At 44.9% G+C, this 214,648-nt stretch overlaps 2 protein-coding genes and 1 non-coding gene across 3 annotated transcripts; 2 read left to right on the top strand and 1 right to left on the bottom strand.

Moving 5' to 3' along the window:
* The first annotated feature begins 3,517 nt into the window (after positions 1-3,517).
* CFAP77 (cilia and flagella associated protein 77) lies at positions 3,518-189,700 on the top strand. Its single transcript, XM_007527879.2, has 6 exons — positions 3,518-4,226; positions 107,168-107,267; positions 107,756-107,984; positions 142,994-143,099; positions 148,701-148,802; positions 188,826-189,700. The coding sequence occupies exons 1-6, from the start codon at positions 4,035-4,037 to the stop codon at positions 188,946-188,948; spliced, it is 852 nt and encodes a 283-aa protein (XP_007527941.1). The 5' UTR covers positions 3,518-4,034; the 3' UTR covers positions 188,949-189,700.
* LOC132541131 (small nucleolar RNA SNORA17) lies at positions 147,323-147,451 on the bottom strand. Its single transcript, XR_009552305.1, has one exon. It is a non-coding gene; the product is annotated as a small nucleolar RNA SNORA17 (small nucleolar RNA).
* Positions 189,701-204,367: 14,667 nt separating the features above from the next.
* Positions 204,368-211,823, top strand: BARHL1 (BarH like homeobox 1). Its single transcript, XM_007527878.2, has 3 exons — positions 204,368-205,022; positions 209,106-209,328; positions 210,843-211,823. The coding sequence occupies exons 1-3, from the start codon at positions 204,557-204,559 to the stop codon at positions 211,135-211,137; spliced, it is 984 nt and encodes a 327-aa protein (XP_007527940.1). The 5' UTR covers positions 204,368-204,556; the 3' UTR covers positions 211,138-211,823.
* The last annotated feature ends 2,825 nt before the right edge of the window (positions 211,824-214,648 follow it).

The raw sequence follows: 214,648 nt of genomic DNA on the forward strand, positions 1-214,648 counted from the left end.
CCTCCTTAATCATGGGGGGCAGCATAAGCTAAGGCTTTGGCTTCTAAGGGGGGCAACATATGTCTGAGAAATTTTCTTAAAAGTGTATGTATGTCTTCTATTCCTGATACCTCTTCTGGCTCATTACTTTTAAATATATTTTCTAATTTTAATTTATCTACATTAGGGACTCTAGATCTACTGCAGTCTCTGTACCTGGTGCACCACAAATGTGTCAATTGGGTATATAATTTATAACGTGTTCTGAGAGGAAGCAAACACCAAGGAGGTCTGCTTCTTGCTAATCTTTCTAAAAAGGGCAAACTATGCCAGGATATATGAGTGCCATTAATACTAACTTTTTGTCACCCTGTATGTAGGCACCGGTATAGTGCAAAGGGCGGTCAGTGGGCTTAGGTAAATATTTGCGGTAAGGATAGGGAGGAAACCACAATCTACCACCCATAGGGTAAGCTGGTCCCCATTTGGTCATAACTATAGGTGCTGGTCTGCGGTAGGACCCTCTGTCTGGTTTTCTAACTTGCTGAACTCTGGGTTTTTCTTCAGTTTCTATTTCTTGGAAATGTGAGTCATCAGGGACTGTATCCTGGGCTGGGGCTCCGGGAATTAGTGACTGAGTATCCTGGTTCTTCTTCTAGCATTTGCCCTTCTTCCATAGCCAGTCAACAGCGTCAGGTTGAGCCTGATGTAAAGTTTCGAGACCTCTTTTGAATCTGGAGAGGTGGCAGTCGTTGACTATGTGGGTCATAGTCTGTCTGTAGCCGCAGGGGCAGTTCGGGTCGTCTCTGGCTCCCCAGCGATGGAACATAGCGGCGCACCGGCCATGGCCTGTTCGATAGTGATTGAGGAGGGCCCAATCATAACGTGCTAGGTCAAAGCCGGGTTGATGCTTGCAGGGGTCTGTGATGAGGTGTTTGTTCTTTACCTCAGCTGACTGCCAACTCTGTTTCCAAGAGTCTGGAACAGAGAAGTTCAGGGTAGGCGTAGGGGACCAGATTGGGTGACGAGACGTCAAGCGTTGGACAGGGTGGGCGAAGATATCCGCGTATATTGGCAGGTCCGGTCGAGCTAGACGTGGGAAATGAACTTAGATGATATGATGCCGCATCCCGACGAATATCTGGCGGGGCGATGTTGCTAAGAACTGGCAGCCATGGAACCGGGGTGGAACGGATGGTTCCAGAAATTATCCTCATGAAGGAATATAATTTGGAATTGACCAAGTGGACATGGGGGCTACAGAACCATACTGGGGCACAGTATTCTGCAGTGGAATAGCATAATGCCACAGAGGATGATCGTAGTGTGGAAGCGCTCGCGCCCCATGAGGAACTGGCCAGTCTTGCAATGATGTGATTCCTCGCACCCACCTTTGCTGCAGTTTTTATGAGATGTTCGTGAAATGACAGAGTGCGATCGGGATGCATTGGATCGACCTTCCCGTGGTGCATCCCGTGAGTACCCATTCATTGGGGAAACTGACGATCCTTCCTAGCCGACTGAATCCACATGGATCCCAGTCACTTTCAAAGCCAGCAACAAGTATCTTGGTCATTTGTTATTAATCTATAGACCAGGGCAGCTTATCCCCACCTGTTCCCGCCAAACATAAGACTCATTGTGATCATAAGAATAAGGGATTGTAATCTAAATTTAATCGGCATGTCATGTCCTGTTCCCAGAATCACTCTTCCTTGAAGATGTGGTTCTCGGGTGCTGACTTGGTCAGACCCTTCATTTCTGGTTTGATAGGGACGTGGCATAGAAGCACCAAGAACTGCACCAGGATAGCTTCATGCATGGTGTGACAGTGCTGTGCTGTATTTCATTTTTGCTCGTCTCTTCTCTTTCTTATTTTTATCTCTAAAATAATGAATACGCCATGGGAGGTCTCCTGGCAGTTGTACTGCACATATTAAAGGCCTCAGTGCTGAATAAAAATAAACAAATACAGGAGTCAGGCAGTAGCGCCACGGATTAAGCACACGTGGCGTGAAGCTCAAGGACCAGCATAAGGATATGTGTTCCGAGCCTGCTCTCCACCTACAGGGGAGTCCCTTCACAGGTGGTGAATCAGGTCTGCAGATGTCTTTCTCTCCCCCTCTCTGTCTTCCCCTCTTCTTTCCATTTCTCTCTGTCCTACCCAACAACAGCGACATCAACAACAACAATAACTACAATAATAATAAAAAAAACATCAAGGGCAACAAAAGGGAAAATAAATAATAAAAACAAATACATGAAATGTGAATTTTCCTACCTTTTAAATGAGGCTCTGAGTTTGAATCCACGGGAGCATCAAGGAGAGAATGGGAGGTGGGGTAGGGTGGCGTGAGCTCCTTGATGGTGGAGCAGTGCTATGGACTCCTGTCTCTCAAAAACAAAGGATGAAAAAAATAATTTGGTTAGAGAGGCTGCTCAGCACTGGTATGGCACATATTCAAGACCCGGGGCCTATTCTTCCGCATGCCCAGTAAAAAAGGTAGATTACTAAGAGTTATGTAAACAGATTCTCATGCCTGAGGCTCCAATGTCCCAGGTTCAATCCCCCACACCACCATAAACCAGAGCTGAACAGTGCTCTGGTAAAAAAAAATAAGGGGGTTGGGTGGTAGCGCATCGAGTTAAGTGCACATGGCACAAAGCACAAGGAACAGTGTAAGGATCCTGGTTTGAACCCCCACCTCCCCACCTCCCTACCTGCAGGGGGGTCACTTCACAAATGGTGAAGCAAGTCTGCAGGTGTTTGTCTTTCTCTCCTCTCTTCATTTCTCTCTGTCCTATCCAACAAAAACTACATCAATAACAACAGCAATAATAACCACAACAATGATAAAACAACAAGGGCAACAAAAAAGGGGGGGGGCTTCAGAAGCAGTGGATTCCTGGTGCAGGCACCGAACCCCAGCGATAACTCTGGAGACCAAACAAAAATAAAATAAATATTTTAAAAAAATTTTTAAAAGGTAGATTCCTAGATTCTACTTCTATGTCTTCTGGTTCACATAATCTATAGTTTCTAGTTTTCCTCCATTCTGTTTTTCCAAGTTATGTATCATGATCCTACCCAACTCGGTAGTTTCCTTCACATCTGGTCACCGAAGAGAACGGTAAGGCTCCAAGAAGATGACTGATTTGAGATCCTCCAATGGATTAGCAGTCTATCAGGCCTGCTGTCAGATTCCTCTTTTATCATGAACATCTTAGCGCTATGCCTGGGGTATCAGTCTGTAGCCAGAAATGGAAGTTCAGCAAACTTTCAATGAATAGAGGGAGGGCAAATTTAACTTGAAAGTCAAGGACAATCTGTGACAGGGCCCCCAGTCTCTAGAAAGTCCCCAAGCTGTGGAAAACTTTAAAATTAATTATCACATGTATTCTGCCACCTAGACTTGCAAAACGGGATGCGATTTTTTTCTGTTCTGCAATTAATGGCAATTTCTGGCTTTTGTAATTAAGTCGCTTTTCTTGCTTTCCATTCCTGTATCCTGTTTTTCACAAACATGGATGTGGTAAACTGGTCTCGGGTGTTTGGGCGATTGAACCTGAGACTCTAAAGTTTTTTTTTTTTTTCATAACCATCATGCTATCTCCCTCTCTCAGGAGCCCCCTCAAGTGGTAGTTCGGAGGTTTCCGTCGCTTTTATGTTAAGTTCTCAAGAGCTTGAGGGTGGTGGCTGCCAATATGATCAAGGAAGGCAAAGAATCCTCCACACTCCGGAATCTTTAGCGTCCCGTCGCCATGGAGACGAGCAGTTCCATTTCTCCTGGAGGGGTGTTCTAGGTGGTCTTTCCTTCCCAGCCTCAGCGCGATGCCCAGAAGAGGCTCAGAGGAACTGACAGGGGCTTATCTAGGGTTGTTTTGCTCATTACAACAAGGAGGAGGAAGTGTGGGGTGGTCATGTTCGATCTGGCGGGGATCCATCGCTCGGTGTCCCCCCAAATTCTGAGTGGTGCAGCCGGCAACACCTGCGGGCTTCGGAGTTGGGCAGCGCGCCGGGTAGTGCCCGCGGGCCGCTCCTCCGCGCTCCCGGGATGCCAGAGACCATGAGCGACTCCCAGGACTTGGTGCGGAAGAAAAAGAAGCAGCCGGTGCGCCGCACGGTCAGCCAGATCTGCCCGCCCCCGAGGCGGCCGCTGACCGTGGCTGATATCCGGCCCGGCATGGAGAATGAGAGGCTGGGGGTCCTGAGGGATTCCATGTTTCAGAACCCGCTCATCGTCAAGGTGAGCCGCCCACACGCCCACCGCCCCGGCGCCCTGCCTCCCGGTTGCCTACCTGGCCGGGTTTTCCACTCTGAGGTCACGGCAGGGCGCCCCCTTCACCCCAAACCCCCCCCCCCCCCCAAGCCTCAGTGTCCTCATCCTTCCAATGGGATGGCGGCGCTCAGTGGTCGGGGAGCCGCGGGGCACGTGGTTAGCCCGTATGGGCTGGCGCGGTCGACGAGAGTCGGGCCCGCCTCGCTTCCCTCCACGCTCCTGTGCTTCTGATGGCCAGCTAGCATTCGGTATCCTCTGGATACGTCACCTCACCTGTTCATTTCGGCTCAGTCACACTCGGGTCCAGAATTACAATCCCAAAAGGTGGGGTCCGGGAGACAGCATAATGGTTATGCAAAACAAACAAACATTCAGTGAGGAGAAAAACAAAATACTTGAGGCACAGAGTTCAATTCCCAGCATCACCATAAGCCAGAGATTAATTGTGCTCTGGTAAAACAGGCAAACAAAACCCACCACCAACAAGAGACGGATCAAAAGAGAAAAGACAACGGGAATCTCTGCCCTAGAAAGCCCCCAAGCATGAGGGAGGGCCTGTGGGTTTTTAGTCAGATAGCTTTTTCCCCTTACTGCACTTCCTATCTGATTACTGTAAAAAATGGCGACTAATCCCTAGCACTGCAAAAACGGCATCATCTGTTTTCCATCTACACCATGCCTCCGCCTCGCGTGAGCTTAATGTGCAGCTTGACGATTCGAGAATCCGGCATGAAGCCCAGCCAGTCTATCTTGGCGTTACTCTCGATCGCACTCTGTCATTTCACAAACATCTCATAAAAACTGCAGCAAAGGTGGGTGCGAGGAATCACATCATTGCAAGACTGGCCAGCTCCTCATGGGGCGCGAGCGCTTCCACACTACGATCATCCTCTCTGGCATTATGCTATTCCACTGCAGAATACTGTGCCCCAGTATGGTTCCGTAGCCCCCATGTCCACTTGGTCGATTCCAAATTATATTCCTCCATGAGGATCATTTCTGGAACCATCCGTTCCACCCCGGTTCCATGGCTGCCAGTTCTTAGCAACATCGCCCCACCAGATATTCGTCGGGATGCGGCATCATATCATCTAAGTTCATTTCTGGTCTACGCTCGACCGGACCTGCCAATATACGTGGATATCTTCGCCCACCCTGTCCAACGCTTGACGTCTCGTCACCCAATCTGGTCCCCTACGCCTACCCTGAACTTCTCTGTTCCAGTCTCTTGGAAACAGAGTTGGCAGTCAGCTGAGGTAAAGAACAAACACCTCATCACAGACCCCTGCAAGCGTCAACCCGGCTTTGACCTAGCACGTTATGATTGGGCCCTCCTCAATTGCTATCAAACAGGCCATGGCCGGTGTGCTGCTATGTTCCATCCTGCCCCTATGTTCCATCAACCCGAACTGCCCCTGCGGCTCCAGACAGACTATGACCCACATAGTCAATGACTGCCACCTCTCCAGATTCAAAGGAGGTCTCGAAACTTTACATCAGGCTCAACCTGATGCTGTTGACTGGCTACGGAAGAAGGGCAAACGCTAGAAGAAGAAGAAAGCCGCCAAGCATGAGGGAGGGCCTGTGGGTTTTTAGTCAGATAGCCTTTTCCCCTTACTGCACTTCCTTACTTTGGTCTAAGTTGCCCAGTGGGATACCCTTCAACCTTGACTTGACATCGCCCTCCCTCTCTGGGCCACTTATAAAGTCTAATTGAGGTCTGAAGCCTGGAGGCCGAGTCTGGGAGTCGATTTATCTTGCGCCGCTGGAGGGCAGTGTGCTTTCAAAAATGCACGCAGTCCCCCAGATGTGGAAGGTGCCTGGCAGAATTGGTGGTAACCTTGGATTCTGTAACATTTATTTATGGGAAAGCCTGGAGCTTCTTAGAGTTTTTGTTATTTGTTTTGCACTGAGAATCTGGGTAAACACCATGCTAGAATTAGCTAACTTAACCCACTTTTATAAAAAATATTGACTCCCTCCTCTGCCCTTTTTTCAAACCGTTTCTGGGTCAATACCTGGAAGAAGTTGTTTTTATTACAACTGGTACCCTTTCCACCTAATGTCCCCCCTTTCTTGTACACCCCCCAAATGTAACAAGACCTTTCTTTTATTTCTAAAAGAGTCACTATCAGCTAATAGATGGGTTTCATCTTTCTGAGATCATGGGATCAATCAGTCCTTTCTTCACCCCCCCCACCATCAGCTACTTTAATATTAGATCAATGATGATATTTAAGTAGTTGCTTCCAGAAACTCTGTCCACTTAAATATAAAATAAATGGCATTAAAGGCCAGGTGGTGGCGCAGCTGGTTAAGTGCACACATCACAGTGCACAATGACGCAGGTTCAAGTCCCTGGTCCCCACCTGCAGGGCGAAAGCTTCAGGTGGTGAAGCGGTGCTACAGGTGTCTCTCTGTCTCTTTCCTTCTCTATCTCTCTCCCCTCTTAATTTCACTCAGTCCTATTGAATAAAATGGGGGGAAAAAGAGTGGTCTGGGAGGTGGCACAGTGGATAAAGCATTGGACTCTCAAGTATGAGGTCCTGAGTTCAATCCCCAGCAGCACATGTACCAGAGTGATGTCTGGTTATTTCTCTCTCCTTTCTCACTAATAAATGAAATATTAAAAATAAAAAAAAGAAAAGAGACAATGGCCACCAGGAGTAATGGATTTGTAGTGCTGACACCGAGCCCCAGTGACTGGAGGCAAAAATAAAATAAAATTAAATTAATAAAATGGGGACGGGGCGGTAGCGCAGTGGGTTAAGCGCCCATAGCGCAAAGCGCAAGGATTGGAGCAAGGATTCCCGGGCTCCCTACCTACAAGAGGGTTCTTCACAAGCCGTGTAGCAGGTCTGCAGGTGTCTATCTTTCTCTCCCTCTCTCTGTCTCCCCTCCTCTGTCCTATGCAACAACAACAACAACGATAAACAGCAAGGGCAACAAAAGGGAAAAAATGGCCTCTAGGAGCAGTGGATTCGTAGTGCAGGCACCGAGCCCCAGCGATAACCCTGGAGGCAAATTAAAAAAATGATAATAATAAAATAAAATTAGTGGCATTGTGGAGTTACTCTCTGTGGTGAACTAGTATGTAGTGTATAATGCATAATACACAAATGGATAGTACACAAGTATATGCATACATGTTAGGTATACAATGCATAAGCGGTTTTCTTCCCATTTTTTCTTTTGCTTCCTCTCCGTATCAAGAAGGACATTTGGCCTCTAGATGGCACTAGATGAACAGTTTCCAGCATGAATTCAATGATTCCTCAACCCTCTGAGGTTTTTCTGTCCGAACCTGATAGAAATCCAAATTGTAGAAACATTGAGAACACAACAATATCTTTTTTTTTTCCCCTTTACCCTCACAAAACAACATCTTGGCTGTTAGCTTTTCTAAATTCCTTTTTACAACTGGGTATAGTGAGGGGGCAGAATTGGGTATACATGGGGACAGTTTGTGAAGTATTTAATTAAAAAAAAATACATTGCCGAAGTTTCTGTGGAAGCATGGCTTGTAGATACCAACTATAGTGTGTCTGTTTCACAAGCCCAGGTTTTCAGACCCAGAATTAGTGAGCATCTTCTCTGTGTATATTGGTGCGTGTGTGTGTCTGCTTTTTGCCTTGGGTGTGATTGAAGTATGCTTTGCTTTTGCTACATCTATATTGGGAGACCTTTGCACCTTAGACACAGTAATTTATTCTGCTGCTTTAGGGTGGTGTTGTTGTTCAGATTATTTTCTCCACTGAATAGGATCATGATTTTTTTTTTCTTTTATTCAAAATGTAAACACACCTTTGTAACAAACCCAACATTGCTGTTTCACATCCATGGAATTCACCTGGACATACACACATCATTTATTCAAGAATATGTCTGAAAATGCCATAGTAACCAAGTGAAAAATGAAAAACTCAAAACATCCAAGTGGGTATTTGATCAACAAATGCTCAACAACTATTCATTTAAAACCAAGCCAGCGGTTATTTAGTGGGACTGATTAAATCCCTCCATTTTGTTTTTCAATAGAGACACAGAGGCAGAGGGAGATAGATAGATAGATAGATAGATGATAGATAGATAGATAGAGACACTGAGACCATGATACTGAAGCTTCCTTCAGTGTGGTGAAGCTGGCCTTGAACCTGGGTTGTGTACATGTCAAAGCAGAACACTATCCATGTGAGCTATTTCACTGGCCCTGAATCATTCCATATTTTCTGCAGTCACAAAAGAGGTAAATATTTTCCACTGGAAAGGTTTCTACTCTGTGTTCTAAAATGATGTGCAGTTATTTTCCTTCCAGTATGACTTTCTGGAAAGAATAAAATTAAATAGAGAAAGAACCAAGCTTCGCTGTGAGTGATTCACATTTCCCCAGAATTCTGTGACTCAACATAGAATCCTGCTACAATAGCCTTCAAGGCTCCTTCACTAAACCTGTCATGGTGTACCCTTACTGCCATCGGATCTCAGCTGATACCCTGTCAATACAATTATAGGGAGAGACGACTTGGTTTGCTCCACTGACAGCCCAAGTCTTCTGTCTCCCTGGAGAGGTAGGCTCTGTACAGAGGTGAAATTTACTGAATTGAGTTTGAGTACCCTTAGAAAGTGCAAATGATCACCGTGCCCAATTTCTTCATAATTTATTACTAACTTTGTTTTCCTGTGGGGGTTTATATCACAAATAAGAAGTGCATGTACTTGTAGAATAGAGCCATAGAGCCACAGCACTGGGGGCTGGAAGGAGGCTTGCTGAAACCTAGTCCAATGCCTTATTTTAGGGATATTAATACCCAGAGAGACTAATCCAAGGTGCCGTCCTGACTTGATGGTAAAGTCAGGTGAGGTGAGGCTTTCCACACTCCTAGCCTTGTATGCTTTTGGCCACAATACAGATGTAATTCGTTAATAACAATCCAGATCGGTCATGCTTGTATTTCAGGCAGTTAAAGCATTTTCACTAGTGAATCTGATTCCAATAACCTTTCTTTCTTTCCTTTTTTCTTTTACAAGAGCACTGCTCAGCTCTGGCTTGTGGTGGTGCTAGGGATCGAACCTGGGAACTCGAAGTGTCAGACATGAAAGCTCTTTGCTTACCCACTAGGCTAGCTCCTCAGCCCAGTTTCTATGTTTTTATTAGTAATTTATTAATCAAAAGATTGCAGGGATATAGTTCCCTACTGCATCTATCACCAATGTTCTGTAACCTCTACCACCATAGTTCTTACAAAGTCTTTTTTTTTTTTTAAGATTTTATTTATTTATGAGAAAGATAGGAGGAGAGAGAGAGAGAGAAAGAACCAGACATCACTCTTGTACATGTGCTGCCGGGGATTGAACTCAGGACCTCATGCTTGTGAGTCCGATGCTTTATCCACTGCGCCACCTCCTGGACCACACAAAGTCTTTTTTTAAAATAATATATTTATTTCATTGAAGTAAAGAGACTACAGCATTGCTCAGCTCTGGTTTATGGTGGTGCTGGGGATTGACTCTAGGACCCCAGAGCCTCAGACATGAAAGTCTTTTGCATAACCATTCTGCTGTCTCCCCAGCCTGTCTCACAAAGTCTTAGAGACCATTTGGACCAATACCATTTCACATTCTGTTCTCTCCAAAGTGAGCTTTACTCATTTGGGGGAGGGGTACATTGACAGCCAAGAAATGCTTGTTTAATGCTTACTTAAATGCCTAGCACCATCCCAGGCTTGCTTTTTTTTTTTTTTTTTTTTACCAGAGCACAGCTCAGCTCTGGTTTATGGTGGTGCAGGGGACTGATCCTGGGACTTTAGAGCCTCAGGCATGAGAGTCTCTTTGCATAACCATTATGCTATCTACCCTCCACCTTCTTCTTCTAGCGTTTGCCCTTCTTCCATAGCCAGTCAACAGCATCAGGTTGAGCCTGATGTAAAGTTTCGAGACCTCCTTTGAATCTGGAGAGGTGGCAGTCATTGACTATGTGGGTCATAGTCTGTCTGTAGCCGCAGGGGCAATTCGGGTCGTCTCTGGCTCCCCAGCGATGGAACATAGCGGCGCACCGGCCATGGCCTGTTCGATAGCGATTGAGGAGGGCCCAATCATAACGTGCTAGGTCAAAGCCGGGTTGACGCTTGCAGGGGTCTGTGATGAGGTGTTTGTTCTTTACCTCAGCTGACTGCCAACTCTGTTTCCAAGAGTCTGGAACAGAGAAGTTCAGTGTAGGCATAGGGGACCAGATTGGGTGACGAGACGTCAAGCGTTGGACAGGGTGGGCGAAGATATCCGCGTATATTGGCAGGTCCGGTCGAGCTAGACGTGGGAAATGAACTTAGATGATATGATGCCACATCCCGACGAATATCTGGTGGGGCGATGTTGCTAAGAACTGGCAGCCATGGAACCGGGGTGGAACGGATGGTTCCAGAAATTATCCTCATGGAGGAATATAATTTGGAATCGACCAAGTGGACATGGGGGCTACGGAACCATACTGGGGCACAGTATTCTGCAGTGGAATAGCATAATGCCAGAGATGATGATCGTAGTGTGGAAGCTTTCTTTCCACCCAAGCTTTCTTAAGGGCATAAAAAATTTAGAATTCAGCTTTATCCACAGGAGTTAAGTATTTAGTTGGATAGACGCACTATATATGCATACAATATATAAAACAATATCTTATTACATATGACACACACACACACATGATTAACACAACACTTGCCTTAAAAAAAGCTCTCAAGAAAGGCTAGCTCTTATTTTGTGCACACACACAAATTATAAGTAAGCTATGTCACAGGTTACCTCCTGTAAGTTTCAGATGAACTGCACTACCTGGAAATGCTCAGATTTCAGATGGAACCCTCAGCAGGACTTGGGGAGACTTTTGAAGGAGGAATAGATGTGGACTGAACTTTGAAGGGAGATGAGGCAGAATCTGACCAGGGTGAGCTGTCAGCAGCTTAATCCTGCAGCTGAATATGACTGTCTTTCTTAGAGCCCAAGTGTTCAAAGGTTTTCATTCCAACCTGAGTTCTAACAGGAAATTGGGCACCCACTGCTGGGATCATTATCATTATCATCATGAGGAAACATTTACTTAGAGCCAGTATGTTCAAAGTAGATGCTCTGTAAAATTAGCCACCCACACCATGCTCACTAATAGCTAACATCTCTAATAAATATTGATGCTGGCCAACATAAACACACAGAGACAAAAACAGAGAAGGCAGTCAGACAAATGCGTAATTGTACAAATATTCCCGTGTGGGTCAGTCTTTCTCACCAAGTTTGAGTAAAATGTGCGAATATTATATTGAACTTTATCTGTTGAAGAGAATATACTACTGATTGCTCAAATCTTTTGCATTCAGTGACAAGGTAATGGGAAATGCAAAAGAAGATAGCTACCCTCCTGGCTCTGTCTCAGCTGTCCAGAGGGCCAGAGGGTAGGATTCATTTTTCTAGGGAAGAGGAAGGTTTACATATCCTTGTAACCTTCTCTCTGGTCTTTTATCTAATTGAAAACCAGAGCTTCTCGCTTCCCAGTGCCCAGTCAGATCCTTTGGTGAGTGCCCGGCTGAACTCCCCGCCCAGCCTTGAAGAGGCCATCTCCTGAGCAAAGCTGCTTTCTCACAGGCTCTCCACCAGCGCCCCAGGGGCAGCCGCTGTGAAGGCTGCACTTCCTACCTCTTTGTCCTTCTGGAAATAGGTTGCACTGGTTTTGCAACATTAACGGAAGACAAGGTTCTTGGAATTCGGATTCTCAGGATGAACTGTCTCTTTACGGCTTTTAGAACATGTTCCTATTAGGAAGTCTGCTCCTGAAGGAAAAATTCTGAGTCTACATAAACAAGGTAGCAATCACTTTTCCAGACCTTTTAGAATCTCTTAGCCCTAGTGACTGCACAATTTAGGTTGTTCTCTTATTTGAAAGACCAAGCTTTATTTACACTGAACCCATGGAAAAAATTTCAAAACCCTATTTAAAAAAATATTTATTTATTTATTCCCTTGTTGCCCTTGATGTTTTTTTTTTTTTTGCCCTTGATGTTTTTTAATTGTTGTAGTTATTGTTGTTATTGATGTCGTTGTTGTTGGATAAGACAAAGAGAAATGGAGAAAGGAGGGGAAGACAGAGGGGGGAGAGAAAGACACCTGCAGACCTGCTTCACTGCTTGTGAAGCGACTCCCCTGCAGGTAGGGAGCCGGGGGCTCAAACCAGATCCTTACTCCGGTCCTTGCATTTAGTACCACCTGCGCTTAACCCGCTGTGCTACCCTACCGCCTGACTCCCCAAACTATATATTTTTAACTCTATTTATTTATTTATTATTGGATAGAGAAAGAGAGAAATGGAGAGGAGAGGGGGAGATAGAGAGGGAGAGAGACAGAGAGACACCTGCAGCCCTGCTTCACTACTTGTGAAGCTTTCTCCCTGCAGGTGGGGACTGGGGGCGTCAACCTGGGTGTTTGAACACTGTAATGTGAGCACTTAACCAGGTGTGCCACTGCCTGGCTCCTCAAAACTCTATTTCTGACTGTAGTGATCAGAGGTCTCAAAAAACACCTGATTCAAATTGCATTAAAACAAAACAAAACAAAACAAAACAAAACAAAACAAAACAAAACAAAACAAAACTCTTATGGTCCAGGAGGTGGCGTAGTGGATAAAGCATTGGATTCTCAGCCATGAGATACCGAGTTCAATCCCTGGCAGTATATGTACCAGAATGATGTCTGGTTCTTTCTCTCTCTATCTTTCTCATGAATAAATAAATAAATTATTTTAAAAAACTTTAAAAAGTGCATTATGGGACCTGGGTGGTGGCACACCTGGTTGAACACACACATTACCAAGTGCTAGGACCTGGGTTCAAGTCCCTGGTCCCTACCTTCAGGTGGGTAACTTCACAAGCAGTGAAGCAGATCTGCCAGTGTCTCTGTTTCTCTTCCTGTCTACTTTTCTCTTCCCTCTCAATTTTGCTCTGTCTTATCAAATAAAAAAAAAAACAATACATAAAATAATATAAAAATAATAAAGAAAAAAGTGGCCACAAGGAGAAGTGCATTCATTGTGCAGGTACTGAGCCCCTGGTCTCCCCCTGGACTCACCCCCCCCAAAAAAAAAGACATTAGGGGTAGATAGCATAATGGTTATGCAAAGAGTCTCTTACACCAAAGTCCCAAGTTCAGTCCCCAAGACCACTGTAAACCAGAGCTGAACAGTGCTCTGGTAAAAACAACAACAAAAAACATTTATAAAGCAATTTCAATTAAATGTGTTCAATTTGAAATGTGAATGCTAGGAACCATCCATCCTTTGACTAGTTTGGGGATATTAGTTTTATTTGTGCTGGGACAACTGCAAATGTGTCACAAACAAGGAATATAGTAACCAAGGCTGGGTAAATCTGCCATTATATGTTATATATGCTATATGGTGTGTTATATGTTATATATATATAACATATACGTTATATATGTTATATATATGTTATGTTATATGTTATATGTTATATGGTGTGCTCAGCATTCTGTTCTGGCCTTCAGCAACTAGGCTCTGTGGAGTCTCAGACTCACCCACTGGGGGATGTTCTAGTTTCAGGATCTCTGACTGGTTGGATAAAAGCAGGCAAAGACACAACACAGTCACGATGAACTTTGTTGGTTTAATGTGTGCTGTTGATGTGGGTGTTTTTCAATGAACTATTTCTTTCTTTCTTTTTGCCTCCAGTCGATGGGGCTTGATGCCAGCACTATAAATCACTGCTCCTGGCTGCCATTTTTTCCTTTTTTTTTCCCCCATTTTATTTGATAGGACAGATAAAAATTGAGAGGGGAAGGGGAGACAAAGAGGGAGAGATAGACACCTGCAGATCTGCTTCATCACTTGTGAAGTGTCCCCATTGCAGAAGGGGAGTAGGGGCTCGAACCTGGATCCTGTGCAGGTCCTTGTACTAGTTAGTACTACTGTGTGCCCTTAACCAGGTGCCCCATCACCTAGCCCCCTTCATCTGACTTTGTATTCATTATAAAGAAGAAGAAGGAGGGGAAGCAGCAGCAGCAGCAGCAGCAGCAGCAAGAATTTGTTAGTCCTTTGGTAATTCAGCTTACAGGACAAAGCCAATCAAGCACATGCACCCCTCCACCCCCATATCCTCCTTGAAACATATCCTAATCTCACATTTCCTGTGTGCCCTGGGGTAGAGGGTTACACACTGGCAAAAGGTTAAAATAGGCAGGTTTCTAGTTTTCTTGAGGTCTTGAGAGTTCTTGGGGAAAGGACTTGATTTCTGGGTCTAAGTTTTCTCATTTGTAAATTGTGGCCACTAATACCTACCTTGCCTACTTCTCTAGGTTATAATGGAGACTGATTTCAATGAGATAGTGTACAGGTTCAACCTCCAGCAGAGCACTGCTTAGCTCTATTTCTTCGTTGAAATAAATACATGTTTAAATAAATAAATGAGATGGTATCTTATGGAGAAGATGTTGACACCCTAGGATTAGACCAGTGGTTCTTGACTGAGGGGGGAGCATTTTGTTTGGACAATGTTCGGAGATTTTCGTGGGGGTGCTACTGGTGTCTGTGGGGAAGGACTCAGGGATACTGAACAACATGCCTTCAGGATAGGTCCTCCCTCACTCTCCCACCCCCAGGGAACCAGCTGCTTTTAGGTATTTAGGCTGAGACTGAGAACTTCTGAATAAAAAGCACAAATACCCACAGTGCACAGTTTCAAAAACCAAATACAAAGAATAAATAAGACTGTTGAGGATTTCTTTTGCAGGGGGGAGGAAGAGAGTGCTGAGGACGAGATGTGATTCTGCCCCTGAACTACCTGTACAGCCTCTCAGATGGTCTAGTTTTTTTTTTAAACATTTTATTTATTTATTAATGAGAAAGATAGGAGGAGAGAGAGAAAGAAAGAACCAGACATCAGTCTGGCTCATGTGCTGCCAGGGATTGAACTCAGAACCTCATGCTTGATTGAGAGTTCAATGTTTCATCCACTGTGCCACCTCCTGGACCATGATGGTCTAGTTTTAATAGCTTCTCTAGACGTTCTTCTTCTATTTCCTTCCATATATATATAATATTTATTATCTATTTATTCCATTTTGTTGCCCTTGTTTTTTATTATTGTAGTTATTGTTGTTTTTGATGTTGTTGGATAGGACAGAGAGAAATGGAGAGAGGAGGGGAAGACAGAGAGGAGGAGAGAAAGACACCTGCAGACCTGCTTCACCACCTGTGAAGTGACGTCCCTACTGGTGTGGAGCCAGGGGCTCGAACTGGGATGCTTATGCTGGTCCTTGCGCTTTGCGCCACCTGTGCTTAACCCGCTGGGCTACCGCCCGACTCCCTCCTTCTAGATATTTTTATGATTATTAGAAATGCTCCCTTTTGAGTCCATTTCCTCTTCCTTAGTCATCACTTCTGTAAGTTTTCTCCCTTTTGTCCAGAACTCACCACTCTCTAGCCTCATTCAAGTTGTGGGTTAAGAAATCTACGAAGCAGGGGAGTCAGGTGGTAGTGCAGTGGGTTAAGCACTAGTGGCACAAAATGCAAGAACCAGTGTAAGGATCCTGGTTCGAGCCCCTGGCTCCCCACCTACAGGGAAGTCAGTTCACAGGTGGTGAAGCAGGTCTGCAGGTGTCTATCTTTCTCTCCCCGTCTCTCTCTCCATTTCTCTCTGTCCTATCCAACAGCGACAACATCAGTAACTACAACAATAATAACTACGACAACAATAAAAAAAAACAAGGCAAGAAGAGGTAAAATAAATAAATAAATATAAAAAAATTTAAAAAAAAGAAAGCTAAGAAGCGTTTTCAACAACCCATGCGATGTGACTCAATAATTCATTAGGTAAGCTAATTAGCAGAGGGCTGGTTTGTGGAGTAATCACTGACTGCCTTACACGGCTTGTTTCCCAGGTGTACTAGCTTCCAGGGGTTTGACTTGGTTCTCCTCAGCATGAACTCATCTTAGATTTAAGAAGGAATTGATTTAGTACACGAGAAATCAAACCCACAATGCGCTGGGGCCTGTTGTAGCCCTTATGCTTGTGCTGTGGCTCTAAGTATCATGTCAGGGAAACCAAGGAAGTTGCTTTATAAAGAAAACAGCTGTATTTTTCCACCCACTAGTTTAAACGCATGTCAGAGTTCGGTCAAGAAACTGCTGGTGGGGGGCCAGGTGATAGCATAGAGGGTTAAGCGCACATGACACACAGCGCAAGGACCAGCATAAAGATTCTGGTTTGAGCCCCTGGCTCCCCACCTACGGGGGGGGGGGTCACTTCACAAGTGGTGAAGCAGCTCTACAGGTGTCTGTCTTTCTCTCTCCCTCTCTTCTTCCCCTCCTCTCTCCATTTCTCTTTGTCCTATCCAACAACAACTACAGCAACAACAATAATGACAAACAACAAGGGCAACAAAAGGGAAAAATTGGCCTTCAGGAGCAGTGGATTCATAGTGCAGGCACCAAGCCCCAGCAGTAACCCTGGGGGCAAAAATATATATATATATATTAAAAAAAAAGAAAGAAAGAAACTGCTGGTATGGGTCCTTAAGCAGCAAGGTCAATATGCTTAGCACATGGGAAGGGGCAAAGGAAGGTATGACCCACCAAAAAGATAGTCGAAAACATATATCGGGCAAAAGACAAACATATTGAGGAGACCAATGAATCCAGATGTATGCAAGATCAGTTTCTTTGTGTGGCTCAAAATCTTTTGTGTCTATCCAGAAAGACAGATGGAAGTGGTGTCACAGGGGTATGAGTGAAAGGTGACACAATTGCCAGGTTGCTGGACTTATGAAACCAATGCCTTGTTATCCATGCCTCATGAAAAAGCCCTAGTGAGCCCAAGGGTGGAGGCAGCCATTGCCTTCAAAGACTGAAGCACCTGAGAAGATAGGGCGAGAAGTGGTTTTTGGACTGTAGCATTCCAGTTGAGAGGATTAGAATATCTGCTCCTGCCTTCATTGGTCCATTGGTCCAGGACAGTAGTGGATTTTGCCTTGTGGCCACAATATGATACCCCCATTATGTGGAATTGCACAGAGAAGACAAGACCAGTGGTGGTACATCTGGTTGAGTGTACATGTTATCGTGCATAAGACCCAGGATGGAGCCCCCAGTCCTTTCCTGCAGGAGGGAAGCCTTACAAGTGGTGAAACAAATTATCTCTCTTTTGTGCCCCTCATTACCTTTTCTTCAGTCTTTAATAGTGGGTTGGTTTAACTGTTGGTTTCAGTATGTAAATTTTAATTCTACCTGACCAGACCACATGCTCTTTTGAATTTATTTATTTATTTATTTATTTATTTTTTGCCTCCAGGCCTATAGCTGGGGCTTGGTGCCTGCACTACAAATCCACTGCTCCTGGAAGCCATTTCCCCCCTTATTTTGTTGCCCTTTTTGTTTTGGTCATTATTGTTGCAATTGATGTTGTTGTTGTTAGATAGGACAGAGAGAGATTGAGAGAGAAGGGGAGGTAGAGAGGGGGAGAGAAAGATAGACAGACACCTGCCGACCTACTTCACCATTTGTGAAGCAAACCCCCTGCAGGTAGGGGGCCGGGGGCTCGAACTGGGATCCCTGTGCCGGTCCTAGCACTTTGTGCCATGTGCGGTTAACCCACTGCACTACTGCCTGACGACCCCCCCACCTTAAATTTTTTTTAGCTATATTTATTTATTTATTGGGTAGAGATAGCCAGAAATTGAGAGGGAAGAGGGTGGTAGAGAGGGAGAGTCAGAGATACACCTGCAGCACTGCTTCACCACTTGCAAAGCCTTCCCCCTGTGGGTGGGGTCCAGGGGCTTGAACTTGAGTCCTTGAGCAGTGAAACTTGTGCACTCAACCAGGTGAGGCACCACCCAGCTCCTCCTCCCCCTCTGCCTCCTCCTCTTTCTCTTCCTCCTCCCCCTCCTCCTCTTTCTCTTCTTCCTCCTCCTTCTCTTTTTTCTCCTCCTCTTCCTCCTCCTCCTTCCTTCTCCTCCTTTTTAAATAATCTTGGGTGAATATTACATTTCTTTATTTTTTTAAAATTTATTTACTTATTGAATGGAAACAGGAATTGAGAAGGTTGGAGGAAATAGAGAGGAAGTGGGGGGGTGGGGTCCAGCGATAGCACAGCAGGTTAAGTGCACATGGCACAAAGCCAAGGACCGGCTTAAAGATCACGGTTCGAGGCCCCTGGCTCCCCTCCTGCAGGGACCAGCATAAAGATCCTGGGTTCGAGTCCCCCAGCTGCCCCCCTGCAGGAGGGGTGAAGCATGTCTACAGTTGTCTATCTTTGGGAGTTGAGTGGTAGCATAGCGGGTTAAGCGCAAGTGGTACAAAGCGTAAGGACCAGTGTAAGGATCCTGGTTGGAGCCCCTGGCTCCCCATCTGCAGGGGAGTCTCTTCACAGGTGGTGAAGCAGGTCTGCAGGTGTCTATCTTTCTCTCCCCCTCTCTGTCTTCCCCTCCTCTCACCATTTCTCTCTGTCCTATCCAACAACGACAACATCAATAACAACAATAATAACTCACAATAAAACAATAAGGGCAACAAAAGGGAATAAATAAATATTTAAAAATAAAAAAGAGGGGGAGAGAGAGAGGAGAGACACCTGTAGCACTGCTTCACCACTCGTGAAACTTCCCTTCTGCAGGTGAGGACTGGGGCTTGGAACCAGAGCAGGCAGGAAAGCAAACAACAAAGTAGTTTAGATGTGGTGGCCCCCATATGGATTTGGTCTATACTCAGTATGAGGGCAACTGCCTTCTGAATTGGCATGGGGTATGGGGGGAGGAGTAAGGGACATTCTTATTAACTAGAGGGAAGATTCATAGGCGTTATGGGGAACTGTATCCATGTGACAACAATCCTGTAAGACACCACTTCCTTGATAAAGTGATTAAAAAGAACAGTAGCATGGTCCGGGGGTAGTGCAGTGGATAAAACATTGGACTTTCAAGCATGAGGTTCTGAGTTCTATCCCTGGTAGCATATGTACCAGAGTGATGTCTGGTGCTCTCTGTCTCTCTCTCCAGAACACTGCTCAGCTCTGGGTTAGGTAGTGCCAGAGATCAAACCTGGAACTTTGGAGTCTCAGGCATGAACTTTTCTTTGCATAACCATTATACTGTTTACTCCCATACTAGTATGTGACCTTTTGACCTCATTTTTTGAGATGAGTATAGCTGGTTAGTTATGAGCTGCTGAGGGTAGACTGCCTGTGAGTTCATGTCTGATGGCTCACGCGTGGAGGTAGTTATAGGCAAATAAGAAGCTTAGGGAGTAAACCCAAGGTAAGGTGGCACCTAGAACTTAGCAGGCTAGGCTGAAGCCTCGGGGAGAGTGTGCTGAGAGATGGCTGAACAGAGGGTGAAGTCAGAGCTGGGGGGCTTGTTGGGAGCCCTGCAACCTGAAGGGATTAATGCAAGTGTCATAAACAAGACAGCAGTAGAATGAGAGATGAGATCAGACATCAGTCCCAACCGAGTCCATGTTGCCCGGACCTCTCTCCTACACTGAGGGACATGCACCTAACTGCAGGCTGCTTCAGGTTGATGGCAGGGCATCACAGGCCAAGTGTCCTCATCTGCTGGGCAGGACATTTACACTAACTGCATCCTCTGGGCTGTATGTTTGGAGCATAAATCAGCTGGGCGCAAACTGTGATGGGTTAGGGTTAGCGACTGCGATTTGTTTACTTTTTGCAAGCCCCCCTTCTGTCTCTCCGAATTTTCACTAAGTTGTTTGAGGGAACCTGCTGGAGCGAATCCGAGGGATCCCACTGGGCCAAGAGCGGGGCTTTGCGGCTGCCTCCCAAACCTTTATAAACTGTCACTGAAGATTTTGCTTTCTCTGTAGGCACCCAGTGGGCATAAATGTGGAGGTTTAAGCAAGTCTTTCAGAAACTTCCCTTCTAAAGGGAAGCGGCTGTCTGGTGTCTCTGAAAGCTCAGTCTTTTCTGAGGCAGTCTCTTGTGTCTGGCTGCCCGAGCCTCTCAGGATCACCTGGAAGACTGCTCGAAGGCCTCACTTCTCCCCAAACCCAGCAGGAGAAGGGGGCTGAGATTTGGAAAATGGCTTCCAGGGAGTCCCTGACACAAACCCATCTGGCCAGCTGATAGTCAGAGTCAAAGGACAGTGGTGACCTTTGTGGAACCCACTGTGTGTCAGGCGTCCTACTGGCTCCTTTCAGGCATCTCCCTTAAGGGGTTCTTGTCATCCCCATTTCAGAGATGGGGAAGTTGAGACTTATAAAGGTTACACAGGTTGCCCACACCCATCCAGCTAGTGTGCAGAGGAGTCAGGCTGTCAGCCGGGCCTGTGAGTGACAGCCCAAGGTGATAACTATAATGCAAATCAAAAGACCTTGGTGACATCAGTGTTGACTTTTAGTAAACCTGGAACAAGTGCCAGAATTTTACATCCATGGATCATGTCTCAGTTTTGCTAGGTTGGTGTTTTGAGCTCAGAAAGACTCATGAATGTGCCCGAGGGTAAATAGCCAAGTAAGGAGCGTTCACGATGGCCTGTGAGCTTGCCGTGGCCCCTATGTTGTGCACATGCCACACCGAGACTTCTTTGTCCTAAGGGGAGAGAAGACTTCATTCCATCTTCATCACCTCCGTTTACCTAAAAGGTCATCATCCACAGCTATACCTTCTGTTCTCTCCCTCTTTTTAAGTGTTTATTTTTTTAATTTACTTAGTCCCTTTTGTTGCCCTTGTTGTATTATTGTTGTAGTTATTATTGTTGTCGTCGTTGGATAGGACAGAGAGTAATGGAGAGAGGAGGGGAAGACAGAGGGAGAGAGAAAGATAGACACCTGCAAACCTACTTCACCACCTGTGAAACGACTCCCTTGCAGGTGGGGAGCTGGGGGCTCAAACCGGGATCCTTACACTGGGCCTTGTGCTTTGCGCCACATGCGCTTAACCCTCTGTGCTACCGTCTGACTCCCTTAATTTTAATAGTTTACTTTTTTTTTTTTTTTTTTGCCTCCAGGGTTATTGCTGGGGCTCAGTGCCTGCCCTACGAATCCACTGCTCCCGGAGGCCATTTCTTCCCATTTTGTTGCCCTTGTTGCTCTTGTTGCTGTTGTTGGCTAGGACAGAGAGAAATTGAGAGAGGAGGGGAAGACAGAGAGGGGGAGAGAAAGATAAATGCCTGCAGACCTGTTTCACTGCCCATGAAGTGACCCCCCTGCAGGTGGGGAGCCAGGGGCTTGGACTGGGAATCCTTGCTCCTGTCCTTGTGCTTTGCACCATATGTGCTTAACCTGCTGCGCTACCGCCTGACCCCCAATAATCCATCTAAATACAGAAGATACAGAAAAAGAGACTAAAAGGGGCCAGATGGTGGAGCACTCGTTTCAGCGCACACCTTACAGTGCTCAAGGACCCAGGTTCAAGATTGAACCCGGGACTGCAGAACCTTATGCATGAGTCTTCCGTATAATCATCGTGTTGTCTCCTCAGCCCTTCTCTCTCACTCTCTTTATTTTTTAGAGATTTTTAAAAAATATTTTTATTTATTTATTATTGGATAGAGACAAAGAGAAATTAAGAGGGAAGTGGGAGACAGAGAGACACCTACAGCTTTATTTTACCACTCATAAAGTTTTCCCCCTGCAGGTGGGGACCAGGGGCTTGAACCTGGTAATGTGCACTTTAGGTGCACCCCTGCCTGACCCCTCGCTCTCTTTTTCAAAAGATATTTTATTAGATTTATTCTTAAATAGAGACAGAAATTGAGAGGGAGGGGAAGATAGAATGGGAGAGAGATACCTGCAAGCATTGTTTTACCACTTGTGAAGCTTCCTACCCTGCAGGGGGAGGAGGGGATGAAGAGGGCTTAAACCCAAGCCCTTGTGCGTACCTTCTGTTCTCAACTGACTACACTAATTATACCATGGGCATACACATAGGTAGAAGTTGTTCACATAATGCTGAAACTGAAAGGGAGGTCCAGGCAGTGGCCCAGACATCCATGACAGCCAAAGGATTTCGGAAAAGTGAGCTGGGATAATTGCTCAGTGGTTTATACAACAGACTTTCGTGCCTGAGGCACTAGACAGCGCAGGTTTGATCCCTGGCATTACTATAAGTCTGAACTGTGCAGTGCTGTGGTTAGAAAAAAAATAAAAGGGGTGGGTGGATGATGGCGTATCTGGTTGAGCGCATATGTTATAATACACAAGGACCTGGGTTCAAGCCCCTAGCCCCCACCTTCAAAGGGAAAGCTTCATGAGTGGTGAAGCAGGGCTGCAGGTGTCTCTCTGTCTCTTTCCTTATTGCCCCATTTATTTCAATTTCTGGCTGTCTCTATCCAATCAAAATAAAGATCATAAAAAAATTAAAAAGAAAAGAAAAAATAAAAGGGGTGGAGGTGAGTGGGTAGTGGTGCAGCTGGTGAAGTATACACTACAACACACAAGGACCCTGGTTCAAGTCCCCCTCCCCACCTGCAAGGGGAAAGCTTCATGACCTTGAAGCAGTGCTGCCGTTGTCTCTCTTCCTTCTCCTCTCTCTGTCTCCCCCTTCCCTCTCAATTTTTCTGTGTCTATCCAATAAGTAATAATAAAATAAATACACAATTCAAAAAAAAGAATTAGGGAAAGGGCTTGTGACCTGGAGTGATCCAGGCATTGCTGGAAGGTCAGGCAGGACCCAGCTAGTCTGAGAGAAGGACACAGGCCATTTTGGATATAGAAAAACATCAGTCGAGCTGAGACATTGGATGCCATGGACTTGGGTGTGTTTAGAAGGCGTGTCTGGAGAGAGCAGGGTCTGCAGAAGGCAGAGTGAGAGGGATATTGCCATCAGGTTGGGCTGATGTAAAAAGTCTGCACTTTTGGTGGCACCACATAGAGTTTTAAGAAGAGATAAGAAAGAAAGAGAAGAGGAGTTAGTACGCTGCTTCCCAGAGAAGTTTGGAGTTTAGGTCACCCTAACTCAGCACAATCTGCAGGCTGGGCCAGGGAGCCAGGCAGTGGGTGAAACCTCCACTAAGGCGGCCAGAAACGCTTCTTCAAAAGGAAGCTGTCCCTACCTCCTCTCCCACCCATCTCCCCCTCCTTCGCTCCACCTCCCTAATCAGCGCAAGCAAATTGTTATCAGATTAGCACCAGCAATGAAAAGCACATTCCCCCCTGCTCACCCCCGTGGTTAGTTAGCATTTAGATAGACTGGGAAGGGGGACCCACACAATAGGCAGCAAAGCCTGTCTCAGGGCGGCAGGAGGGATTAATTTCTTTAACCAACAGGCCTGATCTGGCCTAACTCATTACCCTGCCTTGTCAGTGTGGATGTTAGATTCGATTGAAGATTATACCATTTAGGCCTCCCCCCAACCCCCCAGCCCCAAACCAGGGCTATTGAATTGCACATTCTTGCGTATCTCCACCAATACTCAGTGGCCTGAGGTTCTAATTCTGCTTCATTTAAACTTCATCAACTTTTCCAATCAAGTGGAAGGATCCGAAATAGGCTCTGTGAGCAGAAAGGCCCGAATCCCTTTGTCAGATAATTTATTCTGTTTTTTCTCCACCCCCCCTTGCTCTCTTTCTCTCTCCAGTCTCCCTCCCCCTCAGTGCTCTTTCCCTTCTCTCCTTATCCCAGTGCTGAAAATGAGATTACAGTATTTAAATGACTATGATAATCAATCTAGGGACCCCGAGCTGAGATTGAGGTTAATTTTTCTTAGCAGAACAAAGAAGCATAATGCCGTTGGGGATGGGAAGGTGCAATCTGGGTTTCTTGCTCCTGTTTTTCCCCCCAGAAACTGCAGTTTTGGGAGTCTTTTCTTGTTACTCACTAGGCACCGAGTGTGATTTTTAACAGCAGCATCCCTGAGAGAGAAGAAATGTAATTTTGAGCTGATAAAACAGCTAATGGCCTTCAATCAACAATTTTAATAGGAAAAAAAAAGTCACTTTATGCAATATGAGTACAGATCTAATGAAAAGGTGATCATTTACCTTATTTATTTTTAAACACACTGGGAATAATTTCCCACTGTGTTAGAACTCTAATTACAGCCATGCGGTGCACCCATAAACTTTTGAATGAAGAGCCTTGTCATTCAGGCAGTCTTCTTCCTGGCAGCTTTTGCTGCTATAAAATAAGTTGAGATTTTTGTCATGTTTTGGCTAATTGGAAATTGGACACATGTGGGCCAGCCTCCAACAGATCCAGGTCATTATACCAATGAAAATCTACATGAAAGTGACTTGTTCGATTATTGCCCAAAACCTTCACAAGCTGGCCATTCTTTCTGTGAAGACCCCTCTCTGCACCCTATCACAGCTTCTAAAACAAAATCGAAACACACATATATTTTTTGTCTCCCCTTGCCATCTTGTCAGAGCTGTTTTACATGCTGCCACCCAATGTTATCTTTTATTTGTGTCAGGAGAAAGGATTTGACAAGTTCAGTATACAATGTTCATTTGGCAAGGCAAATTTTTCATAGCAATTTTGAGCAGGAAATGAAACTATCTTTCAACAGAATGAGCAACATCATTTTTGGACAGACTTATTATGAGAGAGAGGATTGCAGAACTTTATTTCCTTGCATGATCCTGAAAAGTCTAAGACATTTTTTAAAAGTGGGATTTGGTTTCCCCATGCAGTCCTACTTGGGGGAAAGAAGAAGCACCCACAATCTCTTCAAACCTTCCCTTTCCTCACAAGTTATTAATAGGCTGGAATAAATTGTTCCTCTTCCACATTACAATGACTTTGTCTGAGACCCTTTCAACGGGGGGGTGAGTCTCTGACAGTTATCTGCATTTGCAAAGCAAAATATCTAATAACCACCATTCTCTGAAGGAGCCGCCAAAACCATAAGCGACCCTATTTGTGAAGCATGAAATACTTCCACCCACACCCTATCGGCTTCGCAGCTCTGTTTACCTATAAAGGACTATCTCACCCTCTGTGCTACCAAATTCATTTGGGGGCAGTGGTTCATGGTGACATTTTTCTTTCTTAAAACAAATATTGACTCACCATGGGGAAATTAAAACTCCATTAGGCATTGCTACATTGTACAGCAGGCTGCATTACAACAGTCAAGCTCCTATTAATTGGTTTCTTCCTCAGGAATAATTTGGGGAGGGTAGAGAGAAAGGAGAGAAGGAGAAGATGGATCTAAACCATAATTTCTTAAAATAACGTCATCTAACTTATCCAAGGTGATCATTACATTGTTATTCATCTAAATATACAGAAAACACTGCCTAATACTGTAATGAATTTATCAATAATAAAAGCATGCGGTTGAGTTATTCCCCAACTGGGGAGAGTATATCGTAGGACACATGTGGGCCAGCCTCCAACAGATCCAGGAAGGAAGTTCAGGGCTGACTACCCTGGAGCACTGAAATCCTGATTCCTTCACTTATATAAGACAGTTTTCTTTCCTGAGATGAGATGACTCTCCTTCCAGCTTAGTTATTGGTTGGTTATTCCAGCCTATGGTGGTTTTAACATATCCCTGTTCTTTAAAGCCAGGTAGAACTAGAGCCATTGGGTTTGGGTTAGCCTCTTGCTCCCAGCCCTGTTTCCAAAGTGTAGCAATGATTTCTTAATACGTTGCTTTCATGTAATAAGTTCCAGGGTCACCAAACATTTTACAAGTTCGTGGCTATGAAGATATTTAGAGCTCTGTGGTCTTCCCACCCATGTGGTGTGGGCCACTCAGGATAAGCAATTACATTTGATATCATGCCATCTGTGGTAGTTTTCCCTTATTTTGGGTGTTTGACTCTTAAGTAAAACTAGCTTGGATCTCATTACTTATCTGTAAGATGGTTGAGGATAGATACTACAACATACTTAAACAAACAATAACAACAACAACAACCCAGAGCTTTTTATTCAGCCACGTATCTATCCATCCATCCATCCATCCATCCATTCACTCATTTTTTCTCCCTTCCCTCCTCCCATTTTTCAGCCAAAAAAATATTATGCTGAATTTTTAAAAAAGATTTTATTTATTTATTCATGATAGAAGGAGAGAGAAAGAGAGAGAAAGAACCAGACATCACTGTAGTACATGTGCTGCCAGGGATTGAACCCTGGACCTCATGCTTGAGAATCCAATGCTTCACCTCCTGGACCACTATGCTGAATTTTCATTACATGTGCCAGGCACTGGGTTGGGATTGAGAAACATTAGTGAGCATACCCTTCATCCTTGTGGAACTTTGCAATTTAACTGGGTCAATGACTGTTATTAGTTAGAGCATAACAAATGATTTTAAACTGTGATAAGACTGAAGAAGGGGAGCCGGGCAGTGGCGCAGCGGGTTAAGTGCACATGGCACTTCTAATGAAGAGATGTTATAGTGGTCAGGGTAAACTTCTTGGAAGAAGTCACACCTGACTTGAGGTCTGAATTTAGGAGAGAGGAATGGGGGTGGAGGGGAGGTGGCTAGAATGGGAGAGGAAGGACATGGACATTCCAGGTACTTAGAAGAGCACTGCAGGGGCCAGGTGGTGGTGCACCTGGTTGAGTGCACACATTGCAACGTGCAAGGAACAAGATTCAAGCCCCTGGTCCCCATCTGCAGGGGGAAAGCTTCACAAGCAGTGGAGTAGGTCTGCAGATGTCTCTTTGTCTCTCTCCCTCTCTATTCCCCCCTCAATTTCTTTCTGTCTCTATCCATAAATGAATATATAAGTAAAATATTTATATAAAAAATAGAAGAAGAGGGAGTTGGGCAGTAGCGCAGCGGGTTAAACGCAGGTGGTGCAAAGTGCAAGGACTGGAGTAAGGATCCTTGTTCGAGCCCTTGGCTCCCCACCTGCAGGGAAGTCGCTTCACAGGCGGTGAAGCAGGTCTGCAGGTGTCTATCTTTCTCTCCCCCTCTGTCTTCCCCTCCTCTCTCCATTACTGTCTGTCCTATCCAACAATGATGACATCAATGACAACAACAATAATAAATACAACAATTAAACAACAAGGGCAGCAAAAGGGAAGATAAATAAATAAATAAATTTTAAAAACTATTTAAAAAATAGAAGAAGAGCCAGCCCTGCAAAGATTCTGTAGTAGGAGAGAATATGTGGGTTCAAGAACTAGAGAATGGGGATTGGGTGGATGTCACCTGGTTTGCTGCAGAGACCTGACTCTGTCTGAGACTGGATCACGCAGGGCCTAGTTGGACGCCAATTGAGGAGCCAGTGAGGTGGTTATGGTGGAGGTCAGTACCAGCAGTTGAGGGATACAGTAGGGTTGGCATTGAAAGACCTTTCCAGCTACAGAGTGGAGAGTGGATTGGATTGTCCAGGTGTCCACAGGAAGTCCATCTTGTGAATGAGGTTGGAGGAGATGGAGATAACGGGGTACATTATTTTTTTCTATTCTTCCTTGACATTTTTTTGGTGACAGGAATGGATATTTTGGAGGCAGGTTTGGCAGGATATGGTAATGTGGGGATGTATGCTTATAAGGAATGAAGTTGAAATGTCTTTCAGTAAGTGACTGGTGATTTAGGAGTTTCTGCATCTTGTTCTCATTATTCTTTCCCCATTGACAGCTGCTCATCAGTCTCTCTCAGTATCGCTGTACACCTGTATGTTTGATCTGGACTTGGTATTCAGTTTTTAATTTTTTATTTGATTATCTTTATTTATTTATTGGATAGAGATAGCCAGGAATTAAGATGGAAGGGGGAAATAGAGAGGGAGAGAGACAGACACCTGAGACAATGCGTCACCACTTGCAAAGCTTTCTCTCTGCAGGTAGGAACCAGGGATTCAAACTTACGTCCTTGCACATTGTAACGTGCACTCAACCAGGTGCACCACCACCTGGTCCCTTTGATATTCTTTTGAACACACCACTTCCTGAATCCATAATGATAATCTCCTTAATTCTAGCAGCAGTTTTCTCTGCCTTTGCTTTTGTCTATGTATGATCTTGTCTGATTTCAGTCATTCAGAAGTCTCTGGTTCACTGACGGGGCTCTTTCTTATCTTCCTTGACCATTTAAAAATTTCCTTTGGAATATATATATTTTAATATTTATTTATTCCATTTTGTTGCCCTTGTTAATTTATTGTTGTAGTTATTATTGTTGTCATCATCGTTGTTGGGTAGGACAGAGAGAAATGGAGAGAGAAGAGGAAGACAGAAAGGGGGAGAGAAAGATAGACACCTGCAGACCTGCTTCATCGCCTGTGAAGCAACTCCCCTGCAGGTGGGGAGCCGGGGGCTCCTTGCACTGGTCCTTGCACTTTGCACCACCTGCGCTTAACCTACCCATTTGAGTCAGTATCTTTATTTCTCTCTTTTAAAAATTATTTATTTATTTATTTGCTATTTAATTTAATTAATTAATTTATTTTTATTTTTAAAAATTTTTTATTAGGGGATTAGTGTTTTATTTTATTTTATTTTTTAAAATTATTTCTTTATTGGGGAATTAATGCTTTACATTCAACAGTAAATACAATAGTTTGTACATGCATAACATTCCCCAGATTCCCATTTAACAATACGACCCCCACTATGTCATTCATCATCTTTCAAATTATTTATTTATTAATGGATAGAGATGAGAGAAATTGAGGGGGAGAGGGAGATAATGAGGGAGAAAGACAGAGAGACATTTGCAGCTCTACTTCATCACTCATGAAACTTTCCCCTACAGGTGGGCACTGGGGCCTTGAACCCAGGTCCTTGAACACTGTAATGTGTGCACTTAACCAGGTGCCACCACCTCCCAGCCCCACATCTTTATTTCTCCTTCGTAGATTTTTGCTAGCTTTCCATTCCATAATTTGTCATTATGAAACACTTCAAGTCATATCCTAAAGATAGTTATGCTTATATTAAACAAAACAAAACAAACAAACAAGCAAGCAAACAAACAAAACCCCCCAGAAATTAGAGGCTCACACCCATAGTGAAGCACAATAGAGAATAAATTTCCCCAATGGCCAGAGCTACCTTATGAACTAGGAAACAACATAATTGTGATCTGAAGAAAAACATTTCTGCCCCAATTCTTCCTCTAAGATTGCCAAGCAACTAGAAAGTCTCAACAGAAACTCTTAACTCATTTAAGACATCTGGGATCTCAGTGAATTTGTCAGAATGCAGCCTATTAAGCTGATTTTATCTAGTAACAGAAAACTTTTCTCCTCTGTTCCTATCCAAGTAAACGCCTCTCACTCCAAATATCCTACAAAGAACAGTTTATCTCCTCTCTCTCCCCTCCCTCTCCCTCTCCCTCTCCCTCTCCCTCTCCCTCTCCCTCTCCCTCTCCCTCTCCCTCTCCCTCTCCCTCTCTCATCAATATCTTAAGGCTGCAGAAAAGAAACAAGAATGTGTGGGTACATCAGGGAAAATAAACCAGATGACCGTAGCCAATACTTTACAAGGCATCTAGAATTTGGATAGAAGCCTGTGTTGTGCCGGGTGGGCTTCCCAACAGACCACCAAGAGACAAGATTGGGTATGCAAGCGCAAAGGAGTTTTATTTCTAGCCCAGGCTAGTATCAGGCCCTGTCACGGACACAGACTCAGCTGCTCCAGGTGCTGACGATCCAGACCCCAACTACTGAGCTTCATTTATAGGAATTTCTAAGCACATTGAGCAAGCAGTAATTACTGAGCAAATATTATACAGTTCCCGTCATTGCAGGGGGTCTCTAAAAAATTTCTAACTTCCCATCAGTTTAATGTAAGTTTCGGTAACTACCTGTTTTCCAAGTAAGTTTCGGTAACTACCTGTTTTCCCAAACTACATTCCTCCACCTCATTTCCCCGAAACTGTTCCACCTGGTTCCTTTCTTATTCCCGTAAATTGCCCATGCTGAGAACAATGTAATGTTGGCTTGGACCTCCATCTTCCAACACCTGTAGTTATATCCAAATTGTTTGGAAGAACCAGAAGAGAGTATTTGAGCAGTCATTATCACTGGTGAGTGAAGGAAGACTCCAGAAAACTCTGGAAAAGAGAAGTCTAAATTCAGTATATATACTCTGTTCAAGCAAGGGAGATATAGCATAATGGTTATGCAAACAGACTCTCATGCCTGAAGCTTCCAGACCCCACTTTCAATCCCCCATACCACCATAAGCCAAAGTTGAGCTCTGGTAAAAAACAAACAAACAAAAAAAAACCTGCTCACATCTCTGGATGATTCCTGTATCATATGTAAGTGGGACAAACTATAAAGTCTGAATAAGGCTAACATAAGTGAATTTAGATGTGGTATTTTGCTCATTGCAGAAAAGGCAGTTTTAAATTTGAATTCAGTCAATTTAACTGCTAACAAATAAATCAAAGCAAAACAAACATACTTAGGAGTATATCAGAATTGAAAGTATTGACTTCATATCACTTTACACTATCCAGAATACACTTTAAAATTACTTCACTGGACCTACCCTATGACCCTGCAATTCCCCTCCTGGGGATATATCCTAAGGAACCCAACACATCCATCCAAAAAGATCTGTGTACACATATGTTCTTGGCAGTACAATTTGTAATAGCCAAAACCTGGAAGCAACCTAGGTGTCCAACAACAGATGAGTGGCTGAGCAAGTTGTGGTATATATACACAATGGCATACTACTCAGCTGTAAAAAATGGTGACTTCACCGTTTTCAGCCGATCTTGGATGGACCTTGAAAAACTCATGTTGAGTGAAATAAGTCAGAAACAGAAGGATGAATATGGGATGATCTCACTCTCAGGCTGAAGTTGAAAAACAAGATTAGAAAAGAAAACACAAGTCGAACCTGAAATGGAATTGGAGTATTACACCAAAGTAAAAGACTCTGGGGTGGGTGGGTGGGTGGGGAGAATACAGGTCCATGAAAGATGATGAATGACATAGTGGGGGTTGTATTATTAAATGGGAATCTGGGGAATGTTATGCATGTACAAACTATTGTATTTACTGTTGAATGTAAAACATTAATTCCCCAATAAAGAAATAAATTATTTTAAAAAAATAAAAAAATAAAATAAAATTACTTCACACATTAAAAAAAATCAGGAAAATGTGACTCATTTTCAAATAAAAAGACAATTAGAGCAAACCTTCATAGGTTGTCTATACTTGGTCTGCACAATCAAGAATTTAATCTGGTCATTACAACTAAGCTCCAGATGTAAAGGGAAATAGTCATAATGAATGAGAAGATAGAAAAAGAAAATCAACAAGAGACAAAAGGACATTTTGGAAGTGAAAATATAAATAAATATAAAAAATAAAAATAAAACCATACCTATGTACATCATAGTCAAATTGCTTAGAACCAAAGAGAAACTGTCAAAATCTGACAAGAGGAAACTAATACATTGTATGTAACAATCACTGAACTAATTACTGACTTCTTAGTAGGAACAAAGAATCCAGGAAAGGAGTCTGGGCTGTAGCACAGTGGGTTCAGCACACATGGCTTGACCTGTGGTGGGGGGGGGGGTCACTTCACAAGCGGTGAAGCAGGTTTGCAGGTGTCTATCTTTCTATTTCCCTCTGTCTTCCCCTCCTCTCTCAATTTCTCTCTGTCCTATCCAACAACAAACAACAGCTATAACAACAATAACAACTACAATAAGGTCAACGAAGTGGGAAAAATGGTCTCCAGGAGCAGTGGATTTGTATGGCGGCATTGAGAAAAAGACATCGTAACAAGATTGTTGACTAGAATTTCTAGTTCTTTAAAAGAAACAAGAGGGATTCAGTGAGGTGCTTCAGCTGTAGAGTGAATGCCTTGCATGCCTGAGGCCATGGATATAGTCCCTGGTACTGCATAACAATAAGAAAAATCATCAAACATGGTCCAGGAGGTGATACAGTAGATAAGACACTGGACACTCAAGCATGAGGTCCTGAGTTCAGTTCCCACTAGCACATGTACCAGAGTAATGTCTAGTTTTCTCTCTCTCTTTCTCTCCTCCTATCTTTCTCATTAATTAATAAATAAAATCTTAAAAAAAGAAAATAAGGTAGTTGGTAGCGCTGTGGGTTAAGTGCAAATGGCACAAAGTGCAAGGACTGGCGTAAGGATCCCAGTTCAAGCTCCCAGCTCCCCACCTGCAGGGGAGTTGCTTCACAAGTGGTAAAGCAGGTCTACAGGTGTCTATCTTTCTCTCCTCCTCTCTCTGTCTTCCCCTCCTCTCTCCATTTCTCTCTGTCCTATTCAACAACAACAACATCAAAAATAACTACAACAATAAAACAACAATGGCAACAAAAGGGAATGAATAATAAATAAATACTAAAAAATAAATCTTTAAAAAAAAGGAAATAATCAAACACCATAAATGAAAGAATAGTGTCCTCTCTCTCTCTCTCTCTCTCATACACACACATACACCTATCAGGAAGCAGGACCCACTATAAATGAATCTGCATTTGGTGAGTGAAGAAGGAAGTATGATGAAAGGAAGACAAGTGAGCTGGAAGGAAAAAGTGGGAGTGGTACCCCCTAGGCAGCAAGTGGCTAGAGAGTCTGAAGGAAGTGAAGAGGTAGATGAATCTGACCCACATTTGAGAAGTTGCCAGCTTCACAATCTTGCCAGGAGCCAGTACCACCTGTGGTCTTGGTCATGGGCTTGGGACTTGGACAGATCTATCTGCCTTCTAATCCTTCTTCTGCCTGTTTCTATCTACACAGCCTCCTCAAGCCTCAGTTTCTGTCTGTAGGAGAGAGAGTGATTATAACACCTACCTGCAGAGATTAAAGGAGATGGATGGTAAGATCCCACAAAATGGCAAGTGCTCTGATTCTTACATTGTTCTTTGTGTCAGCACCTACCTTCCCTTCTGCAAACCCTTCACATGTTTTCTGGGTTTTCATAACTCACCACTCTCTGTGAGGTGTTATCATACTGTGACAATGTGTCATACTTACTTACTATGTCACTTCCATGAGATAGTTAGGTACCCCCGAGATAGATCCGTGTGTAGAACTTTGTGCCATTGAAACAATATCAACCACATTTGTGCTTAAGAGCTGTGGAACACACACACACACACACACACACACACACACACACACACGAACTCAGGGGGTTGTTTCTGTCTTTAGGTTGGAGCATCTTATCGGTAACTCCAAAAGGGGGTTTTAGAAATAGTTGTTCAGAGAAGAGGAGAGGGCATGGGGTGGGGGGTAGACTGTGCCTATTGACTGCATACATGTCCTCTTTGTAGACATTCTTTTTATTGATTTTTTTTTTTTTAACCAAAGTATTGCTCAGCTTTGGCTTAGGGTGTTGTGGGGGATTGAACCTGGGACCTGATAGCTTCAGGTATGAGAGTTGGTTTGCATAACTATTATACTATTTCCCCTTTCTCCCTGCCATGTCTTCTCTTGTTCTCACATGGCCATCCCTCCCTCATTTTTGAAACTCATCATTGGCCCTTTCCCTCCCTTCAGCAGCCTCTCCTGACTCATCTCTGATTTGAGATATTTTATGTACCCTTCCAGCACTGTCTTGCCACCATAACACTGGGTGAATAGTTCTGCTTTTGGTATATACCTTTAAATACCTGTTCTTGTGTGTTCCTCGTAGGCAGGAACTAGGGCTCATTCATCTTTGGATCCCCAGTGCCTGCAGTGTGGGGCTTAAAGTAGGTTCTCAATAAATGCTTGTTGACTGAGTGAATAAACCAACAGTTTAATGAGGACCTGGGAGACTGTTTCCTAGTAAACAGGAACTTTGCCTTTCCTATGAGTGTCTCAATTTATTTTCCATGTCAAACTTAAGACACTCTCACTGAAGATAGGGTTCTCTCTATAAAGGAAAGTGTAGTCATGAAAGCTATGAATCTGTACATTGGCCTCATGGAGAAGCAATATTATCTGTGCACAGAACATTAAGTTATTGAAACACAATTATCAGCAACAAACGTCTTGATAATTAAGCTCCCAAGTGCCTAAAAGACAAAAACCAAAAAATTGTGGGAATGCATACAGGAGCCTGTTTGGGGCTTGGGAACTTATTTCTTACTGCACTTTTGATTTGAGCATTTAGCCAGTGAATCCAAATGTAGACTTTGAAACAGCTACCCCATCAAGCTTGGCCATTCTGTCAGATGTGCAGCCTGCCTGGAACACATGTCTGGTCCTAAACTAGAAAGGGCTTTTCTGTGAAAGGACACTGAGCTGTTTGATAAAACCCAATATTACGCTTGAATTATACTTGAATGCTTAGAGAAAGAACATTGCTCAAAGATGCTTAACATGGACTGGGGTGGGTCCCCTTTATTCTGTTGCCTTCTGAGGTGATGTTGTGGGCTGTAATGATTTGTATTGTGTTTATAAACTGACTGGGTAATCCTGGGAACAGCAAGGGGTGGTGGGAGGGGGGTGGGAGATGGCAACTGGAGCAAGGTTTCTCAACCCTGCTAATTAAAACAATTCTTCCCCTCCCCATGAAGGCTAATGAGACAGAAAGAGAGTGGGCTAATGAAAACATCACTGCAAGATTGCCCACTTATTTTATTTATTTACTTAATGCTTAACTTCCATTTTGGGGTTTTGAGAGACAGGAATTTTCAAAAGAAATTGGAAGGATGCTTTCTTATTTTTCACTATTCTGCACATCATGAATGATCATCAAGCTTATCTTTAGGAAGCTGAAGTTTTATCTCCAGTTGTCAATGATGACAATATTTTAGGAAGGACTGGGGGTGGAGGGTTTTCCTGGGTTCATTTTGAACTAGATAAAAATGAAAGGAAACTGATTGCCTTTCTCAGTGTATTTCCCACCCAAATCTAAGTGACTTAGGAAAGCCTTGAATCTCTGGGGTGTGTGAATCCCTGGCCAGTCAAGGTGAAGAAGCTTTAGTGGTATCAATTGGTGTTTGTGGAGACAGTTCACTGCTCTTAAACAGACTTGATATTGATCCTATCAGTGGTTCCACCATGTCGACAAGAATTGAATGAGTGCCGGGATAGCCTGAGGGTACTTCTTCCCGAGCTAGTGCTCTCTGGGTTGGAGAGAACTCAACTGGAGCTGATCTAGGCTGCTGTGTGGGAGAGGGATCAGGAACTCGTGCTGCACCAACTTCCGCAGGAGATACACTCTGGAACTCTCGGAGCCGGAAAGCAATTTCCAAGTGTCTTTAATCAGAAGAGCAGCTGTTTTTATACTCTCCAAGTAGGGTGGAAACAGGATGTGATATAGAGAGGGTGGAGAGAAAAGTGACTGGTGAAAATCAGAGTGTGACAAGGAGGGGGCGGAACAGGCGAGAATCCTATAACTGAACCACCAATGCCCTGGAGTGCTTTATGTAAAAGTGATTTATGTAAATAGACCAAACCTTTGGATCAGTAAATCCCTATATAGGCATATGGATAAGAAGAAGCCAGGGGGAGATGGCAACTACCCAACAAATGAGCATAGTGTTTAATGGCACCCAGCAAGACCTTATTACTCTTCAGTACCTTGTGGGCACCCCAGGGCCCTTTGTCTTCATTTCAACTCTTTAAATGCTTGTTGATTTCAGCTAATGACTTCATTGGTACCTAGACAACTGAAAGAAATAAAAAAAAAAGAAAGGGAGGAAGGGTCCAACTTGGTGTAGATTCTGCTAGGTGGGATTTTTGTGTTAGTGAATCTGAGTTTTTTTTTTTTTTTTTTTGTCAGAAGGCATTTGTATGGTTGTGAGACTTGGGCTCACTGTTTCTCAACAGTAGGCACTCATTTTTTGGGAGAGCTCAGGGAATGAGGAGAGGGACTGTCTGGTTATGGATTTGTTAGATGGGCTCATTTCCTACGACTGACTTAACAAGCAATCAAAAGTTAGATGACTCAAAATGACTGAAATATATAATCTCTGGAGACCAGGAGCCTGAAATTAAGATATTACTTTGGGAGTCCTTGAGGATCTATCCTTGTGTCTTCTCTCTTTTGATGACTCCATGTGTTCCTTGACTAGTGACAAAACCAGTCCAGTCTCTTATCTAGGGACATGTGGTTTTCTCTTCTGTATGTGTTTTTTCTTAGTTTTCCTCTCTTTAGAAAAAAATTATTTTTATTTATTTCATACAAAAGGGAGTGCACGCAAGAGTAGTCTACCAGAACACAGTGCTGGGGATTGAACAGGGAGCCTTAGGCATGCAAGTCCTGTGCTCTACCAACTGAGCTATTTCTCCCACCTCTTATAGGGTTATCGCTGAGGCTCAGTGCCTACACTATGAGTCCACTGCTCCTGGAGGCCATTTTTTTTCCATTTTGTTGCCCTTATTGTTTTTTGCTATTGTTGTTATTGCTAGTGTTGTTGTTGGATTGGACAGAGAGAAATTGAGAGAGGAGGAGAAGACAGAGATGGGGAGAGAGGAAGATAGACAGGCCTGCTTCACTGCCTGTGAAGCGACCCCCCTGTAGGTGGGAAGCCAGGGGCTTGAACCAGGATCCTGTGCCAGTCCTTGCACTTTGCACCATGTGTGCTTAAACTGCTATGCTACCACCTGGCCCCCTCTAATGCACATTCTCAAATCAAATCTTCAGAACTCCACAAGAATATACCCTCCTGTTATCCCTGTTCTACATTTGAGGAAACTGAGGCTCAGAGAAGTATAGAAACTTGCTTGAAGCCACACTGCTAGTTAGTGGTAGCGCCAATCACTGAGGCAGAGCCTAGCTGCAGCTGACTTGACACCAAAGGCCAAGCCTCAATTTCCACTGACTAGGGAGTGACAATAATGATTGACATCTAAATTGTGCTATAGACTTCATAAGGCATTCATCATCTCATTTGCTACCACCCTGTGAGGCTGTCATTATTACTACTGTCATTTGAGTGTCAAGTAACCTGAGTTTAGAGAGGTGAAGGGTCTTTAAGATCCCCCAAATGGTAGGCCAAGGTGGAGTGGTTTCTGAACCCTGCTGCCTGTGGGGACTACCTGGTTTTATATAACCCCCTTCTGGATGCAGGCCATTTGTGCCAGCAAATATCTTCCACATACAGTACTTTCTGATGCAACTGGTGTGTGTTCCCAAAATAACTGTTGAGTGACAGTCCAGCTTCCTTGATTTGAAGCTTCCGAAGACCACTGTTTTCATCAGCATCATCCTCTTCTCCTTGCCCCTTACCCCTCTTCCCACCTTTCTGCATTCTAAATATACAATCCCAGGGCTGGTAAGAAAGCCTGCCTTTGTTTTCCAAGAGAAGTGTTGAGAAACTCACCCCATACATCTACTATTTGCATATGTTTCTTGGTGACTAAGGGGGAAAGGATGCTGGGGGCCAGCTATTCACAGGCAATTCAACTCATTATTTACACAGAAAAGTAGATATTTCAGTAAAACTGCACTCCACTCTGAGTGACAAGGTATCTTGCTGCAGTGTAAGGTTCAGGGAAATTGTAGTGAAGTTGACAGCTTTTTAACATACAGTTGCTATTCCACTGAAATACAGTATGTTTTATTTTGGAAGTACAAGATGACCTGTTTATTAACTGTGATTCAAACTGAGTTTACATGCTTAGAAACACAAAGACAGAAGAACATTTTCCTTGTGTGTGTGTGTGTTGGGGTGGGGGGATGGACAGACTTTCCTTTCCTCTCTCTCCTACACATAAGGAAACACCAAAGACCAAATGTTCTGAAGTAGGAGGCATTTTCCTTGAAATGTCAGCTTACCTTGAAATCACTGAAAGCTGCCAGTTGTGTGAATCCTGTATCTTCCTCAAGGTAGCCAGGACGTAGCTCCTGTGTGTCTCCGGGGAGCTGTGAGGTCTGGCACATCATCCAGACCAGGTGTCTGAATCTGAAACCAGTTCTTTTATCCAGTGACAAGACTTGGGGTCGGATAATCCTGGAATCCAGGTATGACTGGTGGACCAATAACATCCGCATACCTGAGTGCTTGTTGTTAAAGCAGACTCTTGGCTCCCACCCAAGACATGAACAAGCGATCTCAAGTGGAGTAGATTCTGAAACCATCTTCACCTGAACAGAGTGGCTGAACTTCTCCTTGGAATTATAACTGACAATATTTATCCAAATAAGAAAAAAAGAAGCACATCTATGCTATAGTTTTGTGTTGCATCATTTTGCTTAAGCCCTTAAATCTTAGATGTTATTTCAAATTCAGATTCTTACATTGAGGCAAAACTCACACTACCTAAGGTGGATCCCCTGCAGGTGAACCTTGTACTTGCTCTTGGTAATTAATATGTGACCTTAACTGGGTGTGCCACCATACTGCCCTTTTAGTTTATTTTCTACCATGAGAAAATGAAAAGAGTCTTAACTTACTTCAGGGCCGGCGGGGGGTTCTATAGGAAAGGAATAAGAATAGTGTATCAGTGAGAGAAAGAGAGAAAGAAAGAGGGAGTCGGGCGGTAGCGCAGCGGGTTAAGCGCAGGTGGCACAAAGTGTGAGGATTGGCATAAGGATCCTGGTTCAAGCCCCCAGCTCCCTACCTGCAGGGGAGTCACAGGCGGTGAAGCAGGTCTGCAGGTGTCTATCTTTCTCCCTCTCTGTCTTCCCCTCCTTTTTCCATTTCTCTCTGTCCTATCCAACAACAATGGCATCAATAATAACTACAACAATAAAAAAATAAAAAAGAAGAAGAAAGAAAGAAAGGAAGAAAAAAGGTCCAGCCTGAAGCTGACCATCTGACTTCCATGATCTGACAGATCCCCAGAATACAATTATCACATCAAAGCAGTCTGTCTTCTGCAGAACTTTGAGAGACATAAGTCACTACAGGATGGCTTCTAAAATCTCTCCAGTGGGGTTTGGCACTTCACTCTCTTTTATTTTCTCCAACCCATCCTAGCAGTACAATACACAGTGAATGAAAATGCTGTTCACTTTAAATGTCTGGTAAGGCAAAGGACCAAGAGGTAGAGTAAGAAATCATGGGAAAATACAATAGAGCTACTAATGTCTGTTTATTTTCTAATGACTGTGCACTTACAATTCCATTGTATGTACAATCATGTACCACACAGCAATGTAGAAGTGGAGAGAAGATTTTTCCCACACCTCTGTGTTCTTTATGTGTTGGTTAAGCAGTCAAATTAACATCAGACAGATTAACAGGAGAAAATAACAAATGTAATTAAAGATGTATGGGTTTGAGAAGAAAGAACAGAACTAGAGGCATCACACTCCCAGATCTCAAACTGTATTATAGGGCCATTGTAATAAAAACTGCTTGGTACTGCAACATGAATACACTGATCAGTGGAATAGAATTGAGAGTCCAAAAGTAAGCCCCCACACCTATGGACATCTAATCTTTGGCAAAGGTGCCCAGACTATTAAATGGGGAAGGGAGAGTCTCTTCAGCAAGTGGTGTTGGGAAAAATGGGTTGAAACATGCAGAAGAATGAAACTGAACCACAATATTTCACCAAACACAAAAGTAAATTCTAAGTGGATCAAGGACTTGGATGTTAGACCACAAACTATCAGATACTTAGAGGAAAATATTGGCAGAACTCTTTTCCACATAAATATTAAAGACATCTTCAGTGAAACAAATCCAATTACAAAGAAGACTAAGGCAAGTATAAACCTATGGGACTACATCAAATTAAAAAGCTTCTGCAAAGCAAAAGAAACTACTCAAGTAAAAAGACCCTTCACAGAATGGAAGAAGATCTTCACATACCATACATCAGGCAAGAGACTAATAACCAAAATATATAAAGAATTTGCCAAACTCAACAACAAGAAAACAAATGACCTCACCCCAAAATGGGAAAGAGGACATGAACAGAATATTCACTATAGAAGACATCTGAAAAGACCAACAAACATATGAAAAAATGCTCCAAGTCTTTGATTGTCAGAGAAATGCAAATAAAGACAACAATGAGATACCACTTCACTCTTGTGAGACTGTCATACATCAGAAAAGATAGCAGCAACAAATGCTGGAGAGGTTGTGGGACAAAGGAACCCTCCTGCACTGCTGGTGGGAATGTAAATTGGTTCAATCCTTGTGGAGAGCAGTCTGGAGAACTCTCAGAAGGCTAGACCTACCCTATGATGCTACAATTCCTCTCCTGGGGATATATCCTAAGGAACCCAACACACCCATCCAAAAGATTTGTGTATACCTATGTTCATAGCAGCAAAATTTGTAATAGCCAAAACCTGGAAGCAACCCGGGTGTCCAACAACAGATGAGTGGCTGAGCAAGCTGTGGTATATATACATAGTGGAATACTACTCAGCTATTAAAAATGGTGACTTCACCATTTTTCAGCCCATCTTGAATGGAGCTTGAAAAAAATCATGTTAAGTGAAATAAGTCAGAAAAAGAAGGATGAATATGGGATGATCTTACTCTCAGGCAGAAGTTGAAAAACAAGATCAGAAGAGAAAACACAAGTAGAACCTGAACTGGAGTTGGTGTATTGCACCAAAGTAAAAGGCTCTGGGGTGTGTGTGTGGGGAGAATATAGGTCCAAGAAGGATGACAGAGGACCTAATGGGGTTGTATTGTTATATGGAAAACTGGGAAATGTTATGCATGTACAAACTGTTATATTTACTGTTGAATATAAAACATTTTAATTCCCCAGTAAGGAAATTAAAAAAAAAAGATCAGAAGAGAAAACACAAAGCAGTATTTGGACTGGAGTTGGTGTATTGCACCAAAGTAAAAGACTTGGGGGTGGAAGGGAGGGTTCAGGTCCTGGAACATGATGGCAGAGGAGGACCTAGTGGGGGCTGTACTGTTGTGTGAAAAACTGAGAAATGTTATGGATGTACAGACTATTGTACTTACTGTTGACTGTAAAGCATTAATCTTCCAATAAAGAAATTGAGCACATATCTATATCTTGAATTAAGGAATGGAGTGGATATGGGACTTTCAGGAGATGAGGATAAGGTGCTACTGATGTTACCAAATTCTACAATGACCAGATACTTTTGGATGTTTGTCCTGACAAATAGATGGGTTTCTACAATAGAAACATTATTTCTTAGGGCTGGGCCATGGTGCATCAGGTTAAGTGCACATAGTAGGAAGAGCAAAGATCCTGGTTCAACACCCTCCCCACCCCTGCTCCCCACCTGTATGGAGGTTGCCTCATAGGTGGTAAAGCAGGTCTGCAGGTGTATCTTTCTTTCTTTTATTTATTTATTTATTTATTTATTTGTTTGTTTATTTTCCCTTTTGTTGCCCTTGTTGTCTTTTTATTGTTGTTGTAGTTATTATTGTTGTTGTTATTGATGTTGTTATTGTTAGATAGGACAGAGAGAAATGGAGAGAGGAGGGGAAAACAGAGAGGGGGAGAGAAAGACACCTGCAGACTTGCCTTCATCGCCTGTGCAGCGACTCCCCTGCCGGTGGGGAGCTCGGGGCTCAAACTGGGATCCTTAGGTCGGTCCTTGCACTTTGCACCACGTGCGCTTAACCCGCTGTGCTACTGCCCGACTCCCTCTCTCTCTCTCTGTCTTATCTTCCCCTCCCCTCTCTGTCCTATCCAAAAAATAGAAAAAAATGGCTTCAGAAGCAGTGGATTTGTAGTGCAGAGACCAAGCCCTAAGCCCCAAGTCCCAGCAATAACTCTGGAGGCAAAAAAAAAAAAAAAAAAAAGAGAAAGGAACATTATTCTTAGTAAAGCATACACACACACACACACACACACACACACATTATTTTTGGTATTATCCTCAATTTCTGTTCTTCTGTGTAGTTAAGGGAGTGACAAAAGTTTCTTCTGAGTCTATAGGTCTTTGACTGACCTCAGTTCAAAATAATCCATATGCAAAAGAGACATGTCTTGGGAAATTCTATTCTGAACCTCTTGGGGAGACCTATTCTTCAATGTAGTTTCTGTCAGCAGTAAACTGTAGATACTATGCAGGTTCCAAAATTACTGTTGCCTGGTTTCCTATAGTAGCCTCATACTTCTCATGTTTACCGCACCTCTTGGTAGCTTCATTTTTCCTTGTACTTGATTTAATCTGTAGTTTTGTTTTAGTTGGTCCCTAAACATAAAAATCCATTGCTAATGTTTCCTTTGTTCAACAACGCGCACTTCTCAGCATAGATCCTCATGGTTAGTGTGTACATGGCTGTATAAACCACTATTTGTTCACCTATTGATGGACACCCATGTCCAGTAAGAGGAAATATTCCAATTTAAAATAAGCCCACATCTACCTTATAGAGCTAGACCATCTTTGTAGGTGTTATGAGTCAGGAATGCTCATTTTGGATTATTGTATTTTCAGAATATCAGTTGTTGTCACATATATTGGTCTGTAAGTTTCAAATTAGAGCATTAGCTTAAAAATAGGGCTTCTTCTGTTTTTCTTAACTTACTTAGTCATCTGTTGATATATATTTAATGAACTACTACCCTGCAATTAAAAAATGATATTTTATCCTTGTGACAAAATGAATGGGTCTGGAGGTGATTGTGCTCAGTAAAATCATCAAGGTGAAAGACAACTTCTGTATGGTTTTACTCACATGTATGGGATAGAGAGAACAACAACAACAAAAAAACTTACAAAAAAAAAAGAAAAAAAAAGAAACCAAACTGTGTTTTAGACTTTGTAAGAACTATTGTGGTTATTGTTGAGGGGCACAGAACTTTGGTGGGGGTGTGTGGTGATTTACACACATATATGGGTGTGGAGCTGCACTCCTGAGATCTATAGTTTTGTGAGTCACTGTTAAATCACTAACTAAGAACTACATAAGAAGAAAGAAAAGCAAAGGAAGTAAGACTCTCAGTCATGTGCATGGGACTCCTAGATATATGTGCTGGTGATGCTGGCACCAAAGAGTCATGACACTACATGGAATCAGTGGCATTTCTAGGTTCGTTCCCAATTTTAGTCAATCCATCATTGAGTTTGTTCAACAGCCATCTTCCGAGTGTTAACTTTGCACTGGACCCTGGAGAAATGATATGTCCCTCTGAGGCTAACCAGTCAGATGTTTGGATATTCTTGAGGTGATAACAGATCAGCCACGAGGGTGAAGGATTTCATCTGATCCCTCATTGGGGTCTGAGACTCTTAATTTTTTATAGACAGAAGACCTCACAGCTTGGAGGGAAATCAGCTTGAAAATGAAAGACATGGCATAAGCAGAAGCAACGGAAGAAGGTATTTGTGGGGATAAAGCACTCAGATGGAGCTTTCCAGCCAAGTAAACCGAGAGCCACCTGCAGCATTGCCAGGGAGACAAATGCCACATCTGGAAAGATATCTGCATAATCCACAGCTTGTCATTTGGGCAGGAAGTGTTCTCACTCCTTTGAGAATCTGCCTAATTATGGGTTGGATGTGTGCCAGGAAAGAGGATCAGGAAAGAGAGGAGGAAGCAGCACACACATACTCAACATATCTATGCCACAACTTGGTCTCTCAGATGGAGGTCTGTCTTCTGGGGGACCATAGGTTCAGCTTCTAGAGAGTAGGTCAGAGGAAGGAGTATAGCAGGCAACTGTGTTCTTGGGACTAGCCAGCTGTCTTGGGTGTGGGCTCCTGAAACACTGCAGTGTTTGGATTTGTGGCGAGCTGTATTGCAAATCACTTTTTGCTGCTGGTAAAATATCATTCGTTGGATGTTATTGCCTCCTCCATTTCTTTTTCTTTCTTTCTTTCTTTCTTTCTTTCTTTCTTTCTTTCTTTCTTTCTTTCTTTCTCTCTCTCTCTCTCTCTCTCTTCTTTCTTTCTTTCTTTCTCTCTCTCTCTTTCTTTCTTTCTTTTTTATTACTTGGTTATTTTTTCTTTTCTACCAGAACACTGTTCAGCTCTGGTTTATGGTGGTGTAACTCCAGGCATGAGAATCTCTTTGCATAACCATTATGTTGTCTCCTTTGTGCTCCCCACTTCTTTTCAAATTGAAAAAAAAGTATAGTGAACACACATAACAAACTGCTTAATTTTAACATTTAAAAAATTATTGATTTTCCCATTTGTTGCCCTTATTCTTTATTGTTGTTGTACTTACTGTTGTTGTTGTTACTGATGTTGTCATTGTTGGATAGGACAGAGAGAAATGGAGAGAGGAGGGGAAGACAGATGGGGAGAGAAAGACAGACACCTGCAGATCTGCTTCACCATTTGTGAAGCGACTCCCCTGCAGGTGGGGAGCTGGGGATTTGAACTGGGATCCTTACCCAGTCCTTGTGCTTCGCACCACAATTTTAACATTTTTAAGAGGGCAGTTGAATGGCATTAGGTACATCCACATTGTTCAAACATCACCATTTAGCATCTTTAGAATTTTTTTCATCGTCCCAAACTGAAATTCTGTCTTCAGTAACTACTCCCCATTCTTCTCTTTAGCCACTGGGAACCACCATCCTACTTTCCATCTTTGTGGATTTTATTATTCTAGGTACCTCATGAAAGTAGAATCATATAGTATTTGTTCTTTTTTTTTTTTTTTCCTCCAGGCTTATTGCTGGGCTTGGTGCCTGCACCATGAATCCACCGCTCCTGGAGGCCATTTTTTCCCCATTTTGTTGCCCTTGTTGTTGTAGCCTCGTTGTGGTTATTATTATTACCATTGTTGATGTTGTTCATTGTTGGATAGGACAGAGAGAAATGGAGAGGGGAGGGGAAGACAGAAAGGGGGAGAGAAAGACAGACACCTGCAGACCTGCTTAACCGCTTGTGAAGCGACTCCCCTGCAGGTGGGGAGCCGGGGGCTCGAACTGGGATCCTCACGCTGGTTCTTGTGCTTTGCGCCACGTGCGCTTAACCCACTGCGCCACCACCCGACCCCCATATTTGTTTTTTTGTGACCAACTTCACTCATTCATCATAATGTCTTCAAGGTTCATCCATGTTGTAGCATGTGTTTGTTCTTCCTTTTTAATGGCTGAGTAATATCCCATTGTATGTATGTATTGTATTTATCTAATCTACCAATGAACACTTGGGCTGCATCCACCTTTGGAACTATGAGTAACGCTGCTAACAATATGAGTTCTTGACTTTCAGACAACATAATATGAGAATTTGTTTAGTCTTCTTCCTGTGATCTTGGGTTCTGAGTGCTCTGTTAGTGGAAGGGGCTTTGGTAGATGGGCTTAGATCTGTTGGAGCTTAGATCACTACTCTCTTAGACCACTGACTGCAAGCCTACTACTGACTACAGTCTGCCAAGGGAAGTGGATTTTCCTAGTTAGGAAGGACCTTTTTTTTTTTTTTTTTTTTTTAAGATCTTATTTATTTACGAGAAAGGAGAGAGAAAGAACCAGACATCACTCTGGCACATGTGCTACTGGGGATCAAACTTGGGACCTCATGCTTGAGAGTCCAAAGCTTTACCACTGCGCCACCTCCTGGACCACATGGAAGGACCATTTTGTAGTTGTCTATAAATGACTGGTGGAATCTTTCCTCAAAATGGAGGCTTGTTCTGGGGCACCATGAACATGCATGAACTATGTGTTTATGTGTGTGTGTGGGAGGGTGGAGTTTGAGAAATGCTTCCTTTAAACATAGAAAGCTAGAAAGTCAGTGGATATAAGAAGGCTCAGAGGGAGCCAGGCAGTGGTGCAGCGGGTTAAGCACAAGGACCAACATCAGGATCCTGGTTCAAGCCCCCGGCTCCCCACCTGCAGGGGAGTCCCTTCACAGGTGGTGAAACAGGTCTGCAGGTGTCTATCTTTCTCTCCCTCTCTCTGTCTTCCCCTCCTCTCTCCATTTCTCTCTGTCCTATCCAACAACAATGACAGCAATAACAACAGCAATGATAAACAACAAGGGCAACAAAAGGGAAAAAAATGAAATAAAAAAAAAAAGAAGGCTCAGGGTGGGGTAAAAAAAACCAAGCAAAGTCTAATGAAAGCAAAAGCTTAGTCTCAGGTTACAGAAGTGAGGCTGGCAAGGGCCCAGTGCACTGGTGAGTGTATACTGGCACTTTGGTTGTGGGTGTAGTGTGGAGACATCATGAAAATGTACCTCTAAAACACAATCTTGTAAATTAATGTTACTGCAGTTACTGCAATAAAACTTTTAAACAAAGAGTACAAAGAGAAAGAAAGAGAGACAAAGAAAGAAAGAAAGGAAGAAAAGAAAGAAAGAAAGAAAGAAAGAAAGAAAGAAAGGAAGCAAGAAAGAAAGGAAGTCAAGTTGTATAGCCTCAGGACTATGACCTAGCTAGATCCCAGAATCTCCTAATCTGTGAGCGAGGGAGTTGCTGCTTTTCTCTCCACCTTAGAGATGCTCTTTTCTTTTCTTCATCCCCTGTATTCCTTTCTCTGTATTGCAGCCTTTGCACCCAAGGTTTGAGTATTAAGTAGGAGACATGGTAAGAAGAGTCCTTTAAGAATTAAATCTCTTCTTGTTCACATTGTCTCTGTTGGTTCAATTTTTTTTTTATCTCCTATCATCTTTGAAGATATCCAAGAAGATATCTTCAAAGATGATAGGAGATATCATTTTTTTTCTTTTTTTTTTTTTTGGCTCTAGGGTTGTTTCTGGGGCTTGGTGCACCAGGAATCCACTGCTTCTGGAGGCTATTTTTTTCTCTTTTGTTGTTCTTGTTTTATTGTTGTTGTGGTTATTATTATTATCGTTATTGATGTCATTGTTGTTGGATAGGATAGAGAGAAACGGAGAGAGAAAGATAGACACCTGAAGATCTGCTTCACTGCTTGTGAAGCGACCCCCCTGCGGGTGGGGAGTCCAAAAACTGGGATCCTTAAGCCGGTCCTTGCACCATGTGAACATAACCCGCTGTGCTGCTGCCCAGCCCTCTGTTGGCTCAATTTCGTAGCCTTGTCTTGGAGGCTTTTCACCTATGTTTGTGATGTTTCTTGGTTCACATTTTCTTCTTCTCCCTTCCCTCCTCCTCCCATTTCCCTAAGTTTTTTGAAATATATATTTTAAATTTATTATTGGCTAGAGACAGAGAAATTGAGAGAGGAGGGGAGATAGAGAGGGAGAGACAAAGACACCTGCAGCCCTGCACCACCACTTGTGAAACTTTTCCCTCTGCAGGTGGGAACCAGGGGCTTGAACCTGGGTTCTTGTGCACTGTAATCTGAGCTCTTAACCAGGTGATTCACTACCTGGCACCCCTCCTCCTCCTTTTTACAAAGAAAACAAACCTGCACTTTTATTTTTTCAGTACGTATCAATAGTTGATGGGTATAGCATCACATTGATTCTCTACCCAATGGCTTTAGCAGGAAGATTGCTTCAGAATTTTGTTCAAGTCATTCCACTGTTTCCATGGACACAAGTTACCATCCTCTGGATTATTCAGTTTTGTTAGTTTTGCCAGCATGGGCCACTCTCTGCTTTGTACACAGAAGCACATCTTCTGTTGGGGTGGAATTCAGTTTCATCTTGGGCATAAACACTTTCTTTTATTATTATTATTATTATTTTTATTTATTTATTAGATAGAGAGAGCCAGAAATTGAGAGGGAAAGGGGGAGATAGAGAGGAAGAGAGACAGAGAAACACTTGCAGCACTGCTTCACCACTCCCAAAGCTTTCCCCTTGCAGGTGGGGACTGGGGTCTCGAACCTGTGTCCTTGAGCATTGTAACATATGTGCTCAACAAGGGGTGACACCACCCAGCCCCAACACTTTCAATATTAAAAAGAGCTGTGCGCTCCCTCTGGTTCCTGAAATCCCACTAATAGTCAGCAAAAATGCCTTTGCGCCACTGCTTCCCACTCACATTTATTATCTCACAATTCCAGCAGATCTCCACAAACTCCAAAGTAATGGAAGGAGAAATGCAACGCCTCACAGGTTGCTTTTTTATCTTGAAGTCATAGTGGCATGGCATCATGAAGTTTATATCTTGATTTCCTGGGGGCTCTGCTTTGGGCCACAAATCATGCTAAGTCATTTAGCCATCTCCCCTGGGTCAAATGAATTCCGTCACAGTCTTAGGGGAGAGGAGTTAGTTCTTCCACTTTACAGAAGGGGAAACTGAGGCTTAACAACTTGAACTACTTGCCCTCACGGTCACAGAGTGAGTTACATGGGGTTGGGGCGGGGCAGGATTCAAACCCTAGCTTGGCTCTGCAGAGTCTACATGCTGCTGCTTATTTTGCATTTTGTGTCCCCCGCCACCTTAAAATCAACTAACAAGTGAAATCCACTGCAGAAAGGAGTTGGAGATGGCACACCTCCACCTATCAGTTATACCTGCCTCTTTCCAGGGATGCAGAGAGTGAACTGGGTCAAATTAAGTGATCATTTTCTATTTCAGGGGACCCCTACCTGTCCAAAGTCATGTTATTCTAATTCCAGTTTCATTTCAAGACCAGGAACCATTGAAAGCAGGCCCCAGTGATACCTAAAGTCTTGTGCCCGATACACGGCCTCAGGGCTCTATCTTCACTCGCTTCAAGGAGGGGATCCCTGTTCCTGTTGCCTCTTCCACCACCCCTCCCACAAAGCAGGGCACAGATTTGTCTCTGACCCTGCAGACTGGCACTCTGGCTACATCCAGCACTGCCTCCCTCTGTGTTCCAAACTACCACTTTTCTCAAATGTGCGCTAAGCTACCTACTGCAGCAGAGACTTCAAACCCCAGCACAATGTGTGTGTCGAGTAGATTTCTAGAAAGAGCGAAAAGGGTAAAATACACCAGAAAATTGGGCTGATTAAAGAATCAACCTGCTACTTCCATTCTGTACCCAGCCCTGGAATATTTCTTAATAAAACCACCCAACGTTCAAAGCCTGTCTTCTGCAGGAAAAGACTTACTTAGGAGTGCAGTTTACACAGCAACAGGATTATTTATGTGTCAGAGAGCCACTGTATTCTGCAGTGAGGGCTGCCAGGGGAGGAAGCCGTGGTTAATGTGGTGACACTGTTATGTGCTTTGTTTGGGCGTGTGGCTTAATTAGATGACAACTTGGAGGTGCTAGCTGTTTGCAAGGTAATACTGGTCTCCTGGGCAGAGGGCTAATTTAGCTTCTTGGTTTGTTCAGGAATAAGGAGAGAGGCGAAAGCTCTGATTTTAGTGAGTTGAGAACACACACAACAATATAGTACATACAATATCATAGTACTTTGGCTGCACGACCCTAGGAAGACAGAGTAGGAGAGAGATGAAAAGGCTTGGCATTCAATTAGATTCAGTAAAACATTCAGCACTGGGCACCATGAGATAATTCACTAGGTAGATGCTTGAGGACCAGGCTTGAGCTCCCGGTACCACATGGGAGCACCGGGTGTCACAGGTGCTGGGGTGTCTCTCCTCTTTCTCTGACTCTTTCACTCTGTCTATCTCTATCTTAGGGAAAAAGAAAAGGAGGAAATCTGCCTGGAGCTGTGATACCACACAGGCACACACACCAGACTGAACCAAACCAAACCAAACCAAACCAAACCAAACCAAACCAAACCAAACCAAACCAAACCAAACCAAACCAAACCAAACCAAACCAAACCAAACCAAACATCAGCACTGAGTTAAATTTAAGGTACAACTTTGACCTAGAACTGACAGATCTGGTTTTGTAACCCTGTGCCACCACTTCTAGTTGTTTGATTTTTGGGCAGGCTTTCGTTTCAGTTGAGCTTATATTCCTTTGTATAATGAGTATGTTAACACCTAACCCCTGTGGTTACGTGAAACTCAGATGTGGAAGCATAAAGCAGTAGTTGCCAGAGTCAATGGAAGACTGTGATCTATGATTTTGAGGTGCAGGGCACAGAGATGAATGAAGGAGCCCAGGATCCTGACTCTTAGCTAATCAGTAGATGGGCTTATCCAACTTAAGGCCAAGGGCATGGGCCATGAGTGGGACAGGACAGTCTGGAGAGAGCCCTCAGAGGATGCTTTGCAGATGGGTCAATCTGGAAATTGGTGTGACTTTTCCCTACTGTTTATTAAGGTACAATTTTATCCATTAGGATCCACCCATTTTAAACATACAAGTTGGTGTAATTTGGTAATGGTATTCAACACATATCCTCCATCACAATAAAGATATAGAAGAGTTTCTTTGTCCTAAAAAGTTTCCCTGTGTGCCTTTGCATTTCATCTCCTTTCCTAATTTTGCCCCAGGTAACTGCTGACAGTTTTCTGTCAATACAGATTTGCCTTTCCAAGAATTTTGTATAAAGGGAGCTATATTCTCTTGTGTTTGACTGCTTCCATTAGTATAATGCACTTGAGTTTTTCATCCAGGTCTTAGACAGCATGTTTCTGTACTTCATTCTTTTCTGGTTTCTATTGTAATGGCTAGTTCATGGCTTTTCATTCACCAGTGGACATTTGGGTTGCTGCTGTGAATAATACTGCTGTGAATATCTACAGACTTTTTTTTTGCCCCCAGACTTTTTTTTCTTAATTTTATTAGTGATTTAATATTGATTTACAAATTTACATGTCAACAGGGGTATAAATCCACTCCATTCCCACCACCAGGTCCTGAATCTTCAGTCTCCCTACTGCGAGCCACTGCATTTCCCATAAGGTTGTAGACTTGGGCCAGCCATCACCTTTGCCACTATCTGTCCACATTTACACATAACTGCTCCATTTTTCTTCCTGATCCAATCCTCTCTTCCCCTCCAAGCCACTCATGACAACACTACTACCTCCGTATGTCCGTCTCCTTTTCCTCCTTTTTCTCTGTGTGCTAATGGAACTGGAGTTGAGAGCCCTCTATTCTTCTTCCTCTTATCACTTATCCCCCTGTGGGAATATGGATCAAGGTTGTTTTGGGGTGCAGAAAGTATGCTCCTAGACTTATCACTGGGTCTTGGTGCCTGTAGAACTCTATGACAACTTGACTTGAGGATTTTTTTTTAAGTGTGTGAAAGAGAGACAGAGAGAAGGCAGAGATATCTGCAATACTGTTCCACTATTTTTTTTTCTTTTTAAAAAATTTCTTTAATGGGGAATTAATGTTTTACACTCGACAGTAAATACAATAGTTTGTACATGCATAATATTTCCCAGTTTTCCATGTAACAATATAACCCTCACTAGGTCCTCTGTCATCCTTTTTGGACCTGTATTCTCCCCCCACCCACCCCAGAGTCTTGTACTTTGGTGCAGTATGCCAACTGTTCCACTATTTGTGTAGCTTCCTACCTTTCAGTGGGGACCAGGGGTTTGAACTTGAGTTTTTGGACATGGTAATGAATGTGTTCTACTGGGTGAACCACCATTCAGGCCTTTATAGATATTTTTGTGTGAGCCCATTTTTGTTTTACTTCACTTGAGTGAAGTAAAAAAAATGTAAGGGGGTCAGGCAGTAGCACAGTGGGTTAAGCGCACATGGCACCAAGTGCAAGGATGGGTGTGAGAATCCCGGTTCAAGCCCCTGGCTCCTCACTTGCAGGGGGGTTGCTTCACAGGAGGTGAAGTGGGTTTGCAGGTATTGCAGGTGTCTATCTTTCTCTCCCCCTCTCTGTCTTCCTCTCCTCTCTCGATTTCTCTCTGTCTTTTCCAACAACAGCTATAACAACAATAGCAACAATAACAACAAGGGCAGAAAAATGGGAAAAATGGCCTCCAGGAGCAGTGGATTCATAGTGCAGGCACCGAGCCCCAGCGATAACCCTGGAGGCAAAAAAAAATAATGTAGGGGTGGAATTTGTGTCATATAATCAGACTGACTTTTAAAAATTCCCACCATACTGACCTCCACAATGACTATACCATTGCCACTCTTTTTCTTTTATGAAAGAGAAGGGATAGGGGAGAGTGCAAAAGAGAATAGAGCACACCATTCCACCATTTATAATGTCTTCCTCCTCCTCCTCCTCCTCCTCCTTCTTCTTTTTGTTTGTTTTTTGTTTTCATGTTCTTGCATGCAAGGCATGTGCTCTACCACTGAGCTACTTCCTTGGCCCCTACCCTTCATTCTCACTGACCTTGTAAGAGAGCTCCACTTATCCATATTCTCACCAACACTTGCTATTGTCGGCATCCTAGTGCTTGAGTTTTGAAGTATGATTAACCTTCATAGGCAAATGAGAGGAGAAGGATACTTGAAGGGAATAGCATATGAAAAGGCAAGGAAACAAGAAGGATGCCGTGTTTGAGGACTGCAGGCAGATCAGTGGGGTGATGGATGGGGTCTGTGAGTAGAGAGAGCGGGAAAACAGATGATCTCAAGTTATGAACACAGGCTGGACAAGATAGGTCTAGACTGTTAAAATAACTACAAAACAATAACAAACGTACTGCCAGTAGTATCTACTAATCCTGCATCGTAAGTCATCAAGCTTCGGTGAGATATCAGTAGATCCTCACAGTATCCCTTGCACAGATGAGGAAAAGAAGGCACGCTTCACTAACATGTCTACATCACAGCGGGCAGTAGAGATTTGTATTCTTCTGGTCTACTGTCAGGTCATATGTTTAATCATTACATGGTACTGCCCACTTAGAAATCTTAAATTCTGATTTTTTAATTGATTTAATAATTATCAACAAGATTGTAGGCTAAGAGGAATACACTTTCTCACAATTCCCACCACCAGAGTTCTGTATCCTATCCCTTCCATCGGAAGCTTTCCTACTTTTTTTTTTGCCTCTATGGTTATTGCTGGGGCTTGGTGCCTGGACTACGAATCCACTGCTCCTGGAAGCTATTTTTGTCCTTTTTTTTGCCCTTGTTGTTTGTCATTGTTGTTATTATTGCTGTCATTGTTGTTGGATAGGACAGAGAGAAATTGAGAGAGGAGGGGAAGGCAGAAGGGGGAGAGAAAGATAGACACCTACAGACCTGCTTCATTGCTTGTGAAGTGACTCCCTTGCAGGTGGGGAGCCAGGGCTTGAACCAAGATTCTTATGCTGGTCCTTGAACTTCATGCCATGTGCTACCGCCCAACCCCCAGCTTTCCTATTCTTTATTCCTCTGGGAGTGTGGACCCAGGATCATTATGGGGTTCATAAGGTGGAAGGTCTGGCTTCTGGAGTTGCTTCTCCGCTGGACAGGTTGATCCATACCCCCAGCCTGTTTCTATCTTTTTCTAGTGAGGCGCAGGGGTCTGGAGAGTTGGGGTTCCAGGGTACAGTGGTGAGGTCATCTGCCCAGGGAAGTCATGTTGGCATCATTGGAGCATCTTCAAGTTGGTGTCTTAAATTCTGATTCTATAGACAATGTGATGCCTTTAAAGTTTAAGAGGGGGAGTGAAATGAACTAACCTGGAGTTTGAAAGGCCATTTGGCTTCAGAGTGATTATGGGTTGGATGGGGGGTAAATATGGAGGCAACAAAACCTAGGAAGGGGTTGCTGTGGTTGTTTGACATGAAAATCTTGAATAAGTCAGCATCCATAGGGAGGGGACAAAGAAGTGGACTGGTGAGCTAAATAAGAGGTGGCCTGATTGACAATGGAGGGCTAGGAGAAGTAGGGTAACTATTAAGTTTCTGGCTTAGCCCATGGCAGTGAGTCCATGGCAGTGACTTCTAGCAAAATAGAAATTCCTATGGGAGCAATTCTGCAGAAAGATTAGGAATTCAACTTGGAAACTCATGGCTGTGAACAGCACATCTGCCACAAACTATGATCTCTTGGTGTTGGTGATTTTAACACCCACATGAGGGGCCCAAAGACCAGTGATATTTGTTGGTTTACATCTTTCTAGAAATATAATTAATATGTCCTGTACTTAGAAATGTGTGTGTGTGTGTGTGTGTGTGTGTGTGTGTGTAGGACTTACACTAGTGAGTGTGCCTGGTTACCCAATATTGACACTGAAGCTCAGAGAGAAAGTAATTCTTTCCTTCTCATTGTGTGATGATCATGGAAGTATTTTTCCCCCTCTCTTTCTCCATATTACTCCCTCCAAGTTCAGGGTCATCACTGTTTATTCCCCAGGCTAATTGCAGTTGCTTTCTGTTATCTTTTTACCTATTATAGTTCCCTCCCCTCCAGTAAGCCCATTCCCATTACTCTCCCATTTCAAGTTAATTAGGAGTCCCTCTGCTATCATCTTGAGTGTTTCCCCTTCTCTACGTTAGGGCTAGAAGGTGTGAGTTTGCAAGAAAGGGGCTATAGCAGAGATACCTCTTCTGCAGTTTGTCTTAATGAGAGCACTGACATTGCCTCCTTGCAAGCCAAAGGGGAAATCAGTCTTCTTCATGTGAGCAGTTCTACAGCAGCCAAATGGTATTGAATTGAGCTGTGACATTATGAACAGATAATACCTCTTACTTTCTCTCCTCCTCTATAGAGAGTACTGGGTTCAATTCTAGTCATCTGGGGCAGGATAGGTGCGAAGAAGCTGAGAGAGGCTGGTGAGCAGCCCAGAAACCACAGGAGGACCAGCTGAAGGAGAAGAAAAAGCCAAAGTCAAACCCAATAATGATTTTCAAGTCGTTGAAGAAATGTTCTATGGAGACAGACATAGCTTTTCTGTTTTATTTCAGAGGGAAGAGCTAACTAATGTTAGCTGCTACTAACATTGTATTCTTACCAGGTGCCATACCATAACACAGTTGGGCTGAAGAAGACATGCCTAACGGTGAATGGGTTGATTTAAATAGGCTGATCTGTAGAACCACAGACTTCACAGACCATTGACTAGCAGAATAAATAGATGCTCCTGTAGGCCTTTTTTGATTTTTAAATTTATGAACCCTAATTAATAAGTGTTCCCATCTCTAATAAGAAAACATTTGAGAAGTTTTTCATGGTACTGTGTTGGATTAATGGGCCATTCATTCACAATCAGCTACTTGACTTTTCTTTTGTCAAATATCATGACATTGAGAAATCCAAACCACTAGCATGACACTTATCTGCATAAGACTTCCTTGGGAAGTCTTACTTTTCTCCTCTGTAAGAGGAAAGGAGGGCCTTGTGGTGGTGTCCTGGCTAAGCACACATTACCATGTGCAAAGACCCAGATTCAAGCTTCTGGTCCCTACCTGCATTGGGAAAACTTCATGAGTTGTGAAATAGTGCTGTAGGTGTCTCTCTTTCTCTTACCCTCTTGATTTCTCTCTGTCTCTATCCAATAAAAATATTAATAAATAAGAAAATAAAAAGAAGAAAAGAATAACTCAACAATTCTTTAAAATTCTTTCCAAATTTAATATTCAACTTTTTTTTTGCCTCCAGGGTTATTGCTGGGGCTCGGAGCCTGCACCACAAATCCACTGCTCCTGGAGGCCATTCCGACCCCCCTTTTTGTTGCTCTTGTTTTTTATTGTTATTGTGGTTATTATTATTCTTGTCATTGATGTCATTGTTGTTGAATTCTACAGAGAAATGGAGAGAGGAGGGAATACAGAGAGGGAGAGAGAAAGATAGACACCCACAGACCTGCTTCACCACCTGTGAAGCAACCCCCCCACAGATGGGGAGCTGGGGTCTCGAAACTGGATCCTTATGCTGATCCTTGTGCTTTGTACCATGTGCGCTTAACCTGCTGTGCTATCGCGCTATCGGCAGATGCAATATTATTTGATATGAATTGAGGGAAGCATGCAGGAAAGTGCGCCCCACCCTAAGGTTCCAGGACTGGGGGAAATATAGGCTCTATAGTGGAAATGTGAGGTTCCTGCTGTCTTAAGACAGACAGCAGAAGACAATAGATAGTTATTGTTATCATCACATTATTTGGTAATTGGGTTAACTTTGAAAAGTCCCTTTGTTAGGATTTGCTGTACAATACCCAACATCTTGTATATAGCTGTGCCACCGGTTGCTTCTGTTCTCCCTGGTCTAGGCTTTTGAGAGAGTCAACATATCAAAGACTCAGCCTATGTATTAAAAAGACTCAGTCTGTGCTTTAAAAAGTTTGAGACATACAATAAATTCTTCCCCTCTCATATTAATTAAATAGTGATTTATATGACTACAATTTAATAGGAGTGTACATAGACGCCATTCCCACCACCAAAGGACTGTGTCCCCTCCCACCCACCCACTCCCGCTGCCCCCCCCCCCCACCGACCCCCACTGCCCCGGGAAGCTGAATGTCCACCCTCCCCCAAAAGGGGCATTATTAAGTGGGCCAGTCTCTTACCCATATACAACTTTTTTAGTTCTCTCTTTATCTGATGACCTTAGACTTACACCTAATTGTTTAAGCATTGATTGTCATTTGTTGAACCCAACTAGAATTAGGATTTTGGGGTTTGTTTACTTTGAGCCTTTTTGCTAGGCTGCCCAGCTAATTTGATCTAAGTCCAACCAATTAGAGAATTTATGATGCATTCTTTAGGCGTTTCAACTATTAGTAAGGACTACAATTTTGAGTTATATAATTGCCCCTTGCTTATTGATACATATACACCTGTACCCAGTACTCTAAACCCTAGACTATATCTGGTATCTGTTACTTAATTAAATGATGTAGGTAATCCCATGTGTTAGGAAAGATCTCACCAGATTTGAAGAGTTGTGAGGTTGATTTCTCAGGCTGGTGTCTCTGGTTACAGTCCACAGTAAGAATTCAGTAGCAGCATGATGCGGGGTGGCAGCACCAGTAGCGATTTGGTTAAAGCTGATCGAGGTGGTAATGGCAGTACGGAATCATAGAGAAGAAATATCAAGAAGTATATCTGCCCATTTTTTTCCTATGGTCTTGCCTTCTCTTCCTTTCTAAGTTACACCTACATATTATTAATTCCAAATATCCTTCCCCCCCTCCCCCATTTTCTCCAGGTCCTGATGGAATTGGAGTTCAGAGCCCTCTTATCCTCTTCCTCCTATAATTTCTCCCCCATTGGGAGTATTGATCAAAATTGTTTTTAGGGTTTAGAAGGCAGGACTTCTGGCTTCTGTAATTGCTTCTCCACTGGAGATGGGCCTTGGTAGGTCGATCCATCCCCCTCGCCTGTTTCTATCTTTAGTCCCTAGAGGGGGAGGGCTCTGGAAATGTGAGGTCTCAGTGCACGTTGGTGAGGTTGTCTGCCTAGGAAAGTCATGATAGCATCTGTAACTCAGTGGCTGAAAGGCAGTAAGATATAAGGCAGGGCAAAATGTTTAATAAATAAGAGCCATAAGTAGGAATAGAGCAGATGAGAATAGGGATCTTAGGGTGGATAGAAGCTAGGAAGTCTATTTTAGATATGCTCCTAAGGGCTCATGACTTTAGTAATTTTTGTTTGAGCTTGATAGCTAATATGCAGGTGACATAAAAATATTGTCTGGGAAGATAGTGTTAGAGTTGGGAATAGGGCTAGAAAAATGGATTAGGGCAGAGAGTAGCTACCAAACCCAAAAGAAATATATAAATACCATTAACTCTTTATCCCATTGATCTGACCCAGGGCCCATATATATTCATATTTAGCACAGGAGCCTGTGTAACCTCTGAGTCCCTGTCAGTCTGGGCTCGCAGTTCATGGTCACATCTGGAAACATTCTAGGCTGCACTCATTTCAGGACCAGTCTTCCTTGAGTGGCATAGAGGTTGACCCTGCCTTCCTTTGGAGAGTGGGGCAGTCCCTATTATTGCTGCTCTACAGTGAAGGCAAGGCCCTGGAAAAGCCCACAAGAGAGCTTGTGATGATGTTCCTGATGGAAATGACCAGTATTGGTGGAGAGAGGGATCTATTAGAGATCTAGGCCCATATTATCTATGTGAGATTCCAAGGATTCTGTGATTACAGCCCCAGATGATGAGGTAGCCTGGTATTGACCAAAAAGGTCATCACTAAGTGAGGGAGAGAAAGACTTATTTTTTAAAATATATATATATATATATAAATATATATATATTTAAAGATTTATTTATTTATTTATTTATTTATTAATGAGAAACATAGGAGAGAGAAAGAGCCAGATATCACTCTGGTGCATGTGCTGCCGGGGATTGAACTCAGGACCTCATGCTTGAGAGTCCGATGCTTTATCCATTGCGCCACCTCCTGGACCACAGAAAGACTTGTTTTTAAGAATAACATTTAAGGGGGCCGAGCAGTAGCGCAGCAGGTTAAGCGCACATGGCACAAAGTGCAAGGATCAGTGTAAGGTAACCAATGTAAGGATCCTGGTTCGAGCCCTGGCTCCCCACCTGCAGGGGGGGTCGCTTCACAAGTGGTGAAGCAGGGTGACAGGTGTCTATCTTTCTCTCCCCCTCTGTCTTCCCCTCCTCTATCGATTTCTCTCTGTCCTATCCAACAACAATGACAGCAATAACAACAACAGTAATAATAGCAACTACAATGATAAACAACAAGGGCAATAAAAAGGAAAAAAAAAAGCCTTTAGTAGCTGTGGATTTGTAGTGCAGGCACTGAGCCCCAGCAATAGCCCTGGAGGCAAAAAAAAAAAAAAAAAGAATAACATTGAAATACTTTTATGAAGGCTGGAAAGAGCATAATGGTTATGCAAGAGAAATACATGCCCGAGGCTCTGAGATTCCAGGTTCAATCCCCAGCACCATCATAAGCCAGAGAGGAGCAATGCTCTGTTATCTTTCTCTCTTATATTAAATTAATATAATGCTTTCTTTAAAAAAAAGAAATACCTGCATGAAAAGGGATTCTGTCTGGGGGTGGAGATGCAGATGTTCCTCAATTCTATATCTTGCTATCCACTTAAAAAAAATTCCAGCATTCTGAAAACCTAGACAATTATCTTTTGGTCTCTTACTTCTGAGTATACAACTACCATTGGATTTTTTAATTTACAGTACTTCCTCCTGGAATGTAGTTTCTTACTGATTCAGAGAAAGAGGATGCTTGTTTTAATAGAATTGAATTTTACCAGCATGCATATTTGCACCAAAGCATAATAATAATAAATTATGGTCCTAATAAGTAGGCTGCCCAGAATCATGCTAGTGGCACCCCCAATAATTGATGCACATTCTTTGGAATTTAGGGGCATCATAATTTATCAGGGTTCATTTTTTTCTATCCAATTTGAGGAAAGGCAGCTGTGTTTTGTAAGCAATAAACTCTGACATTGTATTTCTTGGCTAAGCAGAGAAAAGCATTCTTATTATTTTTTGGCCTATTTCCTAGTTATTACTGCAGTATCTAGTAGCTTCTTTATGGGAAAGAGTTTATCAATATTTCAATTATAAACTCCAATTTTCAGGAGGTTTGTAGCTTTTTTATTTAAAAATCAGATCAGGCTGAAAACACACAGAATAACTTGTTTTCCCAGGAAACTGAGTACTTTCTCAAATATTAAACAACTGAAACAAGTCAGTTCAGTTTCTTTCAGTTTTTAAAGTGAAGCTTTGTTTTGTCTTTCCCACATGAATAAAATGGAATTAAGCTTATTTCCCCATCAAAAGTGTTGAGACATTATTGGACTTCTCATCTGTGTTGGAAGGGAACAAATGTCATATGCACCTCTCTGCACATGATCAGTGACAGGCACTTAATTTTATCAACTGAATGACAATTGGATGCAATACCCTTTTCAGTGGAATGTATGGTGAGTCTTTTCTTGAAGACTTCTTTAGGAAACAAATAAGGGCCCAGAGTTATGGGAGTGGCATTTTGACTTTTTAAAAATATTTATTTAATTTATTTATTCCCTTTTGTTGCCCTTGTTTTTTTTTTTTAATTTTTTATTTAAGAAAGGATTAGTGAACAAAAGCATAAGGTAGGAGGGGTACAACTCCACACAATTCCCAACACCCAATCCCCATAACCCACCCCCTCCCATGGTAGCTTTCCCATTCTCTATCCCTCTGGGAGCGTGGACCCAGGGTCGTTGAGGGTTGCAGAAGGTAGAAGGTCTGGCTTCTGTAATTGCTTCCCCGCTGAACATGGGCGTTGACTGGTCGGTCCATACCCCCAGTCTGCCTCTCTCTTTCCCTAGTAGGGTGTGACTCTGGGGAAGCTGAGCTCCAGGACACATTGGTGGGGTCTTCAATCCAGGGAAGCCTAGCCAGCATCCTGGTGGCATCTGGAACCTGGTGACTGAAAAGAGAGTTAACATATGAAGCCAAACAATTTGTTGAGCAATCATGGATCCCAAGCTTGGAATAGTGGAGAGGAAGTGTTAGGGAGGTACTCACTGCGAACTCTAGTGTACTTCTGCTTTCAGGTATATATTCTGCAGTAGTTTATGGATATGTGTGCACATAAGCTCTCTCTCACAGAAACTGGTGTATATCTAGGTTATGGGACTTTGTTAGAAGGTGAACTACCTGAGATGACATTAGAGTGTACTATTAAAGGAAAGGTCTCACCCGAGTAATGAAGCTGAAGGGTTGTCATTCCACACGTGAAGTCTCTGGATACATTCTGAGGTGAAGCATGTTGAGGTAGCAATCGTTGCTTTGGTTAGGTTGTGATCGGCAGATGCAATGTTATTTGGTTTGGATTGGGAGATGCATACGGGAAAGTGGGCCCTATCCAAGGGTTCCAGGACTGGGGGAAGTAGGGGCTCTATAGTGAAGATGTGAGGTTCCTGCTGTCTTAGGGTTCAAAAAGACAATCAATAGTTAATATTATCATCACATTATTTGTTAATTGGGTTAACTTTGAAAAGTCCCTTTGTTATGGTTTGCTGGACAGTACCCAGTATCTTGTATATAGCTGTGCTATTGGAAGCTTCTAATCTACTTGGTCTAGGCTTTTGAGAGAGTCCGCATATCAAATACATAGCCTATATATTAAAAAGATTCAGTTTGTCTTTTGAGAAACTTTGAGACATACAATTGATTTCCCCCTCTCATATTAATTAGCTACTGATTTATATGTCTACATTTTGCTAGGAGTGTAGATAAACACCATTCCCACCACCAAAGGACTGTGACCCATCCCTCCCGCCCACTCCCACCCCCCACTGGCCCAGGAAGCTACATGCCTACCCCTCACCACTGGGTTTTTACTTTGGTGCCCTACTTACAATTTGATCAGGTCCTGCTTTTAGTTTCCCTTTCAGATCTTCTTAGTCAGCTTCTGTTGATGAGTGGGATCATCCCATACTCATCTTTATCTTTCTGACTTAGTTCACTTAACATAATTCCTTCTAGCTCTGTCCAAGATGGGTCAGAGAAGGTGGGTTCATTGTTCTTGATAGCTGCATAGTATTCCATTGTGTATATATACCACAGCTTTCTCAGCCACTCATCTGGTGTTGGGCACCTGGGTTGCTTCCAGGTTTTAGCTATTATGAATTGTGCTGCTATGAACATAGGAGTACACACCTCTTTTTGGTTGGGTGTTATGGAGTCCTTGGGGTATAACCCCAGGAGAGGAATTATTGGGTCATATGGAAGGTCCATGTCTAGCCTTCTGAGAGTTTTCCAGACTGCTCTCCACAGAGGCTGTACCAATTTACATTCCCACCAGCAATGTAAAAGGGTTCCTCTGTCCCCACATCCTCTCCAACATTTGTTGCTGCTGTCCTTTTTGATGTATGCCATTCTTACAGGAGTGAGGTGGTATCTTAGTGTTGTCTTGATTTGCATTTCTCTGATAATCAGTGACCTAGAGCAGTTTTTCATATGTTTGTTAGCCTTTTGGATCTCCTCTGTGGTGAATGTTTTGTTCATTTCCTCTGCCCATTTTTGGATGGGGTCATTTGCTTTTTTGTGGCTAAGTTTGCTGAGCTCTTTATATATTTTGGTGATTAGTTTCTTGTCTGATGTCTGGCATGTGAAGGCCCTTGTTGTTTTATTGTTGTAGTTATTATTGTTGTTGTCGTTGTTGGATAGGACAGAGAGAAATGGAGAGAGTAGGGGAAGACAGAGAGGAGGAGAGAAAGATAGACACCTGCAGACCTGCTTCACCGCCAGTGAAATGACTCCCCTGCAGGTGGGGAGCCGGGGCTCGAACTGGGATCCTTATGCCGGTCCTTGTGCTTTGCGCCACCTGCGCTTAACCCTCTGCTCTACAGCCCGACTCCTGCATTTTGACTTTTAAGATAGTAGAAAAGTGGGGCTGGGCAGTGGAGCAACCAGTAGAATGCATATCTTACCTTGCGCAAAGACCCAGGCTCAAGCTCCCATCTCTGTCTGCAGAGGTGAAGCTGGTCTGCAGGTGTCTCTCTTTCTCTCTCCCTTCACTCTCAATATTTCTGTATCTATGATAGAATGATAGATAGATAGATAGATAGATAGATAGATAGATAGATAGATAGATAGATAGATTGCCGGCCAGCCAGCCACCAGGAGCTATAAGATTCATAGTATAGGCACCAAATCCCTGAGTGGCAAAAGCAAAATAAAATAATTTTAAAAAGAAGAAAAAATAGAAGTGTAGTCAGGTCAGTATCCTCACCACTGATCAGATGAGACTGGGTAGCCATCTGACAGTCTAGTCCACAGGCAGATGCATAGACTCTAGCACAAAGACTAATCTTCAGGCCTCAACCAGTCCCTGAATTGGGCCAGTTACATGCCAAGTCACTTCTTTTAGATTTATATATTTGTATGTTTGTATGCATGTATGCATATGAAAGAGAGAGAGAGAAAGAACAATAGAGCATCACTCTGGCACATTCTGGACATAGAACTCAGGACCACATACTTGAAAATCCAGTGCTTTATCCACTGTGCCACCTCCTCTTCTTTTCAAGTCCCATAAAGTCAGAAGTACTTTATCTCTTAAGAGTATACCAGGGAGTCGGGCGGTAGCACAGCAGGTTAAGTGCACATGGAGCAAAGTGCAAGGACCAGTGTAAGGATCCCAGTTCGAGCCCCCGGCTACCCTCCTGCAGGGGAGCCGTTTCACAGGCAGTAAAGCAGGTCTGCAGGTGTCTATCTTTCTTTCCCCCTCTGTATTCCCCTCCTCTCTCCATTTCTCTCTATCCTACCCAACCACGAAGACATCAGTAACAACAATAATAACTACAACAATGGAACAAGGGCAACAAAAGGGAATATATATATATGATCCCAAGTTATCTGCAACAAGCACACAAAAATACCCTGGCACTCTATGTTTTATCGGAGTGAGAATTCAGTACATTAGACTGAAGGAAGAAGTCCATAGCAGAAGACTATGGTCCTTTTTTATTCTCGCAAATTCTATTTGGAACTTTTGGAGGTCTTGTTAGAAACAGATAGGATGTTGTCCTTGGCTATGCTGAATGTCTTTGTGGTAGAGCCCATTTGTACCCATTGTTACTTTGCCATACAAGTATTCCTCACCTAAAAACACCCAGTAGAGCACACATTAAATTACCATACGCAAAGACCCAGATTTCAGTCCCTAATCACTACATGGTCAAGAGGAGTGCTTCACAAGCAGTGGAGTGGTGATACAGTATCTCTCCTTCTCTCTGTCTCTCCCTGTCTCTTACCCTCTATCTAAAAATAAAGAAAACTGGCCATAAGAATCAGTAAAGTCACATAGATATCCAACCCCAGTAATACTCTGGTGGCAAGTACATAATAAACAAAAATAACAGCCATCCCTTACTTTTCTCTACTTGCCTCTAAGAAGATGCAACTATCAGTGAAAAACAGTAAATTTTGACTTTAGGCTTTGGGGAAGCTGTGGAATGAGGTACCAGAATGTGAACGTTTGGTACACAGACCAGTGTTCAGCCTGTTTCTCCTGTACTCATTGTGTAACCCTGAGCAAGTTGCCTGATAGTTCTTAGCTTTCCCACAGACCTGGTAGATTGCTATGGGGATTAACTGAGAAAATATGAGTGCTGGGCCTGGCTTGCATACATTCATTCATTCATGGCCTTTTAAAATTAATTAATTAATTAGTTAACTAATTAATTTCTTTTAAAAAGGAGACATTAACAAAACTGTAGGATAGGAGGGGTACAACTCCACATAATTCCCACCACCAGATCTCTATATCCCCTCCTCTCCCCTGATAGCTTTCCTATTCTTTATGCCTCTGGGAGTATGGACCCAAGGTCATTGTGGGTTGCAAAAGGTGGAAGGTCTGGCTTCTGTAATTGCTTCCCCCTGAACGTGGGCGTTGACTGGTCAGTCCATACTCCCAGTCTGACTCTCTCTTTCCCTAGTAGGGTGGGTCTATGGGGAAGCAGAGCTCCAGGACACATTGGTGGGGTCGTCTGTCCAGGGAAGTCTGGTTGGCATCATGCTGGCATCTGGAACCTGGTGACTGAAAAGAGAGTTAACATACAAAGCCAAACAAATTGCTGAGCAATTATGGGCCTAAAGGCTGGAATAGTGCAGATGAAGTGTTTGGGGGGGGGGGTGACTCACTGCAGACTATTGTGTACTTTTGTTATCAGGTATATATTTTGCCCTAGTTTATGTATATGTGTGAACATATGCTGTATCTCAGGGGACCTGATCTATATCTAGGTTTTGGGACTTTGTTAGGAAGTGAACCACCTGGAATGGAATTAGAGAATACTATGAAAGGAAAGGTCTCACCCAAGTAATGAAGCTGAAGGGTTGTCATTACACACCTGAAGTCTCTGGACCCAGTCTGAAGTGAAGCATGCTGAGGTAGCACTCATTGCATTGATTAGGTTGTGATCGGCAGATGCAATATTATTTGATATGAATTGAGGGAAGCATGCAGGAAAGTGCGCCCCACCCTAAGGTTCCAGGACTGGGGGAAATATAGGCTCTATAGTGGAAATGTGAGGTTCCTGCTGTCTTAGGGTTCAAGAAGATAATAGATAGTTATTGTTATCATCACATTATTTGGTAATTGGGTTAACTTTGAAAAGTCCCTTTATTAGGATTTGCTGTATAATACCCAACATCTTGTATATAGCTGTGCCACCGGTTGCTTCTGTTCTCCCTGGTCTAGGCTTTTGAGAGAGTCAACATATCAAAGACTCAGCCTATGTATTAAAAAGACTCAGTCTGTGCTTTAAAAAGTTTGAGACATACAATCAACTCTTCCCCTCTCATATTAATTAAATAATGACTTATTTGACTACAATTTAATAGGAGTGTACATAGACACCATTCCCACCACCAAAAGACTGTATCCCATCCCACCCCCGCTCCCCCGCTAGTCCCCTGCTGCCCCAGAAAGCCAAATGTCCACCCTCCCCCTCACCACAGGGTTTTTACTTTGGTGCCCTATTCACAGCCTTTTAATGAAGCACATACTATGTGTCACTCTATATCCTAGGCTCTGGGAAAACAGTGATGAATGAGATAAACAGATAGGGTGCCATACTCATATTTAGATTCTAATGGGTTGGGGGGGGCAGGAGAAGAGAGACAATAAATCAATATTTTAAAAAATACCATTTCTTTTTTATTTTATTTAATAGGGTAGAGAAATCGAGAGGGGAAGAGGAGGTCAAGAAGGGAAGAGAAAGAGAGACATTTGTACACTTCACCGCTTGTGAAGCTTCCTCCCTGCAAGTGGGGACTGGGGGCTTGAACCTGGGTCCCTGCCTATGGCAATGTGTGCACTCAACTGGATGCACTACTCACCACTCATCCCCCAAAGTAGTATTTCTTTTTATTTTTTAAAAATATTTATTTATTCCCTTTTGTTGCCCTTGTTTTATTGTTATTGTTATTGATGTCGTTGTTGTTAGACAGGACAGAGAGAAATGGAGAGAGGAGGAGAAGACAGAAAGGGGGAGAGAAAGACAGACACCTGCAGACCTGCTTCACTGCCTGTGAAGCGACTCCCCTGCAGTTGGGGAGCCGGGGGCTCGGACTGGGATCCTTATGCCGGTCCTTGCGCTTTGCGTCATGTGCACTTAACCTGCTGCACTACAGCCTGACCCCCCAAAGTATTGTTTCTTTTTTTATCAGCTTAAAAAAAAATTTTTTTTTCTTCTTTTCCTCCTCCAGGGTTATTGCTGGGCTCGGTGCCTGCACCATGAATCCACCGCTCCTGGAGGCCATTTTTCCCCCCCTTTTGTTGCCCTTGTTGTAGCTTCGTTGTGGTTATTATTATTTCCCTTGTTGACGCAATTCGTTGTTGGATAGGACAGAGAGAAATGGAGAGAGGAGGGGAAGACAAAGAAGGGGAGAGAAAGATAGACACCTGCAGACCTGCTTCACCGCCTGTGAAGCGATTCCCCTGCAGGTGGGGAGCCGGGGGCTCGAACCGGGATCTTTAACGCCGGTCCCTGCGCTTTGCGTCACATGCGCTTAACCCACTGCGCCACCGCCCGACCCCCAGCTTTAAAATTTTTTATTTGTTGGCTAGAGACTGTCAGAAATTGAGAGGGAGAGAGACAGAGAGACACCTGCGACCCTGCGGCACCACTCGTGAAGCTTTCCCCCTGCAGGTGGGGACCAGGGGCTTGATCCTGGGTCCTTGCGCACTGTAATGTGTGCGCTTAACCAGGTGTGCCACCACCTGGCCCCCCAAAGTAGTATTTCTTATTGCAATAAATGGGTTCTAGCAGGCTCCTGCTACACTAGATGAAGCTTCAGTGCTGTGGTCTCTCTCTGTCTCTCTCTGCTTCTCTATCTCTGAAACAATCAGCCAGGAAACCATGACAAAGAAAATTATGCCTTGTTTACAGGGAAACCCGCACTGTGAAAGCATCTAAGGACAATTCTTCATTTTCTTCATTGCACCCCTAGAATGGGGCGTGAGGCCCTGGAAGGTGTAAGGCCGTGGAGGTAAAGGCCCTGGAAAGGGTGCCTCCCCAGGCAGAACTCTGCCGGTGCAATCCTGGGGAGCCTGTTCCCACGCATACCCACAGACAACTCAGTACCACAGCAACTGACAGGAGGCCTCATCTTGTAAAGGAGGAGAAAAAAGAGAGAGTGAATTAAAACTGAGATTGTGCCATTATTTTTCTGGGATAAAAGTGCAGTGAGGAGTAGCTCAATTGTGTCACTGCCTAGTTTTTCATTTGTGCTTTTTGTTTCATGCTTCAATATCTTCCTCCAGCTGCTCGTGTCTCCTTTCCTTTCTCCTCACTTTGATCTATTCCTTTCCCCCAGAAATGGGGTTTATAAATCATTGTAATGCAGCCCTGGGAAAGATGGTGCTTAGTGCAGGGAGAAATACATCGCTGCTAACAGCCCCGGCAGGGAGAAAAACTCACGGCTTGTTGCTGGGCTCTGGCGACGGGTTACTGATGGTATTTGCTTTTTATGTCTGCGCGAGTGCCACCGGGGCAGGGCCGCAGGGAGCGTTCCACATGCCACCTTTGTAATATTTCAAGCCTCCTCTGGCAGGCAAAAACAAACTGCTCCAGCTCTCAAGGAAGCCGAGAGAGAGGGAGAGAAAGGGAAGAGGGAGGCAAAGGCAGGAAAGGAGCATAAAGAAACATGCTTGTTTTTCTTGGGAATTCTACCTGGGGTAAAACTGGCTCCTAAAACAGTTCTCTTTTCCCTTCCTTAGACCAGCCTGTGCTTCCAAAGCAATGAATCTGGGATTCCGGACTACGGGTCGTGATTCTCCCTGGTGCAGTTAGAAGTCTAAGAGACTGAATCCCTTCTTTCCAAGGAATTCCCCCCCCACACACAGGCTTTCTAGCCATGTTTTATGATCCATTCTCTTCGTAGCTGAGAGCTTCAGAGCAGGGTCTGGCTTCTAGCTCAGCTTTTCTTCTGTCGGAGTGGCCTCGCTGTGCATGTGAGATCCAGGGTGAAGCAATGAAAATCCTGCTAGGCCTTAAATCAGAACATAAAGCTGAATTCTGTTGTGCTGGAAACAGGGGCGCCTCGGCACCCATCTGCAGGCCCTTGGTGACCCAAATTGTGTGAATTGCTTCTTGTAGCTGTAGCAGTAAGCTTGGTCAATTTCCCCCGGTTGGGGCTGGGGAGATAGAAGGCTCGGTGATTCTGCCTAGCCCACCTTTCCTCCTCAACAGGCATCTCAGCTGAATCCCCCTGACAATACTTTATCTATTCACTTACTTTGCCAGTGAAGGCAGGATATTCACACTAACCATGATCTTCATTCAGCAAAAGATTTGTTTTTCACAGGCCATGTCTACATAGAACAGAACGAAATGGAGGCCTCTGCCTGGGGAATTGGCATTGTGTAAATCAGCAATAGAACTTTCTGTAGTCATGGAAGCCTCTTGTCTCTGCTCTGCTCTGTAGGACTGCCAGTATCTACTTGGAATATTGAACACTTGAAATATGGCTAATAAGATTGAAGACTAAGTTTTTAAAATTAAATTTTTTTTTTCCTCCAGGGTTATTGCTGGGCTCGGTGCCTGCACCATGAATCCACCGCTCCTGGAGGCCATTTTTCCCCCTTTTTGTTGCCCTAGTTGTTGCAGCCTCGTTGTGGTTATTATTACCATTGTTGACGTTGCTTTGTTGTTGGATAGGACAGAGAGAAATGGAGAGAGGAGGGGAAGACAGAGAGAGAGAGGGGAGAGAAAGATAGACACCTGCAGACCTGCTTCACCACCCGTGAAGCGACTCCCCTGCAGTTGGGGAGCCAGGGGCTCGAACTGGGATCCTTACGCCGGTCCCTGCGCTTTGCGCCACGTGCGCTTAACCCACTGCGCCACCGCCCGACTCCCTAAAATTAAATTTACACACACACACACACACACACACACACACACACACACACACCTCCATTATGTGTGGTGGTGGTGGTAGGGATGAAGCTTAGGGCCTTACACAGACAAGACATACACTCTAAGTTTCAAAGCTATTTTATTTATGAAGTAGGGGATAGAGATCCAGAGCATTAATCTGGCATATGAGATACCCAGAATTGAACTAAGGACCTCATGTTTGAGAGTCCAATGCTTTGTGCCACCTCCCAGCCACTTATGCTATTTTAAATTTTAATTTATTCAAATTGAAATGAAACTTATGGATAGTGGCCAACATTTTAGGTAGCAAAGATATAGACAGATACACGGGAAGGCTCAGATAAAAAAGATTTCTTTAAGTTATATCTCTTGTTATACTTAAGTATCTGCTCTCTTAACTATCCTGGAAAAAAGAAAGCACGGCATAAGGACCCCGGTTTGAGCCCCCAGTTCCCCACCTGCAGGGGGGTCGCTTCACAGGCAGTGAAGCAGGTCTGCAGTTGTCTATCTTTCTCTCCCCATCTCTGTCTTCCTCTCCTCTCTCAGTTTCTTTCTGTCCTATCCAACAACAGTTATATCAATAACAACAACTACAACAATAATAATAACCACAACATCGATAAAAAAACAAGGACAACAAAAGCAAAGAAAAAATAGCCTTCAGGAGCAGTGGATTCATGGTGCAGGCACGGAGCCCAGCAATAACCCTGGAGGAAAAAAAAAAAAAGAAAGAAAGAAAAGAAAAGAAAAATGTGATATCTATATGCACAATGGACTACTACTCGACTATTAACAAATGATGAAATTGTTCTGCTTCATCTTGGATGGAACTTGAAGGAATCATATTAAGAGAGATCAGTCAGAAGGAAGATGGATACCAAATGAACTTAAAACACAAGAGGAAAAGACAAAACAGAGTAAAACTTGGAGTAAATGTGGTCTGTTGTAGCAAGGTCAAAGACATGGGCAGGTAGATGTAGGGGCCCAGTGGTGTTGGGGACCTAATGCGCAGTGGTAGAGGAAAACTTAGCTTGGTTGTGGGGTTGGTGTGCAGACACTTACCATGAGAAGTTGTACTCATGTGACAACAACTGTCTTATAAATCATTATTTCCCTAATAAAACATAAAAAAAGAATGAAAAGAAAGTTATATTAATGGTTGCCATGGACTGGACAGGTGGGGAGTAGAGAGCGAATGCTTCATGGGATTTATTTTTCTCTGAGGGATGATAAAGCATCTTGGCACTATGCAGGGGTGGTGGTTGTACAACACTGCACATTCTAAATACCATTGAATTATACACTGTTAAATAGTAAATTTCATGCTACATGATTTTCTTCCTTTTCTATAATAGATTTATTTATGTATGGGGAGAAGAGAAAACCACAGTATTACTCTAGCACATGCAATGTTGGGTACTGAACTTGGAACATCATGCTTGAGGGTCCAACACCTTATCCACTATGCCACATTCTAGTTATTTAAAAACTTTTTAAAACCAAAGCATTGTTTAGCTCTGGCTTATAGTGGTGCTGGGGCTTGAACTTGGGCTTTTTGGTACCTCAAGCATGGAAGTTTGTTTTTTGCATAACCATTATGCTATCTCACCAGCCCCCTAGTCACCCTTTCTCTCTTCCCCTCCCCTCCCCACTACCCCCCTCCCCTCCTCTCCCCTCTCCTCTGCTTTTCTTTCTTTTTGTCTCCAGGGTTATCACTGGTGCTCAGTGCCTGCACTACAAATTCATTGCTCCTGTGGTTATTTTTTTCAACTTTTTTTTTTTTTGGATAGGACAGAGAGAAATTGAGAGGGGAGGGGAGGGGAAGATAGAGAGGAAGAGAGAAAGATAGACACCTGCGGGCTTGCTTCACCACTTGTGAAGCAACCCCTGTGTAGATGGGGAGCGGGGGGGGGGGGTTCAAACCGGGATGCTTGCATAAGTCCTTGTGCTTTGTACTATTTGCACCTAACCACTGCCTGACCCCTTTTCCTTTCCTTCCCTTTCCTCTCCTCTCCTCTCCTCTCCTCTCCTCTCCTCTCCTCTCCTCTCCTCTCCTCTCCTCTCCTCTCTTCTCCTTTCCTTTCTTTTCCTTCCCTTTTTTCCCCTTTCCTTTCCTTTTCCTTTTCCACCTACTTCTTTCTTTCTTTCTTTCTTTCTTTCTTTCTTTCTTTCTTTCTTTCTTTCTTTCTTTCTTCCTTTCTTCCTTTCTTCCTTTCTTCCATATCAAAACACTTCCCAGTTCTTATTTATGGTAGTGCTAGGAACTGAACTTGAATCCTCAGAATCTCAGGCATGAAAATTGTTGCATAAACTGCAGTGCAATGTCCTTGGTCCTATGTAATTTTTTTTTTTTTGGTCTTAGGTCAAAAACCCAATTTAAAAAAATCTATGAACATTCTTTGACATAAAATGCTCAGCACAGTGCAGTCTCTGAGTGAAGGTTGGTTTAAACAAAGGAACACTTAACACAGTGTTAATTCAATACTGTGTTCGAATCTTTGTCAGTTTTCACTTCTGACACCTGGAATCTCTTGGGATGAACAGGTCACACGTACTTGCTTGAAAAGCAATTGTCTGCAAGGAGGATACCCACAGGCAGTACACATGAGCAGGAGCCCAGGCAAAGTACCCACTGATTCCAGCTTAGACAAAACCCACACATAGGGTGAGATGTATGAAAGGATTTACCCAGGTTTGGTGTTCAACTTCACCTCTCTCTCTCTCCTCTCTCCCTATTGGTTGGAAGTGTTGAGGACACAAGGCTCATCCCAGCATTGTCTACCGTAATTGGACTATCATGTGGACTGCATTTGCCTCGGCAGCCTGCCCTGGATCAGGAATACTTCTATTCCCCTGTTCCTGTGTCTCCATCAGCCACAGGGGCAGGTCCTAGCAGTGGGAACAGCTTGATTTTTCCAGCCCAAGGAGACTATAAATCTAGAGCTTTAATCATGTCTTCATGATCATTCAGCAAAGAGCAGCGGAGGATTTATTCTGCTGGGACCGCAAAGAAAAGGCTGCAGGGGGTTGTCGGTGGGATATTGGTTTAGCAAAGGTAGAACTGCTCCCCCGGGTCCTTCCTGGGACCTGCCGATGAACGATGACACCAGTGGCTATAACAAGGCAATTACTGGTGTGTGCAGGCAATGCTTTGTTAAAGACAGGCAGGCTTCCTGGTGGGGCCCAATGCGTGCCTTTGTGGCATAGTTTCACCTGCCTGCAATTTCTCCCCATTTCTGCTCTAGAGCCTGTGTCCTTGAGAAAGCAGTAAGCATTTTTTAAAGAGCCCCATGAGTGCTTTCTGGTTTTTTCTCTGCAAACGTTAAGGAGAAATCCGGGAAACACAGAGAAGAGTTTGTGATCCCTCTTGAGTGGTAGGCACCTAATCTAGTTATGAAACATCTCGCCTTCATTTCATGGGAGAGAAGAAAGAGGCCCAAAGAGGCAGTGATTAGTAATTGTGACAAAGTGGGTCTCCCAATTCCCAATGTGAGCTGACTGCTTTAGTGCCTGACTTGAGTTTACAAGCCTCAGTGTTACAGTAGCTGAAAGAGGGTTGGTTCCCTGAGATGGAAAGAAGCAACCCAGCCATGCTTCCAGGAGAAGGTTGTGAGGGGGCTATCTTCTATGTCATTTTTTGGGAGTTATTCCAGAAAAAACTTGAGTATATGCAAGATATCAGGTTTAAAAAAATGGGGGAGCAGTAGTGGTGCACCTGATTGGGAGCACACATTACAGTGCGTAAGGGCTCGGTTTTGAGCCCTTGGCTCCACTTGCAGGGGGAAAGCTTTGCAAGTGGTGAAGCAGTGTTGCGGGTGTCTCTCTCTCTCCTCATTCCCTCTTGATTTCTGGCTGTCTCTATCCAATAAATAAAGGAAATTCTTAAAAGTTTTTTTAAAAATTTTTATTACTGATTTAGTAAGAGTTTTAGAAGATTACAAGGGAAGGGGGCGGACATTAGCGCAGTGGGTTGAGTACACATTGTGCAAAGTGCAAGATCCCACATAAGGATCCAAGTTCGAGCCCCTGGCTCCCCACCTGTGGGGGTGGTTGTCTCATAAGCAGTGAAGCAGGTCTGCAGGTGTCTATCCTTCTCTCCCCCTCTCTGTTTTCCTCTCCTCTCTCGGTTTCTGTCTGTCCTATCTAACAACAACAAAGGCATTAAAATGGGGGGGGGAAATGGCCTCTAGGAGCAGTGGATTTGTAGTGCAGGCACTGAGCCCAATGATAACCCTGGAGGCAAAAAAAAAAAAAAGATTACAAGGGTACAGATCTATACTACACCCACCACCAGAAAGGATTTTGTTGTTGTTGTCTTTGCACAAATGGGTTTCTCCTCTGCTGGTTTAACCTTATCTGTGTCAGGATTAGGGCTCTTTGTAACAGCAGGTAAATCACTTCCTCCCTTTTCAGTTGTGCATCTCATCAAATGTGCTGAACTCCCACTCCCACCCTGTTCTCTCTAGGTCTTCAATGCTGTGAATGTGAACATATGTGTGGATATTTCTGTGGTGTTGACCTAGAAACTGGTCTGGCCAAGTCATAACTATAGTGTTGTGGGTGTGTTTTCAGTTTACACATGCAACTGTAGTTAAGAACTGCAGTTCAGGGGGTGGGGTGGTAGCGTTGTGCGTTAAGCGCACATGGCATAAAGCACAAGGACCGGCATAAGGATCCCAGTTAGAGGATCCCGGTTAGAGCCTCCAACTCCCCACCTGCAGATTTGCTTCACCCTGGAGGTGTCTTATCTTTCTCTCTGCCTCTGTCTTCCCTTCCTCTTTTGATTTCTCTCTGTCCTATCCAACAACAATGACAGCAGTAATAATAATAACAACAACTATAAACAACAAGGGCAACAAAAGGGAAAAAAATAGCCTCCAGGAGCAGTGGATTCACAGTGCAGGCACCAAGTCCCAGAAATAACCCTGGAGACAGGGAAAAAAAAAAACTGTAGTTCAAAGAACACCAACCTTTAAGTTATATGCTCAAATACCCAGCTTATAGAGGTGGGGTGCCTGTGTGTATATGTAGCTTCGTTTGTGCAAATGAGGTTTTCAGCCAGTGCCATTCTGATTGGAGGAAACTCCACCACCCACAATGATTGGTCATTCCTGGGAGGCCTTTGGTTTGCCCACTGTGGTTCCATTTTGGAGGTAGCTGCATCTGGGCATAATTCAAACTCTGGTAAACCTGGACATGCCTGGTACCCGGCCCTCAGTGTCCCAGCTCGGGATAACTCTATGTCTCTGTTTGTTTTGTTTATTTTTAAATCCATAGATTAAATATTTTCAGATGTCCCAGCTGTTGAAAATTGCCATTTGCTGATTGGCCAGTTGCACTCCCATGCACAGTATCTAAGTGCAGTCACAAGCTGTGGATCACACTTCATTTGCACAGCTGTTGCTGTGGGGGCCTTGGTTTAAGTAAGACAGGCATGCAAGAACACACCAGCTATTCGCCTTAAAATGTCAGTGGGTTGGTCAAGGAAAGGATGTATTTACCTTTTCTATTTACTTATGCAATTGCTGGGCTTGTATAAGAAAGAATCACTTATTTAATAGACTATTCCTAAGTTCTTCATTGCTTAAGTCCCTTCTTTCTGTCAAACCCTGCCCACAGGTGTTAGGAATAGACCAGACAATGCCTTGGTTACTTGCTTCCCATAATCCATGGATCAATTATATTTGAAAAATGAACAGGGTGGGGAGTCGGGCGGTAGCGCAGTGGGTTAAGTGCACATGGCGCAAAGCGTAAGGTCCGGCGTCAGGATCCCTGTTCGAGTCCCCAGCTCCCCACCTGCAGGGGAGTCGCTTCACAGGTGGTGAAGCAGGTCTTCTTCAGGTGTCTATCTTTCTCTCCCCCTCTCTGTCTTCTCCTCCTCCTCTCCCCATTTCTCTCTGTCCTATCTAACAATGATGACATCAGTAACAACGATAATAACTACAACAACAATAAAAAACAACAAGGGCAACAAAAGGGAAAATAAATAAATATAAAAATTTAAAAAATGAACAGGGTGAACTAGGCTATGGGCATACAAGTATCCAGTTGAGGTGAAATAAAATAAAAGACGAGCAAGCAAGAAAGGCATTCAAAGAGAAGCATCAAGTGACCAGTGGGGATGAAGAGGGCAGGGTCCTCCCCAGGAATCCCAAGACCTTCCCCCATCTGTGTTTATCTGACCTGAATACCATTTGAATTATAAAATTGTAAATGGGGATTAGGATTTAGATTGCAAAGGATTCTAACTATAGGATATCTGGTGGTGGAACCCAGACATTTAGTAAAAGCTCTCAGACTGTTTTAAAGTGTATCGGGGCAGAGTATCCAGACACAATAGCTACAGGATTCACTCCTGGATTTGGTTAGTCTACCATTTGGTGTAGGGACTGTGTCTCTGCTATGTGAAGGAGGCACATCTGTAAAACAGGTGACAGGAGAAATACATTTCTTGGGAGCTGGGCAGGAGCACAGTGGGTTAAGCACAGGTAGCACGAAGCTCAATGACCAGCGTAAGGATCCCGGTTTGAGCCCCGGCTCCCCACCTGCAGGGGAGTCGCTTCACAGGTCGTGAAGCAGGTCTGCAGGTGTCTATCTTTCTCTCCCCGTCTCTGTCTTCCCCTCCTCTCTCCATTTCTCTCTGTCCTATCCAACAACAAAGACATCTATAACAACGATAATAACTACAACAACAATAAAAAACAACAAGGGCCACAAAAGGGAAAATAAAATAAAATTAAATTAAATTAATACAATTCCTAGATCTCACTGGCAGGGCTTGGGAACATTCTGCAAAGTCAGACACCAGCTTAGGAATATTCACTCTCATGACTATATTACCAGCTTTCTGCATTATCAGGTGTGGGAAAGAAGTTATCTGACTTTTGGCTTCACTGGCTGAGAAAAGTCCTAATGAACTATCCACTCCCAGCAGCTCTTGTGGCCTCCTCCGGAAGCCTCTCTGAATCCTCCTCATTACACCCCGCTGGACTTGCTCTGTAGAAAGGGCTGAGAGAGACACCCCTGGCTCCTTGTCCAGTTCTATTTTTTTTTTTAATTTTTTAAAAGTATTTATTTTATTTATTTATTCCATTTTGTTGCCCTTGTTGTTTTATTGTTGTAGTTATTATTGTTGTTGTCATTGTTGGACAGAGAGAAATGGAGAGAGGAGGGGAAGACAGAGAGGAGGAGAGAAAGATAGACACCTGCAGACCTGCTTCACCGCCTGTGAAGCGACTCCCCTGCAGGTGGGGAGCCGGGGTTTGAACCGGGATCCTTATGCCAGTCCTTGTGCTTTGCGCCACCTGCGCTTAACCTGCTGCGCTACAGCCCGACTCCCGTCCAGTTCTATTTCTTTGATCCAGATGAACCAATGGCAGGTGTCCTGGGGTTGAAAGCATCAATTTTTCTTTTTTTTATTTATTGAGGGCTTAATATTTTATAGTTGGCAGTAAATACAATAGTGTGTACATGCATAACATTTCTCAGTTTTCCATATAACAATACAACCCCCACTAGGTTCCTCTGCCATCCTGTTCCTGAAACCACCCCCATTTTTCTTTTTAAAATATGTGAAAAATATGCATAACATAAAATTTACCACCTTGACCATTTGAAGTGAACAGTTCAGTAGTATTGTGTGTTCACATTGTGGTGCAACTATCCCCACCATCCATCTCCCAAACTCTTTTTATCTTTCAAAACTGAAATTCACCATCAAACAACTATTTATGTTGCCCTCTAGTACCTAAAACCTATCATTCTGCTTTCTCTGTTTCTAAATTTGATTGCTCTAGGTGCCTCCTATAAATGTTTGTCTTGGGCAAGGGAGACAGCATAATGGTTATCCAAAAAACTTTCATGTCTGACGCTTCAATGTCCCAGGTTCAGTTCCCAGATGTCGGGGTCTCTGGCGGGGTGATCTCCAGGGGAAAGGTAACGGACTGGTTCTTTCTAGAGTAAAGACACCGGGGAGACCTGCAGCATGCTTAGATCTCGTTTATTAGCAGGTGGACATGAGTTAAATAGAAAAACAAACAAAGGGAATTATTATTGAAATATGTCAGAAATTACAGGTTTCTTAAAGGTTGGCTTGCCCCTATGGTAGGGGGCTGGTATGACAAGAATTGATGCAGATACATAAAGGTCAAGATAATTAGTCTCCTGATGCAGGCATTTAACTACCCAAAGGCGTTTGAGGGAGGAGAGGGGTTGAACCAGTTAAGGCAAAATAGAGAGAAGATAAGTAAAATTTGATGCAAATTGAGGACATCAAAGGGCACTGCTAGGAGTGTGTGATAAGGTGTGTTCTTCTGTGGTCAGAAGGTGACTTTGAGTAAGTGAATCTTAAAGTAGGCGGCCATGTGGCCTGCAGTTAATGAGGAGAAGTATTGGGGTTTCTGTGGGCCTGAGAGTCAAGAAGGAAAGAACTAAGTCTGAGTTTCCCCCCTTTTACTCACCTCGGTTGAGAGAGACTCACCAAGAGGCTATCTTCTCAGACCTCCATCCAAGGAAGGGGGTAGTTCTCCCTAAGCTCTATCAAGCTTACACATAGTCCCAACACCCAGAAATATTGTAAGCTAGAGCTAAGTGATCTCTCTTTCTCTTTACACACACACACACACACACACACACACACACACACATATATACACATATATTTAATAAAATAAATATATATTTAATAATCATATATTTAATAAAATAAATGCACATTGTAAAAAAGTATTTGTCTTTTTGTAGCTGTCTTATTTTCCTTAGTCTGATGTCCTAAGGGTTTATCTGTGCTGAATTATGTGCCAGTTTTCTTCCTTCACTCTTTGTTTGCCTCCAGGGTTATTGCTGGGGCTCAGTGCCTGCACTAAGAATCCACTGCTCCTAGAGTCCATTTTTCCCATTTTTATTGCCCTTGTTGTTGTTACTATTGTTGCCGTTGCTGTTGTTGTTGTTAGATAGGACAGAGAGAAATCAAGAGAGGAGGGGAAGACAGGGAAGAAAGATGAGACAACTCTAGACATGCTTCACCACCCATGAACAATGAAGCAGTGCTGCAAATGTGTCTCTGTCTCTCTCATTCTCCATTCTCCATTTACCTCTCGATTTCTCTCTGACTCTGTCAAGTAAATAAGTAAGAAGAAAGTACCAGATATGGCCATTCACATTATTGTAGTGGGGCTGAATTTCTCAAGAGAAAATAAAAAGAAGTTCCATTATGAGAAGGATGGTGGTCGGGGGATCCTGTTTTCCAAGCTGAGTGGAAGTCAGCCTGAGTCAGTGCCAAGGTAGGGAGACCTCTGCCATGAAAGTGGCTGGGGGGACCAGTGCTTGTAATCACAGAGGTATCCCCCCAATGCCTTCCTAAAAGCAAGGTAAAAATATCTTCCATTTCTCCCCTAATTTGTAGTTTTCTGGTGTTAGCAAGGCTTATAAGACACATGCTCCCAATTAGCTGCTCCTCTTAATTTAAATGCTTTATAAATTATCTCCTGCGCGTGTGGATTATCACTTCATAATGCGAGTTAGCATTTAAATAAATAGCTGTGGTGTAGAAAATTAGAGGGGTTTACTTCTGAGGCTCTGGCATAATGAAGGAAAATACCACAGCAGCTGAACGGGGGCAGGAGGAGGACGTGAGGGGACATGGGGGGCACATCCATGTTTCTCAGAAAATGAGGTATTTGCCAGGTTTGTCCTGGCCTCCCTGTTCAGTTTGATGAAGTGTATTCCATTGACTCCATATTTTTTTAACTTTTCATTTGGAAATAATTATATACTCATAAGAGTGTCAGAACTGGTGCAGAGAGATCCATGGTATTCTTCACCCAGATTTCCTCAGCGACGGTGTTAAAAAAAACTAATGAACTATCAGAATCAGAAAGGTGACATGGGTTCCATCTATGGACCTGATTCATTATTTCTCAGTTGCTCCATCATTTCTTTCTTTTAAGAATGGGTATATATTTGTTTTATTTACTTTGGATGAGACAAAAAGATTGAAAGGGGGAGATATAGAAGGAAAGAGAGAGGTACCTGTAGCATTGCTTCACCACCTGTGAAGCTTCCCTCTCGCAGGTGGGGACCAAGGGCTTGAACCTGGTCCATTGAACCTGGTCCGTTGTTGTAACATGTGCTCTACTAGGTGTGCCACCATTTGGCCCTAAAAAATTAAACAAACAAACAAACATGAAATTTATAGATGACATCCTATTAGAAATGAACCAGGATAAGTATTTCTGTCTTAAAATGTACATTTCTCACATCCATTTCAGAGGAAAGGGTCACCTACTAGGGTTGTTCTTATGTACTACATTCTTACATACTATATACTAGGACTGTTTTCAGTGATGTTTTCTTTTTTACTTTTCACTAGCAGTGAACGTAGAGTCTCAAACTCTGCTAAGACATGGTTAGAAAGACAACTATAAGCTCTCCATCAGTGGCAAAGTTAGGACTCTTCTGATAAACATTAATAGCCACATTTTACTTTAGTTATTTCAGCACTTCTTTAAAGGAAGTATTTCCAGTGGAGAAGATAACATAACGGCTAAGGCACGAGTGGTCCCAGGCTCAATCCCTTACACCATGATAAAGCAGGGATGAACAGTGCTCTGTAAATAAATAAATAAGATAAAAAATAAGATAAATGCAGACATTTCTTTTTTAAAATTTTTTATTTATAAAAAGGAAACATTGACAAAACCATAGGATAAGAGGGGTACAACTTCACACAATTCCCACCACCAGACCTCCGTATCTCATCCCCTGTCCTGATAGCTTTCCTACTTTTTTTTAAAAAAGGTTTTCATATATATATTTCCTTTTTGTTGCCCTAGTTGTTTCTATTGTTGTTGTAGTTATTATTGTTGTTGATGTCATCATTGTTGGATAGGACAGAAAGAAATGGAGAGAGGAGGGGAAGACAGAGAGGGGGAAAGAAAGACACCAGCAGACTTGCTTCACCGCCCGTGAAGGGACTCCCCTGCAGGTGGGGAGCAAGGGGCTCGAACCAGGATCCTTACACCGGTCCCTGCGCATTGTGCCACCTGTGCTTAACCTGCTGCACTACCACCTGACTTCCAGCTTTCCTATTCTTTAACCCTCTGGGAGTATGAACCCAAGATCATGTGGGATGCAGAAGGTTGAAAGTCTGGCTTCTGTAATTGCTTCCCTGCTGAACATGGGCATTGACAGGTCTATCCATACTCCCAGTCTATCTTTCTTTTTCCCTGCCGGGATAGCCTGAGGGTGCTTCTTCCTGAGCAAGTGCTCTCTGGGTTAGAGAGAACTCGACTGGAGCCAACCTAGGCTGCTGCATGGGAGAGGGATCAGGAACTTGTGCCGGGCTAGCAATGCAGGAGAGACTCTGGGGCTCTCTGAGCTGGAAGGCAATTCCAAGTGTGCTTAATCAGAAGAGCAACTGTATTTATACTCGCTAAGTAGGGTGGAAACAGGATGTGATGTAGAGAGGGTGGAGTGAAAAGAGAGTGGTGGAAATCAGGGTGTGACTAGGAGAGGGGGCGGAGCAAAAACAGAATATGAACCAGTGAGATTAAACCAGTGCCCTGCAGGCAGGGTGGTTCTTAGGTAACAGTGGTTATGTAAATAGACCACAGAGTTAAGTAGGGGGAAGCTGGAGAGAGGGATTTATTGGAGTTCTAGGCCCATCAAGTCTGTTTGGGAATCTCAGGACTCCCTGATTAGGGCCCCAGCTGGTGGAATGGCCAAATGCAGGCATTTCAAAGACATCTCAGTGTGCAGTGATCTGAGTAACCATAGGGGTCCTCATTTCTCAGGTGAGGGAACCGAGGTGCAGGAGGTGCCCTTTATTTCAGGTCCCACAGCTGAGAAGTAGTGGAGGCAGGATTGGAATCCAGATTAAAAGGAGGGCAGAGCTGATGTGCTGACTGCTCCCCTCTGATTGCTTAGTGGTGGTGCTGGTGGGGAGTTTTTTTTTTTGGGGGGGGGGGCGGTTTCCTTCCAGTTCTGTGTTTCTGCAAAAATATGCATTGAGTCTTAAACAGCAGTATCCTGAGACTTTGATGTTTGTTCCACCTTGAGGAAAAAACTGAGGTTGTTCCCCAGTCATGTGAGTTGCTCTGATTCTCCATTTATTTGTGAAAGATATACCAGTAGAACCTCGCCTCATATTAAATTTGATCAAGGGCTATGTACACTTTTGCCTTCACAAGCCCACTGAAGACATTTAAAACTATCTTTTACAGATGGAATTTTTTTCCCTTCACTTGGGAAAGAAACCCAACATGTTTGCCATTGCCTCAGAGTTCAGTGGGTTTTGGTAAATGTGTTGTGGTTTATTTATTTATTTATTTATTTGATTAACAGGATAGAGACAGCCAGAAATCTAGAGGGGTAAGAGTGATAGAGAGGAGAGATAGAAAGACACCTGCGACCCTGCTTCACCACCTGCAAAGCTTTCCCCCTGCAGTTCCTTGAGCATTGTAACATGTGCACTCATGCAGGTGCACCACCACTGGCCCCATTGTGCCCTATGTTTGGTGGATGAGTTGGCCTTACATGCAGAATTCAGGAAGCAGTTAGAGCTAGTTGTTTAGGAAGTGATGGATCTTGAAGGATTTGGCCCTGACATATGTGCCTTGAAACTCTAGGAAATGATGCAGTACAGGAGGCAGAAGTTGGAAAGGTCCTTCAAAAGGACCTGGAAGGAACTGGTTACACACTCAGCACCTGTGAATCTTGGTAGTGACAGAACCCCAGAGTGGAGAGAGTCATTGTCATCCTGGGGCACCCCTACTGCTCACAACTAAGGCATTGCCCCCAAAGTGAAGTCTGTTGTCCTGTTGTCTTCATTCTATGGACTCCACCACCCAACAAGAAAACAACAAGGGTGACAAAAGGGGAAAAAGCAAATTAAAAGTAAAAAAAAAAAATTAAAAAGATATGTAACTTAAAAAAAAAAGGATGCCAGGGATCAAGGGATCAAAGGCTACTTTGGAATGTTCTAAACCCTCTGTAGCTCTTAAGGAAGAAGTTTCCAAGAAAATCTAGTCATTGGAAACTTCTAGGTGAGGCTTTTGGGGGTGAGTTGCTCAGTAAGCTAGTTTTCTGCACAGGGAACCAGCAGGGAGTTCCCTGGGCTAAGGAATGAACAGGGTAGGTAAAGTGGTGCCCCTATCCTAGGGCAGGTTGGTTGGGGTGTCAGAGATGCCTTGGAGAAGTTTCCTCAGAAAGAGTCCAAACTGGATCTGACTGCTGATGTCTTTGCAACTGATCTACTAATCATATTTCTTCAAATTTTATATCCCTGACCCTTGTAAAAGGATTGCATTGAAGACGTGTTTTAAGCTGCATTTTAATAAGTCAATAAGAAAGCTCAAAATTATTTAAAGCTTCTTAAAGAGGATTATATTTGATTTCTTGGGGGAATTCTGGGGTGTAGAATAGTAAAGATGCTCTGCCCTTCTGAGATTGTTTTACATGAAGGAAACACATTCTAGACAAAAAGTTTTTAACTATTTTATTGTTGAGATGAAGGTGATTTCATCAAAAAATGCTTTTGCTCCCAGCTGTAAGGATTAACTGAACCTGTTTTTTTTTTCTTTTGTGAGTGGGGATGTATTGTATTTTAAGCTTTCAAGCAAATGTTAGAAGTCTTCTTTGCAAGTTATTCCTCACCCTTTAAAATCAGACTTCTCTAGTATTCTGAAAAGAACAATCAGATTCCTCAGGTGTCTGAAAGAATTCATGCTAGACATCATGTATGGTAGGAGTTAAAAAAAAATCTGGATAACAGAGTATGCATTTAATTTTTGTATTTCATGGTCACACTACCAAACTCCATTGCTAAGAATTGTCTGCAGTGAGGATTATCACAGGACCCCAGGCTAGTTCTGGCCAATGGAGAGTCTCCCTGCTATGGGGGTCCTGGGGTGGGAAGAGGCCTCCTTTGGGACTGAGCACATAATCTCATTGGCATTATTGCCAGTCCTGAATGCTGAACCCAGGGAACAACCAGGGGAGTTGTGCAGGGTGAATGGGATAGCTTCGGGAGGAGAAGAGCAAAGAAAACTCATGAAACTGAGCTGGCAACTTTCTCTGCACTTGTTGCTGGTGCTCTCAAATGTCTTGCACTCACACTGAATCAAAAGGGTTCTGACAACAGCTCCCAGTTCAGATCCCCAACTCTCACCTGGAGTGCAGATAGCCTCCGACATGTCTTCTGATTTTACTAAACTGTGGTACTGGTCATTCTGTTACCATTGACCTCCAACCATCCAAGACTCCCTACTACCCATTTCAGAAGATAGCTAGGCAGGGCCTGACTTAGCATCCATCTTTCTCCTCATCATTTAGATCATTCTCTGCTTCTCATAGTTCCTGCACATGTTTTTGTTTGTTTTTGTCTCAGAAGGAACCAATTCCAATGCTGCTAACACCTTGACATCTGACTTCTGGGAATGAAAGTGCGTTTTTGTTATTTAAAACACCAAGTCTGGTGATTTTCTGTAGCTGCCACAGGAAGCTAACATGGAGGAGGTAAATTGTGGCCATAGAGGGCTCTTCTGGATCTGTCCAGAATATGATGCTGACCTGTTCAGGTCTTGGGTAGCTGGACCCATGAGCAGTCTTTTGCCTTCACCTCAGTGCCTCATACTAAGCTGCTACTTTCTCTGTGCCTTGGGACATGTTACAGATTCACTAGTCAGGGGATCTAGTTGGGCCTTCCTGGTCTCCTGGCTCCTTTCTGGAAACCGACTGGTGGCCCTGGGTACACGTGCAATCTCTATGAGCACTAAGCTGAAATAGAATAGACTTGATTTTTGGAATATGGTGAAATTTGCTCATTCAATCATTCATTCATTCACTCACTCACTTGCTTATTCATTCTTTCATTCTTCACACACATTTCACTCATCACTTGAAAAAAATTTCTCAAGCACATGCCAGGAACTATTCTAGATACTGGAAAAACAGCACTGAACAACAACCAAATAATCCCTTACCCCAAGAATCTTTTTTTAAAACATATTTTATTATTTATTCCATTTTGTTGCCCTTGTTGTTTTATTGTTGTTATTGATGTCGTTGTTGTTGGATAGGACAGAGAGAAATGGAGAGAGGATGAGAGACAGAGAGCGGGAGAGAAAGATAGACACCTGCTGACCTGCTTCACCGCCTGTGAAGCAACTCCCCTGCAGGTGGGGAGCCAGGGCCTCGAACCAGGATCCTTAGGCCTGTCCTTGCGCTTTGCGCCACCTGCACTTAACCCGCTGTGCTACTGCCAGACTCCCTACCCCAAGAATCTTATCAGTAAGACACATAGTTAACGATTAGTACTGTGGAGAACTATACAAAGCAGGAGACAGACTGATGGTAGACTAAGATACAATCTTTTGGTACCTCAGGCATGGAAGTATTTTTGCATAACAATTATGCTAGGTTAAAAGGGTCAAGGGGTCAAGTGATGATCAAGGCATCATCACACTGGAATCACTCAGTTCACAGCAATCAGCTGCTGTAACAATGCATCACAGCCTGGGTGACTTAAGCAACATTTATTTTTTTTCCTAGTTCTGGAGGCTGGGTGTCTAAGAATGTGGTAGCCTGACTAGCAAGGAACTTATTTCTGGTTTATAGAAAGCTACTGCCTCTTCACAGAGTGGAATTATGAGCCAACTTTCAACTTTCTAGTTTCTTCTTCTCCTTCTCCTTCTCCTTCTCCTTCTCCTTCTTCTTCTCCTCCTCCTCCTCCTCCTCCCCTCCCCCTCCCCTCCCCCTTCCCCTCCCCCTCCTCCTCTTTTTTGCTTCCAGGATTATTGCTGGGGCTCGGTGCCTGCACTACGAATCCAATGCTCCTGAATGCAACTTTTCCCATTTTGTTGCCCTTGTTGTTGTTATTGTTATTGTTGCCATTGCTGTTGTTGGATAGGACAGCGAGAAATCGAGAGAGAAGGGGAAGACAGAGAGGGGGAGAGAAAGACACCTGCAGATCTGCTTTACTGCCTGGGAAGCAATTCCCCCTACAGATGGAGAACTGAGGGCTCAAACCAGGATCCTTGAGCCGGGCCTTGCACTTCACACCATATGCGCTTAACTGTGCTACCTACCACCTGACCCCCTCTAGTCCCTTCTTCTAAGGGCATTAATTCCACTCCTTGGGGATCCACCCTTAGGACCTATTACCTCCCAGTGCTTTACCTCCTCATACCACCAACTTGGCAACTAGATGCCAGCCAATATATTCATACTTTTTTGGGGGTATAAGCATTCATATTACTCAAGATCAAAAGAATTTCCTGCTTCCCTGTTTCTATTTCTGCAGGAGGTTTTGTATTGCCTCTTGTTCCCCTCACTCCCCATTGTTGATTTTGGCCTCTCCTCCCTGCTCCCTCTTTTGGATATTCTCAAGGTCAAGTAGGCATCTGGGATCAAGGAGGAAACTACTCAAACTCAGATAGGAAATAGAGGGAACTGCTGATGTCAGGTAGGTACTATGAAAGCAAGTACTCAGTTTGGGCCAGTGGTTGTGTAGAAAGGGTCCTGAGATGGCTGACTGCACATGATTACTACAGTCTGCAGCCACTCACTCTCTCATTCATTCAGCTCTTCCTGTTTGGAAGCATATTTTCTTTTTCTTTGTTTTTTTATTCCCCTAAAATGTTAGTAGCTTCTTTGAAAACAGAGAGAGTTAAGATAAGAGGTTATGGAGTCAGAGTGAGAGAATGTTTTGTTTTCCTTACTCAACATTATCAGGCCTCACACTCGGCTACACTAGAGGTAGATGGAAAGAAAGTATTAGCTGTTGTGTAGCAGAGGGACCAGTCTGAGTTGTCCACATCTAACACATTTCAAAGAAAGGGCTGGCTCAGGTAAGCTCCCAGGATGGTACACTAACCTCGAAGCCCTTGGAACTTGATGCCTCATTAAAGTGTCTTTGTTTGCCTAGGAGCCTGGGACCAAACCAGTTGGTCCATGCTAACAGTGTGATTTATATGAGGCTGGGGTGGGGAGCAGCCTTGAGCTCCATGTTATCACTTCAACCTCTGGAGGGTCTGCCAGGATTCCAAGGTTAATGTCCCATCTGGTCAGTTATAGCTATGTGATCAATTCCCAGTAAAGCCCTGAACAGTAAGGTTTGGGTGAACCTCTATGGGGGGGGGGAGGCAATGCCCTGAGGACATTGTTATTTCTAGGAGAATTCAACGTCAGCTGCTCAACTCCAGTGGGATGTGACAAGTGCAAATTCTGTACCTGGCCTCTCCTGAACTTTGCCCTGTGTGTTACACCAAAAAATATTGGTGTCACAAGCTGTAACCAGGAGGAGAGTGGCTTTTCTGAATTCAGTGGCGGTGCTAGTAAGTTACCTAAGCTGAAGGGTGATCTTAGGAGCCTCCAAATGGCAGCTGAACATTTGGCCTTTTTTTTTTTTTAAATCTCTAAAATAGCTGTGTGGGGCCAAGGGGCTTGGGCCAACATTTCATTATGGGGTTGTTCATTATGTGTGTTGTCATCCATCTTCTGTGGGTCAAAGAGCACCTTATCCCCATCAGGATCACGGAGCTTGTGATCCCTCAGTAGAGGTAGATACTCCAGCTACAGGTTTTCAACCAGATAGGACCCAGGGGACTTCACTTGGGTATCTGGTATACCCAACAGGTCAACACTCTGTGGGTCCTCCCCCTAGCCCATAACTTGGTTGGTATAGATGGCACTACTGTACACTCCAGCCTTCCAGATTTCAGACAGTACACCCCCAGAGCTGAGAACTGCTTCCTCTGATCAGTAAAACCTCACTGGCTTTGGTGACTTTGGACAAAATAAAATTTACTCCTGAATAAGCAAGCAGTCTCTGACAGCTCTGCCGACAGCGAGGAGTCCTGTTTGAAAAGATATGAGAGGTAAGGGACAGAAATGTGAACCTCCTCCAAGGCAGGTGGGGCCTGATGCTGACTTGAGGTGACAAGGAGAAGACTAATGATCTAATGAAGAAGAGAGGGCGAGGCGCAAAGACACTCGTCTCAGCCTAGCCCTTTAAAACCAAAATGATGGAGTTCATTTGCATTTAGATCTCCTTGGCTCCCTCTTTTCATCTAAAGACAAATCCTCACAAAAGGCTGCTTAATTAGACCAAATTAGGTTTCCGCTCGGCAGCTTGTCATTCATTACAAAATGCTGTTCTTTTTCTATTTTGGTAATTATAGGCTGGTCTATACCAGTTTGTAAGCACTCACTCCAGCCGCTGCATATGACTAGCATGCCTGATTTTGTGCAGAGAAGAGGAAAATTATTCAGTTGCACCAAATCTGTCTGTTTTATAAGTTGGATCAAGACCATCACTGGAGTCTTTTACAATAATGGGTATTCTCACCCTTAATTCTTTAATGATTAATTGTAGGAGCAGCACAGAGCTTAGTAATTTCCAAGACTAAAATCTTAAGTACAAACAGATTTCACATGTAGCAATTATGCCATATATTTGAAATCTTTACCTGAGTTATGCAGTCCAATTCCATTTTAAGAAGCCACCCATTAAATCATTTATAACACAGCCCCTCAACCCCAGTTAATAATATCACTCAGCATCTTCACACTGTCTTTAGGGGAGCTCAGATATTTTCTTCCACAGTTTATTCCCCTCTCCCAAGCATGGACACTATTTAAAAAATATTTTATTTATTTGTTAATGAGAGAGAATGATAGGAGGAGAGAGAGAAAGAACCAGACATCACACTGTTACAGGGGCTGCCGGGGGTTGAACTTGGGACCTCATGCTTGAGAGTTCAGTGCTTTATCCATTGTGCCACCTCCCGGATCACGGACACTATTTTTTTAAGCTAGATTTTTTTTCTTTTCTTTTTTTTTCTTTTTTTTTTTATTAAAGAAAGGATTAATTAACAAAACCATAGGGTAGGAGGGGTACAACTCCACACAATTATTTTCTTTTTTAGTTATTATTGGATAGAGGCAGAAAGAAATTGAGAAGGGAGATAGAAAGGGGGAGAGAAAGAGAGACACCTGCAGCCCTGCTTCACCACTCATGAAGCTTTCCCCCTGCAGGTGGGAACCAGAGGCTTGAACCTGTGTCTTTGTGCATTGTAGTGTGCATACTAATTAGGTGTGCCCCTCCTGGCTCCATTTCTGGTTTTCAGTTGCAGATACAGACACAGGCAGGTGGGTGCATTGGGAGGCCCTTGAAGGTTTGGTCTTCTCTGATCAGAAGCCTTCATAATGACCTTTTTCAAATACTTTGTATGCATTGTACTCAGTATTTAGAAGCTGTCCCATAAGCCTAGACATGGCCCCCAAAGCAGCCAGTAGGCTGTGCTGGAGAGGGCATGGGTGGAGTTTCAATTCTGGAGAGACCCAGCTGGCCATGCTCTGATCATTCTGGTCAGGTGCATTTGGGCAGTTGAGTACGGGCAGGTGAGCATGAGCCCGTCAGCAGGCACAGGCATTGATTTTTCTCTAGTGATGGGCGCTCAGCCCTGCTGCAGATAGCTAGTGAGACCTTCAGTGTATTGCCCCTTTGATCTGAGTATTCCCTTCACATCAGGCGTATGAAGTAGGTGGTGTTTAGATGACTTTACAAGGATAGTGAACATTGGAACCCGGATCACAGTGATGGCTCTAAAATTAAACCACTGAACCACTGTCTTCCTGAAAGCATAGACTGTCATGGATCTAGGGGATGTGGTTTTAGACAAGTTCTAGAATGTCAGAGCCAGAGGGACCCTGCAGATCTACGAGTCCTATCCCCCTATTTTAGAGATGGGAGCACTGACGTCAGAGAATGGAGAGAGAGATCATCCTCAGCGATGTCCTATTGGACTGATGCTCCCTTCAGTCTCAATTCCTCTTACTTACCCCCATTTGCTATATTTCCAAGATAGGAAACTGTCCAGTTCCATTGCTCCCAGAGTCTGAAAAATGTTGCCTTGCTTTTAGGTCCCACCATGGAGCAGGGCAGGATTTCACTTGACTCTTTTGCCCTCATGGTTTAACTCCATGGAGAATGTAGGGACAGATTACATACATACCTTCTTCTGGAAGACCTGCCTCAGATAGGCCAGACCTGGCAGGCACACTTCCTCCATGAGCTTCCAGAGCATCCGTCAGCTACCTGCATCTCTCACTGGCGCTCAGTCATAGGAGCATTCCAGATGTATGTTGAAGACCCTCTCTGTGTGTGCCTGACATTGGGGATGCTTCAGGAAACAGACGGGCAGCTGAGCAAGACATGACAGAAACCACCTTCTGTGATCAACCAGTTATCATGAGATGAATCTGGGAAGGAAAATACAGGTTATCCACTGGGGGTTCTAACCTGGGCTTCTGAGTTAGTGGACTTTCCTGAGGAAAATAACATTTAAATTAATTTTTAGATAAGATAATGAGGAGAGAGGTGATTGAACATAGACTATTCTGGAAGGGGGCTGCAGGGTTCTTTGTTATGTAGACAAGCCCAAGTGCCTCTGTGTATTGGTTTCTAGATTTGCTTTATTTATTTATTTATTTATACTTGTTAGATCAACAATATCTCAGCACCAAATTCACATTTTTACACATACACTTTAAAAAAATTTATCTACTTTAAAAAAATTTTAAAATATTTATTCCCTTTTGTTGCCCTTGTTTTATTGTTGTAGTTATTATTGTTATTATTGATGTTGTTGTTGTTGGATAGGACAGAGAGAAATGGAGAGAGGAGGGGAAGAGAGAGAGGGGAAGAAAAAGATAGACACCTGCAGACCTGCTTCACCGCTTGTGAAGCGACTTCCCAGCAGGTGGGGAGCCGGGGACTCGAACTGGGATCCTTGCACTTGGCACCATGTGCACTTAAGCCACTGCACTACTATCAATGCCCCCATCACTGATTTTGAAAATAGCCCAAACAAGTGGATTTTTTTTTGTCCTTTAGGACCTTCCTGCTTTGTATACCCCTCAAAACTACCCCAGCATCTGTTTCCTGGACCCCCAAGGCCCTTGCTAAAGGAGGAGCAGAAACAAGTTCTAGGGGAAGTGGCCACAGAGAACCAGTCGCAGCTCCACAGGCTGCTAGGCAGAAGGGAGCAGCAGGACCCTGCCCTGTCCCAGTCCTCCGGTGCCCAGCGTCGCCCTGAAGTCAGTCATCATCTTCATTAGCATACAGGCTTCATTTGCGAGTAACTTCTTTGCGGCTGCTATCTGCTTTGCTGAGCAGGTCAGCTGCCATTCTGTGTTAAACTCCTTCTCCTTTATTACAATAGCATTTTTTATTGACATGGAAATAAAACTTACAATCAATGAGATATCATGAAATATACATCAAAACAAAAGTCGCTGGAGCTGGTGTTTTCATCTGTTCTCAGGAAGGAACAAGGGTTTATGGGGGGCGGGGGGAACGCTGAACATTTTTCTTTCCTATTACATGATGGGATTTTCAATGAGTTTATAAAGAAAATGAAAACATAAATAGAGTAACCAAACAGAATGATCCCTGCAGCTGTCAAAACTTAAAACAGTTCAGTTTGCCTTTGATTTCTGTTTTAAGTTTTGAAAACTACATAGATCATTCTCTGCCTTTTTCCTTTCCTTTTCTTTATTTCTTTTTTTTGGGGGGGGTTGAGTAGGGAGCCTCTTTCTTAAATTTTCTTCCTCTGTAGTCCTTTGGCTTTGACCTTTGAGAGCTGAACTGACCAAGTGACCAAATGAATATATGTCACTTACTTCACATGCCTACAGCCCCGCCTCAGCAGAAAGGACCTCTTACTCTTTTTATTTCTTCTTGGTAGCCTGGAGACTTAGTCCTCTCCTGGTTGGATGCCACATCAAAGTTACTCAGAGATATTTATTTATTCCTGTTACTAAACCAATGACTCACTGGAGGAAGAAGAGATGCGCAAACCCTTCCCAGCTTACTTGCCCCTATTGAACATGTCTGGAAGCCCTAAACCTCACTTCACTTGCTTGGTCTAAGCCTTGTTACACCCAGAGGTGGGGGTAGTTATGCTGATGTCATCAACAAGGGGAAATAGCAGCGCAAAGAGATTGTGTAACTTGCTCAGAGACACTCAGTGAGGAAGGATTATAGTCTGGCTTCAAGTCCAGCATCTACACCAACGAGAAGCTAGTAGAGTAAGTCTCCTTTACACAAAGCTCTGGCACTCAGTGTTCAAAAGGGGTCTGACATGGTGATGCCTACAAAGGAAGCACAGATAGTGGTCACTAATGAGACAGGATGACAGCTTCCTGTTTCCCAGGATCCTGACTTTGCTGTCTACCTAAGGTCCCCTCTGAAACATAAGAGAAGGTGGTAACAAGGAAGGATGAATACTGGTTGGTCCCACTCATAGATGGGCTCTAAGAAATGAAGCAAAGGGCAATACAGGCTGAATCCTCAATGGACTAGTCTATTGCAGCAAATTTCAGGGACTCACAAGGGAGTAGGGAGGACTAGTAAGGGAAGGTTGGAGACCTAAGATCCTGCGGTGGAATGAGATGATGGCTTGATTGAGGGTGAAGTATTTCTGTCTTGGGGAGATGTGAAAATATATCCTTGTGAAAACAAAAATCCTATATATCAACATTTCCTCAATACAATAGCATTGCAAATGTGAAAGAGATTGACAGAGAAAGAGAGACAGAGAGAGAGAAAGAGGTATGAGTGTATGGTGGGAACATCACTCATCTGTTCTAGAACCCTGCAGTGTAGATAGGATGGGTGGGGCACTGCAACAGGCCAAACAGATGGTCACTACCCCCCCCCATCCCCCAGACTTGCAGCGCAATGCTCCACTTCCTCCCCACAATACCTTCCAAAAATAAGGCTACACAAAACCCAAGAGGGACAATCATCAAATTTCACTAGTTGTTGTGAAGCCTTGGTGACAACTATTCCCAAAGATTTAAGATGAACAGGCGGTGGCACACCTAGTTAAGTGCTCACATTATAGTATGCAAGGACCTGGGTTCAAGCCCCTAGTCCCCACCTGCAGGAGGAAAGCTTCATGAATGGTGAAGCAGTGCTGCAGGTGTCTCTGTCTCTCTCTTCCCCCTCCCCTCTCAATTTCTCTCTGTCTCTATCCAATAATAAATAAATAATATTAAAAATTATTTAAGAAGATATTTATAGATATGCTTACACCACCTCCCACTATAAAAACTATTAAACTAGAAATTACTGGCTAGGAAATGGCCTTAAATAATCCACTCTGACCTAGAGCCCCCTCTCACACACAGACTCCCACCTCTACTTCACCTCCAGTTTCACATCCCTGAAGCTCAATCATGTTTTCTGACCACAGATCCTGTAAGAATCTTGAGGTCAGTTTATTTTAGTACTTTTTTTCTTTTATTGGATGAAGATAGAGATCAAGAGGGAAGGGGGAGACAGACATGAACAAAGAAAGAGAGACAGCTGCATAGCTGCTTCACAGATGACAAAGCTTTTCCCCCTGCAGGTGGGGTCTAGGGGCTTGAATCTGGGTCCTTGTGCACTGGAACAAGCACGCTCAACTGAGTGTGCCACCCCCCAGCCCTGAGGCCAGTTTATTAGTGCTTCTTTCTGTTTCTATCACAAGGAGAAAAGAAGTCCCTAAATTGCAGAGGAAAACAGACTTATTGCAGATATACTGTTTTCTATTCTATTCTCTTTTTTTTATTTGGGAAAAATTCACATGAAACTAGCTGTCAACCATTTTTAATTTGAGGTCATTTAACATATTCACAATGTTATGCAACCATCTCTATCCAATGCCAAATGAAGTATCATTCTCAAAAGGAAATCTCAGACCCATCAAGCAGTAATTTCCATTCTCCCCTTCCCTGTACCTGGAATCCATAAATATACTTTTGAATATGGATAGAGACAGGAACTGAGAGGGAATGGGAAGAAAGAGAGGGAGTGAAGCTCTCTGCCCTGCAGTTGGGGATTAGGAACTTGAACCCAGATCCTTACATATGATAATATATGCACTCAGCCAGGTGTACCACTGCCTGACCCCTATAACTATGCTTTTTATCTCAATGGATTTGCCATTTATGGACGTTTTAGATGAAAGGAATCATGCAATATGTAGACTCTTGTGTTGGTTATCTCCCCTTTCAATGATATCTTTACAGTTCATCCAAATTTTGTAACTTGTGTCAGGATTTAATTCCTTTTTATGGCTGAATAATATTCCACGACATAGATCTACCATATTTTGTTCATCCATTCTTTAGCTGATGGACATGTGGGTGGTTTCCATCTTCTGACTATTGTGAATAATGCTGCTGTGAGCATGTTGTGCATTGTTTGGACACCTGATTTTATTTCTTTGAGTATATAGTTAAAAGTTGTAGAGTTCTTCCCTAGGTAGACAACCTAACCAATGTGTCCCAGAGCCTCACCTCTCCAGAGCCCTACCTGACATGGGGAAAGATAGAAACAGAGAACTACCCTGAACAGATGACCTCACCGTGCCCCCTGGGACCCCACCTCTCCAGAGCCCTACCCCACTAGGGAAAGACAGAAACAGGTTGGGAGTATGGATCAACCTGCCAACTGGCCCATGTCCAGTGGAGAAGCAATTACAAAAGCCAGACCTTCCACGTTCTGTACCCCATAATGACCCTGGGTCCATACTCCCAAAAGGATAAAGAATAGGAAAGCTTCCAGTGGAGGGGGTGGGGTGGAGAACTCTGGTGGTTGGAATTGTGTGGAATTGTACCCCTCTTAGCCAATGGACTTATGGTTCATTATTAAATTAAAAAAAAAGAAAAAGAAAGAAACAGAGAACTAACTATAATGAGCTGGGGAGACAGCATAATGGTTATGCAAAATGATATTATTATTATCATTGTTATTATTATTATTATTATAGCATTCTTCAGCTCTGGTTTATGGTGTTGCTGGGGATTAAACCTGGGAGCTCAGAGCCTCAGGCATTGAAGTCATTTGCATAACCATTATGCTGTCTCCCCGGCCTATTATAGCTAGTTCTCTGTTCACACAAATGGAGACAGTTGCTGATCTTGCAAAAAGGTGGAGAAACCAACACAACTTGCTCGTATGACTACTTCTCATTAGGAACTTCCAGGCCCTTTAAATGTCATAATGCCACATCATGAAATGCTCCAACAAGACCCTGAGCTGGGTACACTCATTCCTCCTATTTCATAGTTAAGGAGTCAAGCAGTTTGGTTAAGGTCACCCAGAGTTGAATAGTCAGAATTCCATCTCTGGTGTTTGACTCCCAAGTTTGTGTTCTTAAGCCCTAAACTATGAATTTCTTATGGTTAGTTAGGGTCTGGAACAGGATGGGTTTGGACAACTCTGTAATAAATCTCTGCTCCTTATCGTTCCTGCTTGAGCTGCTGTGAAAACCACTCAGCTCTCTGCAGCAACTGGGAATATCCAGGACTAAACGCTACATAGCATATGACCCACAGAACTGCTCACTGATACTTAGACTGCAAAACAATACACCTGGAGCACTCTCTTTCAGGAATTTAGCTTCATCTCCAGTTCCTTTAGAAAATAGTCAATTGAAGGCGGGACAGTGGCATACCAGGCTGATCACCCACAATTACCATGCACAAGGACAGGGGTTCAAGCCCCTTCTTAGCACTTTCTGGGGGTGGGTGTGCTTCACTAGTGGTGAAGCTGGTCTGCAGGTGTCTATAGTTCTCTCTCCCTCTCTATCTATCCCTCCCCTCTCAATTTCTCTCTACTATCAAATAAAAACATTAAAAAAAAAAAAGGCACGTGGGGGTGGGGGGTGGAAATGGCAGCCAGGACAATAGCCCTGGTGGCAATAATAATAATAATAAAATAAAATGGAAACTGCTGATTGGCGACTGGGAAAATGGCAACTATACTGGTTTGCCTGGGGTTACTGGTTCATTCCCTACTGTGTGTAGTGGTTTTTCTCCCTCTCTATTTCAGATGAAACTCTCTTAAGTGTAATATTTCAAATAAATCTTTAACAACAAAGGAAAACAGTCAGTTGCCCCACAATTGCCCTCACTTCTTGAGCACCCACTCTGCGGCTACCAGTGCTGTAGTGCTAAGGGTCCCTTTACTGATTGAGTTGTGGAAAAGTCATGACATACGTTTCTATGCAAAAATGCATCATGACTTTTCTGATAGCCCAATATTTGTCTCAGCCACAGACCTGAAAGGAGGTGTTGGTCTCCCCATTTTACAGACTTGGGGTATAGTCAGACTGAGTGACTAGGTCAAGGCCACATGGGTATAATGGGCAGAGCTGATGTTGATTCAGATGTTCAGATCTGAGTACCTTGCCAGTAGGCAGGAATCAGTCCTCACCACTTCATTTCAGGAGCTGCCCAAGAGGAAAACTTTCTGAGACTTCTGCCCCATAAGAGGGACTGAGCCCTCTTGATAATCTCAGATGACACCTAGCTAGTTTTTATTGCTTGCTTGCTTTAAAAAAAAAAAAAGCAAATCACAGTGTTTGTTCCTTCCACCCTCTCACATTTGCCTTTTTCAAAACGCTGTGTGTTTCCCCCTCAGCTGCCTAAACCTGCTGTTGAGTTACTGGCCCCCAGAGGCTACAGGCACCGAACGATGCATCCACGCACTTTGCTGCTCTATGCCTTCTCTGAGTGTAATCAAACATCAAGCTAAGTAGCAAATAAATCTCTCGATCTCATAAGCTGCACAGCGAGATCATGTAAATGCAAATGAAGGACCTGGTTTCAAGCTGTCGAGGGGGAGGGGAGGGGACGCTGGGGCCCTGTCACCATGACCGCCTCACTTGGCAAAGGGCCATTCATCAGCCCCAGTGAAGCAGTAACAGGGCTGGCCTGAAGGCACAGGAGAGCCAGAGCCTCCCTCCCTGGGGAAGACAGAGGAACCAGCAGGCAGCAAAGCACAGGCATCCCAGGGCCCAGTGGGGTGATGGAGCAGGCCCAATGGTGCCTAGAAACGTGGCCTCACTGCCCAGGGCTCTGTCCTGGAGAGCTACCCTCACACTCTTAATGACAATGACAACAGTAGCAAAAGCCACTATGTAGTGAGCATCCTGGTTGATAACACTGAACACTTTCACAGATGTGGAAATGCAGCACCAGACAAATTAAGCGACTTGCCCAAGGTCATGAGGAAGTGGCAGATCTGGGACACGCATTCAGCTGAGTGACATTAATACACAAGCCTGCACCCACTGTCCCTTTGAACTTCTCCCGGTTGATTCCCTGATAAATTTACAGAAGGGTTGTAATGACAAATGCTGAGTGGCTTTGAACTTTAACCGATGTCCCAACTCTGCTTTGGGGAACTTTTTTTTTCCTTCCTTCCTCCCTCCCTCCCTTCCTTTCTTCCTTCCTTCTTTCCTTCCTTCCTTCCTTCCTTCCTTCCTTCCTTCCTTCCTTCCTTCTTTCCTTTCTTTCTTCCTCTCTTTCTGTCTTTCTTTTTTTAATTATGAAGACGTCTTAATAACCCCTCCTCAAGAGGACTCTATCTAAAACCACAGAGACATGTTGTATTTCCTGCCAGTATTTTTCAGTGAAAACCAATTTTCTTACAACATCGGGCCCTTGCAAATGCATGATTCCATGAGCAAAAAGACTCCCAGCTTCCAGTCTTTCAGATTTAGGTAAATATATGCAGCGAAAAGGGGAGAGACACTGTAACACTTCTCTGCCACCCAGAGCTCCCCCACCCAGAGCAGTGGTGCTCCCCTGTGGTGCCAGGGTCCAAGCCTGGAGCTTTACATATGATATGGTAAGGTGTACGCCCTGCCAGATGAGCTATCTCCCAGGCCTCAGTGAGTAGTTTTTTTTTTACTGAGGTTTTAACAGTAGTGTATGTAAAAATTTGAATCCTGCTGTGTGTGTGTTTTCTCACTTGACTTTATTTCATATGCCTTTGATCATATATGGATGTGGTCCTCTCATGTGTGGCTTTTTGTATCATTATACAATGTTCAGCTGCCACTCACACAATGCACACAGTTCAAAGACTCTGGCTTCTGAGATGATGCCGGAGTCCTTTGATGCATAATGCACCTTACTTCACATGATTGTTTATCTGAGGTTCTCATTATGGAAATAAATAAATATCCACTATGCTAATCATGATCACAATTTGCATTTATATTGTGCTTTTCATTCGAGGATCTTAAGTTGTTTTACAATAATGAACTACCCCTTGTGAGCACAATGGTATGTGTGTGCATATGCATGTCTGGGTGTTGCCATATACAGATATTTATTTAATAACTACCAGGCAATAACTGTGGGATTTCACATAACTGTGTCTTAATAGGATGCAGGAAAGTGAGTGCAGGCTTTTCAACTGTTGAAGAAACATTCATTCAGTCTCCAAGCAGGGGCTGGAGGGTTAATGAGCTACATTATCTACAGTTCCCAGGAAGTGGGAGTGATTCCTTTACAGGGCCTGCATCTAAACTACAGATCTAGAAACTAGGCAGTGACTCCCCAGATACAAGCCCCTCACCTTGGAAAAGATTGTGGGTCTTGTGTCCAGTGTGAGATCCTTTTCCACTTATCAAAAAAAAAAAACCTGAACTCCTGTCTTTTCAAAGAAATATTTGTTTGGTGGGGACCTGAGGCTGTCTATGCATTTTGTTTATTTGTTTGTTTGTTTTTCTAAGATTCATTTATTTATGAGAAAGATAGGAAGAGAGAGAAAGAACCAGACATCACTCTGGCACATGTGCTGCTGGGGGTCGAACTCAGGACCTCATGCTTGAGAGTCCAAAGCTTTATCACTGCGCCACCTCCTGAACCACTGTTTATGCTTTTTTTTTTTATGCGTTTTTAAAAGCCAATTGGGTTGGGTGGTAAGACTTGAGTTACAGGGTCAGGTTCCTGTCCTAAAGCTGCCCCATGAAACCCTGTCATAAAGTCTCAACTATTATCAGTCACCCACATCTGCAAAAACAAGTTGCCCTCCAGCCCAGAACAAGACGACAGACATTTCCTGGAATAAGCACGTACTCCATGGTAGCTCTCAAATAAGGTTCCAGGGCCAGGAGCCTTCCTTCCTGGGTCTTGGTAACTTCAGAGCAAGGCAAACCCTGCTTTTGGAAACAGACCTTCCCCATCAGTACTCGAGCGGGTGGTAACTGACTGCACTGAAGGAGCTTCTGGTCCTGGGGGCTGCCTGCCTGACCATGTTCCTGGCACAGGTTCCCAGAGCCTGGACCTTTATGATACTGAGCAAAGGGAGCTGCCGTGCAGAAGGAGCCCAGAGAATCTCAGGACCCCTGGGATAGGGAGAGAGATGGTTTTTAATTAGAGCTGAAAATGGGAAATAAGGCAGAGAGGGATGACATCTTAATGAGGTTTAATGAAGCTGTCTGCTGATGGGGACAGCTGTCACCCAGAGTTGTATTACAGCCAAGTCACTCTGTGACAGAAGAAACGTGGGGGGAAACACAGTTTGAGAGCTGTTAGGGAGGGCAGAGTGGTCAGATATGGAGCTGGCATTTTTTTTTTTTCCTATCTCCCTCTCTTGATTCTAACACCTTGGTTACATGAGACTCTGGTTGGTGGGATTTTTTTTTTTTTTTGCCTCCAGGGTTATTGCTGGGGCTTGATGCCAGCACTACAAATCTATTGCTCTATAGGCCATTTTTTCCTATTTATTGGATAGGACAGAGAGAAATTGAGAGAGGAGGGGGAGATAGAGGGAGGATAGACACCTGCAGACCTGTTTTGTTGCTTGTGAAGTTTCTGCCCTGCAGGTGGGGAGCTGGAGGCTTGAACCTAGATCCCTGCGCGGTCCTTGCACTTAGTATTATGTGCATTACCACTCACCCCCCTGGTGAGCCGTATCTGAATAGCTTCCAGTATTTCACAATTTCCTGTTGTTTGAAAGTAAGTGTATCTCTTAAAAGAGTTTAAAGCTCTTGTGTGAAGTGTCTTAGAATTCAGCTACATGGAGCCAGGAGATAAGTCACCAAGTAGAGCACACATCTTACTGTGCTTGAGGTCCTAGGTTTGAGCCTGGCAACACATGTTAAACATCATGGATGATGGAACAGTATTGTGATCTCTCTCTCTCTCTCTCAAAAGATACAGAATACAAAGTTGGGCTGGGGAAGTCACTCAAGTGTGCTCAATGTGTGAAGCCTTGAGTTCATCGTGGCGCTGCATAGGAAAAAAATTAAGTTCAGTCATAAGACTGAGAGAAAGATAGATACCTGCAGACCTGCTTCACTGCCTGTGAAGCGACTCTCCTGCAGGTGGGGTGCCAGGGGCTTGAACCAGTGTCCTTACGCTGGTCCTTGGGCTTTGTGCCGCCTGCGCTTAACCCACTGCACTATTGCCCAACTCCCAGGAAGTAAGTCTTACACTTGAGAGCTGAAAGGGATTCACAGTTACTTGCCTTTCTAAGTCTCGATTTCCCTCTCTCAGTCCCATGGTGATACAAGAGTGAGGCCTCCCTCTGTGCAGGGTCTTTGGGGGACGGGTAGAGTTATGACATCCAAGATAACAGTCATACCTGGGTCTTCCCCTTAATAGCCTAAGGCTTTGGGTCAATGAAAATCTGAGTTTCAGTTTGCAAAAACTGGGTAACAACTCTTGTAGTGTATTTGGTAAAGTTCAGGGAGAAGCACAAAACGCTCTCAGGAAACAGAAGATGCTTAATAAAGCGGACTGCTGAATGAGATTATTGGGCATATCAATAAATGTTGACTTATTTCCCCATTTCTTTCCTCCTGCAATACAGAATATGGTGATTATAACAAATCTCTATGTGAGATGGTGCTCCCTGCCTTCACATGTTCTAGAAGTACCCCTTCCCATGCCCCATGTCCTATGCCCCAGGCCTTTGCACATCCTAGGCTGGCACTGCCTCTGGGCCGTCTCTCATCTTGTTCTGTCCTGATGAGGAAGGCTGTTTGGGGATGGCCTATCAAAGCTGAGATCTGTGACTATGTCACATTCATTTCTTGGCTGCCACAGTAGAGGCTATCATGGCAAAGAGCTGACAATGCCAGCAGGTCTCAGATTCTTTGCATTTCAGTGGCAGCTGAACTCAGATGTCTGTTACCATGGACTTGCCTAAAGTTCAAGGTCAGGAGCGCCTCTGAGTGGCTGGCTGTTTGTCAGTCCTTAGCTGGTCTGACACAGAGAACCCCAGGGAGCCCCATCCCAGGAACTTTTGGCTCCCCTGCTTTCCTTGGACACCCACTGGGGTCTTCAGGTCAGCTGAACAATGCCAATCCAAGATGTGTACCTCTGTGCCTGTCTCTGTTGTCTGTCTTGACCCAGCCATGACATAGCAAGCAGCTGTGTGCCCATGCTGCTTGCATCCTACAGTGTGCCTGAAGTGCAACATTGTCTTCCATAAACCCACAGTCCACACACCAGACAGTGCACCTTCCCTGAGTCTCTCCCAGGTATGGGGCAAGGGGCTCTGTGTATATGGTGGGATGGGATACAAATGCCAAATATGCACCTGTTTTGTGTGAGCAAGCCCCACCTGCCCAGTAACCACCCAGCACACGAAAATACACGGAGAACCCCAGCAATCTATGCTAACTGACAAGTAAGTAGTTAGAAGGCAACAAAGAGAGGGCCAGGTAGTGGTGCACCTGGTTAAGCACACATATTACAATGCGCAAGGACCCAGGTTCAAGTTCCCGGTCCCCACCTGCAGGGGAAGCTTCAAAGTGGTGAAGCAGGGCTGCAGGTCTCTCTGTCTCTCTCCCTCTATATCTCCCCCTTCCCTCTAGATTTCTGGCTGTCTCTATCCAATAAAGATAACAATTAAAAAAAAGGTGACGAAGATTGTACAGAGTTAGATGTGGGTTCAAATCCTGACGTGGCCACTCATTGGCCACTCAGCTTTGGCAGACAGTGCCCAAGGCTGTCCAGCCTCAGTCTCCTTGAAAACAAGGAGAATATTAACATCTTTGCAGAATTGTTTTTAGCAATAGTGGTAGTGGGAGCAAGTGTCCCATGGTCAACAGGATTTCAAGTTATCTTGGGGACAAGAGGGCATGGGGTTGATGGAGTTGGTGATGGGTGAACACACTGCTCCTCTAAGTGCCTTTCCATGGACTCTGAGTCACTGAGGGTCTCTGAGATACACTGTCAGGGGTCTAAAAACCACATTGCTCAGGGTAAAAAAAATCACTATAGAAGGTGTTTGAGGATGGATGGAACCTGGAAAAAGGTCTGGAAGAATGCAGAGTGGAAGTTCTCTAGCTGCACCCAGCAGGCCCAGGGACCCTGGGCATGTCCTGCAATGGTTTTCTCTGATACTCTGGTGTAAACTGTCCCAGAGGGAAGGCATCCTGGTGACCAGGGCAGAGGCTGAATCTGCTTCTAGGATGCATTCCTGGGGAATTCTACTTGGTTCCAGCAGGTGATGATGCTCCAGTCTGGAAAAGTCAGAGAGATTGAAAAAGTGGACAATGTCTTAATGGTCTTCTCATTTGATGCCCCAGTGTCCACAAGGCAGTCCTGGTGCTAGGAAGCACCAGATCAGATCTCTGTGCTGTGGCTGTTTATGCAGCATTTGGAGGAAAAGAGATCTGTGTGTGCACCCCAAGTCCATAGCTTTTTCATATATGATTATGTTGAAAGTGAATAGGTTTTCCAAGGGGCAGGGCATCCCTGTAGGATCAGAAAACCTTGGAACCACCACCCCAAAGCCTCCATGTACTGCTTTCAGCCACCCCCCAATCTCCACCCCTACCCCAAGGGTACCTGTGCTCCTGCCTTCATAAACCAGAGATTTATAATGTGTGTGTTTGAGCAGCATCTGTGTAGAGCAATGTTTAACTTCTTTCTTTTCCTCTACACAAGCTTTACTTACTAGAATGAGAAAGAGAGAGAGAAAGAGAGAGAGAGTATACAATCTCAGCTCTGGCTTATGATCTCCTGGGGACTGAAAATTTGAGAGTTCAAGCAACCACTATGGTACATCTCCAACCCTGTGTCTGGCTTCTTTCATTTCACTTTGTATGATGACTGTCATGTGCTTGTGAATATTAGTGCCTTTGTTTTTGTTGCTACGGATCACAGTTTCTCAGCCTTGACACTACTGGTACTTGGGAACAGAGAGTTTTTTTTACTATCCAGGATGGAGTCTGTCTTGTGCACTGCAAGATTTTAGCAGTATCCTTAGCCTCCATCTACCAGATAGAAGGCAGTACTCCCTCCCAAGTCCCAACACCCCCAAAATGTCTTCTGATATGGTTGACTGTCTCCAGGGGGCAAAATCACCTATAAGAACCACCTAGGAAATGAATAGGTCACAATCTTTTTGTTCCACCATGACATCTGGGTTGTTTCCAGACTTGTCTACCATAAACTGAGCTGCCATGAACATTCTCAGACATAATCTGGCGTGGATATAGACACTTACTTCTTTTTTTATTGTTGTAGTAGTTATTATTGTTGTTATTGATGCCGTTATTGTTAGATAGGAGAGAGAGAAATGGAGAGAGGAGGGGAAGAGACAGAGAGGGGGAGAGAAAGACAGACACCTGCAGACCTGCTTCACCACCTGTGAAGCTACTCCCCTGCAGGTGGGGAGCCAGGGGCTTGAACTGGTAGACACTTATTTCTATTGGCTGTCCCAGAGGAAGCTGTTGGATCATTAGTAGGCATATCTTTAACTTTATTAGCTACTGTTAAACAGTTTTCCACAGTGGTCATACCAGTTCATACTCCCAAGTGTGTGAAGTTCTGATTACTCCTATCTTCAACAACTGTGCTCCAGTTTTACTTTGCATTTCCTAGGAGTTGAGCACCTTGACATAATGGGCTTAGTCTTTTGGATATCTTTTTCATGAAATGCCTATTCAAGTCTTTGGTTCATTTATCTATAGGATTGCTAGTTTTTTCTTGTTGGCTTTTAGCAGTTCTTAATATATGATGGATAACAATCCTTTCTTGTGTATATGAAAATATTTTCTCTCACTATATAGACTCACAGATCTTTAAAGTTAAAGGCATTTTATGTTTCCCTAGTCAACCCCCAACACCACCATGTACTTAATTGAACACAGAGCTGTCACTTGTTTAATGACAATGAGCAAGACAATAAACTTCATAAGAGCATACACTTCATACGTGTCTGTTTGGTTTACCTTAGAACTGCTCAGGGCCTGGTGCAGAGTTAGTCCAAATATACATTTGGGGGATGAGAGAGGTTCCATTTGGGATGCTGTATGAAGTTCAAGGTTTCAGTGTGTTCCAGCAGTTGTTGATTCCCTGCAAACCTTGTAAAAAAAGCACAGAGACTAAGGGCTGGGCCTGCTTTCCTGTGTCCCCCACCCCCTATCATCACCAGTGACAGCCAGATCCAGAGTCTGTCTTTCCTCTGCCAGTTGGAAATCTGCCCACCTGCACTGAGGGAGGCGGAGCCTCTCCCGGATAAATCGCATTTTAATTAACTTCCCAGGCAGTCGCTAGAGAGAAGCCTGATCATTTTCATAAACAAATGGGAAGCCAGAGCTTTGTCTGTAGCTCAGAGTGAGTCGTGTGGAAAAAATCCAAAACCAACCACACAGCAGAGACCCCCTGTGCCCTCCTGGAGGAACTCAGGACTCTCTTGTTAATGAGGGAGTTCAGGGCCTGGGATTTGAGATGGGAAGAAAAAAAGGAAAATGACCAGTCATAGTTTAGAAAAGCACTAAGCATCCAAATAGGCATTTCATTCATTCATTCCCCTATTTACTACTATCTTTTCTGTGCTGGACGCTGGACAAAGAGGGGTGAGGGAGTGAACTGCATATCATTATCTTCTGCACAATTTTGCTGTGAACCCAAAACTGCTGTATAAAAATAAAATCTGTTTTACAATTAATTTTTAAAGGGGCCAGGCAGTGGAGCACCTGGTTAAGTGCACACATTACAGTGCACAAGGTCTCAGGTTCAAGGCCTTGAAGAAAAGCTTCACAAGTGGTGAAGCAGGGCTGCAGATGTCTCTTTGTCTCTTTCGTCCTCTACCTCCTCCTTCCCACTCAATTTCTCTCTATCTCTATCCAATAAAAAATTAAAAAATTAATCTTAAAATAAAGACTGAGTGCACAGCATCCCGAGGAAAGAGACCTCAAACTGATTGTCATGCAATTAACAACTTAATTATAATGCCTTGTCATTTTTTATGGCTTTACTGAGAAATAATTCACACACATACAAGTCACCCATTTAAAGTGTACAGTTCGGTGGATATTGACAGACTTGTGCAACTATCACCACTATCAATTTAAAATATTTTCATGACCCATTAGATATCATCTTCAATTGTTCCACTCCCCTCCTCTCAGCTGCAGATAACCACTAACCTATCTCCTGTCTCTGTGGCTTTGCTATGTGAGACATTTCATGCCCCCGAAATCACACACTCTATAGACCTTTCTGACTGGCTTATTTACTAAGTATCATATTAAGACCCTTCTATGGGTAGCACATACTGCTGTGTAATTTGGAAAGTTCCCTAGAGGTGGCTCTCAGAGCCTCATGTTGTCTGTCAATAGAATAAGGAAGTTTGTACTGAGGGCAACCTGAGAAGGCCTCCCAGAGGAAGAGGTTTTTAATCTTGACAATTTATTGAGTGTGTGCTGAGTGCCACCAGAAAAAAAAAGAAGGCAACAAGTGCTGGTTCCCGTTGTGTGGAAATTTATAATCCAAGCAGTTTAACCCAACATGTGTAATCATGGCAATCGGGCAGGTCACTTATGTTTGAAACTCCAAATAGTAGTGAAAGTTATCAGAGCCAGAACGGAGAAAGACCACTGTGAACCCCAGAGGTTTAGGAAGCTGAAGAATGAGGAGCAGTAAGGGTATTCTAGAAGGGATGCCTGAGGACCCTTAGGGGACTGGAATGGGCTCCTGAGTCTGAATGTGGGGCCATGTGGGGGTCTAAAAGACAGCTGCAGATGCAGGCGGGGTTGGAGAGTGCAAGATTCTCAGGCTCTCTGAAGTCCCAGGTTTAATCCCCTGCACTACCATCAACCAGAGCTGAGCATTGCTCTGGTAAAAAAAAAAAAAAAAGAAAGAAAGAAAGAAAGAAAGAGAAAGAAAGAAGGAAAGAAAGAAAAGGAAAAGTGCAGGGCTGATTGTCAGCCCGAGAGGGGTGATGATATATTAGGGCTGATTCATGATCATCTGCCTCTCATGCCCAGACCTCTGGGAGATAGAGAGACTATCAAAGTAGGCAATTCATTCATTCATTCATTCATTCATTCATTCATTCATTCATTCATTCATCCTCTACGGTCCTATTCTATGCTGGGACATAGATGAGATAGAAGAAGGAAAATGAGGGGATCAAGTTGTGGCACACCTGGTTAAGTGCACACATTTCAGTGTGCAAGGACCCAGGTTCAAGCCCCTGGCCCCCACCTGCAGGAGAGGAAGCTTCATGAGTGGTGAAGCAGTGCTGCAAGTCTCTCTCTCTCTCTCTCTTTCCCTCTCTATCTCTCCCTACCTGTTGATTTCTGACTGTTTCTATCCAATAAATAAATAAATATAATAATTTAAAAAGAAGGAGGCGGAGGAGGAGAATGAGAATGAATGAGGTTGGAGCTGCCAGACCCCTTGGATGGTCTTTGTTGGGGCCAGATCCAGGGATATCCTGGTGAGACAACACCCTTCAACTGTGAACTTACTACTTATGGCTGGGGTGGGTGTTAGGTGGGAGGGGCAGCTGTACCCTGTGCTTCTTATTCAGGTCTTGGTGGCACTACAGTGCCACACAATTTGGTTTAGCGGTTGGATCTGAATGTGGGCTCGAGCTAGATGGCCTGGGAGCTCTGCTACTTCCTTATGCATAGCCTTGAGAAACCTTGTTGACTCCTGTGCCTCAACTTCCCTATCTGAGAAGTGGAGGTAGTAATGGGACCGGCCTCACTCACATTGCAATTTGAAGAGTAATAAAATAAGCATAAGGCTCAGCCACAGGATTTGCAGGTGAGAAAGACCAAACAGTGTATCTAGGGCATAGAGCTCAGCAAGAATTCCTTGACATGGAAAAGAAGATGGTGTTCCAAGCAAGGATAAAGATAGGACCTCTGATTTCAGGGAGCTGCTGTTCTAAAGAGAAGCAGGCAGTGTAGCACAAGGATTAAGAGCTCCAGCCTGGAGCTGCATTTGAAACACCAGTGTTTAAAAGTCTCCTCCGTCCCTTAAAGTTATGGAGAGTGGCTGAGCTGTCCTAGGTCTCAGTCACCTTATGGATGAAATAGGGTAGGAGATTAATGTGTTTGATACCAGAGCAATTTCGTTCCTAAAGAGATCTTCTGGGGGCAGGGTGATAGCGCAGCGGGTTAAGCATACATGGTGTGAAGCACAAGTACCCGCTTAAAGATCTCTGTTAGAGCCCCCAGATCCCCACCTGCAGGGAGGGGTCCTCTTCACCGGTGGTGAGGCAGATCTGCAGGTGTCTTTCTTTCCCCCTCACTGTCTCCCCTCCTTTCTTGAGTTCTCTCTATCCTGTCCAACAACGACAGCAGTGACAACAACAACAACAATAAAGAACAAGGGCAACAAAAGGGAAAAATGGCCTCGAGGAGCAGTGGATTCATAGTGCAGGCATGGAGCCCCAGTGATTACCCTGGAGGCAAAAAAAAAAAAAAAAAAACTTCTGGGGGGAGGTACAAGGAAGAATCCACCAGAGATGGAGAGAGAGAGAGAGAGAGAGAGAGAGAGAGAGAAAGAGAAAGATGATAGTTATCCAGTTACTGAGGATGAAAGTGAACCTTGGGTTTTTTAAAAAAATATTTTATTTATTTATTAGTAAGAAAGAAAGGAGGAGAGAGAGGAAGAACCAGATATCACGCTTGTCCATGTGCTGCCGAGGATTGAATTTAGAACTTCATGCTTGAGAGTCCATGCTTTGTCCACAGTGCCACCTCCTGGACCAATGACCTTGTCATCATATACCCACCTTCAAGTGAGGACTCAAGGAGAACATGACATCCTCATGAGTTGTAATGACAATAGTCTGACCCATCCCTGGTGAGGATGAAAGGTTAAGTAGAAAGAAAGGACTAAGGGGGGTCCGGTGGTGGTGCACCTGGTTGAGCACACGTTATAGTGCTCAAGGATCCAGCTTTGAGTCCCTGGTCTCCACCTGCAGGGGGAACGCTTTGTGAGTGGTAAAGCAGTGCTGCAGGTGTCTCTCTGTCTCTCTGTTACTCCCTTCCCTCTCAATTTCTGGTCAGCTCTATCCAATAAATAAATAAATAAATAAATAAAATGCAAAAAATCTTTAAAAAAGCAAAAAAAGAAAAAGAAAAAGAAATGAAGGGCTAAGTTAGGAAAGATGCCCCTTGCTTCGTTGCTGGCTTCTGAGAGACTCTTCACAAGCTGGGCCTTTTAGCACACCTACATCCAAGAATCATTTTCCCTAAGCAGGTAGATCTAGGCTAGACCCCAAGTATAGCTGCTCAATGTTGGGACTTCACCAGTCCTCTCCAAACAAACAAAATGTCTTTTGTCCCAACCACCATGGAAGATGATAGTAGTGGGGAGTGTCCTCTGAGTCTGCTCTCCTCACTTCCCTGAGCGTGAGCACATGGCCAGGCTTCTGATGCCTGGATGCAATTTGCGCTCCTGTAGGGAGGACTCTGCCAGCCGCTCCTCAGTACCCTGAAAGTGACCTCCAGGGTCTGGAACACAGCAGGCATCTGTGATTCCCTATTGTTGATTTTATTATAACATGGCTGACTTGAGATTCTTCTTTACCTCACCTTTGCTCTCTGTTCTTCCTTCAGGCTGAACTTGGGAAGCCCCGAGAAAGAAGCTGCAGTCTGCCTGGAATCGACTTTAACTACGGACTCTACATCCGGGGGCTGGATGGAGGAGTCCCCGAAGGTGAGTGAACACATTTTGGAGCTCTCCATGTGGGCAGCCGCTGGGTACCTAGCTAGCTATGCTCCAGGAGAGGAGCTAAGGGGCCTGGCCAGCAGCAGGATTCTGGTGAAAACCACAAGTCTGGGGGCTTGGCTGAGGCTTGGCTGAGCTAGGGAGGACCAGAGAGGATCCAGTTCTAAGGAATCAGGGAAACACCAGTCTGGAATCTCATGCCCAGGCAAGACTGCACTGCCATGTGATTTGCAAGTGAAAAATAGACTCAAGGCTGGCTCAAAGGAGGTTGAGGTCAGGAGAACCTGTTTTTTGGCAGATGCTAAGGCTCCTATAATCTGATCTCTTCCAGGGAACCAGGCAGGGGCACACAGCAGGTTCTGGGCTGATGGAAAAATGAAGGGCCTACGTACCCCCATTCTTTTCCATCAGTCGTCATGGGTTGCTTTACTCCCCACACTGACCATCACACTATGGTTCTGTCTTCCTGCCTTCAGCCATTGGACACTGGAATGTGCTTAAGCCACAGCGCACACTCCCCCAAGAGCTGGCCCCGAACTACATCGCCATGAACCGTCGGGCAGTGAAAGCTGGCCTGGTTACTGCCAGGGAGAATTTCCTCTACCGAAAGCTCAGTGACATCCGCATCAATGTCCAGGATGACCGTCGCACCAAGAAGGAACCACCTTCTCTCCCTCCAAACATGACATTTGGGATCCGGGCACGGTAGGTGGTTGACAGCATTTTCTCTTTCATTGTTGGGGTAAGGACAGTAAATAAATAAAAGACAAATAAAATAGTAAACAACGAGGAGTGTGGGAGGCTGCCTCCTGACTTCAGGGAGGGGAAAATTATCTAGCCTGACCAACTGGTGCATTTCACAAGCCTTGGTCACAGCGACTGATTCATAGACAGGCAGGAGGCAGGCCTGACATTCTGTGAACAGAAAAGGCATGTAAGCAAATCTCAACTCAAGCTGCCATGATTTTTTTTTTAAAAAAGGGGAGTTTTTGTTTGTTTGTTTGTTTTGGCTCACATGATTGTCAAGCCCAGAGGTAGAGCTTCGGGCAGAGCTTTATGTAGACAATTACCTGATTAAGATTCTTGGGTCCAACTTGAGACTCCATGTCAAACCTGCACGAAAAACTCGTAGTTTGTGAATTGCATGCACAGGCCGGTTCTGGGTCACATGTCTGCTTTTGAGCCAATCACTGAGGTCAATGGAATCTGATGCCCTGATTGGCCAGTCTTGATCCTTTGTCCCTCCTTTGAGGAAGTGTGGTTAGAGCCAATCTCCACAATCCATAGAGTTGATGGAATAGACGCAAGAGCTTCGGTTTTCCAGTAGAGGACAGAACATAACAGTAGGCAAAAACATCAAATGGTCACTACAGCAGAACTTTCTGACCTATGTCTTATCATAGCACAACCTTAGAAAAGTCTTGGATTTGGGGGCCAGGTTGTGGCACACCTGGTTGAGAGCACATGTAACAGTGCACAAGGACCCAGGTGCTAGTCCTTGGTCCCCACCTCAGAGGGACAGCTTTGCAAACAGTGAAGCAGGTCTGCAGGTGTCTCTCTCCCTCTCTGTCTCCCCCTTTCTTCTCAATTTCTTTTTTATTTATTTATTTATTCCCTTTTGTTGCCCTTGTTATTTTATTGTTGTAGTTATTATTGTTGTTGTCGTTGTTGGATAGGACAGAGAGAAATGGAGAGAGGAGGGGAAGACAGAGAGGAGAGAAAGATAGACACCTGCAGACCTGCTTCACCGCCTGTGAAGCGACTCCCCTGCAGGTGGGGAGCCGGGGTTTGAACCGGGATCCTTATGCCGGTCCTTGTGCTTTGCACCACCTGCGCTTAACCCACTGTGCTACAGCCCGACTCCCCCTCAATTTCTTTTTAAAAAATATTTATTTATTCCCTTTTGTTGCCCTTGTTGTTTTATTGTTCTAGTTATTATTGTTGTTATTGATGTCGTCGTTGGATAGGACAGAGAGAAATGGAGAGAGGAGGGGAAGACAGAGAAGGGGAAAGGAAGATAGACACCTACAGACCTGCTTCACCGCTTGTGAAGAGACTCCTCTGCAGGTGGGAGCCGGGGGCTGGAACCAGAATCCTTGCGCCGGTCCTTGCGCTTTGGGCCACCTTCGTTTAACCGCTGTGCTACCGCCCGACCCCCCCCTCTCAATTTCTAACTGTCTCTATCCAATAAATAAACAAAGATAATAAACTTTAAAAAAAGAAGAAAAGTCATAGATTTTGCCTATCACACTGTAAAAATATATACACAGGGCCGGGTGGTGGCACACCTGGTTGAGCGCACATGTTACAATGTGCAAGGATTCAGCTTCGAGCCCCTGGTCCCCACCTGCAGGGGGAAAGCTTTGCAAGTGGTGAGGCAGCGCTGCAGGTGTCTCTCGTTCTATCTACCCATATCTCTTGATTTCTGGCTGTCACTAATAAATAAAGATAATAAAGATAATTAATTAATATACACGAAGTGCTCAGTCAATAGTAAGTGACCTGGGGCCTCTGACTGCCCTAAGCTGCAACCAGACACCATTGGTGATGGAAAACCAATATCTCAGCCCTTTTGTGCCCATATCCAAGGTCCTGTCTTCCCATCTCCCCATCCTGCAGTTCCTTTACAAGGTGACTTAGCTAAAGTTCTGTACTTTTGTTTTGTTTTGTTTTTGATGGCTCCTTTAATTTTTTTCATAATATATTTTATTATTCATGTACCTTTAACAGGACACACAAACACACACACACACACACACACACACACACATATTCAGCTTTAGCTTATGATGGTGCTAGGAACTGAACATGGAATGTCAGAGCCTCAGATACAAGTCTTTTACATAACCATTATGCTATCTCCCCAGCCCTTGATGGTTCCTTCTTTATTTTTAAAATAATTTTTGTTATGGTAAAATATACATATGATCTATCATTTTAAATTATAATTCATTAAGTACATTTACATTCTTGTGCAAGCATTACCACCAATCATCTCTACAACTTTCTTATCTCCCCAAATTGAAACCACCTGCATCAAACATTAACTTTCTCTTCTCCTTACTTACCATTTTCCTTTCTGTCTCTATGAATTTGACTGTTTTCATTATCTAAGTCAATACAGAGTAGTATACTGCTTTGCCATGTGTACCATCCAGGCTCAAGCCTGGCCCACACCATATTAAAGTAAGCTTCAGTGTTATTGTCTCTCTGTCTGTCTCTATCTCTCTCTTTTACATACTTTATTTATTTATTATTGAATATAGATAGAAAGAAACTGAGAGGGGAGGAGGACATAGAGAGGGAAAGAGAGAGACACAGCTGTAGCCTGCTTCACTACTTGTGAAGCTTTCCCCCTACTGGTGGGGACCAGGGGCTTGAACCTGAGTCCTTATGCACTGTAATATGAGTGCTTAACCAGGTACACCACCACCTGGCCTCTTTCTCTGTCTGCCTCTATCTGAAAAAAAAGTCATCCTGAAGCAGTGAAGTCCCATTGGTGACAAAAACAAACAAACAAAAAATTTACAGAATTTTACCCTTTTATTACAGGCTAATTTAATCTACCATATTTATTCAAGGCTCACCTCATTACAGTATGTGCTAAATGACATCCCACTGTATGAATGGATCACATTTTGTATATCTCTTCACCTATTAATGGACATTTGGATCTCTCCACTCTTGGACAATTGTGAACAATGCTACTATAAACAAGATTGCACCAATGATCACATTTAGCTACTATAAACAAGATTGCACTAATGATCACATTTAGCTACTATAAACAAGATTGCACCAATGATCACATTTAGCTACTGTTTTCAGTTCCTTTGGGTATATAAATACCTAGAAATGGAACTGTTGAATCGTGTGGGAATTCTCTGTGTCACACTTTTGTATGTTTTCCCCTCTACTCTTTTTCACCATCCTACCTAGTAAATCCTACTCACTCTTTCTTTCCCCCTTCCCTTCCCTTCCCTTCCCTTCCCTTCCCTTCCCTTCCCTTCCCTTCCCTTCCCTTCCCTTCCCTTCCCTTCCCTTCCCTTCCCTTCCCTTCCCTTCCCTTCCCTTCCCTTCCCTTCCCTTCCCTTCCCTTCCCTTCCCTTCCCCTCCCCTCCCCTCCCCTCCCCTCCCCTCCCCTCCCTTCCCTTCCCTTCCCTTCCCTTCCCTTCCCTTCCCTTCCCTTCCCTTCCCTTCCCTTCCCTTCCCTTCCCTTCCCTTCCCTTCCCTTCCCTTCCCTTCCCTTCCCTTCCCTTCCCTTCCCTTCCCTTCCCTTCCCTTCCCTTCCCTTCCCTTCCCTTCCCTTCCCTTTCCTTTCCTTCTGTCTTTCTTGCAACACCAGGGTTATCACTGGGGCTCCGTGCCTACACTATGAACTATGAATCCACCACTCCCAGAAGCTATTTTTCCTCCTTTTATTTGTTTATTTTTTGGCCCAATCTTTATTTGACAGGACTGAGAAACTGGGAGGGGAGGTGAGAGAGAGTTGGGGAGAGGGAAATTGACACATATGAAGCAATCCCCCTGGAAGTGGAGTGTAGCAGCTTGAACCCAGGTCGTTGATATGTGTGCTTAACCAGGTGTGCCACCACCCAGCCCAAGCCTACTTAGTCTTCAGTATTCCACTCAGCATCATCTCCTTGATAAGCTTTTCACTGCCTATAACCTCAATTATGAGGAATTGTGATTACTCGTAGAGAAGTAATGCACACTTCTCTTGACAGAAATGGATTTCTGCTCGTCAGCCCTCAAAATCTGGACTGTGTCACTAGCAACATTTTGGGAAAGTACTTTGGGGCTAGATTGCTTGATCACCTACCTACACCTTTTCTGTGGCTTCTCAGAAGAAGGTCCTCCTTGCTCTGTATTTTCAGAGTACCCAGGGCACAGAGGCACAGAGTACCCCCATGGTGCATTAGATGAGTAGGCCAATCCATGCAGTGATTCAAAGACAACACAGTGTCCCTGAGCAGCCATGGCTGGGAGTAACCTTACTCTGTCCCCATTACCCCCCACCTCCTGGCACTACTCAGCTTCAACGTCCTCATCTGTAAGTAGGATGTTACTGCAGTAACCTAGCATTTGGGACTCATAGGGCATGTTCTATCTCAACATCAGTTTCATTTCCTTGTCATTAAAACCCTGTGCAGGAGGTAGACAGGGGTCTGTCTACCTAAGGCAGGGAGAGATTACTTGACCTCCCTGAGCTCACACAAATTCTTCATAGCAAAGCTTGACCACATTCTTAACCTGGAGTGCTTATATTGAAAAATATAAAATATTAGACTATATAAAGCATCAGCAATCACTTGGTCTGAAGTCCTGGTTTAAAACAGAAGTTCAGAGAGGTGACACAATTTTCCTAAAGTCACACAACAAATTGTGACCAGATGAGAGTCAAGGCTGAAGGCAGACCGGCAGACTCTTAGCCTAGTGCTCTTTCACCCATGTCTCTCATGTCTCTCATGTCTTGCTCCTTGGGAGTGGGGGATAGTACAAACATCTTGTGTATCTGGTCCCAGGGCAGCATTTTTCTCATGCACAATGGAAAAGGCTAAGTCAGGTGGACTCAGGAAGGCTATCCATTATCATCTAGCTTTCAATCTCAAATCTTAAATTGCTATAAAACCAAGTGGCTACAATTCCAGGCCAAGGACGTGATGAAGTGCCAGCCATATCGTGTGTGATGGTAAATGGGCTTTGCATATGCAAATTGAATGGATTTTAAAATGGTATTTAATGACAATTTTCGTAGCAGACGTTAACATTAATTGCACAGAAATGAAAATGCTGCATTAGGTTGCTGTTAGCAGCAAATAACATGGCCATAAAGCTTTATCTTTATCAACAGAAGCCCTTTCTAATGTGACAGGGCAGCTCAGCAAAATGCAAGCAAAAGGGCTTTTATGGAACCAAAATACCCCCCAATGCAGACCCAAATCAGCATCAATTTTGCTTTATTTCTTTGTAAATGGAGGTTAAGTGGCTGCTGGAAAAGCTTTTACTGAGATGCCCAGCCTTACAACCTAAGTGCAGGAAACAGTTAAAAAAATCATCACCCCTCTCTATAATGGGGCTATTACTTTAAAGTTATGAGGCCGAGGCCCATTCTTTAATGATCACCTTTTATAAGCCTCAATTGTATTTATTTCTTTATGTTAAAAGCATGTTAAAAAAAAACCAAATCCGATTATACCAGTCTACCCCAGGAGTTCTTGGGGAGTAATTTGGTTCAATAAATAAACAACAACAACAACAAATGAGCACCATTTACTCACAACTACAGTGTTTTAAGGGGAAAAAAAAGTCCCACTTCAGAGTAAGTACAAGAAAATTCCCTGTAAACTGGGGATGCTGGGAAGCATGGGATTATCATAAGCATGGGACATAAAATTCTGATCATGACTATCTTCCCCTCAGCTTCCTCCCCCCAATATCCAATCCTCTTGCCCTGCCTATATTTCACAGTGGACAAAATAAATAGATGGAGGGGGTGGGAAGCATCTCCTCCATACGCCCTACCCCCCCACACACACACACACTTAGCCTTTCAATACCAGATGGAATCCCAATCTGAATTGGGGATTATTCAATTACTTCCTTGCCAGTTAGCCTATTTGGTTCCCAAGCCACATCAATTTGTTACAGAATGTCACTCAGTTGAAAGGTATATTTCAATCCACTGACTTCTATGGCTACAAGGAAGTGAAGACATAAGCAGTGATCTGGAAAAGGGGACCATGTGGACATTGCTGTCACCACAGGGGTTCACAACCAAGTCAATCCACAGAGGTGTGTGATCTTCACAGTAATTAAAAAATAAATGTTGGAGGGAGAGAGAATCCTGTGCATTTCATTTTGTTTTGTTTTGTGGGTGCTTCAGTGAGGCCAGCCTTCTGAAAGGGGGGACTTACTGGCTGTTGTGGTGGCAGGGCCCCAGGATATGAAATCTGGTAATCTTTGAAATGCAAAATGAAAAGGTCTTCTGAGGAAAAAGTAAAATAAAAAATAAGCCTTCACTGGCTCATTAAGAATAGTCTAGGGTGTCTTGTAAATTATTACTTATCCCCCAATAAAATGGGGGGATGAAAAAAATTGTTCAGGGTTAGGGGGTGTTTCTAGGAGACAGAGCTATCTGTCTTGCATGTATGAAGCCCAGAGTCCAATCCCTGGCAACAAAAAAAAATCAGTGAGTAAAAAATATATATAATAAATCCTAAAATAATAAAGTTAAGAAAGGCCAGCAAAATAGCTCACTTGAGGGAGTCGGGCCATAGCACAACGGGTTGAGTGCAGGTGGTGCAAAGCACAAGGACCGGCGTAAGGATCCCGGTTCCATCCCCCGACTCCCCACCTGCAGGGGAGTCACTTCATAGGCGGTGAAGCAGGTCTGCAGGTGTCTTTCTTTCTCTCCCCCTCTCTGTCTTGCCCTCCTCTCTCCATTTCTCTCTGTCCTATCTAGCAATGACGACAATAATAACTGCAACAATAAAACAACAAGGGCAACAAAAGGAAAAATAAATAAATACTTAAAAAATAGCTCACTTGGATAGTGTGCTGCTTTGTCATGGGCACCATCAAAGTTCAAGTCCAGCCCCCATCATCTCGGAGGAAATTCTGGTGTTGTAGTCTTTCCTTCTCTCCCTCTATCTTTCTGTCAGACTTAAATTTAAAAAAGGAAAAAAGAAAAAAAGGAAGTCCTGAGTGGTGAAGCTCTGGAGATGACTTAATTAATTAATTAACTAATTAAGATTAGGAAGTTAGGGGATTTCCTATTGAAGAAACCTGATTTCCTGCTTCTCCTACAACAAGAACCTGGGAAACCTGGGTCCATACTCGTCTAGTTCCAGGGGCCTGGCAGCAGTTCTTGTGAGCAGAATCACTTGGATTTTTTTAAAATTTATATTTATTTATTTATTTTCCCTTTTGTTGCCCTTGTTGTTTAACATTCTTGTGGTTATTATTGTTATTGATGTCGTTGTTGTTGGATAGGACAGAGAGAAATGGAGAGAGATGGGGAAGACAGAGAGGGGGAGAGAAAGATAGACACCTGCAGACCTGCTTCACCCCCTGTGAAGCTACTCCCCTGCAGGTAGGGAGCCGGGGGTCGAACTGGGATCCTTAAGCCGTTCCTTGTGCCTTGCGCCATGTGCACTTAACCCGCTATGCCACCGCCCGACTCCCAGAATCCATCTGGATTTATCTCAGACTTGGTGAGTTTTCCTGACCCCCTTGGGCAACCAACTTGCAATGCCCAGTGTTGGCGGATCATTTTGGTCCCTTGGTTGACTGCTACTGTTATTTTTGTTTGTTTTGTCGCCTCAAAATAGTGAGGACCACCACTAACAAAAGATCTTGTGAATTGAGCTTCCTTCCATGCAGACATCATTTATCAAGTGTGATTATTAATCTCGTAATTATTAAGTGTAATTATTAATCAGTTCTGGGAGGGAAATATTCTGTTCATATCACAGGCTATGGGAGGGCAAAATGTGGGCCCTCCCCAAGGCTGCACGGTGGTGGAGCTCCGCTCTGTACCCCACCAGCCTGGCTGACTTTGAAGACAACATCTTTGGAGTGGAGCTGCTGGAAAGAGCCCATGCATTCTCACTCTTCATTTTCATTGTCAAATCTCAGAATTCAAGTCAAGGAAGAATTTTACATTCTCATTCCAAGCATGTATGGCCGGAACACAGATTTCAAAGCATGCTGTGACCTGACTTCCATAAACAGATATGTCTGGAGGCCAGAAATGTAACTATTAAAGGAACACTTAATTATTGATGCATCTTAATAAGTGTTTGCAAATGTTCACATGCCCCAGGCACACCTTAATTGTTGCTGCTCCTAATTGGCCCTGCATTGTCAGTTATGATGAGTCATGGGTGGAGGGAGGTGAGAACGAGAGTTCTGGCAGCAGCTGGTACTCCTGGCAGATTCTGGGTGCCCAGGGCTCTGCCTATGTCCTGCATGGGAGCCTCATGCCACAAGTGAAGCAGGGAAGGCAGCAGGAATATCCATCAGTCTGTCAGTGAGCAAACAACACCCTTCATGCCAGTGACTGACATGATGGAATGAAAGTTCTTTGAACTAGTAAGTGGCAACTATGAATTACTATAACATGTCAGACATTATGGACATCTGAGAGACCTCAGGAAAAGATATACCTTTTCCTTAAGTAATAACACCAATCAGCTTGTTGAGTACCAAGTTGGGACTCATATTCCCATCTTACAGAGGAAGAGACAGACTGTGAGAGAGATGAAGTCATTTGCTCTGGCCTGGCTTCTCTGTGGTGGATTGGGATTAATATGGACTGATCCCTTTTGACGGTGACCACGGCAATGACCTGCCTCCCTAGTAGACATAATGATGGAGATGACACAGGCAGAAATGCTACCCAAGTTTCTCCTGCACCAGAGTATGGGACCAAAGATGTATTCTGTAAGGTTGTCCCTGCTGGATTTCTCTGAAAAGCTTTAAACTTGATCTGAGGGGACTGTATACAGAGTTTTGGTAGTGGGGATTTTTTGGAATTGTACCCCACTTATCCTATGTTCTTGTCAATAATTAAAAATTTAATAAAATAAAATAAACGATCTGAACACACTGAAAGAGCCCATAAACTTTCTTTCCAATGTGTCACTCCTCTTTATCTTTGCCTCTGGTGGTTCTCCACTTCCTAAGAATCACACTCGCCAATGAAGCATCTAGAACCTTCCCTAGATCAAATATTCCAGGCCGCCTCTGCCCACTCTAGTGTCCCAGTGTCGATGATTGTACCTTTGTAGAAGAGCACCTCTGTAAATATTTGTGGCGTGAACGAATGACTGCAGGAATAAATGGTTGTCCTGGAATTGGACTAGGAAGCCAGAAGCAGCACGTGTGCAACTTCAGCTGAGCACTTGGTTCACCCACCAATTAGTTCTGGTCTTGTCCCACTGTAGTACTGATGCTAGAAGCGTTCAGACTGTGGAAAAATAAGAAACACAAGAAAGGTAGGAAGTACCGCCAGCCCTTACTTCTGTCTGTGACTGCTGCTTGCCCAGCTTTCAGGTGCCTCATCAGCCTGACATTGACAAATGTGAAGGATGGAGGAAATTTTACAGGCTGTTAAAAAATGTTTGCTGCCTGACAGGCTTTTTGAATCTCTCTGCCAAGCTGATTTATTTTACAAATTTACAATGGGCCCATCAATCACTCTGGGTTATTTTGCTTCTCCTGGAGCCAACGGCCAAAATCCAAGCCACCCATCCACACGCCTATAAAATAATAATAAGCCCCTTTCCCAGTCAACTGTCCCAGGGATCAGAGAAAGGTTTTGAATAGGAAGATCAACTGCATCAATGACCTGAAACCTGGCTGAGTGAAACAAGATTGACCACAAGAGGGAGCATGTGGACCTTGCAAAGAAAGACCCAGTAGCACCCCGTAGCTGGGAGCCTGCCCCAAATGTGTGTCCTGCCAATCATCTTCACTGTACTGACTGCAGCTGTAGTTCAAACACTTCTCTGCCCTAGACCAGGCTTCCCCACCAAGGACTCAGGTCCTGGAGAGCAGGGACAATATCACTTTTACCCTTTGCTAAACCATCATCAGAGCCTGGACCATAGTATGCACCCAGTAGATAATTTAGTTGAGCAGAAATATGGTCAAAGGCTTGTTAAGATTTTGAGAGTGAGTTACTGAAAGTGGAAAGACCATCAATTTGAAACCAAGAGAAGCAAAAGTAAAGCAGAGATTTCTGTGCCATTAAATAAATTCTATTGTGATCTCCCCTAGCTGATGTTATGAAGTAACATTTTGGTGAGGGCCACTGCAGAGAGTGAATATAGTCCTTGTTCATATGAATAGAGGTAGCAAGTCTAGAACAAGGGAGGTGATCTTTCTGCTTTATTCTGGTACTTATCATATTCATGTTAAGGTGGGAAAAAGGGAGGTTATTGGGAGTTGGGCAGTAGCACAGTGGGTTAAGCACATGTGGCGCAAAGCGCAAAGACCAGCTTAAGGATCCCAGTTCCAGCCCCCCGATCCCCACCTGCAGGGGAGTTGCTTCACAGGTGGTGAAGCAGGTCTGCAGGTGTCTATCTTTCTCTCCCCCTCTCTGTCTTCCCCTCCTCTCTCCATTTCTCTCTGTCCTATCCAACAACAACGACATCAATAACAACAATAATAACTACAACAATAAAACAAAGGTAACAAAAGGGAAAATAAATAAAATTTATTTATTTATTGTTTTATTGTTGTAGTTATTATTGATGTTGTTGTTGTTGTGTACATAGAACCGTGACAAGAAACAAGGTCCTGCTGATTGAGTGAGAAAAGAGTGATGGACCTCAACTTCCTGAAGCCCTGTTAGAAGGCAGGTGGAGGCACTCTGTCCTCAGAGAATGCAGAGAACAGTGTGTGTGTGTGTGTGTGTGTGTGTGTGTGCGTGTGCGCATGCGCGCACCCCCTTCATGGCTAACTTGGTGAGCCCTCACTAAGTGGTGGCACTGAGCTGTATATGCACATCGTCTCATCAAACCCTCGTAACTCTAACTCTCACACCTTACACCTCTACTGGTTTTCTAGATGAAGATACAGAGCTTCAGGGAGTTACTTGCTCAAGTGGCAGGATTGGTTTTTTTTTTTTCCATCTCCAGAGCCTTACACACGCTCAACTTCACCATTCCAGGCTGCTTTCTTCAGATAGAGACAGAAAAAGAGGGGGGAGACCCCACAGCACCAAGACTTCCCCAGTGCTGTAGCACTCATCTGTGGTGAGCTGGGGGTTTGAACCTGGGTTATGCAGATGGCAAGGCAGATACCCTACCACATGAGTTATCTCACCAGTTTGAGGCTGTAGGATTTGCGTCACATCTTTTTTCTACAGCTGCTGTCTGGTGACCTGGCAGTGGCACACCGGGTTGAGTGCACACGTTACCAAGCACATGACTTGGTTTGGAGCCCCCATCCCCCACCTGCAGGGAGGATGCTTCAGGAGAGGTGAAGCAGGCCTGCAGGAGTCTCTTTCCCTCTCCCTCCCTATTTCTCCCTCACCTCTCAACTTCTCTCTGTTTTAGCAAATAAAGTAGGAAGAAAAAAATGAAAGGGAAAAAATGGCCTCCAGTAGCTTTGCTAACCTCTCGAAACAGAGTCAGGTGCTGGGTGAGGGAGGATTTCTGACCCTGAGCCTCCATTATGAGAGCACAGACCACCTAGGCCAACCACAGCTGATAAGTACAGACCAGACCTAGCTTTCCAGAAGCAATATAATCAATCTTCACCACTGCCTGGCACTTCCACGGGCCCATGAGGAAACAGGCATGGAGGTGTGACATCCCCTGTCAGGTCGCAGGTGATGAGTGGAAGTGTGGGTACCTCAGCTCTGGGGACCTCTCTGACTCTCTTGCGCTTGACATCTGAAACAGATTCTTCTGAGAGGTGGGGATGTCGGTAACACCCCAACAGCTGCATATCAGTCCCCACCTGGGGCTCCCTATGCCTGGGCTTGGGACACCCCACATCCAATCTAGTGGAGGCGCCTCCTTCTCAGTCAGTCAGTCTGCTGCCCTGGATCAGGAGGGAGCCACAGCTGAGGAAGTTCATGCTCTGAACAAACACCCCCCCACACACACACCCCTACCTGGGAAGCCTGGCCTCCCTGGGCTCTCTAGTTTGGCTGCTTCTGCTCCACCTCCAACTCCCCAAAGTCCTGCTAGCTCCTGACCCTCTGGTAGTGCTTTGCTGCCAGAGCAAGGGAAGAGAGAGACATTTTTCATGTTTTGCCGTTTCGCACCTCTCGGCTCTCCTGCGCCCCAGACAGAGATTTATTTCCAGCCCGAGGCTGGTGGCATTCAGTGCAGGGAGGGCTTGGGGCTACGCTGATGGGCCCATAATGGATAGGGCTGTTGCTCCCCTGGGGCCTGTCCCACCGAACCCCATCCATCAGAAGCAGCTGGGTGCCAGGGTCAGCGCTAACGAGGCTGCCCGTCCCCTCCCAGGCCTCCCCAGTCTCACTGCGCAGGCTCTGGCCTTTTGATGTTTCCAGAGCTGGGTCTTGTGTATGCGCTGGCAGGAGGTGGGGCATATTTGAGAACCATGAGGAGTGGGCTTCCTTGTCTCAGCAACTTCCTGTCTGGACGCAATTAGAGGGGAGGCTGGAGTGCGACTCTAGTGACATGGTTTCCTTCCCCATCCCTGTGACACTGAGCACAGAGGCATAGGTACAGCCAGGAGTCAGCCAGTGCCCCTTTGTTCAAGGAGGGAGCCAGTCTTCTAGCTCTACGCATACTCCTAGATCTTGCTACCCTGCAGGACTGGCAAAGAACCTACCACATGAGATTTTCAGCTGAGTCCCAGGTAGGAGCTGCAGGTGGGGCCTGCTGTACCTTCCCCAACCTGAGACCAGATTAGATGGTGGTGGCTGGCTGTCCATTCCTGCTGGAAATTAGATGGGATGGGGCTGTGGTGATTGTGTGCTACCTTCACCTGACTTCTAACCTCCCTTAAGTAATGACTCTCTCTCTTTTAATTTCCTTGACATTTTTTTAAAAAATATTTATTAAATAGAGAGCCAGAAATGGAGATGGTAGGTGGAGATAGGGAGAGAGACAGAGAGACACCTGCAGCACTTGCAAAGCTTTCCTCCTGCAGGTGGGGACCAGGGGCTCCAACCTGGATCCTTGTGCATTGTAACATGTGCACTCAACCAGGTGCACCACTTCCCAGCCCCAGTTGTGACTCTCTTATTCTCCCCCTCCCTCCTTTACAGACGAGCACCTGAGCCCCAAACCATGGACTTTTGTCTATGGTGGCATGATCAGAGCACAGACATGTATGTATCTCTTGGGATGTAAGAAGGAACAAAATTTTCTGGGAAAAAACCCACACAGACATGGAAAGAAATGCAAAACACACATACACACACAGAGGCACCCTGATTGGCAACTGATTTTTTTTTTTTTTGGTCTCAACATTATAACAAAATAACATTATTTGAGGACCTGTTTTGTTTTTTCAGTTGCCACTAGAGTTATCACCAGGGCTCAGTGCCAGCACTATGAATACTGGTGGCCAGTTTTCTTTTTTTCCCTTTCTATTATTCTTGATAGGACAGAGAGAAACTGAGAGAGGAAGGAAGGTAGAAAGGGACAGAGAAAGACACCTGTGGACTTGCTTCACTACTCGTGAAGCGCCACATATGCAGGTGGGGAGTGGGCGCTTGAACCAGGATCCTTGGTGGTGTGCCACCACCGGCCCATTGAAGATCTGTTCTAGGCAGCTTGCTTGTCATCTATTCTTTTTTTAAAAATTTATTTATTGGGGAATTAATGTTTTATATTCAACAGTAAATACAATAGTTTGTACATGTGTAATATTTCTCAGTTTACCATATAACAAAATAACCCTCACTAAGTCATCTGTCATCCTTCTTGGACCTGTATTCTCCTCATACACACACCCCAGAGTCTTTTTTTAAAAATATTTATTTAATTTATTTATTCCCTTTTGTTGCCCTTGTTGTTTTATTGTTGTAGTTATTATTGTTGTTGTCGTTGTTGGATAGGGCAGAGAGAAATGGAGAGAGGAGGGGAAGAAAGAGAGGAGGAGAGAAAGATAGACACCTGCAGACCTGCTTCACCGCCTGTGAAGTGACTCCCCTGCAGGTGGGGAGCTGGGGTTCGAACCGGGATCCTTATGCTGGTCCTTGTGCTTTGTGCCACCTGCGCTTAACCCGCTGTGCTACAGCCCGACTCCCACCCTAGAGTCTTTTACTTTGATGCAATACACCAACTCCAGTTCAGGTTCTACTTGTGTTTTCTTTTCTGATCTTGTTTTTCAGCTTCTGCCTGAGAGTGAGATCATCCCATATTCATCCTTCTGTTTCTGACTTATTTCACTTAACATACTTCCTTCAAGCTTCATCCAAGATTGGCTGAAAATGGTGAAGTCACCATTTTTTATAGATGAGTAGTATTCCATTGTGTATATATACACCACAACTTGCTCAGCCACTCATCTGTTGTTGGACACCTGGGTTGTTTCCAGGTTTTGGCTATTACAAATTGTGCTGCTAAGAACATATGTGTACATAGATCTTTTTGGATAGGTGTGTTGGGTTCCTTAGGATATATCCCCAGGAGAGGAATTGTAGGGTCATAGGGTAGGTCCATTTCTAGCCTTGAGAGTTCTCCAGACTGTTCTCCACAGAGGTTGGACCAATTGACATTCCCACCAGCAGTGCAGGAGGGTTCCTTTGACCCCACAACCTCTCCAGCATTTGCTGCTGTTACTTTTTCTGATTTATGACATTCTCACAGGAGTGAAGTGGTATCTCATTGTTGTCTTTATTTGCATTTCTCTGACAATCAAAGACTTGGAGCATTTTTTCATGTGTTTCTCAGCCTTTTGGATCTCTTCTGTGGTGAATATTCTGTCCATGTCCTCCCCCCATTTATGGATAGGGTTATTTGTTGTCTTGTTGTTGAGTTTGGCAAGCTCTTTATATATCTTGGTTATTAGCCTCTTGTCTGATGTATGGCATGTGAAGATCTCCCATTCTGTGAGGGGTCTCTTGGTTTGAGTATTGGTTTCTTTTGCTGTGCAGAAGCTTTTTAATTTGATGTAGTCTCATAGGTTTATGCTTGCCTTAGTCTTCTTTGTAATTGGATTCATTTCATTGAAGATGTCTTTAAAATTTATGTGGAAAAGAGTTCTGCCAATATTTTTCTCTAAGTATCTGATAGTGACTCATAATTTTCAGTATACAAGTCTTTCACTTCTTTGGTTAGGTTTATTCCTAGATATTTTATTGTTTCTATTGCTATAGTAAAAGGAATTGATTTCTGGATTTCAACTTCTTCTAACTTAGTGTTTGCATAGAGGAATGCCACTGACTTTTGAATGTTAATTTTGTAGCCTGACACCTTACTGTATTGCCTGATGATATCTTGCTGGATTCCTTAGGTTTTTCTAGGTATACTAACATGTCATCTGCAAATAGGGAGAGTTTGACTTCTTTTCTTCCTATCTGTATCCCTTTAATTCCTTGCTCCTGCCTAATTGCTATGGCTTGCCATCTATTCTTAGGATGGACCACACTCTCTCTGAAGTTTCTGGAGGAAGAGCCTCCCTGGCCTCTCTATCTTCCAGTGGCCTCAGGAATTTCTTGTTAGATGCCATATAATATAATCTCTGTCTGTTTTCTCTTTCTTTGTGTGTCTGTCTTCTACTCTGTTGTTTTAGGTGGAGATATTTGTCATTGGATTTAGTGCTCAGATAATCCAAGGAAACCTTATCACAGTGTCTTTAATTCCATATGCAAAGGATTCTTTTCCAAAGAAAGCCACATTCACAGGTTATGGGAGGTTTTTGTGGGGATACCTACCAATCACTCCATTACAATCATCAAAACATTCAAACTTTAACAGAAAGCCTTGCTTTTAGACATCACTGGGTTTTGAGAAAAATCTCTTTAGAATTAGTACTTCACGGGGTTGGGTGGTCACGCAGTGGGCTAAGTGCATATGGTAGAAGTGCTAAGACTGGAGTAAGGATCTGGGTTCAAGACCCTTGCTCCCCACCTGCAAGGGGGTTCCTTCACAAATGGTGAAGCAGGTCTGCAGGTGTCTTTCTCTTCCCCTCTCTGTCTTCCCCTTCTCTCTCCATTTCTCTCTGTCCTATCCAACAACAATGACATCAATAACAACAATAATAATAACCACAATAAGGATAAAACAACAAGGGCAACAAAGGGGAAAAAAGTAGCCTCCAGGAGCAGTGGATTCCTGGTACAGGCACCTGGTGCAGGCACTGAGCCCCAGCAATAATCCTGGAGGCAAAGAAAAAGAAAGGATTAGCACTTCAAAATGACTGCCCCTAGAGTCTTGCTACTTGGTGTCTGTTACTATGTAGTGGGACTATGAAAGTCCAATGGTTTAATCAGGGCTGGGGAAATAGCATAATGGTTATGCAAAAGACTTTTATATTTTATTTTACTTTATTGGTTTATAGTACTGTTGTTGAGACTCTGAAGTCTCAGACTCAATCCCTGGCACCACATTAAGCCAAAACTTAGCAGAGCTCTGAAGGAAAAAAAAAAGAGTTTTAATCAGTCAAATGATGCAATCAAACCATAAAAGGTCAATACTGAAGGAAAAAAAAAAAAAAGCTTAGGAATTTCCCCTTCCTTACCAGGAGAAGAGTTAAATTTCTCTGGCCAGAAGAAAACATTGTGTGAGATGAGAGATCCTGGTCTCAGTCCCTGGTCCTTTCTCACAGCTCAGAGGATATAAAAAGAGGCCTTGAGGAGGTAGAGAATAAGAAATTTGAATAAGAAATGCTCTGGTCTCTGGTTATTTGCACAAATAAAGCAGATTTCCCTTCACGCAAAAGCTGATGTGGCAGAGTTTGACATTCTGTGGCACCACACAGAAAAGACAGATTTTGTCTGATTTCAATGATGGGTATAAATGTCACCTTTTTTTTTTTACCAGTCTTTTTTTCTTTTTTGTGTGTGTGCGTGCATTTATCCAAATTCTCTCCAAACGTAGAGAAGTTCAGAAGCTACCTAACTCATTCCTGTAAACTCAGCACTCAGATTTAATGAATGTTCTATCTGGCGATAGCTGCTACCAATCATTTAAAAAAAGTATTAAAGCTGGGGGCCAGGCGATGGTGCAACAGGTTAAGCACACATGGCACCAAGCACAAGGGCCAGTGCAAAGATCTTGGTTTGAGCCCTGGTTCCCCCTCTGCGGAGGGGAGGGGGGGTCGCTTCACAAGTGGTGAAGCAGGTCTGCAGGTGTCTATCTTTCTCTCCCCCTCTTGTTTCTTCCTCTCCTCTCTCAATTTCTCTCAGTCCTATCCAACAATAACAACAGCAATGACAATAATAACAACAACAAGGTCAACAAAACTGGGAAAAATGGCCTCCAGGAACAGTGGATTTGTAGTGCAGGCACTCAGCCCCAGCAATAACCCTGGAGGCAAACACACAAACAAACAAACAAAAAATTAAAGCCATGAAATATGAGAAATATAGCTTGAAGTCCCTCTCACTCTTCCTGACACCATCCCTGCTTCCCTGAGGACCATCCTCAGATTGGAATACACATGGGTATTCGAAGAGAACACCAGGAGACATCAAGATTTTCCCATTTTTTGCCATATTGCTTGATGTCTGTAGATAGTGAAGCTTTGTACTTACTGTCTAAGACACTTAGTATGGCAACACATTAGACATGGCAACATGTCTCCTGGTGATCTCTATTTGAATAGTTACCCATGGGTGTTCCCACCTATAGTTCCTGGTCACCTGGATACCTTTTCACTTCTTCCAAGACAGTGAGGTGCCCTGACACTTGACATCCCTGTGTGGGATTCTTCTGGGCCATGCCCACTAGCTGAGTTGCTGGTCGTGGTGGAATTTCCTCCATTTGTGCCCAGTGACCCTGACTATCCCCCAGAGCTTTCTCTACCATCTTTACAGATTCCCCAGCAGGACTGCCTTTGCTGGTACTCACCTGTTTCCCCATATGCCAGAATCCCCCTGAACCATAGACTCCTAAGTGGCCTAAAGGATATTTCATTCTCAGCCACATCCATGTGGCTCCATGGGGCCATTTCACTCCAGAAAGGCTGAAGCCTCCAGCTAGCTGTGCCTGGAGGAGGCAGAATATCCTGAAGTATACAGGGAGTCTTCCCAAATCTGGGGCTCAGGCACTACAGGTTGGGAGAAGCTTCCTGAAAACCCATCCAACTCTGCCAGCCCAGTCTGCTGCTGAGTGCCTATGCAGGTAACTGCTAATTGAATGCACCCTAGTGAAAAATGTTAGCAAATTGCAAATGACCTCTTAGACAAATTTAGAAGTCAGGAGTGTACGGCCAGCTAAGCCTCCCTCCTCTGTCATTAGCTTTTATGTTGAGTCCACAAACAATTAAAAAATAACCATGAGACCACAGGTCTTCTCTAATTAGTTCCCCAAGTCTTAACAGGGAGAGGCTACCTCAATTACAGCCCCTTCTTCCAGGCCAGTTAGAAGACACAGGCCCTCCGACCTATGGGGAACAATTAAGAAAAGGAGAGTTGGAGTGTGAAGAGCTGCAGTGGTCTCCCAGGGCACAAAGCTGGCCAACCAGTCCAGCCCCCCAAAAGGGGGTGCTAGTGGCTACCCTGTTAGGGGGCACTTGCACAGGAAAACACTCAGAGCTGTAGCTCCAGCAGGTGCCAGGGACCACATAGGTCAGAACCACCTAGGGCTGAGGTGGTCTTGTGATGAAATGCAGATGCTCAGGTCTCTTTCCAGCCCCTGGGAGTCTAGTTATCTGAGGCTGGGACCCTGGTAGCTCTACTGTAGCCAACTTTCTTTTTCACCCTTGAGAATGGGTTCAGCATGGTGAGGAGAGGGGAGGTAGTATTCTAAAGTAACTTGGGAAGTAGGTGAAGCTCGTGTCCTTAGGGTCAAAGGCTTTGGTATCTGAGGGCTGACTCCTGCTGTGCAGGGGTATGTAGCAGGCCTCCTATAGGCCCTGGGCTCACTCACCTCTGTGAGTCCCTTCCTCTATAAAATAAATAATTAGGCAGTTGGTTGGTAGTGCAGTGGGTTAAGTGCACATGGCGCAAAGCACAAGAACCGGCATAAGGATCCTGCTTCGAGCCCCTGGCTCCCCACCTGCAGGGGAGTTGCTTCACAAGTGGTGAAGCAGGTCTGCAGGTGTCTGTCTTTCTCTCCCCCTCTCTGTCTTCTCCTCCTCTCTCCATTCCTCTCTGTCCTATCCAACAACAACGACATCAGTAATAACTACAATAAAACAACAAAGGCAACAAAAGGAAATAAATAAATAAAAGTTTTTTAAAAAAAGAATAAATAAAATAAAATAAATAATTAGAAAAACCTGGAAATAGTATTGTATGACTGTGCAAGGATAGAGATAAATGTCCCCCAGACTACTGGATAAGACTTTCTTATGAGTTTTTATTTTTATTTATAAAAAGGAAACCCTGACGAAAAACACAGGATAAGAGGGGTACAACGCCACACAATTCCCACCACCAGAACTCCGTATCCCATTCCCTCCCCTGATAGCTTTCCTATTCTTTATCCTTCTGGGAGTATGGATCCAGAGTCATTATTGGGTACAGAAGGTGGAAGGTCTGGCTTCTGTAATTGCTTCCCCACTGAACATGGATCTTGTGAGTTTTTTTTTTTTAAGATTTTTATTATTTATAAGAAAGATAGGAGGAGAGAAAAAGAACCAGACATTACTCTGGTACATGTGCTGCCAAGGTTCGAACTCAGGACCTCATGCTTGAGAGTCCAAAGTTTTATCACTGCGCCACCTCCCAGACCATGAATCTTGTGAGTTTTAAAGAAACAGTGGTGGGGCCCCTAGGAGAGTTCTGGAGTTCAGACAACAAACTTTCTGAGTAGATTCTAGACTCAACCTAGTGCTCTCTGATTTGTGTATTGAATAACTTGGAACACATCCCTGACAAAGTGCATCTCGGCCCCCACCCATGTAATTGGGGTCAATACTGCTTCTGCCTGTATCAGAATACATGGAGTTGTTGCTGGCAAGAGAGTGCCCAGGACTGGCAAGTAAGAGCGCTCTGCTTTAATCAGCAGTACCACCAGCATTCAGAACTGAGCAGTGCTCTGGTTAAAAAAGGAAGAAGGGGGTAGGGGCAGGTGGCGGCATACCTGGTTAAGTACTCATATTATAGTGCACAAGGACCCAGGTTCAAGCCCCTAGTCCTCACCTGTGGGGTGAGGGGAGCTTCATGAGTAGTAAAGCAGGGCTGCAGGTATCTCTCTGTCTCTGTCATCCCTTCCCCTCTCAACTTCTCTGCCTCTATTCAATAACAAACAAACAAATAAATAAATAAATGAAAATGTAAGAAAGAGAAGGAGGAGGGAGGAGGAGGACAAGGAAGAACAGGAGGGGGTAGAGAAGAAATAGTATAAATTCATCAGTAAAGAGTTGTGAGCTTCTGAGAAGAAAGGAAGACCCCAATTGCTTTTCTTATTTAAGAGCCTAGACCCAAGGCTACAGTTTCATCTGTCTTGCAGGTTAAAGGTGAAGTGGACCCTATGTGAGTGAGGCTACAGGTAGTGATGGGGCTGTGTCAGATTTGAGCACAGGCCTGATCTAAAGAGGCAGCTCTACTTTAAACAATCCATGAGTGATTGGCATGAGGTAATGTGGGCCTGGTGTTACCAGATAATCTGATGGCTTGTTAAGGAGAACCAGAATTTGGACTTCTCTATAAACTTTTGATGTCAATATGCTGACTGTGATTTTTGTTCTTTAGTTTGACAAGATGTCACCACTGAGGAGAATGTGGTAAAGGATCTCTATATCATTCCTTGCAAATGAATTCAATAAAAAATTAAATTAAAAAGAAAGAGCACAAAAATGGATTTTGTGGTGGCTTGTGGTCAACATTAGTCAGAATAGTTTGTTTGTTTTTAAAGATTTTATTTATTTATGAGAAAGATAGGAGGAGAGAGAAAGAACCAGACATCACTCTGGCACATGTGCTGCTGGGGATTGAACTCAGGACCTCATGCTTGAGAGTCCAAAGCTTTATCACTGCGCCACCTCCCAGACCACAGTTTGTTTGTTTGTTTTTTAAAGAACAAAACAGGCACAAGCTCATTAAATGGTCATTGTGGTCATCTGACAGTCAGAAGAACCCATTCAGGAAGCCTGAGGTTGTGCAAATATGCATGACTTGATCCCTCAAGTACTGTGCTACGTGCTGCCCTGGGAGCCACCCCCCTGCACCCCGCACCCTGCCGCGAAGCGGATGGAAGAAAATTGGAGTTACCTTCAGTGGTGCCACCTTTAGATACCCTTCACGGATTTAGTTTTGATTTAGAACTGTTATGAGGAGCCCAGCCCTCCAGCCTCTTTCCTCTCAAGCCAGACTTTGCAGGGCCCTAGACATTTTCTGAATGACAGCAGAGAAGGGCACAGCCTATCCCCAGGGGCCCCGTCCACTGCACCAGCCTCCCATTCTGTGTGGGTCTTTCCTGCCCCCGGGGGAAGAGCAGCAGACCACTGGCATATTAGAGCTGGATTTTAATTTTATTTTAACAAAATAGCTGTCTCCACTGGAAGAAGCATCAAGCACCAAATAGGACCTGTCTTGAGCGGAATCACGTTGAACAGACCTCTGTGCTGTCATTGATTTTCCAGGAAGAAAAAAATTGCCTCTGGCTACTAAACCGAATTAGTAGTCACTGATGACCAATTATTTTAGCCCACTGTGAACGGAGAGCCGTACTAAAATCCAGTTTGTCAGACCCAAGGCTCCCTTCTCAAACACCTTTCAACACATGTGTACCTCAAGTCCCTCAGAAGGTTCCTGTAGCCTCCTCACTTCCTCCAAGTTCTCCAGCTCCACAAAGTTTTAATGAGCAGTGCAGATGAAGATGGGTTGCCTTGAAAGGGGCCCCTCTAATCCACGGAGCACTCTTTGGCAGCGAGGAGCTACGCCAGCAAATCAGAGCTGTCAGCCCTCATCCCCCACACGCACAAAGTGTCAGCCTAATGTTTGCAAATGATAATTTCCATTCCCCTTGCTCGTCCCTGGTGCCTTCATTGGAGATCAACCCCTGGTCCAGCGTATCAATCGAAAAGCAGCAGAGATGGGTTGGAGTGAACTAATTTGAAGCTTCCTGAGTGGGAGTTGATTTCATTTCATCCTACTCCCCACTTTTCTGCCTTATCAGGTTAGGTTTTGACACTGTCTTGTGAGTGGAGACACCAGGTGGGGAGAATTGTTCTGAGAGGTTGCTGCCAGGTTATCAGCCCGTCATTTGTCAAGGAGGCCACAGAAGTAGCCTTGCCGTCACAGGCTCGACTGGTGACATCATACAGAAACAGCTAAAGCAGCCTCTAGGACAATCTGGCTGCCTGACTGTGAAGGCCTGAGATACACACACACACACACACACACACACACACACACACACACACTAGGATGGGGCCACCAGGAGTTCCAGAAATCTGATGTGTTAGTGAGATGGGGGTAAGGTATAGAGGAAACACCATAGGAGAAACCCTGGAGAGTTAAGTTTAGAAAAACAACAGTCGAGGGGCCGGCCAGATGGTGGTGCACCTGGTTAAGTGCTCACATTACAGTGCACAAGGACCCAGGGTCAAGCCGTTGGTCCCCACCTGCAGGGTGGACTTCACTTCATGAGTGGTGAAGTAGGGCTGCAGGTGTCTCTCTGTCTCTTTCCCTCTTCACCCCCTCCTCCCCTCTCAATTTTTCTCTGTCTCTATTCAGTAATAAATAAATGAAAATATTTAAAAGAAGGACGACAGTTGAGTGGGGTAGATAGCATAACGATCATGCAAAGAGACTGTCTTCCCTAGACTTCAAGGTCTAAGGTCCAATCCCCACCCCCTGCACCATAGTAAGCTAGAGCTGGGGAGTGCTTTGGTAAAAAAGAAAACAAGAGAGAAAGAAAGGAAAAGAGAGAGAGAGGGAGGAAGGAAGAAAGGAAGAAAGGAAGAACAAAGGGGAGAAAAACAACAGTTTGGGTATAACACTTGCTAACACTTGACACACTATCTGAGCTGAAGTGCTTGGGTTCCTAGGATCCTCTTTGGGGTCTTTTGAGCCTACAACACAACAGGAATGAGAACTTTCAGAGCCCTAAGAGCTGGGTTTAGGGGCCTGTTGCTGCCCCCTGGGCTGCTTGTGAGCAAGGTCGTTGGTTTTCTGAGCCCAAGTCTGCCCATTTGAAGGCAGAAAGGTTCATCCTCACTTTCAGATTCATGAGGAATCAGGAAGACTCAGCTTGAACCTTACCAGATGGCTTGGTGTATAGCAAGTGCTCATTAAGTGGGAAATGATTACCATATGAAAAAATGCTCCAAGTCATTGAGAAATGCAAGTAAAGACAAGGAGATACCACTTCACTTCTGTGAGAATCAGTAAAGGTAGCAGCAACAAATGCTGGAGAGGTTGTAGGGACAAAGGCACCCTCCTGCACTGCTGGTGGGAATGTAAATTATTCCAACACCTGTGGAGAGCAGTCTGGAGAACTCTCAAAATGCTAGAGGTGGAGCTACCCTATGACCCTGCAATTCCTCTCCTGGGGATATATCCTAAGCAATCCAATACACCCATCCAAAAAGATCTGTGTATACCTATGTTCATAGCAGCACAATTTGTAATAGCCAAAACCTGGAAGCAACCCAGGTGTCCAACAACAGATGAGTGGCTGAGTAAGCTGTGGTCTATATACACAATGGAATACTACTCAGCTATTAAAAATGGTGAATTCACCTTCTTCACCTCATCTTGGATGGAGCTTGAAGGGATTATGTTAAGTGAAATAAGTCAGAAACAGAAGGATGAATATGGGATGATATCACTCATAGACAGAAGCTGAAAAACAAGAACAGAAGGGAAAACAAAGCAGAAGTTGGACTGGAGTTGGTGTATTGCATCAAAGTAAAAGACTGTGGGGTGGGGTTGGTGGGGGCATGGGAGGACTCCAGTCCTGAAACATGATGGCAGAGGGCAACCTAATAGGGGCTGAACTGTTATGTGGAAAACTGAAAAATTTTATGCATGTACAAACTACTATATTTTACTGTCAACTGTAAACTACTAATCCCCCAATAAAGAAATTAAAAAGAAAGAAACTTCTTGAGGTAGAATTTGTAGACAGTGAATATGCTGTGTAGACATGTATAATTTCATAGGTTTTAGCAAGTCAATAACCTCAGACAGCCAAAGATGTAGCACATTTCAGTCTCTCCAGAAGTCTTCTGTGCCCTTTTGATAGTCCCTCCCCTCCACCTCCAGTCCTGCCTAAGACCCCTAGCTCTGATGTGCACCTGGTCCAATTCCTTCTGCCTTCTCTGCCCACAGGAAACCCTTCCTGGCTGTCTGTGTACGGCTGGCTCCTCTCCTCTCCTTTCCATCTGAGTTCAGAAGAGTCTCTGAGTGCTCCCACCCCCACTGCTCTAGGGGACCCTGCCAGTGTCACAGGGAGGTGCAGACTCTCACATGCTCAAATCACTTCTGAATGTGCTGCATGATTCATCTCGGTCCCCTAGCTGGCTGGTTGCTCAGAGAATCTCTGGTCCCATCTCCTCCTTGGCTCCCTGAACCTTATTCCTCCTGGGGTGGGGTAGGGGCCAGTGAGGAAGTGGCAGATGTCACTGAGTCCCAGGTCCTGACTGGGTCTACTCTTCTCCTGAGCTGCTGTTGCCCCTTTAGGGGTCCAGGATTTACACATTGACTCGAACAGCTGAGATGTCATGATGGAGATCTTGTGATGGATCAAGAAGTCCAGAGGCATCAGCCTCTTTGAAGTACTTAAGATCACCCCTCCCCACCACTGGGTTCCCCAAGGAAAAGCTTGAGTGGGTGCCTAAGATGCATCCCTCCCCCTGACTTTTGTGTCCTTAGGAAGAGGGTCTCTGAGAGATTCTGGAGTCATTCAGCATATTTAGAAAATACAGCCTGGGACTGGTGAAGTAGCTCGACTGGATTGTGCGCTACTTTGCCATGTGTGCAAGCCAGGTTCAAGCCCAGCCCCCACTGCATTGAAGGAAGCTTCTGTGTTGTAGTCTCTCTCTCTCTCTCTCTCTCTCTCTCTCTCTCTCTGCCTCTATGAAAGAAAGAAGAAAAAAAGAAAAAGGTAGGAAAAGAAAAGGAAAAAAAGTGCACTGTCCACGCTGGGGTGTGAGCAGTGAGCAATCTGGCCTACAGCCCTGTTCCTTGTGGGAAGGGCAGTCTCTGCCTTGTGCTTGACCAAGTTTCAAATCTGGGCCCTCACCACATGGGGTGGGAAGATAGCATAATGGTTATGCAAAAACAAAACAAAACAAACAAAAAAACAACAACTTTGCAGCCTGAAGCACCAAAGGTCCCAAATTCAGTCAGTTCCCTGTACCACCATAAACCAAAGCTGAGCAGTGCTTTAGTTTAAAAAAAAAAAAAATGTCCATACCTCCAGGGTCATGAAAATCTACCAGTGAGCCTTGAGGAAGACAAGAGCAGGTTTGTATTGCTAGGATAACCGCAGCTCCCATGTTTGTATATATGTGTGTGTATGTGTGTGGCGGGGGTGTTTGTGGTGGAGGACAGTGTCTGGGAAGGTCTACAGCCTTACCCTACCCCCATATGGCAGTCCCTGAGTGACCCTACCTACCTGCAGCCAGGTAGCCGGCAGTCCCTTCCAAGTTTTGAGGAAATTGATTCACATTCTCTGGCCTGCAGAGGCCTCAGCCTGAGGGGCTGGGACTGCTGGCTGTGTGACCCTGGGCCAGCCATTTGACCTCTCTGGGCTTCAGCTTCCTCATTCCAACCTTTCCCATCCTCATTTAGTGGGAATAAATAATTAAGATCATCTGTGTGAACCCCTCTAGCGCCTCAAAAGAAAGGTGCACTTAGGACTGCTGTAATTGTTACCACAGGGGCTCTCAGCCTGGGGCAGAAATCATTTATTTTTGAGGTGGAAAAAAATGCCTTTTTAAAAAAATATATAAAGAGCTATGTTTCATTAAAAGACAAAAAGGACTTTCCACAGCCCACCTGGCCCACAATCATGGTTAACTGGCCTGCAAGAAGGACACACAGGGAAGTTATGATGAATGACGTGGTTTTCTCCATGAAATCATAACACGTTCAGCAAAGGCTGAAGTTTCACAAACAGTGGTGTAGCGAAGCGTTTCTAAACAGCTCTAAGCACCTGTATATCTTACATACTAGTTTTCAAACTATGAGAATAGTTGATGTGAGAGTGCAATAATCTAACTGTCGAAATTATCTTTGTCTTCACAGGCAGTGAAGCAGGTCTATAGCAGGTCTTTCTCTCCCCATCTTTCCCTCCTCTCTCCATTTCTCTCTGCCCTATCTAACAATGATGGCATAAATAACAACAACAATAATAACTACAACAACAATGAAACAAGATAAACAAAAGGGAAAATAAATATAAATTTTTTTTTAAAAAAAAAGACAAAAAAAAGAAAAAGAAAAAAGAAAAAAGGCACATGACTTAAGGCAGCAGCAAAAAAAAAAAAAAAAAAAAAAAAAAGAGCTGCAGAAGAAAATGGTTCCTAAGGATATTCCAGAAGTATGTGAAGGAATGCTGATTCCCCGACAACAAAATGAAAGTGACCACCTTGGCTGTTGTCAGCGGCCTTCCTGTGGCCCTATGAAACCCCAGCTCCCCTTTTCCCTACCCCACCTTCCTGGTGCTTGTGGTAAAAAAAAAAATAGCAATCAGGAGAACTATGGTCTGATGCTCATGAGATTGCCCATGGTTGGGGCCTGGGAAGGCGGGAGAGGGGATTTCATCTTGACACAGTGTCTGCGAACCTGGATCCACCACCCTACCACTGGCTGTATGTCCCTGATTAAGTTCCATGATTTCTTAGACTTGTCTTTTTCTTTCTCTCTCTCTCTCTCTTTCTTTCTTTCTTTCTTTCTTTCTTTCTTTCTTTCTTTCTTTCTTTGTCTCTCTCTTTCTCTCTCTTTCTTTCTTTCTCCCTTTCTTTCTTTCTTTCTTTCTTTCTTTCTTTCTTTCTTTCTTTCTTCTTTGCAAAAAGGTCATGTAGTACCAGTAAGGAGACTAGAAATAGAAAGGCTTCCTTGACCTTCCCTTTCTGCTCCCTCCTCAATACACCATTGGCAATTCCTTCTAGTCTTCTTGAGCACATGTGTAAAATCGATTCCATTTTTATTTTACTTTATTGATTTATTCATGAGAAAGATAAGAGGATAGAGAGAAAGAATCAGACATAATTCTGGCACATGTGCTGCCAGGGATTAAACTCAGGACCTCATGCTTGAGAATCCAATGCTTTATCCACTGTGCCACCTGTTTTCTATTCTGCCTATCCTTTTTTAAAACTACTACCATGGTTATCACGGGGGCTTGGTGTCTGCACAAAGACTCCACTGATTTTTTTCTTTCTTCTTATTTATTTATTTATCTATTTATTTAATAATGATTGACAAGACCATAAGATAAGAGGTGTACAATTCCACATAATTCCCACCACCAGAGTTCTGTATCCCATCCCCTCCATTGGAAGCTTTCCTTTTCTTTATCCCTCTGGGAGTATGGTCACAGGATCATTATGGGGTGCAGAAGGTGGAAGGTCTGGCTTTACTTGCTTCTTCTTAAAGGGCAAGAGACAGCAGTAGATAGAAGGGAGATGGAAATAGAGGAGAGACATCTACAGCACTGCTCCACTGTTTATGAAACTTCCCTTCTGCAGGTGGGGACTGGAGTCTTGAACCTGGGCATTTGAGCATGGTAATGTGTCCACTTTACCTGGTGAGTCACCACCAAGGCCTTCTACTTTTATTTTTTCATTCACCAGACCATCAATAACATGCCATTCAGCTGCCCTTCATCTTAATAATGCTCCCGACCAGTGTTGAATGAAATGACCTTACTCAAGGACTGGTTTCATTATACATAACTTCTTTTTTTTAAAAAAGATTTTATTTATATACTAATAAGGATAAATAGAGAGGGGAAATGATAAACACCTGGGGGGGGTCGGTGCAGGCAGTGCTAGCAGTGACACACTGGGTTAAGCACACATAGTACAAAGCGCAAGGATCCAGTTCATGCCCCCTGTGGGGGGAGGGCCGCTTCATGAGCAGTGAAGCAGGTCTGCAGGTGCCTATCTTTTTCTCTCCCTCTCTATTAACCCACCCCTCCATTCTCAATTTCTCTGTCCTACCCAAAAAATTGAAAAAATGGCCACCAGGAGCAGTGGATTCGTACTGCAGGGACCAAGCCCCAGCAATAACTCTGGAGGCAGGGGGAAAAAAAAGACATCTCCAGACCTGCTTCAACACTTGTAAAGCAACCCCTGCCCTTGGGGAGCACCCTGCAGGCGAGGAGCCGGGGGCTCAAACTGAGATCCTTGCGTGGGTCCTTGCACTTAGTACCATGTGTACTTAACCCGGTGCACCGCCACCCGGCCCATGTCTGGCCTCTTCATTTTTGAAGAAAAGAACAGAAGCATAATATTCCCTAATAAAGACACATCATCACTTTTATAAGTGAGACCAGCATGGTGAGTGGTGGTCGCTGCTGGGAAATTTGGAACATCCATGCTCTTGCCCTATTCAGACCTGCTCCGAGGGTCTGCTGCTCCCCAGGCCTCTTTTCACCATGTGAAATTCCAGACACCTCCGTATTTCTATTCACTTCTGATTACAAAAGACCAGCTCCGTGTCGTAGCTAATCTGTCTGGTTCAATGTAAGAGTCAAAACATTCTGCTCCATCCAGAGAAGAGTCTCTTCTCTCCCCCTGCTGGAAGCTCAGTGGAGAGTAAAGGCTGAGTTGTTCCCCATGTCCAGCTTCTCTTTGATCAACCCCTACCCTCACCCCCACCAGCTCCAGGGCTGCTTAAGGGCATTGCAATAGGACCTTAGATTTACTATACATTCTTTGGTTTTGATCAGTTAGTATTTCCTTTCAAATGCTCCCTCCACCCTTTTTTTATTATACAGGACAGAGAGAAATTGCGAGGGAGAGAGAGATACCTGCAGACTTGTTACATAGCTAGTGAAACCTCCCCCCTGCAGGTGGGGAGTGGGAACTTGAACTTCAGTCCTTGAGCATTTACAGTTCTGTCATTTGCACATATCACAGAAAATGACCAGTAGAGAATGACCAATGTGGGGGCCAGGTGGTGCCCCACCTGGTTGAGCACACATGTTACAATGTGCAAGGACCTGGGTTCAAGCCCCCAGACCCCATCTACAGGGGGAAAGCTTCATGAGTGGTGAAGCAGTGCTACAGGTGTCTCTCTCTCTCTCTCTCTTTCTCATTCTCTCTCTCTCTCCCTCCCTCCGTGTATTCCCTTCCTCTCAGTTTCTGTCTTTTTTTTTCCTCTTTTGCCTCTGGGGTTATCACTGTGGCTCAGTGCTGGCACTATGAATCCATTGCTCCTGGAGGCTATTTTTTCTATTTTTTAATTGAATAGGACAGAGAGAAATTGAGAGAGGAGGGGGAAAATAGGGTGGGGGAGGGAAGGATAGACACCTGCAGACCTGCTTCACTGCTTGTGCAGTGACGCCTCTGCCAGTGGAGAGCCAGGGGCTAGAACCAGAATTCTTTATTTTTTTAATTTCTTGATTTATTTTCCCTTTTGTTGCTCTTGTTTTTTTTTTTTGTTGTTGTTGTTGTTGTTGATGTTGTCATTGTTAGGTAAGACAGAGAGAAATGGAGAAAGGAGGGGAAGACATAGAGGGGGAGAGAAAGACAGACACCTGCAGACCTGCTTCACCTCCTGTGAAGCAACTCCCCTGCAGGTGGGCATCGGGGGTCGAACCGGGATCCTTAAGGTGGTCCTTGTGCTTTGTGCTTGAACCAGGATTCTTACACCAATCCTTGCACTTCATACTATGTAATTAACCTGGTGTGCTACTGCCTGCACCCCCTCACTGTCTCTATTAAATAAATAAAGATAATAAAAAATTTAAAAAAAAAAAAGGAAAGGAAAACCTTTTGTAAAACGAACTGGAAAGTCCAGGAATGCCATCCATAGCAAGTTTGGGAGAACCCATTTGCACTAGCATCTCGGCGGGTACTGTTTGCCTCTGTTGCAGTTTTGCACATGTGCTTCAGTCAACTTTGAGTTTTTCTGGGTTTTTTTTTTTTCTAGGCAGATCATCCATTTGGTTTTGGTTTACTAGCATACAACTTTTATTAGTATAGTAGTTACACATAGTAAGATCCTCTGAACAATCTCTGCACTCAAGAATATTCTAGGTTTTGTGGGAACTGGAGCTTACCCAAGTTTGGGGGCACTCTTTAAGAAAAAAATAAGGCTGGGGAAACAGCTCAGTTGACAGAGCACAGGACTTGCACGCCTAAGGCTCCTGGTTTGACCCCCAGTGCCATGTGCCTTGGAGCTGTGCTCTGGCTTCTCTCTCATGTGAAATTATCTCTGATGAAATAAATATGATAACCTTTTTGGGGAAAAATCAAGATTATGATACAAATGTGGGCACAAAACTGAAAACAGGATTAAAGAAGACAACAGTACAAATTAAATTCATTTTTTTCAGCTGTCAAAGCAGTGGCTCTGAGGGTAGAGTAGAGGATTTTCATGTGTGGGACTCCAGGCTCAAGCCCTGGAACCACATTTGCCAGAGCAGAATAGAAGAACAAGAAAATAACCCCCTCCTACAATTTCTGGCCCCACACTCTGTGTAAGTTATTTTGTGACATTTCTGATAGTGTAGAAAACTGTTTCAGTCTTTCCTACAGCATGCCTGATTTCATTAAAATTAGAAAATATTGCGAGTCAGGTGGTAGCGTAGTGGGTTAAATGCAGGTGGCACTAAGCGCAAGCACTGGCAGAAGGATCCCAGTTCGAGCCCCTGGCTCCCCACCTGCAGGGGTGTTGCTTCACAGGTGGTGAAGCAGGTTTTCAGGTCTCTATCTTTCTCTCCTCCTCTCTGTCTTCCCCTCTTCTCTCCATTTCTCTCTGTCCTATCCAACAATGATGACATCAATAACAATAATAACTACAACAATTAAAAAAAGACAAGGGCAACAAAAGAGAATACATAAATATTAAAAAATTAGAAAATGTTTTACTTTGAAAAAACTGTAGACTCATAGGAAATAATAAAAAAAAACACAATACAGCAGATCATCCTGCTTCACTCACTGATAAAAATCTCCCGGACTATAGTGCTCCATCAAACCAAACAGTTGGCATTGATACAGTACACATATTTTACTCTGACTCTGATTCACTTCACTTTTACCTGCACTCATTTGTATGTGCACTTTCTTTGGTGTGATTTTACCACAAATGTAGATTTATGTAATGCAGTCAAGATACAGAACTAGTCTGTCTCCTCAGAGATCTCCCTCAGACTACCCCAGTATGACCCCCTCTCCCCACCACTCCCCCCAGCCCTGTAAACAGTCCAAAATCATCAAGTATGTGATCTTTTGAGATTGATCTTTTTCATTCAGCATAGTGACCTGCAATCCACCCAAGTTTTGTCTGTCTCATTACTTCTCTGCTGTTGAGTAGTATTCCGTAGTGTGGATGCACCAAGTTTATTTAACTATTCACCCACTGAAGGGTATTTCAGTTGTTCCCAATTTGAGGCTACGTACTTAAAGCTGCTGTGAACATTTGTGTGTTAGGTGTTTCCCCTTTCTCTGGGGTAAATGTTCAGAAGTGCAGTCTTGAAACTGAGATGGTAAGTACATATTTAAGTTTCTTTTTAAGATATTACCACTACTACTAGTGAGAGAGAACCAGAACATCACTCTGGCACATTCAATACCAGGGATCAAATTTAAGACCTCATGTCTGAGGGACAGCACTTTCTGCACTGTGATACCTTAACTGTTTAACAAGTAGCCAAGTTATTTCCAGAGTTGCTTTGCCATTATACATTGCTACCAGTGTGGTATGAGAGATCTTGTTTCTCAGCCTTTGAAGTAGTCACTACCTCTTACTTTGTTTCTTATTCTAGCTGTACAAGTAGATGTGTATTGATAGTGTCATCGTGGCCTTAGTTTGTATCTCACTAGCAGCCAGTAATATTTTTTTCATGTTCTTATTTGTCACCCTATATGTATTTCTACCTTCTTTGATTAAATGTTTCTCCATGTCTTTTGTCTAGTTTCTAATTGGATAGTTTAGTGTTTGGAACTTGTGTTTTGTCTTTTTTTTTTTCCTTTACATACTAAATAAGGGTTTGTTGCCAGATAGAGTTTTCGCAAATATTTTCTCTCAGTCTGCGGTTTGTCTTTTTATCTTCGTAAGGAGATCTTCCACAGAGCAGAGGTTTGTTTTAAGATGGTCCAATTCATCTTTTTCTTTCTCTTACAAATCATGCCTTTGGGTATAGAACTTAAGAAGTCAGCACTTGGCCTAGACATGGGTGCTAAAGATTTTCTACTATATTTTCTTTTAAAAGCTTTATAGTCTTATACTTAAATCTATGATTTATTTTGAGTTAAGTCAACATAAGGTGTGAAATTTAGATTGAGAAATCTTTTTGTTCTGCCTAGGATATCTAACTGCTTCAGTCACATTTGTTGAAAAGACTTTCTTCCTTTCAATTGTATTTTATTTCCTTTAGCTTATTGTATCTCTGTACATAGCCTGACTTAAGATACCCTGATTTCTGAACAAGTCTAAATTTTTGCCTAATCTTTCTGTTTCCTCTATCTCTCTTCCCCCTCTCCTTCTCTCCTCTGTCTCTCTCCCCTTCTCTTCACTTCTCCCCCCCCCCCCATCTTTTTCAACAATAGTAATTATTTAGAACATCTTTGTGCCAGTCTCCACCAGACACCAATCATTTCTGCCCTTGTGGTGTTGACATTTAGTGGCTGAGAGTCATCAGAAGTCAATTCAGGAATGACTGAAGGGGAGTGCTTCTGCCAGAGTGGGTTGATGGTGGCTATTTAAGGATGAACTGGTCAGAGACCAGTCCTCTATGCAGTGGATCCTTCAACTGAAACATAAAGACAAAGGAGGAACTGAGGATGTGCTAGATGGTATGGGGTTGGTGAGTGGAAGGGAATAGTTTGGAGGGCTTGGAAAACCAGGAGGGAGGGGGAATTACACAGAAGTAGGAGAAGGAAGTGTTTTTGCAGAAGAAGGAAAGAGTTTAGATTTATTCTAACAAGTGGAAAGACATCTGGGTAGTTTTAGGTGAAGAGTGTTGTGGTCTAATTTATGTCCTGGGTTTTTTCTATATCAGACAAGCCTCTCTACCTTTTTTATCCAAGTTACTAAGCCACAGAAGAAGTGGGCAAAACCTCTGAATTTCCATTGGTCAGCCAGGGCTGGGTACCTCCATGATGCACAAGGTTTGCCAGCTAATCTCTCTTCTGAGCCCTAAGCCCCATCACTCTCTCTCTTCAGCTCATAAGAACCACTGGCCAGAACAGGCCATAATGATGGTCATCTGCAGAGGGTGGGGGCTGGGAGGGCAGGTCTGAGGCAGTGTGCAGTGAGGGCTGCTGGGAAGATAGCTTCTCTGTTGCGAATACTCTCTTGGGGTAAATATTGTGAGATTACGCGTTGAGTGTCATTAGAAAGCACGGCTATAAATTAGGCTGTTCAGAGGCGTGGGGTGTGCAATAATTAAGTAATAAAAGTCACCACAGGGGTAAAGGAGGCAGGAAACAAGAGCCATGGTTTGTAGATGCACAGCAGGCTGCTCTGTAAAGAAGCCTCTGTGCACAAGTGGCATTTCCAAGCTGCTGAACCTCCACTCAAATTATTGCGGCTCACCCTAGGCCCAAGAGGCCTGTGCGTGTGTGTCTGTATGTCTGTAGTAGGTAACAGAGTAGGGGATGGGTACTTAGAGTCCAGCACTTGCAGAAGCAAGCCCCACGTGAAGCTACTGCACAGAGCAAACCTGAAAGCCAAAGACCCCAGGTTTGCTATCTTATATCCTCGATATGGAGCCCTTAATATGTTTGACCTTGGCGGGATTGCTTCTCTTTTTGGGTACCTCCATTTCCTTATTCTTTTGTTTGTGAAATAAGGTTCAGAGACACTTCCTAGCTCATAAGAAGCACTGGCCAGAGCAGACCATGATGAGGGTCATCTGCAGAGGGATGAGGGCTGGGAGGGCAGGTCTGAGACATTGTACAGTGAGGGCTGCTGAGAAGATAGCTTCTCTGTTGTGAATGGCCTCGTGGGGTATATATTGTGAGTTTACTCCTGGGACACTTGTATCTCTGGAGGCACTTGTCAGTGGGTACCAGGTTTGGATGCTAAAAGGCAGTAATGACTGATTTTTATTCAGCATTTTTTAAAAGGGGATATTCCAGTACAGAACCAACTCAATCCTGAAGACAACACAAGTAGTCATTTACAGCCAAGAAGCAGAGTGAAGGGACAGAAAATTACCAAGACTGGGTAATGTCAACTGCCAATGTCCATGTCCAGTGGAGAAGCAATTATAGAAGCCAGGCCTTCCACCTTCTGCACCCATAAAGAATATTACTCCTAGAGGGATAAAGAAAGGGAAGTCTCTGATGGAGGGGTGGGATAAGGAACTCTGGCAGTGGGAATTGTATGGAATTATAGCCCTGTTATCTTACAATCTTGTTAATCATTATTAAATAGATAATAAAAGTTTTAAAGAAGGATAAGGAGGAGAAGAAGAAAATTACCAAGAGGTGATAGAGAAGGCGCAAGCATTCTTGCTAGATGAATTTAGAGGGTTCTGGGTAAAGGCGGGCCAAGGTCATCAGAGATCAAGGATAGGTACATTGATGTTGATTCTTTGCTCAGATTGTCTTCAATAGCCGAAGACAGGACCTAAGGACCAGGCCTCGTTGAAAGAGGAACTTGTTGACAGTTTGATCAAGGAGAGAGAACCCCTGTCACCTTCTTAGGCCCATCCCTTGGCAGGCTTTTTTTTTTTTTTTTTTTTTTTTTTTGGTGGAATGGCTCACACAAGGGACATTACTTCCTTTTTTTAAAAATTTTTTATTTATAAAAAAGAAGCATTGACTAAATGATAGGATAAGAGGGGTACAACTTCAGACAATTCCCACCACTAGAACTCTGGTATGGTTTTGTGAGGCTGGAGAGAGGAAAGTTCACAGCCTTGGGAAGAGCCGTGTGCTCTGTAACTTGTCACTGTCAGGTGGGGTATTCTGCGAGAGTGGTACTCTGTCCCTTTCAAGACCTCAAGCTCTGTCTATACTTTTCTCTCCAGGCCCTCCACTCCCTTCTTCGACTTGCTGCGTCACCAGTACCAGCAGCTGTGGGTGCAGGAGCAAAAGACTAACCAGAAAGCTACTAAACTGGACAAAAAGCACAAGGTAAAAGCTTCCTTCTGTGCCTTCCTGCCTCCCTCCCAAGTAGCCAATTGTTAAGGCTTCAGGGGCATGAAGGGTTGATGGGACAAAGCTCTGAGACTAACGTTTGTGATGCTGAGGTAGAGTGGGAATCAGGCTGCTTGCTGCTGAGCAGACATTTAGAGCTGGAGACCTGTGTGATGATCAGGTTCAGCAGTGGAAAATTCTGGTCATGGTCACTAGTAAATTGACTCTATGGTACCTCACAGGCAGGAGTCAAACCTGCTTCCTGACTCCCACCTGGGAACTCCTCCGCCTAGACTCTGCAACCACATGTATCTGGAAACCAGATTCTAACTCATCTACCTGGTCTTGACAGAGATGTGTTCTGTACTATCTACAAAGAAAAGGCTATTAAGACAACACTAAGTGTGGCTCTTGAGGTGGTGCAGTGGTAGAACTTTGGGCTTGCAAGCATAAGCTCCTGAGTTCGATCCCTGGCATTGCATATGCCACTGTGATGCTTTTTTCTTTTTTTTTCTGGCTAGCAGGGATCATTGCCTACATGATGATTCCACTGTTCCCAGGCGCCTTTTCTTTCTTTCTTTCTTTCTTCCTTCCTTTCTTTCTTTCTTTCTTTCTTTCTTTCTTTCTCTCTCTTTCTCTCTCTTTCTTTTTCTTTCTCCATTCTTTCTTTTTTCCTTTCATTTTTTTTCTTTCTGATAGAGACAGAGAGATATATAGAGAGTAAATGAAAGAGATACAGACAGAGACACAGAGATAGAGACACAATGTAGCACTCCTCCCTGCTTACTCATGAAGCTTGCTCCCTGCAGGTGAGGATGAGGAGCTTAATTAAAGCTAGGTCCCGGCATATGGTAGTGGTGCACTCTGTTGGGTGTGCCATCACCCAGTTCCAATAAGTCTTTTTTTTATTGCCTCCAGGGTTATTGCTGGGGCTCAGTGCCTGCACCATGAATCCACTGCTCCTGGAGGCCATTTCCCCCCTTATTTTTGTTGCCCTGTTATTGTAACCTTGTGGTTATCATTGTTATTGTTGATGTCGTTTGTTGTTGGATAGGACAGAGAGAAATGGAGAGAGGAGGGGAAGACAGAAAAGGGGAGAGAAAGACAGACACCTGCAGACCTGCTACACCACCTGTGAAGCAACTTCCCTGCAGGTGGGGAGCCGGGGGCTCGAACCGGGATCCTGACGCCGGTCTTTGCGCTTTGTGCTATGTGCGCTTAACCTGCTGCGCTACCGCCTGACCCCCAATAAGTCCTTTTTAAACAACGGCAACATTAAGAGATGAAAGAGCACATTATTAAATGTTAAGGAAACATTTTATTTCAAGTTCTTCCATAGGCCCCATGCCAAACACTTCATGAACATGATGAGAGTCATCTCATTTACACTGACACAAGTGGCCAGGTGGGTACTAGTTTCCCCCGTCTCTACCAGGTGGGAAAGTCAAGGCTCAGAGAAACCGATGCTGCATGGGGAAATATGGGCACGGGAGAGTATGACATCCAGCACTGCTCATTGCTAATGACCTGAGTCTCCACAGGGTTTGTTATCTGGAAAGACGTTTTTCACTACTAGCCTGTGTTGCCATGCGTTTTTGAAAACACTAAGATGGAACTTCCCTGACATTATTTTAAAATTCAGACTTTGGGAAGTTCGGGCTGGTCCCCTCCCCAGTAAGAAGCAGACCAATCACCCAAATACCTAAATTATTTTATGTTCGTGGGGTGCTTACTTTTTGTTTATTTGCTTATGCATTTATTCATTTATGAATTTATTTATATTGCCACCAGGGTTATCACTGGGGATTGGTGCCCACATGATTAATCTATCACTCCTAGATGGGCCATTTTTCCTTATTTTTAAAAATGTATTTCTTTATTTAATAGGACAAATAAAAAGTGGGAGGGGAGGTCAGAGAGGGAAAAAGAGAGACACCTATAGACCTGCTTCACCACTTGCAAAGTTTCCACACTGCAGGTGTGAAGCTGCAGGTGTGTTGAACCCAGGTCTTTGTGCAGAGTAGTGTGTTCACTTAACCACCTGGTCACCCATGGGATGCTTTCTGTATTTCATTAAAAGCGTGATTTTGGTGTCTCTTGTTGTTAGAACAATCCCAGCCAGCACCATCCCTCCATCCTGCCCTTTGCTGAGAACTGGGATGAGAGCATTCCATGTCTCTGCATTTAGCCTTGTAGCACCCTGAGAGGTGGGTGTCTTATGAGAGCACCTCAGTTGGTTTCATTTCCAGATGGGGAAATGGGCTCAGAGAGACGAACTGACTGATCAGAGGTGTCAGACCTAGGTTGGGAACCCAGTGTAGCTGACTTCAGAGTCCAGGCTCATCTGGAGAGTGAGGGATTCAGTGGCAGTTCCTGTGATGTTGTAGAGCCAAACAGGGTGTCCAGTTACGCTAGCACCCTTGGAGCTGACTGGAAAAGGTGCCTCAGGATAGAAAGTCCCTCTTGGTTATTCTGGGAGGTCTGTGGAATCAGAGAAGCCTGCTCATTAAGAAGCAGAGCATCACGATAACGTTAAAAAAGCAACTCATGGACTAGTTTATTAGTTAATGGCTAAAGGAAGAGTCCGCTTACTATGGTAATGACCAGTTTCAGAGGGAGAATTGCCATTACAAAGTGCTTTATAGCTCTGATCAAGAGTCGTATTTTTTAATTAGCAGCTATTTCACAGCCACTCAGAGTGTCACAAAATCCACTGAATCCTGAGTCTCCCAGAGCCTATCTTCTTACTCTAGAGGTAGTCTATAGCCAGCACCCTTCCTTTTTTTTTTTTTTTTTTGACAGAGCTCCCCTTATGCAGTTGATATGAGGCTTCACTCTATCTACTGTTCAATAGAAAGTTCCAAGGTTGTCGCTATGAGTGAGTCATCACTTTGTTGGGGTCCTGACTTCTTCACTGGGCAAAAAGAGGGGTCAGATGAATTGAGGGACTTCTGTGTTGTGTCTCCCATCTAGGAGGCACTTGGAAAGCATTGTAAAGTCAAACCCAGAGTCTTATCCTATTATAAGATCCTTTGTGGCTATCGCACTACAAACAACTTACTGGTGTTGATAAGATGGTCTGTTTGTGAGGTCAGATTGCCACCACTCCAAGGGAGGCACGTGTCTTCAGCAGTAAAGTGATTTGGAGAGTGATGGTCCTACATGAAATTCTTGCTAACAACTTCCACTTAGTGAGCGGACTAGAAGCAGACTCCCTATTAAAAGCTTAGATCAATTACAGTAGCCTGGTGTGTTGAGTGTTGGTACTCCATATCTAGAGTGTGTGTATGAGGAAGGGAGATGTTGAGGCTCAGAGAACTGACAGGGCTTGCCTGTCTCCTTCTGATTCTCTTTCATTATCTCTGGCTGAATAACCTCTCTACTTTGGTTCGAAGCTGTTCCAGAAGGTACAGAAGATAACTGATCCACAGATACACTCAGCAAAATTAATATATTTGATGAACAAAGTAATCAGTGAAAGGGATCTCACAGGAACAAAATCCATCAATGAAAAGAATCTCACAGGACAATAGCATTTGCAGTTGTGGACTTTTGTCTGTCAATTAACAGTACATTTTACATACCTCATCCTATCAGGTTAGGATTTCATTTATTGTATTTTATCTTATTTTTTTTCATACAAGTCAGAAGTTTATTTTCAAGTTTTACAAAGTCCCTTTAATTTTCCTTTTGGGGACAAAGTATAGCCCCTCCCTCCCAAATTCATGAGCTAGTAGAGCAGTGGGGGAGTACTCAGTGCTGTGAGGCCCTGAACTTGGTCAGCTGTGGATCCCCATGATTTGCGTGAACTCCTCTGGAGGATGCAGAGTAGCCTTCCAGAATTTTCCTGGTCGAATTCTTGGCATCTGCTACAAGACTGAGGATGGTGTACTGGTCTGTCTGGTAAGGTCACCACACCATTTGGTGATCAGATCTCTCAGGTGACTACTAACACCACCACTGGATACCGGACTGGTTTGTAACCTAGGCGTTGACAGAAGTCAGACATTCCATATGGTCACTGTCACAGGCTAGCAGTCACCTTCCCATTGAATGGTGAGCCATCACTCTTCATCCAGCAGGGATAAACACCAGTCTTCAGGTCACAGGGTCACCTCGAGATTTGAGGGCAGGCAGGAACGAAGGAAGAATGAGAGCTTTTACATGACAGGATTCAGGTCACCAATAAACATGCAGTAACTGGCAGGGGCACTGTGTTGAGTGTTAGACTTATCAGTCGCCCAGTGGCTCAAAGGTCAGAGCACTGGATGTAGAGCCTGTCTTCTCTCTGCCACCTAATGACACACATGTGACACAGCAGTCACATCTGTAATGCCTCTAGGGTCAGGGTATTTATTGTATTTTAATGTGAGAAAAAAAGATATCAGAGCACAGCTGAACTCTAGTTATGGTGGTGCCAAAAATTAAACGTGGCATTTCTAGGACCCCAGGCATGAAAGTCTGCTGAACAGCCACTGTGCCATCTCCCCAGTCTGTTTAACCTTATGTGGTGGGAGATGCTGGGAGTTTCAGGCCCTGCCCTTGGAAGAAAGTTGCTTCTGATGAAAGATGAAATGTAACTAGGACATATCCAGGCCTGAAACTTCTACAAGTGGGAGGTCTCGTCTGAGAAAAAGTACACAAAGCATATTGTAATTCCAATCTTTAAAAAAAAAAAAAAAACCAAATCAAACAAACAAACAAAAAACCAGAGGGGGTATATGAGCATAAAAACAAGGTCCTCAAAGTCTCAGGCACTACTCTGTTTGCTGTGAGGCTTTCCAAAGCTCCCTTGGAAACTCACCTCTGTAGGACACATACCCAAATAGTACACGGCCCCTTTATGGCAAATGCTGCTTCAGGCCCCACAAGAGTTCAAGTCCCATTCCAGGACCCAGCCACAGCAAAGACTTGCTGAATGTGTCTATTAGAGCAGGTATTGGCAGACTGGGAAACTCTTCTCCCATACTTTAAACCACTGGAAGTTGATCTTGGGGGAGTTGAGTTTTGCAACCTGCCTCTTCTTCCTCATCTTTAAAATGGGGATAGTACTCTACCACATTGAAAGAAACTTCAATGTTATGGTCTATTTCATTCTCTCTCTGCCTTTTTGTCTCTGTCTTTCCTCCTGAGTCCTCATTTGAGCCCCAAACTCCTCCTTCCTCTTCCATGGGCTGACTTGCTCCTGAGAGATAGCAGTGCTCCATGGAGTCATACATTCTTCATTTGGTCACAGTGGAGTCCCCAATAAGCACCAGCACTGTGTCAACAATGGAGGACATGACAACAATGCATAGGATGTCATTCCTGTCATCAAGGATGCTGCATAGCAGAACCCCATGTGCTCCAGAGCCAGGCCATAAATCCAGAACTATGAACTCTCCCACACCTAGTCCCAAGCTGTGAAAAGGGGCAGGGACAGGAGGGGAGATCCTGTGAAATCAAACTCTGAGATGGGACAGAACTAGAAGGAAACTGACCTGTGAGACTGCAATACTCAGAATCCAAACTTCCTACTTTGTGAACGTTTTTCTTAAGGCAGGCTTCTCCAGGATTCCACTTAACTGACAATGAACTTATTTTTCCCCTGGTCTGCAGACAGTCCTCGGGAAGCTGTATGAGACCCGGAGCAGTCAGCTGAGGAAGTATAAGCCACCTGTGAAGCTGGATGCCCCCTGGCACTTGCCTCACTTCCAGAAGGTCAGTCTCACCTACAAACTGCCCCTTCCTGAACCCAGGGCAGAGATCATTCACCTTTGCCTGTCCACCTCTAGATAGCCAGATTCTGGGGCTTCAAACCATCAGTTGTCACCACAACAATAATACTGATAGTAATGGCAATAGCTGAGCCCTTTCTTAAGGCCAGGCACTGAGCTCTGTGTATCACATGATCTCCTTGACATTGCTTATTTTAAAAAAATTATTATGAGAGTCAGGCTGTAGCATAGCAGGTTAAGCGCATGTGACGCGAAGTGCAAGGACTGGCATGGGATCCCAGTTCGAGCCCCTGGCTCCCCGCTTGCAGGGGAGTCGCTTCACAGGTGGTGATGCAGGTCTGCAGATGTCTTTCTCTCCCCCTCTCTGTCTTCCCCTCCTCTCTCCATTTCTCTCTGTCTTATCTCAACAATGACAGCATCAATAACAACAACAATAAAGCAACAAGGGCAACAAAAGGGAATAAATAAATAAATATTTAAAAATATTATTTATTGGATACAGATGGTCATAAATCAAGAGGAAAGGAGAGAGAGAGAGAGAGAGACAAGATAGCATAATGGTTATGCAAAGAGACGCTCATGTCTGAGGTACCAAAGTCCCAGGTTCCATCCCCTGCACCACCATAAGCTAGAGCTGAACAGTGCTCTGGTAAAAGAAGAGGAGAGGAGAGGAGAGATGAAAACAGGAGAGGAGAGGAGAGAGAGAGAGAGAGAGAGAGGGAGAAAGCAAGAACAGCACTGCTTCACTACATGTTAAAGCTTTCCCTCTGAAGGTAGGGCTGGGGGCTCAAACCTGAGTCCTTGTGCATTGTAACATGTGTACTCAACCAGGTGCAACGCCACCTAGCCCCCTCCTTGACGCTTCATATGTCCTGGAGGGAGGAGCTACTACAAGTTTACAGACAGGAAATATGACCAGTGCTGATAGTGGCACACTTGGACTAAACTTAGGCTGTCTGACCTTGAATCCGGGGGTGTGCCCATTAGGGTTGACACCATCTCGGTCAAACTCCTTCTCTGATAGGGTTCATTGATGCACCAACTCTCACACTGAGACTTGACAAGTACAAGACAGATCCCTGCCACCAGAGCTAAACCAGCAGGCTGGCATCCCTGGGGTAATGGAAGCAGCTGTCTGCTGGGGACTGGTGTTCTAGTCACCTGGTGATCTAGGACCCACCATGTCTGGCCTCAGAACTGCAGGACTGCTCAGTGGCCCCATAGCAATCAAGATGAAGATTCAACTTGGACAACTGTTGGCAGGGGAAGAACAAAGCCAGTGCCTGATACATTGTACAGAGCAGGGGAACTGAATGATTTGAGAATAGGCATCACATTGGGGAGGGGGGACTGTGGTTGTCCAACTCTAGCCCAGCAAGCCCCTTTAGGGAACCACACGGGACGTGCCTGCCCAGCAGACAGCTGCACAGAGCAGTGTTTCTGGCCTGGCCTGGCCGCTGTGTTGAGTTAAACTGTAATTTAGACAATGAAGGGGCTGGTGCCTTCCTGAGCCTAATCCAATCGAACAAGCCGCTGAGTTTCACCAGAGAAACCTGCTTCATCCCCTTGATGCGGCATCTCATGTCCTACCTCAGTGGCCTCCATCAGCAAGTGTCAGTGAACATTTGCCCTGCCGTCTGTCAGCCTGCACTGTCTCTGTGCACATGAGCATGGCTGGGTGAGGGGCAGGAAGTGTAGGGAGGCATCTCTGTGGAGCTGTGTTATACACTCCTCCAACCTGGCTTCTGCAGACCACTTACTGCTCGTATCCCTGTCTCTTCATTTCCTGCCATTTTTTAAAACATTTATTTATTTATTCCCTTTTGTTGCCCTTGTTTTATTATTGTAGTTATTGTTGTTGTTGATGATGTCGTTGTTGGCTGGATAGGACAGAGAGAAATGGAATGAGGAGGGGAAGACAGAGAGGGGGAGAAAAAGATAGACACCTGCAAACCTGCTTCACTGCCTGTGAAGTGACTCCTCTGCAGGTGGGGAGCCGGGGACTCGAACCGGGATCCTTATTCTGGTCCTTGCGTTTTGCTTAACCTGCTGCGCTACTGCCCAACTTCCCATTTCCTGCCTTTTTAACCACATCATACATTCTCCCTCTCCACTGCCCCACCTCTTGCCCTCCCTTCCTCCCCATCCCTCTCTGTCTCTTTCTAAAAAGTAAAATCTACCCACAGATACCAGGCAACAGACAGGGAGGGCATAGCTAGGAAGAGGCCTCCAACACCTTTGCCCAGGTAGTTTCTGTTTTCTGGGTGTTTGGAGCACCTGTCACTGGAGATATCATTGGGGGTGAAAGTGAAGGTGAGTGTGGTGAGTCCAAATGCAGAAATCAAGATATGCATGGCCATTTCCAAATGGTCAGCTGATCTCGAGTCTCTCCCAGTCTTTAGACTGTTTCAGTGAAATAGTGTCATGAACAGCAGGCCTTGGTGCTGCCATTTATGAGAGTGACAATGATTTGGTTCGGATCAGACATCCTCACTCCTTTCCAAAAGAACAGGCCAAGAGGGTGAGCTTTCCTTCTCTGGTCTGTCTGCTGCATGGGCCCACTCTGCATTTATGGCCTTCAAGCTACAAATTCACCAGAAGGAGACTAGAGTTGACAGGACACTTTTCCTCTTCTCTGGGATGCTCAGGGGGTTCTGGAAGTTCAGCTGCAGGATTCTCAGAGCAGAGCCTGCGCCTCAGCCTGAACCTAGGTGTCATCTTATTCAGTCCTTCCCCTCCTACCTTAACTCCCCACCCAGAAGACTGCCCTTACCAGTGCAGTGTTCGGCCTCCTACCTGTGGGGAAATAACACCCATGGAAAATGTTTATTCCTCTCTGACTATGTGTTGGTTGTTGGGCATGGATTACCTCATAGACATGAGTCTCCATTCTGTGGAGAAGTCATGAAGGCTCAGGAAGGAACCTTCCCCAAGGGAAGGGGATTCCAGATTCAGTCCTTCTTGAGGTCCTATCTGATGGATATCTTCCCTCTGTTCCTGTCCCCACCCCAGCAGCTGCTCCACCAGCAAAGGCTCCTTTCTCTTCTTCTGGCACTTACTGCATTATAGTGAATTAATTAGACAATTAGCTGCTCCATGCTAATTTTCCCTGGGAAGTGTGAGCCCATGAGAATCATGCCTGTTGTGCCCCACCACAGCTCCAGAGCCCAGAGTGGTACCCAGCGCTGAGTGTTTGGTTTGTACATGGCTATGCAATGAATGATTGAGTGGGTGAATAAATGACTGGTATAGCCAAGAATGGTGGATGAATGTAAAAGCCTCTCCTGAAGAAATGTTTGGGAAAGATGACTGGAGGGTTCTGAACCCCAACTCCCTCTGGACCCTAAGAGAGATGAGGGAAGAATGGAAAGACACTCACAAGTAGTAAGAGGTCTAGGAGTGATTTAGAAAGGAAGAGAAGGCAGGACCATAGAAACAATGGTGTGTATATATAATAGTCAACCCATATCTATGATGTGGGGAGAACTACTGCAGTTTCCAATGGAGGGAACGGAGATATGGAACTTGGGTGATGGGAAAAGTGTGGAATTACAGCCCTGTTGTCTTCTAAGTTTGTAAATCAATATTAAATCACTAAAAAAAAAAAAAGCTTCTCATGAACCTGACGGCACCCCTTTCCACCTCACACATCCCAGTGTCTTCCATCCAGTACCCACAGATGGAGTCTGGATTCAAATGGCTGCACCCTGGGGCCCGAGTGCTCCCATCACCTCCCCTATGGAGCTGCTGCTGTCTGGACTCTGTGGCTGTTATGCATAAAGCCCTAGGAGGGTCTTTGTCTGAGCCTTGCATCTTTGCTGATCCACTGCCCCACCTCCCCACCCCCATCCCACCCCTGGCCCCGAGATGAAGGGGAAAAGCGCTTCCAAAAAAGTTGAACCTGTCACAGTGATGGATAACCTAAATGGACTCTCCCCACTCGGAACAGATGTCGCTGCTGAACTCTGTCAGAAATAATTAAACACCTTTCACATGGAAAAGCAGCAGGCAGGGGTGGCGCTGCTCCTGGGCTGGGTCAAGGCATGGAGTAACACTGGCTTTTTGTACCAACACCCCCAGCCCTCAAGGAGACAGGGACCCCCAGTTCCTACCCCAGCACCATCCAGGATTCTTTCCAGAGTCCTGAGCTCAAGAAGAAGGGAAGAAATGTCCTCTTCAGTGATATTCCTTCTGTAGGCCTTGCAGGACAGGGCTGCTGAACAGTTGTAGCCATTTTTTTTTCTTCTTTCCGTGAACAGCAATTGCCTGGCTGGGCTGTGACCTGAAGGAAGCCTGTTCTGTGGAGACATGTAGATGGTGCCACCAGCCAGCTGAGGCCCAGGCCAGTCACTCAACCTCTCTGGGTCTCTGTCTCTTCATCTGAAAATGAGGGGGTAAGACAGGATCTTGAGGGTCTCTCCCAAACTCAGTTTCCACTGGTTAGGAGTGCTTGGTAGGGGGCACACATGACTTTGGGGGTGGCAGACCTCAAGTCCAGAGGGAACTGTCAAGGTTAATAACTCAGATGTCTCCTCAGTTTTCCATTAAGGGGATGAGATGTGAGCTTATTTAGACTTCGTGCCTCTGACTGTAGGAGTCCTTGGGCTTGGGCCTGGCGCAGGTGGTGATGGATGCTCAGGGTCAGTCAGTCTGCTGTCACTGCTACTGCTTTTTTTTCTTCTTCTTTTTTTTATACTTATTTTCTTTTAATTTTTTAATATTTATTTTCCCTTTTGTTGCCCTTGTTTTATTGTTGTAGTTATTATTGTTGTTCTTGATGTCGTTGTTGTTGGATAGGACAGAGAGAAATGGAGTGAGGAGGGGAAGACAGAAAGGGGGAGAGAAAGATAGACACCTGCAGACCTGCTTCACTGCCTGTGAAGCGACTCCCCTGCAGGTGGGGAGCCGGGGGCTCGAACCAGGATCCTTAGCCGGTCCTTGCGCTTCGCTCCATGTGCCCTTAACCCACTGCACTACTTTAAAAAGTATAAAAACAGGTCTATTTATACATTCATGAGAGAGAAAGAGGGGGGGGAGAGAGTAAAACTAGAGAATCACTCTGGCATACGGGATGTGCAGGATCAAACTCAGGACCTCATACTTGAGAGTCACACCGGGTTAAGCACACATAGTAGTAAGCACAAGGACCCCACCTACAGGGGGGAATATTTCATGAGAGGTGAAGCAGGTCTTCAGGTGTCTGTTTTTCTCTCTTCCTCTCTATCTCCCCTCCCTTCTTAATTTCTCTCTGTCTTGTCAAATAAAAATAGAAATAAAAAAGATGAAAGAAAGAAAGAAAGAAAGAAAGAAGGGAGGAAAGAAGGAAGAAAAAAGCTTGTAGGGAACAGTGGATTTGTATTGCAGACCCCAAGCCCCAGGAATAACCTTCATGGCAAAAAAACAAACAAACAAAAAAAAAAACAATGAGTGGTCCGGGAGGTGGTGCAGTGGATAAAGCATTGGATTCTCAACCGTGAGGTCCCAAGTTTGGTCGCTGGCAGCACGTGTACCAGAGTAATGTCTCTCCTCCTATCTTTCTCATGAATAAATAAATTCTTTAAAAAAAAAAAAGAAGAAAAATTATGAGAGTCCAACACTTTACCCACTATGCCACCTTCCAGGTTGTACCCCACCAATTCTTACCTGTAATATGGCTTCACCTGCCTGAGTCCTGTGTCTTCTTTGTAAAGATGAAGTAGTAATGCTTTCCTGGCAGGACTACAGGGAGGATTCAACGAGACCATAGTGTATAGCACCCAGCAGAGTCATTAAGGTGATAGTAAATGGCCACTGCCACAAGGCTGGTCCTATTGATCATTAATTCATTCATTTGGTCATTCATTTCTTCATCAGCTAATGAGTGCCTCCATGCAAAGCCACTGATCAGTACCAGTTCTCAGTGTTAATGACACCCTGCTAAAGAGGGACTGCTTGACACTCACTGGTCAGGAGGTGGATAAACAGACAGGTGAACGAGCAGGTAACTGTACAGATGGGCAGCTAAGCAGGAAATTTGGAGAAGACCCACTGCCAGGTATCCATTGTTCTCAGTCTGAAACAGTCGGGGGAGATGCCTACCTCATCTGGTGGCCTCTAAGTTTGGATGTGGACACCATTGCCAGAAGGACACTCTTACCATACATCATTCTGGCTGCTCACTCTGTGCACATGCTCAGCGCTGGCTTATGGTGGTGTGGGGAATTAAAACTGAGACTTGGGTGGTCCAGGAGGTGGCACAGTGATAAAGCTTTGGACTCTCGAGCATGAGGTCCTGAGTTTGATCCCCGTCAGCACATGTGCCAGAGTGATGTCTGGTTCTTTCTTTCTCCTCCTATTTTCTCATTAATAAATAAATAAAAAGTCCTTTTTTAAAAAAAAAACTGAGACTTGGGAGCCTCAGGCATGAAATTATTTATTTTTTAGTAAATAGATATTTTTTAGTATCTTTATTTATTTATTAGACAGAGACAGCTAGAAATTTAGAGGAAATGGGTGATAGGGAGAGAGACAGGGAGACACCTGCAACACTGTTTCACCACTCACAAAGCTTTCCACCTGCAGGTGGGGATCAACCCAGACCCTTGTACATTGTAATGTGTGCTCAAACCCAGACCCTTGCACACTGTAATGTGTGCTCAACCAGGTGCACCATCACCCAGCCCCTATATTTTATTTATTTTATATTAATGAGAGTCAGATACTGAGAGAAAGAAAAAGAGCAGAGCACTGCTCAGCTCTGGTTTACAGTGGTGCTGGGGATTGAACCTGGGAGCACAGTCTCAGGCATGAAAGTATTTTGCATTAACCATTGTACTGTCTCTCCGTCCCTGAAATTCTTTTTTTTTAAGACTTTATTTATTGATTGATGAGAAAGAATCAGACATCACTCTGGTACATGTGCTGCCAGGGATTGAACTCAAGACCTCATACTTGAGATTCCAATACCTATCCACTGTGCCACCTCCTGGACCACCCTGAAAGTCTTTTGTTTTACCACTATGCTATCTCCCTCACCTTAATACACATATCTTTAGCAAAAAAGAAAAAAAAGAAAAAAAAGAAAAAGAAGGGGGGAGGAGGAGAAAGAAGAGGAGGAGAATGAAGAGAAAAAGAAAAGAAAAACAAAACAAACAAATTTCCCAGACCCTACCTGGGCAGGTGCTAGACTCCAGCTTGCTCACAATGGCCCTCTTCAGGCTGCTGGGAGAAGGGACTAATACTTGCTCCCCCCTCTGCTCTCTGATATGACCTAGATTGAACTGCTTGCTCTATGGTACCTAACATTTAGCAAAGAAAAACAGATTGTTGTTCTTTTTTTTTAATAAATTTTTTAATATTTATTTTATTTTCCCTTTTGTTGCCCTTGTTGTTTTTTATTATTGTTGTTGTTATTGATGTAATCATTGTTAGATAGGACAGAGAGAAATGGAGAGAGGAGGGGAAGACAGAGAGTGGAGAGAAAGACAGACACCTGCAGACCTGCTTCACCACTTGTGAAGTGACTCCCCTGCAGGTGGGGAGCCGGGGGCTCGAACTGGGATCCTTATGCTGGTCCTTGTGCTTGGCGCCACATGCGGTTAACCCCCTGCACTACTGCCCAACTCCAAGATTGTTTTTCTTCTTCTTTTTTTTTTTTTTTACATTTTTTAATTATCTTTATTTATTGGATAGAAACAGCCAGAAATTGAGAGGGAAGGAGGAGATAGAGACACCTGAAGCCCTGCTTCACCACTCGCAAAACTTTCGTCCTGCAGGTGGAAGTCATGGGCTTGAACCCGGGTCCTTTCGCACTGTAACATGTCACTCAACCAGGTGCGCCACCACCCAGCCCCAAGATTGTTCTTCTTTTAAAAAGGATTGTCAGGAGTCAGGTAGTAGCACAGTGCAAGGACCAGCGTAAGGATCCCGGTTTGAGCCCCCGGCTCCCCACCTGCGGGGGAGTCGCTTCACAGGTGGTGAAGCAGGTCTGCAGGTGTCTGTCTTTCTCTCCCCCCTCTGTCTTCCCCTCCTCATTCCATTTCTCTCTGTCCTACCCAACAGCAATGACATCAAGAACAACAATAATAACTACAACAATAAAACAAGGGCAACAAAAGGGAAAATAAATAAATATTTTTAAAAAGGATTATCAGTGATAATGGACTGGAGACAGATAATTGAAGTGAGTGCCCCCAATATTTATGGTTTTTCTATCACTAATAAGGTGTTTGAACTCTCAAGTATGAGGCTCTGAGTTCAATCCCTAGAATCACAAGTGCCAGAGTGATACTCTAGTTTTCTCTCTATATATATATATTTTTCTCCCCTACCCTCATAAATAAATAAGTAAACCTTTCTTTTAAAATTATCTTTATTTATTTATTGGATAGAGACAGCCAGAAATCAAGAGAGAGGGAGAGACAGAGAGACACCTGCAGCCCTGCTTCAGTACTCGCAAAGCTTTCCCCCTGCAGGTGGGGACAGGGGGCTTGAACCTGGATCTTTGTGCATTGTAACATGTGCACTCAACCAGGTGCGCCACCATCCAGCTCCAGCTCCAATCTTTTTTTTTTTTTTTTTTTTTTTTTTTACTAAAAAGAGTGTCTCTGCCTGCAGAGGGGACACAATGAATAGTGAAGTAGGTATGCAGGTGTTTATCTTTCTCTCTCCCTCTTTATTTACCCCTCCATTCTGAATTTCTCTCTCTCCTATCAAATAATTAAAAAAAAAAAAGTAAGAAGAATCTGTACTGTATGACCGTATTTGGATAGAGGTGTGTGTCCATTACTATAAGATGGTGCCCAAGAACAGACCCACAGGATGGCCCCTCCTCCCCCAATGGCAGCAGTGGTAACTCCTAGAGTGGGGAGGTGACTGACTTTCACTTTCTCCAGCATCCTCTTCTGCATTGTTTGAATTTTGACCATCACTGTGTACCACTTATATATGAGGGTGGAACAACAGGCTACACCATACAGCCCAGTTGTGCAGTTGGCTGTGCCCTATAGATTTGTGCAGTTACTACGGCATTCACACAACAAAATCACTGAACAGCACTTCTCTCAGAATGGATCCCACTCTGCAGTGACACTTGACTGTATATGAGATACACAAACTCCATAAGGCTATTTCTACAAAAAAATTAAAATGTATTTTGGATGCTGTTCCAGGGAATGAACCCAGGGAATTGAGTGCATATAATACTGTGGACTTGCTTCTTCAGCCCAACTGTAATTCTCTATATTTAGAGAGGAAGAGAGAAGGAGAGAAGGGGGTGAGAAGGAGAGGCATCAAAGCACTACTCCACCACCCATGGAATTCATTCAGTGCTCCCATGTGGTGCCAGAGATTGGACCCAGGGCCGCATGCATGGTAAGATGTATATTTTACCAATGGAGCCATCTCCTGGGCCCCTCTGAAGATATTTTTTAATATTTATTTATTTATTTATGTATTTATTTATTTATCAATGAGAGGGATAAGAGGAGAGAGAAAGGACCATACATCACTCTGGTACATGTGCTGCCAGGGATTGAACTCAGGACCCCATGCTTGAGAGTCCAACCCTGGCACAGTATAACACTGTGCCACTTCCCAGAACACCTGAAAATGTTTTTTTTAACAAGATGGAGACTCCTTCCTTGGTTGCTGGTTCCAGTGTCCAACCCTGGTGCTGCCTATTTCTCCTGATGGCCGCCCAAAATACTCCTATGCTGCTGGCCAGGCTTGCTTTGTCAGACTTGTATTCCCTCAGGATAGAGCTCAGAACCAATACTCCACTTCTAGAGTGAAGGCAGTTGGCTGCCCAAGTCCAGATTTTGCTGTCCAAGTTTATATTTTAATTGGAGATACTCCCCCCTCCCCCTTCATACACACACACACACACACACACACACACACACACACACACACACACACACACACACACAGCCCTTGTCTCTCTCCTATGGTACTGATACCCACTGACATTACATAGTCATTCAGTCACTAAAGTATTAACAAATTGACTATATTTTCATTTGGCTTTTGGGTTCAGCCCCACTGCTTTAGAATAATGGCCCAAGCTATTAAGCTAACAGTTTGATTTACAAGCTCTTGTGCCCCAAAGTGCAAGGATAAGTCTCCTCTCTTTGTGGAAGACTAACCCTGCCTCTGGTCTCCTGAGCCCCCCAGCTCCCTAATAGAACAGGAGACACTGAGGGGGAAAAATCAGCAGTCAGCCAAGCAGTGACACCCAGAGATGCTGCTGATTAGTGAAAGCTGTTGAATCTAAGAAAAGGATTTTCTTCTACACCTTTAAGCTCTCTTACAAATCATAGCTGGCTGCAAAGTTAACTCCCTGTTAAACCCCCAGAGCGGACGCTTAGCCTGTCCAGCCTTCTGTTTTTGCCACCTCTCCAAAGGGTGCACACAGTTCAATTAAGATGGGCCATTCTCTGCACAAGTGTGCTTAGCTCCAAAGTCACTTTTTCCAGATCCAATAGGGTATATTCCTACTCCTCTACCCCACCAGCAATGTATTTTAAGAATACCACCACTTTTTTGCATCTAAATAAAACCCAGCTCCAAATGCTGTGAAGGACAGTAAGGAATGGGATGTGTCACATATAAAAAAAGGGGGGGACAGTAAGGAGAATGATTCAGTGGCCCCATGCCTTTGACATTTCTACCCTAAATCTGGTTACCCCCTATTATAAATCAGATTAGTATGCAGAAGGGCTTCTGGAGGCATAGAAGCAGGGGCTTAATTGGCCTTACATAACCCAGCACCTTTGCGGGACCTAATTTTTAGGTGCCTGCTCATGAGGTGACACTGCTGTTCAAATAGTGGCAAGTCACAAATAGCCAGAGTTGCAGCTCTGGGAGCAGGGACAGGCAGGAAGGGGGCAAAGGGAAAAGAGAGGGCGGTCAAGTAGCTGGAGTAGCATGAAAAGTCGCAGCAAGGAGAAGCAGGGTCAGGTAGGGAAGTCCAGGGCATATGTGACAACCACAGGGGATGGGGTGACTAGCACAGGACCAGCCCTGTAACCTGGGGGCCCCAGCTTGATTGTTCCCTTCAGCCTTCCAGCACCTGGGAATTTTTAGTTTAATTTATAAAGCTCTTCTCCCCTGGTCCTCCACCCCCAAGGGAAATATTTCAAATTTTGTGATGAAAATCAACCAGGAAATAGAGTAAGGCAGCTTATTTTGGTATTAGGCATATATTTCTAATCTCTAGAGACAGCTGACATTTCATGCTGAATTTCAAGAGTTGGTGGGACTTTGGGGGTCCTCCATCTCCTTCTGGCTTATTCCCAAGAGAGTAAGTCCTCAGTAATTTAAAATAAAATCATCCTTGGGGGTTGGGCAGTAGTGCAGCAGGTGAAGCGCATAAGGATCCTGGTTTGAGCCTCCAGCTCCCCACCAGCAGGGAGGTCACTTCATAAGTGGTGAAGCAGGTCTGCAGGTCTCTCTTTCTCTCCCCCCTCTGTCTTTCCATCCTCTTTCGGTTTCTCTCTGTCCTATCTAACAACAGCATCAATGGCAACAATAACAGTAACGACAACAAGGGGAAAAAATGGCCTCCAGGAGCATTGGATTTGTAGTGCAGGCACCGAGTCATAACAATAACCCTGGAGTCAAAAAGAATAAATAAATAAAAATAAAATAAAATAATAAAATCGTCCTCGCTTGAGGAGGAGTTTGGGTTAACTGTCACCTCTGGAGCAACTTCCCTAATGTCTGTCAGTCTCTCATTTCCATGTGTCCCCTTGTCAGTGGTCTCTGTCTCTAGGCACCAATGCAGTTGGTCTCTGTGGTGGGATCCAGAGCTGCCTAGCAAAGAGCCAGCAGACTGCTCTGAAGGTGAATAGCACGAGATGATCTACTCTGATAAACTCAGCCTTCATTTGAATTACGCTTTGTCAAAAATGTAAGTGAGACGAATCAATAGACCTGCATCCATATATCTAAAAGCCAGAAGCAATGAACATACCTTCCTGGCTCCACTCAGAGAGACAAATCCACTGGAATCAGATAGCATCCACTGGGGAGAAAGTAAGGTGACAAGGTGTTTTTTCTGGTCTCCTCTCTTCCCTTCTTCAAAGATGTTCTGGGGTGTGATGCTTTAGAGCGGAGCATAAAAATGTGGTTACTTTCACTTCAGTCCAGTGGCTGCAAATACAGAAGGAAGGACACCCAAGAAGTTATCCTGAAGATGGTTCCCAGTTGGCAGCACTGACCTCACCAATGACTCACACATCTAATCACTTAGTGAGGTGCTGGACTACATGCTTCCATCAACAATTGCCTTTCCTCTCAATAGTTTCCATTACCCTCAGTAACGGAACCAAGTCACATAGTCTCATAGGTGGGGATGCTAAAGCTTGGAGAGTTAGAGTTAGCAATGTTCATAGTTACCAGGTTGCAGAGCAGGAGCTTGGGCCCTCTTGAATGCCTGCCGCTGGGCCATGGGTTCTGGAAAAGCCAGTCAATATTAAAGACCATTAATTGAAGTCAGGGTCCAGTGGGGGCTAAGTGCAGGACCTGGGAAGGGAAATGAAGGGCAGCCAGGAACTCAGGTTTTTATAGCTGTCCAGAGGGTCTTGGCCAGCCCTGCTCTGGCTGATTTAAACTCTTGCAATAAACAGAACTTCCCTCTGTCTTGAAAGCCTTTACACCCTGATAAAGTCTCTGAGCATCTCTTAACTGCATGTTGACCCCCCAGGCTAAAGAGAAAAGAGGCCACTGATTAGAGGTTCATGCACAGCGGCACAGAAAGGCAACAGGCAGAGACATAACAGAAGGGCTGAGTCACATAGACCAGCTTCTGGTCTTAAGTCTGCCCCCAAATCTGTGAAGTGAGATGACATTAGAGAGGGCAACAGCATGTGAAGCACTGGCATGGGCCTAACCAGGAGAAGGCCATGGAATAAAAATGGAATCTGTGGAACAATACAACTTCTGGGTTGGATGGGGCTATGGCTTCTGAGCTTTTTGGTGAATGACCTCAGGCTGTACCTGAGGTCCTTTGAGGAGAGTTCTAAAATGTAGATTCCATGGCCATATTCGGTACCCAGACCCCAGTAGGATTGGAGTAGCCACAAAAGCTACATTTTCAGCAAGTGAACCTTCCACCCCCTCCAACACAGACACACACACACACACACACACACACACACACACACCCCAGATTCCTAGGTCATTGTCAAATTATCCTGCATAGTTCTGTTTAAAATAAAAACTCATTGTGGCAAGTGGGAACACTTTCATATTATTTTGTATGAAGCAGGTGGGGGCCTTCCAAAGGAAACACATGTTAGAGATATGTATTTATTTATTTTTTATTTGTAAGAAGGAAACATTGAATGGTCTGGGAGGTGGCGCAGTGGTAAAGCTTTGGACTCTCAAGCATGAAGTCCTGAGTTTGATCCCCGGCAGCACATGTGCCAGAGTGATGTTTGGTTCTTTTTCTCTCCTCCTATCTTTCTCATAAATAAATAAAATCTTTAAAAAAAAAAGGAAACATTGACTAAACCATAGGATAAGAGGGTCCTACACACAGGATAAAAGGTTCCACACAGTTCCTACCACCAGAACTCTGTATCCCATCCCCTCCCCTGATAGCTTTCCTATTCTTTAACCCTCTGGGAGTATGGGCCCAAGATCATTGTGGGATGCAGAAGGTGGAAGGTCTGGCTTCTGTAATTGCTGGAGAAATGTATTAAATCATACTAAGAATGATGAACTTATATTCTAGACCACTAGAACAAAACATTATAGAGACTGGGTAGCTTAAACAACAGACAATTATTCTTTCTGTTCTGGAGGCTGAGTCGCAAGATGAGGATGACAATATGGTCAGATGCTGGTGAGGGCCCTCTAGCTGGCTTACAGATAGCCATTTTCTTACTGTGTTCTCACAGCTTGAGGAGGAGTTTGAAAGAGGGGGGCTGAGGAGAGAGAGAGAGAAAAAGACAGAGAGAGAGAGAGAGAGAGAGAGAGAGAGAGGACTCTGATGTTTGTTCTAAGGCCACTAATGCCATGAAGCCCTACCCTTATAATGTAATTGTAACTAAATCAGCCCCAAAGTCCCAAAAATCTCCATTGAGAGTTAGAGTTTCAGCAGAAGTTTTAGGGCAGATACAGTTTAGTTCATAGCTGGCATGTTTCTCTATTCAGCAGAGATCTGTCTCCTTCTACCTCCTACTGTCTGGTTGGGTTTCTCTCACTGGAACCCCAAGGGAATCATGTGCTTCCTCTTATAAGTGACAGTCCTACAGATACACAAAGTCAGGCTCTGCTTCTTCATCAGTGCCCAAGTTCTGAACTATTTCTCAGGACAGAGAGTTCTGAGGTCTCTGTTACAGCAACAATACTGGTTAGACACCTTGACCTCTGCCACATTCTGTCATAGACACAGCTGTGGAAGATTTGTCAATTTGAACTATCTTTTATAATATATATGATCTTTAAATTTTTTAAAAGATTTCATTTATTTATTTAATTTTATTTATAAAAAGGAAATGCTGACAAAACCATAGGATAAGAGAGGTACAACTCCACACAATTCCCACCACCAGAACTCTGTATCCCATCCCCTCCCCTGATAGCTTTCCTATTCTTTATCCCTCTGGGAGAATGGACTTAAGGTCATTGTGGGATGCAGAAGGTGGAAGGTCTGGCTTCTGTAATTGCTTCCCCACTGAACATTGGTGTTGACAGGTCGATCTATACTCCCAGCCTGCCTCTCTCTTTCCTTAGTGGGGCAGGGTTCTGGGGAAGCGGAGCTCCAGGACACATTGGTGGGGTCATCTGTCCAGGGAAGTCTGGTTGGCATCATGCTAGCATCTGGAACCTGGTGGCTGAAAAGAGAGTTGACATATAAAGCCAAACAAATTGTTGACTAATCATGAACCTAAAAGCTGGAATAGTGCAGATGAAGAATTGGGGGAGGGGATGTCTCTGTTCTGTAGAAAGCTAGTAGGCATGTTTTAGTTATATTCCAAAGGGCCTGTAGCTATACTAGTTTTTTTTTTTCCCTGAGCCTAAAATCTGATATGCAGGTGGATCCAAGTTATCATCTGGGGAGATGATGTCCTGATTGGAAAAAGGACCAGAAAGCTGGATCAGGGAAGAGAGTAGCTCCCAAATATGGGAAAGGTGTATAAATATTGTTGACTGTAACCCCCATCAATTTGATGTGATCTGGGGCCCATATTCAGTTTAGGAGCCTATGTGACCTCTGCATCCCTGTAGATCTGAGCTCACATTCTGTGGTCATGAGTAGGAATATTCCAAGCTGCCCCAGTATCAGGACCCATCTTCCTCAGATGCAGCATAAGAGTATGTTGTCCATCCTCCCTTCAGAGGATGGAACATTCTCTACCATTGTTGATCCAAGTTGAGGGCAAGGTCCTATGGGGGCCCACAAAGGGGTCTATTGTGTTGATACTGATAGAGATGACCAGTAACAATGGAGAGAGGGATTTATTTAAGATCTAGGCCCATCATGTCTGTTTGGGAATCTCAGGACTCCCTTAGGGTTCCAGCTGATGGGGTGGCCTGATAGTGACTAAAGAGTCATCGTTAAAGTATGCCAGTCTCTTGCCCTTATTCAGCTTTTGCAGTCCTTGCTTTGATAAGGTTAGCTTTGGAGTGAGTGAGGGAAGTGTAATAGGAAGTAGGTGAGGAGGATATCTAAGTCTAAGTAGACACTATTCCATTATAAACTTTATACTGACTCACTGTAGACTATTGTGTACTTTTGCTTTCGGGTATATATTTTGCCCTATGGATACATGTAAACCTATGGTCTATCTCACAGGACTTGGTCTATATCTAGGTTTTGGGACTTTGTTAGGAAGTGAACCATCTGGAATGGAATTAGAGAATCCTATGAAAGGAAAGGTCTCACCCGAGTAATGAGGCTGAAGGGTTGACATTCCATGCCTTATGTCCCTGGAGACAGTCTGAAGTGAGGCATGCTGAGGTGGTACTCATTGCATTGATTAGGTTGGGATCGGTGGATGCAATATCATTTGGTATGGATTGAGAGAAGCATGCAGGAAAGTGAGCCCCACCCTAGAGGTTCCAGGACTAGGGAAAATATAGGTTCTATAGAGGAAGCAGGAGGTTCCTGCTGTTTTAGGGTTTAAAAAGGCAATAGATAGTTATTGCTATAATCACATTATTTGGCAACTGGGTTAACTTTAAAATATCCCTTTGTTAGGATTTGCTGTATCATATACAACATCACCATAATTTATGTCCTTTGACATTATTTGTATATAGCTGTGCCACCAGTTGCTTCTGTTCTCCCTGGTCTAAGCTTTTGATTCTTTTTTTTTTTTTTTGCCCCCAGGATTATTGCTAGGACTCGGTGCCAGCACTGCAAACCCACTGCTCCTGGAGGCTATTTTTTTTCCCATTTTTCTTGCCCTTGTTGTTATTATTATTGTTATTATTAATGCTGTTGTTGTTGGATAGGACAGAGAGAAATGGAGAGAGGAAGGGAAAACAGAGAGGGAGAGAGAAAGACAGACACCTGTAGACCTGCTTCACCGCCTGTGAAGCGACTCTCCTGCAGGTGGGGAGCCAGGGGCTCGAACTGGGATCCTGACACTGGTCCTTGTGCTTTGCACCAAGCGTGCTTAACCCGCTGCGCTACTGCCCGACTCCCCCTGGTCTAAGCTTTTAAGAGAGTCAACATATCAAAGACTCAGCCTATGGTCTGTGCATTAAAAAGTTTGAGACATTCAATCAATTTTCCCCCCTCATTAATTGAATAGTGATTTATATGGCTACAAATTAATAGGAATGTACATAAGAACCATTCCCACCACCAAAAGACTGTGTCCCATCCCATCCTCCCCCCACCCCTGAAGCCAAACATCCACCCTCAACTTCAACCCAGGGTTTTTACTTTGGCACCCTACCCCAATCTCAGATGTATTTCTAAAGGCTCTGTCACCTTACTCAGGCTTCTAAACCATTTGTTCCTTCATTGATTCACCCACCTACTCACCAGAGCCTCAACTGTTTGTCCAAACTGCCATCCAGCCAAGATTTGTTGAGTGTCTACTAGGCTCTCTAAGAGTAAAGTTACCCTCAAGACTTTAGAATGAGGTATGTTGATATTTCTCCTGGACAATGTCCAGAATACGGCTCTCACATCCACACTGTCTGAGAACTCTAACATGATTATTTGTGACTTCATAGGATTGTTTTTTTATTTTTATTTATTTATTTATTTATTATTTAAGAAAGGAGACATTAACAAAACCATAGGATAAGAGGGGTACAGTCCCACACAATTCCCACCACCCAATCTCCACATCCCACCCCCTCCCCTGATAGCTTTCCCATTCTCTATCCCTCTGGGAGTATGGACCCAGGGTCGTTGTGGGTTGCAGAAGGTGGAAGGTCTGGCTTCTGTAATTGCTTCCCCGCTGTACATGGGCGTTGACTGGTCGATCCATACTCCCAGCCTGCCTCTCTCTTTCCCTAGTAGGGTGGGTCTCTGGGGAAGTGGAGCTCCAGGACACATTGGTGGGGTCGTCTGTCCAGGGAAGTCTGGTCAGCATCGTGCTGGCATCTGGAACCTGGTGGCTGAAAAAGAGAGTTAACATACAAAGCCAAACAAATTGTTGACTTAGGAAGCATAACCACAAAAAGGTTATGCTTCTTTTTTATTGTTGTAGTTATTATTGTTGTTGTTATTGATGATGTCATTGTTGGATAGGACAGAGAGAAATGGAGAGAGGAGGGGAAGACAGAGAGGGGGGAAGAACGATAGACACCTGCAGACCTGCTTCACTGATTGTGAAGCGACTCCCCTGCAGGTGGGAAGCCGGGGATTCAAACCAGGATCCTTATGAGGTTTTGCTTCTTAAAGGACACCAGAAGCAACTCAAGATATAGCACAGTGGATAAAGCAGTGAATGTTCACTGATGAGATCTTGAGTTTTATTTCTAGCATTGCATGTGCCAGAGTAATGCTCTGGTTATCTCTCTCTTCCTTTATCTCATAGATAGATAGATAGATAGATAGATAGATAGATAGATAGATAGATAAGTAAATATAAAAAAGTATAAAAAATTCTTCTTCCATTATCCCAATAATAGAAAGGGAGACAGAAAACACCGAACCTCCCCATTCCAATGGGCCATGGATATCAGACATCCGAGCGTGTCCTGGCAGTTTCCCTGGTAGCAGCACTGAAATTGTTCAGCAGCCTATATGAATAAGTGATAAGGCACTGATGGGCACTGTATGGACAGCTCAGCAAAGGACTTAATTTGCAACCAAGCACAAAAATCAAAGACTCTATCATCCCACGAATTCTATGCCCAGATAACCACCTTGCACTACCCGAGAAAGCACTGCCAGGTAAATTTCCAGAGAAAGTAATTAAGGAATCCCCATTGTCTAAACTCAGCAGCCAAATTTGGAACTCAGGAGTTTGATGCTCACCAGGGATCTCAGGTCTCCTCCCAGCCTGATCCTTCATCAAAATCAACGGTGGAGATTTATAAAGAGGGTAGGCTGGTGTGTCTTCCCCTCACTCTCCAGAAGATACTTCTCCAGCATCATGGGCTCCCACTTGTGTTGTCCATTGAAGAAACAGTAGGCAGCAAATGAGAGCACTGCTCCTGCGATGGGGTGTAGGAGGGAGATTAATACACAAATATATAGACCTCCCTGAGATCTAGCATGTGCCAATTAATATTTATCAAGTACCCGCAGTGCTCATGATACTGCAAATCAACATGCAAAGCATACAGCCCTGGCATCAGGGAGTCTACATTCCAACTCAGAAAACTGCACACAGATAGATGGTCTGTGTGCTCGAGACCTCCACCCTGGTGGGAGAAGCCATCAGGAGTTCAAGTCAGTGTTCATAGCCAGTGGTCACTCCTGAGATGTGGTGAACTTCTCCACCAAGAGTCATCAGCCCAGTAGTGTCTGCTGGCAGACTACTGTTCAGATGCCACCCCTAAGTGGCTGAGGTTGGGGGGGATCCCATTCAAAAAGACTCCTCCAGGGTCTGGGCAGTGGGACACCGGGTTGAGCACATGTGTTTACAAGTACCTGGGTTCAAGCTCCTGCTCCCCACCTGCAGTGTTGGGAGAAAGCTTCATGAGTGGTAAAACTGCTATGGGTGTCTCACTTTCTCTCCCCTTTCTCAACTTCTTTCTGCCCTGTCATAAAAACAAAAGAAAAAAGTGAAAATGTGGTCATAGGAGCAGTGAATTCAACATGCAGGCACTGAGCACCAGTGATAGCCCTTCTGGCAATAAAAATAAATAAATAAATTTTTAAAAGACTCCTGCAGCTGTAGTATATAGGACTCGCTTGGAAGAACTTCCAGGTACCAGTCCCATCAATAGCCAGAGTTGAGTGGTACTCTGGTCAAAAGGAAAAAAAAATAATAATAACAACTCCTGGAAGTGTCTCCATCAGCACATTTCCTGTACTCCTTCTTCTTCTTCTTTTTATTTTTTTATATTTTATTTATTTATTTTCCCTTTTGTTGCCCTTGTTTTTTATTGTTGTTGTAGTTATTACTGTTGTTTTCATTGTTAGATAGGACGGAGAGGGGGAGAGAAAGATAGACACCTGCAGGCCTGCTTCACCACCTGTGAAGTGACTCCCCTGCAGGTGGGGAGCCAGGGGCTTGAACCGGGATCCTTACGCCATCCTTGCACTTTGCGCCACGTGTGCTTAACCCACTGCCGCTGTGCTACCACCCAACTTCCCTTCTTCTTTTAAAATTTTTATTTATTAATGGGAAAGACAGGAGGAGAGAGAGAAAGAAGCAGACAACACTTTGGTACATGTGTTGCTGGGATTGGACTCAGGACCTCATGCTTAAGAGTTCAATGCCTCATCCACTGTGCTACTTCCCAGACTACCGAGCCCTCTTCTTAGCTCCCACTTGAGCTTCAAATAAGAGGAGAAAGTCCTACTACCATGACCATCCTCCCTTTCCTCATATTTGCAAGTAGGCTGGGCAGACTGAGAATCTCCCTGGCTCCTTTGCAGGCTGAACCCCTGAAGCATACTGCCAAGCAGAGTCCCATCATCTGTATTCTGAGAAGAAAAAGGGGGCCACCACCAATTCCTTCCTGGCAGTCTGTCTTGTTATAGTATTTGTTGACAACCCCATTGAAAACAGCCCTTGCAGCTACTGTGAAGTTTCCTTCTGTCTCCCGTTCACTCCTTTCTCAAACAGTTTTTGAAAGGCAAAAAGTCTGGAAAACACACACCCCACACACACATCACACACCCTCAGCCACCCCCACTCCCACCACACACACACACACACACACACACAGCCACTGACACCCCATATCCTGGACCATCACAGAGGGAGCAAGGCGGCAGCTTGGGTGATCGGGCTGACGAGCCTCCTCACCTGGCCCCACAGTGCACTGCCTCCAATTAAATCAAAATGGTTTGTTTTTAATGGTCTTTTACACTGACAAGTGGGCGATCATTTTGGGCCCACGAGCTGTCAGGGAACCAAGGCAAATCCTCCGTTGATAATGCCCAATGCTTCCAATTAGGAGTCGAGGCCGCTCCTGGCGCGCTAACGATTCCCCAGCCAGCCCCCAGGCCCCTTTGGCGTTGGCTGTTTCTTCTTGCCTCCTCCGCCGCAAATTACTGACACAAAACGGAAGGCCCCCGCGTCTCCTCCGCCACGCCAGGCCGGGGCCCTGTTGGGTTTAATGAGCCGATGGAAGTTTCGTGGCTCCAGCGCTAAATTCTTTTCTTGTTTGACAGCTGCTCGGCTAAGGCGAGTGTTGACCTTATAAAAGATTTAGTGTTTCTCATTATTTTCTGTCAAGCTTCACAAGTGATGGCTCTGCAGTTATCATTTACATCCTGGGGTGTGTGTGTGTGTGTGTGTGTGTGTGTGTGTGTGTGTGTGTGTGTGTGTGTTGGATCCAGGTGAGGATGGGGCAACAGGAAAGTCTTTTTCTCTCTCTACATTGCATTTGGATCCTGCACAACCACGTCCAGCATGGCATCCTCCTTAGGCTGAGAAGCCAAGCTGCAAAGCCCAGATGATGGATGGTTCAATGGCTTCCCACTCCTGGGTGGGGCTGTGATGGCAGCATAGGACACAGCCAGAGCTCCCTGAGGCATCTCCATTTCCAGAAGCTGCAGGACAACAGTCCAGCCAGGAGCAGGTGTGCTGGGTGGTAGCACATCTGAACCAGCATCGGGGCAGCATTGGGGCCACGCTCAGGACCTCCTGGGCCACACTCACTGTTCTTTTTTTAAAAATATTTATTTATTTCTTTTCCCTTTTGTTGTCCTCATTGTTTTATCATTGTTGTGGTTATTATTGTTGTTACTGATGTCATTGTTGTTGGATAGGACAGAGAGAAATGGAGAGAGGAGGGGAAGACAGAGTGGGGAGGGAAAGACAGACACCTGCAGACCTGCTTCACCACTTGTGAGGTGACTCTCCTGCAGGTGGGGAGCCGGGGACTTGAACTGAGATCCTTACTTGGGTCCTTGCACTTTGTGCCATGTGCAGTTAACCCACTGCACTGTTAGCCAACCCCCACACTCACTATTCTTATAGGCCCTGTTCATAGTCACTGCTCCAGAGTTTGTCCCCTCTGTTCTGCATCCCATGTAAGTAAGGAGTTAGAAACCAGACCAGGTTTTAATTTTTTTTAACTTTCAAATAGTAATTTATTAATTTTATTCTAATAAGAGAGATAGAGGGAAAGGGGGGCAGATGGTGGTGCACCTGATTAAGCACACACATCACAGTTTACATCCATAGTCCCCACATGCAGGAGGAAAGCTTCACAAGTGGTGGAGCAGAACTGCAGGTGTCTCTCGGTCTCTCTCCCTCTCTCCCTCTCCCTCCCTTCTCAATTTCTCTCTGTCTCTATCCAATAAATAAATAAATTATATTAAAAAACAGAGCTAAGCAATGTTCTGGTTTTTAAAAAATTAAAAAATAAAAAGAGAAAGAGAAACACAGAAAGACCTGAGCACTGCTTAGTTGTGCCTTATAGTTTGCCTGAACCCCAGAGCCTCAGGCATGAAGGATTTTTGCACAATTACCCTATCTCCCCAGTCATTGATGTGTGTGTGTGTGTGTGTGTGTGTGTGTGTCTTATTAATCTCTCCAGATGTGACCATGGAGTATCGGTGAGTCTCTCTTGACTCTTGCACCCATGCCAAGTTGGTGTGGCTGTGTAGGTAACAAACCTCCAGGGACTCCATGCTGACTCCTGACTCCTTTGCCTGCTACCTGGTGGCTCCCCCATCTCTATTTTCCCAATCCTGTGCTCCCAGGCTTTCACCTGCCCACCAGCCATCCCTGGTGAGAGGAACCTAAGCTTATGGCGGGGGCGGGGGGGGGGGGAACGGGTGTAAGGCAGAGGAGCACCTTCTCCTGTGCCTTCCTTTTTACCCCAGAAGACTCACTTCTGATTTTTCAGAGGAAAAAAAATGTGACCCTCTCGCTCCCATGCACAGGATAGACCTAACTGATCACTGGTTACTTTTTCATGAACCTAAATCTAGTCTGAGAATATTTTCTATCAGAACACAGCCAGCAGCCACCGGTCTATTAGAGCCAATGTGAGAAATATACGCTGCCTTGGAGGGGCAGCTAAGTAAATTGCTAAGCATGCTGACATTTCTTGTTTTGCTATGCTGCCGATACTGATCTAAAAGGAAATAAAATATAACCTAGTCGAGGAAAAATAGCTAAATTGGAGTTCACAAAAATTAACCTTTTTAAACAACAAGGGCAATGAAAGGGAAAAAAATAGCCTCTAGGAGCAGTGGGTTCGAGCTCCAGGGATAACCCTGGAGGCAAAAAAAAAAAATAACCTTTTGTATTTCAAACAATACTATCAAGAAAGTGAGGGCCTCTTTGTATAAAGAGAAAAAAAAAAAAGAAAATGAGGGCAAGGGGGCAGGTGGTGGCACACTGGGTTGAGTGCACATGCTACTGTGCACAAGGGCTCAGATTCAAACCCATGGTCCTGACCTGTAGGTGTGTGTGTGGGAGGGAAGCTTCATGAATGATAAAACAGTATTGCAGGTGTCTTTCTCCCCCCCCCCCCTTCTAGCTTACCCTTACCTCTCAACTTTATGGTGTCCTATCAATAAAATAAAATAAAAAGCTTTAAAAAATAAAGTGGAGGCGCAGTGGGTTAAGCGCACGTGGCGCAAAGCGCAGGGACCGGCGTAAGGATCCCGGTTCGAGCCCCCGGCTCCCCACCTGCAGGGGAGTCGCTTCACGGGCGGTGAAGCAGGTCTGCAGGTGTCTATCTTTCTCTCCCCCTCTCTGTCTTCCCCTCCTCTCTCCATTTCTCTCTGTCCTATCCAACAACAAAGCAACGTCAACAATGGCAATAATAACCGCAACGAGGCGGCAACAAAAAGGGGGAAAAATGGCCTCCAGGAGCGGAGGATTCATGGTGCAGGCGCCGAGCCCAGCAATAACCCTGGAGGGGAAAAAAATAAAAAAATAAAATAAATAAATAAATAAAGTGGAGGTGGGGGGCAGGTGGTGTGCACCTGATTAAGCGCATATATTACAGCGCATAATGACTCAAGTCCAAACCCTGATCCCCACCTGCAGGAGGAAAACTTCATGGGTGGGAAAGCAGGGCTATAAGTGTCTCTCTTGGTCCCTCTCCATCTCCCCCCTTAATTCTTAATTTCTCTCTGTCTCTATCCAATAATAAATAAATGAATAAATAAATAAATAGTAAAAACAAAGTGAGGATCAGAGCTCTCTGAGTGATAGAGCACAGAGCTTGCACACATCAGGTCCTGATTTGATCCCTGGAACCACATATACCAGAGATAAGCAGTGCCTGATTACTCTCTCTTTCTTTTGCTCACTCATAAAAACAAAAATGAAATCTTAAAAGAAAGAAAATAGTGAAAATATATGAACTGGGAAGCAATATTTGCAAATACATTACTCATGCAGCTCAGCCATGAAAAGAGATTTAAAAAAAAAAAGACAATTTAAAGTGAACAAAGGATAGAAATAGATATTCTCCAAAGAAATTTTACAAATCAAGGACCAGTTCACTGTGTAGCGTTACCTGTCTTACCATGTGAAGGGGGCTAGGTTTGAGCCCTGCTCCAGTATGGGACACCATGGATGAAACTCCACAGAAAGTGAAGTAGTGTTACAGTATCTCTCCTATTTCTCCTCCTCTTCCTACAAGAAATCAAAAGAATAATAATATTCTCCTCTCTCTACAAGAAATTAAAAGAATAATAATAATTTAAAAGTCAGTCTCAGGGTCATGGTATTGCACATACATGAGACCCTGGCACCAAACAAATTTTTTTTAATTATTATTATTTTTTTACCAGAGCACTGTTCAGCTCTGGCTTATGGTGGTGTGGGGGATTGAACCTGGGACTTTGTAGCCTAAGGCATGAGAGTCTGTTTGCATAACCATTATGCTATCTACCTTCTGCCCAAAAAAACTGTATAGAAAGGAAGAAAAAATAGAAAGAGAGAAGAGAAGAAGATATACAGATTACCAGTAAGTCTGTGAAAAGCTATTTAGCATCATCAGTCATTCAAGGAATACAAGTTGAAATCACAATGAAATACCACATTGTACTCAGTAATGAGATGGCTCTATTTTTAAGAAGGCAGTAACATGTGCTGCACTTGTAGTAGTGGAGTACAACACTACTCTACTTCCTGTGGAGTTCCATTCATGGTGTCCCATATGGGAACAGGGCTCAAACCCAGCTGCCTTCACATGGTAAGGCAGGTAACCTACGCAGTGAACTGCAAGGAGGCAGAAAAGTTGAAACACACATTGCTAGTAAAAAGGGAAAATGCTAGTCACTTTGGAAAATGCTCTGGCAGTTTTCTCAAAGGCTAACCATAGAGTTCCTAAATGACCCAGCAATCTACTCTTAAGTATATATCCAAAAAGACTGAAAACATATATCCAAGCGGGCTGGGCACACTAGGTTAAGCACATATAGTACAAAACGCAAACACCCCTGCAAGGATCCCAGTTCAAGCCCCGGCTCCCCACCTGTAGGGGAATTGCTTTGCAAGTGGTGAAGCAGGTCTGCAGGTGCCTATCTTTCTCTCCCCTGCTCTGTCTCCCCTTCCTCTCTCAATTTCTCTGTGTCCTATAAAACAACAATAATAGCAACAACAACAATGGCAAAAAGATGGCCACCAGGAGCAGTGGATTCACAGTGCAGGCACCGAGCCCCAGTAATAATCCTGGAGGCGAAAGAAAGAAAGAAAGAAAGAAAGAAAGAAAGAAAGAAAGAAAGAAAGAAAGAGACAGAGAAAGGAAGGAAGGAAGGAAGAAAGAAAGAAAGAAAGAAAAGGAAAAGAGAAAACATACACTGAGATAAAAACCTGTTGTTCCTAGAATCATTATTCAAAATAGCCCCAAAGTGAAAACAATTCAAGTTGTCCATCAGCTGTTAGTGCATAAACAAAAATGTCAACCCATACAATAAAATATCATCCAGCAATGAAAAGGAATGAAGTTCTAGTTCATGTCATATCATGAATGAGCCTCAGAGACATTAAGTGAAATGAGCCAGGCATGAAAGTCCACACATTGTATAATTCTATTTATATGCAAAGTCCAGAGGCCAGGCAACACATAGTACTATAGGCAAGGACCCAGGTCCAAGCCCCACCTGCAGCAGGAACACTTCACAAGTAGTGATACAATTGTGCAGATGTCTTTCTCTCTCTATCTCCCCTCCACTCTCAATTTCTCTCTGTCCTATGGAGTAAAAATGTGAAAAAAATTTAAAAAGGAAAAAATGGCCATCAGAAGTGACACTGAGCCCCAATCACTAGAGGCAAAGAAAAGTCTAGAATAGACAAATTCATAGAGACAGAAGTGTTTCTGTGGTTGCTGGGGCTAAAGTGAATAGAAATGGCAGTGACTGCTAGTGGGGCATCAAGTTTTACTTTTTGGAGTGGTGAAAATATTCTAAATTTAGACAGTGGAGATAGCTACACCAACTCGCTGACACATCACTCCAGGATGAGTTTTTCAGATACAGAAGGGGGAGGAGAAGAAGACACCACAGTACCAAAGCTGCCTCCAACTCAGTGGAAGCAGGGTTCAAAGTTGAGTCCTGTGCATGGTAAATTGGACTCACTATCCAACTGGGTTATTTTGCTGGCCCTATGCATTTTAAACGTTAGAAGTCTGTGGTATATGAATAGTATCTCATAAAAGTCTTTAAAACAAGATAGGCTTGTGGTCTTGTGGTCTGGGAGGAGGTACAGTGGCTAAGGTGTTGGACTTTGAAGCTCGAGGTCCCGAGTTTGATTCCCAACATTGAAAGTGCCAGAGTAGAGGCCAGGTGGTGGTGCACCAGTTAAGTGCACACACTACAGTGTGTAAGGATCAGGGTTCAAGCCCCTGGTCCCCACCTGCAGGAGGAACGCTTCAGAAGTGGTGAAGCAGGGCTGCAGGTGTCTCTCTGTCTCTTTCCCTCTCCCTCCCCTCTCAATTTCTGTCTCTATCCAAAAATAAATTTAAAAAAAGGATTTAGAAAACAAAACAAAAAAAGTGCCAGAGTGATGCTCTCTCTCTTTCTTTCATTAATACATCATAAAATAAATCTTTTTATAAATGATAGGCTACTGGGGGAGGGGTAAACAGTCCACTTGAGTCAGGAGAGTGTTCATCACACTGACTCTGTGTTTAGATCCTGGAACAGCATGATATCTGGAAGTGGCTGCAGAGAACAGGTAGGGCCTATATGTCCCCACCCCACCTCAGTCCAGTTGTCCTTGATGGCTCTTCTTCACTAATACCAATTAAATTTAAAAGTTATAGAAACAGGGCCAGGTGTTGACTTGGAGATTTTCATGAATTTCAGGTAAACACCCACCTTGGTGTTACCTTATTTTTCCATCAAGCAAGGAGAGTCACTGTTGAATTTGCTTCTAATCTAATGCTAACCAGTCTGAGCTGATCCTAGAGAGCAATCCAGAGATATTGACATGACTCCAGGAAATAGTAAATCAATTCTCACCTTTGAGCCATAATTGACTTCTTTTTCCTCCAGGGTTATCACTGGGGTTGTACTATGAATTTCTTTGCTCCTGGCAGCCATCATTTCCCTCCCATTGTTATTGTTGTTGGATAGGACAGAGAGAAATGGAGAGAGGAGGGGAAGATTGAGAAGGGGAGAGAAAGATAGACACTCGCAGATCTGTTTCACTGCTTGTGAAGCAACCCCCCTACAGGTGGGGAGCCGGGGGCTTGAACCCGGGTCCTCGCGCTATCCTTGCAGTTTTCACTATATGCGCTTAACCCAGGGCACCACCGACTGACTCCCCAATTGACTAGAAGACCCCTACATTTAGTAGGCACAGACTTGAGTCCCAGTACTGACTTTGTCACCCAGTAGCTGGATCTCCTTGGGCCAGGCCTTGACCTTCCTGCCCTTGCCTTCTCTCTAGTCAATCAAGGTGATTCCCTTTACGCTTTACCTCAGGTAAGCATTGCCCTCCCCCTTCCATGGTTACCTAAAGCCCTACATTAGACCATGTAGGGAGTTAAGTTTGTCTACTCAGCCTGAGTTTGACTGTTCTTTGAAAGGGCATTGTGCACCAGCAAGGAGGGCCAGGCTCTGTGTCCTTGCTCCCTCTATTTTTGGACCACAGATAAATTAGACCTGGTAGCAGAATGACAATTTAGGGGACCAGATGTCTCAGAAGAGATGGTTACTCTCATTAATTAAACTCTGACCCTGCTATATCAAAGCTTAGTACTCAGTCTGTTGCCAGTGACATTTTGTGTGGATCTGTGTTCTGCTGGGGCCTCTGACCTCTAGATGCCCTGAACTTGACAGAAATTACTGACCTGGGACTGATCCATAATTTTCAAGTGCTTCTCATTAGAGGAGACAGCCCCTCAATCTTTTAAAGCAAAATCTCTTTCCAGTCACTTGAGCAGTTGTCTCTTGGGGGGGGGGGGAAACCTGTCACCTCTATAGTTGTCATTTCTTTTTAGGTCCTTGGCAAATTTTTTAAATCTAGCTTCCTTTCCCCTTATTTATTTTTTATTTGTTTGTTTATTTAAGATAGAGACCAAGAGCTCTACTTCTTTCTGGCTTATGGTGGTGCTGTTGATTGAACCTGGCAGTTCAAAACCTCAGGCATGAGAGTTATCATAGTTACCACTATGTTATCTCCCCAACCCCTCTAAATGCTTCCCTCCACCCCAGATCCTACCCAATTGCCTTCGTGGCCCACAGTCTTGGCATTGAAAGGCTTGATGTTCAGTTGAGGGACTACTGGAGGGAACTTGGGGGCCAGCTGCTCCTTTTAGCAGGACCAAGTTGGAGACCTGGACTCCAACAGACATTTAAGAAAGATGTTAGCCTGTGATTTCTCTGGTAGTCTGATTTTTGCTGGCTAGTGTGTGCACATTCATCCACACAACCTCTACCAAACATCTGGGCATGGATTTACAAATAGCAGTCAGATCTGACTCCAGGGAGAAAGCACAAAGAAATTCTCATGGCCCTCCTGCTGTAAAGAGTTCCATGATGTGGCCACCTCATCTTTCCCCAGAGGCCAGAGGCCTCAGATGGAAGGAAAAGAGGAAAGGCCAAGGAAAGAAAAGAAAGCCAAAAGGTACCTCCCTCTTAATATGCAGACCAAAGCAGCTCCAGGGTCACCAACTCAGACGAAACAACTAGTGTCTCACCTCCCTGGGTCTTGAGTGTTTTCTTAGGCACTGAGATTAATTTAAATCTCACAAAGCAGGATCAGCCTTGCAGGGAGGAGAAATGGAGAAAAGGAACACAAACCAAAGCTACCAACCACTGGCTGTTAAACTTCCATTTGGCAGAGAACTCTTTATTCACACATAAATCTTGCAAAACAAAGCAATTCTTCCTAGATTGTGAATGTGGAGTGGGAAACCCCTGGACTAGCCCATCCCATGCCTTGGAGCTATTTCTCTCAAATGCAGTGTGAAACTCTCCCCCACCTATGTTTTCAATTTACAAAGAGGAAAAGACTGTAATCTCTGTGTAAACTGGAAGCCCCTCTGCTTTCCTCTCTATTCTCATTCCCCTTCTTCCCAGAGTTGATGCCAAGCATGCCTTCTGGGCTGCCTCTCTCCTTCCATGCCTTTCTACTTAATTGGATTCACACATAGGTCTGAGAAAGCCAGGGGATCCAGTTTGCATATTTAAATATTTGTATACAAATGGTGGCATTCTTTTTTCCCCCTTTTGTTGCCCCCTTTTTTTATTGTTGTTGTAGTTATTATTGTTGTTGTTATTGATGTCATCGTTGTTAGATAGGACAGAGAGAAATGGAGAGAGGAGGGGAAGACAGGGGGGAGAAAAAGATAGACACCTGCAGAGCCTGCTTCACTGCCTGTGAAGCTACTGCTCTACTGCAGGTGGGTAGCCGGGGGCTCGAACCAGGATTCTTACGCCGGTCCTTGCGCTTTGCACCACGTGTGCTTAACCCTCTGCACCACCGCCCAACTCCCTTAATGGTGGTATTCGTATGTTCCATTCTTTTTTTTTTTATTTTTATCTATTTATTTATTTCCTTTTGTTGCCTCGTTGTTTTATTGTTGTAGTTATTGTTGTTTTTGATGTCATCATTGTTGAATAGACAGAAATGGAGAGAGGAGGGGAAGACAGAGAGGGGGAGAGAAAGATAGACACCTGCAGACTTGCTTCACCACTTGTGAAGCGACTCCCCTGCAAGTGGGGAGCCAGGGGCTCAAACCAGGATCCTTTTACTGGTCCTTGCGCCTTGCGCCACATGCGCTTAACCCACTGCGCTACCGCCCGACTCCCTCTTATGTTCCATTCCTTATGTGAAACTATGTGAAAGTTTTTTTTTCACACAGTGTTGTGTTTTGAGACTTCTAGGTGTTGATTCAGATGAATCTAAGGGAGTGCTGCCCAATAGAACGTTCCATAATCAGGCCAGGTTGAGTGCACATGTTATAATGCACAAGGACCTGGGTTCAAGCCCCAAGTCTTCACCTGCAGGGGGGATGCTTCGGGAGTGGTGAAGCTGTGCTGCAGGTATCTTTCTCTCTCAGTCTATCTATCTATCTTTCCCTTCCCTTTTGATTTCTTTCTGTGTCTATCCAATAAATAAAAATTAATAAAATATGGGTAGCGCAGTGGGTTAAGCGCATGTGGCACGAAGTGCAAGGACTGGTTATAAAGATCCCAGTCCAAGCCCCCGGCTCAAACCCCTGGCTCCCCACCTGCAGGGGAGTCACTTCACAGGCAGTGAAGCAGGTCTGCAGGTGTCTGTCTTTCTCTTCTCCTCTCTGTCTTCCCCTCCTCTCTCCATTTCTCTCTGTCCTATCCAACAACAACGACATAAATAACAACAACAATAATAACTACAATAGTAAAACAAGGGCAACAAAAGAGAAAATAGTCGGCGGTAGCGCAGTGGGTTAAGTGCAGGTGGCGCGAAGTGCAAGGACCAGCATAAGGATCCTGGTCTGAGCCCCTGGCTCCCCACCTGCAGGGGAGTCACTTCACAAATGGTGATGCAGGTCTGCAGGTATCTGTCTTTCTCTCCCCCTCTCTGTCTTCCCCTCCTCTCTCCATTTCTCTCTGTCCTATCCAACAATGATGACATGAAAAACAATTACTAAAACAATAAAACAACAAGGGTAACAAAAGGGAATAAATAAATAAATAAATAAATAAGAAAATAGTGGTCTGGGAGGTGGTGCAGTGGATAAAGTATCGGACTCTCAATCATGAGGTCCTGAGTTTAATCCCCGACAGCGCATGTACCAGAGTGATGTCTGGTTCTTTCTCTCTCTCCTCCTATCTTTCACATTAATAAATAAATAAAATATTTAAAAGAAATTTTTAAAAAGAGAAAATAAATAAATATAATAAAAATATTAATAAAATATAAAAAAGAGACTTTTCATGATAATGGAAATGATCTATCTACTTACCCTGTCCCAGACAGAGCCACTGGCCACTTAAGGGTTATCAAGCATTTAGGATGTGGTTAGTGCAACAAAGGAATAAGCTTATTTTCTTATATTTTTGTATTATGAATTATTGATATACTTAATCTGGGACTTAAATAGCCACATCTGGGCAATGGCTCCCATATTAGACAGTGCCTCTCTGGACGGATGGGCATACAGCTGTTCCCAGAATATGTTATCGTGTTACAGTGGAGATTCCTGTACAAATTCCCTTAGGAAATTTATTCCTTTGCTTACATTTTCCTTCAGATCCACGGCCTCATGCATGTGCACTTTCACCACTTCAGGCCACTTTTTCATTCAGAGACAGGGAGAAATACCACACTACCAGCGCTTTGTCCTGTGCCATAACACATGCTATTACAGTGCCATAATATGTAGTGCCAGGCCTTGAACCTGAGCCAGGTGCCCAGTAAGGCTTGTGCCCTACCCAGTCAGCTCACTTTCTAGACCCTTAACTGGACATTTTTTCAAAGTTCATTCAGTAGATTCAGATCAACAGATGAGTTCAGAGAGTGAGTACATGTCCAGCCCTTCTAACCAATGCCCCAATCTCCTCAAAGTGACTGCACCGATTGACACTTTCAACACTCAAATATGGAAGTTCCCATTTCTGATCCCAGACTTGTTACCATCACTACCAATCAGATGGTAATTTTCTTTCTTTCAAGTGCTATTCTGGGGAGCCAGGTGGTGGTGCACCTGGTTAAGCACACGAATTACAGTGCACAAGGACCCACGTTCAACCCCCCTGGTCCCCACCTGCAGGGGGAAAGCTCCATGAGTGGTGAAGTAGGGCTGCAGGTGTGTCTCTGTCTCTTTTCCTCTCTGTCTCCCCCTCTCTACTCAATTCCTCTTTGTCTCAATCCATTAATAAATACATAATTTTTAAATAAAGTATTCAAGCAAGATTTTAAAAAATGCTATTCAGGTGGGGGGCAGGTGGTAGCACAGTGGGTTAAGCGCACATGGTGTAAAGTACAAGGACCAGCATAAGGGTCCTGGTTCGAGCCCCCGGCTCCCCACCTGCAGGGGGGTTGCTTCACAAGTGGTGAAGCAGGTCTGTCTTTCTCTCCCCTCTCTATCTTCCCCTCCTCTCTCGATTTCTCTCTGTCCTGTCCAACAACAATGACAGCAATTACAACAATAACAGTAACAACAACAACAGTAAACAACAAGGGCAACAGAAGGGGAAAAAATAGCCTCCAGGAGCAGTGGATTCATAGTGTAGGCACTGAGCCCCAGTGATAACCCTGGAGGCAAAAAAAAATAAAAGCTAATCTGATTATAAATTAGGGAGAGCATTTTCTCCTGTATTTATTGACCTTCAGATTCTCCCTTTGTGAATCATTCTTCTTCTCTCCTGTTCCTTTTCATATTGTTGTGGAACCCCAATACTGCTCTGGAACCCCAACTCTGCTTTCTTATCACCATCTCTCTCTGCCTCATTAGCTGAGTCTCTCTATTATTTCCAAAGGACACCTTCTCTGACCCCCAAATATAAGTTTGTTTCTCTGTACTATAACTTTTACAGAATCTGGTTCTTCTCTGAATGCTTAGCATAACTCTAATTAAATTATTAGTTATGTGACTGTATTTTTGTGACTGCTTTTCTGCTTCCAGGAAAGGAGGGGCTTTCTAAATTCACGCTGTATCCTGGTGCCTAGCACAATCTGGCATATAGTGGCTGTTCAATAAATATTCGTGGAGTGAAGTAATGAATAAATAGATGAAAGCACAAGGGCCACAGCTCATTCCCTAGCCCAGATCATGTGAATGATTTCTCTATAACAGCAACTGTTCCATGAATATAGGGATTTTTCTGGTGAAACTAGATCAGACTTTTCAAGTAAGCACAAGGAGTAGAAACTCAATAAACACTGGATGCTCTGACTCATGCAGATTACTTGGACACAAAATAAATCAGAAACAGTCACAAACATAACTAAGAAACGTGCCTGGAAATTTAAAAGAAAATTTTGCAAAGCACTTAAAGATGTAACAAGAAACATAGGCAGAAATTTGATAAGAATTAAGAGAAATGAACTGAACAAAAACAAATATACTCAAAATTTATGGGATGAGGAAGAAGGAGATTGAGAAGGAAACACAATTGTTAATGTCATTTTAAATGTTAATATTGGAGTGAGTAAAGAAAGGCTAAAAAATATTAACAGTGGTCTAGGAGGTGGCACAGTGATAAAGCTTTGGACTCTCAAGCAGGAGGTTCTCAGTCCGATCCCCAGCAGCACCTGTGCCAGAGTGATGTCTGGTTCTTTCTCTCTCCTTCTGTCTTTCTCATTAATAAATAAATAAAATAGGGAGTCGGGCAGTAGCGCAGCGGGTTAAGCGCACGTGGCGCAAAGCACAAGGACCGGCATGAGGATCCCGGTTTGAGCCCCCGGCTCCCCACCTGCAGGGGAGTCACTTCACAGGTGGTGAAGCAGGTCTGCAGGTATCTATCTTTCTCTCTCCCTCTCTGTCTTCCCCTCCTCTCTCCATTTCTCTCTGTCCTATCCAACAACAACGACATCAATAACAACAACAATAGTAACTACAACAATAAAAAATAACATGGGCAACAAAAGGGGAAATAAAAAAAAACTTAAAAAATAAATAAATAAAATCTTTTTTAAAAAAAGAATTAACTAAACAAACAACCCCTAGATTTTAGTAAAGGAGACAACAAAGGAGGAGGTAATGAAGTCAAGAGGAGAATGGATGAAATGCCAGAGGTGTACGCAAGGGTATCAATTAAAGGGAAAGCTGGCTCATTGTAAGTGGGTCAGAAAGGCAGAGATGCTTTTTCAAAACTGGGAAATGGAATCCAAGGGGCAAAAGGAGAGGACCTGCAGGATCACTTAAATCCTGGGAGAATAACTTCTACCTATGAATCTTTCCCATTTGTACTGTGAAATAGTTTCATCCAATGAGTTCCAAGTTCTTCCCCTCTCAACCTGGTTGTGTGGGAATTGTCCATTCTAGTCTGACTACAGAAGCAAAGAGTAGTCTCTGAGGAGGAAATGACAATTTCTAGGAGCAGTGCTGTATATAGACCTCTTCCAAGCTCTGAGGTTGGCTCCTGCTCCACTCATAGGCTTTCCTTTCCTCTGACGCCCATTCTTCCAACCCCAGAGCTTTGGCAGGTTCCTACCATCTAGATCATTTCCCTAGCTAGGTCCCTCATTCTAGAAAGATCATTCTGCTGGGGGTATGGATTGACCTGCCAACGCCTATGTCCAGCGGAGAAACAGTTATAGAAGTCAGAACTCTCACCTTCTGCACATCATAAAGAATTTTGGTTCATACTCCCAGAGGGATTAAACAATATGGAAGTTTTCAATGGAAGGGATGGGACACAGAACTCTGGTGGTGGGAACTGTGTGGAATCATACCCCTATTACAGTTATACCCTTTATAATCTTGTACATCAATATTAAATCACTAATAAAAATAAAACAGGGGCTGGGTGGTGGCGTACCTGGTTGAGTGCACATGTTACAATGTGCAAGGACCTGGGTTTGAGCCCACAGCCCCCACCTGCAGGGGGAAAGCTTCACTAGCGGTGAAGCAGTGCTGCAGGTGTTTCTCTGTCTCTCTCCCTCTCTATTACCCCCTTTCCTCTCAATTTCTGGCTGTCTCTATCTAATGAAAAATTAAGGTAATAAAAAATTCATTAATTGTGGTCCAAGAGGTGGCACAATGGATAAAGTGTTGAACTCTCAAGCATGAGGTCCTAAGTTCAATTCCCGACAGCACATGTACCAGAGTGATGTTTGGTTCTTTCTCTCTCTTCCTATCCCTCTCATTAATAAATAAATAAAATATTTTTAAAATTAATTAATTAAAACATGAAAAAAGAAAGGTCATTCTGTGTGCCTCAGTCCCCTTCTGCTGTTAATTGGATTTGTCCAGTTCTTAATCTATTAAACCTTTTTGTTTGTTTGTTTTTCTGTTTTTGTTTTTTAATTTCCTTATTGGAGGATTAATGGTTTACAGTCCACAGTGAAATACAGTAGTTTGTACATGTGTAGCCTTTCCACATAACAATACAACCCTCACTAGGTCCTCCTCTTCCATCATTTTTTTAAAAAATTATTATTTATTTTCCCTTTTTTTGCCCTTGTTTTCTATTGTTGTAGTAATTATTGTGGTTGATGATGATGATGTTGTTGTTGGATAGGACAGAGAGAAATAGAGAGAGATGGGGAAGACAGACAGTGGGAGAGAAAGATAGACACCTACAGACCTGCTTCACTGCTTATGAAGCAACTCCCCTGCAGGTGGGGAGCCGGGGGCTTGAACCAAGATCTTTACGCCGGTCCTTTACGCCACGTGCACTTAACCCGCTGCGCTACCACCTGACCCCCATTCTGCCATCATTTTTTCCCCTCCAGAATTATAGCTGGGGTTCCGTGATGGCACTATAATACACTGCCCCTGGCAGCCATTCCCCCCCCCCCATTTTATTGGAAATAGGACAAAGAAATTGAGAGGGAGGGGAGACAGAGAGGGAGGGAAACAGGAACACCTGCACACCTGCTTTGCCACTAGTGAAGTCCTCTCCCCTGCACGTGGGGGACTGGGGGCTCGAACCCAGATCCTTGCAGTGGGTCCTTGCTCTAGTACTTTGTGTGCTTAACCGGGTGTGCTACTGCCTGGGCCCTAAATCTTTTTTTAAAAAAAAGCTTTTACTTATGATAAGAAAGAGGAAGAGAAGACCAGAGTAGAACATCAGGAATGAGAGAGAACCAGAGCATCACTCTAGTACATAGGCTGCCATGGATCAAACCCAAGACCTCATGCTTGTGAGTCCAACACTTTATCCATTGTGCCATCTGCTAAGCTGCCAGTCCTCAGTCATTAAATTAGCATTAAACAAGTGTGTCTGTAGAATATGTTTGGACACTGCCTCCCATGCCATCTTGCAGAATCTATTACAGGTGGGCAAATGCCTCAATCTGTCTTACCCAGTAGTGTCTCTCCAGGAGTATGCTGGGGTGGAGGCATCTGTTCCTTGTGTGGGCGACACTACTTAGATGTCCCCTTCCAGTCAGGACCAGTGCCCTCACCAACCAGGTAGAGCCGCCCCCACTCATCTGCTCCCAGCACCGCAGGTGACCCTGGCACTTGCCTCTTATTTACCTGCACTGACCTCAGAGCAGCTCAGCTCCATTCAGCAAAGCTGTCTCCTGCCAAAGCCGTTACAGTTTCTTAGCTCCAGGCAGAGACAGACCACAGATAGCTTAATTTAGAAGCATCTCTGAAGGAATTCCTTGTTCCATAGCCCTTCAGCCTTTGACTCCAGGGGTCCACAGGGTCGTGACCACATGTAGCTGGAGGCCTGACTTCATTAGGATCCTCTTCTCTGGTGGCACTTCTGTTTTAGGAGGGGAGATCACGCGCGTGGGGTAGGAGCCAGTGCTTCCCAGCAGCCACTCTTACTCAACTCATTTCACAAGCGTCTGTTAAGTCAGCAAGGAGCAGAATCCCACAGCTCTGGGTTCTGTCTATATGAGCTGGGACCAGTGACAACCTTTCTTAACTCCTTTTACCCATCTGTAAAGTAGAGACATCTGGACATTCTGAGGCTTTTGTAAAGTAAAGGTATCACCTGGCAAATAGCAAGTCTGTCTTTATAGCTCTGCCATGAGCATGAGCAGTGTGGTTGGCAAGCCCAGCAGTGGCCTTGAAGATGAATCTTGCAGAGCGGTGCCCTACTTTTTGACATTCTGAGAGCTCCCCTCTCCGTGGGCTTCAGTAGTCTGTTTGGAGATTGGAGGGACTTCAAGGTTATAAGGATAGGTGCAATTTGCTTTTTGCTCCCCAACCCCCTTAGCCATTTCCAGGGCTGATTTTTTTTTTTCATATAAGGTGAGACAAAGAGAAAGAGAAAGAAAGGGAAAGAAACCACAGCATAAAGTTTGCTTCAGTGCAGTGGGGCCAGGCTAGAAGCTGGGTGGTGCACATGACAAACCAGTGTACTATCCAGGTGAACCATTTTTTAAATGTTTATTTACTTATCCCCTTTTGTTGCCCTTGTTGTTTTATTGTTGTAGTTATTATTGTCGTTGTTGTTGGATAGGACAGAGAGAAATGGAGAGAGGAGGGGAAGACAGAGAGGGGGAGAGAAAGATAGACACCTGCAGACCTGCTTCACCGCCTGTGAAGTGACTCCCCTGCAGGTGGGGAGTCAGGGGCTCGAACTGGGATCCTTATGCCGGTCCTTGCGCTTTCTGCCACGTGCGCTTAACCCGCTGCGCTAATGCCTGTTTCCCCAAGTGAACCATTTTTTAAAATATTTATTTATTTATTTATTATTGGATAGAGGGAGCAAAATTGAGAGGGAATGGGGAGATAGAGAGGGAGAGAGACAGAGAGACACCTGCGGCCCTGCTTCACCACTCATGAAGGTTTCCCCTACAGGTGGGGACTAGGGGCTTGAACCTGGGTCCTTGTGCACTGTAATGTGTGCTCTTAACCAGGTACACCATCACCTGGCCCTCCGTTTTTTAAAGGAATTTCTAACTTTATTTATTCTGATAGGACAGAGAGAAATTGGCGGGTGGGGGGAGACAGAGAAAGATAAAACGTGTAAACCTGCATCTCCTCTCATGAAGCATCTCCCTTGCAGGTGGGGAGTGGGGACTTGAACCCTGGCCCTTGCACTTGGTAATGTGTGCTCAACCAGCTGCAGCACTACACTCCGCCTCCCCATAAGCGAGCTATTTTACTGATCCATCATTTTCTCTCTGAAGACTCACATGGGACATGATCTGTCCAGGGAACAACTTGAGGGTTGTATTCATTTCAAACAAATTACCACAGCCTTGGTGAGTTAAGTAATAAAATGTATTCTGTAATAGGTATGGGAACTAGAAATCTAAATTTGGGTATCAGAAGGGCTTTGCATCACCCGGGACTCTAGGGGAGAAGCTTTCCTGCCTTTTCCAGATAGCATTAGTACTCAGAGACTGTGGGGGGGGGCAGGGGGGATGGGGCTGGTAAGAGAATTTTTCTGCTACTGTTTATTTATTTAGTATATATATATATATATATATATATATATATTCCCCTCTCTCTCTCTCTTTCTCTCTCTCTCTCTCTCTCTCTCCCTCTCTCATATATATATATATATACATATATAAGAGAGAGGGAGAGAGAGACCACAGCACTGAACCTTCCCTCAATGCAGTGAAGATGAGGCTCAAACCTGGGTTCTGCACACGACAAAGCACTGCACTATCCAGGTGAGCTATTTCACTGGCCCTCTCTGTTGCCAGTTAATTCTCTGATTCTCTGTGAGGTCCACCCCAGACCAAACCCTGTGTGCTTAGTCTTCTTTGATGGTGATCATGGGCCCTGGGACCTGAGATCAGGCAACTGATGGTATAGGCCTCGCAGATCTTAAGCAGTGGCCCCGACTCTTTCAGGAAGCCTGGAGTTCAGGTTGAGTGTCATGACTTTGCCCTGCAGGGTGAGGTGGGGAGAACTCTCTCACTTGTGCTTTCTGATGAGGACCAGAGTTCAGGGCACTGAGCAGAGACACTTCTGGACATTCCTCCTTGTCATCCTTCTCTTTCCCTCAATATTACATCCTTTCCCTACTTTTCTTTCCCCCTCACCTTTCATCAGTCACATCAGGCTGCCTGCAGCCCATGGGCTAAGCTTATCTCCAGAGTGACCAACTTGGGCCTGATACTTGACAAGAGCCCATGACTATCACAAGACCTGCATCCTGCTTTATCTTGAAGATAGGGCAAAGCCTTGGAACCCAAAGTCCCATAAGCCTAAAAGGAGTCTGCCCTGCTGACCTCAGTCACAACATCTTGTGAATGTGAGCTTTTACTTTCCTGATTGTTTGCAACCTCCCCTGAAGGGCCTCTCCTCCACAAACCCTCCCACTATGGAAGGGTAGAGCTCATGCTATTTGCTGTCATGGTACCCACCTCCTCTCCTCGACTCTTGTCAATTATAATGGAATAGCTTCAGTTTATCATAGATGTCACTCCCTCTCTAAATTAAAAGCTCAGTGAAACCCCTTTTGCTTACAGCTGTATCCTCAGTGCCTGGTGTGCAGTGGTGCTTAATAAATATGTGTTGCATGAATGAATGGTGAACAGATGAATCAATTCATAAATAAACAAATGAGCCTGAGCCCTTTTTATCTGCTGCCTCCCTTAGGTCACCCTGAAGGAGAAATGTCATTTCAGGGTACTTCCCTCCCACTTGGAGGGAATGTAACAGACACAGGAGACACAAAGGATTCTCACCCACCACTGCTTTGGAACAGGAAGGGTGGGCTGAAATGTTGGTTGTACATTTTCACTGGGGTGGATCCCAGTCCTTGGAGCTGTCTCCCTTGGGTGTTTCCTCCAGAAGGGCAAGGGTACCCCACTATAGCACTAATGAGTGTTACCCCCTAAGTCCTTCCTCCTCCCCCCTCCATGACTGCCCCCAGCAGGAGTACTGAATCATCCTCCTGAGAAAGGGCCCTCACGGTGCAAAGACATCCCCCCCTTGACAGTGGCAGTGGGTTTTGATTTTTAAATATTTTATTTGTTTGTTTATTTATTAGATAGAGGCAGAAATCAAGAGGGAAGGAGGAGATAGAGAATGAGAAAGGAAGAGACACCTGCAGCACTGTTTCACTGCTGTGAAGCTTTCCCCCTGCAGGTGGGGACAGGGGACTTGAACCCAGATCCATGTGTATTATAACATGTGTTATCTACTGGGTGTACCACCCTCAGTCCCTGGGTTGGGGGGTGTTAATGGTGGGAAGTCAGGCTGTGAAGGATGATGCTCACTTCTAGGTGCCACCGCTTGGTGGCTCCATCACTGTCGGGTTATATATGCATATCTGCCCCAGCACTGACCTCTCCCCCACACTGCCTCTGTCCTCTGGCTCATCACCCCTCATCACCCCAAGGGGCCCACAGCACCTCCTCCAGCATCCCTTGTGCTATTTTTCTGCAGCCCTGGTGCATTCATGTCTGCTGATGTCTCTTCCCTCTGTCCACAGGTGGCTGCCCACCTGGATACATTCCCCACCGAGGCCGACCGCCAGAGGGCCTTCAAAGCCCAGCGGGAAGAGTGTGCTGTGCGCCAGGGGACACTGCGGATGGGCAACTACACCCACCCCTGAAGCCTTCCTCGGCACAGAACGGAGTTCCCAGAAGGCCTCAGTCTCCCAGCCCCAACTCACATGGAATACTCCCCCGTTTAAAAACTGGGTCCTGCTTCAGCAAAGACCGCAGATTCAAATCTTACCTTCATTATTTTTTTATTAAATATGCCCCCTCCTTTTTTTTTTTTAAGGTTAGCCAATTCTTTCTAACCTTAGTCCCAAGACCCTTGACCTAGATGCTCCTGCTTCTGGCAGATCACTTCTTTCCCTCTTCTCAAGTTCCCACATGATAAGAGAAACCGAAAATACAAGGCAGATTTTAAACTGTAGGCTCAGGGGTCACTCCCACTCCTCAGTGCTGCCTTGGGAATATAAAGAATGACCCATGTATTTCCTGCAGAAAGGGTGACAGTAGCTGCTTCATAGCCCTTGCCTTATATTCCAGACATGAGTAATTGCTTTTGTGGATACCAATGTCTCTCTGAGACCTTTGAGAGCAGGAAGTCTGTGCTTATTATCAGGGAATGCCACCCACCTCCTTGTACTGTGGCCCTGTCAGTCAGGGAGGTCAGGATGAACTTCTTCTCCAAGGCTGACCTGGGAAGGCCCCATCTCAAAGGAGAGCATCTTCCAGGTTAGTGGTGGGCAGAGGGATTGTGCAGCCGAACTCCTGGCCTCGTCTTTGACCTTTATCTTCCTGCATGCTCTTCAGCTTCCCCCCCCCAAACTAGATGCAGAACTACTTTAAATGTTAAATGCTGTTACTTGTCTTCCTCTTGTGTCTTCATTTGAAAACCCACAAAGTGCGGGAACAACTACCCAATGGTTATGATGTGGAGCCTCTTCCAAGGAGATGAGCTTCTCATGACATACTGCCACACCCGTATAGAGTCAGGCAAATTTCCAATCCCATTTGTAGTCTGAGGACTCCCAGTCATTAATTTGTTGTTGTTGTTATTTTTTAATCTTTTTATTTATTTGTTATTGATAGAGACAGAAAAATTGAGAGGGGAGGGGGAAATAGGGAGAGAGACAGAGAGATACCTGTAGCCCTGCATCAGCACTCATGAAGCTTCCCCCTACAGGTGGGGACCAGGGGCTTGAACCCGGCACACTGTAATGTGAGCGATTAACAAGGTGCACCACCACCTGGCCCGTTTTGTTTTTTTTAAGCTCTTGCTTATGTTGATGTTAAGGGTTGAACCTGGGACCTCAGAGTCTTACATATGGAATTTTTCTTTATAACAACAATGCTGTCTCCCTGTCCTCTACCTCCCATAGTCACTTATGTTTTTTTAATTTAATTTAATTTAATTTAATTTAATTTTATTGCCTCTAGAGTTGTTGCTGGGGCTCAGTGCCTGCACTAGGAATCCACTGCTCTTTGTGATCATCTTTTCTGCTTTATTGGATAGGACAGAGAGAAATTGAGAGGAGACGGGAAGACAGAAAGGGGGAGAGAAAGACAGACACCAGCAGACCTGCTTCATTGCTTGTGAAGCGACCCTCCTGCAGGTGGGGAGCCGGGGGCTGGAACCGGGATCTTTGTGCAGGTCCTTGCACTTCATACTATGTACGCTTAACCTGGTGTACCACTGCCCGACGCTTTTAATTTTTTTTAATTTATTTATTTTTGGATAGAGACAGAAAATTGAGAGGGAAGGGGGAGAGAGGGAGAGAGATACTTGCATCAATGTTCATAAAACTCTCTCTATTCCCCACCCCAACAAGTGAGGAGCAGGGGCTTGAACCAGGGTCCTTATGGATGGTACCATGTTTGCTGTACTAGGTATGCCACTGTCTAGCCTCCTAGTCATTGATCTTGACTCCAGAGGTCTCCCCAGAATTCTAGACTAATTTACTCAAATGCCAGAGGACATCACTCAAGATTCTGACATTCATCTCAAACTAACACAGCCAAGATAGAACATTTGACTTTTTCCACCAAACTTGCTTCTCTTTTTACCATTTCTTGTTCACAGGTGAAGTCACCAATCCAGCCACAAAGACCCAATTCCTTCCTTACTGATGCATTCTCCTCTCATAGGGAATCCATCTTTGGCCTCTCCATGTTACTTCCAAAGACGTCCTTCTCACTTCTCTCTAGTCTCCTGCGTGTCTTTGGAGAATGGCCATTGGGGCCAGGTGGTAATGTGGTGGTGCACCTGTTGAGTACACATGTCACAATGCTTAGGGACTCTGGTTTGAGCTCCTAGTCCCCCTCTGCAGGGGGGAAAGCTTTGTAAGTGGTAAAATAGTACTGCAGGTGTCTCTCTGTCTCTCTCCTTCTCTACCACCTCCTTCCCTCTTGATTTCTGGTTGTTCTATCCAATAAATAAATAAATAAATAAATAAATAAATAAATATGATGAGAGAGAGAGAGAATGGCCATCAGTTCCTTAGCTACCCCTACCCCTGTTTCAATCTTGTGGCTTTTTTTTTTTTTTTTTGTTCTTTTCCCCAGAGCACTGTTAGGCTGTGGTTTACAGTGGTGCTGGAGATTGAAAGGCTTTTTGCATAACCATTATACCATCTCCCCAGCCCAGGAATCCTGTGGTTCTGATTTTCACTCTTGGAGAGTCAGGAAAAATGCCATACACTAAACCCTCACTAAGTTGGTTCAACCAGAAACTGATGAACCCTACCCCATCTGAAGGCCCGAAGTTCCCCTCCCACAGCACAAACCAGAGCATCCTCAGTCATGTGGGATAAAGCCACCTGTAAGACTGACCTGCAGGGAGTAGGAGTCTGGTGTGGGTATAGTGGAAGCCTAAAGGTCCTGACCATGAAGCCAACAGTCATTCTATGAGGTCAAGAGCATGAAGCCCAGCACTTCCAAGTCAGTTCCTGGATGACCTCAAAGCCAGTGTCCTAACCTCTCTGTGGCTCTGGTGAGACAGGCTCCAGGCACACCACAGCACATTTCCTCAAGCTAAACTGTGACTAAAGAATGTGCCTAGGGCTGGTGAAATAGTTCACTTGGACAGTGTGCTGCTTTGCCATGTACATGACCCCAATCCCAGTGCTACGGTCTATTTATCTGAAAAGGGGCAGGGGTGGCAAATGGTGGCACACCTGGTTAAAGACACACATCATGCGCAAGGACCCAGGTTCAAGCCCCTGGTCCCCTCCTGTAGGGGGAAAGCTTCACAAGTGAAGTAGGGCTGTATGTTTGTCATTTTCCCCTATCTTCCCCTCCCCTCTCAATTTCTCTCTGTGTCTATATTCAATAATTAAAAAATAAAAATATTTAAAATTTTGAAAATGTCTTCAAAAGGATGTGCCTAACTGGCCGAGCGGTGGCACACCTGGTTAAGTGCACATGTTATGATGTGTAAGGACCTGGGTTCCAGCCTCAGGTCCCCACCTGCAGGGGGAAAGCGGTAAAGCAATGCTGAAGATGTTTCTCTGTCTCTCTCTTCTCTATCTCCCCCTTTCCTCTCGATTTCTGGCTGTCTCTATCCAATAAATAAAGATGATTTTAAAAAAATAAAAAAAGAATGCTCTGGGAGTGGGGCAGTAGAGCAGTGGGTAAGCGCACGTGGCATAAGGATCCCAGTTTGAGCCTCCGGCTCCACCCCTGCAGGGAAGTCGCTTCATAGGAAGTGAAGCAGGTCTGCAGGTGTCTGTCTTTCTCTCCCCCTCTCTGTCTTCCCCTCCTCTCTCCATTTCTCTCTGTCCAGTCTAACAATGACATCAACAACAACAATAATAACAACAACAGTAAAAAATAAGGGCAGCAAAAGGGAAAAATAAATATAAACAATTTTTAAAAGATTAAAAAAGAAGAAGACTGTGCCTAACCCTGGAGGCAAAAAAAGAAAAAAAGAAAGAAAAAGAAAAAAAAGAATGTGCCTAATGTAACTGGCACAGAATTTGGCGCTTTTTTATTTTATTTTTTTTATTTATCCCCCTTTGTTGCCCTTGTTGTTTTATTGTTGTAGTTATTATTGTTGTTGGCATTCTTGGATAGGACATAGAGAAACGGAGAAGAGAAAGATAGACACCTGTAGACCTGCTTCACCGCCTGTGAAGGGACCCCCCCCCCCCATAGGTGGGGAGCCAGCAGCTGGAACCAGGATCCTTAAGCAGGTCCTTGCGCTGCGCGCCACGTGCACTTAACCCGCCCTACTCCCAGAATTTGGCACTTTTAAGCAGTAAATAAGCATGAAATATTGTTTGTATAATTATCAATAAAGTACACAGAATAGGTGTATCCAGAACCCTATGAAAGACTGAAGGTAAATGTTTTTGGATCAGATACATTAAAGAAGGAAAGATAGTTTGAACTGAACCCACTATTTTGCTCTGAAATCCTCCATGGAAATGGAAGGCAGGCAGGCACACCAGGAAACAGAATTTCCTGTAGGGTCCAAAATTAGCCAATGAAGGTAGGGGCATATTCTACTAGGGAGTGAGAGATTCCTATTGGTGAGTGATCCCTCCAAGACAACTCTTCCATGAACCCGGTAGCACAGTGGGTTAAGGGCACGTGGCGCAAAGCGCAAGAACTGGCATGAGGTTGGAGCTCCCCACCTGCAGGGGAGTCCCTTCACAGGCGGTGAAGCAGGTCTGCAGGTGTCTATATTTGTCTCTCCCTCTCTGTCTCCCCCCCCCCATTTCTCTCTGTCCTATCCAACAACTACAACAACAAGAATAACTACAATAGGCGGTAGCGCAGCGTGTTAAACGCACGTGGCGCAAAGAACAAGGACCGGTCTAAGGATCCCGGTTTGAGCCCCCGGCTTCCCACCAGCAGGGGGGTTAGGGTTAGAGGGGTCGCTTCACAGGCGGTGAAGCAGGTCTGCAGGTGTCTTTCTCTCCCCTTCTCTGTCTTCCCCTCCTCTCTCCATTTCTCTCTGTCCTATCCAACAATGACGACAACAATAATAATTACAACAATAAAAAAACAAGGTCAACAAAAGGGAATAAATAAATAAATATTTTTTAAAATTAAAAAAAAGAATAACTACAATAAAACAACAAGGGCAACAAAAGGGAATAAATAAGTAAATAAAATAAAAGTGAAAAAAAGGAAAGTAGGACTTAAAGCAGTGGGGCAGGGGGGCGGGGGGAACCACAGATAAAAAATAAAATAGGAGAAATAGTGAGCACTTGAAAAACACAAGCAAACTCTAAGATATGTCTCATGTGTCTGATCACTTCTTGCCCGGGAAGCGGTTGGGCTATTGCACGTGGAACTTGGTGCCAGACCCCCTGGGGTATTCCCTCCGCCCCACCCCAATTCCCCATCCAGTGCTGAAGACTGCAGCCTCTGGGTCCTGGCCAGTCAGGAAACAGTGATCTGCAATTTCTCAGCTTCTTGTCCTACAGCGCCACCCACTGGTAAATCCAAGTGGGAAACCTTGGACAGTCTCAGCTCTTGTCTTCCTGCCTTTCTTGCCTTCTTGCCTCCTCCCTCCCTTTCCTCCCTTTCTCCCCCTGCTTGGTTCTTCCCTATTCATTAATTATTTGTGTCTGATTCCCATTATGAACCCACCTCCTTGCGTATCCTTTTTCATAGACCTTGTCTTTATCATGCCAACCCTGCCTGGGAGTTGGGGGGGGGGGGGGGAGACGATGACTCACATACCATTGGAGTTCCTCTTTCCAAACTTCACCACTCAGGGTAGAGTCCCCAAAGATTCCAGCCTAAAGGGACTTTAGGGATCACCTGTCGACCTCCCTCCACCACCCTCCACCTATTCACAGATAGAAATGAATGTTGAAGGAGACCCAAATTCATCAATAAGCCAGACTTCCAAGCTGCCCCAGGCCAGTGGACAACCCATTGTGCATTCCATAGTCTGCCCCCCATCCCAGTTGAAAAGATGGGTAGGGTAAGTAAGGAGAGCTTGACTTTCCGTGTCCTGACCACATGCCCATGAACATGATCACCCTGAGCACAGCCATATCTTTTTGTTTTTGTTCATATCCATGTTGATTGTTTTTGGGGAACAATTTCCTGGTTGGTTTTTTTTTCAGCAATACCCCATAGAGATTTAAAACAAGAGGAGCACCTCTACTGTCTTCAAGAACCAAAGGGAGGGTGGAGAGGTAGCATAATGGTTATGCAAAGAGATTCTCATGCTTGAGGCTCAAATTCCCAGGTTCAATCCCCCAGACTAGCATAAACTAGAGCTGAGCAGTGACAAAAAAAATTTTAAAATCAAAGGGTTGGGGGGGGCAGATAGCATAATGGTTATGCAAAAAGACTCTCATGCCTGAGGCTCCAAAGTCCTGGGTTCAATCCCCCGCACAACCATAAACCAGAGCTGAGCAGTGCTTTGGTAATAAAATAAAATAAAATAAAATAAAATAAAATAAAATAAAATAAAATAAAATAATAATAAATAACAAATAAATCAAAGAGAGGTGGTTGGCCCAGAACCCTCACCTACAATGGCTTGACATTCTTGGATGCAGGTGTGTTCACATGGCAGAAGGGAAGCCAGTGCAAGCCTGGGGGTGCAGGAGGATGGGGATGGAGCCTTTGGAAGGCAGACTCATGAAGTAGATAGAGCTGAAAAATAAAACATGTAGTCATAAAAGAGAAGACCAAAGGATTTAGAGATCTTAGCAGCAGCAGGGGCCAGGTGGTGGTGTACCTGGTTGAGTGTACATGTTACAGTGCATAAGGACCTGGGTTCAAGCCCCCAGTCTTCACCTGAAGTCATTCTTCACAAGCGGTGAAGAATGTCTGCAGTTGTCTCTCTGTATCTCTCCCTCTCTATCTCCCCTTCCTTTTGATTTCTGGCTGTCTCTAGCCAACAAATAAGGATAAAAAGGGGGTCAGGCGGTAGCACAGCGGGTTAAGTGCATGTGGTGCGAAGCGCAAGGACCAGCGTGAGGATCCTGGTTCGACCCCCTGGCTCCCCACCTGCAGGGGAGTCGCTTCACAGGTGGTGAGGCAGGTCTGCAGGTGTCTGTCTTTCTCTCCCCCCTCTGTCTTTCCCTCCTCTCTCCATTTCTCTCTGCCCTACCCAACAACAACGACATCAATAACTACAAGAATAATAACTACAACAATGGCAACAAAAGAGAAAATTAATTAAATATAAAAAATAAGGATAATAATAAAAAATATATAGAAACATTAAAGAGAGACAGAGAGATTGGGGGCCAGGGGGTAGCGCATCAGGTTAAGCGCACATGGCTGGAAGTACAAGGACTGGCCTAAGGATCCCTGGGTTGAGCCCACCTGCAGGAGGGTCTCTTCACAAGTGGCAAAGCATGTTTGCAGGTATCTACCTATCTATCCCACTCTGTCTTCTCCTCTCTCGATTTCTCTCTGTCCTATCCAAAAAGAACAATAACAACAAAGACAAACAACAAGGGCAACAAAAGGGAAAAGGTAGCCTCCAGGAGCCAGATTCCTAGTGCAGGCATGAGCCCCAGCAATAACCTTGGAGGCAAAAAAAGAAAAAAAGAAAGATTTTAGCAAACCCAGGGTGGGGGGTGATAGTGTTCTTTCCACATTCAGCCTCCACTGACTGATTGGTTTCCAGATTTTAAACTAAAGCCCAAGTCTCATTCATTCAGCCATTCTACCACTCACTCTCTGATATAACCAGATAATTTTGTGGCAATAGAAAAAAAAAGTGTATGCTAGAATCTGATTTTTGTGAAGGTCTTTTTCTTTTTCTTTTTGTTTCAATCGCAGACAGTAGTGATGAATCAGTCAGTTGTGGTTTCTGTTCCTTGTCTGGAAGGGGAGGCTCCTAGAAGCTGAAGAAGCCTGTACGTCACAGAACCAAGTAGAGATAGTTTGACTTTAGCACTTTAGAAAGCATAAATTTACAAATCCAGAGCAGTACATCTTAGTGGCAGAAAGGAAACCAACTGCTTGGGTGCCAAGATGGGTCGGCACTGCAGCCACACAGGTCTGCTACAATCAAGTGCCATCACTTGCATTTATCCTTATGGGCCAAAGCAATCTTTTTTTGCTGTATTTTTTCTTTTTTCTTTTCTTCTTCTTTTTTTTTTTAACATTGGAAACTCTTTGATACTCAAGATGAAAGAGGAAGAGAAGCAACTCTGGTGCTTTTCAGACAGGTTCCTAGAACTGAATGCAGGTAAATTATAAACTTAGAATTTGTGAATAGGAAATTATCTAAGAGGAATTCCAGCTGATGGGCACTTGAGCTCTGTAATAAGGATGGATGCATTCTACCACACTATCATGACATCACCAGCAGCTAGCATGCAGCAGGATGCATGGGGACAGACTGTTAAATGAGAATGAAAGAAACAAGGAATGGATGAAGGGAGAGAGGAAAGAAGAAAGAGAGAGAGAGAAAGGGAGAAGAAAAATAATGTGCTTTCTAGTTGTATTGTTAGAAGCTCCATAGGGGGTTGAGCTAAATCAACAAAATAGTTGAGAACTGCGTGGCCCTGGGCCCACAAACTGTCCAAATCCTTTCCAACTCATTTGTTTGCAGAGCAAAAGATATTAGTACCCAGGACTGGCCTATAGCATTCAAATCCTGTGCTCACTACATATTAGAAACTGACTGAGGGGGCCAGGCACCAGGTTAAGCACACACAGTGTGAAGTTCAAGGATCAGCACAAGGATCTCAACCCATTTCAGGTCCCCCAACCCCAACCCTGTTCCCCACCAGCAGGGAAGTTGCTTCTTAAGAAATGAAACAGGTCTGCAGGTGTCTATCCTTCTCCCCCACCATCTTGCCCTCCTCTCTCAATTTCTCTCTGTCTTATCCAACAACAACAACAATGGGAAAAAAAAGATGGTATCCAGGTGCAGTGGATTTGTAGTGCAGGTACTGAGCCCCAGTGATAACCTTGGAGACCTAAAAAAAAAAAAAAAAGGAGAAGAAAAAATAAACCAACTGAATCAAGACCCTGAGGGAAGGTGATCAGGTTAGGGAGATAAAACTGGGGTCTCTAACTTCCCAGAGAGAATGTTCTGGTTATTATTTATAATAGCTGACAGTAAAATGCATACTAGGGGGAGTCAGGTAGCGCAGCAGGTTAAGCACACGTGGCGCAAAGTACAAGGATCCCCATAAGGATCCCTATTCAAGCCCCTGGCTACCCACATACAGGGGAGTCGCTTCACAGGCAGTGAAGTAGGTCTGCAGGTGTCTGTCTTTCCCTCTCTGTCTTCCCCTTCTCTCTCCATTTCTCTCTGTCCTATCCAACAATGAACAACATCATTAACAACAATAATAACCAAAACAAGGCTACAACAACAAGGGCAACAAAAGGAGAAAAAATGCATACTAGGGGCCAGGTGGTGGCACACCTGGCTAAGTGCACACATTACAATGCACAAGGACCCAGGTTCAAGCCCCTGGTCCCCACCTACAGGGAAAAAAAATTTCAGAAGTGGTAAAGCAGGGCTGCAAGTGTCTCTCTGTCTCTGTCTTTCTCTATCTTCTCCCTCTTAATTTCTCTCTATCTCTATCTAATAATAAATAAAAATAATTTTTTAAAAAGTTAAGTGCAGGATGGGGGTATAGCATAATGGTTATGCAAAGAGTCTTTCATGCCTGAGACTCTCAAGTCCCAGCTCAATCCCCCACACCGCCATAAGCCAGAGCTGAGCAGTGCTCTGGTAAAAAAAAAAAAAAAAAAAAAAAAAAAAAAAAAAAGTTAAATGCATACTCACTGTTCTCCAGGAACCAAGTCAAGTGCATAGGGTTCTCCCAATGTCCATGTGAAGGAGGCAACATCACTTCTACCTAACAGTTGGAAAAAAAAATGCATGGCTCAGAAAGTGGCTTGCTCAAGGTTTGTGATTCTGGTGAACAACTGAGCTCCTTGCTAAGTTACAAAATATACAGAGTTGCCAGAAAAATGAGTAGCCAAGACAAATAATAATTAACTGCAATATTTAAAACATATTTTAGGGAGTCGGGCGGTAGCACAGTAGGCTAAGTGCAGGTGGCGCAAAGCACAAGTACCGACATGAGGATCCCAGTGGGAGCCCCTGGATCCCCACCTGCAGGGGAGTGGCTTAACAGGCAGTGAAGCAGGTCTGCAGGTGTCTATCTTTCTCTCCCCCTTTCTGTCTTCCCCTCCTTTCTACATTTCTCTCTGTCCTATCTAACAATGATGATATCGATAACAATAGTAACTACAGCAACAATAAAAATGACAAGGGCAACATAAAGGAAATAAATAAATATTAAAAAATAAAAATAATAAAAATAAAACATTTTAAAGTGTTCATGGACAAAAATGTCAACATTATCAATAAAAGCTTGATCTGTAGTCCAGGAGGTGGTACAGTGGAAAAAAGCATTGGACTCTCAAGCATGAGGTCCCAAGTTCAATGCCCAGCAACACATGTACCAGAGTCATGTCTGGTTCTTTCTCTCTCTCTCTCTCTCTTCCTATCTTTCTCATTAATAAATAAACAAAATCTTAAAAAAAAAAAAAAAAAAAAAAAAGCTTGATCCATCTAACTTGCCCTACCTTAGCTGCAGAGTTTGGATTCTAACTTAAGTTTTTATCAATTCTGGAATCTATTTATCAGATCACTCTGTCTTCCTGATGCTGTTTCAGCAGTGACATTTAAATCACAATTCATCAGTGAGCAGAGAAACCTCAAGGTCCTTCAGCAAAAGCTTTGAGCAGATGAGCAAAACAGGCAAAGTAACTCCTTCTCCAGGCTTCAGGGTACTGGGGTGGGGAGGGAGGAAGTTAGGAACCACATAGCCTATCTCAAGATCCAGGGACTTCCCAGTCCATGCTGATCCCAAGTCAAACCCAAGTCAAGGCTCCCGGCTAGAGCTGAAGGGTGTGAGTTCTTCAGTTTCACTGGTACTGAGCTATCTACCTTCCATTCACTTCCCCCACTCCTGATTCTCCTTACAAAGATACTCTAATGCCTTTGTATAGAAGGAAAGCTGAGGGCCAGTCAAGAGAGATGAGCAGTTTTGAGAAGTAGCCATCAGAGCCAGTCTTCCAAAGGCTCACCGAGGAGCTGTCTTTTTGTCCCTGGGAAGAATGATGGCTCCATTTCTGTAGCTATCTGTAGGTGGGTGGTTTGCAACCTGCTAGTTCTGAGTTCACTGAGAAGCTAAGGAGTAGAAGGCCTAGACTTTTTTTTTTCCCCTCCAGGGTTATCGCTGGAGCTCAGTACCTACACTATGAATTCACTGCTCCTTGTGGCCATTTTTTTTTTTTTTGATAGGACAGAAATTGAGAGGGGAAGGGAAGAAAAAGAGGAAGAAAGACACCTGCAGACCTGCTTCACCGCTTATGAAGCGACCCCCCTACAGGGGGGGAGCTGGGGGCTCAAACTGGGATCTTTGCTCAGGTCATTGCACTTAGCTCTATGTGTGTTTAGCCTGATATATCTCAGGCCTAGACTTTGAAGTAAGAAGTCCCATGGCTGGAGAGATAGCATAATAATTATGCAAAAAGATTTTCATGTCTAAAGTTCCAAGGTTCTAGGTTCAGTCCTTGGGATCACCATAAACCAGGGTTAAGCAGTACTCTGGTAAAAAAAAAAAAAAAAAATTAATTAAGAGAAGGAATCTAGGAAGGAGATGGGTGTAACTCCCACCCTTCCCCCTCCTCCCAAAACAGGAACCAGAAAAGAAGGAGAAGAGAGACTGGCCATTAAAGTGACAGTCTGGACCCTTGGTTAAGACTGAGTGGTCCTTATGGCCCAGGAGTTGGTTCAGTGGGTTTGAGTATGTATTTAACATGTAGGTTTAATTAATCTAATGTTTTCTCTCTTTTTCATTGAAATAAGTCTTTTAAATTTGTATTTGTTTATTATTGCATAGAGACACAGAGAAATTGAGAGGAGAGGGGGAGATAGACTTGTAGCCCTGTTTTACCACTTGAGAAGCTTTCCCCCTGCAGGTGGAGACCAGAGGCTTGAACTTGGGTCCTTGCACACCATAATGTGAGTGCTTAACTGGGTGTCCCACTGCCTGACCCTAATAAATAAGTCTTTAAGAGAGAAAAAAAAAAAAAAGGAGGAGGAGGAGGAGGAGAAGAAGACTGAATTGGAGCATACCAGTCCTTCAGGAAGAAAACTTCATAAGAGGTGAAGCAGTGCTGTATCTTTCTTTATCTCTCCTTATCTTTATCCCTCCCTCTCAGCTTTTCTTTGTCTCTATCAAATACAGAAAGGAATGGGAAGGGAAGGACCTGGAAGGGAAGGGAAGGGAAAGGAAGGGAAGGGGAGGAGAGGGGAGGAGAAAGAAAAAAGACTGAGTGGCCCTGATCACACTTTCCTTCCCCCAAGGCCCAGCTTTCTCCTGATGGAAGGACAGGGGCGAGGAGGGGAGAGAGCTGGGTTTCTTGCAATGGGAAAGAAGCCCTAAGAAGTTAAGCTTTACTAAAACTTCAAAGTCTTTATCCCTCTCCAGAACTAACCACACTATCCAGGGCTCCCCCACCCCCACCCCCAGTAAAATCTCAATTCCCAGGCTTCTTCCCAGTTAAACAAAAGCCCGGGTGAGCCCTCACAAACATTTGAGGCTGAAAACAGACTAAGAAGGAGGAAGATGAGGAAAAAGAGAAAGGGGAAGCATCCTGGTAGAACTGGAAGCCCCACAAGAGGAATAAGCCCATATCAGTAAGAAAGGACCAAATTCTAGATAGAGTACACCCCAAATGAAATAAATACACTGCCCAGCATGTTTTATATTAGCATGAACTGGAGTCAATGCACAGGAATGGGAGCACACTGCCAACATCCTGTTAATATTCCCGGGGCTCTAAGGAGAGGGGACAAAGCTACGAGAGCGCCTTGGGGTCCGAGAGAGGTTTGCTGTTATCTCTCCCCCCACACACACCTCCTCCAGTTCTGTACCCAGCGATCACCCCAGGAAACTTCGATTTCTCTGTGTCTGGGGCTCAACCCCCACCCTCACCCCTCACCACCACCGCCTAAGACCCGGACGTCCTATAAACGGTCCAGGAGCTGCCTGAGCAGGTCGGCCCAGGGCAGTGGCTGCTGGCACCCATAGGCAGAGCAAGGCAAGACCCAAATTCAGCAGCTTGGACCCGCAGTCACCCTCCAACAGGCCCCTGATCCAACTTGGGGCGCTATGTGTCCCAGAGAAGATGAGCTTCCTCTAGAGACAGGCCCGGGAGAAGCGGGAGAGAGAATGGAAGGGGAAGCGGGGAGCCCAGAAGCGCTCGCAGCAGGCGCCAGGCTTGAGCTTGAGGCTGTCCAGAAAGGACCACTGGCCTGGGTCCTCCACCGAAGCCCCTTTCCCGTCCACCAAACAGGAAACAAGTCTCGGTCAGTTCGGCCCGCGGCGGGAGGCTCTCACAGCAGCCGCGGCCGATTCAGGGCGGGAGCTGTAGGCCCGCGGCCCCGCGACGCCCACCCTCCTGCCTCCCCGACAGCTTGCAGCCGAGCCCGGCCCGCCGTCCCGGGGGAGCCGCCCGCCCTCGCACCCGGCCAGTCCGACTGCGGGGCCGCTTCCAATCTGCCGGCGGGCGCAGGGGGGAGCGGGGGCACGGGCTGCGGAGACCGAGCTGGCCCGGGGAGGGCGAATCTGGGTTCCACCCGGCCGCGCGGGGCTGCCTCCCCAGGGCCGGTGCGCGGGCTGCGGGCTGCTGGTTGCGAGTGCCTCCCGCTGCCGCTGCCCAGCCCCAAACAGGGCTGACGATGTTTTCCGGGGTGGTCACTGTGGACCGTGCAGGCCGAGTCGGGAAGGCCTGGGCTAGGGGCCTGTGGCGGGCAGAGGGGCCCCTGTGCGGGAGCGCCCCCCCTCCCCGCCTAGGCCCTCGAAGCCTCGGACACTGCGGACAGGGAGGACTGGGCTCCGCAAGCGCTTCTATCCGCCTGCCGCCTCCGGCCCGGCCCCCAGCTCCCAGGCCACCTCCGGAGAACCACTAAACTAGAGCACCTCGGCGGAGGCAGGGCGCTCGAGGGCTCCTCATTGCCAACGAAAACAACCACATTTGTGTTTAACTCCAGTGCTGTCTCAGAAACACTGCCCCGAGCGGGATCCGTTCTGCGGGGAACAAGATCCCGTTTGCAGGTGTCTACATTCGCACTCGGAAGCTCTTCCAAGCTCCTGTTCTCCATGGCCACTTATCTGAAAAATCTTTGTCTGGATGTCTACGGAGGAGCTGGCCGGTCCACCCCCGCCAGGGACACACGACCTGGAAGGGGCTCTCTGGGAGCCAGGGGTCATTGCCGCCTTTGTCCCCGCAGCCTCCCCGGTGTGGGGGTGCACCCCAACGCCTCAGAAATTATCTCCCTGAGTCCTCACGCTCGCCCCCGGGTGAATGGATGGGTCTGACCTCCTCGCAAGGCAAACACCACGCCGCTTCCTCCCAGCCCCAGACTCGCAGGGTCCAAAGAGAGCAGAGAGGGCTGCGAATTGTCCTACTCGGAGAACATCTAGAATCCAACGACAGTGGAACTTATATCAGCATTTGTGGCCCACACCAAGAAAGCGCTCGTGTACACATTTCTCTCTCCACTGGGTTTAGCCCCTTTTCTGATGCTGGAGGAAACGGATCAACGACAGCCCCGCAGGCGAATAATTCTGACAATTGTGGGAAAAGGTTCGAGGAAACTTGTAAAAGCTGACATCCCAACCCACCGGCAGGCATCCGGGCTCCGGACCCCTCCCCGCCAGCCTGTACCCCCCTCGGCTAATCACCCTCATTAGGAGCCTCATCACCGGCCTAATGAAAGCAAACCGTGTGGAAATCGCCGGTAAACAGTTGGGTCTGTGCTGTAATTAATTCAGTGTCTCTTTTAATCAAACTGAAAGGGAATCGGGCAGCGGCTTGCGGAGCCGTGACATCACCCCCCAAATCGGCTGGAGCCAATCAGCGTCAACACTCCCGGGACACGTGGGCGAGTCCACTTAAAACACACACACACACACACAACAACAACGACGACGACGACGAAAAAAAAAAAGAAACAAACAACAACAACAACAAAAACGCAGCCCCAAACTAAAAGTGACACAAGTTCGTTTTTTAGAGGAAGGGGGGAGGCGGAGGCGCGCGCGGAGGACTCGGAGAGCTGTAGCCACAGAGCCGGCGGCGCTGTCCACGGTGCTGACGGGTCGGGCGCGGCGGGCGCGCAGACCCAGCTACCCCGGCAGGTGCGCCATGCGCTCCGGGCCGTCGCCGCTGCTCTCCGCGGTGCTGACGCCGCCAGGTGCGCTCGTCCCTCCATGCCAAAGTGAGACTCGGGGCTGACCCCGCTGCCCTCCGTCACCGTTCGTCTGGAGGAAGCGTGCAGTTTGATTTTTTTTTTCCCTAAAAAGCCGCTCTTTATTTAGATTCCTACATCTTTCATTTCTTCTGTGCCAAAGGCGCGCTCAGGCCGTCCGTCTCCCCCTTTGCTCTCCCTAACTTGGCACACCCTCCCTCTCATTTCTCCTCGACACTCCCACCATCCCCCCACCCACTCCCACCCCCCCTCGGCTCCGCGGCTCGGCGCGATGCTGCAGAAGACGCGCTGAGCCCTTTTGGATCTAATGCGCAGAGGAGGTTGGCCCAGAGCTCCTGGGCTCCCCCAAGGCTGAACTCCGTCCAAGGTGCCCGCAGGCTCCCTGCCCGTCATCCCCATGCCAGCCCGCAGCTAGGGGCAGGGGCAGTGGCGGCTGGGGTTGGGGGTGGGTGGGGAGCATTGGGGAGGACAGGTCGCAGCTTGGCTATGGAAGGCTCCAATGGCTTTGGGATCGACTCCATTCTCTCCCACCAAGCGAGCAGCCCCGCCCTTCCCAAGGGGGACCCCTTGCTTGGGGACTGCCGTTCGCCCCTGGAGCTGAGTCCACGTTCAGAAAGCAGCAGCGACTGCTCTTCACCGGCCTCACCAGGAAGGGACTCTCTGGAGACTGGAGCCCCGAGGCCTGGCGGGGCATCAGGCCCAGGTTTGGACTCCCACCTACAGCCTGGGCAACTCTCGGCCCCAGCTCAGTCTCGCACGGTGACCTCCTCCTTTCTGATCAGGGACATCCTTGCTGACTGCAAACCACTGGCAGCCTGCGCACCCTACTCTAGCAGCAGTCAGCCAGCGGCACCTGAGTCGGGCTGCCGGCTTGCAACCAAGGCCGCCGAGGACTTTAGAGACAAGCTGGACAAAAGTGGCAGCAATGCCTCATCAGACTCTGAGTATAAAGGTAAGAAACGGAATGGAAACTTAGGGTGGGGGGTTTGTATTTCCAAAAACCAACATTAAAACTTGAATGCACGTGTACAGGGAGATTCAAACACTCACTTAGAGTTTCCCTAAGGCCGAGGCTGAGTCAGCCTTGTCCAGACCTTTCTGCCAGCCCTGTGGCTATGACTTTGAGTACAAAGAGTCCAGCAGAGAGAGTGAGTTGGGGAGAGGGAGACTGTGTGCCTGAAGAAAGGTTTTCCAAAATGCGAAGTAAACTTTCAAAAACTTGGCCTGGGACGATCATAATTAGGGGTGCTAGTGAACAAGAGCAGGCTCCCCTGAGGCCATATGGCCCTCCAGGAGAAGATCTTGCAGAAGGTTCAGAAGACTCACTCTCACCAGGGTTCTACTCTATGCTCTTTTCCAAGAGTTAAAAAAAAAATTTTTTTTTGTTTGTTTTGCTAGAGCCCTGAGAACAGTCAGAATATTCCACCCTTTAATCTGATTTTCAGACAGCAAGAGGAACTGGGTTTCCTCTCATGTTGGGCTCATATCATGCAAAAGAAATGCCACTTCAAAGAAGAGATAGCAGCTGGTGGCTGGCTGGGAAGCAGATTCTGAGGCCTGGTCAAGGGAGGGATGACCCACCCAGTCATTGCTGACTTTGACTTTCTGTGCATTTAGCAATAAACTCAAGGCTATGTGTAGCACCTGGAATTGTCTGCGTCACCAGCCCTGTGTCCCTTATATTTCTAACCCTCCACTCAGTCTTTGTACCTCCATGAATCTTTTCTTAGGTTCTTCCTTTCTTGTTTATCTTAATCAGGGTGCTGAGAGCATAACCAGGGGACTAAGCTTGAAGATTAAAAGGAAAAGGGGAAGGAAGAAAGGAAGGAAAGAGAGAGAGATCCTTGATTTTGTTTCTTGTCCCCAAGTACTACCTTGTCTTAGCTCATTAGCAGGGTCAGAGGTGCAAAATTCTCTCAAGGAAGAAGTCAGAAGACTCAGAGGGAAGGAGAATCAGGATTTCAGATGGAAAGAGCCCTGTCCCCATCCAGCAGAAAGTAAGACCCCAGGGCTTGTTTCATTTTATCATTAACTCCCCCAAACCATTTTTCATGAAACTTCCCTATGAAGACAACTTCTTTATTGTCTTGGGAGTCCAGCACATCCTAGTTATTATTTTTATCAAGTCTTCACTCCAATTTTTAGGGAGGTTTCTTTTGCCACTGTCCTTCCAGAGAGGAATTCATTTGTCCATATATCCTACCTCAAGCTGAAACCCAGCTAATTCCCCTCTATTTCTCCTTACAAATAGCCAAACCTCCTTTAGTCACACTGAACCAGTAGTGTCTAGAGATTGGGAAAGTCTGACTACAGTGCCCAGGAAAGAGGTCCAGAGGCTTGTAAAGCCCACTACCCTTGCTCCTCCCCTTGGGGCCTGTTAAGAAAGGCTAAGAAAACTTGCCCTGAAGAAAGAAGAGTATGAGGAGACAGAGAGGGAGATAAGGCAATATGTACTTATAATATCATTTCTTTAATTATTTAGTAAAAGGTATAAAGTTTGTACAGTCTGGAGAGAAGCTAGAGTCATTTCCTATTATTTATAATTCTCAACAACACACCCAACTTGGTGGTTAGAGTAAAGGACAACAGTCTCCAACAGTGCTTGCCAGTGGCTGGTGCTTGTGGTGGTAAAAGTTCAGCTCTTGTCTCCTTTAATTTCTTTGCCCCTAGGTAGTATTTTTGAAGTGAGGTTTCACTTAAGATAATTGCAATATCAGTTTTCTTTCCCTGTCCTGGATGATATCTGATCAGGGAGTGATGGCGGGCAGCAAGGCACATTTTGCTTAAATAGGTTTGGAGCCTAGGATGTTGGGAGGCCCCCTACCCCTGGGGGTTGCTGCCTTTGTACCTTCAAAGACTGGGAGTGACATGAACATGAACATTTGCTAAGACAATGACTGGGGTGGTTTCAGGTGTGAAGACATCTTTCTCAGGGTCTGAGTTAGGAAAGATAGAAAAGCCAGCCCCCTTGAAGTGGGCACTATCTCAGTTTAACTCCCCACCCATCTTCCACACTGAATCATTTCTTCCCAAGAGGGTATGAAGGAAAGTCAGTCTCAGTTAGACTTTCTAACGTCAAACACAGCACCAAGCATAGCATTTCAAACTGAAAACTAGGGCTCTGAAGTCAGGCAGTCCCCACTCAGGCTTCCCTGCTACAGTGAACATCAGACATTAATAGTGAAACCAAACCTGGGCTTTTGCTCCAAGCAGGAATGGCTGATGGGGCATTGAGAGACAATTTTCTGAGTATGTTCTGGAAGCTGAGTTTGAGTGGTAGGATCATCTAAAGGCTCCAGCCTACAGTAGACAGGGGATAGAAGGGGGAAAAAACCATCCCAGTAAACAATATATTTTTCTAACACCACTAACTCATTCCTTCCACCAACACAAACTTCAGACATCAACTCTGAGAAGTGAGAAATGTTGATAAATAGCCTGAATAAATAGTTTTTTTTTTAAGTAAAGATTCTGCCACACGAAGTTTGGCATTTGGATAATTGCCTTCTCACACTGATTTAAACATTCCCTGAGAAATGAGGAAAAACTAGGTCTCTCCTCCCCCACCATAACACCTTCCCATCTTCTGAGCGGGTCACAACTCAGTGTGGTGGGAGCCAAGGAGGGCAGGAGCCGGGAGAGGCTGGTACCCGAAATGGTCTGGAGGAGGTGGAAAGAAGGCACCTGAAGCCCACTGCTCCCAAGCTCTGCTCGCTCAGCTGCCTCTTAGTACCCAGTGCTCACCACCCTCTCTGACAAGAACCACTGCCTTTTGGGTTGAAAAGTCTCACTCCAAGTGATTCAATTAACTGGATTATTGTTTCCTACACAGAGAAATCAACTTAGTCAGCTGAGCCCTCCCACTGCAAGCCACACACAATGAAACTCACCATAAAGAAAAGGAAGAAGGGAGTCGTGGGAAACCAGACTGTCCCACCAATGGGGGGGGGGGAAGTTGGTCTCTTTGGTGTTATCGTTGCTTTAGGGGAGAGAGGAAAGGAGATCACTGAGTTTGTTCGATCAAGGGTCTCTTTTTGAAGATGATATTGTTTCCTTTTGGTGTAATCAACCCCAAACGAAAAAGAAAACAGAGACCACCCTTGTCTGGTCCATCCTTGGGCCTCAGAAGGGGTGGGGTGAGTACCTGCATGTCCCAATCAAAAGACTGAGACCAGCGACTGGCGCGCCAGTGTGAGACATGGCAGCAGGAATTGTATTAACCGGGAATCACTGGCTAATGTGGTGGTGCCAGCAACCAGGAGGCTTTGCTGTTTTCGCAAGTGCAGCTGGTTCTCAGGTACAGCCCTGGCCATTCACCTTCACTGGCGTCCCTTGCAAAGCACACAGTGTGGTGAGAGTTTGAGAATGAAGGAAACCCTCATTATCAATGTGCATCCATTTGGGGTCAGGTGGGATTGCGGACAATCCTTTGTTCTTCTGGACAATTAACAGGTTTTTGTCCTATGCAGGGGGGGGTTCTCCCCAGACTCCGACCCTCAGCCTACACCTTTTCCAGGCAGACTCTGGCTGGCAGAGGCGCGGGGGGGGGGGGGGGGGGAGGGAGGGGCACAGATTGTGATGCATGGATGCCTACTCCTGCACAGTCACCTTTTCCCCAATGCATTCTACGGCCTCTGGGCTCCAGACCGCCCCGACAGACAGGCCATTGTGGCCCAGTCGCTGAGTTTATTCATCCCTTCAGGGACCTCGGGCGGGCGCAGGGGTACGGTGGACAGAAAGTGGATTGAGTTATTTTCCTTCCTTCCTTCCTTCCTTCCTTCCTTCCTTCCTTCCTTCCTTCCTTTTTTTCTTTTTTTGTTGTTTGGTTTTTCCTCCTCCTCCTGGAGGTGTCAACCTTTCACCAGGCTTCAAGTCCTAGGTCTGGGGTCCCTGGGTCTGAGCTGCTAGACCAGGGCTATCGCGTGCCTGAGTGCTGCAGAGAGACTGCCGCACTGGTTACCTGGCCGGGGTGGCTGGGGAGGGAGGGCGCTGGTGGGTGGTGGGAGCTGGGGCACTGACGCTGCTGTCTCCACAGTGAAGGAGGAGGGTGACCGCGAAATCTCCAGCTCGCGGGACAGTCCCCCAGTGCGCCTGAAAAAACCACGCAAGGCACGGACGGCCTTTACCGACCATCAGCTGGCGCAGCTGGAGCGCAGCTTCGAGCGGCAGAAGTACCTGAGCGTGCAGGACCGTATGGAGCTCGCCGCCTCGCTCAACCTCACGGACACCCAGGTCAAGACCTGGTACCAGAACCGCAGGTGAGAACTGGCTGCTGCTGCCTCCTTTCTCTCTCTGCAGCCCCTCCAGGGGACCAGGACCCAGTGACCTGGTGCTAGGGAAGGGCCCCTGTGCTTTCCCATTCTAGAACAGTAGGGGAAACTGAGGCCTATACTCAGACAGACTCTTCCAATACACATGTGCCACTGGCCACCCAGCCACTGCCTGCCCCAAATCTAGCCCTAGCCTTGGTCTTGGGGGCTGCCCACCCCCATGGTGGGAGGTAATGGAGCCCTGCCAAGGCCAGCTCTCTAAGTCTTAAGTCTCCCTCTCTCTCTGACAGAGCACACTGCTCAGCTCTGACTAATGGTGGTGCCGGGAGACAGAACCTGGGACTTTAGAGCCTCAAGCATGAGAGTCTCTTTGCACAACCACTATAATATCTATACCCCCCCCCCCAGCTTTTCTGGCCTCTGCCCCAGTTCAGTTCAGGGGCAGAGGAGGGGCTGCATCCTGCCCCAGTTCCTTGGGGGAAAGGGTATTAGCCACTGGTCATAGACCTGCTGTCTCCAAATCCTCATCCCTACCACACACACCACCACATCCACAGCCAGATACATGTACAGAGCTCACCCACACACTCACCTCCACACAACTCAGACTTGCAAACATGCAGCACACTTAGCGGAGGCCAGAACACTGCTTTCCATAAACAAGCCTCAGAACACATAGTCCCATTAATAATAAATACCGATTACTGCCCGAGGCATCAATAATTAAGGGCCGTTACAGTAATTACACAATTATGATTATGATGAATAATTCAAGATTGTTGTTGAGCCCACATCGGGGTGGGAGGGCCACAGACTGCTTCAGTCTCACTAGCCAGGTGGACCCCCGAGGTCCTGGACACAGCTGACGGCTCCTTCCCGAAACCCAGGGGCCTCCCGACATTGGGTGGTGACAAGCCCCAGGTCTCACAGAACACGGGGCGCAGCAATGAGACCCCGAGTGTGTGTGTCCAGAGCTCCTTGTTGGCTGGCCGCTGCCTCCAGCCCGCTTGGCCTGTCTGGGCGCAGCAGCTGGAGTGCCCAGTCGGCTTACTTCTGACTTCTGACAGGAGGGTGGTGAGGCTGGAAGAATCAACCGCTCCAATACTGTCCAAAGGTGGCCGGAGGCCCCAGCGCCTTTCTTCCTAAGGCTCCTGGGGGACAGAGATACAGAGATGCCCTGACACAGCCTGGCGAGTTTAGAGGTCCCCCCTCAGTCTTGGGGGGGGGGACTTGAGACAGCCTGGCCAGGTGCTACCACTTTCCAGGCCGTCTGAAAACCGGCCCAGGCCCTCAGTTTTCTTATCTGTAAAAGGGGGCTAAATAGTTGGGGAAGGCTTACGAAAACTTAATGCAAAAATCTCGATCCCAGATTCTGGCATTCCCCTATTGTATTCACACATTAGCATGATCCCTTTGGGCCTCTCCGCCACCGGCACTCAGGGCCAAGCACTCCCTGGGCACCGCAGCCCTGACCGGCCGTGCGCATTTATTTCGGTCTCTAGGACTAAATGGAAGAGACAGACGGCCGTCGGGCTGGAGCTGCTGGCGGAGGCAGGCAATTACTCGGCGCTCCAGAGGATGTTCCCGTCGCCTTATTTCTACCCGCAGAGTCTGGTTTCCAACCTGGATCCCGGCGCCGCGCTGTACCTGTACCGGGGGCCCAGCGCGCCGCCGCCCGCCCTGCAGAGACCTCTGGTGCCCCGCATCCTCATCCACGGACTCCAGGGCGCCAGCGAGCCGCCCCCGCCGCTGCCCCCGCTGGCCGGCGTCCTCCCGCGCGCCGCGCAGCCTCGGTGAAGTGGCGCCCCCCACCCCGGGGGTCCGCGCCCGGCCCTTCCGCCCGCTCGTCCCGGGGCGCGGGGTTTCAACGCCCCTGTCTGCCCCCCCCCCCCAGTTGGGTCCTCCCTGGCGTCCCAGCCCAATGCCTCCCCCAAAGGGCCAAATGCCAAGTCTACCGAGGCCCCGACCCAGAACTGAGTTTTCCTAACCCTCCTCGGCGTCCTTTCTCCCGGCCACTCCATCAGGGAGCCACTGCCACCCGCCGGATGTACATAGGTCCCCCACCCAGCACCCCGCGTGACCCCTTGCCCCTCCCCGGCAGCAGGTGGGGGCGCCCCCCCCCCCACGCTGCACTCTCTCCACTCCCCAACAGGCTCCGTCTCTACACCAAGCCCTGCCCCACACCCCGATGGCCAGAGGGTGTGCGGAGCGCACAGCCCCTCCGCGCCCGGCAGGGCCCTGGAGTGTACATACAGTGTGCAAAGTGTATATGAAGTTATTTATTTGTGACCCATGAGCCCATGACCGTGTCCGTGCATCAGTGAGTCTGTGGTCTCCCCCCTTTCAGATGCGGGGGCAGGAAAGGGCCAAGGGGGGTTGCCTCCCCACCCTGACTCCCAGCCCCAACCTTCAGCTTCCGTCGGGGGCAGCCAAGCCCCTCCAGCTCTCTTTTTTAAACGTCTAAATAAACTTCTTATAAATGACCAGGCGCCGGTCCGCGCTCTGTCGGTCAGTCTGCGCTCAGCCCTTAAGATCCACCCCACCCCTCAGCACCCCACGGAGGGTCCTCCGGGTACTCGGTTCCTTCCCTCTTCTGTAAGAAAATGCTGCCCCCCCCCCAGTGTGGTGGGTAAGGGGTCCTAAGTGGATTGGCCTTGGCCTTGGGCAGGGGTCTCTCCTCTCAGGCCTCAGTCTTCCTGACTGCAGTCAGGCAATCCCGTGCTCCCTCGCCTCCATCTGGTTCCTCCCAGGTCGCTCTTGGTCCTGGGGGCCCGTGTGGGGTGCGTGGTGGGGGCCAGGGCTCGGCTCGTCCGCTTGGCGGCCGGGCTGTGGTGCCCTCGCTGAGCCGGCTCATCTGGCCGCTACGAAGACGCCAGCAGCTGGTGACCGGCCCGCCGGGCGCGCGGCCGACAGATGGGCTCCGAGGACGCCGGGCCCCCCAGCCCCCCCTCGGCCCCGCGCCCGAGCCCTGACTCTCGCGGGCGCCCATGCAACTCCTGGCGTCCCGCGCCCGGTAGGACCTGAGGAGCTCTCGCAGCAAATCTGAGGCGGCATCGGGTAATCCCCCCCACTTTCTCACCCCCCCTCCCCCCCCCCCCCGGAGTACACAGGAGACGAAATCCAAGAGAGCTCCAATCTGAGTCTGCCCCAGGCCTCAGTCTGGGCTGGGTGATCTCAGGGGAGGGGGTTGAAGTCTCCAGCCAGACCAGAGACCTCCCGTTCACGTTCAAAGGGCCAAGGTCACCTCCTGAGGCCTTTCCCTCCCTGGGGGACGTGGGCGCAGATGTTACCCTCCCATGGACCACCTGCAGCTCCGACTCCTGGGATGCAAGAAACGCCAGGCTTTGGAAGTTTGGGGATCAACAAGCAGAGTCCCAGTCCAGTTTTGTGACAGAATGGGTGTGTGTGTGTGTGTATGTGAAGGGGTCGTTTAAACCATAACCCCCACCAAACAGGCCCTGCTACAGTTTCCTCCCTACCACCCCCCCCAACTTTTCTTTCCAGGGATGGTGAGGGTATTATTCTTATTTTGCAAAATGCACAGCATCTAATTAAGTCAAGGAGCCCCTCGGCTTTTGAGTTCTTTTGCATGTGAATGGGGATTGGAAAATCCCAAGCTCTGGCTGTGGTGGGGGGCCAAGGGCGACTGTCCCCAACTCAGGGTTAATGAAGTGGGAAAGGAGTCTCTCATAGCCGCCTGCAAACAAACCCCCAATGCTACAAACCCTGCCCAAATCCTACATGGATTGACTTAAACCCAGGGGATAAGTGCTTTAAATTAATCTCATTGAATAAGAATGAGACCAAACAAAACTCTTTAAAATCATATTAAAAATCTATCAAAGGACAACTTGCACTGGTGTGCTTTTCATTTTGTGAAAGTGAAGAAGGCGGACGGGAGCAACCGCCCTTACATTTACACAGCACAGTGCAAATCACAGACACATTCTCAACTATGTAATTGTCCTTGTACCTCAGAGACGATTTCATATCTTACATTAATGAAGAACAAGGCTTCCTGACAAGTTTATAATTACAGTATTTTAAATTGTCCTGCACTTCCCGTCTGTAATAATAACTTTACAACTTTTGCAGTGAGGTGGGCTTCTGCTCGCGTCCTTTTAGAGTGCTAAATTGGTTTTCTCAGTTCCCAATCCGGGGGCTGGGTGAGCTCTTATTTAAAACAGAAAAGAAGAATGTGAGACCCCCTAGCTGGCAGAACAATGGGAGAGGCACTGAGAATGCTTGGCTCTAGCGAACATCTCCCACCCCCTAAAACTAGACTCAGCGAGAGAGGGCAACTAAGTTTAAAGGAAGTTTAGATTCCCGACTGTTGGCAAGGCGTCTGGAAACTTTGGTAAGCAGATTGACAGGCCTTACCCTGATTCTCCTCCCACCCCACCAGTGCTGAAGCAGATTAAGAGATAAGGTGTGATGGTCTTACCAGCAATTTAACAAGAACTGTTAAGCACTCTTTTAAAGCAGGGCAACTTATCCAGTGGAAATGCCTTAAAATTCTGTCTCCAAGAAGCGGTGTTTGGATTTTAATGGCTTCCATGGACTTCCTGTTGAAGGGCTGAGGTGATAAATAGCAAGGCCACTAGCAATTTGAAATACACCTGCTTCAAGGGGCTCTTATTTATGTCCCCCCCCTCCATCTCAACTCCCTTCACTGTAGGGAGGGGAAAAAAAACATCAAAGGAATCACTGGGCTTTGTCAAAGCCTTTTGTGGAGATTTGGTTGGCTCCTTGCTTCTCTAAGAGTGGAAGATGCCCTTTGCATCGCATCAACACCAACTTAATCACTCACCAAGGGCTCTTTGCCCTTTAGCGCATGAGAATGAGGGGCCCCTCTGAAGGCCAGCACTCACTCAGTGATTCGTCCATGAGGGGGGAAAAAAAACTTTAGGTTGAAACATTCTATGAAATGCCCATATTCTTTGTGACATTAAATATGGGGATCAGGCTTGTGACATGTTTGGGGAAGCAGAAAAAGAGGCACGATTAAAAATACACACAAAAATTAAAATATGTACAGCGGAATTAGGCTAAAGCTTTGCCTAATTGGTATCTGAAATACATAATCTGTCAAGAGCTATAAGAGATTTATTATAAGGTTATTTAAATTTAGATAATATTAACCCTGAATCTGCTAAATCCATGTTTCTTTATTAACTGGGGGTAGTAGCACTAATTCTACTTAGAAGTGGGCCCAAGTTGCATGCACTGCAAGGACCCCTCATCCAGGTGTTAGCAAATTAAGTGTAAGTTTTGATCTTGGAATTATTGTCACATACTTTGCAAGGTT

This window comes from Erinaceus europaeus, chromosome 10 (assembly GCF_950295315.1).
Source record: "Erinaceus europaeus chromosome 10, mEriEur2.1, whole genome shotgun sequence".
Lineage (NCBI taxonomy): Eukaryota > Metazoa > Chordata > Mammalia > Eulipotyphla > Erinaceidae > Erinaceus > Erinaceus europaeus.

Coding starts and splice junctions, on each gene's coding strand:
- BARHL1 (XM_007527878.2), top strand. CDS start 204,557: ATGGAAGGCTCCAATGGCTTTGGGATCGACTCCATTCTCTCCCACCAA. Junction 205,023..209,105: donor ATCAGACTCTGAGTATAAAG/GTAAGAAACGGA, acceptor CTGTCTCCACAG/TGAAGGAGGAGGGTGACCGC. Junction 209,329..210,842: donor ACCTGGTACCAGAACCGCAG/GTGAGAACTGGC, acceptor TTCGGTCTCTAG/GACTAAATGGAAGAGACAGA.
- CFAP77 (XM_007527879.2), top strand. CDS start 4,035: ATGCCAGAGACCATGAGCGACTCCCAGGACTTGGTGCGGAAGAAAAAG. Junction 4,227..107,167: donor AGAACCCGCTCATCGTCAAG/GTGAGCCGCCCA, acceptor TTCTTCCTTCAG/GCTGAACTTGGGAAGCCCCG. Junction 107,268..107,755: donor GGATGGAGGAGTCCCCGAAG/GTGAGTGAACAC, acceptor TCCTGCCTTCAG/CCATTGGACACTGGAATGTG.